General features: G+C 48.3%; 2 protein-coding genes across 16 annotated transcripts; one reads left to right on the forward strand and one right to left on the reverse strand.

Annotated features, from left to right (window-relative positions):
• The first annotated feature begins 9974 nt into the window (after nt 1–9974).
• IRF4 (interferon regulatory factor 4) lies at nt 9975–26930 on the forward strand. Of its 5 annotated transcripts, XM_025264706.3 has the most exons (10): nt 9975–10375; nt 10465–11673; nt 13655–13930; nt 14913–15099; nt 15844–15932; nt 16582–16726; nt 18690–18797; nt 20823–21176; nt 23587–23699; nt 25590–26930. In XM_025264706.3, the coding sequence occupies exons 3-10, from the start codon at nt 13715–13717 to the stop codon at nt 25731–25733; spliced, it is 1356 nt and encodes a 451-aa protein (XP_025120491.1). In that variant the 5' UTR covers nt 9975–10375; nt 10465–11673; nt 13655–13714; the 3' UTR covers nt 25734–26930. The 5 variants fall into 5 exon arrangements, with proteins under 5 accessions (XP_025120491.1, XP_045018233.1, XP_006077149.1 ...); XM_045162298.1 differs by having other exon boundaries at nt 9975–11673; XM_006077087.4 differs by lacking the exons at nt 9975–10375; nt 10465–11673 and adding an exon at nt 12375–12479.
• A 32141-nt stretch (nt 26931–59071) lies between these two features.
• Nucleotides 59072–186408, reverse strand: EXOC2 (exocyst complex component 2). 11 transcript variants are annotated; one of them, XM_025264719.3, is made up of 30 exons: nt 186028–186405; nt 161964–162121; nt 159587–159715; nt 156903–157079; nt 154358–154484; nt 147086–147199; nt 145604–145728; nt 144112–144192; nt 137311–137456; nt 137099–137180; nt 136259–136361; nt 132933–133051; nt 119648–119773; nt 116860–116984; nt 111832–111897; nt 111500–111657; nt 111016–111137; nt 109544–109605; nt 104324–104404; nt 104027–104086; nt 103240–103301; nt 101689–101755; nt 98163–98279; nt 91956–92097; nt 69611–69666; nt 67614–67736; nt 64295–64356; nt 62934–62993; nt 61255–61381; nt 59072–59732 (listed from the first exon to the last, which is right to left on the reverse strand). In XM_025264719.3, the coding sequence occupies exons 2-29, from the start codon at nt 162079–162081 to the stop codon at nt 61288–61290; spliced, it is 2904 nt and encodes a 967-aa protein (XP_025120504.1). In that variant the 5' UTR covers nt 162082–162121; nt 186028–186405; the 3' UTR covers nt 59072–59732; nt 61255–61287. The 11 variants fall into 11 exon arrangements, 10 of the variants coding, with proteins under 10 accessions (XP_025120504.1, XP_025120508.1, XP_006077142.1 ...); XM_006077080.4 differs by lacking the exon at nt 59072–59732 and adding an exon at nt 59914–60576 and having other exon boundaries at nt 186028–186404; XM_006077081.4 differs by lacking the exons at nt 59072–59732; nt 186028–186405 and adding exons at nt 59914–60576; nt 185375–185500.
• Between the last annotated feature and the right edge of the window lie 101950 nt (nt 186409–288358).

Genomic DNA, 288358 nt, shown 5'->3' on the forward strand with positions numbered 1-288358 from the left:
CTCAGGGGGAATAAGGCATCACAAGATGAAGACACAAATCGAAGATTAAAATATGCCTATAATCATTAACCACACACTTCCCTCGACTACAGCACTTACTAACTCTAGTCATCAGCCTCCAACTTGCGCGTGGTTGGGGCTTAAATCACTGTCTGCATGTCTTTGGCAGCACTCGGCCTCTGCTGCTGGGTGCAGCCTGTCTCCAGGCGCGGGGAGCAGCGTTCTCATGTGGTGGCCTTCCTCATTGTGCAGCGGGTGCTCTGGGGCGTGTGGACTGCAGTATGTGCAGAGCGCAGGCTCAGAAGTTCTGGAGCACTGGGGGCTCAATTGCCCCAGGACATCTGGGATCCTCCCAGATCAGGGGTCGAACCTGTGTCTCCTGCATTGGCAGGTGGATTCTTAACCACTGGGCCATCAGGGACGCCCTAACGTGCGATTGTTTGAAGATGGGTGTCAATCTGTCAGTGCCTGGTCTCACAGCCTAGGGAGTGCCTTGCATGTTGTTAAAGGTACTCAGAAATATTTGATCCGTGAATAAAATGTCTTACAATTTCTGAAAATGCTTATGATGAGTGGATAAAGAAATGTGTTATATACATACATGGGAATTGTTTGACATCATGGGCGGACCTTGCTGATGGCTGTTGTACTCGGTGAGGTGGGCAGAGGCTGAACCCGGGGAGGAGGGCAGACCTCGTACCTGGGGAGGCGGGTGGATGCAGGACAGATCCTGTGTGGCCTCACTTGTGTGCAGAATCTCAAGTTGTCACACTCACAGCAGAGGGGAGAAGAGTGCCCGTGGAGGCCGGAGGAGGAGAGCAGGTGATGCTCAGACAGCGCCGGCAGCCGCAGGCACCAGCTGCACGCACAGGTCCTGTAGTTGGTGTTGAGCCTGGGGCCTGCGGCTGCCGGCGCTGGGACGCAGTTACACTTGGCTGAGGTGATTGGCCTGTATTAGGTGTTCTTGCTGCAGAGTAACAACAACAACAGTAGCGGCAATAGTAAGAATAACAGGGGTGGCAGGAAACTCGGGAGGTGATGAATGTGTTTGTGGCCTGGATCACGTCCCAGACGACACTTATTCCCAAACTCAAGTTACATACATTAAGTAGGTACAGCTTTTCACAAGTCGTTCAGACCTCAATACAGCAGCTCACAATTTAAATACATAATTAACTGACTTTTAGAAGCCATGCACATAGACATGAGATGAACTCTGAGGTGGAACTCTGCTAAGCAAAGGGACAGCCTGTTAAAAGTAAGCAGCACAGACAGGGCCAGTCCAGGAAGACGAAGTCGAGAGCTGTGGGTGAATGCTCGAATTTGGGCTGCAAGGAGAGTGTTCTGGGATGGAGCGAGACCTGCCTTTTTCCACAGAAGACACAGCACTCGGGCACGAGGAGATGGAGGTGGTGGAGTTGACACGCATCAGTGAAGTTCGAGCTTCTGGTTAAAGAGAATAGAATAGGCCGTTGGGTCCAAGGTCACGAGGGTGATTGTATCAGGAAGATGGATGTCTCCAAAGTTTTTGGTCAGATGATCAGGGCTGATTCGAGAGTACTATGAGGCCAGGAGATGCTGAGAAGCAGGAAAGGAATTTAGCTGGATGCCAGCGGAAGATGAAAGCAATGAAGACAGAGCAGGAGGTCTGAGCCCATTGTGGAGGAGGGGCTGGTCGGCCTCCGCAGAGGAGCCGAGAGGCCCTGAGACTCAGAAAAAGGAGGGGGTGTTGGATTTCTGCCAGGAGAATGTCCTTGGTGGTTTATTAATAAAAGTAGCTTCTTCATGGTGAAGACCAGAGAACCGCCAGTCACCTGAGAGTGTGCCGGGGGCAGCAGGCTCGCTGTGTTTATTACATCTCTGTGCACGCATGCTCAGTTGCTCTGTGTCCGACTCTTTACGACCCATGGACTGCAGCGCTCCAGGCTCCTCTGTCCATGGGATTCTCCAGGCAAGAATACTGGAGTGGGTAGCCTTTCCCTCCTCCAGGGGACCTTCCTGATCCAGGGATCGAACCCAAATCTCTACTGTTTCCTGTCTGGCAAGTAGGCTCTTTACCACTAGAGCCGCCTGGGAAGCCCAGTAAATCTCTGTATTTCCGCCCAAACACCCAACGCATCCAGAAGACCATCCTGGAATTCTGACAGTGGAATTCTGTGTTTCCCTGCCAAGAGCTTCAGTCCAGGCCAGACTTCAGACAATCCAGGAAAGCACACCAGCGTGAAGATGCATAACTTGCATCAAAGACATTGGAGGAGAATGTTACAGCAAGAAGGGGAACGTGGGGCTGGCATAGACTGAGGGACTAGAAGAACATGTGGGGCAGGAGGTGGCATCAAGCTGTGAGCATCTGGTGTGTGCAGACACCGCCCTGCCCTCACGGGCCGCCCTCCAGAGAGTGAGCGCAGGTAACCGGCCAGGACAGTGATGGGAGCAGAGGCCAATGTCTCCAACCCGAAGGACCGTCTGACCCAGGGCTATTCCTGTGCCGTGGTTTTCATGCTGGTCGCACTGGGCTCCACTCACAGGAGGCAGGTGGCTGAGGGGCTCTGTGTCCTGCCCGTCTGTTGACATGGGTGCCCCTAGCACCCCCTGATCTCATCCCTAAGGAGAACCCTAGTGCCCGCCCCGTCCTGCCTGGTCTCTGTGGGCAGCCCTGTGTGGCAGCCCAGGCCAGAGGCGAGGTTGGCCCCCTGAGCCAAAGGTTCACCTTGTGGGGACCTCTGACCTCCCTACACGGGCAGGCCACGTGGGGACAGTCGTGGGAGCAGGTCCCTGACCACACGCAGCCAGCTCCCCACTTCCGGGGCGGGGCAGCGTCACAGTCCAGGCTCGGATTGGGAGAAGAGCCTCCACAGAGCTGCTGCCTCCTGGGGGCGCCCCTGCCCTTCCCCCCCTGACCCTCTCCTCCCTCCTGCCCCAGCGCGTGTCCTTCCGGGACCTGGAGCCTTGAAGGAAGTCGCCTTGGGTGGCTTGCATCAGGGCCACCCCAAAGCTGTGCCAGGAAACCTCCCGGAAAGGAAGTGACAGGACCACATTGGGGAGCATGTCCCTCCTGACCTCCACTCCCCAGCCTGAGCGCTCTGGGGTCCCACCATGCCGGAGAGGCTGGAGTACCCCCACCGCATTGCCCGCCAGGGCCTGTCTGCCCACCCCCAGGCTTCTGAGGAGGACTCCGCTGCTCTTCAGAGGACAGTCCACCCCAATGGCCCTGACCCTGCATCCGGCTCCTGTCCTCCACCCTGAACGCGGTCACCCTCCGAGCCTGCGTCTCGGCACCCCCAGGCCAAGCAGCACCCCGTTTCTCGCCCGCTGAGCCAGCTCCTCCGACCCCTAGTGCCCCTGCTGTGAAGTGGCCTCCTGACCCCCGGCCCCCTTCTCCCAGCTGTGTCCAGAGTGAGTGGTCCCGGGACCCCAGAGACAAGTGGACAGAAGTGCAGTTTTCTGGGCCCAGTGTCCAAGTCTGCACCCTGGACTCCAGTCACACTGGACAGCCAGGGTCATGCCCACACAGCGCGGGTCCCACGGCTTCCCTCCCTGAGGCTCTCGTGGGCCTCCTGGCCCTTTCTCCCTGAGTCCCCCTTTGTCCGGACCATGCTCTCCCACAGGGCCCCAGCTCGAACATCCTTCCCGTCCTCTGTGACACTGACGCCGTCAAGCTCTAGGTCAAACACCATCTTTGTGACGCTGAGTTCCCTCAGGGCCGCCCCCTTCCTGTGGCCTGACCAGATTTCCTCCGGGGGCAGGCGGGCCCTCCTCCTGGGTTCCTAGGAACCTGGCTCCAGGACCCCGAGAATCTCAGAAGAAGATCTCTGCAGAGATCCAAGGTATGACTGCAGCCTGAAAGGGAGAGTAGGGTCCTTACTTCCGATTTCAGGACCCTGCTTCTACAAGCCCTGCCTCCCACAAGAGAAGGGCCACAGCAGAATCTTACTGAGAGAGGGGACACTGAAGTTGCAGGACTGTACACTGCTGCGAGGGGAGGACCGTCCCTGACCCATGGAGGAGGGTGGGACCTGGACAGGTGCTCAGGCCTAGATCTCTGGGGCACCTGCTTCTGCTTCTCCGAGACCTGGTCCCACAGTGGGGGTTGCAGCCTGTGGCCAAGCCTGGGCCTGAGGTTCTGTTGCTGCAGGTCGAGACACCTGGACAACAGAACAGAAACCTCGGGATGAACAGACGGAGGGACATGGGTGGGTTCATGGGGCCTCCTCACAAAGGACTGAAGCACCCACCCACTGAGAACTGTGCATGATTTTCAGGGTTTCAAGAATAAGCTTTTTTTTCTTCTGAGCATTATCCCGTTAGCTAAGAGAAAAAAACAGCACACTCATCATACTCACTCATACACACTCATCAACTGGATGCTTTGAGATGCAAAGGAAACAAATAAGGACTTTGCTGATGGACCCTGAACTTGATTTTCAAAAGGAAGAAATTTTGAAGGAATTGGGCAATTTCATTGAGCTTTTTTTTTAGTAAATTTTTAAAAAGGATTTTATAAAGATGGAGGCACAGAAGAATGGGTTAGAAGACTTTCATTATCGATGCTACAAAGTCAAGGAACAACAAAAATGTATCCCCCAGAGGGATGATGTATTAATTTATAAAATAAAAATTGGTATAAATCACAAACTGGCAAAATGTTAAGCCTCCCGAAGATTCTATGTGGGTCACCCAGAACAAACACCTCGGAGAACAACCTGTAAGAATCCATTCACCACTCGTGACCATCAGGGAGGCTGGCGACACTTTGTTCAAGATACAAGCAAAGTGCATGAGCCAAAGAAGTGTGACTAGGGTGTGCACAGCACTGCTCCTGTGAGGCCTTACTTCTGTATAAGCTGGTTCCTTATACAGCTGGTTCCAGACAATATCGACCAAAAACAGAACAGAATTCAGTGAGCAAAAAGGAACACTCAAGTTCATGGGTTTATTCAAAGTGCACTGCCTACTGGCTTTGAATGATAATTTTGCAAAGAGTTGAAGAAGCACAACATTTAGAAGAGAAAGGGATTTTCTGAAGGGAGTTTCAAAACAAATTTCAGTTTAAACAGGATGAAGGACACAGGCTACTTCAGTAACCCATGAGAGCCTCCTGGACACGGGGTACCTAGGAGGAGCTGCTGGGGTCAGACTTCCCAGGGTGCTGGGGGACCACACACAGCAAAGAGGACAGAAGGCGAGGACAGCCGGACAGTGGCAGGGCCAGCAGGGGGAGGGCGGGCACCCGCGGGGACCTCGGTCATTCGTGCAGAGCTGCCCTGGCTTCTGGCGTCAGGGCCGCGGCAGGGTAAGCCTTATGAAGACCACCCACCGCAAGCTCTCAAGAAGCTGGACAGCTGCCAGTGTCCGGCCCACCCCTGTCACTCCCGAGGGGCCATGAGCACCCTGCTTGCCTTGTCTCCCTGGCCACACGGACCGCTCAGACCTTTGAAGGCTGGAAGTCCAGCACCCAGATGGGACTCCACGGGGGGCACCTCCAGCCACCCCTCTGCTCCCGCCATGGTCGCTGGACAAAGGTGAGCTGGGCAGCAAGCGCTCTGATGCGGGAGGCACAGGAGGGCAGGAGGGTGGCTAGGGCGGTGGGCAACTGTTCCTCAGGACCAGCAGAGCCGGGGATTTGGCTCGTGAGGCCCAGGTCCCGGAGGCCTCGCAGAAAGGCCGGTGACAGATCCGAGGCCGGGGGCTGCAGCAAGCTGCGTGGCCTCAAGGACCAGCAGGTCCTGCTGACATCAGTGCCCCGACCCCACTCACGAGTGTCTACCTCTCAGATGGAGCCCTAACACCTGTCTCATTTCCCCACTGACACGTGGACGGGGAATGTCGCCACCCTGCCACCCATCAAGCTCGGGAGGGGCAGAAGAGTGTGGTCTGTGGCGTCCTGCGTGCATCTTCTGAGGGAAGACCCAGGCCTGGCTCCCCTCAGAGCCGAGAATCCACACCGCACTTCCCAGGGCATCTGCTCCCACAGCCCTGGGGGCGTGGCGGGCTCAGTGGACGACCTGTGTCCTCAGACGCACAGACTTGGCCCCCTCACACAGGGTGAAACATCCTCGTTCATAAATGAAGACCTTAGAACATTAAAGAGAAAATATGTTCAGATTTTTTAAGCTGTGCAGAGTAGTGAAAAGAAAGTTTTTTAGTATCCAAATTAAGGTTAGCAACTCAAGCTAAAATCAGTTAATGCGTACAAAGCCTCTAAACAGCTGAGTGTCAAGGACGTCTAACACAGAAAGCACAGAGCAAGCAAGGAACCGACAACTTCCAGGCAACAGGGACGAGGCTGCTTCCCGGCCGTGGAAGCCCCCTCCAGACCCCGGCCCCACTGCCAGGCTCCCCGAGTTCCTGTACCGTCGCCCTTGGTTCCCCTGCTAGAACCTCCAGAGAGGTGCCGGCCCTCCAGACCCAGGGGAGCTGGCCAGGCGCAGCCCGTGGTGGGCACAGGTGAGGATGAGGGGGCGTGTGGGGTCCCTGAGCGGAGCCCAACCGCAGCCTGTCCTGGAAGCTCTGAGCAGGCAGGAGCGCCCCTTCCTACCGAGGCTGCTGCTTCCCTATCCGGAATCGATGCAGACAACATGCACCCCTCAGACTCAGCCCCGTTGCTCCTCCAGGCTGGCCACTGGGGTCAGGGTCCTAGACAGCCTGGCCGGGGGTGAGGAGGACCCCAGCCCTGCCCGGGGGAGGCACTGGCAGGATGCAGGCCAGTGCTCTTGGATGGGCTCTGAGGGCACCAGGTGTCCAGTCCGGGGACCTTCAACTAAGACAGAAGGGACTGAACCCCCAGCGAGGCCCCAGGAGATGCCGGCCACACGCAGGAAGGAGGCAAGAGCAACAGCCCCACCCAGGGGGCAGCGGTGGGAGCAGGGCGGGACCTGCAGGTCACAGTCTTCACCGCTGGCTGCCCAGGCGGCTCAGGGGGCCAGCGTGGGAGCAGTTAGGGGAGCGGGGCCATCACTCCCAGGGACCGTGTCGGGGCGGTGTGCCCCCAGCGTCCTCTTCACCCCCAAAACCTGCTGCCCCCACCCCCAGTCTCTGTGCCTGGAAACGCCTTATTTCAGCTCCAGCTTTCTGCACCCAGGCCCCCTTCTGCCCTCCTCTGACCGCCCTCCACGCACCCTGGACTGAGAGGCCCTGCTCTCCCTGGGCCCCTGGGTTCCTGCCTCACCCAGGCCCTCCTGCTTTCCATGGAGAGTCCTCACCTCCCACCACGGGTGCAGGGGTCATGGTGAGACGATGCTCAGAGAACCAGCACCATCTCTACATTGTGTGACCAGGAACGTTCTGGGTGCATGCAGCTTGCTTGGCCTGAATTCTCAGAGTGGTGATGACCACGTGTGAACAAGAGGCAGCCTGCGTGGTTCCAAGCCCCTGAGACTGGAGGGACTGGGTGCCGGGCAGAGCCGGTTATCACAGCCTGCCCCCGACAGGACCCGCAAGGCTCAGGGCAACACTTCTTGTGTGTCCAGTGGTGTGCCCCACAGTGTCCAGCTGGAAGAAGGGGGAGCTTGAGAATAACCCAGCTGCAAACGGGAGGAACTGGCTTTTCACCTATTGCTTCAACTTTCAGAAAATTGCCCAAAGTCTTTGCAAACCATTTGCCCTTTTGTTGGCTTGGTGAAGGGAGCTGGCAGAATCACACGGTCCCTTGTTCAAGCCACGTCACTGCTGATGTAGAGTCAGGAAGACACGTCACAGAGGCTTCTCAGAACACTGGCAAGAAGAGGAGACAAGAAGGAACAGCTGTTTACACGGTATCTTTGAGTCTGTGACTTTCTGTCATGTAATTGATTAAAGTCACAGACCCATCTGTGACCTGCGTGCCTGGCAGGGGGTTGTTCTCCGTGCCTGCGGGCAACAGGGTCCCCAGCCAGGCCTGGGCTCTGAGAAAGCTCCAGGCTGCTCTGTTTCATGGAAGAAGCTCAGGTCACTGAATTAAGTGGAAAAGTGTACACAGTCCTGCATAAAAACGATCAGCTTTAGGGGTACTGTTGCTGTTGCCCAGGGATTCGTCATGGTGGACAGTCCAGCTCAGTGCCTTAGACTGGGTGTGTGGTGGCGACAGCGTTTAAGGCTCTTGTCTTTTCCATCCAGAGCATCCACTGCAACTCCTGCCTGTGGAAGTGGCTGATAAGGCTAGACTTCCCAGAGGATGAAATATTCATGAGCAGGATGCTCTGAGTGTGGAACGGAGCTGTATGGAGAAGAATGAAGTGGAGACCAAGGTTAGGTCCGCAGCTTGAAGAAAAGGCCGTTTTTCTTACTCTGAAGTCATTGTAACCTGAAAGGCCGCTGGTTCTGAGAGCAGACGAGGAAACAGTTGTTTAGGGTTGGGAGAAGTCTCCCTGGTCCCTGCAGCCAGCCTCTGCAGCGGAAGGCCGCCTCTCCTCTTTCACTGGAGCAGGGGCCAGGCTGCCCTGGGAGCGCTGCCCCCCGCAGATAGACCCGCCTGGGCGCCGTCTCGACAGCAGCCAAGGCCCTGCAGGTGGCGGGGAGGACGGAACGTGGCCGAGGGGAGCTGCAGGGGTCTCGGAGGGCGGCCACCTCTCTCTCCTTAGCTGGGCACAGCCTGGGTGCTGCCCGCCCTGCCCCCGGGGCAGCTTCAGCTGGAGATCAAGTGAGGAAAAGTCTCTGAGGTTTCTCTGGATGTTGACGCATAAGTGACAAGAGTCTTGACGGGTTGTACACAGGGTGTGTCAGGTCTGGGTTCCTGCAGGACGCTGGGAGACAGGAAAGCCACGAGTGCCACTGAAGTCGGAAGGGAAAACCTCAGTCAGTTCAGACCTCGGGAGTCTGAGCCAGGGCTACTGCCTCCGCGCCCGAGCATCGAGCTGTTAATGACACCACACAGTAACGTTACTGTCTACAGAATCCAGCCCCATGCCATCCAGAGCACCGTGACGCCTTAGTGGCACAGACGGTTTACTGCTCGAGCACCGTGACACCGCGCACAGCCTTACTAGAGGGCCGGGCGTGCTGTACACACACACGGGCGGCGTCATCGCACCGCGCCAGTGGAGTGCACTGTGCGTTACCGTGCTACCACGTAGCGTGTATAACCAATCAGTTCAGTTCAGTCGCTCAGTCGTGTCCACCTCTTTGTGACCCCATGGATTGCATCATGCCAGGCTTCCCTGTCCATCACCAACTCAGGGGCTTCCTTGATAGCTCAGTTGGTAAAGAATCGGCCGGGTAAAGGAGACCCTGGTTCAATTCCTGGGTTGGGAAGATCCCCTGGAGAAGGGAAAGACTACCCACTCCAGTATTCTGGCCGAGAGAATTCCATGGCCTCCTATATATTACTAATAATACAATAATAACATAAAAATACTGTCATATAGGGGGCCACGGTCAAAGGTAATAATTAGCACTGCATATACAAACAGCAATGGCACCCCACTCCAGTACTCTTAGCCTGGAAAATCCCATGGGCGGAGGAGCCTGGTGGGCTGCAGTCCATGGGGTCACTAAGAGTCAGACATGACTGAATGACTTCCCTCCTTTTACTTTTCACTTTCATGCATTGGAGAAGGACATGGCAACCCACTCCAGTGTTCTTGCCTGGAGAATCCCAGGGACGGGGGAGCCTGGTGGGCTGCCATCTATGGGGTCGCACAGAGTCGGACATGACTGAAGCGACTTAGCAGTAGCAGCATACAAACAGCCAAAGAGTGTTAGAGGAGATACTTATCTTAAATGAACTACATCATAACAACCAAACATTTTTAGTATTTTCCTGGATTTTTATAAGCACCTAAAACCACTGCCCTATAAACGTTTTCAATGATATACGAAGTTGCACTGTTTTTAATACATTGTCGTTCCCTCCTTGGGCTTCCCTGGTGGTAGAGAATTCACCTGCAATGCAGATGTGGGTTCGATCCCTGGGTCAGGAAGATCCCCTGGAGAAGGAAATGGCAACTCACTGCAGTATTCTTGCCTGGAGAATTCCATGGACAGAGGAGCCTGGTGGGCTATAGTGCACGGGATCACAAAGGGTCGGACACGGCTGAGCAACTGAACAACAGTTCCTCCCTTCTTGAAAAATAAATTAGTGAGAACATAGTTTTATCCAAAACAAGTTTTTTTTGTATCTAGTATGGGTTTTTCTAAAATACTTTTCTTGCATGTGAATGTATAATTTTAAAGATTGATTTCTACATTACTGAATTTAGGTAAATTCAACTTTTTTATGGTTTCTTTATGATCAATGTGAAGTGAAAATTGAGCTCCTGCGGCTCTGTCTACAACAGCACTTGGACACGCAGACGAGCGGCTGAAGTAACCCCCCCAGAGCACGCGACGGGCTCTGTGGATGCACGTTCAACTGATTTCCTACTTGCTTTCACCTTTTTGCAGGTTGCGCCATTTGAAGGTAAAGTCTAGTCTTCTCTGAGGGGCACTCAGATCTCCTCAAGAGTGTGGGGGAGGGTCAGTCTAAACCTTCTGTCCCTTCTGTTTCAGCCATGACTAAGACAGAAAAGTCTGCAGTGAGCAGCTAACTGGTGAGGCCAAACCCTTCCTCCCCACCTCCTGTGGCAGTGAGGACTTCGAGAGTTCAGTGATTAGAACACACGATTCTCTGTATCCACCTCAACATAACAGAGAAAATACCACTTCTGGTAGCTCCCTATGCCAAATGAGTAAGCCAGAAGATGGCGTTGAAGGTTTGCAATCACATTTTAAAACAAGGCCGATGTGGTTTTCAGTGTCTGAAAGTGCATGAGGGGAACGGTGAGACAACCGAGTCCTGGCAGAGGACACGTGTGCGAAGCGCAGAAAGCTCTAGCTGGCCGTGTTTGTTCTGAGCAATCTCCCTTCTGTTGCTGGTGAGCACGCTGGGGAAAGCAATCCACTGGTTAAAGCGCGAGGCAGCGGGGAGGCAGCCACGTCCACTTTGTTGGCTGAGGTATCCAAGTGCTGAGCTCAGTTCCTGACAGGTAGAGGGGCCCCAAAAATATCTGTTGAATGAATGAATCCATGAAAGAAGAAAGGAAGGAAAACCGCCGTGACCAAAATTTTCTTTGAAAAATACCCTGTTGTTTACTACATAGACTCTGATAGTGGAAAACTTACTTGAGTGAATAAAAACATAGCATCCTGTTAATTTCTGAGAAAGTCGTTAGTTTGAGGAAAAGCTTACCCACTCTGTACCTCATGGCTGTTTTGCTCTAGGCTGAGCTTGGTTGTTTCTTTGGATGGGAGACAGTGGCCTGATATTTAAAAGAAAAACTGAGAAATAAGTGAAATCAAAAGCTTTTCAAAAGTTGCGAGTTGACCTAGGGTGGTGGTGGTCTAAAATCATATAGAAACCAGTGATCTGACGGTTTACCTGAAATTGGTAACTACACAAACATGCTGAAGCATTCAAGATGCTGTGGGGGGTGGGGGGGGAGGTGGTTAGATCTTGGAATATTAAGTAAAATCCCTCTGTTTAAATATTGTTCTTATTCTGGCCATTTAAACTCCCACTTGTAAATTGTTTCTCCCACGTTGAGGTTAAAACTATGCCACTGAGAGGTGGACCAGGACACTTCTTCCAGTTCTTTCCTGCTGCCACAACTAAACCTCTGGGGTGCTTGTCTCAGTTACTGAAGTCCTCCAGTTGAGCCGACCAGCAGGATGCGAGCATTTCAAGCGCAGACAGCGTGTGAGCGCAGTTTATAGCTCAAGGTATCTGGGCCATTTCCTTTTTTCTTTTCAATGAGTGTGATGTTCTCTAAACACGGCGGAGGGGCGGGGCTCTCGGTGACAGCCAAGGGTGCCCCCCACCCACCCACGGTCGGTCGACACGGACAGTCCTCTGTCTTTGGTTACGAGCTCTGCAAGCCCAGTCCCCTTCGCACCAGATTCCCGCTCCTGCACGCCCCCACTTCCCGCCCTGACAGCGCCGCCGTAGCTGAGCTGCTGCTCAGCGGTCCCGGCGCGGAGGTGAGGTCCCCTCGCGCCTTGCCCTCGGCAGGAAACCGCCCGAGTGAGGTTCCCCTGGCCCGTGCGCCCGACTAGAGGTGCGTCCCCAGCGCCGCCCGGCCCCGCGCCCCTGGCTCTCCGTCCGCAGCCCACTACCCCATCCCGCGCACCCGGCTCCCTGCCCAGAGCCCCCAGACCAGCCCCGCGCACCCAGCTGGGAGCCGGCGCTCCGCCAGCCCGGGTTCGGACCCGGCCCCGCGCCCCCCGCTCTGCGTCCGCAGCCCCTAGCCCAGCTCCGGCCCCGCGCCCCCGGCTCTCTGTCCGCAGACCCCGCCGCACCCCGCGCGCCCGGCGCTCTGCCCGGAACCCCCACACCAGCCCCGCGCGCCCAGCTCTGCGCCCGCAGCCCCCACCCCGCCAGGAGGCGCCCCGGTTGGCCCCGCCCCGCGTAGGCCCCGCCCCAAGCGCGGCTTTTAAGCTTTATAAAGTTCCTCTTTCCTACCTCGGAGGCTTAGTTTCACTGCTTGGACTTGGGACTCACCGCTGCCCTCAGCTCGAGTCAGGGCGAGGTAAGACTTGGGTCGGGAAGGACCAGGGCTGCGAGCCGGGGAACGCAGGAACCCGGCGCGAGGCCAGCCGTGCGGGGTCCACCTCGGGGCAGCGCAGGGCACCCCAGCGTCGGCGCCAGGAGAGAGCACGCCCCTCGAGGGAGCCCCGACGCCCACCCCATCTGCTCTTGGCCGGCGAGTCCCGCGGCCCCAGCGTCCGTGGGTCGGCCGAGCCCGGGCTCCGGGAGGCCACGCGTGGGACCGGGTGTGATAACGAGGTCGCCGGGCCATCAGCGGCCGAGGGGGTCGTCGAAGGGACCCACACCGGGCGGCAGGCTTAACCGCGGGGGACGGACCCTTCTTCCTCCCTAGGCTGTTTCTGTTGCTCCTCGCTCTTGGGCTCAAACTCACCTCGGCCCCGAGCTCGTGGCTTCCCGACCGGTGGTGGAAGAGGAGGCGCTCCAATTCAGGCCACTAGGGGCCCCGCGCTCCGCGACCCCCGCCTTCCCGGCACCTTCCCGCCCCCGCTCCGCCCGCGGGCCTCCCTGCCCGGCTGATGCTCGGCGCGGGGATCCCCCACGACTAGGCTGCGCTCGCCGCCTGAGGCCAGGTCCCTCTGTCGCATGTGGCTCCCGGGCCACCTGGTCGTTGCTACCTGCCTGGGGCTCCGAGGCATTCTTGGGGCAAAGAGTGCGCGGGTTTCAGAGACAGCCGCGAGGGAGCTGCCGCCGCCCTGCACCTGGAAAGCCAGGCCACAGGGGAGCCCGCGTGCGGAACACGCGGGGCCACCCGGGAGTGGGGGCTCGGGAGAGGGCGCGGGCGAAAACTGACCGTGGCAGGGGAAATGGACTGTCCACGGCTTGGGCCTGGGCAGGGGAGCGGGAGTACGAGTGAGCAAACGGAGGGCCACGCGTGGTGGTGGCTGGATTTCGGGGGTGCGCGAAGATCAGAGCCCTGAGTCTGGGCAGCGCGCGGGCCGCGGGGGAAAACGCGAGTGGAGCGTCCAGAAGGTGAGGTCGCGGACGGGCTCCGGGTGGCGGCAGGACGGCGCGCCAAGGGCATGCACGAGCCGAGGCGGCTGAGAAGGGCCTTCTCTCGGGTCTTCGGCGTCACAGACTCAGCGGCGCGCGCCTCGCCGCCTCCGAGACTCTGCGGCCTCGTGGTCATTGCCGGAGGGCCCCCTCCTCTCCCCGCAGCGCAGAGCGAGTGCCGGAGCGGAGCCTGGGTTGCGAAGGGACAGCGTCGGCGCGCGGGGCATGAACCTGGAGGGCGGCAGCCGAGGCGGCGAGTTCGGCATGAGCTCCGTGAGCTGCGGCAACGGGAAGCTCCGCCAGTGGCTCATCGACCAGATCGACAGCGGCAAGTACCCGGGGCTGGTGTGGGAGAACGAGGAGAAGAGCATCTTCCGCATCCCCTGGAAGCACGCGGGCAAGCAGGACTACAACCGCGAGGAGGACGCCGCGCTCTTCAAGGTGCCCGGGGCGGGGCTGGGAGGGGCCAGGGCCGGCGCGCCGCCCGACCCGGGCTCCGGGGGCCGGTCCGCGCCGCGCGCGCCGGGCCTCGTGCGGGAGCGCGGGTGTCCCGCGGCTCCTCTGGTAACTTCGCAGAGGGCGGACCCGGTGCCACGCCTGAGCGCGTGGGGCGCACGGTCCCCCGGAGTCAGATGCCCGTCCGCGCTCCCGCCGGGTAGAGGGGTGGGCCAAGGCTGCGCCTCTCTTTCCCTGGGGCCCTCTTTCTGGAACTTTGGGTACCTCCTCGCCTCCGCGGATCGACTGTGTCTCTTCCTTGCTCGCGGGCAGGCGTGTGCGCTGCGCCCCTCTCCACGTTGTCCCGCCCTCACGCCCCCTCTCTGGCCAGCGCTCTCCTTCAGGCTCTCTCTAGTCCTTCGGCCGCGTCTCTCCCACTGCCTCGGTCTCTGTGTGACTCCCTCTTCCCGAGTCTCTCCCTGGGAAGTTTTCTCCGTCTCTCTCCCTTCCTCTTTCTCCTCTCTCCCCCTCTCAGGGTCTCCTTTGGGCCTCTCTCTGGGGGTTTCTCTTTGCCCTGCGTGTGTGTCCCTGTCCTGACCGTTTTCCCCTTGGGCAGTTTACCCAGCGGCCAGTGCTTTAAGGCCCAGCCCCACCACCTGTGGGCAGAGCGTGGAAGGGGACTTCCTCAGGGAACTTGCCCGAAGAGTAAGGCTTGCCTCAGGCTCCCTGACGTCCAGAGGTGCCCTGTGGTGGTCCCTCAGCCCACAGCTCTGTCCTTGCTTCCAGCCTAACTGCTTCAGTGGGTGGGTGGGCCTTTGTGGGGTCCTCAATCTTACCTGTCTTTCATAAACACATTCTGTGTGTGTCTCTATCCCACATTCCTGTGGATCTGAAACCCCTGCCGCCATTCTTTCCTTTAGAAATACAATTTCCAGATTCTTTTTTGAAAGACCTGCATTTTAACTTTTCCCCGCTTCTTTCCCACCAGGCTTGGGCACTGTTTAAAGGGAAGTTTCGAGAAGGCATCGACAAGCCAGACCCTCCCACCTGGAAGACACGCCTGCGCTGTGCTCTGAACAAGAGCAACGACTTCGAGGAGCTGGTGGACCGGAGCCAGCTGGACATCTCGGACCCCTACAAAGTGTACCGGATCGTCCCCGAGGGAGCCAAGAAAGGTGGGCTTCCGGGGCTGGGGCCGCCTGCACTTGCGCCTCCCTACGGTTCCCGTCAGAGTCCCGTTTTCCGTTTGCCGCTTTTGTAGCCTCCCATTCAAGCCTGGCAGGCGGTTTTCCCAGCTTCTCTGGGTCACAAGTTGAAGTTCCCGTGGTGTCAGTGCAGGATAATTTCTCAGGCTCCTGGTCTCCTGCTGTGCATGTGCATATGTGTGTGTTTTCTAGTTTGTTCTCCCAAGATATGGACCAGATTTCCAAGCCAAAAATGGAAAAGCTGTTTGAAGCTTTACTTATTCATCTGTCTCTCTTGATTAGCCATTTTGAGGAAGGGAAGGTTCATGATCTACACATCGTTACCATTTGTAGTAAGAAAAGTGTCAACATTTAGACTTTGCCATGGTCAACTGGGCTGCTTGTTAAAACTAAGGTTCCCACTTTCCAAGATTCTGACCCAGAGCAGGGCCCAGTTTAACAAACCACAGGTGATCTCACTAGATGGACATCTGCTGGGGGAGCTCATGCCACGAGGGCTTCTCTACTTGTGCTCGCTTTGTGGCACCTTGTAGGAACTAGTTTAATGGCCCAGACAAACAATTGCCCAAGGGAATTGCAGAAAAATGCCTTATTTGTCAACACTGTGCTATGCATTCTAGGAATTAGACTCGCAGGTATTTTTCTAAGATTTGGCATTTCATCCTGTCAGTTCCCTTTTCACACTGTGCATTTCCCTTTTCCCCAAACCCTCAGGAGCAAAGCAGCTGACCCTGGAGGACCCGCAGATGCCCATGAGCCACCCGTACAGCATGCCGACTCCTTACCCCTCACTGCCTGCTCAGGTATGGGAGGGGCAGGGCTTCGAGCAGGGGAGACTAGGCCTGGGAGAGGCACTTGGGCCAGATCCTACGTGGTGGGAGAGACCTGCGAACAGAAGCAAGCAGAACTCCGCTTTTGCTGTTTGTCAAACTGCCAAGCCACATCCCAGGTCACTGGATGAATGTTTCAGTCGCTACCTGGTGCTGCTGGCTTGAGGAGAGGGAGATGAGGGCGGGTGTATCTGCTTGCTGGTTAGATTTCCCCGCTGACTCTGAAATCTTCTGGGAAACAGACCTTTTGTGGAAGCCAAAGATTTTGGAAGCAGGGCTTTATCATGTGAAACCACAGGGCAGCTGACCCTGTCGGACTTTTCCGATGTGAATTCCAGCTCTGTTTTATTCACTTTGCTGGAAGGGAGGCAGAACCCCCAGCAGGGCTCTTGGTTTAGCCATATGATGAAGCGTCACATAAAACCTCACATAAAGCGTCGCTTTACAGCACTGTCTTGTTTGTGCTTTCGATTCTTCGTGGCGAGTTTCCACCACAGCTTTTCTGATAATAAGAGGATTTGGCTGCCCGCCACACAGTCGGTCCCCGAGGAGTCTGGGGGGCTCCCCCAGGCTGACCCCAAGCTGGCCGCTCTCCACCCCAGCCCCACTCTGATTCCTCCAGCAGGTTCACAACTACATGATCCCGCCCCACGACCGGGGCTGGAGGGAGTTCGTCCCAGACCAGCCGCACGCAGAGATCCCGTATCAGTGTCCTGTGACCTTCGGACCCCGCGGCCACCACTGGCAAGGCCCAGCCTGTGAAAATGGTAAGGGCAGGGCCTGTGGCCAGAGGGCCTGGCCCCTCCTGGCCTGACCTCAGGGCAGTCCCGTGGCTCTCTCCCTGCTCAGAGCTGCCGGGGAGGGCCCTGCATGCGGTAAAGGAGGGCACGTGTCCCAGAGGACTCTGGGTCCACGGTGCCCAGCCCACCGTGTGCCTGGACAGACTCGGGGCTGCGTCATGGAACCAGGGGTCACGCAGGCCCCAGGAAGCTGCCCTGCTTTTCACAGAATGTAAGCAGTGTGCCCACAGCTGCCCAGTGAGACTGAGGGCTGGGGACCACTTCCAGGTCCCCTGACCCCAGAGCCCAGCCACACAGGACAGGGAACATCAGAATTCAGACTGGCCGACTTTATGTTTAGTAAGCTAACATGTTTCTCCCTCCTTGAATAATCTTAAATTTTATTTTTAATCTTGGGCAAGAAGTAGTTGATTTTGTTAGTGTTCCCAGAGAAGGCTGGACCATCCTTTAATCCTGACTGTCTCTGTCTACACATCTGTAAAGCTGGCATCCCACAGCTGTGGCCCAGCCCCCCTGCACCCACCTCAGCCCGCAGGGACCCAGAGGATTTCTCTTAAGCAGCGGTGTGTCCAGGCAGTCGTTCCTGGGATTAGAGGTGATAGTAAGAAAGGGACATGTAAATCCTGTGAAGGAAACACAGAAGGTCTCCGCAGAAGAGGGCCTGGTAGGTGCTGCTCTTGGACTGGACGCTGTGGTCCTTGGAGGCCTTCCCCCACCCTCAGAACGAGGCCCGTCTCAGAAGCACTAGTTTGCTAAGTGCAGAGAAAATTCCACACAGTGTGTCCAGGGCATCAGAGCAGAAGCTGTCAGGACCTGCGAGTTAGTTGTTTACATAGAAATCTAAGGCCCGTCAACACCTGGATCTTTTGAATGTTCTAGTAGTATCGGCCCCTTTTTCCAGTCATGTCCAGCTCACTCTTGGCTTATGGAATTGAAGAAGTAGCCTATGATTTAAGATTGGTTTTGAGTGACATATTTTTTTTTTAATCACAAAATTTGGTTTTATTAGCTTTTTAAAAGTGATTTGAAGTAAAAGTTGGTTTTCCATATTGTGGTGGGAGAGTCAGCTGATGCTGGACAGGTTTATGCAGTTCAGACCTGGGTCTGGTGCATCAGCTCCGCTGAACTGGTGACCCTGGTGCAGAGGGTAGGCTGGTGGACAGATCTTGACACATAAGTGACATTACGTGATGCACCAGCCTACTGAGGTTCTGGCACACACTCTCTGTTAACCTCTCATGCAATACAGCTGCTCTGCCGGCTGGAGACATGGTTCCCTTTCCTCCTGAACCCAGGAGCAGCAACTAATGAACCAGGCCTAGCAACGTGTAGGGTTTTGGAGGTTGGAACTCATGTAGAGACCTGGGCTCAGCTCTGCGGTGAGCTCGCTGTGCGCATGGGGTGAATCGCACAGCCTCTGGACTCAGTCACCCTGCCCATTAGCTGTGCAGGGACAGGGCACAGCCTTCTAGCCATGAGACGAATGACACCTGGGGGTTGAGCCTGGCATGCACGGTGAACGCTGCACTGTGGCCTGGAAAGTGACCAGGACAGTAGGTCTCAAACATTCTCAGCAGACACACACACACACAGGTGACTCTGAGGCGCTGGAGGGCTTAATGACAAAAAAGCAGGGAAGGAAGGAAGGGAGAGAGGGAGGAAGAAGATTGCAGAGGCAACGCCAAGGTTCCTTCCAGCTATGAAAAGGCTCCGTCCTTCTTCAGCCTTGGTTTTTCAGTAGGACCTCAGCCTCCTTGCCTCTCGGGAGGGGGTGTGTGTGGGTGGGCAGTGTCGCGCTAGAGGGCCCAGGCCCTTCCCTCCCAGCCTGGTGCACCCCCGGGGCTGATGGGCCACCCTCAGGCAGAAGCAACTTCCCTCTGTGTCCGAGGGACTCTGTTAGACGGCATCTGATTTTTATTTGCAAATGCAGGTTGCCAGGTCACAGGAACCTTTTATGCTTGTGCCCCGCCTGAGTCCCAGGCCCCCGGGATCCCCATAGAGCCAAGCATAAGGTCTGCCGAAGCCTTGGCCCTCTCAGGTGAGTGGGGCCCCCTGGAGGCGGCGTCTGCGAGGGTCCTCTCACTTTGGGTGGATTTGAGGGGTCCGTGAGCGCAGCTGGGGTCTGGCGTGGGTAGAAGAGTTAGCATCTGGGGCCAGCTTCCCGGGCTGGCCCACTTCTCCAGGTGGGTCTGAGCCGTGTCAGCTCTCTAGGAATGTGCAGTTGCCCCAGTTCCATTTGCCAAGGGCCCCCCACCCTTCAGCAGCTTCTCACACCACACAGCAGGGGCTGCTCATCGTCCTTGCAGGCTTGGCTGCAGACAGGTGGCCCGTGGCTTCCCGGGACGCAGCTCTGGGCTCTTTCTCCCCGTCACGTACAGTGCCTTCGCAACCAGCATCTTGCTCCTCCTCTGAGTGTGGTGTGTCTCACAAACAAATCCAGATCAGATCTGGTCTTTAGAGTTTCATCTCTAAAAGAGGCCTGGATCTCAGCCATCTCACCTGTTTTATGGAAAACACCTTGCGCTGTACTAAGCAGGTGTGATAAATGTATATTTATCTTTTAGATAATGTTTTGATTATTTTAAAATGAGACTTGCATATGTTAAAAATGAATAGCTTATGCTTTGGAATTCTCACCCTGCTCCCCGCCCTTTTTGAAAATCAGCGACAGGAAACATAAGCTGGATTCTCCAGCTTTCAAGAGAGCACAGCTGGGGCCCTCCCTTGCTCCCGGGAGAGCTGGGCTGGCCGATGGGCTCTTTCTGGTTCTGAGGTTCTGAGGAAGGCTTGCTGCCTTTCTCAGATGCTCCTGGATGGTGGAGGGAGCAGAGGTGTCTGAGCAGAAAGGCCTGTGTTGTTTTTAGAAACTTTCAAACCCTTTCCTTAAGCACCTAAGACTTGAGTGTGTGCCTAGAAAGTAGGAAATAAACAGCTATTTATATCCCTGTGACCTCGTGATTTCGGATGACGTTCAACGAAATGAAACCCTGGGTAGCCAACACCCACTCCTCGGGGTTCACAGCGGCAGGAGTGGCAGAGGCGGCTGGAGGCAGTAATGTGGATTGTCTGAGTCTCAGAACTTACCCTTGAGGAATGAGAGGCTTTCGTGGGTTTCTTTGGGTGCGCTCAGTACAGATTACCATCCTAGCCGTTTATCCAAGGTCGGCCACCCACTCAGGCTTGAGCCCCACGCAGTTGCCCCTCGTACTTCAGGTCCCGGGCCCTCGGCAAACCAGGTTGGTCCTTTCAGCCCATTGGTCAGATTTTAGAGAGGACTCTAAAATCAGCAAAATTTCAGAAATGAGCTCATATTGTTTAGTTTTGGAGAAAGCGCGACTCTAGAGCCATCCTCAGACTCAAACACAAAGCAAGGTGTGTCTCAGCTGCCTTTACGCTTGGGCTGTTTCCTCCACGAGGTAATTTTATAATACGAGTAGAACATGCACAGTGGGAAAATAAGGTAAAAATCAGCAAAGCAAAAATGTGAAATAAAAACAGTCCCGCCACTCAGAGCTCACCAGTCATCAAGGCTTGTCCATCCCCAAACTTCAGTGTGTTTCTATGTGTGTGATTTTCTTTTCCTAAATGACATCATACTGATGTTTTTAGTGTAGTTTTGGATGTGTGGACATATTTGCCTTTTTTCTGAAAGACCATTGTACTTTTTTGCTAATAAGAATTATTTAAAGTAGGGTTTACTTCTTCCAAAGTCAAAACTGACGGCCAGGCTTAAAACGAGCTTCTGTTTGGTGGCCTGTGACGTGGTGCATTAGACACCCATGCTGTCATCGCCACTACTGAGCTCTCCCCCGGATTCTGTGTCCCGTACATTTGGAAAAATGCTGGGTTAGGGAGCGTCACAGACTGACGCAGAAGTCCTCCACCATCGGGCGGGCTCAGGCTCAGAGAGGGTCATAGGCCTTGCAGTGTCTCCCCCCAGGCTCCTTGGTACAGGCGTCCCACCAAGGATGCTCTTTTCGGGCAGTCGCCTGGCCCCCTGCTGAGTACCAGCCCCGGGCTCCTGGCACGGAGCCCACACTGACCGCCAGCGCTGTGCTTGCAGACTGCCGGCTCCACATCTGCCTCTACTACCGGGAAGTCCTGGTCAAGGAGCTGACCACGTCCAGCCCGGAGGGCTGCCGGATCTCCCACGGCCACACCTACGACGCCAGCAGCCTGGACCAGGTCCTGTTTCCCTACCCCGAGGACAACAGCCAGAGGAAGAACATCGAGAAGCTGCTGAGCCACCTGGAGAGGGGCGTGGTCCTCTGGATGGCCCCCGATGGGCTTTATGCCAAGAGACTGTGCCAGAGCAGAATCTACTGGGATGGGCCCCTGGCGCTGTGCAGCGACCGGCCCAACAAGCTGGAGAGAGACCAGACCTGCAAGCTGTTTGACACGCAGCAGTTCCTGTCAGGTGAGGTGGAGAGGCTTGGCCGGAATGGGGTGCCTGTGCGAGCTGGGCCTGGGAGTGTGGAGCTGCTGATGGTTGGTGTGCCCCCGCGAGGGTCATGGCAGCAGGTCGCTCAGCAGGGCTTCCTTCTCTGCGGCCCTGCACCCACCAGGCCCGACCCCGGAGTAGGTCTCCTGTTGGTTCACCTGTCACCCCATCTGCGGGGGCCTGGGAAGAGCGGGAGGTTGTCCCGGGGCTGTGGTTCAGGCTGAGGTCTTAAAATTTTAGGATGTACCTACTCCTCACTGGCCAATAAGGCTCCTGTTTTACTGGCACCAGTGGTCTCAGCAAGCATATGCGCTGGTGTTTCAGCTTTTACGGTTCCTAGAAAAGTTTGAGGGTAGAGACGCGGTGCCAGCACCCACGGCTGTGAGCTGTGCCGCCCTGAGCAGATGTCTCCCAGCAGGTGGGCCCCGCCGAGTGTGCTGAACTGATTTTGCAGAGGGGAAATTATGAGTTGTTTCTAGATTTCAAATCACATTTTCCAGAGTCACCAAGTTTTGTTTTCCTAGTATTGATTTCGTGGCAGCTAAGTCGGGTCTGGGCTTTTGTGAGTCCTGGGCCACCTTGTGGGGGAGTCCGTCCTGTGCCCGTTCGGCTGTCCCCATCATCAGGCCTCTTCTGGGCAGAGAGCTGGTTCTCCCTCATCATTAGCTCTTTTTGTATAAGCGCCTCCTTCAGAAACAGCCTGTGTCTGGGCTTTCCTGGGCCTCCCCTTCCCCAAAGCTGCTTCTTGATTCAGCTCACCTGGAGCACAGCCCCTGCAGTCTGCCAGCAGAGACCATGCTCAGCTCCAGGGTCCATGGCTCACATTTGCTGAAGCTGCTCTAGATTCTCTTTCGTTGCCCAAGCAAACATGTCCCTGGTGACTCACCCTCCCCCAGAGGCAAACCCGGAGGAGGAGGGAGAGCTAGCCTCTGGTCCCTGGCAGCAACCCCCAGGCCTCGCAACACATGGGGCTGTCCACCCTGGGCCCAGCGTGTGGAGCGCCTGCCGCGGGGCTCGAGGAGGAGCCGGGAGTCTGAGGTCCGTGGCCAAGTCTGAAAGAGCCTGGCTCTGGGTCTCTTCGAGGTAACAGGTCTTGGATTCAGAAGGTTCACTGTGGGTGGGAGGGGCTTCATCCTGAGAAGGGGTCCTCGCTTCTTGGGGTGTCTCTGGCCCTGCAGCTGTAGGAAGGGAGCTCTGTTGGACATGGCTGTCAGCCTCTGGGACTGTGGGCCCCATCATGTGGGGCTGTGTGCTTCTTCATGGGGGGCTATACGCCCCCTCATGAGGGGCTGTGTGTCCTTCATGTCCTCATGTGGGGCTGTGCGTCCCTCATGTTGTCTCCAACCAGGAGCTGCTTCGGTTTTGCTCTTTCCCTGGGACCCAGGGCTGTGCTCTGTGCTGGTGCCACCTCTGTCTGAAGTGTTTTCTGAGGTTCGAGGAGGAAACTGTGAACTAAAAGCTGCAGCTGTGCAGACAGGCCCCTCCAGTCAGGGATTCCCGCGAACCTTCTCGAGCCGCCAGGCCTCTCAGCCAACTGTTTCAGAGAACTGAGCCAACGCAGAGGCGTGGGTGTCACCCCCGCCCCCTCGCAGTGTGGAAGCCTGGCACATGTTCTGCTGAAGTCAGTTAGGTTTGATTTGAATTCTGGAAGAAAAAAAAAGCAGGAAGTCAATGGTCCAGTGAGTTAGCTAGAAACTTCTTCGGTTGAAGAGAACAGTGGAAATCTTTGATATCTACCCATTCAGGATCTGCAACCTCCTGGGGACAGCCCCGCAGCCCGCGCGCACATCTGATAAGGCCGCTGCGGCTGTGCACACGCGGCCGCGCCCATGTGAGCCTCTCCTCTGCGGACTGACATGTGCTCTGGGGGCGGGGCCAGGGTGCTGGTGAACGTGGGCCGGTGTGGGCTGGGGCCAGGGCTGGGGCCTCATCCCACCCTCCCTTCTGAGGGAAGCAGCTCAGAGTCACTGGGTCTCCAAGATAACGTCCTGCACTCTGCGGTGTCGGAGGTCGTGGGCAACACAGACCGTGGCTTGGAGGTTCTGGGTCAAATCAGAAACTTCTGATTTTTTGGAAAAAGCAGATTCTCCTCTGTGTAAACGATTCTTTTGGCTCAACATAGCTCCATTTCCTTTTCGGCCTCCCCTACTCCTTTCTAAGACCTTTGCCTCCTTGTGGGTCCAAAGCTGCAAAACGAGCACCCCTCTTCGGGTGCAGCCCCCTAGAGGTGAAGGCGATGCCCCGGGGGAGACCCGTGGGAACACTCATGTGCACCCCCGCCTCTGGTCCCGCCCTCACTGCTCTCTGGCCTCCACATCGGCGTGGGCTCCCATCCCCGCCCCGCGTCCAGCGTGCGGGTCTCTGAACTGCTTCCGTTGGTCTGCAGAGCTGCAGGCGTTCGCGCACCACGGCCGGCCACTGCCAAGGTTCCAGGTGACTCTGTGCTTCGGGGAGGAGTTCCCAGACCCTCAGAGGCAGCGCAAGCTCATCACTGCCCACGTGAGTGTCTGGTTACCTTGGGGTGAATCAGGGCAGGGCCCCACTTAGAGGAGTTCAGACGGGGAAATGGGTGCTCTGGGCCCTGGGTGGGTCGGGAGGGAGGGTGTCTGGTGAGCAGGGCCTCCCCGCCCTGGACACCTGCCCACCACCTGGGGTGACCTCTGGCCTGCCCTGTACCCGTCCCATCTGTTTTGTTTTCCAAGGAAATAGTCATATTCCCATTTCATAGGGATTTAAAAGGATGGGGCTAAAAGTTGCCCTTTAAAATTCTTGACATTTAATGTTACTTTAAAAATGCCTTCTAGCTGATCTTCCCTTAAGGGGAAGCTTTCCCCCTGACTTGAATATTGTGTAAGCCCCCTCCAAAAGGCCCCCATCCTCTTTTATTTCTGGTTATTAGAATTTATTTAATTGTCGGGAGCTGAGGGCTGTGTGTGTTTGGTGGAGCAGAATCTCTTACGGCCTTTGGGCAGCTCAGGCCAGGTCACGCTTTCCAGCAGAGTCTAGCATGGGCTCACCTGCACCGAGTAAACACCTTTCACAGAAAAGGAAAGGAGGAAGGTTTAGAGAAATAACATGTAGCATTAATTTGCCACAGAAAGCAGAGTTTTGAATACTTGGGATTTTCAAATTTGAAATTGAAGCATCTGTGTGGCTGTGACCTGTGAAAGCTATTAACAGGCCCAGGTGACAAATAGCAGCAGGGAAAGTCACACCAAACAATAATAGAATTCAGGTCACATCTTTTAAGAAAGATTTTAATTAAAATTAAAAAAAACTTTTAATTCTATTTTAGAGTATAGCCAACTAACAATGTTGGGATAGGCTCAGGCGGCCAGCAAAGGGGCTTGGCCAGACGCATACGTGTATCCACACAGCCCCTGCTTCTTGGTTATAAAATCAAAAAACAGCTGACCACCCAACAGAAATATAGTCCCCATAGATCTTTAGAGTTTTCTCGTGAATTCTTTCACTGGCCAACAGTTACTGATATAATAACGGCTTCTTGTTAACAACTGTCCAAGGACTGGATGACCTCGGCGCAGGCACACAACACCTCGGAAGATGGTGGTGAGCCCTGCGTCCGAGTCTCGGGGCTGGCACGCGCTGGCCCGGGTCGGCCGGCACCCCGGGTGCACCCAGGAGTCTTGCTCCTCTTATCACGGGTTGGGTTTGCCTCAGTGGCTTCCGATGAGTTATGCGTAAGCCACTATACGTGGGCTCGCACACCTGCCGGGACGAATGTGCTCCATTTCTTACTGTGATTCAGAAGAAGCTGAGCACTGAATACTTTTTGGTGCATGTGCTCCACCCTCGTACTGAGACTAGAGGCATCTGGAGTCAGTTAACTTCTCTTTTTCCACCATCCCTGTTAAACGGCAGATATGGAAAAGTAAGTCCATTGGTCTAACTTACCGGATTACCTTAAACTTTAATGAGACTCAGGTTTGATCCCTGGGTCAGGGAGATCCGCTGGAGGAGGGCTTGGCAACCCACTCTGGTGTTCTTGCCTGGAGAACCCCATGGACAGAGGAGCCTGGCTAGCTACAGAACATAGGGTTGCAAAGAGTTGGACGCAACGGCTGTGACTGAGCACGCACGCACCGTGAATCTACCCTTGATTTGGTCATTTTACCAATGTGCTTCATTTAGTTCTAGTTTAGTGTAAATTTCAAGCGGCAGTTGGTTTACAAGCAGCGTTATTACCTTTCCATCCAACTGAAGCGTAGAATTCAGTAGATCCTGTTTGTAGGTCGGCGTGTCCTCCAGAAGGCTCCTCATGTGACACGTCTTCACGGTCGCAGCACCTGACTGTACGTGCGACCGTGTCCTTAGATGTGGAGGGTTATTGCCAGATGGCCATGATGTCTTGTTCAATCTTCACTGCAGGTTGAGCCTCTGCTGGCCAGACAGCTGTATTATTTTGCTCAGCAAAACAGCGGACACTTCCTCAGGGGCTATGACCTGCCCGAGCACGTCGGCGGCCCGGAGGACTTCCACAGGCCCCCCCGCCACTCCTCCATCCAGGAATGAGAGCCCCGGGGCCAGAGACGGCGCACGCGTGAATACGCGCGAGGAGAGCGGCTGGCTGGGCCTCTGCTCTTTCTCTGTGAAATGCAGGAACGGGGACTTCCTCCTGAGGAGAACATTGGTAGAAAATCAACCTGACACATGAGCTTTTTTCAGAAGAAAGAATGCTTTTCAGGGTCTTCTGTGGACCCTGATGACAATGTGAAAACTCATCATCACGTGGTTTACATTTACTGACTTGCTGTCTCCAGTCTGATGTGAACTCTTTCTTTCATGAAGACCGAGAAACCTGTGCTTCATCGCTGACCACTAGGATGGCACGGAGGTGCCCAAGTGCCAGTCTGTTTCTCAGGGAAGTAGAATCTACGTGTGAGGCCGTCCCGCCCAGAGGAGGAGTGCACCGGCCACTGTGGCTGACGCGCCTCGGGACGCTGACGGCAGGACAGACTTGGCTCTGGGGGTCCCCACCTCGGTGGCCCACGGCCTCCTGTCTGCAGTCCCGGCACCCCCAGGCCCAGAACACAGCTGGTGTGACCCTGTGGTGTTTCTCAAGCCAAAAGCATTAGGGCCACCCTGAGCACCGTGTTTTGTCACTTCGTACTGACTGGTTAAGATATTTTTTGTTTGTCTTTTTATTTCTAATGCTATAGAAATTATTGCTATAGCAAAAAGAGAAAGATTGACAGATCAACAACCAAGATGTGTTTCTGCAGCCTATGAGCATTCCCCTCTTGTCCTGTTTGTTAGGAGACCGGCTACCGTGGCAACACTACGAGGAGGAGCCCTCGCCTGTCCTGGGGGAGGCCCCGCGCGAGGGCAGGATGGGGCTCTGCAGATTGAGCAACTGCAGGCCCAGGGAGCTGTTTTTGCTTATTTTGTATATTATACGCTTCCTCATGCCAGTGACAGTTTGACAGGGCCTTAAAATTATTGGGCTTTTTCCAAACACAGCTTTTTATAGAATTACTAAGATATCTACTTGCTTAAGTGAACCTGACCACTTATTTGTTGTTCCTTTTGGAAAAGTACAGATATTCTGGACCATGGTGTAGCAGCTTATTTTTGTCCTGCTAGGAAGTAAATGGAGAAGGCAATGGCACCCCACTCCAGTACTTTTGCCTAGAAAATCCCATGGAGGGAGGAGCCTGGTGGGCTGCAGTCCATGGGGTCGCTCGAGTCGGGCACGACTGAGCGACCTCACTTTCACTTTTCACTTTCATGCATTGGAGAAGGAAATGGCAACCCACTCCAGTGTTCTTGCCTGGAGAATCCCAGGGATGGGAAGCCTGGTGGGCTGCCGTCTATGGGGTCGCACAGAGTCGGACACGACTGAAGCGATGCAGCAGCAGCAGGAAGTCATTGCCATGACTTCTAGGCTCGGTGTTCGAACCGACATTCTCTTATCCTAGTCTGTGTCTTTAAGTCATTCAGCAAACTTGCATTAGACAGATTGTTGCTTTTATCCAGCTTAGTAAGCAGTGAGGCCTGGAAATGTCATTTCTTCTTCTTCCTTTTTTTTTTTTTTTTTTTGGCAGGTGTTTTTAGGGATAAAATAATACATATTAACTATGGAAATGTTAGACAGTATAAAAAGGCAAAACCCAAAGCGAATCTTCCTTTTTTTCCAATCCAAATTCTCCTCCTTAGAGGTACCCACAAGAAGAATTTGATTCTTGCAACAGATTTTACTTTTCTACAGAAACACACAAACTTAAAAAATCTCAGGGGTCCTTCGTGCCCCTACACGTGCAGATTCATCTGCTCCTGGGGCACTTCTGCCAAGCCCGCCTTGAGGCCCTCAGCGCAGTTTAAGCAGTTCATTAGCCACGCGGAGTGAACCCCTTCCGACAGTAGATTGCACTCCGTGGGCTACAGTGACTTATGCATCTTATAGATGTGAGCATCTGGGGTACATTACCCCCAGGGGGCAGGAGACCGCGGGCCCACTGCATGGCTCTGCGCGTGGCCGGCACCCCGCCCTCTGAGCAGAAGTGCCGCTCCCTCGTCTCCTTTTCCAACATGAAGCTGCTCTGACTCGAGCTCCATGTCTGGCAGATGCTGTTGGCTGGGGCCACAGCCTGTCCACATTCATAGCACATGTGCGTGGTGGCTTTCTGTGGTCTGGGGGACCCACAGGGTGGGGCAGCAGATGAACCATGAAGCAGTCTGGGTGAGGGATTCCGATGTGGGCTCAGCAGTTCAGTCTAGTCTGTTGTTAGTGGAGGATGCTGTCAAGTTTAGGCCCTTGTTATTTGGAAGAGTTTTAGGTCTGCGGGGAAGGTCTCGGGGGCACCCCTGGCTTGTTTCTTGTTCCTGAGGTTTGGGCACACCACGGGCAGAGACCAGCGTCTTTGGAGCACCACGGAGAGTTCCTTCACACCACGGCTTCGGAAGCTCCTCAGTCACCATGTGGACATCCAGCCAGGTGGTTTGTTTTGCAATGGAGAAACTGTTCCACGTGGCCCAACAAGCCCACGACCGTGGGGACCACCTGAGTCCAGCTGTGCCCAGCGTGAGCAGAGAGGCATCTATGGGTTCAGCTGTGAACAAGGCTCTCTTCCCAGGCCCCTGCGAGCAAGCACGGGTGCAGGTCTGACATGGGCTGTGTCCTCAGGCTGGTGACCGAGCTGCATCCCCAGGGAAGGCTGCACCAGTGACGGTCTCTTATTTCTGTGAATCATTTTATTCACGAAAATCCAGACAACAGCATAAGCCCTTTCATTCTCCTGCGGTCACATCACCCCCCTTTCTCCACAGGCGAATCTCCTCTGAAGGGCTGAGATTCCACAAGCTCAGCGTCTTTGTTACCCGTCTCCCTAGAAGCTGGAGCTCACTGGTGTAGCTCCCATGGTCTGTCCTGCCACGTGCATCAGCTTGCAACTCGCCTTTCGGGCCCCAACTCGGACCTGGACACGTGTCAGTGTGTGGGGGGTGGTCTCGTCTAGCCCTGTTTCCCGATGGGGAAGACTGTGAGGGCCGATTCCCGGTTTCTCTTTTCACGGCTTTTAAGAAGGCAAGTGTGTGGAGCACAGCTGAAGTACAGGAGAGACAGGCCAGCCTCCTCCAGGGCAGACTCACCGTTGGCCTCTTGGGGAGGGGGCTTTATGGGTGCAGAGGGTCTCCCACAGCCCAGCCTCCCTCCCGGGACTGCTCCGGGCTGAACAGTCCTTGGACAGTCGTACATAATCTTGTCATGAATTTTGCTGTAAATTGCTTTTCAAAGCAGATTTATATTTGTGATATTTTAGAATCTTAATAAAGATTTTTTAAAAAGCAGTCTTTTATGGGCTGTGTGTGTTATTAAACCCTCATCTTGATAGCTTTTTAAATACTTCCTCCTTCTGTTGCATTTGGCAGCCTGTTTCCTTCCTGGTTGCTGTGAGCCTCCCAAAAATCAGATCTCACATGTTCAGCTTGTTTAAAAAAAAAAACACACACCCTGCCGCGCGTCCCAGTGTCGAGCAGCGCCCCGCCTCGCTCCCTACCACCGTGAGGGTCTCAGAGCTGAGGGCCCGTGTCGCGCTCCCTTCTGCTCCGTCGCTGTTGCTGACGGGAAGGGGGTGTAAGTTCACCAGCATCCAGACCGTGGACAGTGACAAGCGTGCGCGGGGGGCACAGGTGAGACAGAACCCACCCCAGGGCCTGCGCCCCTCCCCCAGGTCTTCAGCCCCCGGCTCCTGCCCCCGCCTGTGCTGTTAAAACCCTTGCAGCTGGAGACTGTGTGATGCTCTCAGAAGCCTACGTGTCCTTCGCATGTAGGAATCCTAGAATGCTAGATCTGAATAATTTCAGATTTGCTAAGTGGTAACCAAATCAAAATAATGGGGAAATAAACTATTACACGGCTCTGGGGGCTCTGTCTGCTCAGAAAGTGTGGGTGGACTTAGTCTCACAGCAAGTTTTATTCAAACAACCTGTCTGCGCGTTACATCTGAAAGAAGCTTTCAAGGGATTCTGTGCCCTTGAGCTTGTCTCAGGTGATTCTCCGCATCTGTCAGGTACCACAGGGGTAAGCCTTTCTCCACCCACAGGGCAGGTCTGGCTGTCCGGGTTCAGTCTCCTCGACAAGCATTTCCTTTTACATGAAGCATGCCTCTGCTGGGAGAATCATCATCTTCCATGTCATCTCTCTGCAAAGAAGCTCCAGGGGTCGAGTGAGGTCATCTTTTTCCAGGAGATGCTGTCCGGGCAACCGGGTCAGTGTTTTCTGAATTAGTTATGAGTCCTGGGCTGTTCCGGGCACCTGGTGAGCCAGGAACCCTTCGGTGCCCCCGTCTGCCAGGGGACAGCGTGTGGCCCACAGCTGTCTGGGCAGACTTTCTGGAGGGTGGGGACCCTGGCGCTGTCAGCTGGCGTCTGGTCCAAAATATTATAAAGTCCATTTTATCCCAGTCCTTGAGCTAATGGTCAGAAGTTTGGAATCTGTGGACATCTTATGATCTTTGAAAGCTGTTGCTTCACTCCTTTAGAAATTACCGTTCTCCTTCCCACCTACCACCACCTGCCCCTTCCTTCCCATCAGGTGGGCATGACGGTGGCTTCGCAGAGAATCGTCCCAGCAGATAAGGGGTCTTTGCCTCCTCTAGTCTCTCCTCCGGGTCAGGATCCCACAGCGGCCTGGTGCCTCCTCTCCCGGAAAGCCTCTCCTAGCCGCCTGGCTGCCGCCCCCCCCACCCAGGGCCCAGCTCCGACCATGGCCCTTCTGGAGGCGTTTCTTGCCCCACTGTGTACACCCCCCACACCCTGCCTGGCTCACTCCCAGGCAGAAAGACATGACTGGTCCTTGGTGGGAAAAGGGAGGGCTCAAGGAGGCTGGGAGTTTAAGAAAGATCAACCACTCCTTCAGCCCTCTGACGCTCACCCGGGCCAGAGAAAGATGCTCAGAGCCGAGGAAAGGGGCCACGTGAGAAGGTACGCGTGTCCAGGCATCAGCTTCTCCTGGGTGAAGGCCAGCTGTGCTCCTGGAAAGAGGCACCGCGGAGTAAACCTGAGAAGAGCATGCTGGAGGAGCAGTCCATGCTCCACGCTGGGCTGGGCTGAGCCGCGGGTGTTGGGGGTGTCTGAGTGGAGGCCACACTGAGGGCCAACACCAAATTTAGTGCCAGCTCGAGTGAAGGGGTGCGATCCGAAGGGAACAGAGGTCGAGCTCCCTTGGTGGAGTAAGAGTTAAAATGAAAATGGCACTGCTAAATGAAACACGACGTCTTTCTTAAAAACATCAGCCACGGCTTAGATTTGCACCTGCTGTGTGCGGCGCAACCCTGGTCATGCTGCATTCTGTGCGGTAGTCTCTGTTTATTAATTTTCTTTCATAAAATAAAGTCCTTGAAGACAGGTGCTGGGCCTCGCGTCCTGGTGCGTGCGGGGCCTGCCCTCGAGACTCAGAAGGCAGTGTCGGGCGCGTGGGTTATGCACAGGCCACTGCAGCATGCGTGGTGGAGAAATGCTCGTCAGGGTTGCATGGTGGCCCGTCTCCCAGGGCACAGAGCGCGAGCACGGGGCCCTTCTGGTGGGAAGCAGGGGCCTGTGCGCTCAGCCCTGTCCTGCTGGCCCGCCCCACCTTGGGCCTTTGTCTTTCTGCTGTTTCCCCTGGGACACTCTCCTCTCAAAATTATCTCTTCACCAGGGAAGCTCTATACTGTGCTGAGCTCCACTCTGGCCCCTCTGTGTCTGAGGTGAGCCCTCTCTGCATGACCCCACCCTCCCTGGGGACCTCCCCCTCCCCCATCACCCCCACCCTCCCTGGGGACCTCCCCCTCCCCCATCACCCCCACCCTCCCTGGGGACCTCCCCCTCCCCCATCACCCCCACCCTCCCTGGGGACCTCCCCCTCCCCCATCACCCCCACCCTCCCTGGGGACCTCCCCCTCCCCCATCACCCCCACCCTCCCTGGGGACCTCCCCCTCCCCCATCACCCCCACCCTCCCTGGGGACCTCCCCCTCCCCCATCCTCTTTGCTCCTGCGGGTTCACCCTGCCTTTGGTTCTACTATTTACCTCATGTGAATGGTAAAAGGGAAGGTTGCTTGAAAACAGGAAGGAAAAGAACATTGATGTAGATTTTTAATTGCGGTACAGCACAGAAGTAAAATGTATGATTTTTAAGTGCTCAGCTCAGTGGCACCAAGTCGTCACCTAACGCTGTGCAGACATCACCACCGTCGTCCCCGAGCTCTTCATCTCTCAGACTGAAATGGTCCCAAGAATACTCACTCACCTACCCCTCCCTCGGGCACTGGAAACCACCATCCACTTTCAGTCTATGAATCAGAGGCTTCTAGGGACCTCATGTAAGTCAAATTATTCAGGACTTGTCCTTTGTGACTGGTTGACTTCATGAACATAATGTCGTCAAGGTCCAATCGTGTTGTGGCCTGTGTCGGGACTTCCTTTTTAAGGCTGTGTGATGTTCCTTTGGAGGAAGGACCACATGCTCACCCATCATCCTTGCACAGATGGGCATTTGGGTTGCCTTCACCTTTGGGCTGCAGTGAATAATGCTGCTGTCAATATGGGAATACAATACCTGTTTGAGAGCCTTCTTCTAAATCTCTGGGGCATATGCGGAATTATCAGGCCATCTGGTAATTCACTTTTAACTTTCGAGGGCCCTCCACATCGCTTTCCACAGAGCTGCATGGGCTCACACGCCCACCACCCGTGCACAGGTGCTCCAGTTTCTCCACGCCCTCGCCAACGCTGGTTGGAACATTAAAACAAAATGCTATTCACTATGAAGCACTTCCTGAAGACCCACTGTGTTCCCGGCCTCTGCCTCATCCAGGGATGGTAGAGCAGGGCGTGGGCAGGCTCTCCCTGGCTGGTGGCAGGATGGTCTTCAATAAAGGAGGTGAAGAAACTGAGGCTCAGGAACCCTAAAGTTACTGTTGGGTTGGCCAAAAAGTTCCCTGGGGTCTATGACAAATATCCTTATTCAATTCACTATTATCATTTAAAATGTGACTTTTTAAAATACATGTTAAAGTACTTAAAAAAAAACCCTTTAGGTTGACTCACTTTTCTAGTTTAAATGTCTGCTTTAGCGTCACTGTAAGCCACGGCAATTTTTAAACACAAAGTGGGTGTGATTGTTTCATTCCCATTTCCCAGCGTCCACTGAAGCAACAAGGACTGTAGAGACACCCTCCCCTGAAGCATCTGAAACGTGCCTCCAGGGAAGACACCAGCCTTCTGGTCTTCAGCTTCCCAGGAACACGGTGTGGTCTTTGTGTCAGTGTTTGTCAAATCAATGGATTATTTAACCAGTTAAATTAAGTAAATAAGTTAATTAAAAAGAATTAATTTCTTAATTGACTACTGACTTCATGGGAAATATCAATATGTTCCATCTCTAACCCAGTGCCTTTCATTGGCAATGACATCTCCTATTAGTGAAAATGCTATAATACATCTCAGGTTCTTTTTCTGAAAAAGCTTCAAGGGTTCAGTTTGTAGAAATGGGTCAAGGCAGCTCCTAACGCACCCTGCGCCCACGGGCGGCTCCGGGCCCCGGAGGGTCCCCAGCGCTCAGGTGGGACAGGCCTGGAGGCTGGGGCCTCCCTGACTCTTGCCTCCCGCCTGCCTGTGTCCTGGGGGTTCTCCACGAGGCTCCTCTCTGTAGACGGGGACTTGCCAGCGACTTCTCCCTGCCAGAGGACCAAGAAGGGCATCCACAGGGCTCCCAGGCCCAGCAGCCCCGGCTCATTTTGGGACCCTGGTCTCCCTGGGACCCTGCTGCCTGGGCCCTAGCTGCCTGGGACCCCGCTGTGAGGGCTGCTTTCCCCTTGGGAAACAAGCTGCAGCAGCAAAGTCGAGGTCCACGGACACTCAGGCCCTGGTCACCTTGTGCGGCGCTACACTTTGGGGAAAACAGCTCAGGTGTAGATGAAAGTGTCTTTTCTCCTTCTGAAGCAGGTGTTGGGGTGTGGGCAAAGGGCCTGACGCAGGCCCTTCTCGTCACCCCTCCTCCTCCCTGTCTGTGACCGCGGCGGCCCTCGGGGCTCCGCACTCCTTCCAGCTGGACCCAGGACTCCAATACCCTGGGGAACAAAGATTCTGCCAAGGGCGCTTCCCCACTTGAGAGTCTAGGATGGGTCAGGGGAGGGCAGGGTTCTGCACCCTTCCACTAACACCGATGTCTTCTTGGGAAAGGGCCCTCAGGAGCCCCCCTGGAAAGGCAGCAAGACATCCAACCATTTCACACGGCCGTTTAGAGACTAACAAGACCTGTGGGGCAGACAACGCAGTGGGTGCAGGGTGGGCCCCATGCGCCCCGGTCCAGGCGCCTGCGGCCGCGGCGCACCGGGGAGGGGGTGGGCGGGGGCAACAAACGCGGTCTCCCAGGGCGGCGAGGCCAGTGCGTCTTTGAGGGACCCCCGGCGTCTTCCCCTGGCCGGGCGTCGGAGGGCACTGGACCTGCGGCAGCCCTTCTCCCGGACCCCGCTCCCAGACCCCACCCCCGGACCTCCACCCCCGGACCCCCGGGCGCCCCCAGCCCCGCCGCCGAGCAAGAAGCGCCCGCCTGTTCCTGGAAACCCAGCAAAAGCCCCCGCAGCCGATGAATAACTGCTCCGCGCTTAGAAAGCACCGCCAGGCAGCAGGCAAACCTCAGGAGGGGAAACACAGAACTTCTTCCTCTGACACCCGGGCCAGGGGCCCCGCCCCCACCCCCACCCCGCCCCCACACCCCACCCCACCCCACCGCCACCCCATCCCCCTACCCCCCACCCCCATCCCCCTGATCCCCAGCCCCCCAGCCCCCTGAACCCCACCCTTGTGGCTCTAGGTCCCTGGGGGCCATGAGAGGGAAGAGCTGTGGCCTCCATCTGAGGGTTCCGCACCCCCTCCCCCTGGGGGTCTCTCCGGGTGTCCACCTTCCCCTTCCCCTGGGATCAGGGACCCAGGCTTTAGGCCACCAGGCCTCCCGGGGCTGGGGCTGCAGCTCCCACCCTCCTGCTGAAGGGTGGGGGGCCTGTGGGGCTGTTAGGCCCATGGGGAGGGCCCGAGGGACCGGGGTGCTGGCCAGAGAGGGGGCTTTGAGGCAGGAAAGAAGGGCAGCTGGACAGGCCCCCAGGGCACCGCTGGGCCAGTGGCTGGGCAGCACTGGACACAGGGAGCCAGGCCCAGGGAGGCGCCCGTTGAACGGGAACTGGACTCCAGGCTGCTCTCCCGGGTGTGTCTCCTCGCGTCTCCCAGGGTCCGCTGCCTCCTTGCGAGATTTCCTGTGAGTCAGAAGCCGGCGTGCCCTCTGCCCAGACAGCCCAGCTCTGCTGGCGCTGCTGTGAGGGCCCAGGAGGAGGGCGGGCAGTGGACACGTGTGGCTGAGCGTGAGCTGGCATCACTGGTCCAGCCTCCACCTCCTCCCATCCTGAGGCCGGGGCTCGGTCTGCTGGCTCCAGGGTCATTAAACAGAGCCATTATTGAAAATTAAATATCATAAATTATAATAAGAGAAAAATAGCAAATTCTCATTATTTTCAAATTACCTGGCCACAGTTTACTGCCATTTCTGCTCTGGAGTTTACAGGTAGCGTGTCTGTGCTGTGGAACACAGCCCCGAGGGGGCACCCCTTCAAGCCCGGCTCAGAGAGAGGAAGGTGGAAGACAGGAACAGCCGTGGTGTCCCCTGGGGGCCCGGGGAGGGGGCCGGGTCGAGCGGGGGTGCTCCAGGCCACAGACTGGCCTCGGCACGCCCGACAGTGGCTGCCCAGCCCTGGGCATCGCCAGCCTCTCTCCGGGGCCTTCTGGCCACCACGAGTCTCTCCCAGGGCAGGCTCTCCAGCCCCCCAAGTGTTTCCTGGAGCCCCTCCCCAGACACAGAAGACACATCCTGCAGCCTGTCCCCCCAAGTCTAGGAAGCAGGAGAGGGTGTGCCCCGGGCAGGGTGACTGCAGGGCCAACGGGGGGCTCTGCCCAGAGTGCGTGCCACCTTCTCTCCTTGACGGCGTCTGCTTGGCCCTGTCCCCAGGCCGCCTCACCACCTGGCACCCACAGAGAGGGGGCGAGCTCCGGAGAGAAGGGGGGCGGGTGTGGGTGGACACTGAGCCTCAGCCTCCATCAGGGGCGCGGCACTCCGGGGGGCTCCCCTGGCGGCTGGGTGGAAGGCTCACCCGGAGGGCGTGTGTGGACCAGGGCACCGGCCGCCTGGGCTCTGCCCTCGTGGGGTGGACCGCGCCTGGGTGACCTGTCTGGTCTCCCCCCACTTTCTGCTCCTGAGACGCCGACGGTCAAGGCCAGTTCTCCAGGTGCAGACTGAGCCCCTCGGAACAAGGAGGGACTACCGCAGTCCTGTTTCTAGAGGCCACGGTCTTACCAAGTGTCTGAACTGATGTGCAGAGCCCTGTGTAGAGAGGGGCCGGTTCAGAGGCCGTGCGTCTGGGGTCACAGGGGTGTAATCTGTTTCCTGCATCTTTATTCCAGTCATCCTATTCTAATGTGGACACCTTGAGTTCAGCTGCCCACCCACACCACCGGTATGTCATTATTAGTAATCCCAATTTCTTGCTTAATTTCCATGCGAGATAGGGCTTGCCTGTAAAATGCATTGACAGAGGCATCTTCTATATTTAGTGAAAGAGATGTTATCTCCAGATTACAGGGAAATGATTACATCAAGGTCCTCTGTTGATGAAATAAATAAACCACAAGAAAGAAATAAACTGTATGAGTCGCTGAGAACCAAAGTGAGTTGGCTTTCTTGCATCTACAGGTCCCTTTGCCCACAAGTGTCGTCCAAGTAAACGGGCCACGTGCCCTTCGTGGCTCAGGGAACAGCGGCTGGCAATCCTCTAGGTCCTGGGGAAGCCTCACCCATGGCCGCTGGGGCTGCAGGCCGCGTTTAGGGGTGAAGAGAAGCAAGCGTCCTTTGCCTTTAACACCGTAAGACCCGAGGTGGACATCCTTCCGCTTTTCTGGACGTGGAGATGGCGGTGCAGGGCGGGGAGGCCGTGGAGACTCGCGAGCTTGGGTTCCATTTCCAAGGGGTCACCTAGACAGCCTCGTGACCTCCTCAGGCTCAATGCTCCCTGGGTGCAGAGCGAGGCGTAGGGGCCCTTAGGGGGTGACCTCCCCAGGGTTCTGAGAAGGGTGCCACTTCCTCAGACGATCAGTCACTTCAAGTTGTTAAAAACACGTTATCAGAAACCTCCCATATGCCTTTTCTCTGATAATTAGTGATGCCGGGCATCTTTGTATGTGGCTTTGGCCACCTGTATGTCTTCTTGGGAGAAATGTCTATTTAGATCTGTTCATTTTTTGATTGGGCTGTTTGCGTTTTTGACACAGAACCGTGTGAGCTGTTTGCATATTTTGGAGATGAATCCATTGTCCTCTTTGTTTGCAGATACTTTCCCCCTTTCTGAGGGTTGTCTTTGCCTTCTGTTTGCTTTGGCACATCCAGACGAGCTTTGATGCGACAGAGGACAAGGAGACGACACACCTGGGAGGACGAGCAGACGTCAGAGGCAGGAAGTGGGAGCAGGTGGATGGAGTGACCCGCCCACGGTCTGTGGCCGCTGTTCAGGCGAGCTGAGGCTCAGCTGACGGGCTCTGGCCTGCGTCCAGGGTGGAGGCCCAACCCACAGGGGCATGTGAGCACGAGACCTCACGCCGCCCCGGGCGACTCTAGGAGCCGCCTCCTCTCCATGCTGAGCGACGCCCCTGCCCTCAAGCAGCCTTGAACCATGCTCTGCCCTCGGGGCTTTCGTGCAGCTGCCTCCTGGCGGCTGGGCGTCCTCCCGCCCGCCCTCTGCTCAGATGCGCGTGGACACATACTGGGCCCCAGAGAGCTGATGGGCGGCGGGAGCTGAGGACAGAGAGGAGGGGGTGCGGCAGGGCCGGGGCTTGCTGGTCACCAAGCTCTCACGGCCCTTTCCCGGCCCTTGGCGTTTCTCTCTGGCTGTACCAAGTGCAGAAGGCCAGAACCCAGGAAATAAGCAGCAGCTCCAGTCAGGGTCTGTGGTCCCTCCTCTCCTGGCCAGCACACTGCACGCTCCCTGAGCCCCTGGCGGGCCGTGCTGTGCGGATGCGGGTCCCTGGGCGCAGGCATCCTCTGTCCACTGCATCCTGGGGCTGCTCGCGCTGCTGGCTGCATCTGACTGGACCCACGTCCTCAGGGACTGACGCCTGGTTCCACGCAACGGCCTGGCCTCCTGTCCCGGCTCTGCCTCTCCCAGGAAGGGGGAAACAGAGGGGAAAGGTGAGCAACCTCAAATGAGTTCTTTGCACAGCACCTCTGACCACACACACTCAGAATGGATATTTCATAACTGACATGAGAATTACCTTAATCACGGAATCGGCCAAGTGACACTAAAGGGGTTGTGTTCCGTCCCCCCTGGGCCCAGCAGGAGCGCCCAGGGACCCTCTGTGTGCTGGGTGTCTGTTCTCTATGCCAGGGCGGGGGCTTGCCTGCGAGACCCCTGGCCTGCAGGGCAGCGAGGACGCAGCTCGGAGGAGCCACAGCCAGAACGAGTGGTCAGAGCAGTGACTCATCTCGCTCTGCAGCAGCAATCAACGTTCGCTTTCAGGGGAAAACGCCCAGGTCAAACGCAGTTCTTCAGTTATTGGAAACGCTGTGTGGTTCCCCGTCCTTGGCCTGAGTCACTGGCACGAGCCAAGTGTGCGAAGAGAGCCGCCCGCTCAGTGGCCTCACTTGTTTTTGATTAAGATGAACTTTGTGTTAGAGACGGGACATAGCAGCTCTTTCTGAAGTTCGAGGGCCGCATCTGGCTCAGGACCTGCAGAGCCAGGAGTTCTGACCCAGAGGCTCCTGCGCGGAGGTCTGCCGGCCGCAGAGGAGCGGCCGCGATCGGAGGGACAGACACCGACCTGCCCTGCCTCCCGGCCTTGGGGCCTGCGGGCTGGCCTGCGCGCCCAGGCTCGAGACGCTCAGATGGTCCCACGTGTGAGCCCTGGAGCCAAACGCTGCGCCGCCTGGACCCTGAGTAACACTTGGCTGCCTCCCCAGATCAATCTCACTGACGACTGTTGTGAATTCTCTGAAGAACCTGCAACACTGTGCCCTGGAAAGACTTGCAGAGGGGAGACGCCGGCTCTGACTCCAGCTGTATGCACAGGGCGTCACACCGAGTGTCCCGACTGCTCTGACGTGACGCCCAGCGACCGAACGCACAGCCACCCTGCAGCGTGGCCATCAGCCCACGGCGCTGTCCTCCGAAACTCAGAGCGACCGCCCGCCCGCCTGCAGCCCCGGGCCCCAGCCCCGCCCTCCGTCTGCCTGGGCCTGACTCCTCCAGGGGCCTCCTGTGAGCAGAGCCACACGGCATTTGTCTCACCGCGACTGGGTCGCTTCACTGGGCGTCACGTTCTCAGAGTCCGTCCACGGTGTAGCCTGGGTCCGGATTTCCCTCCTTTTGAAGGCTGATAGAGCACTGTGCGGATGGACCACGTTGTCTGTCCTTCTGCGGACGGACACAGGGCTTGCTCCCACCTCCTAGCTGCTGGGAACATGCGAGTGTGAATAGCTCCTGAGGCCCCGCTCTCCTGTCCTGCGGTGCACGCCCGGCGTGGAACCACTGCACCACGTGGTCCTCCCTTGTTCGGGGCCGTGAGGAGCCATCGTGCTGCTGCCGGTGGCGGCTGCGCCGTGTCGGCCCCGCTCCTCCTGGTCCCGGGGCTGCTGCAGTGCTGCCGTCTATTTGGAAACAAGGCACGTCTGCTCCGCATGGTTCGGGGGCTGAAGGCCAGGACAGTGGTGTGGGCAGGCGCGGTGTCTGGGAGGACCTTTCCAGCACACAGGTCTCTGCTCGTGTCCTCACGTGGTGGATGCTGGGGGCGTGGGAGCTTTCAGGGTCCCTCTGACTGGGCCACCAGCCCCGAGCAATGAGCCTTGAGACCCAGCCCTCTCCCAGAGGCCCCTCATGCTGAGACCATTCCCTTCAGTCAGTTCAGTCACTCAGTCGTGTCTGACTCTCTGCGACCCCACGGACTGCAGCACGCCAGGCCTCCCTGTCCATCACCGACCCCCAGAGTCCACCCAAACCCATGTCCATTGAGTCAGGTGATGCCATCCAACCATCTCATCCTCTGTCGTCCCCTTCTCCTCCCGCCCTCAATCTTCCCAGCATCAGGGTCTTTATTGGAAAACACCCTGAGGGGTAGGATTTCAGCAGATGAACTCAGGGACACAGGCATCCAGACCACAGCTCCCTGGGCCCGAATCTTCTCTAAATTAGAGACAGGCAGGTGCAGTGGAGCTGCAAATGGAGCTGGAAGGTAACTGTGTGGGAGCAGGAGCCCCAGGAGAGCCCACCACGTGGCCAGTGTTTCTGGGGCCTCTTCAGGGGATATGTCCTTGTGAAGGAGTGCACTCTGGCAGGAGGCAGGGAGGGTCACCCGCGTGCTGGGTGGCGTCCTCGATGGGGATGGGGGGAAGCCGGGAGGTGAAGTGCAGCCGCTTGAACCTGGCGAGACTGGGCAGGGGGACCACGTGCCTGGGGAACACATGGGGGTTTCAGATTTTGGGGGCCTCTTTGGCCCGGAGGTAGATCTAGGGGAGTCAACTCAAGGGACCTGCTGATACGAGTTCAGACACTTCAAGGGTAATAATCACAGTAAACATGCAAAGAGCTGTGATTTACAGGTGACAGCGCACTGAGTCCCTTCACAGCTCCACGAGGGAAGAACTACAAGCCCCCACTTCACACAAGTGAAGAGCCACCCGAGGTCCCGCCGTGGACGGGGAGGGGCCTGGCTCAGGCTAGGTCGTATGGCTCTGCACTGGGCTCTGTCTTCTCTGCTCGACACCCAGGCGCCCGCTCCCAAGGGAAGCAGACACACAGCCAAGGGCGGGGCGGGAGGGACAGCCTGGAATGTTCTGTCCATCTCTGCAGCCGCTCCTCGAGGGCCCGCTGTGGGGGGACCTCGTCAGACAACACTTCCGGGTCCCTGTGACCGCGGCTCCAGTCGGGCTCCGTTTGTGGAAACTGACATTTCAAGTCTGACGAGCTGGGCCCCCGGGATGGGCTGGGGGTCTTGTGCCTTTGTCTTAGATGTGTCTCTACCAGATACTGTAGCAGGGTCTGCACAGCACGGTCCACGGGGCCAAGCCATTTGACTGAGTTTGAAGTTTTCACCAGCCTTTAAAAAAAATGTGAAACACTTCTCAGACATCACTGAATGGTATTTGACCTCATCGAACAATTCCCATTATCGACAGCAGCACCAGGAATTGCTCTGATGCCTTAAATGACCTTGTTTGCCCAAAGTGTAAATTTTGGCCATTCCCAGCCCAGGGCCCCGTGCCCAAAGCTTCTCCAATGGTTCCCTGTGTTTGGGTTTGTGGGGGCGGGGGTCTTGCTCCATCTATGACCCCAACACTACTCTCACTCCCAGGATTAGTGTGAAACGAGTCCCAGGCATCACACCAAGAAATAAATGAGTTTTAAAAGCACATATGCCTTAGAAAACTTTTTATTTAACATATCAAGCAAATCAATTAAGGATTATATTAAAGGTCCACGATTTTGTATTGTTCAGATTCATCTGGGTTTACCTCAACATTTCCTGACATAAATGTGCCAAAGACCTATCTCTGATCTAGTTGACCTGAAATCAGATTCCAGTGCACATTCATTCGCCAAAAAAAGAATGGTCAAAGAGAACATCACGCAATATTAGAAACACACGAAAGTTTAATTTCCCTGGAGAGCCCTACGGACGAACGGCCGGAGGAAGCCCCAGCACGGACGGCTCACAGGCGACGCAGCTCAGACCAGAGTCGTCCCTGATCATCAGCGCTTTGTGCCCGGAGCCCAGGGCGTAAGGCCCGTGTGATACCCAGAACAGGCTGGCAGGCGCCCCCTGGCCCTGGGAGTCCGCCGCCACCCGCCGGGTTTCTGGGAGACTGGAAGATGGCACCTACATCATGTGACCAGAGAGCCTGGTGCATCAGCCCTGTTTGGGGGCTTCCTTGTGGGTGAAGGAAGGTCGCTCAGCCCTGCTTTGAGGAGGGAACATTTCAAAGCCCCCAGTTCCACCCTCATGCCGGCTGGGGTCTCCCACCCTGCATCTGCGCTGTGTCCACACCAGACACAGCACAGATATGGAGGGTGGCCAGCCCCCCTCCACCCCCTGAGGGTCCCGGGATGCAAGCTGGCCCCCACATCCAGGCTCAGGGACAGCAGCCTCCTCACTGCTAGCATGCTGTCTCCAAAGCAGGACCAGGCCACCTGTCAATCCCGTCTGGATGTTTGGGGCTCAGGTGAGTTCAGAGCACCCAGAGGAGCGAGGGGTGGGGGAGCTCCCTTGCTGCCTCACTGGGGGCAGTGCCAGCCTCAAAGGGGCAAGAGGGGGCGTCAAGCCTGGGGGGCCTGGGGGGCACGGAGCAGGTACGAGGGGAGTCCATGTGACAATGTGGTGCTGAGTGTTGAATGAACTTGAAATCAAAGACAAAACCACAGCCCATGAGAGGAAGCGGAGAGGCTGTAGAGAGTGAGGCTGCAGGGATGGAAAAGCGGCCGTGAGGGCGGGGCCGCAGACACCCAGAGACACGGGGCTCTGCTTTTTCCTTCCCTGATGACAGCGGTGATTGTTTTGTTGTTTTTCTGGTTTTTCAGACTTTGAAGTGATCCGTTAGGGGATTCATAAGAATCAGGGTAAACAAGCAGCCCAGCACATCTTCACGACATGCCACTGGCCTCTGTGGTTTCAGAGCGGGCGTTACGACAGAGTCTGGAATAAACACGAGTGAGGCGTGGAGCTTCGCCCGGAGCCCAGGTCTGGCCTTTCCGGAAGCTGTCGTGGGAACCGATCAAAGAAACTGCAGGAAAACGGCAGCAAGTGGATCAGCCACGATGACCACACCAGCCCTTGACAGAGCACAGCCGGAACGAGCAACAATCAGGCGGGTGAGGGGCACGGCGGGCCCCTTGGAGACCCTGGGGTGGAGACCCCCGAGTCTGCAAGTGCACAGCCCTCGTGGGCCCCGGAATCAGGAGGCCCGGGCGCTGGACTCCAGCAGGTCCAGCCCTCGAGGAGGCGATGGCAGGAGTCGCGATCACAGCACGCAGGGGCATCGGACCTCTGCAGGCTCAGCGCCAAGTCCCGGTTTTAAGGGACGTATTTGCGGCCTGTCCCTGAACACCTGCCCAGTTCCGATCCTGTGTCCCCTTCAGGCTGGGGCTCCCCATCCCTCCCCGGCTGATTCCCAGGATGTGGAGCCCGCCAGTCCCCTCCCCCGGCCTGCCGGGAGGATGCAGGGCGGGACACCGCCCGTTGGGCAGGGGGCAGGTGGGGGAGGGAAAGTTCTAGAGCAGCGTGACCAGAGGGCTGCAGACTGACTGACAGGAGGGGCCCTGCTGTCGTGCGGGACGCAGCCGCCTGCCGGGGGTCCTGGGCATCCCAGGCTCCTGCTGCCGCTGAGCAGGCATCACCCCCGGCCTGTCCGGAGCCGGGGTTGGGGGGCGTCTACTGTGTTGGGAAGGTGGACGGTGGGTGAAGAGGGGCGCTTACCCCTCAGAACCCACCGGGTGACTTTAACACAAGACAAATACAAACAAGCCCCCGCTCCTGAAGGTCCCGGGAGAGCGGGTGCCTCGGTGGAAACAGTGATGGAGCCGCGAGGGGCCTGGGCAGCGGAGCCGCGGCCCCGGCCTGACTCAGGGAGGAAGTCGTGTTTCCACTCAGCTCAAAACAAGTGGTTTCAGGACGGCGCGTGTGTCACCGGCATTTCCCTGTTGTGTTTATGAGACGAGGTGGGAATAGGCCCCGTGGTTACTCTAATCTTGCCTTTTACAAGAAACAAGAAGCCCCCAGTGGAACACTGGGAGGGGGCTGAGAGGCAGGAGGCGCCGGGGAAACCCGAGGACGCCCGCGGGGAGGGGGCCCGCTCCAGGCTGGGCCCCGGGCCGAGCCCCCTGTCCAGCGGCGCCATCTCAAGATGGGCCGTGCCAACAGCCGACATCCGGGGGGCGGGAGACACAGGTCCACCCCAGGGTCAGGCTGGGCCGGGAGCCCTGGAGGATGGTCAGCATGCAGCAGCTGTGTGGGGTGCCAGGCCCCTTGAAAGGCTGGGGCCCAGGTGTCCTAGGGACCCTGAGGTCAGCAGTTTCCCCAGAAACCAGTTCAGAGGTCACAGCTCCTACCCTGTGGGGACAGGGCTGCACTGTTAAGGGCTGAAGCGAGAAAGTGGCTGTTCTGGTGACATGTGAATGGTGTCCGCCACCCCGGGGAGGCGGCCAGACTCCTAGAACACAGCGTCTGTGGAGGCCCAGCCCCAGGCCCCAGCTGTGGAATGTGAGCCAGGGGCCGGGGGCCGGGGTCCAGGGACCAGGGGGCCTGGGGCCATGGGCCAGGGGTCGGGGCCCGGGGACCAGGGGGCCGGGGGCCATGGGCCGGGGGTCAGGGTCCGGGGACCAGGGGGCCGGGGGCCTGGGGCCAGGGGCCATGGGCCGGGGGTCGGGGCCCGGGGACCAGGGGGCCGGGGGCCATGGGCCGGGGGTCAGGGGCCAGGGACCAGGGGGCCGGGGGCCATGGGCCGGGGGTCAGGGTCTGGGGACCAGGGGGCCGGGGGCCATGGGCCGGGGGTCAGGGTCCGGGGACCAGGGGGCTGGGGGCCTGGGGCCGGGGCCCTGGCCTCCTGCCCTCGGAAGTAAGGTTCACAGGAGGCTCCAGGATGAGCAGCCCGGGTGAGCTGCCTTTGAAGTGCCACGCCGGGTTTGTGTCTATATTTAAACCAGAGTGAAAGACAATAAACCAGATGAAAGAGTTCGCTGAAAACAGCCTCCTCGGCAGTGGTGACGCCGGGCAGCCGGCCGTCTGGGCGAAGCGTGTTCCACTCACCTGTTTGGGTGGTGATCAGGCAGCAAAACAACGGGAGAAAAAAATCCCCACTTTTTCACAAGGAGGCTTTACTGGAAAATCTTCTAATAAACAGAGTCGGAAGCACAGCAATCTCGAAACCGCCTTCTCTTCACTCAGTGTTGTTTTCACGATCGGCTCTCTCCGTGGCCAGCGCCCTGAGGCCTGGGCACCAGGTCCCCTCTGGTGGCCGGTGGTCACACGCTGCACCCCAGGCTGCACCCCTGTCATCCGTCAGGGACTGAACTGGTCCCCTCAAGATTCATGAGCTGCAGCCCAAGCCCGTACCTCGGGTCTGGAGACGGGCCTGTAAAGAGGTGAGGTGGGGTCCCTCGGGTGGGTCCTGACCCCACAGGACTGGTGTCTCAGGTCAAGAGGAGGTGAGGACACAGGCAACACGGCACGCACAGGGCAACGACCGCCTGGGGGCAGGGGCGCGGGTGGCACACGCAGGCCCGGGGCAGCGGCCTCGGGAGGACACCCTGGGCCCGGCCGGCCAGCCTCCAGGGCTGAGTGTGGACAGCCTTCCTGGCCCGGCCGGCCAGCCTCCAGGGCTGAGTGTGGACAGCCTTCCTGGCCCGGCCGGCCAGCCTCCAGGGCTGAGTGTGGACAGCCTTCCTGGCCCGGCCGGCCAGCCTCCAGGCTGAGTGTGGACAGCCTTCCTGGCCCGGCCGGCCAGCCTCCAGGGCTGAGTGTGGACAGCCTTCCTGGCCCGGCCGGCCAGCCTCCAGGGCTGAGTGTGGACAGCCTTCCTGGCCCGGCCGGCCAGCCTCCAGGGCTGAGTGTGGACAGCCTTCCTGGCCCGGCCGGCCAGCCTCCAGGGCTGAGTGTGGACAGCCTTCCTGGCCCGGCCGCCCTGTCTGTGGTGCTGCTGTCTGTGGCGGCCTGGGCAGACCCACACCATCTTTCTAGACACTTCTTTTTTTAAGAAAAAGGAAGCTTGGAAATCAGCGAGTCCCCCTCACTTTACAGACAAGAAAAATGAGCCCCCAAATCTGTGATGCATCTGAGCTCAACCCACAACCACTGAGCAAGTTGATGGGCTCCCCCTACCAGGAGGCTGGCCAGGGCAGCGTGAGAACTGAGGCTGCTGGGGGCAAGTTCCGGACATACTTTAAAGGCAGACAACAGGATCTGCCAATCAATCCAATGTGGGCCAAGTCCCGAGACCTGGCTGCAGAGACCCAAGGTCCTGAGCTCAGACAAGGTACCCAAGGTCTCGGCGGGGCCCGGGGGTCCAGGCAAAGCCAAGAGGGCGCGTGGGGCTGGTGAGAGGGTCATGGTTGGCGCGAGGATGCTGGGAGGGGCGGGGACTCGCGCTCGCACACGCAGACAGCGCGCCCAGCCCTCAGTGCGGAAGAGCTACAGGCCACTCCTCCGCCCCTGGGCTCCGTCATGAATCCTACGTCGGCAGGTTACAGACCCCATGACACGTTTTCCTACTTTTGGTTTAGACAGGCTTTTAAAGCAATTAAGAAAAAGTGTCATTGATGTATATTCTTTCTCATTTTTAAAACATTCAGTGTTCTTCAGTGTGTGTGTAGGTAATAATTTCCACCTAGCATCTTCCCCTTTGATTGAAAATCTTCCTTGAACATTTCTTATAAAATAGGTCTTTGTTTGCTGGAAATGAATTGCCTCAGCTTTACTTTGTCTGAAAACACCTATACTCTACCCCCTCATTTTGGAGAGCTATGCTGACTTGGTAAAGAATTTCAGATGTGCAATTTGTTTCAGTACTAAAGATGTTTATCCACTGTCTTTGGCAAGGTTAGTCCTCCTATAATTTCCACTCATTAAATCCACCTGTTTAGGCTACAAATACGTTCAATACATCTTCTATGAGACAGCCATTCAAATACTTGAAGACAGGTATTATTGAGCAGTATATTAATTTAAAGACTCAGTGCCAAGGTGCCAGGTACTGTCACAGAAATCGGCATAATTGTAGCTTTCCAAGACGGTGTGGCAGGTGAACCTCCAGGGAGCCAGTGAGGCCTGGCTGGTGAGGCTGAGTCAGGGGCTGCGGCCACCCTATCCGTGGGGAACCACCACCCCAGCCTCACTCGGCATCGTGTGTCCTGCTGAGAAGCGGCCTCAGTGGCCGGCCAGGCCTTGCCCAACTGGCTTGAGGCTGGAGAGGCTTACAATTTATACTGGAAGCCTGAAAGTGAAAGTGAAGTTGCTCAGTCTTGTCCGACTCTTTGTGACCTTATATGGACTGTAGCCTACTGCGGGCAGGAATCCCTCAGAAGAAATGGAGTGGCCATCATGGTCAACAAGAGAGTCTGAAATGCAGTACTTGGATGCAATCTCAAAAACAACAGAATGATCTCTGTTCATTTCCAAGGCAAACCATTCAATATCACAGTAACCCAAGTCTATGCCCCAACCAGTAACACTGAAGAAGCTGAAGTTGAACGGTTCTATGAAGACCTACAAGACCTTTCAGAACTAACACCCAAAAAAGATGTCCTTTTCATTATAGGGGACTGGAATGCAAAAGTAGGAAGTCAAGAAACACCTGGGGTAACAGGCAAATTTGGCCTTGGAATACGAAATGAAGCAGGGCAAAGACTAATAGAGTTTTGCCAAGAAAATGCACTGGTCATAACAAACACCCTCTTCCAACAACACAAGAGAAGACTCTATACATGGACATCACCAGATGGTCAACACCGAAATCAGATTGATTATATATTTTGCAGCCAAAGATGGAGAAGCTGTATACAGTCAGCAAAAACAAGACCAGGAGCTGACTGTGGCTCAGACCATGAACTCCTTATTGCTAAATTCAGACTGAAATTGAAGAAAGTAGGGAAAACCACTAGACCATTCAGGTATGACCTAAATCAAATCCTTATGATTATACAGTAGAAGTGAAAACAGATTTAAGGGCCTAGATCTGATAGATAGAGTGCCTGATGAACTATGGAATGAGGTTCGTGACATTGTATAGGAGACAGGGATCAAGACCATTCCCATAGAAAAGAAAGGCAAAAAAGCAAAATGGCTGTCTGAGGAGGCCTTACAAATAGCTGTGAAAAGAAGAGAAGTGAAAAGCAAAGGAGAAAAGGAAAGATATAAGCATCTGAATGCAGAGTTCCAAAGAATAGCAAGGAGAGATAAGAAAGCCTTCCTCAGTGATCCATACAAAGAAATAAAGGAAAACAACAGAATGAGAAAGACTAGAGATCTCTTCAAGAAAATCAGAGATACCAAGGGAACATTTCATGCCAAGATGGGCTCGATCAAGGACAGAAATGGTATGGACCTAACAGAAGCAGAAGATATTAAGAAGAGGTGGCAAGAATACACAGAAGAACTGTACAAAAAAGATCTTCATGACCCAGACAATCACGATGGTGTGATCACTTACCTAGAGCCAGACACCCTAGAACGTGAAGTCAAGTGGCCCTTAGAAAGCATCACTACAAACAAAGCTAGTGGAGGTGATGGAATTCCAGTTGAGCTATTTCAAATCCTGAAAGATGATGCTGTGAAAGTGCTGCACTCAATATGCCAGCAAATTTGGAAAACTCAGCCGTGGCCACAGGACTGGAAAAGGTCAGTTTTCATTCCAATCCCAAAGAAAGGCAATGCCAAAGAATGCTCAAACTACCGCACAATTGCACTCATCTTACACGCTAGCAAAGTAATGCTCAAAATTCTCCAAGCCAGGCTTCAGCAATACTTGAACTGTGAACTTCCAGATGTTCAAGCTGGTTTTAGAAAAGGCAGAGGAACCAGAGATCAAATTGCCAACATCTACTGGATCATCAAAAAAGCAAGAGAGTTCCAGAAAAACATCTATTTCTGCTTTATTGACTATGCCAAAGCCTTTGACTGTGTGGATCACAATAAACTGTGGAAAATTCTTCAAGAGATGGGAATAACAGACCACCTGACCTGCCTCTTGAGAAACCTGTATGCAGGTCAGGAAGCAACAGTTAGAACTGAACACGGAACAACAGACTGGTTCCAAATAGGGAAAGGAGTAAGTCATTTTGTACATTTGTCACCCTGCTTATTTAACTTATATGCAGAGTACATCATGAGAAACGCTGGGCTGGAAGAAGCACAAGCTGGAATCAAGATTGCCAGGAGAAATATCAATCACCTCAGATATGCAGATGACACCACCCTTATGGCAGAAAGTGAAGAGGAACTCAAGAACCTCTTGATGAACGTGAAAGAGGAGAGTGAAAAAGTTGGCTTAAAGCTCAACATCCAGAAAACGAAGATCATGGCATCCGGTCCCATCACTTCATGGGAAATAGATGGGGAAACAGTGTCAGACTTTATTTTTCTGGGCTCCAAAATCACTGCAGATGGTGACTGCAGCCATGAAATTAAAAGACGCTTACTTCTTGGAAGGAAAGTTATGACCAACCTAGATAGCATATTCAAAAGCAGAGACATTACTTTACCAACAAAGGTTCATCTCGTCAAGGCTATGGTTTTTCCAGTGGTCATGTACGGATATGAGAGTTGGACTGTGAAGAAAGCTGAGTGCCGAAGAATTGATGCTTTTGAACTGTGGTGTTGGAGAAGACTCTTGAGCGTCCCTTGGACTGCAAGGAGATCCAACCAGTCCATCCTAAAGGAGATCAGCCCTGGGATTTCTTTGGAAGGAAAGATGCTGAAGCTGAAACTCCAGTACTTTGGCCACCTCATGGGAAGAGCTGACTCATTGGAAAAGACTCTGACGCTGGGAGGGATTGGGGGCAGGAGGAGAAGGGGACGACAGAGGATGAGATGGCTGGATGGCATCACCGACACGATGGACGTGAGTTTGAGTGAACTCTGGGAGTTGGTGATGGAAAGGGAGGCCTGGCATGCTGCGATTCATGGGGTCACAAAGAGTCAGACACGACTGAGAGACTGAATTGGACTGAACTGGAACTGGACTGTAGCCTACCAGGCTCCTCTGTCCATGGAATTTTCCAGGTAAGAGTACTGGCGGGTTGCCATTTCCTTTTCCAGGGGAACTTCCCAACCCAGGGATTGAACCCAGGTCTCCCGTATTGCAGGCAGACCCTTTACCATCTGAGCCACCTTGGAAGACCCACCTTGGAAGAGCCACCGGAAGCCCGGCTAGAGCCTTTTGGGTTCACAGCCCTGGATTTAATGGAGCAAGATCCGGCAGGGAGAGGCGCGAGGTAGGGGGAGGACTGGGCACCGGTGTTTGTAAACGGCACAAGTGGTCAGAGCAGGGACCCCCGACTTTCCTGGACGTGGGTCAGCTAAGGCACCAGGTCTGAACACTTCTTCTAAAAAGCGGACTTCAGTGTGACCTCTTCCAGAGCCTCTGTGTCCGCTGGGACCCCTGGTGCCGCCTGCACGTGTCCTGACCCCTGACCCAGGAGTTCTGCCCTGGACCCGCCCGTCTTCCTGGCCAGTGGGATCCGTCCCTCCGTGCCTTCTCATTCTCACAGCCCTGGGGGTCCTGAGTAGGTACATCCAGCTTCTTCAAACCCAAACAGAAACGTTGGGCTGCTGGGCGCGATGAGGATGAAAGCTGGTAAGTCAGACGGGCCTGACGGGGGAAAGGCCCCCTGATCACGGGGCCTGGCCGGGGTGCAGGGTCTGGGGGGCGGCGCGCAGGCCTTGCGGCCTGGGGTTTCCGCGCCTGGGCCCCGTCCGTGCCTCCGTGCCGGTGTCAGGAGCTGGGCGAGCAGCTGGGCCCCGGTGGGGCTGGAGAAGGGGCCGGTGCGGGACGCACACCTCTCTCTCGTCACCAGCAGGCGAAGACGGCTCCGTCCTTCGACTCAAGGCAGTTTTCCCAGGCTCCGAGAGGAGCCCGCAGGCCGGTCTTGCGGGTGGCACCTCGGGCCCCGGCTCCTGCGAGGGCTCCGCGCTCTGAGCTGAGCAGCCCGGGGCCCGCCCCGGGGCCGCCCCCGCCGTCGCCCCACCGCCCTCTCCTCTGACGGCGGAGAGTCCGTGCGGGCCTGCGCTCCCCGCTGACCGTCGGCTCTGGGGCCAGGGGTCCTGTTTGGGCACAGAGCCACCTTGTTTTTGAGAAGCAGCTTGCGTTTCCCATTTCGCCTCCATCTGGCTCCATCTCCACCGCTCCTCACGCGGCCCACCTTCGGGCCGGCCTCTGTCCAGCCTTTGCAGCCGACCGCCCCTGTCGAACCCGTTTCTTTTGGGATCGCTTTTCCTTCTTACCTTTGAGTTCGACGCTTAGCTCATTTTCAACATCTCTTCCTCTTGGAGTTTTTCTTTAGCTGCATCTCACATTTTGGTGTGAAATTATTATTATTCAGCTATTTTTTCTAATTTTTGCGATGGTTTCTTCTTTGACCAATGTGTTCTTCAGAAATCGGGTCTAAAATTCACACATGTACTTTTTTTTTTAAAGTTCCCTTCTCATCATTAATTTCTAATAGTTTTCTTGTGGTTAGGGAACGTGATGCTGATTGTTATTTCTTGACACTTGCTTTATGGCTGCTATATGGTTAATTGATAATGATAGTAGGCTTCTATAAACTTCTGCCAGATTGCTTTCTAATTGTGCTTTTCAAGTTTTCTTTAAATTTTATAATTATTTTGCCTTCTTAATCCATGAATACTAAGAAGAATGTGTTTAAAAAAAAAAACCTACCAATCTGACTGTGGATTTCAGCAGTTTTTAAATTATATTTCTTGAGATCATATCATTAAGTGTACCCTAAGTTTAGAACTATTTTATCTTCCTGGAGAATTATTACTTTTACCATTACATAGTAACAATTTTTATTCCTGAGCACATTTTGCTTTAAAGTCTCCTCTATTTGATATCAAATTAGCACTACCGCCTTCATCAATATTTTCCTGGCATACTGTTTTATTTTTTCCCTGGCCTGGCATTCTTTTGCTTTCACTCTTTATGAATCTTTATCTTTTAGGACCTGTGTGTGTCTAGGCATTCAGTCATATCTGACTCTTTGCGACCCTGTGGACTGTAGCCCGCCAGGCTCCTCTGGGATTCTCCAGGCAAGAATACTGGAGTGGGCTGCCATGCCCTCCTCCAGGGGATCTTCCTGACCCTGGAATTGAACCTGCATTTCCTGTCTCCTGCACTGCAGGCAGATTCTTTACCTGGTGGGCTGTCAGGGAAGCCTGCTTAGGATCCAGAAATAACATATTTAAAAATACCATGTACACGGAATTTGTTATTGTTCTGAGGTTCTAGTTTATCTGAAAACATTGTGATATTGTTTTAATTAAAAATATTTTTACTTTCGTGTTCACATTTTCTATTTACTTTTTTATACTTCAGTTTCCCTCAAATTAATTCCACTGTTTAATTCCTCACCAACATAGATTTGAAAGTTTTCTATATTTTTCTTTTAAAAGAGGGCCATTTTTCATTTTAAAATTTAAGACATAAAAAGTTTCAAAAAATAGTATGAAGGATTCACATATTCCTTCTCTTCACCCAACTTCTCCATATATTAGTCACTGAACAATGACCCAAACCAGGAAATCCACATTGGAAAGATTTATTATTAATGCATCTGCCGATCTTGTTCCAGCATCACCAAGTGTCCGTGGAGGTCCTTTTCCCGTCTCAGGGGACTGCCGTGCCTCCAGCCTGGGACAGCGCCTGGTCGTGTTCCGTGGCTCTGCGTCCCGAGGCGGTTAGTGTGGCACTTTGTGGACTGTCCCTTAGACGTGCTTGTTTCGTGCTTCTTTTTGATTAAATTTATGAGTGTTGCTTCTCTGACATTTTTGCCAAAAAGTATGTTAATGCTGCCAGTTGGCAAACTGGAGGGGTTTCGTTCCAAATACTGTGCTTATCAGATACCGTTCTGGCCGTACCTCCCAATTCAGTGGGACGAGGTCAGCCCCAGGGAGCCCGCTGCCTCCCACAGCCCAGAGAAGCTGCTGGGGCAGCTGTTGGAGCGGCCTCTTGGGAGCTGGTCTGGTACTACTCAGAAGGGCGGTTTATTCAACTGTAAGATCCAGTGAGGTGTGCTTCCTTCTGAACATTAAACCATATTCTAAACTGCTATTGCAGGAATCCAGTAACTCTGAGAAAGAACCTCCTTTAATGAGAGCTGGGGGAAAATCAGAGATGCTCCTTGTACCTGTCTTACCAGAATTTATTTTGAGGCAGAAAATTTTGACTTTGCTCAGTATCTGATTAAATCTTAAAAATCATGCAGGCAACTTATAAGGGGAAATAGACCCAAAGAACAAAGACAGTGATTTTCCAAGGGCCTCAGGAGCAAGTCAAATAGAAATCTGCTTGGACCTCCTGCCTCTGGTTTGCACTGACTGTGAGAACAAGGTCACTGGCAGGGAAGTCAACCGTCTGGTGCTTGAGGCAGAACTATTTGTGCCACGTCTGTGCCCCTGAGAAACATGTGAGTACTGGGAGAACATGCCAGCCGATCCTGTAGCCTGGAGACGCAGGTGTATTTTGAGGCTTCGTGTATTTGGCATCTTTACTGAGCAACTACCAGCACTTGCCTACGGTTACAATCCCACTTCTGTTGCTTTTCTGCCTCGGAAGTACCTAGCAACCTAGAGCACTGTGTGTGTCGTGTGAGCCCGACCCCTTGCTACAGATGAGTCAAAAGATGCATCGAGAGTTGAAGCGCATCCCGGCTGCTGCAGAGCTGAAGCGGAGGCTGGACAGAGGGGCCGCCCAGAGCCTCCCGTGCCGTCCTTCGCCCACTCATGTGGGCTTCCTCTGCTCTTCCCAACCATGGGCATGGAGAGCGTCTATCCACCACCACCTCCCACCTAAAACGAGCCTTTAAAGCCCGCAACCCTCCTCTAAGCACTCCCTTAGCTGCATCCCCCCAATTTTCTGTTTTCATTCAGTTCTTTTCCATTTCAAAGTATTTTCTAAATTCTCTGGTGATTTCCTCCTTGGGTTAGGTTCCAAATATTTGGAAGTGTGTTAACTTTGGAATATTTAGCTTTATTTTATTGACTTCTAATAAAAGTTAACACAGTTTATTGACTTGAATTCTCCATACGATGCACATATGTCATGTGTTAGATCTGTCTGCAGCCCCGTGTAAGCTCAGTCTGTCCTGGTGAATGTTCTATGGACCTTAACAGCGTGTATCCTACAGGTGCTGAATGTAGAGTTTCATGAATGCACTCAGATTAAGATAGGTGGTGGTATTACTCAGAACCTACATCTTTCCTTTTTTTTTTGGTCCAGTTGTATCAATTGCTAAGGAGTTTAAAACTCCAAATATGGTAATATCAGAATTGCCCATTCCTCCCTTTCTCATTTTTTCTTCATGTATTTCAATGCTCTATTTGTTCTGTTATTAGGTCAGACACATGCAGAATCATCTTTTTGAATTATAATTATGAAAAGTCCTTCTTTGTCGCTTGTGACATTTTCGTCTTGAAATCCACTTTATCTCGTATTAGTAGAGCCACTTCAGCCTTCTTTATGCTTAACTGTTTGCATGGTGTACTTTTTCCATCCAGTTACTTTCAATCTAGGCTTCCCTGGTGCCTCAGCTGGTAAAGAATCCACCTACAATGCAGGAGACCTGGGTTTGATCCCTGGGTTGGGAAGATCCCCTGGAGAAGGGAAAGGCTATCCACTTCAGTATTCTGGCCTAGAGAATTCCATGGGGCCATGGGATCGCAAAGAGTCGGACACGACTGAGCAACTTTCACTTCACTTTCAACCTATCTGTGGTTTTAATTATAAAGTACGTCTTTTTTCTGTGTCTTTAAATATAAAGTGAATCTTCTGTATTTAGCGTAATTTGGGTTTATGTTGCTTAATATCCATTTGACATCCTTTTTGCGCTTTTAATTGACATGTTTAGCCTTTTAACGTTTAATGAAACCACTGCTGTGGTTTTGTTTGGGTAAACCACTCTATTGTTTGCTTTCTATTCTTTCAGACATTTTAAATACTAGAGTACAACGTATTATTTCAACTGTAACTGAGTTTCTCCATTTTGTACTGCTCTTCCGCTGTACTCCCCTGTATACCTGCTGTACTGCTGGCTGTGGGACTGCAGGGCACCCCCTTCGCATCCATCTGCAGCCAATATATCCTTCACCAACTCCTGGAGAAATCGCTAATAATCTGATCAGCAACCAACTGCAGCTGGTTGGTTAGACTTACATGCAAAGAGTCTGTGCGAGTTTCTTGCCTGTAGCTTTAATCTCAGGCTACATCTTGGTCTTTAGCTCAACTGCTCTACTTCTCAGGTGTTCAGGGGTGTTGGCCAGAAAGTTAGGCAGAATTTGGGGGTCTTGTCTCTGGCGCCTTCTTTCCTAAAATCCATCCTCTCGCTCCAGTAGGGGTGCTTTTCCGGACACAATCTTCTAAAAGCAGAAACACATCAGTTCCCCCCTGGAGCCCCTTGCCACCCTCCTCACTGTGCCAACTGCATCTGGTTCCTAGCCACAGGCCACAGAAGCAGGAACCGCTCCAGGCACTGTGATCGTTGAGTGGACGCCGCCTGCTCCGTCCACTCTTCAGGGCCTTCAGGTGGTTGCCTTATGGACGATGGCCAGAGTTCTTGGTTGTCAACCCCAAGAGTTATCCGAGAGGATTTTACCCAGCAAGGAGAATTAGAACCCTACCTTTTGAAAGATGAAGCTTTACTCTGACGGTAATAGCGTCTGTCTACAATGTGAGAGACCTGGGTTCAATCCCTGGGTTGGGAAGATTCCCTGGAGAAGGAAATGGCAACCCACTCCAGTACTCTTGCCTTGAAAATCCCATGGATGGAGGAGCTTGGTGCAGGCTACTATCCATGGGGTTGCAAACAGTCGGGCACGACTGAGCGACTTCAAAACACTAATACTCCTAGGATGCATAAGGGAAATACCTGTATTTTTCTATGTAAACTTGTCTCCTTTCACAGAGGCCGTCTTTTTCTGAGAGTTACTTTCAGAACGCACCCACAGCGCTTTGGCGCGAGGGGCTGCTCCACCTGCTGGAGTCTGCGGCTGGCGCCACGGCAGCAGCCGTCAGCGCCCTCCTTAGCTGAGGCGAGGCCGCAGCTCCGGCCCCTCAGGACGTGACCCGGGACAACGCGCCCTAACCAAGAGCCTCAGCCACACCTTGTTTGGCCGTGCGTGCAGGCACTTGTGGGGCTCAGTGCCTCTCGGCCCCTCGCTGGGCCTGACGCCGCCTCACCCTCCAGACATCTCTTTTCAATCACAAAAGGGTTCCCGGCAGTCACTTCTACTAGCTCTACTGATTGTTGCTGTTCAGTCGCTCAGTCGTGTCCTACTCTTTGCAACTCCATGGACCGCAGCACACCAGGCCTCCCTGTCCATCACCAACTCCCGGAGTTTGCTCAAACTCATGTCCATCGAGTCGGTGATGCCATCCAACCATCTCATCCTCTGTCACCCTCTTCTCTTCCTGCCCCCAATGTTTCTCAGCATCAGGGTCTTTCCCAACGGATTACACTTTACTATAACTGAGCTGGGCTACTCAGTGGCTATTTTTGCATGTCTTTCCTGTTTAAAATTTTACTATGGAAAATTTCAACTGTATCAAAAGTGAAGAGGATGATATATGTATGTCTCTCACTTTAAGCTCAGTGAGGAAGGCACGCTGAAAGGCGAGATGGGCCCCTTGTGCCAGCTAGCCAAGCTGTGATGGCGAATGAAAAGTTCTTAAAGGAAATGAAGAGTGCTGCTCTCCTGAACACACAGGTGATAAGAAAGTGAAACAGCCTCACTGCTGATAAGGAGAAAGTGGAGAGAAGAACGACCAGCTGCGTCATCCCCTTCAGCTGACATGTAATCCAGAGCAAGGCCCAGCTCCCTTCACTGTGAGGCCAAGGCGGGTGAGGAGGCTGCCGGAGAGCAGCGTGAGACCAGAGGCTGGCTTGCAGGGCCGCTGGGAAGCCGCCGCCTCTGGGACAGGAGTGCTCCGTGAGGCGCTGGTGCCAAAGCGCAGGCAGGTGCCGAGAGGACGGAGTCACGGCAGCCACGGGGTGCCACCAGCCACCGTCCAGCGGAAGGAGTGCTTATCCAGGACTCTGGTGCTCGGAGAGGCCCATGCCGGCGTCCAAGCTTCCAAGGGAGACTGACGCTGTTGGTAGCAGCTCTGGCAGCTGGTGACCAAGTGAGGCCAGTGCTCATCTACCATCTGAAAATCCTGGGGCCCTTAAGAATCATGTTAAATCTACTTTGCCTGTGCTCTGTAAATGAACAACAAAGTTGGGATGACAGCAATTTACTGCATCATTTACTATTTTAAAAAATTTCCTGGTGACTCAGATGGTAGAGAATCTTGCAGGAGACCCAGGTTTGATCCTTGGGTCATGAAGATCTTTTGGAGAAGGAAATAGCAACCCACTCCAGTAATCTTGCCTAGAGAATTCCATGGACAGAGGAGCCTGGTGGGCTACAGTCCATGGGGTCACAAAGAGTCAGACATGACTGAGCAACTAACTCTTTTTTTTTTTTTTTTTTTTTACTATTTTAAGCTCACTGTTGAGACCTACTGCTCAGAAAACAAGATTCTTTCCCAATTACTGCTCGCTGACAGGCACCTGCTCACCCAAGAGCTCTGACGGATGATGAGGCTCGCACTGTTTCACACCTGCTAACACAGCCAACTTGCAGCCCACGGAGCCCTGACTTTCAAGTCTTGCCATTTAAGAAACCCATCTCACAAGGCTATAGCTGCCATAGACCAGCAGTTCTTCGATGGATCTGGGCAACCTCCTGGAGAAGAGTCGGCATTCCAGATGCTGCCAAGGACGTTTGTGATCTGTGCAAAGAGGTCAGAATGTCCACAGTAACAGGAGCTGCAGGAAGTGGATCCCAGCCCTCAGGGATGGCTTCTCAGGGCTCAAGATTCTTGTTCATGTATGACAAAAACCCACAAAATTCTGTAAAGAAATACTCGTCAATTTAAAAAAAAAAATAAGGAAAAAAAAAAGGAATAAGAGACTTCAGTGGAGGAAGCAGCAGCGAGTGTGGTGGAACAGCAGGAGGACTGCAGTCACGCACGGAGCCTGAAGACGGGACTGAAGCGCATGGACCTCAGGATGAAGTCTGAACAGAGGAGGAGCTGCTTCCCATGGATAAGCAAAGGAAGCGGTTGCTTGAGACAGAATTTACTCCTGGTGAAGATGCTGTGAAGACTGTGGAAATTATAACAAAGGTTTAGGATATTCTACAAAGCTTAAAAGCTAAAACAGTGGCAGAGTTTGAAAGGCTGGACTCCAATTTTCAAAGAAGTTCTACTACGGGTAAAATTCCACCAAACAGCACTGCTACTGCAGAGAAGCCACTGGTGAAAGGCAGTCAATCCATGAGGCAAAGTTCACTGACTCATCTTAAGGAACGGCCACAGCCACTACGACTTTCGGCGACCACCACGCTGAGAACCGGCAGCCGTCAACACAGAGACGAGACCCTCCACCAGCAGAAAGACTGTGAGTCACTGAGGCTTAGATGGTGTTCGGTCGGCACTGTTTAGCAATAAAGCATGTTTTAACGGAAGTATGTACACTTTTTAGGTATGCTATTGCAACTTAGCGCGCACTGCAAACGCACCCTGAGAATCCACCAATCTTCATGCTCGCCCCTTCTACTGCGGGGGCCTGGGCTGAGCCCACGGTCGAGGCCGACCGCAGCAATTCTGCTCATCGTCCACGGCATGCTCTTCACTCCCCTGTATTTCCTGTAGATTATGAGGCAGACAGACCCAGACTTCAAGTCTCACTTTTTAGCAAGAATTCGTCGTTGTATTGTGAGACGTATTTCTGATTATCGGATAAAAGGTATGCTCTGCACACTCAGTCTGACTTGGTACCATCAGCTCCTGGCATGCGGAGTGGGGTCGTCAAAACAGGAGGTTCATGGCTCCTTTCTCAATTTTTAAAAGTTGCCATAAATACTCACGTCTGTGAGTGACAAATACGAAGCACGCACATGTAAGCAGTTTGGTGTTATGATCAAACAAAACAAAAAAACAAAAAGTCAACCTGAACTTTCAGTTACAGACGGCAGATTGAAACCACACATTAACCTTACCTCTAACCAAACCCTACGAAAATGACAGAGCAGTGTGTGCACACACCATTCACGCCCAGTGCACGCACAGTCCACCTTCTGCACACAACACAGATGTAATTACATAGACAGAGTTAAAACCACAGTTAAATAAACACACAGGAGTTTAAAAGCTGCCAAGAGTATGGGTGAGTGGAAACTGATGGGTCAAACTTCGATCCTTAGTTGGTGGCATGAGAACAAAGATGCAGCCTAGTTCACTGCAGAACTGAGCCCGCGAGTCAAGAGCTTGTGCTACGGGAACTCCCCAGATGGGGATAAAGCCCAGCGGTCCACAAAGGCTGTTAAGAAAGAGGCAGCTTCCCCCCACCACCAACCCACCACAGTGGAGCCGGGGCTTCCTTCTCCTCAACAGTGAACGCAGGAGCCTGTGTGGGACCAGGGCCACAGCGGCGGGGACACTTGCATGAAAAGCTCTGCCCCAGCCCTGCCAGAGGACTGACTAGGGGCAGCTACTTCACACGAGTATTAATACATGAGAGACACTCAACTCTATGTATTTTAGGAAACTTGTCTTCATTAAAAGCTAGCGGAGACACGTTTTGACCTTCATACAACCACCGGCCGAGCCCGTAAGCACCTGAGCAAGACAGAGGCAGCACTCTCTGAAACCACGTCAGAGTAAAAGGCAATCTCTTCAGTTCACCTTCAAGAAAACCGGCTGCAGGACGGGGCGGGACTGACTCGGGTACCACCCCCACGGCAGTGAAGCTTGTCTTCGACGACGGGGGTCGTTTCTGGAATGCACTTTCACGGACGCCACCGTTTTGCAAACCCAGACTGTTTCTGGGACTCTCCTAGCGCAGAAGGCCAGGCCGACGTGCAGCTGTGGCCATGCCAAACGCAAGGGCCTCTGCGCACCTCACTGCTCAGCACCTTCTTCCCTCTTTGTAAGGTTGCTCCACGTCCTGCTCTACTTCTTGGCTTCCTCCCAACACCGCTGCATCCAGCGATCTCCTCAACTACTAAATTCTCTTCCACAGCCCAAGCAGGTCTTCTCCAGGAGCTGCCTCCTCCGTGAGCCCAGCTTTGAGTCTGGAGTTCGTGTGTGCCCACGCTCCACTGAGAGCTGGAGATGCTGAGTCTCTGCATCACCGCCACTGTCCTTGGCTGCTGTGCGGCTCCGAGCCCGACACTCTTCGTCTGGCTCCCAGGGGCCTGGCAGGGGGGAGCCGCCGACAAGAGGACAGTTAGCAGGACGCCTAGTAATGGTATCCAACAACGATCAGAAGACACAGGTAAACCGGGATTTAAGTGTTTACTCTGGGTGTTAAAATTAGACATACAAAAAAATTACATAGCAAATGAAAGTGTTGAAATAAAAAAAATACCAATTATGTCTTGTATTAAAGACACATTCTTTATTGACTCAAGAAGGGTCTTCATCATACACTTAAAATAAGGCAAATGCTCAGGACTGTGGCTCTGTACTCTGAGTTACAGCCACAGTGGGTACAGGGGTGAACATGCCTAGGAGAGCTCCACCTTCAGTGTATTTCTTCATAAGTTTTGTTCAAGACAAAACCTTCCTTGACCCCAAACGAACAAACACAAGACTGACTGACTTCAAGTGATGGACACAGCACATGGCCACGGAGGACCTCAGAGCTCCCTGTACAGATACACGAACGCCAGCGTCAGAAACGGGCCTGTGGCCTTGGGGAACAAGCCAAAACCTGACTCAGTTTTCTGAAGCAAATGGTGTGACGAAGGCAGGTCAGGGAAGCCGAGTCTGCGGGAGGACACGGCGGCCTGACCTGTTCTGGTGACAGTGTCACTGGTGGCTCCCGTGCCTGGTGCCACAGACACCACCAGAGCAGAGACCCCGAGCCCCCAGGCAGGACACTGGAGAGGCCAGAGAAGTGGTGCGGGTGGGCAGCAGGGCGCCCGGTTCTGGAGGAGACGCCGACTGCAGCCCCTCACGTGTGCAGGGGTCGAGGGGGCAGGAGACCCACGTGGGGTTCAGGGTGAGTCACACAGAAAAGGCCTGACGACGTGAGCACTGTGAACACAGAAGCCAGGCGGCAGAGTTAACTCTGGAACTGAGGCCCACAGGTGACCTCCCCAGCATAACACCTTGGTAGGCAGACCGCACGCTTTTCTGAAAGTCCACTTGGGTTAGGAGTGCTAGAGCCATCGGCGTGAAATGAAGGCTTTCACACGGCTGCAGAGTTTAGGGCAGCTCCAGGTGTTCATGTGTGACTTTCTGCTAACCCACGCATCCCCTCCCAAGGTGCCTGGGAAGCTGCAGGAAACCCAGGAAGATTCTCTGGGTCTGAGCCGTCCTGCTTTCTGTAGCCTTCACCACGCAGCATGTAGCTTTGACATGCTCCCTAATTTTTAGAAAGGTATTTTAAAGTCACACTGTGAAAGTCGCTCAGTCATGTCCGACTCTTTGCTACCCCACGCACTGTCCAGTCCATGGAATTCTCCAGGCCAGAATAGGAGTGGGTAGCCTTTCCTTTCTCCAGGGGATCTTCCCAACCCAGGGATCAAACCCAGGTCTCCTGCATTGCAGGTGGCATACAGGGCCTAGGGTAGTAAGAATGGCAAAGCAAATACTTTCTGGGCATTTTAAATCAGGTCAGTTTGGTTGAAATAAAACATACACCAACATCTTTCTAAGCTCCCCAATCAGGGGAAAAAGAGAGAGGGGCAGCCTAAGCTTCCATGCAGATACCTGTGGGCACTCAGCGAGCATCGCCTGGAGGCTCTACGTCTTCACGGCGGGTGGGGGGGCAGCCTGGAAGCAGGCCAGCTGCAGGTGCATGCCACTCTTGACCCGGCTCAGCAGCTCCTCCAGCAGCCTGTGGGAGAGACACAGACAGCCACATGGCTCCTGCCCCGTGGTGCTTCTCCAGCCAGAAAAGTCACTTTTCTATGCGCTCTGAATTCCATGACAAAAGAAAGTCAACTAAAGAAGGTCCTCTAAGGGAACATCTATCTGTAGACATACTTACATTTATACACAAAACCGTCCTTCTGCCCCTTCCCCTGGATTAACTGGACCCCTCCCTAAACAGACTGATGTTTGGGGTCTGGGCACTCCAGAGCTCTGACAGGCACTCTCTCTGACTCTGATAACACAGCGCAGTATCTCATGACCCCCACCTCAGGACAAGCCCTCTCGTGCTGCCCATCTGCAGTCACCTTTGCCCTCACCCCACTCCTTGGCAATGACTGGTCTATTTTCCATTCTTCTTATTTTGCATTTCTGCCTTTAACAAGTATTGGAGAGGTGAACTGAAGGGGTGAAGCAGGCACCCACAGAGTCAGGGTAGTCCAAGCTGCAGCAGTAACTCCATCTGGCTCCTGTGCTGGCCAGATACAACTGGATAATTTCACGGCCATGAGGGGTCTGACAGCTCAATGGGCTCAGATGAAGCAACCAAGAAACAAGCTTGCTGGTGCTTGGGTCAAGGGATCACTTCCTGGTTTAACGATGCTCCCAGCAGACCCCGTCTGGCCTTCCTCAGGGTGTCTGCTTCTCTCAACCGCCGCAAACCACTAGTCTTCTGAGCAGACGAGTGAGCCCCACTTGCACGGGCTGACAGCTAAGTGAGGCTTTAAATCTTTCACTTTTAAAGGACTGCACAGGCTTTGAACATGTGGTCAGTGAGGAGGTGGGACGGGAAGGCAGGGCTGCCCAGCTCCTCTCAGACAGACCAGGTCACCCTGCCCTCCCAGCCCTGTCCACGCCTCCAGGGCCCCCCTGCCCGCGTGGGTCCACCACGCTCCCCCGCGCCGTCACAGCTGACCCCGAGGGCTGCACACGTCGGGGCTCCATGCCCATGACCCGTCCAGCAGCTGCAGGGTGGGGGACCTTGGCTGGGCTGGGGAAGAGCCCAGGCACGCTGACATCTGCCTGGCCTAGATTGTGTCTCAGGTCAGAATTTCCTGTTACATGAGTAGCAAAGTTGAAGGTCAGGCCGAGACTGTTAATACAGTACTAGTGGAACATGTGTAACTTCGTCACGTGTGCACATTTACTTTCAATGCTTCATGTCACACGGAGCACGAATGCACACTGCGGACCTACTTGAAAGACAATGTCTCTGAGTCCTGCCTTTACCATGCTGTCTTCTCTTTCACATTTCTCTAAATACTATCTTCTTATAAATTTCAGAGTCAAAATAAACTTTCTTATAAAAGTTTAAGTGACTGTTATAGTTACTTAAAACAAGGAAAGAACTAATTTCTGAAACGTCATAAACCAGGTTCCACCTCCTCCTGCCATGTGGGAGACGGGCTAACACAAGGCGCGTCCGAGGGCCACTGAGTCCCACCTCCCTCCGGGCTCCGCCTGAAGAGGAGGTGTCCAGGTGACAACACGCCACCCGAGAGCAGCTCAAGACTTACTTTCTGTCTGCTCCGCTCGAGAGCTGAGGCAGGGCTTCCAGGGCCTGCTTGAAACTGGATCTGTAAGAGACAGCATCCCAGGCGGGGACCCGCCGGCCCCACCGGGAACAGGGACGTTGGAGAAAAGCATGCCTTATGTTCAGAGGAACTCACAGGCCGGTGAGGCAAGCAGAGCAGGGGGGAAAGTGAAAATGAAAGCGAGGGTTTGCAGAAGCAGGGCCAGAAGAACCAGACCAGGAGATAAAACATGACTTTAAATGCAAAGGAGAAACTGAATTTTACACAAGGTGCTTCTAATAGTAGATGAGAGCTTGGTGTGTTGTTGTTAAATTTAAAAAGGTCTTTACTTTCAAAACAAAACTGAACTATACAAATAAAGCAGCTGCTAAGAAAGGAAGGGAGCTAGGTAGGAACAGGGGTGATCTTGTGCAAAATGATACAAAGGGGGCACTTCTGGAATTGACACGTGCCGGGCCTGATGTACAGCCAACTTCTTACAATAACTGAACATGTCTTAAGAGCACTTAGCTATTGTATCTAAAATTTGTACAATAACGGAGAGGTATGTGTATATATATGCATAACTCGACATCATTTCATTTCGTGAAATATGGAAAAGGGAGAGAATTTTAAAAATGATTTGGTATGTCTAAGTTTCTAAAGTAGAAAGTACCAGCAGAGTAACTAAATCAAGTAGTAACGCAGAGCAGACGGCAGCGGGAGCCATCAGACAGGCTCCTGGTGAACAACCTCTCGTGTCAGGAAGAAAAGGAGAAGTCTTCCCGACTGCATGGTGACAGTCAGGATGAAGGCCTGAGCACGCCATCCAAAGCTGGAAACAATGGCAAGTGCATCATGGGACACGTTTAAACAGCTTCCCTGTGGACCCGGCACTTCCCAGGCAGCACTGCCAATGGGGTAAACAGTCTTGTGTAGGCAGAGCTGTTTCAGTTCGCCTAATGATGTCTCAATGATAGGAAATCCTGACTTTCATTCAAAACAGCTAAAAATTATCATCAAATTTCCACTACAAAATTTTGCAGAGAAACCACAAGGCTTCCTCTTATGCTGATATTCACTAAGAGTCTGTGATGAGTAAACTGACTCAATTCTTATTTTCTTCTTTTCAAAAGAAGTACATGATGCTCTGTGGTAACACTTACAAGCCCAAGGCTCATCCCCACCTTGAGGAAGAGCCTATGTGTCCTTGGCTCAGTGTCGCTTCGTGCGTTTAACAAGACAACCAGTCAGATAAAAACACGAGATCGCTGAGTCACGAGTGCGCGTGCGGGACCACCACCCGAACCAAGAGCCTCGTGGGGGCTCCCGGGGCGCGCAGGACGCAGCACGGAGCACCTCACCTGCTTTCCAGTGTCAGGTGGGCCGCCACAGTGTCCCGCAGGGTGCAGATTTCAAGCCTGGCCTGGGGTGAGAAACGGACAGGTGACCACAGGGAACCATGTCAACTGTCCAGCAGAGAGAAGCGAGGGTGAGCCCTAGCCTACTCCCTGCAGAGCAGACCGCCACGGCCACAGCAGCAGCTGCTTACAGCAGACCTTCTAAATCAGCCCCAAGAGACTGGCTGTGACAACATTCTCTGTTACTGAACAAGGGCACGAGCTGTCAAGTCTGACTCCATGAAGGCAGGGGTCTTGCTCTGAAAGGTACAGACTGTGCCAGGGCTGTCCAGCCACTGGGCCTCACCACTCAACAGCACCTCCCCTGGTCTCCTCGGGGTGGAAGTGAGGTCTCACTGCTGAGGCTGATGGGGATGCAAGGACACAGGCTGCCTCACTGCCCCCATGCTGCCTTCCAGCACCGTGAGTCCCCTTGGCGCTAAGTGCTGCAGACTCAGTGCAGTGCTGTTAAAGCTACAGCTGACTTTTCTCTTTTGTTTTTTCTTCTCTTTTTAAAAACAAAACATGACAAGTTGATCCCAGACAAACAACATGGAAAAGGAATAGCACAGTTAGAGAAACTCAGACCTCCAGACTTCAAAATGTACTGCAAAGCTACAATAATTCAAACAGTGTGGCCCTGGCACATGGCCTGACATGTAGATCAACAGGACAGGACTGAGTCCCAGAAACAAACCTTTACATTTACAATCAAATGACTTTCCACAAGGTGCCAGGGCCACTCGGCGGGGGAGGTGGTCTCTCTAATGCATGGTGCCGGAACAGCAGGACACGGAGGTCACACTCCCAGGGCTGAAGCTGAGTCACTGCCTTAAAACAGACACCAGCTCAAAGCAGAGCACAGACCATGCACACGATGAAACTACAGAACACCTGGAAGGAAGCCAGAGTGGATCTTTGTGATGTTAGGCTAGGCCTGCCTTCTTAGGAATGACAACAAGTACAAGTGACAAAAGAAAAAAGAGAAAACTTGGAATTTCTCAGGATTAAAACATCCTCTGCTACAAAGGACATCGTCACAGGCATGATGATCACACAGAAGGAGACACCCTTGGCAGACACGGGAGGGCCACGACTAGCCAGTCACACACTGCCGATGCGGATGTGGGGAATCTGGGATCTTCACACACCGCTGGTAGGAAAGCAGCTACGGCTACTCTGAAAGCAGCCAAATAACCCAGCGATTCCAGTCCCTGGTATATGCCCAAGAGAAATGAGAACATGTGGCCACAGAGAATCTGCACACAAGTGTTCACAGAACCATTTTTCCTATCAGCCAAAAAGTGCAAACCCTAATGTCCATCAAATGATGAGCAGACAGACACGGGACGGCATACCTACACAATGGAGCGTCAGCCACAAAAAGGCACGGCGCAGGCTACCACACGGATGGACCTGGAGCCGCCCACCACACGCAGGCTACCACACGGATGGACCTGGAGCCGCCCACCACACGCAGGCTACCACACGGATGGACCTGGAGCCGCCCACCACACGCAGGCTACCACACGGATGGACCTGGAGCCGCCCAGGAGGCTGTTTAAGATGCATGGCCCCCAGCAGCATGGGCGCACACACACAAACAAGGACGAATGCCAGGGCTGGGCTTAAATCCACCAACAGAGAGGAAGGCTGACTTACATAAGGTAAATGTGCAGTCTAGAAAGCAGATATTTGGTCCCATTTCTCAGTGGGTTAGAAGCCTGAAACAGCTCATAATGAGAAAGTGTTCATGGGACTATCTGTCTTTACTGTTTATGTTCTAGTATATATAAAAACGGACCTACACGGAGAATATCAAAGAGAAAAAATAAGATAGAACTTTCAGCTCAGTATTTTAGGAGATGGATTAAATCACTATAAAACTAATCTTTGCTAGAAACTTTATTCAGACAAAGTGATAAGATGCTTTAATTAACCTATAAATTATACCTATTGTAAGAGCTGTGATGATTCACACAAAACACGCGGCTGCTGGCCAGCAAACACTCCCCCTGGCTGGCTCTCGGGAAGGTCTGAGACTGGTGGCCGCTCAGCCCTTCATGTCAGGCCCTCTCGGTCACCTGTTGAGGAGAAGGTCACACACAGGCGGCCCCAAGGGCAGTGGGCAGAGGTTTTCAGAACAGAACTGACAGTGTCTCTATGGGGCACAGGGCATGGGAGGCCAGGCGGGCATGGAGGCTAGGCCTCCAGCTGATTCTGACGTCTCTTTCGGCTCCTTCCTGTCAGCGGTGAGAGAAACTCGGCCATCAGCTAGATGGGCTGCAGAGAAGGTGTGGGGAGCGGGGATTTCTGTTGTAATTCCAAGACCCCTTGGGCTTCCCTGGTGGCTCAGCTGCTAAAGAATCCGCCTGCAAGGTGGGAGACCTGTGTTCGATCCCTGGGTTGGGAAGATCCCCTGGAGAAGGGAAAGGCTACCCACTCCAGTATTCTGGCCTGGAGAATCCCACGGACTGTACAGTCCATGGGGTCACAAAGAGTCAGAGACAACGGAGCGATTTTCACTTTCACTTTCAAGACCCTTAGGCCCTAAGCAGATACTGCAACTTCCCTTTAATTCATCTTCACACACACAAGGTTCCTGTTATGAGTCTTCAGGTTTTTCTTTTTACTGATACATTTCCTTATTTTTACTATTACTCAGGTTTAAGTTGTTACCTGAAGGGGGTGGCCTGAGAGGAGGGCCTCAGCCAGTACTAGACGCAACACTTCAGGGACTTTTTAGAAACCCTCACAAGGCCCATGAGGCCCATGGGTGGGCTCAGGCCCCCCCAAGTCTGCAGGCCTGGCTGCTACAATCTGGCCACATGCAAACCCAGACCCATTTGTTACATTTGTTACTGTGATTATGTGATTCCATGAAATGCAACATACACCAGTGGAGTATGAGCAGAAAGAAACAGTTGTCATTTCTACGCACACTGCACTGATGGCTCCGCAGAGACTGTTTCCAGGTCGGTTGCTAAACATTTCCTGTTAAAGTAAATGTAGTGAAGACATGTGTAAAACAAACAAAAATATCACCACGCTGCAGAAGGGCTCTGCATGCATGCAGGCACACAAGCGCTGTCACACTCTGAAGGGAGAGCAGTTCTGGGACCACTGACGTCCCGGATGTGGTCCCAGGGGATGATGCACCCCGCAGCTGGCAGAGCCACCGAGAAAATAACACAAAGCCTGTGCGGACCTCTTGGGACTACAGCTGACACACATCTCCATGGTTCAAACAACGGAGTCCACGTGCACGGCAGCGGCACAGTACCTGCAAAGCCCCGTTTCTGCTGAAGGATGAGACACACTGCATGAGCCGGCTCAGCTCCTCAGAGACCGCCTCCACCACCCTGGACAGCACCCGGGGCACCAGGTCCTTGGAGACAGTGAACACCTGACAGAAGGTCGAAAACACAAAGAAAGGGTGTGTTATGGGGGCTTCCTCGACCCGAATGTGTTGGAAACAAAGGGATGCACACAGGAAAACCACCCCCAGGTCTCCTCAGCCACAAACAGAATGGAGACACGGCTGACACTCAAGCTGTATTCACCATGCTCGATAAAAGGTAACCTCCGAAAATAGATCGGCAGACAGAATTCTGAAAGGTGCTGTTGATGGTGACAAGGTCAAACAGTTTTAAGGATTTTTTCCTCCTCTTACCCTTTTCACAAGAAGAAACGTGATTTCTAAACAGGAAATTGTAGAAATAAAAACATACTGGGTCAGGCTCTCCTTGGATCAAAACAACGGCTACTTCATACTGGGAACATAACTCTGTATTGCACAAGAGTTCCCAATTTTACTATCTGCTGAATTAAAAATATGTTTCCTTTCATTTGACAAAACCACCATTTTCAAGTTTTGAATTTGATAGTTTCAAACTAAGAATTACTATATTTGGTGAAACATTACTATCCTGACTTCTATGTTAAACTAAATCATATTGTTTTTTTAGCTTTTCCATTTTTCAGATTCAATCACTAGTATTAAACCTTCGGGTCAATCCAAACATAACCTGAGCACTGAAGAAAATTCTGGGCAAGGTAAGATTGTTTGGGAACAGTAAACAGTAAATGTTATGTACAGAATTCTACTTTCAGCCACTGGGATGTGTGGAAAAGGGACCGGAAAAGCCTTTTTTTGGTTTGTTTGTAAACGGTGACAGTGGGCGCCTCAGCAGGAGTCACCATCATCAGCAAAGGCCCAGGCACCACCTGTGATGGGCCGGCTCCACCGCCTGAGGATCTAACGCCGCACCGACTTTCCCAGAAGCTAACCTAACAGAAGAGTGTTTTTATAAAGGTCTCTGATGTATAAAAAGTATCAAAGTTGAAAGTAAGTCACTCATCATAAAAAGGTGTACGTGTTAAATTCCCACCTGAGCTAAACCATGTAAAACTTTATTTCACGGAGAACGAGTGTACTGTGCCTCACGAGGACCTGCGAGGGATGGACGCAGCGGCCCGCTCTCTGAGGAGGCTGCTGGGTTTCGCTGCCTCGGCAAGCAGGCAGCACTGTGTCCTTCACTCACACTCAGGTTCAGCCTCCATGACCACGTATCTCCAGGTCACCGAGGTGACCCAGACAGCACGTGTGGGTACAGAGGGTGATGCAGACCTCACCCGCTGACGCAGCTGCACAGAGGCAGACGCTCGGAAGGAGGTTTTCTGCCGGTGGTCACCGCAACAGCAGTCTTCTACCGAGAACCCCTCTGCTGGACGACGGCCCACGGGCTGCAGCCGAGCCTGAACGATGGTGGATGGGACACTAGCGGAAAGCTCCCCGGGAGCGGGCCAGGCGTGACTGGCAACACCAGCGTCCGGGAACCGTCAGCCACGTAAGGGAGGCCACCGCCTGTGCCCTGCCGCAGGCCAAGCCTGTCCTCCAGCATGCACCACGGCTGCCAGAATAAGACGCCAATGCTCACTGGTACACTGGTGAAGACCAGGGCAGTGAATGCCCAAGGTGGAGAAAACACCCTTTCACTCTCTTATCGCTTTACCTGCCAAATATCCATTAGTCTTAATTATGAGGAAAAAACATACCACATTTCGAAAAAAGACTCTCACAGTTAAAACATGCACGTATGTGTGTTGAAACCAGATACTGTGTTTTACTCAGTAACTCAGTGAAACACTCAAATCTGTGTTTTACTCAGACTAAAAATACATTCTGAAGGGAGAAGACCCCCGTAAGAACCATTGAATTTACCCCTGCTCCCTTGCCCAGTTACCCACACCCCTTAGGGATAGCTAGTGACAGCTTACCTCTGCGTGCACGGCGATTATATTCACCAATGCTTCTTTCAAGTAGTTTCTGACACCTGCAATCAGACGGGGGAGGGAAAGGCATTCAGTGGAGACGCGAGTGCCTCGCACCTTCCAGGAGGCAGAGGGACAGCACAGGCCCAGGGCTCCCGAGGGCAAATGGCCAGAGGGCTATGCTCATACAAGTTTTTAAAAGGTGGAATTAACTGTGAGTTTTCTTTCATAGTTTTTCCATTTCTGTCATTGCTCTGTCCTCTGTAATCAGTCTGCTTCAAAGGTGAAATTTAAAACTGCCCGTCAATGTCTTCATACATATGCGCGCACGCACACACACACACACACACACCGAAGACCAGAGGAGGACATTCCCCAGTCTATGAAACGCCCGCTGCACATCTACTGCAGCATCTGCTTCCAAATTTAACGTCAAATTATGCAGAATAACTGTTTTGATCTTAAAAATATAAACTCTGGGAGAAACTTCTGAAAAAGACACTTTCCACGTAATTCTGTAAGCAAGTCAGAGACCAGACAAATCCTTGGCCCGAGGATGGCAGGGCTGCCCTCCAGCGCGGGCACACGCTAGGGAGGGGCAGTCAGCAGGCGAGAGTGTGGGTCCAGCCCCATCTCCTCCTCACGAGCCAGGACCTGCGGCAGGAGGACTGGGAGGGCACCCCATCTCCCATCCACAAGCGCGAGGTTCGCACCCTTGTGGGGTTGCCGTGAGGAGGCCCTGGTGCTCACAGGGTTCCTAAGAGCCCCAGTGCTATTTTGCAAGAAAAAGTATAAAAACAAAATACTGCTCTAGCAACTCTAAAACAATTACTTTCACTTGGAGGAGAATAGTATTTCAGGATGCCTTCGAGAGTTAACAGCACAAACTGAGAATTTCTTCTGAAACAGAAAATCCTACTGTGTTGCGAAGTTGCGTTCCCCGCAATCCGCCCAAGCTGCTGATTAGTTGGAGGGCTGGACCACCCCCTGTGAGGACCCAGCACACGCGGGTTCTGAACACACAGCGGTGTCAGTCTGTTGTGTTCTGGGCCATGTACGGATGCTCACAATTTTTGAGGAGCCAATCTCATAAATATTTCTTTGGTTCTATTTTGCTGATGGAATAACTGAGAAAACAGATTGAAACATAATTAAATACAATCCAGAAATAAGCTGATTCTTCCTGAGAACAAGGACAGCTGCAGGGTAGTGAGTCCTCTCTGGGAGGAAACAGCCATCCTCGTGAAGGTGAAAGGTGAAACATGTGACTAGTGCGATGACCAGCAAAGCTGTCTCCCCGAGAGGAGCCCCCCCAGGCCAGGCAGGGGCTTGTGGGGCTCAGCGCTGCGCTCTGGTCAACGCGACCACTTGGCTCAAGACTTGAGTCTTTAAACTGAACTGTGTGGAGGGCCGGCTTCTGCACATCCAGAGATAGACGCAATTCCTGGGCCCACCACAGTGAACACACACACACACACACGTGCAAACACACACGGAGTCCTCGGGAGGCTGTGAGCCCACTGGAACTCTCTGGTCACTCTTTGCATGGGTTTGGGAAGGATGGTGCATGTCGCTCGCCCCAGGGAAGGGGCACCTGGCTCCCAGGTGACATCAGGACACTGGGCTGAGTGAACGAGAACCAGAAGTCCAACCCGCGGGCCGCAGCCAGCCCTGACCTCAGGCCTCCCTGGTGGCCATGCTCAGCCTCCCTGGAGCTCCTGGACGGCCCTGACTGGTGGGCTGCCTGGGGCTGCAGCAGAGATGCTGCCCGCTCCACACAGGGGCATCTCTCAGAGGACAGCAGGGTGGGGAGCCCTCCCCAGTGCGGCCGTGCCAGCATGCAGGACCCCCAGGCTCCCCCCCCCCGGCCAAGGCCTGGCTAATGCTGTCTCCCTGCAAGACTGTCAGCTCCGTGGGCATGGGGCTTGTCCCCTTCACCGCACCTCTGGAACCACACAGCATAAGAAACAAAAAGGGCAAAGGCAGCATGTGCTTACTCACAACGACGCTCCTAGGACTGAGCCCTCTTAAGCTGAAAAGTGAACGCGTGAGTGAACAAACAGGTGAGAGAAAAAGTACAGGCAGGATTCTGTAGTGTCCACAAAGAGGGTCAACACGGGGGGTCTGCTAAGCCAAGTCTCTCCCCTTTCAAGGGATTTAAGAAAACAAAGACAGCCTTCTGAAATAAGTTTTCAGGATCCATTTGAAAAATACAACTTGAATAAAGAAAGTATAGCAGAATACAATACTGCTGAGGCTAAATACATCTGTTTTCAGTCTGATTTTTCCAGCTGTATCCCTGAGCAAACGGCCTGCTCCAAAGAACAGAATATCAACATGGCCTCAACGCTCACTATGCCAAGGTACTTAGAAGACGCCCGCTTCCTACAACCGTGAACACTTGGGACGGGTGCTGGCTCTCGGGTCGGCCCAGCAGCAGCGGGTCACGAACGCCAGCCTCACGGGCCTCGAGCCGGTGGGCACACACAGGAAGGGCAGAGCAAGCACCGCTGCTGTGATGCGGCGGTCGGTGTTGTTTGTAAGAAGGTTCCTCTTAGATGAACGCCCACAAGTTTCCATGTTCTTCAGACACAGAATGACAACAGCTTCTAAGTATTTACAATCTTGCCTCTTCAACTCTGAATGTGGAATCAGAGTGTGTCACGGTATTTGACGAGAGAAGTGTCCCCACCCACACAGCACCAGCCCAGACTGTCACCGAGCAGCACGCCCAGCGGCCCAGCGGGAATTCCCCACCGGGAAGGCAGAGCCCAGCTCTTCTGGGCAAGAGTCCCTGGGGCCCCGGCAGGGTGGGCTTCTCATACAGGGGCCTGTATCTCAGGACATGTTTGCCAAAAACGAAGGTCTTGTTTTTCATACATCAAAGTGGAAAAGAAGTCTCTCTTCTAGCTGTATTTATTGGTTTCCTGTTTTAATCAAATAGGGAGGATACCATTTTGGAATAACTACCAGAATTTTTAGTGAATGCCTATTACTATTACCTGCCAAACTCTGTTCCATGTGCTGGGGACACAGGAGCGGCCTCAAGAACAAACTCACAAAAAACAAAGCCCCCTCATGCCCCTGGGGACACGGCCACTGTGCACAGGAGAGTGCCTTAGTGGTCTCGGAAGCAGCCCTCAGGAAAGCAGGCACCAGGAACAGGACCGCTTGCATCAGTAAAACAGAGCGCCTCTGCTTGACAAGACCCCTCAGCACTGTCTGTGGAGAGACGGGCCCTGCCAGGCGGAGAGGAAGCAGAGCCCCTCTGCACCTCCCTTAGGAACAACACTCAGCGATAGCCTGAAACGCGGGTGCACAGGGGCACGCAGTGACTGAAGCTTCAGGTTTTCCTTGAAATACGGGGGACTGTTTTTTTTCCATTAAAAAGTGTTATACAGGCAGACTTGAATCTTCCTATAATTTGGACAAATGGCTAGGCAGACCTCTCTAGAGAATATCCACATTAAAGACCAGAATAGTGAAAACTTCGGACTGATCAAGCCTATATTCTTGTTTTGAAAATATTAGATAAATGCACACTGAAAAGAAGACACAGAATTGCAAGTTTTCCTAATAACAAATAAAAGTCCAGTCAGCTTCCCCTTTATCTTTCTCCCTAGCATGGTGCACCTTCTAGATCTTTTCCTATGAATGTGATTTTTTTTCCCTAAAAAGCGAGTCCTGCATGCTTCTTCCCCTGATGTCCACGCACTCTTCCGTGCTGGTGTGCACACACTGACCACACCTTCACTGGCTGCTGAGGGCTCTTTAGCCTGGATGTGCCGTAACTTACTTATCCTATTTATTCTAAGTTGTTACATTATTTCTACTTACTCATAACTACTCGGCAGTCACGCTACCTTTCAGTATGCACCACCATAAACACCACCACGAGGCTACCGGTCCTTACATTCTCATAGAATAATTTACTCAGATACCTTCCAGAAGTGAAATTGCTGAGTCAAAGGTTTTGATCCATTCTGCCAACTTGAAATTGAAAAGGCTACTCAAAATTAAACCCCCACTTCCTCATGCTCTTTTACTTTCTAAACTTGGATTCTCTACTTACTATAATTGATAAAAACCATAATATGTGCTTCTCAACTATGATGATGACAAAACTTTCCATCAAAACTGTAAGAAAAATTCAAGCACAATGCGAAGGTCAAAGGAAATTTACTTTGTTGTATACAAGACTCAGACCGACAGAACGGAGTGTCTGAGAAAGAGGTGGACAGAGAGACACTGCATGCACTGAACGGGTGCCCCCTGCGCACACATACCCAGCTCTCCTCCAGGCATTTCCTGGTAAACACACAGACTGGTCTCAGGCACCCTGCCTCTTGTTGTTCTGAAACACTGCACTCAGTAATAAAAGTCTGACTCTGGAAACTCTGGAGAGGTTGCCTACTTTATAAACCACATTTCCTGTTTTCAGCCCTTGTGCCCTAAATCAGTTACCAGTCCTAGTCTACAGATAAAAATAGATTGAAAAATACTATAAATATCCCACAATGTACTTTTTTTTTTGGTCAAACTGAAACATTACATGAAAGAACTCTGGGGTATTTCTTTTCAAGTAAACCATCTATTCAATTACAGTGTGAAGACACATTATTGAAATTACTGCCTATTAAAAGCAACTGGAAACGGCATCAACACTGCCAGCAGGAAAGGCTCGGACTCCTGCAGCGAAACCGCTGTGCTGGAGCAGAGGGCGGCTTCAGGTCCAGGTCTCTATGTTTAACTCACTCTTTCTTGACATATCCGGGATTTCTAAATAAAGGCTTGGGGGTCAAAAGAATACATTACGAATGTAGTATATGAATGCATAAATAGGTCTCTACAATTTTCTATTTTCTTTCTCAGAATACTTTTTTTGGGGGGGGTCTTTAATTAATATATCTCAGATCATGAACTCCTTATTGCCAAATTCAGACTTCAGTTGAAGAAAGTAGGGAAAACCACTAGACCATTCAGGTATGACCTAAATCAAATCCTTATGATTATACAGTAGAAGTGAGAAACAGATTTAAGGGCCTAGATCTGATAGATAGAGTGCCTGATGAACTATGGAATGAGGTTCGTGACATTGTACAGGAGACAGGGATCAAGACCATTCCCATAGAAAAGAAAGGCAAAAAAGCAAAATGGCTGTCTGGGCAGGTCTTACAAATAGCTGTGAAAAGAAGAGAAAAGCAAAGGAGAAAAGGAAAGATATAAGCATCTGAATGCAGAGTTCCAAAGAATAGCAAGGAGAGATAAGAAAGCCTTCCTCAGTGATCCATGCAAAGAAATAAAGGAAAACAACAGAATGAGAAAGACTAGAGATCTCTTCAAGAAAATCAGAGATACCAAGGGAACATTTCATGCCAAGATGGGCTCGATAAAGGACAGAAATGGTATGGACCTAACAGAAGCAGAAGATATTAAGAAGAGGTGGCAAGAATACACAGAAGAACTGTACAAAAAAGATCTTCATGACCCAGACAATCACGATGGTGTGATCACTTACCTAGAGCCAGACACCCTAGAACGTGAAGTCAAGTGGCCCTTAGAAAGCATCACTACAAACAAAGCTAGTGGAGGTGATGGAATTCCAGTTGAGCTATTTCAAATCCTGAAAGATGATGCTGTGAAAGTGCTGCACTCAATATGCCAGCAAATTTGGAAAACTCAGCCGTGGCCACAGGACTGGAAAAGGTCAGTTTTCATTCCAATCCCAAAGAAAGGCAATGCCAAAGAATGCTCAAACTGCCGCACAACTGCACTCATCTCACACGCTAGCAAAGTAATGCTCAAAATTCTCCTAGCCAGGCTTCAACAATAAGTGAATTGTGAACTTCCAGATGTTCAAGCTGGTTTTAGAAAAGGCAGAGGAACCAGAGATCAAATTGCCAACATCTACTGGATCATCAAAAAAGCAAGAGAGTTCCAGAAAAACATCTATTTCTGATTCATCGACTATGCCAAAGCCTTTGACTGTGTGGATCACAATAAACCGTGGAAAATTCTTCAAGAGATGGGAATACCAGACCACGTGACCTGCCTCTTCAGAAATCTGTACGCAGGTCAGGAAGCAAAAGTTAGAACTGGTTCCAAACAGAAAATGGAGTATGTCAAGACTGTACACTGTCACCCTGTTTATTTAACTTATATGCAGAGTACATCATGAGAAACGTTGGGCTGGATGAAGCACAAGCCGGAATCAAGACTGCTGGGAGAAATATCAATAACCTCAGATATGCAGATGATACTACCCTTATGGCAGAAAGTGAAGAAGAACTAAAGAGCCTCTTGATGAACGTGAAAGAGGAGAGTGAAAAAGCTGGCTTAAAGCTCAACATTCAGAAAACAAAGATGATGGGATCCGGTCCCATCACTTCACGGCAAATAGATGGGGTAACAGTGGAAACAGTGGCAGACTTTATTTTTTTGGGCTCCAAAATCACTGCAGATGGTGATTGCAGCCATGAAATTAAAAGACGCTTGCTCCTTGGAAGCAAAGTTATGACCAACCTAGATAGCATATTAAAAACAGAGACATTACTTTGCCAGCAAAGGTCTGTCTAGTCAAGGCTATGGTTTTTCCAGTAGTCATGTGTGGATGTGAGAGTTGGACTATAAAGAAAGCTGAGCACTGAAGAACTGATGCCTTTGAATTGTGGTGTTGGAGAAGACTCTTGAGAGTTCCTTGGACAGCAAGGAGATCCAACCAGTCCATCCTAAAGGAAATCAGTCCTGAATGTTCATTGGAAGGACTGATGTTGAAGCTGAAACTCCAATACTTTGGCCACCTGATGCGAAGAGCTGACTCATTGGAAAAGACCCTGATGCTGGGAAAGATTGAAGGCAGGAGAAGAACAGGACGACAGAAGATGAGATGGTTGGATGGCATCACCGATTCAATGGACATCCGTTTGAGTAAACTCCGGGAGTTGGTGATGGACAGGGAGCAGGCCATGGGGTTGCAAAGAATTGGACACGACTGAGCAACTGGACTGAACATATCTCCTAGTTTTTAAATATGAATAGGAAAACTCTGTCCTATGAAAACAGAACATAAAATATCACCATCCATAAAAAAACAGTAAATTTATTTCATGGCTTATTTTTTCCATTTCTAAGAAGATTTATATTCACAAGAGTTTAGCTTTCATAAACTTCAGAGGCAAACTTTACCTCTGAAGATTCCAATACAGGCAAGGGAGTCACAATCTCTCCGATTTCAAAGTCAGAATCTGATGTGTAAAATAGTCTGTGAACTTATTCTAACCTAAAATAGTATAGAACACGATACATTTAGGATGAAATATCCGTTTCAACATTCAAAACTGGTACTGAATTTTAGACTTAAAGGTATAAAAATTTAATATAACATTAACATAAATCTATTTTATTTGTTTCAATTTCTTCTTTTGGAAGGAAAAAATGTTTCCATTAGAAGGCAACTTCAATTAGAAAAGTAAAAATGAATGAATCAGTTGAACTGAGGTGGACGAACCTAGAGCCTGTCATACAGAGTGAAGTAAAATAAAAACAGATATTGTATATTAACGCATAAATACGGAATCTAAAAAAATGGTACTGATGAGTCTGTTTGCAGGGTAGGAATAGAGACGCAGACATGGAGAACAGACTGTGGACACAGCGGGGGGAGGGCAGGGTGGGACGGATCGAGGGAATAGCGCTGACACACACGCAGCCACGCATGAAACAGCCAGTGGGGAGCTGCTGTCTCACCCACGGAGCTCAGCTCAGTGCTCCATGACAATCAAGGGGTCAAGTGGGATTGGGTGGGAGGGAGGCCAAGTGGGAAGGGACACATGTTTTATTTATGGCTGATTCACGTTGCTGCATGGCAGAAACCAACACAACATTATAAAGCAATTATCCTTTAATTAAAAATTAAAAATATAAAGGTGACAGGAAAATAGAACTCATTCGGTGTACACAAATGTGTTTTGTTTCACACTGTGAGGTGTTACAGTTATATATATACTTCATAAAAGTCTGTAGAATCTTCAGATTTCACAATCTCTAGGAGCCCCGCCCCAGCCCTCAACAAGAATGACCTCAGAGGAAATCAAACTAATAAATGCTTGTGAGGGAAGCCAGACTGCAGATGTGGCTCTGGAGCCTGACAGCCTGGTTCGGGACGGCAGCCCCACCGTCTAAGCCACCGCCGCGGCTGAGGACGCATGTGTGGCCACTGCAGGTGGCCTGGCCCTGAGCAGCTCTGCTTCCAATGCTGGAGCTGGCATGGTGAGCAGAGCACACAGTGCCCACTCTCAGGACCAGGTTCCACCCACAGTGTAAGAAGCAAGGTCCAACTAGGCTAAGTTTCTGCTATTAAACCAAAGAAAAGGCCTTGGAACCAAAGACAGAGGGGCTGTAATAAAATCAAAGGCAGAAAAAACATGAAAGCCAAGAATTGTCCTGGAGCTTCGTCTTCATTTATATCAGAAGGGATCTCTGGAGTCAGCATATGGAGAAGAGTAATTGTGAGGAAGGGCTGCAGGCCTGGCCGGTTGCAGTGGAGACCTTGACCTTGCGGCTATCAGAGCTGAGAGAATGCAAAGCACCACGGCAAGATGTGAGCTTGGAAACAGCGCCAATGGCCATTTGCTAATTGTGATGTTCTGCTGGCAAGGTTTCTAAGTCTGCAAGTAGGAGTTGTCCCCTTTTCCAATTAAGCAGAACTCGCACCTAGGAAAGCACGTAAATCCTGTTTCCCACACACACATGTACCAGCATCCTGATAGAGACACGGCAGCCTGCTCCCCGCAGACACTCCCGGACCTCGTCCCTGTGGGCCCAGGACTGGGAGGTGGCCCTGCTGCCCGCGCTCCCCATTAGGGGAGGGAACGCACAGCAGTGCGCCACCCTCCAGGCTCTCTTCAACGTCACGGCCTGGCCTCGGGTAGGACGGGTCTCCCTGCCTGGATGAGCACATCACGCTCATGTGCCCACTCCATGCTGTGGGCACTGACTGGTCTCCGGCTTCCAGCTCCTTCAGACAGAGCTGCAGTGGAGAGGCTGCCTGCTGGTGCAGAGACACTCCCCTCGGGGACGTCCTGGGAGGGAGTCAGCCTCTGCCAAGCACACCGCTGCCTCTGCTGGCTCTGCCAGCCTTCTCCCGGGGAGAGCAGAGAGACCCTGCATCCCAAACACGCACGTCAGCAGCAGTCTACATGCCATTTAGGTGGATATAGACCCATGAATGTGTCCAAAAGGAGCACTTGCTCTAGTTTAAAAAAAAAAAAAAAGGATTTCTGCACCTATTTTCCTTAGTATAAGATGAAAAAGCCACGGCACAAAGGAAAAAAGAGGAAAAAGTCTAAGAATATACACCAATTTTTCTTTTCACTAATACAACCCAACCGTGCAATATAAGAAGGCGTGTACCTTTCATTTCCATCACATCTGAAGTCTCTGAAAGTGTCTTTGTGGTTTCATAAAGCCTACCATCATCTCTCCTTCAATACACAAACCTGCTCAGAGTGACATGCACTCCACGTACATCTCAGGTCCTTATTACTGTGATCACAGGCTGTCACACCATTTGCAATCAGTAATGAAAGCAACTGCAAAGCTGAAAACTGCATTTTCAAATATATCATGCTTGTGAATATACTTTGGTTGTCACTCAAACACTTTTGATTATTAGGATGAGATATTAACAGAAAATTGAAGTAAAACGATCCAAAAGAAAACTCTTACTCAAGTACCTTCCTGCACAACATGAAGGTTTTATTCACAGTCTCTTCCACTGGCTCCTGTGGAGGACACCTGCCCTGCATTTGTGGTGCCCTGTCACCAACACCTGATCCCCAACTGACCGCGGGGCAAGCTGTCCCGCTGCCCCACGTGAGTGGTGGAGACGGGGGCTGCCGGAGCACTGGCTCACTGAGCTGAGACACAGAGCAGCCCTGCTCCTGTCAGCCATGCAGCCTCGGCTTCAGGGAGGGAGGCTGGCCTGGAAGTCTCCTTTCTATCGTGGGCTCCCAGGAAATTCTCAAGACGTTGCTTTAAAACACACACAAGTTTTCCACCAGAATGTGCAGAATAAAGTGCCATCAAAATGGCTAACTGTTAAGCTATACTCAAAACAGTCAGGGGTTGGCTTTCTTGGCTCATTATTAAGAGAAGACGGTCACGAAAGTTCACCTGGAGTTGGGAGAGACACAGAGAGCTGGCATTTCTGGTCCAGCTGTGACAGGTCAGAGGGGGTGAAACATCCAAAGACCGCCCCGTGGTTTGGTGTTCTCCTGGAACCAGTGAACTTGGCAGTTCCCGAGTGTGCAGTACACTCAGGTAACAACACTCCCCAGGCACGCAGGACTCTGGGCCAGGCTGCAAAGGCCAGTCTCGCGGAGGAGGAAGGGCTGGAAATGCCAAGCGAGGGTGAAGAGGCGTCCCTGAGCACGCCCTGCGAGAGACCTCAGCGTGGGAAGCCTTGAAGCCGAGCTAGCAGAGAATCGGGGCTATTCTCCCCCAGCCCGCAGTGGGGAAGGCTCATGGATGCACAACTTAAATGACACGACACACTTTGGGGTTCACAGCAAACCCTCCAGAAACAGTCATCGCTGTTCCTGCACAGAGGAGAGCAGCTCTGCCTAGAAGACAGCAACTGGGGGCCCTGACTGACCCACTCCACTCCAGAAACCAAAGGAAAATGCGAAGTTCAAAACAGAAACTTCAGGTAGGTAGGTGAGAGAACACAGGCAGTGGAAGTGAATACTGAAGTATGAAAAAAGTTCTGTCCTTAACGTCTTTCTACCCTTTCCACACTGAGTCTTCAGATCTGTCTACCCATGGCTGTTCTGTAATTTCTCTTGCTCCCTTTGAAACCAAAACGTCTGCACCGCACCACGGTTGGAGGTAAGGCTGTCTTGGGAGGTGGAAGTGGTGTGCTGACAAGGTTCACTAGTTCTGTGGGAGAGGTAACAACTACATCATGTCATCAACGATTGTCAGTAAAGAGAGGAGACCATGTACACGCACGCGCACGCACGCGCGCACGCGCACACACACCCACACACCCGTGCACCGGAAGCTTCCTGGGTTTCCTTTAGTCAGTCTGTCCTCAGTTTCACTACTGTGACTTCAGTCCTTCAGAGTCTGTTAACCACTAATCTATTAAAACACTTTTGATGGTGACCTAATTTGTTAGTCAAAATACAACAACTGAAATCATCTGAACCTTACCTTTCTATTGTGGGGCATGTTTTAAACAACTGGGAAAGTGAGCGTTTGCCCCCATTTTCAGGTTAAAGCAACAATTTAGAGTTGTCTTCTTACTATGCTACTCATACACCCTGGGCCCCCAAATACAGGGGCACTACAGCACTCCAAGGAAACCCACACCCGACGCCGAGTCGGAGACCAGCGCCGAGCAGCACTAGGAGGACAGGCACACGCCTTTGGCTCTGAGGAGGAATCTGAGTGGAGACAGCGTGGCTGCAACAGCCAGGCCAGGCTTGCTCAATGACGGGCCAGTGCTCCTGGGCCGGGCCGCGGTGTCCGCTCCATGGACGCGTGGGGGTGCCCGCCTGTTCGCGGGCTGGGTTTGTGGACAAACGGAGGGGCCAGTGCCGCTGTTGGCTCAGCACGCTGGGCCACGGCCTCTGCCAGCCTCCAGGTCGTGCGCTGAGCTGGAGGGCAGAGCCGGGGCAGACCCTTTGGTGCCCTTTCAAACTCCTCACCCAGAACCGTCTGCAGACAACACCTGTAAGTTCAGAGTATGCACCGAGCTCACAGCAGCCAAGGTCACAGGAGGTGACGAGCAGCTGGGAAGCCGCAAGGAGTGCCCAAAGGGCAGGATGTGCACGAGGGCCCCGCTATCGCCCACGGCGTACACACGCTTTAGAAAATGACTCTTGGTCATTAGACAATATCAGGTGAAGTGAGTGAAAAAACCTCCGACACTGTTCACAGGACCTAGAAACAGAAGTTCTGCAGGCTCACAATTATGAGATGTCCACGCCGTTTCCCGAACACCAGAGGGGACACAGCCTGGCAGGACCTGACAGGCAGGAACCTGTGGTCAAGGAACGGGCCGCTGATGTGACTGAACAGAAGCGATGGCACTGCGGGGACATAAGAAGCCAAAGGCAGCGCAGCGCTCGCGCACTCGCACAGGGCTTCCGGGTGCGGCTTAACGAGAGAGAAAGGGATTACAAGAGGCAAGGGGGGTTCTAGGCAGGACAGACACAAACGTAGAAAGAGTAAGACAAATTTGACAGAGGGAAGTTTTTCCCCATTTCCTATCATTTCATTCCCGACTGACGGCTGGCTGCACATCCGGGAAGAGAGGGCACTCAGTGGGTGTGGCCTGGACACAGAAAGCAGGCAGGGCCCGGAGCCCCTGTGCAAAGACTCCCAGCCAGAGAGGGGACAGTTTGATTACTAAAACAGCAGCACTATGATAATGAATTGAAACTCAATTAAATATGCTCAAGCTGAGTTAGAAAAATATGCTCAAGCCATGATAATTAGAAAACATCTTCATTACCTTTTTAAAAAAAATGGTGAGGGAACCAACTCATTCTGAAAAGGAATTAGAAAGTAAAATCAAGTTTTACCCTGCCTTTCCTGTATGAACTGGACTTCAGAGTAACCGAATCGTTGATGAAATTTTTTATTTTTTAATTTCATGCTCCAGCTACCAATCATTAGTTTGCAATCTCCAAGGAAATAAGGCCAATACTTTGGCTACCTGACGAGAAGAGATGACTCACTGGAAAAGACCTTGATGCTGGGAAAGACTGAAGGCAGGAGAAGGGGATGACAGAGGATGAGATGGTTGGATAGCATCACCGACTCAATGGACATGAGCTTGAGCAAACTCCAGGAGATGGTGAAGGACAGGGAGGCCTGGCGTGCCACAGTCCATGGGGTCGCAGAGAGTCGGACACAACTTAGCGACTGAACAACTAGGAAATAAAAGATCATGGCAACAATTACCAATGGTGCTAAAACTATTAGATGAAAAGTTTGACCGTTTTAAAGGGTAGAGCGAGCTGATAACATTTGAATGCAGTTTTTAACCCTAACATCACTAACAGGGAGACAATCAAACATTACGGACATCCTGGTGACAAAATCCAAATTAAAATCACGCCTGAAACTGATAAAACTTCATTAATCATAAGTTTGGAAACACAAGGAGCAGAGAAACATGCTGCTGACACAAGGAGGAAACCATATGGAAACTCCAGAAAATGAGAGCGTCCGCAGAACCATGATTTATTTAACAAAGAAGCTGATGAAAGGGCCGTCAGTCACTTCACTCACTCAGTCATGTCCGACTCTTCGCGACCCCACGAACTGCAGCACACCGGGCTTCCCTGTCCATCACTAACTCACGGAGCTTGCTCAAACTCACATCCATCAAGTTGGTGATGCCGTCCAACCATCTCAACCTCTGTCACCCCCTTTTCTTTCTGCCTTCAATCTTTCCCAGCATCAGGGTTTTCCAGTGGGTCAGTTCTTTGAATCAGGTGGCCAAAGTACTAAGAACTTCAGCTTCAGCATCAGTCCTTCCAATGAATATTCAGGACTGATTTCCTTTAGGATTGAAAAGGCCCTAGAGATGGGAAAAAATACTTCAGAGACATGCGAGTAAAAGCAACACACAGACCCTGACAGGAGCCCTGATCTGACTGAACTGTCTAAACAACTTTTATGAGAATGGACACTGACTGTGTTCCGGAGTCTAAGCTCAGACTGCTTGCTGCAAAACAGGCCAGTAATCAAGAGGTGAGCTGTCAGGACAAGGAACGTGGCTTTATTCAGAAAGCTGGCAAACTGAGAGGATGGTGGGCTCATGCCCCAAAGAACCTTCTTGCCTGACTCAGGCTCCTTCTACACTGAAAGGGGAGGGAGTAAAGCCAAACACGTCCCTGTTCCTGCCAGCCTCCAGAGGGCATGTGTGAGTTTTTCCCTCCCTGCAGCCATTCACAGGGGGTCTGGTCCAGAGGGTTCCTGTGAGCTAAACCAAAGCATTTTATTAGCCCGATGCTCATGACCTGGGAGGCAAAATTCCCAGAGATGAGCCATGTACAATCTAAGCTTACAGGCACCATCCCTTTAGTGATTAACCTGTAATAGAATACAAAAGGTTCTTTCCTATTGCAACTGGATATTTGATAAAATTAATGGATTGTTACATTTTTTTCCAGATCTGGTAATAGCATTGAGACTATATTTTCAAAGACATCATCCTTATCTGATCCATGTGTGGATGACATGACCCTTCATCCAGAGAGGGCGGGGGACTGGCTGTGAGCTCAGGGCTGCTGAAGCCGCCACGAAGTCAGCTCTGTGCTTCCCTGTTCTGCTGTGATCAACCTCTAGGAATGTCCAAAGTAAGTTCAAACAATGGCCTTTTGCACAACAGCACATTAATTTACCCTGGTGCCAAACCGCTATCAGTTTAAGACACAATAAAATAAATACTTCAGCAGATAATACATGCAATGACCAAAGTATGTAGGCCATAGGTCATCTCAAGGTTAATGCAATTCACATTGATACCATCAGAGCCAACATTCAGCTTTACTGAAAATGCTTGGCAGACGCTGCAACCAAATGTCCAAAGCACTGCACGGTTTTACAGCACTGACAGGGATGCGCTCAACGGCTTATAAAAAAGGAAAAGTGGTGGAAAAAGGAAAGGTAAATAATGAAAGTGCGATTTGAAAAAAGAGGACTGACTAGGGTCATCCTCCTTTGAAAAATATAGAACTGCTTTTCTCCTATAAATAGATGAAATACAAATTTATTAAAATCTTCCTGACAGTATTTTTAAATGGAATTAAGAAAAACAGCTCAAGGAATTGATAAAAGTACTCTGAGTTCAGCACCAGGAAAGACCAGAGTTGGATGTCTCTTCAAAGGTGGAATTCACTCGACTGGGCTCTCTTTCGGTTAAAAGCAGAATAGGGCGCGGGAAACCTGTGGAGGGCGGTCAAGAGCGTGGCAGGCCAGCGGGCACTGCCACTCGGGCTCCACGCTAGAGACGAGAGCAGACGTGCACAGGGTCTAACACACAGCGCCAGGAATGTGATGCTCACAAAGGCGCCCTCAGAATTCTGCAAGGCTCAGTCTTCAGAGTAAAGCTGGAAAGGTGAAATGACACTCAAGAGACCTTTGGGTTACACCTATTTTGTAATAATCTAATTACTTCTAAATGAATAGCTCCCATCGTGTTTTTGCTGTTTTCTTAATCAACCAAAATTCTCTTCTTCAACATTAAACTGAATTAAAAAATAATTCAATCTGATATTCTGTTGAAAATACCTATTAGGGTAAAAGCCAAACTGTAAACTAGTATTTTACTTGACGTGTGTTTTCCCTGTCACCTCTGGCTTGGGTAATTTATGCCAAGGTGTTTCTCACTAAGCAACCAACAGATGGAGGAAATGTACTAGGGAAGGTTTTCTCTACACTGGCACCTAGGAAGGCTACAGCACAGAGATGGGGATGGCGTGGAGGGAGGCCTGGAGACGGTGGGGAGGAGACAGAGGGAGGGAGAAGTTATGGGTATGCAGGGGAAGACACTGCTGAGTCCCTGTCTAGTTCTACACACGCTGTGAACTGACCCTTGAATGGCTGGCTGGGCTATTTTATTAGAAATAGGAACTAATATTTGGATGCTGAAATAACTCTTCTTTGTTTACTAATGGGACAAAACAAACTTTTTCTTTGCTGAACTCAGCTCTTATCTTTTGCCCACACGCCTGGAGCCAGCCCTGGCTGGACACTGGGTTTAAGGAGAACGGTGTCTCCTGGCACTGCTGGGTTCCGAGAGGGGCTTCCCTGCGGGAGGGAGGAGAGCCTTCGTCTACCTCTGGGGGGACGGCAGCGCACGGGCTCTGTCCCCTTCTTCTCCGCTCCCTGCCCTGCCTGTGGGAGGCGGCGAGAGGGCAGAGCAGGTACTTGCAGGAGGAGCTGGCGAGGGCTGGGCTCGCTCAGACCCCTCGGCCCCCGCATCCCCACCTGCTGGTGCCTCTGTCTTATCCTTTGATCAGTGTGAGGTCAGGAGAGACGACTGTCCTTCACTGGTTCTGGGGCCCAGAGATTCTAATGGTGTTTCCTGCCTTTCCTTCACGCAGGGTGAAGCAGCGATGGGTGCGAGTCCCTCCTCTCCGCCCCTCTGACGCAGGACACGACTACTCCTCTCTTAGGAGGATCCAAGGAGCTGTCCCAGCACTTAGTAAACCTCCCCACACACTCCAGGAAAAGATTCTCCCTAGGGGTGTGCACAGTTTAACAAGGAGTGAGATGGGTGTTTCCATGGAGGTGCTGATTTCATGAGACAAATGACAGGCAGCCTGCCCACCACCCCAGTGTTCTTCACTTGAGGTAAGTGCAATTAGCTCACTGGAATACAAGGATCTGGTTAAATCACAAAAGAGTATTAGAAGAAAAGTGTTGGGGAAAAAAGAGACATACAACAGGCAATCAAGATACTCTTCACACGGCAGTGGAAATGCATCTACAGGCAGGAAGAGGTTATCACCTAGGATGAAGAGTGCCGACTGCAGGCTGGTCTCTGCCTCCTGCCTCCGCACGCGGGATCCACGGTGAACGAGGGAAGCGCCCCGCGTCCCACACCAGCCGGCTGCCCTCCCCGCCCACCTGGCCCCCCACACTCACAGCATCCACCACACAGATGTCTTCCCTCCCCCGATACTTCCAATGACTACAGTTAACAGGAAAGCATTTTGAGGTAAAAATCGGCCAAGTACTTATTAAAAAATGGTTGATTTTAAATTAATCTATTACCTTTACGAATATATGTAAACATACATGTTCTAGATAGAAAACAAATATTTAAGTGAAAATTTAAAGAAAGATTACTTCTCTTATTTAATATGCTCTTAAGATTTGAACTTTCAAGTGTACTTGTAAATGAGATTATTTTTAACTGAGCTAAAACTTATCAAACGCAAATACTCAGAGCTCTTAACAACTGAGGATAACAGAAAAATGACAGTCAGTTAAGTGACTCAGAACTAACCAGAATGATCTTTCCTGATATATATTAAGTTAAAGAGGTGATCAACTGGATTTTTTTAAAAAATGACTACAGTGTCAGAAACTACAGCAATACACAGGTACCTATATGATTTGCAAAATTCAGCTCTGAAATGAAAAATGAAATTGGAGATGAAAATTCTAAAGATAATACTAAGGTAACTGAAATTTTTCTGGAGGACTAGGTCAAACTATTGTGGCTGCTCAGCTTGGTCTCAAAACTTCAGTCAACTTTAAAGAAACGAAAAGTCGCTCTATGACTATGAGAGATTGAGGTTCAGCTGGGGATCCAGTCAAAACTACACTGAGAACAGAACTGGATACAGCTTAGAAAAGTCTGTAAAAGTCGGTGTTGGTTTCTAAGAGGTTTTGGCACCAGAGGAATGGCACGTGAAGGGCGGATGGTACAGTGCTGTGTGCGTGTGCCAAGGAGAGGATGCTTGCCTGAAAGAAAGCACCAGAGCCTCCATGCCACACGGCCAGCAGCACCTCAGTTTGTACAAAAACCTCCCTGGTAACTATGACATCACTTTGCATCCATCATCACTCACAGTGTGGGGCAGAGAAGGACCCCAGACCTGGACACTGAGTCAGTCCACACCTGGCAGCAGGGAAGACCCGAAGAGCCTGGTGATGCATCCCCCCACCCCGCCCTCGCCCTCTTGAGTCCTCACAAGGACTGAGCAAGATGCACCTCAACTGTCCCTGAACAGCACGTTATATTGTGCACAGAGACGCCACACAGAAATGCTCTCACGTCAGGTATCCCTGACACTCATGTTTAAATCAAATGCAATTACTTATGACTGAGGGATTGCACATAGCTTCCACAGGGCACAAGTGCTAAAATGCTCACCTCAATTAAACAAATACCAACATCCACTGTGTACTATTTACTAAAAAGTGAACAAGAAGATTAATGGAAATGAGAACATCACACAATTTACTTTCCTATCGAAAAGCAACTGAGAAAAATCACTGCCGAACCACAGAACAAATATGGGAAAGATAAACTGAGGCATGGCCCACGTTTGCTCAGACTGTGAACTATGAATTCCCACTGCACAACTGGAGCTTGGTGGGGAGGTGGACCCTGGGCACCAGGAGAGGCCCTGGCTGCCTGGAGGTGGCGTGGGAGGAGCCAGGAGCAGGATGAGCAGGACCAGTGCCCATAAGCGAAGGTCTCAGCCTGGGGAGAGGGGAGGCCTGAAGGGTTGAAGCAGGGGGTGACAGATGGGCTTTGCCAACAAGGGGCTGGGGACAGGAAGACGGTGTGGCCCTGCGGTGACACGGGGCGTCCTGCAGGAACCGGGCACGGTGGGGGCAGAAGTAGGGCCTGAGGAGGAGCAGCACCCTGGCAGCCGACCCAAGGGGTGAGGAGGGTGCAGGAAAGTCTGGGGGAGACATCTGTCCATGGAGGAGGGAGGCCTGAAGCTCAGAGCAGAGGTCAGGCTACAGAGTGGATGCTGGAGGCACCAGTCAGCTTGCTTGAGTGGATGAAATCTCGGAGTCTGAACAAAGACTGGCAACCCCAGGGGAAGCCAGTGTCCAGGGCCACTTCCAGCGCAGGGGCCGCAGGGGAAGGAGGCTGGGGCCCGCTCACCACAGGGGAAGGGCAGCAGGGCATGGGGGGCGTCTCTCCCAGGAGCGGGACCAGCCTGGAAGCGCTCCGCAGAGCACCAAGGCCAGCACAGCCGTGGATCCCAGGATGGCTGGAGATGTGAGAGACACGAGAGGACGCGGGCCTCAGGTGGAATCTCCGAGGCACCACCCAGACAGCTAGTTCACGCTGGGCTGTAAAGTAGAATGTGTGGGGCTGTGAGCAGTCAGAGCGACAGAAGCTCAGGGGGTTAAGAGCCTGAGGTCCTGGCCAACCCTCCCCCATCCTCCAGAGGGAACCAGGATTTGTCTTAAGACAGCTGAAATTTAGAAAACTGTAATAAATTGGTTTAAAGCTCAACATTCAGAAAACTAAGATCATGGCATCCAGTCCCGTCACTTCATGGCAAATAGATGGGGAAACAGTGGCTGACTTTATTTTTTTGGGTTCCAAAATCACTGCAGATGGTGACTGCAGCCATGAAATTAAAAGATGCTTACTCCTCGGAAGGAAAGTTATGACCAACCTAGACAGCATATTAAAAAGCAAAGACATTACTTTGCCAACGAAGGTCCATCTAGTCAAGGCTATGGTTTTTTCCAGTAGTCATGTATGGATGTGAGAGTTGGACTATAAAGAAAGCTGAGCGCAGAATTGATGCTTTTGAATTGTGGTGTTGGAGAAGACTCTTGAGAGTCCCTTGGACTGCAAGGAGATCCAACCAGTCCATCCTAGAGGAGATGAGTCCTGGGTATTCATTGGAAGAACTGATGCTAAAGCTGAAACTCCAATACTTTGGCCACCTGATGCAAAGGGCTGACTCATTTGAAAAGACCCTGATGCTGGGAGAGATTGAGGGCACGAGGAGAAGGGGACGACAGAGGATGAGATGGTTGGATGGTTATCACCGACTCGATGGACATGAGTTCGGGTGAACTCCAGGAGTTGGTGATGGACAGGGAGGCCTGGCGTGCTGCAGTTCATGGGGTTGCAAAGAGTCAGACACGAGTGAGCAACTGAACTGAACTGAGTAAGTATTAAGAGGTAAGTGTACACGAGGCACATGCATTACAGGCACACAAATGACTGAAACTGTGAGGAGTAAAACACCTAGCATGTGCATGAGTGTGCACGTGTGCAGGGCCTGCTGGACAACAACTCCTTTATTTGTGAACCAGGGATTGGTTAACTGTTGTTACAAGCGTTTGGTACAGCAGGGTCCAAATTTTGTTTGTGAATTTGTAAAGTCCCAATAAACCTGCATGGTGGCACATGTCACCTGAACTGACAAGGATCTTGATTATCACTCCTAATCTAATTTCACCCATTTCCCTGCCGGAATCGCTACTGGGATGTAACATGAAATGTCGCATATGCACTATATTACCTTCCTAAAGCTCCCAAATGTTGAAATTTCCAAAGTCACCTAGCCCAAGGGTTTTGAAAAAGACTGCAGATCGAAAGCTCCAGAGGCTGTTGACAGACAACCTTGAGACCAGTGATCCACCCAGGGAGTTAAGTTAGGTTTGCTCATGCGAAGTCAGGAACTCAGCTTACACTGAAGGTGCATGTCATCAACTGCCCTGGGTAACTGACCACTACCCCTGAGCTCACAGACTGGGCTGTAAGAAGCTCCACCAACGTAAAGGGCAGTGCTGGAACCAGTGGACAGGATACTCCCTCGTAGATAATTACCTTGCACATAAAACACGCGTAATTCCCATAGGTTCCATCTAAAGCACCACGCCCACCCTCCAGGGGCCATATCACACATGCAGAGTGGACGGCTGGAGTCTTGACGCTTAAGCAGACGCCTGAGGACAAAGGACTCCTGACCATATGGGCAACGGGAAGACCCTGCAGGGAGGATGTGGGAAGTCTTCCCTATGTGCTGTGGGCAGCTGGCGAGGCCATGGGGTAGAGTGTAGGGTCAGTACTAACCACGTTGCAGATTTTACTGTAAGACACTACAAAAATTTTAAGCAAGTTTCTGACAGGATCTGACATACTGTAAAAGGATGTATTTGGGATGTGAGCTGTCAGACAGTCGGGACACAGAAAAGAATGTATGTATGAACAAACCTAATTCCCAGGGTGGATCACTGGTCTCAAGGTCATCTGTGAATAGCCTCTGGAACTTTCGATCTGCAATCTTTTTCAAAACTCTTGGGCTAGGTGACTTTGGGAATTTCAATATTTGGGACCTTTAGGAAGGTATCATAGGAAGGAGCATTTAGGAAGGTAATGAATGCCCTTAGGGGAGAAAGATCAACTATGATCTGCTTTAGGCAGAAGGCTCAAACGTCTATAATGATGGATGGTGACTTCAGGAATTAAATAGCTACAATCACATAAACATTACTAATTTAATGATTCTGATTCTTAGCTTATACTTCCGGCATCATTGCATCATTACCCCTAATATGAACAACTTGATGATTTCAAATTGTGGTGCTGGAGAAGACTCTTCAGAGTCCCTCGGATGGCAGGGAGATCAAACAAGTACAATCCTAAAGGAAATCAACCCTGAATGTTCATTGGAAGGACTGACACTGAAGCTGAAGCTCCAATACTCTGGCCACCTGATGCGAAGGGCTGACTCACTGGAAAAGACCCTGATGTTGGGAAAGATTGAGGGCAGGAGGAGAAGGGGGCGACAGAGGATGAGATGGTTGGAGGGCATCACCGACTCGATGGACGTGAGTCTGAGCGAACTCTAGAAGATAGTGAGGGACGGGGAAGCCTGGCGTGCTGCAGTCCATGGGGTTGCAAAGAGTGACACGACTGAGCAACTGAACAACAATATGAACGGTAACAATAAAAACAAAACATATTTGAAGAATAAATGATGCTATCACCATCTAATAAAAGCATCACACAACAATAACGACAGGATATCACAACAAGCTGTTGAACGAATAAAGGTAACACAACTTTCCAGCAGGTCACGGGTACAGCCACACACGCCCCAAAGATGTGATGTCTAATAAGAACAGAACCATTTTCACACCAGGCGACACCAACACGTTAGTAGGTGGCCTGGCTTTATGTATTCCATGGTACTTCAAACAAAGAAACAAGTGTCTGATCAATCAAAAATGTATCTCTTTCAATGAGCAAGTTATTCCTAAAACACACATTACCAAGTGATCTAAGTGACATTTATTTGACGTCACAATGATAATACTGGAACTGTCTGCCATCTTTCCGCAGTTGAATTTTCTCTGCTAAATTATGATGCTCTTACTCCCATACCTTCTCCTTGAATCTTTCATATCTTCGGCAACTGTAACTCGGTCTTCCGTAGAAGCGATCAAATGTCTTAAGTAAATTTTCTGCAGTTTTCTGACTGCAGAAAACTGCACTCAGTCTACTGCTTCTATGTAGGCAAGAAGCACCCCAGGAAGCAAGTGTGTGTTACTGAGATGATCACATACTCTGAGGTGTAATTAATTATCCTCTGGAATTTAAGATTAGCTCTAAGCCATTTTAAGCACTAATAATTTAAAGTCTCCTAAACTCCAAACTATCAAAAAGTGGGTTTAAGTTAATAAAGATTTAAAAATCAAGTCAATCCCTTAGTAAATATGGAAAAAATGGGAACAAAAAGAAAAGCATCTTAAGCATGTATCAAGAAAAGCAAATCTATATTCACATGTCAGGATGCATGGACCTGGAGACCAGTAAACTGAAACCACCCACCTGTTGGGGGCAGGCAGTCCCTCCAGTCGAAGTAGCCAGCGTAAATGCCAGGTTCCAAGGAGCCCACGATGGGGTCTGCCTTCAGCTCAATGTAGCTTTCAAACAGCCTCTGGTCCAGATCTTTGAGTGAGGCCATGCTCACCTGTGAGCACAGTGAGAGCACCCCAGTGAGGCCACGCCCGCTCACACGCACAAGTGGAGCACGCACGGCGTCTACTCGTGGGTGAAGAAAACAGTGAAACAATATAAGTAAACGCTGAGCAGGTTTGAACAGTACTTACCGGCTTTCCCACAAAAAGGCATGACTTTTGCTTCGCCGCTGGTAATAAAGAGCACTCTAGCATGGCAGGCGCCCTGCTTCCCCACTATCTACACTGCACTCTGAAGCTCACTCAAAACAGTTACAGAAACATAAAATCATGGTTTTATTTTAATGTTTCCAACTTAAATTTTCTAGTTTACTAGTTAAAAACCTTTTTTGGTAAGAATAATTAGTAAAAATTAAACTTTTGAGGAAGAAAAAAATAACATAAAGAAAGCCCTGTTATTTTCATTTCAAAGACGACAGAAAGAGCACTTTTAATTGAGCCAGCGCTATAGAAATAAACTCACTGAACTATAATCAGAACCACTATGGGGAGCGGTGGGCGGGGGTGCAGATTGCTGGGTAAGACAGGCTCAAGAGGCTCGAGGATGGACTGTGCAAGACTCTAAGACGAGGCGCAGGGCCACTGTTTCGTAGTAACTGTAAATGGAGGGTAACCTTTGACAGTTGTATTAAAAAAAAAACAACAAAATGTTAACTAGAATAAATACAGCAAAAAAAAATTATATACAATTATGCTAAAAATAATCAAATATGTAAAATATATTGCCTACGGTTCAAGTGACTCAAAAATCTTTAAAACTGTTTGCTGTAAGGGAGCTTCCCTGGACTTAAAAAAAAAACACCTGTCCTTTCTCTATCTCCACGCTGAAATATTGGAAAGAGATTTACAGGCGTCATAGAAAACCTCACTCAAGAATTGAATGACAAACTAAAAGACTCCACATGCTGCAACTAAGATGTGGCCCAGCCAAATAAGCAATAAATACATAAAAATGAGTATACATGTCTAGAAAATACATGTCTAGAAAAATATATATGTCTAGAAAATACATAAAAATGAGTATACATGTCTAGACATTCACAGGCCTCCTTGGCCTGTGAACGTCTCAGGAGATAGAAGAGTTTGGGGGTGGGGGCCCCATCCTATCCATTTCTCTCTAGGCATTCGACTTAAAAAAAAATAATTTAACGCCAGACTTTAATGGCTATTATAACATTCTTGGGTAGATCAAAAATCTGCAACTATCCAAACTGCAAATTAGATCATTCTTTTAAAAAGACTGGCACAGAGTAAACCAGCTTTTTATATATGTAAAGGTCATTCCTTGGGTTTATGTAATTACAGCTACTAATAAAATTATAAGCCAAAGTTTATTAACCATACAGCTCTGGTTTTCCCTTCTCAAAGGGCTCAGAGACTGGCCTGCAGCCTCTGAGCCCCTTTAAAAAGACCATTCTAGCCAATGAGCATATGAGAAAGTGTTAACCTGCTAAGCAGGGAAAGACATGCAAAAGAAAACACCGCAAGAGGATGTTTCCTATCAAATGAGAACTAATTGGCAGTGATGGCCAAACGCAAGGGCGCAGCTTCTGAACAGCAGCCCGGCAGGCAGAGTCTGCCGGGAGGGAGCCTCTGCAGCGGCAGTTCACTTCCAGGAATTTACTGTGAGGAAGGGAGGAGGGTGACGCGGCCAGCGTCCCCTCTCAGTGACAGCCACAAAAATCACCTGAAGGTTCCCAGCAGGAAAAAGTGAAAACAAGAATTATACAATGGCACATCCAACAGTAACAAATACTATAAAGCCATGAAACTCACATTTATAAAAATGGAGAAGTGCTCCCAACAGAACAGCTAAGGGAAAGAGATATATTCATTATAAACTAAATTCAGAAAATTGTTTCATATTTTAATGACATACATAGACACAGGTCTATGTAAGATACTAATCACTATATATTCTAAAATAAGACAGTGTTTATCTTTGGTGGATTACAGGTGATTAAAAAAAACTTTTTTACATTTTTCAGTATTTCTCCTTTTGAAAAATGATTAAGTCTTATTTAAAAAAAAAAAAAAAAAGAACGTTTGCTTTGGCTGTGCTGGCTTTCTGCTGTTGGGGGGCCGTCTCTGGTTGTGCTGCGAGGGCTTCTCACTGCGGCTCCTCGTGTTGCACAGCGTGGGCTCCAGAGTCTCAGCAGCCCTGGGGCATGAGCTTAGCTGCCCTGCAGCATGTGGAATGTTCCAGACCAGGGACTGAACCTGGGTCCCTGCATTGGCAGGTGGGTTCTTAACCACTGGACCACCAGGGAAGTCCAGAGGTCTTATTTTTATAATAAGAAAAAGAAAATGCAAGATAAAAAAACGTTTCCAACACTTGAGACTGGGAGGCGCTGGCATTGCAAGTGGAAATGCACAGGCGCACAGGGCTCCACAGCACAGCCCAACAAAGGCCTCCAACGGGGCTCATTCAGATGAAGTGTCTCGCAGAGTAAGAGGATGTGGAAATGCTGACAACTTTCATGTTTATTATTTAATGCTGCTTTATAAAGTTCAAAATGATATACACTTAACCAACCAGCGTCAGATCCTATTCCTCTGGTGTCTTCTCATATAAACAATTTTGTCATAAAAAAAAAAACACAAAAAACAATTTTGTCCTTTACTTTAGGACATGTATGATGCCAGACCAGTAGGCACTCTGGACTTAGCCTGAGAAAACGTGAACTGGAGGCCTGCTGTGCTAACCTCCCTCTCTCTGAGCATCTTTCTGCATGAAAAACAGTTAATAATACTTTCCTTAATTACTTCAGAGAGCTATTTTCATCAAACAAACTGTGTAAAAAAATCATTCTAGTTTTAAAGGATGAAAAGTGAAAAAGTGAGTTAGTCACTCAGTCGTGTCCGACTCTGCAAGCCCATGGACTGTGGCTCACCAGGCTCTTCTGTCCATGGGATTCTTCGGGCAAGAATACTGGAGAGGGTTGCCATTCCCTTCTTCAGAGGATTTTCCCAATCCAGGTATCCAGCCTGTATCCCCTGCATTTCAGGCAGATTCTTTACTGTCTGAGCCACCAGGGAAGCAAGCCCCAAAGGATGAATGATAATTAAATTTTAATAAACTCCTAACAAGCATGATTATTTATGTAAAAATTAATTCTACTCTTGCAGATGAAGAGCAAGATAAAGGGGACTAAAAAGGCCAGTGAAGCTCTTCATGAAACAGAATACAGAAGGAACTATGCCTGGAGAAACTTTGGCCAAGTCCCCGAGCATGGCTCGGGGAAGACCTGTGAGAGGTGGGGTCCGAGGGCTGAAGACGCCCAGCAGCAGCTCTGAGGCAGCCTTCCCTCTGACAGCAGAGTAGAGCATGGGTGACCAGTGTTCAGGGGATCTGAATGCCCCAGACTGCTTTGGGATCTGGGCCTCCAGAGTTATGTTACCTGAGAAGGGCACCATGAAAAACAGGGGCAGCTGGCAGTTTTACCTTAATGCAAGAAATATATTTTACTTCATTGTCATCATGAAATTAAGGAATTCACTCATAAAAAACAGAAACAGCACAGAGACTATAAATCTAGTTTGCTGTCTATTCCTTTAATGCTCAGTTGAAAGCTTTAAAAATATTCAATCCCAAATTCTGAGTGCCACAAATAGCACCCCCTAGATCCTCAAATCACCTTGGTTTCAGAACACAAGAGCCTGGACAAAGATGTGGAAGGACACGAGAGCCCACCTGCACGTCAGTCTCATTCTGCTTCTTACTGACACAGGCTGACTCCAACAGAAAATCCCTAAGTATAAAAAAGACTCAAAATTCTCCAAGCCAGGCTTCAGCAATACGTGAACCGTGAACTTCCAGATGTTCAAGCTGGTTTTAGAAAAGGCAGAGGAAACAGAGATCAAATTGCCAACATCCGCTGGATCATGGTAAAAGCAAGAGAGTTCCAGAAGAACGTTTATTTCTGCTTTACTGACTATGCCAAAGCCTTTGACTGTGTGGATCACAATAAACTGTGGAAAATTCTTCAAGAGATGGGAATACTAGACCAACTGACCTGCCTCTGAGAAACCTGTATGCAGGTCAGGAAGCCACAGTTAGAACTGAGTACGTCAAGGCTGTATATTGTCACCCTGCTTATTTAACTTATATGCAGAGTACATCATGAGAAACGCTGGGCTAGAGGAAGCACAAGCTGGAATCAAGATTGCCGGGAGAAATATCAATAACCTCAGATATGCAGATGACACCACCCTTATGGCAGAAAGTGAAGAAGAACTAAAGAGCCTCTTGATGAAGGTCAAAGAGGAAAGCTGGCTTAAAGCTCAACATTCAGAAAACTAAGATCATAGCATCTGGTCCCATCACTTCATGGGAAATAGATGGGGAAACAGTGGCTGATTTTATTTTTGGGGGCTCCAAAATCACTGCAGATGGTGATTGCAGCCATGAAATTAAAAGACGCTTACTCCTTGGAAGGAAAGTTATGACCAACCTAGACAGCATATTAAAAACCAGAGACATTACTTTGGCAACAAAAGTCCGTCTAGTCAAGGCTATGGTTTTTCCAGTAGTCATGTATGGATGTGAGAGTTGGACTATAAAGAAAGCTGAGCACCGAAGAATTGATGCTTTTGAACTGTGGTGTTGGAAAAGACTCTTAAAAGTCCCTTGGACTGCAAGGAGATCCAACCAGTCCATCCTAAAGGAGATCAGTTCTGGGTGTTCATTGGAAGGACTGATGTTGAAGCTGAAACTCCAATACTCTGGCCACCTGATGCATTTGAAAAGACCCTGATGCTGGGAAATATTGAAGGTGTGAGGAGAAGGGGACGACAGGATGAGATGGTTGGATGGCATCACCAACTCAATGGACATGAGTTTGAGTAAACTCCAAGAGTTGGTGATGGACAGGGAGGCCTGGTGGCTGCAGTCCATGGGGTTGCAAAGAGTCAAACACGACTGAGTGACTGATCTGAAATCTTTCCCTGCTTTTATATGCAATTCCTAATCATTTCATATATTTTTAAAATAATAAAAGACTTCTCCAATAATAATGTTAGTGTCATTATTATTACTGCATAAAAACAAAATGCCCACTTTCTACAAATACTAACTTTTTACTGCAAGAGAACACCTTGCAATTCTCAACCAAAAATTTCTGGAAATAAACTCGACATTTGGCCCTTAAGTCACATTTCTCATCAGGATGATTAATCTTTACGAAAAGGCAGGAAAACAAGACATAGCCACCCACTCTGACATTTTCAATCTTTAAAAAAAAATCCCAATCAAGTTCATGAACTGGAACCATCATTTGTAAAAAGTATGCAATCCATCCAGAGCACTTTTTGATTGTAAGATTAACAAGATCACTATCTTATTCTTTGCACTAAGAGAACTGCACTGACATTAAAAAAAAGTGGTTCTAGCTTGCTTTACTTAGAAATCTGATAAACCTTTGCCCAGGAACCAAGCAACCTTTAATAATAAACAGATTACTTCATCTTTTTCTTTTCTGATTACTTGAAAAATATAAACACCAAAGTGCAACATCATTAAAAAAAAAAAAACCACTCCAATGATTTATTTATGCAGGACTCATTTTTGTCCAATTCTCCACATGCAGGACTGGAGAGGGGAAGGGGTGTGTTTTTTAGGAAAGACAAAGCAACCTAGAGCTGTGCCTGCGTGCATGTGTGTGCACACGTGTGTGTGTCTGCACCGCACCCGTGCAAATACTTCGGCAGGCACGCAGAAGCTCTGCTGTGGTCCCCGGAGCAGGAGAGAGGAAGGAGAGCTGACTGTGCAGGCTTGGGGTTTGCTGTTGGCTAGTGAGAGCTCTAACCTGAAAGGAGCCGCATCTGAAGCGCCTCTGGACGCCTTTCTCTCCTTTCCTTCCCTCAGTTTTGGGAAGCCTGGGTGGGTAATATGCCAGCTCTACCCCTGCAAGGACTTTGCTCCAGAGAAAGAGAAGAGCATTAACTCCCGGTGAGCTGTGAGAAGATGGGACCGGGAAGTGAGGGTGGAGGAGCAGGGGGCGGGGCGAGCGGGGCGGGAGGAGCAGGGGGCGGCACCGGGAAAACAGCTGAAACTAACCTGTGTTATTTTTTCTATTCCCTGGAAGTTGTGTTTTTCAAAATGTTCTGCTATGTTTAGGAAGGTGTGACGTTCTAGGTAGCAGCAATTACTTAGGACTATCAAAAGTCGCTGTTCCTAAAACCAAAACAAAATTTTAAAAATTACATTTCCAGTTAACAAATTGAAAGTCTAACAGATAACATTTCCCACTTGCTAATTACAATCTCTTAGTGTTTCATATCAATATTCAGCACTTTATCTTGGTTCCTTCTTTCCAGTAACAGAGAAACATAATACAAATCTGTAATTCTACTAATCACCTAATACACTGAAGAGTCAAACCATGTTTAACTCAAATTCCTTTGCAACTCTAACAGCTGTATGGAAAGCAGACGGACGGAGCACAGGTAACCAGTGAGGTGGGGTCAGATGCTGCTCTTAGGTGGAGGAGGAAACGGCAGCCCACTCCAGTGCTCTTGCCTGGAGAATCCCAGGGGCGGGGGAGCCTGGTGGGCTGCCATCTCTGGGGTCACACAGAGTCGGACACGACTGAAGCGACTTAGCAGCAGCAGCAGTTCTTAGGAAAGGGGTTCTACTTTGCTGTTTATTCTACTTTACATGTTTTGCACCCAAAATAGCTATAAAAATGAGTATTAAAAATAAGTACCAAAAAACGGTGAAACTCTTGGAAAATAACTTGTAAATTTTTCATAACTTGGAAGAAAGCTGTAATGGCTCCCTCGGCCACGAGGCTGTTGCGGCCCTCCTCATGGAGAGTCTCCCTCTTGGGGGGAGCGAGGGGACAGAGCCAGGCGCCCACCCCGTCAGGCACGGAGAGGGCCATGCTACACCCCCAGGCTTCTGGCTGCTCATGGTGATTTCACATCAAAGTGACCAGACCCCCAGGCTGACGAATCAATCCTCTTCGTAGAGTTCAGAAGAACTGGCTTGTAAGGAAAGTTCTAGGAACAGCTCTGTCCCATCTCCTCAGGGGAGGGTTTCTCCAGAACAAGTGTGACTAATCTGAGGCCTCGGTTTAGATCCTGACTGAACTCGAGGGCAGAGATCCTCCCCAGGAGACACTCCCGCCCGTCTTGGGCTCGCTGTGGTGCACTTATCAGTGACTGAGGTCAGTGACAGAAAGGCAGGTGTGCAGACCACAGGGCCACCCTGGCTGGGCCCACATCACCCAAGAATCCCATTCAGTGTCTTCACAGTGTGTGCATTGCTAGCTCTTTATTTAAAATTTTATTATTTAGTTCTGGCACAGTGTGATATACTTGTCTTTTGTGGTCATCAAAAAATATAATTAAAAGGCCCAGAATTATTACGGTGCTTTTAAAGCAATGAAACAGCCTGGTTGACTCTATGGATGAGAAGTGGAGGCTAAAATAAGGAAAATGGGCTGTAATCTACCCTACTCCATGCTCCACGTTCAAACCTCGTGAGATGGGCACCGTGAGACTGGGGGTGACAGGCGAGGCTGGGGGAGGCTGGACCCCTGCCTGCGCCCCATGCTGCTATCATATGGCCCTTGTAAGGCACTTGGGACGCAGTCACGTGACTCCTCGGCAGCCAATCTGATCTCAGCTGGTCTCCCAGGCCCACAGTCCATCCTTACTCGCCTTCCCTGGGGAGCCGGCCGCCAAGCACCCTCCCCCTGCCCCGCCTGCCAGTGGCCTGCTCCAGCCTGCCGCGTCTCCTCTGCCCTGTTCTGTGGCCCATCCACAGCAGGATCTGCAGACCGAGGACTCCACGGCCTCAGGCACCGTCCTGGCCCTCCACAGCATCTCTGTGATGCAGGCATCAGGCCACTCTCCGTGGTGCCCGAAGCCCTTCAGTCAGTGAACAGCAGCCAGAAGAGGACCAGGGATGAGCCCCCTTTCTTCCCACGCTGCCCTCGCTGAGAACCAGAACAAGACCCTACAAAGACCTGAATCCCTGGGGCCAAATCTAAACGCAGTATCATCTAGTGGAGAAAAGCACAGGGACTGAGCTTGGCACCAAATCTGGGACAATCTCAGGAGAGGGGGACAGGAGACAGCGTGACTCACTCAGGCTTCTGGCTGAGAGCAGGCAGACAGAGGCTAACGCGTGGTTCGAGGTGGGGTCCAGGCTCTGAGGAGAACCAGGCCCAGCGGGCGGTGTCAGCCCGAGAAGGAAGATGCCGAGCACGCGGCAGCCGCCTCCGTGCTAGGAAGACTGTCGTGTGCCAACAGGGCCTGTCCCACCGACCGGGAAAGGGGCAGCCCTCCCCTCCACAGATAAGGACGCTGTCTCGGCATGTGCTTCTCCAGCCTTCTCTTCATGTTCCCAGTGGAAGCATCGTCTGAACGCCGCAGACGGCCTCCACTCACCCCGACCCAGTGCAGCCAGTGCCCCACAGCTGCCCACGCGCCCCCACGAGCCCTGGCTTCCGTCTGACACACGGGCACTCCAGCAGTCTGCTTTTCCATCTGGATTTCTTCCTCTCTGATGTTTCCTTCTCTGGAGCTCCCAGGCTCTCTCTTCAGGCCTCCCCTTGAATCCTGAACCCCAGTAGGATTTCTATATATGTGGTCTCCTCTCTAGCCACTAGGATTGTCCCTCGTACCCTCATCCCATCCCATCCCAGGCCTCACACTGCTGATCTACAAATCTGTACCTGGACTTCTCTCCCGGGGGCCAACTGCCTACTAGACATCCCATCTGAACACCTCTCATTCAACACATCTGGTCCCAAACTGACGTTTTAATCTTTCTGTAGACCTATTTTCTTCCTGAATTCTCTCTGTGAACAGTACTATTATCTGCCTCATCACACAAGTAATTAAACTTACAACAGTGTTTTTAAAAAAATTATTTTGATTATACTTTTTCTAATAAAACAAATCCTTATTTAGGAACTGATACTTATAATAACTGTAGAAATGATATATGGCAGGAATTTAGGTCGCGTTTCCTTTCTTGAGAGAAACATACACAACCATCCTTCAAGCTAATGACAAGTGGAGAAGGTTACTACTAATTTTTAAGGTAACTGGAGTTTGAATTTTAACAGCTAGATTAACATACAGAACAAAGCATGTGTGTGAATCATTCCTAAACACATGTATGTGTTTAAAATACACATGAGTTTATAGGAAAGGTGATTTGGTTTTGCCATGGAATTTTGAGTTTAAATAAAATGCTAAAAGGGAACTTACCAAAAAAAAAAAAAAAAAAACCAGAGAAGAGCAGAGCTTCTCTGATTAACGAGGAAAACAGGGAAATGGTGCCTGTCCTTTGCCTCCTTTCCGCCTTTCAAGAACTAAAGCATGACATGATGCAGAGAGCAGATGGAAATATTTATGCTGTAATTTTCTGCTAATAAGTATGGGATACATACAGAATTATATTTTTACTAAAACTTCCCAAAAATAAAATGAAGCACCAAAGGAAGACGGTATGCCACAGCAATGATGCGGCAACAAAGGCCTTTCAGGCTGAGCTACGCGCAGCCATTGTGTAGTGTCCAACGACATGCTTCACTTTCTATTTATCATCTCTTTACAATCTCACTTACAGAAGTCAGACTGAAGTCTTCATGGATACTTCCAAACAAATCAGGAGAAGAAACATCAACGGAGAGACTGAATAGAGAAGTAAGGAAGAGAACAGTTCTAGTTAAAGCACTAAAATTAAAAACATTAATATAATATGTCAATTATACCTCAGTAAAAAATTCCATAAAACCTATGTAAATTTGACTTTAAAATCTTTTGGTCAAAAATCATATAACTTTCTGCTTTTTAATATTTAACACCTAACAGCTCGAAGTAGAAACTGTGAACTATCTGTTAACACGGGCCATATAAAATGTGTTTGTGGGGTCCTTCCCAATAATTTAATTTCTAGGTATAGACTCTCATAATTAATGTTTTGCCCATCACAATCTAAAGGGAATTCGTTCAAGCTCATGTTCACAGTACATGACTAACAGGAGAGCTGAGTTAGGAAATTAGTTACTAACCCACAAGTGACCAGATACACAGAACTGCAGGGGAAGAGACACCAAAGAGCTACCAGTAAATTTACAAGACACAGCAGGTGACAAGTAACACCTCAGCAGGATCTCTTTCTTTAAATCTGACCAACTGATTTTAGAATTCATATGGAAGATGAAAAAGATATCAAATAATATTTTAAAATAGAAAAAGCAATAAAAGGATAGCAATCTGAAAAAAGTTACAATTATGATAATTAAAACAATATAAACTGATAGGAAACATCTGAGTAAATAGAGCAGAAAAAGTTCAGAAATACCTTCACTACTAGAATTCAGTAACGTGTGGAACAGAAATCATAACAAAACAAGACTTATTTAATCAAAAATATCAGGAAACTGCTAACAATATAAATTCCTGGTAAATGAATGTGCTAAACATAAAAAATCAAAGACAAACCAGAACTGGATATTTATTAGGCTTCAGAGGAATAAATGTCTTATATAGTGAGAGGCAAAAACCAGACAAATATGAGAAAATCTCCAGCTGTCAGTTAGATTACAGCTTTAATTAAGAGGCATTTATTTCAGTATTATTTGTGTGCAAGCAGAAACCTCAGGTACAGTAAGTGCCATGTGCCAAATATTCAGAAAGACGAAGTTTCAACAACCCCAGAGAGCAGTACGATGACAGAACGATCTCTCGGATCTGGAAATGTCAGGACTCAGGTGTGCGCTCTGGGCTCAGGTAACTAAGCCGGCCGGGACATCACCCCACCCACACTGTGGGCCTCTAACAGCAGCTGGGACAACGCCCAACACAGAACCACATGGCTGCCAACGACGAGGACTTGTGCATTTTCCCTCTAGTATTACAAACCCTGCTCCTCTGGATAGTTAGGGAGCTAACCACGCCCTCAGTTTGCTCAAAGTGCCTCTAGCAAAGCTGAGACAAGCTCAGAAGATGAAGGAACCGTGGAAAGAATACAGGCCAAATATAGAAACATGTAATTCACATGAACACTCGCTCTCTTATTGTAAGTCTCAGGATACAAGACCAAACACAGAACAGGAGGCTGTGTTTTCAGTCTGCATAGACGCTCCAGCGAGGCTGATCTCAGCTCTACTTACTGTGCAGTGTCTACATCGGCATCAGGCTTGGTGCTCAACTGTTCCAGACAGTATATAAAAACCTAAGTCAAAAATGGGACATTTCAGTGACAGGAACCCTCAGATGCTCATCTGTTTGGACAGCAAAGATAATTTTCCATAAATAACCAGAAATACAGTGTATACCTTGCAAGTGGTATATATGTATATATACCTTGTTAGGGATAAACTGCATCCCATATACAGGGCATATCTACACATGCACATATAAGAACATAAGCACTGGGAGTATATGTCCCCGTATATAATGCTAAGTGATTAAAAAAAAAACTTATAGCACATATGTTTTGATCCCACTGTTAAGTTCTTGAATATATTTTATTTCCTTCCTCTCACTCATGTGTTCAACTGTGTATATGTGCCCACAAGGCACTGGCCCCAAAGAACTTGGGGCTCTAGATAAAATGTAAATCACTGTCATGTCATTTAATCTGTGCTCCAGCAGAAACAAATATATATATATATATATATGTATATACATATACACATACATATACACATATACATGTACAAAGTCCCACGAGAACACAGAACAGGCAGCATAACAACAATGAGTTACTGGGGGAGGTACTGCTAAGCAAGCTGCAACTATTCTTGCCTTGAACTTACCTACCATAAACTATTATGGACTCACACAAAATGCAAAAGGACACATTTAATTGTCAGCATCTGCTCTACATTGATTATAAACAAGAGGGACACCAACGGTCTGCAACTGTCTCAAGTCTCCACTGCTTCTACAAAGTACCTGCATGATATTGATGCTCAGTTGGCAAACCTCCTCTTGGGTTTTAGGGTGCTGGAAGACCTGTAAGGAGGAATGAGAATTTTTGTACTTAGCTAAAAAAACCTTTTGTTCATGGAGCTTGATGTAAACAGTGAACATGTGGACAAGGGCAACCAGGGTGGGTAACCCGATTCTGAAAGGGGACGCAGACAGAGAGCCAGCCTCGAGCCGAGTGACAGGGCGGCAGTTCTGGTGCTGCAATGACCCAAACCCGTGTCCTGGGCGCCCCCTGCCCAGGAGCTGCCCCCCGACACTCACGCTGGCCTCTCCGGGCTTGCATTCCAGGACACCACGCAACGACTGCAGGGACAGCACCACGCAGCGCTCAAACCGGCAGGGCTGCAGAGACAGAGCAGACAGGCCTGGGCACGCGGCCCCGACACCCAGCTTCCCAGGTGCGCAGAGAGGACAGGGCCGCATGCGGTGTCCCGGCCACCTGGGCCAGCGCAGTCTGCACCCGGTGTTGACAGACAGTGACTCCCAGCAGTGGAGAGGACGTCTAACTCAACTAGAACACAAGTCAGGTAAAGCAAGAACTCTTCTCCAACCTTCTCTTCTGGAAGAGGGCAGGGGCCAGGATGAAGCACAGCCGTGACACATTCTGGGAGAAGCGTGAGCCCCAGGCCTTGCTCGTTTCTGGACCCATCAACAGGAGGTGCCGGCAACCATGACCGGAGGAGGGCTGGCACCTGCCATTCAGTACCCTCCCTACAGTCACCTTCTGTGTCCATCAAGTCAGAAAATGAAACTTGAAAATATCTCCTTTGAGATGAGTCCGAACAAGCCCCAGCTGCTCCTACGGGTTCCCTCTGTGCGAGTCCACTTCAGGGGACAGCAGCACGCATTCTTGTTACTTGTACATTCTGGAGTGGAATCAAAACTGTCACTTTTTACAAAAAAAGGCACAGAAATAAAACAGTAGATTGCAAAGTAGAGTAGATGCAATGGAGAGAAGGACTGGGCCCTCAGAGGAAGATAAATGGAGGGATCTGTCGCGGCAGGAGAAGGCCCTGGGACAGCGAGACCTGAAGGACAGGGGCATGGACAGACCCCGTGGACAGAGTCGGAGGGGGGCCGTGGGAGGCAGCAGAGCCTGTGCGGACAGCCCCATGCAGAACCTGCAGGCAGAACTCTCCTCCATACATGCTTGGGTTATTAACAACGTGGGGGGAAACTGAACAGAAAAAGGAGACATCGTATACAAACCAAAGAAACACAAGTTCATACTCTCTCACAAGAAGGAATCCAGGCCTAAGAAAAGCTAACAGTACCTCAACTTGATGTCATTTTAATACTGCACTTTGGAGCCGCCAGAGGGCACCAGAGAGAACATGCCAAAGTCCAAGTGAAAACAGAAGGTTGGGGGTGGATACAGAATGGAATGCCACCCACACCAAGTATTTAAAGAGTGAAAAGCCTCTTAGATCAGCCTTGATGAACCCGCCTACCTGCCCCAGAAGGCAGGAAGATCTAAGATGTTACCACAATAACACTGGGAGCTCAACCCCAAATTTCAACGGCGGGCAGTTCAATGCTGCTTTCCTGCACTAGGGTCAGGGTTAGGGTCAGAAAGTGAGCAGAGAGCCTCAGGGCCAGAAGGCACGGGAACAGGTGAGTCTACACGGCTGCTACTTCTTTTTTTCTGAAAAGAAAGAAAAGGCACCACCTCTGCATTGTGTCAGGGAATCACCCGAGTTAGCGCATTGTAAGTTGTCATGGTATCATTCCAGTTATTCTGAAAGAAGAAAATTCTCAGAATTATCCAAACTGAAAGAAGGCAGAAAACATTTTCAGCACTTGTAGAAAACAGGATGCTCTCCAGCAAGTGTTTCAGGCACAGGCATGGGGCAAAGCTTGTGTGCATTTCCTTAACTCGATAAGGACTCACAGGGAAAGCAAAACAGCCTCATGTCAAAAAATGGGATCAGTACTACAAAATGCTAAGACAACAAAGTCCTGTGTGTAACAGCCTTTGAAACAACTGACTCTCTGTTCAAACCTGAGAACTCCAGATGTACTACAGGTCAACACTCAGGACTGGACCCTGTATGTGGCTCCAAGCCTGGTTTCATCTTTTGTCCCGGGAAGTCTGTGCCCTGGGCTCAGCCCCGGCAGGCTGATGGGGTGAGCACGCTTCTTCAGCAACGGTCATGAGACACACAGGCTGGCACCAGATCACCATAAGTGGTTTAGGCCTCTGGCTTGTGTGTCATGAGACATGAAATCAGCCATTCTACGGTTACAGTTTCTTACCACATTCTAGTTTAACTTGACTAGAAACAAGTCTCTACAGTAACCATCTCAGAGGACCTTCCAGGGGATTCACTGTCTACAAACAACCTCAGACGTGGCCATCTCTGCACACACTGTGGACCCAGATGTGCACCCACCACACACACTACACGTGTGTGCGAGGGACACTGACCGGCAGAAGGACCTGAGGCCAATACCTATTTTATGACTAACTTGTTCATTTCTGTCAGACTTTTCTTTTTTTAAATGAACATAAATCCCTGAAAGCAGATGCTGTGTTTTCTCAAAATGAACATACATCTTTTTCTTTGTGCAGGATGATCTGAAACCGGAACCAGGACCCAGGGTCAGGCCGGCACTATCTGCTCTGCCCTGGCTTGTGTCATTCCAGGCAGGTATTCAGGGGGGCTGGTCCGGTGATGTGTCTGTGGCCTGCCAACCAGGCTCGCTGTGATAACTAGGAAGGACAGGAGTATAGGAAGAGCTTTGATAATAGTAAGGCTTCATGTAAATGTAGGGTACTTTTATTACAGTGGTAATAAATTAAAATCCTCTGTATATGTGTAAAGCTTTGTGGGTTACAGCTTTTTTCTATAGCATCTTGTTTAATTCTAACCAACAATACAGTGAACAAACGTTCTGCTGCTTCTTTAACTAGAGGCAGAGAGGTTAAGTAGCTTCGGAAGATGCACCGTACTGAGACAGCAAGGAGAGCCAGGTCAGACGCTGAAGCCATGCAGCGCCGCCTCCTCACCATGCCCGATACAAGCACAGCGCCAGCCAGACGCACGCTGTGGGTGAAATATTTTAGTTTCCAGGAACCACAATATGGAAAGTGAAAGAAATTTTAATTTATAACATGCAATATATCAAAGTATTATTTCAACATGTAGGCAACATAAAAAGTTGAGATATTTTTCTTTTGAGTTGCGGAGTCTGAAGCTAAGTGCCAAGTGGCTGCATGCAGTTTGAACGGTACAGGGTGGTTCCATACCTCCTCCTTCTAAATATTTAGTTATAGGAGAGTTTGTATTTAAACACAAATATGTGAAAAATAAACCAAATAAAACAAACATTTTTAAAAATCCTTTAAAATATAATTGTAACAGAGTTATTAAAAATAAATTTCCTAATTTTAGCCTGATATAATTTACAAAAATTCAGAAGCGTGTGGTACTCCACACACACACTTGCATATCTTTGTATTAACTTAAAAGAGAATTTTGAAAAGAAGGAAAGAATTTCAACTTGTCAAAAATTCCTCAACTGTCAGAGAAAGACTGTGGACAAGCACACACAAAAATTCAAGGGCGTGAAGAAGCATTACAGGGGACGGCTGCCCCTCAACAAGTGCAGCCCACCACCCTGTGAGTGCGGGCGGGGCAGACCACTTTATTCTAGTGCCCCTGTCCCCTGAGGCAAGACAAGCAACTGGACAAGCAGTGTGCTCGGCTGAAAAACTGGATTTTTTCCCCAACATCTGTTGCAGATAGTGGTGGCGTGTGGATACATTCTGGCCAATTAGATGTAAGCAGAGCTGTCAGCTGTGGCTCCTGGGAAAATGCTGGACCTCCCTGTGGACAGGAATAAGGCCTAATGTGATGGCTGGAATTGCGGTTGCCATCCTGTGACCATGAGGTATCCTGAGAAAGAAGCCACACTAAGGATCACAAAGCAGAGGTCAGAGGAGCCCCGGGCCCTGCCTGCTCTGCATGTTGCAGCTGCCACACCAGTCCCAACCTCTTCAGTGCGAGAGAAAAAGGGCGTGCCCCCTTGTTTAAGCCACTGCATGTTTAACCTTGCCTAAAACCCACCTGAGAAACGCTGGGCTGGAAGAAGCACAAGCTGGAATCAAGATTGCCGGGAAAAATATCAACAACCTCAGATATGCAGATAACACCATCCTTGTGGCAGAAAGTGAAGAGGAGCTAAAGAGCCTCTTGATCAAAGTGAAAGAGGAGAGTGAAAAAGTTGGCTTAAAGCTCAACATTCAGAAAACTAAGATCATGGCATCTGGTCCCATCACTTCATGGGAAGTAGATGGGGAAACAATGGAAGCAGTGTCAGACTTTATTTTTTTGGGCTCCAAAATTCACTGCAGATGGTGATCACAGCCATGAAATTAAAAGACACTTACTCCTTGGAAGGAAAGTTATGACCAACCTAGATAGCATATTCAAAAGCAGAGACATTACTTTGCCAACAAAGGTCCGTCTAGTCTAGGCTATGGCTTTTCCAGTGGTCATGTATGGGTGTGAGAGTTGGACTGTGAAGAAAGCTGAGTGCCGAAGAATTGATGCTTTTGAACTGTGGTGTTGGACAAGACTCTTGAGAGTCCCTTGGACTGCAAGGAGATCCAACCAGTCCATCCTAAAGCAGATCAGTCCTTGGTGTTCATTGGAAGGACTGATGCTAAAGCTGAAACTTCAATACTCGGGCCACTTCATGCGAAGAGTTGACTCATTGGAAAAGACCCTGATGCTGGGAGGGACTGGGGGCAGGAGGAGAAGGGGATGACAGAGGATGAGATGGCTGGATGGCATCACCGACATGATGGACATGAGTTTGAGTGAACTCCGGGAGTTGATGATGGACAGGGAGGCCTGGCGTGCTGCAATTCATGGGGTCACAAAGAGTCGGACACAACTGAGCGATTGAACTGAACTGAACTGAAAACCCACCTATAGGGCTGTTGTGGGATCCATGAGACAGACTTGAAAACACACAACTCACGAACCCTGACCTTAATTTCAAGGGGACTCTGAAAAACCTCAAAGTCCCATCTGAAAAGATGATAGTGCTAGAGTGAAAGACTATGGTTTTAACTGCCCACCTAACTTCTGTGTGTATCTGGAGAAATTCTTATTGTCCTCTGTTTTGCCGTAGGGTATAGCAACAACATTTTGTTTTTTTCTATCCTGCTGTTCTGAAAAATTCAAGTTGTTGGGAAGCTTAGAATTACATTAAAAAATGTTAACACAAACAAACAGGAGTTACAGGATGAAGAATGATCACTCTAAAGGTGGTCCACTGTTTTACTAATTTTTAAGCATATGTGGTTAGTGTTAACCAAAAATGACTATGAGAAGGAAAACATTAAGAAGTTTGCTTTTCCATTTCCAGAAAATTTTTAGGGTTGCAGCAGTGCACTCACTCACTATCATCATAATAAATCAATTATTCTGAATGTAACAGACACTACTGTCTAGAGGAATTTAAACTTACTAGAGATGTCAGGCCTTCGCTGTCGACAACCCAATCTTCCTTTTCAGCCAATCTCTTTATGTCTGCAGGGAACACAAGTACACAAGCACATCTTACTATGATTATTTCACTCAACTTCAGAGACATAAAAATCCATAAAGGTTATGGTTTTTAATTTTTTTATATAAGTTCGCAAAAAATTAGTGAAAACAGGGATAGGCTTCCTTGGCTCAGACAGTAAAGACTTCCCCTGCCAATGCAGGAGAACTGGGTTCAATCCCTGAGTTGGGAAGGATCCCCTGGAGAAGGAAATGGCTACCTACTCTAGCGTTCATGCCTGGAAAATTCCATAGTCAGAGGAGCCTGGTGGGCTACAGCCCATGGGGTCAAGAAGAATCGGACATGACTGAATGACTAACACACACCTAATTCTGGACGACTCAAGGATTTAAATGTGTGTTACTCACTGGATTTTTCTAATAAAACATTAATGTAAATAAAACTGTCTACTATGCAGCCCAATATGAAGAATGCCAGGCCAGGTTCACTGACAACTTCACACTTACTCAGCACTCCTGATAATATTCAACAGGTACAGTATAAGACACAAGGCATTTCCCCCGAGATTTCTAATAACCAGTGTGGACTCTCTCTGTCCTGCACGTTCCCAACAACAAAAGCGCAATGCCCACGGAGGGAGGAACAGACCTGGGCTTGGCCTGTCAGCTGGGCCAGGGGCAGACCAGCCGGCCTATGACACAATTTTCTAATAACCAGTGTGGACTCCCCGTCCTGCACACTCCCTACAACAACAGCGCGATGCCCATGGCAGGAGAAACAGATCTGGGCACACTTATGGGCGCAGCTCCTCACCAGGGGCAGGGGCCAGTTTTACGAAGACATGGCCGGCCTACGACAAAGTCCCGAGGAAGACATTAGCGGCCTGCACCGTTCCTAACAACATTCTCGACTGTTTCTGAAACACGTCACACCCAAAAGGCTGCTCTGTAAAGATAATCTTTCTTGTTTATGACTATATGCAAAAACCCTGAAAACTCTAAAAGTATTAAGAAAATGAGCATCACCTGTAACTTCTGCTTGCAAAGAGAAACTTAAGTCTTTCTTCTGACTTAATGCTGATGTTTCTAAATCAAAAATTTTAAATATACATGTGTATTTTCCAAATTAAGTTCATAGTTTACACACATTTTATAGTCTACTTTTTCCATTTGACATTTTCCATAAGGATGGTCTTACATCCTTAAGTGTTTTTCAAGAGTATCCATTTAATTTCTGCATGGCCCGGCATCTCAAAGTAAACAGGATTTGAAAGGAAAAAAAAACAAAAACTACATTGAACAGCGACAGATAATCTGAAATATTCACATTTCTATAAGAGCATCTTTCTTGTTTTTGAGGATCTGGAAACTGGACAGAGGGGGCGTGTGTGGATGATTGTTGTTGACCCAACGTCATCCATTTTCTCAACAGACCTTCAGCTGTGCGCTGCAGCGTGACCACCACACAGCGCACTCGGAGATCCAAGATGAGGTCCTGGATGGTCTGCAGCAAGTCGTTAGGGATCTCAAGGGCGGCCAGCGATTCATACGTCAGCCTGTGGAACAAACACAGTGAGACAAAGGTGAGCACAGGGGCCTGGAGTGGACCCTAGCATCGTTCTGGCGTCCCACCACGCTCCACGGAGGCACTGACAGGCTACCGCTGTATGCTGAAAACAAGACTGTACAATCCATGACAGGGACTGTAACGCCACAGTGACACTGGTTAAACAGTGACAGAGGTGACACGCTCATCAGACCCAAGCACCAGGAAGGCTTAGGAGCTGAGTTATTAGATGACACAGAGCAAACAGCGGGCACAAAAGGACAGAGCAAAATTCTTTGCTGAGTGTGTCTTTTTTTCCCCTAAAAAGACAAAAATGTTTGCCCCTTCTCTGGAGAATGCACCCAAGTTTACCTGAGGGTCTGGATGACGTGAGCCAGCCACTGTCCAGAGAGCTCAGCCTTCCCCTCCCAGCCTCCGAGCTGCCGCCCGCCGCCCTCTGCCGCGCCGAGTGGGAGTAGGGCCCCACGGACCAGCTTCACCAGACACTGCATGACTTCCTGGATCATTTTCTACACGTTAACGAACAAGCAGAACTGCATTAAAAGGCATCAAACTTGACTGAATCAACTGGGGGAGTCAGCCTGCACAAGACAAATGTCTTGAATGTAGATCAGACCTTCCAGTCACTTTGTTTGAGAACACCCTACCCCAAGAAAGAGTCTACATACTTATCCTTAACTTACCTTAAAATCATTTTGTCTTTGCCTTACATTCTTTGATCTCTCAATGTGGCCTGACTTCTCAGCGGTCTGAAAAATGAAAATAAAAAAACCAAAAAACCTATTAGTTGTCTCTAGAAATAATTCATAAAAATAAGACATGCTTAGCTGTTGCATGTAAAGAGAGCATGAAATATGGTTTTAACTTGATTAAAAGGAATGTGTAAGAAGTAGTCTAAGTCTCTGATTAAGGGATGACTAATTAGAAAACCCTCATTATTCCAACAAGAAGCTATTTATCTTCCTAAAAGCTTTAAGTACAATTCCCATAAATAAACCTAAGTATGAAGCTGAAGCTATCCTTTCTGTAGGTGAATGTCACGTGCTGTTCTCATCTACAACTTTCTACGGTTAAACCTACAGGCATGCAGCCCACAGTGCTTCCAGCACCGCTTCCCGGGAGGGGTGTAGAGACGAGAGCAGGAGCAGCTCTGGGGGGGTCCAGCCATCTGCGGGCCCCCGGTCCACCGCCCACCTCCCTCAGCGTGTGTGTGTGCTCAGTCGTGTCCGACTCTTTGTGACCCCATGGACTGTAGCCCACCGGGCTCCTCTGTCCATGGGATCCTCCAGGCAAGAATACTGGAGTGGGTTGCCATGCCCTCCTCCAGGGGATCTTCCTGACCCAGGGGTTGAACTTGCGTCTCTGGTATCTCCTGCATTGGCAGGAGGGTTCTTTACGAATGCACCACTTGGGAAACCCTGTCCCCACACTCCCCCCACAGTATTCGAGACTATAAGCGTGAATGGTGGTGTTTTATTTTTTAAAAAATTACACATCAGCACTCTTCTTCCAGGGATTTTAGTCCAGTTTGGAGGGAAGGTATTATAGAACTGACTGTAGAGTCATGTTTTCCTCTGATTTCCCTTTCTCCTTAGAGCAATGTGTAGAAGACCACTTTACACTGATTAAGAGAGAAATCTGTTCAACTGGATTTCAGTTAACTTTTTATTATCAAATTTTCTTACAACCAATTATTATTCTATAGAATGTCCTAGCAGGACAAACTTAGGACACTTTCCAAAGGAACAAGTCATCATGAAATGACATAAAAAAACTCACCACCATAACCTTAAAAGGTAAAACACTCGTGTATTTAGTGGAGAACTTTAAGTTAGGAATAACTGCATTATAAATGCCTATGATACTGCCACCAAGGTGATTTTAAAATGCTTCAGGTAACGTCATTTTTTAGGTATCAGCTAGAGAAACTGTGGAGAGTCATCTACATGATCAACACTTTTGACCTGAAGGAGGAAGACAAGGATAAGGGTGCTGGTGTTTTCACCAAGAGTCAGACACCCTGACAGACAAGGCGGGCACACACACACACACACCCCCCTCTCTGGCAGTAACTCACACTTCTTGTGCAACTTTTGATATTTTTTTCTTTGTAGTGATGCTTTTTTGAAAGAATGAAAAATCACGATAATAATTCAACAAGCGAATTCCTAAGTCTCTTGGCCAACAACACTCAAAATTCTTTATACACCAGGATTTACAGAAATTGATGCTTTTCTCCCTTAATTTTAAGACACTTGAGAAGCAACTGAAGTGATGCAGAGCTGTGGTGAGATGTGACCAGAGGAGCTCATGGTGGAGTGACCAGCTGGAAGGACAAGAGGCACAGGGCGAGGTGTCCCCGTCCCCGGGGCTCCGACTGAGGCTTCATCGTGCAGACACACCTGAAGAGATCCCTGGCGACTGAACGCAGCCTCCAGCCCTTCTCTCTGGGGTGGCACTGAAAGTTCCTACCCTCTAAACCCACGGCTGGTCCTCTGGACAGCGAGCCTGGCCTCAGCGGGGAGATGAGACACTCACTAACATGCCTACACACTTAGGAAGTAACAATATCAGAAGTGAAGATCAAGTACATACTTCTCATTATAAGTCACAAGATCACAGCTCCAAATTCACATTTCCAGCCCAAATCTTTCCTCGCAGAAAGATCTCCTTTCCAAATCTGAATTTCAGGTTGCCTTCTTGGTGTCTGCAGAAGGCCTGAGCAGAACAGAGTGAAAGGGTGGCTTTCTGGATCTGGAGTCTGCTGGCCTGCAGCTGGGAACCACAGGGTCTCCAGCATGCTAACTGTGGACCTTGGGGCTATTAACTCCACAGTCCCGAGAGACAGTTCCTTGGAACAAATCCATTCTCTCTCTATATATGCTGCTGAAAACAGAGCCGACGTCCTAGCAGCTGTTTTTCTGAGCCCTGACCATGCTGTGGCGGTGGGGAGGGACTCTGAAAGAAGGCGTAATTTGTCTCCGTGAAGGGTTGTGCCCATATAAAACTAAGTATCCTGACTGCCAGATGGCCTTTTTCTTGTATCTGCCACAGCACTAAATGCTTGTCCAATGGGAAGATTACTTCAAAGTCCTTTGTCCTGTGAAATGGCTCTGAATCAACGGAAAGAGTAAAAATCAACTGTTAAAAACATCATACTAAAATTAAGGCTCAACTTTTCCACAACAGTTTTGCCCACCAAACAGGTGCTAGTGCACGCATGAAGACGCCGACTGGACAGAAGAACTACTTAGACTCCGAGGGCGTCTCCACGTAAAGAAGTGAGCAGGTGGAGTGAGTGGGTGGGGGAACCAGTTATAAGGCCTATCTCTTCCAATTGTTAAAAAAATTTGTTACTTATTGTTTTTATTTGATAAAGAGTTGAATATCTCCATGCTGAATTATGTGCAGTTTGCCCTGCTTTTAAATAGAAAATTTTGAAACAGGAAGAACATCTTAATTTACATACTTACTATGAGTTTACTATAATTTTTTAAAATGCTAATTCCTAATATTTAAAAATCTGGATACTTTAAAAGTTTTCACCTGAAAATACACTATATTTAAAATATATCTAAAGGTGAGATCTTACCCTACTATTAACCATTTCACTAGCTAAAACCCTTAACTCTTTCCTGCACACACAGACCAAAACTACTTTGTGGTGAGACCAACGGTTAGACTGCACTGTTTTGATTCACGTATGTTACTTCACATGGCCGTGACTAGTCTGAAGAACTATTTGTTAAACTGTTGGAAACTCCATCTAAATCTTTTAACGGATGAACTCTAAATAAAACAAAAACAGTTTTACAACAAGAAAAGAAATTCAAGTAAGTTGTGACTAAATATTTCAGAGCTTTCTTGTATGACATTAAACACCAAAAACCCTGGAACTCTTCCCAACGTTAATTTAAGTCTCTGGTTTCCACTCATGACGTGACAGTTCCCTCTCCTAACTCCTCCATTCTTCCCACTGTCCTCTGGGGTCTTACTAGCTTTCCAGTAGAGGGTAACTTAATTTAAAAACACACTCAAATCTGTGGAGTAAATTACACTTAACTAATAATATTACTATAAATTTTAAGAGAAGTTTATGACTATAAATAGGTAGAAACTCCACAGGCAAATCCAACTCATACAACTAATTACAAGTGATTTTTTTTTCAGGGCTAATATTATTCCTGAGCTCATTTATTTTTCATCTGCAATTAAATACTTCATCTAGACATTTACCACAACTAGGCATAACTTGTAAGGCAGGAAAATATAGTCCCTTTTCACTACATTATTCCAGATCAAAAACTCTAAAAGACTCAAGATGAGATAACTACTGTCCATGTGGAGGGGGAGAGCACCTCCAGAAACTGATACAACTGGAAGGAAAAACACTGCTGGAAAAAAAAAACAAACGAGTTTCAGGCAGTTTCCAGGGCACCGCTCCCTTAGGTATGTGAGCCCCTGCCTCAACGTCGCCCTGCACATCTCTGGTCAACACCACTGCCTCACTTCTTACAGCTATGAGACACCTATTGTGTGCCAGGCCAATGACACTTCAAATACTGGAAAGAATACTTTCTCCAAATAGTAAGAGCAACATCTTATTTATCTGCCAGATACTGTCATAAGCATTTCACATACCATTAGCCGCCACATCACAGCTAGTCAGCGACACACACTGGGTGTTCAAACGCTGACACTCTGCAAAAGAAGCTATGAACACACCTGTCCAGGCACTGGTGTGGAGGCACCTCCTCTTTCCAGTCTCAAGAGGGACCTGCTCTGGGGGGGCAGGTAAGAGGGTGAGGGTACGACATGGCAGTGGGGGCGCTGCCTCCCACAGAGGCTGCCACCCTCACAGCCGTGATGAATGAAGATGCGGGCTGGTGGGGCCTGTGTGCAGTGGAGCGCTGACAAAACCTGCTTCAGGACATCTGAAACCATGCTCCTCCTTGGGTAGCAACAAGCAGGTCTGCATTTGTGAAGGCCAAACTCTGTACATGCTGTATGGGAGACTGACCTCTGCACAATTAACTTTCAACAGAGCTTTTTTATAACCACGAATAAAAGGCTCAGTCTACACCCTGGGACCTGGGGGTCGGTCACAGGTGAACAGGAAGGGAGACAGCAGAGCCGCTTCTTTACGTCCCTAACTTTTGTGCTACCAACTATCTATGATCAGGACACTGAGCACATGTGCAGCTTCTAAGAATGTAAAGGCTTAAGCAACTTCTCAGGTGGATCACACAGGGGCCAGAAAACAGGATCTTTATGTTCTGTCCAACTGGGAAATTCCTTCTCACTTCAGACCCAGGTGCAAGATGCAAGCATTTTCTCCTTGTTTTGTCATTTGCTTCCTGTCAACTGCACAACAGTCTCACCCACATCACGGCCAGACTGGCACTGTCCTCACCCCAGAGTCTTGTTCTCTGGGTGGCCGCCTCCCCAGACCCTCACCCACCTCCTGGGAGACACTCACTACTCTCTCTCTACAGTCGAGGGCCCGAGGCCAGAACAGGGAGGGCACTTGATCAAGGCCACACAGCTATTAGTGTTAGGGCTGAATAGAATTTTCAACTCATCTTAAAATATCTGACAATAGAGGCTCTGGGCTTCTGAGGTTTTAAAAAAGTCACTTCAAAATCTAAAATGATTAAGACTAGAAACTCACAATGACTGAGCTACATCTAGAGTCAAATCTGTACACATACCTCGCTGAAAAGGCTTCCATTAACATATGAAATCCAGAGTTTCCAGAAGTTGGGCAGCTGACTTAAAACAAGCTTGGTCAATTTTTCAACAAATGCCACCCGATGGGGAGTTTTGCATCTCCACGCTAAAGGGGAAAAGAAGGTAACAGTATTAATATACTTTTGAATCAAGAGTGAAAATCTCTTTGAACAACTGCTGCACCCACAGCTAACTTCACAGCAGGGCAGTGGTGCAGTCAGGAGCCCAGGGAGCCTCACAGCCGGGCAGGGGGGAGGGCAGGGGTCCAGCAGCCCCACAGGCAGGAAGGGAGCAGTCCTCCTGACCAGCCCAGTCCTTTCAGCAGGGGCTCCAGAAGGAAGGCTACTGCTCTGGCAAATTAACCACAGGCCTTGCAAGAAACACACTTATTTGCAAGTAACTGATAAAGTCTCACACTCTTTAAAGGGAGACAACAAAACCCAGACACTCAACACTGAACATTCCCAGTGTCTGAGAAACAATAAAACATGACTAGCCAGGATGAAGGCAGGGGAAAGAGAATCAGAACGAGAAAACTGGGAGAAAACTAGTTAAGAGTAACTAGTTAAGAGTAAATGACAGAGATGGAATTAACCCACAAGGACAATGTTCAAGTAAAGGAAAACACGAAAATGACGAGGAAAGAAAGGGAAGAAATTCAAAAGAACTAAATGGAACTTGTAGAGATGAAAAAACAATGTGAAATGTTTAGGTTAGCCACTGAAGATAAAACATCAGAGAAGCTGAAGGCAGAGTAATCAACTCTATAATGAAGCAGAGTGGAAAGATGGGTGAGGATCAGACCTCTGCAGTCTATGGATAACCCACTGGCTCAACAGACATGCCACTGGGGTCCAGAAAAGGAAGCAGAAAGTTTGACAAAGTGATTGCCCAGAATCTCCCAAATTTGATGAAAACTTTCAGAATGTGATAAAGTAGATGCAAGAAGCCTGACAAAACCCAGGCAGGATAAATCTGAACTACTCGACATGGATCATGGCAAACTAAGATCATGGCATCTGGTCCCATCACTTCATGGCAAATAGATGGGGAAACAATGGAAACAGTGAGAGACTTTATTTTGGGGGGATCCAAAATAAATGGTGATTGCAGCCATGAAATGAAAAGGAAGCTTGGTCCTTGGAAGAAAAGCTATGACCAACCTAGACAGCATATTAAAAAGCAGAGACATTACTTCACTGAAAAAGGTCCATCTAGTCATGTACAGATGTGAGATTTGGACTATAAAGAAAGCTGAGCACCGAAGAATTGATGCTTTTGAACTGTGATGTTGAAGATGTGATGTTGAAGACTCTTGAGAGTCCCCTGGACTGCAAGGAGATCCAACCAGTCCGTCCTAAAGGAAATCAGTCCTGAATATTCATTGGAAGGACTGATGCTGAAGCTGAAACTCCAATACTTTGGCCACCTGATGTGAAGAACTGACTCATTGGAAAAGACCCTGCCTGATGCTGGGAAAGATTGAAGGCGGGAGGAGAACGGGACGAGAGAGAATGAGATGATTGGATGGCATCACAGACTCGATGGACATGAGTTTGAGCAAGCTCCAGGAGTTGGTGATGGAAGGGGAAGCCTGGTGCGCTGCAGTCCATGGGGTCACAAAGAGTTGGACACGACTGAGTGACTGAACTGAACTGAATTGACTGGAGATGGAGATGATATAATTCAGTCAGCCTCAAGTGTCACTTCTGAGTTAAGCCTGTTAGAGGGTCGGCTGGCGGCAGGGGAGCATAGAGCAGCAGGGAGAGGTGCACACAGGGTTCACAGACACCACATCGCCCTCGTCAGGGAAGGAGGTGTGCTCTGACGCTCAGCAGTCTGACTGTGGATCAGACCCTGGTGGCCTCTGCTCACAGGGCTACATGCTCCACACTGGACAGAAGCAAGCAGCCCTGTTCTTCCCGGTATTTACTCCAGTGTCTGGTGCGAGCAGGGTAGGAAGCGGGAACACTGACAGTTACAGAGAGAACCTTTCATTTAGCACAAGAGTCATCTGATTTTAAGTTGTGCTTACGATGGACATTCATTCATATTATTAATAAGTCTCTACTCCAATACTTGAAAGAATAATATGAAATACTTTGAAATAACCTTCAGAGGTATTTGAAATTAATAAGACGTGTTTCTATTACCTCATTTGCATTCCTTGTATTGATTATTGAGGTTATAAGTCACCAGTGACTGAGAGCATCAACCATTACATGAGTGCACTGTGACCATGTGTTTTATATCTCACATATGAAAACAAACAACAGATAAATGTCAACCTCAGGAACAAATGTAACAATTACAATCTGAGATGCCTTACTTACCCCAGGAAAGACGATTACCAATTTATGATTAATATTAAATGAGCAACTCTTTTTCAAACCAAATTTTAAAATTCGGTAAAAAATTGTCTACTATTTTTCTGTACTGCCTACAGAAATTAACTTTTGTGCAACATTCATCCTGAAGAAGTTCTCAGAGAATTTCTTCTGTGGCATATTTTGAAAAATTCAACCACAGAAACGTGAGAAACACTGACCTATGCCCAACGGTTTCTTAAAAAATCAAATGGCATTTCTTTTATGTGCAATGTAAAATACACTGTGATTTGCTAAGTTTAATTTCTGGGCTGTTATTTAACAAGTAGAAAGCATGATGGCTGGTAACAGCAGCAGGAACACAAGTAATTATGGAATTTTCCAGGAGAAAAACGGCAGCTACACAAACACAAATATGAAAGAAGCGGAGGGAGACACGCACCGTCATCTCGACCAGGCTGGAAGCTGCTGCCCCTCTTCAGCGACGCCGTCTGCCCGAGGTGACCGGGCGTGGAGGCGCGCACCTCTGCATCGAGGTCCAGCGAGGTGCTGTGAAGGCCTGGGGGCCCTGAAAAGAGAGGCGGTGTTTCCTTGGACTCCTGGAAATTACTAGTTAATTAAATGGACTGAAATTTAGACCTTGCTCTAAATTTCCATCTTTTAAATAAGACATCAACTGAAGTAGAACTAGAAATATTTTGTCTAAATAACTTTTAAAAGTCACTCCCACCATACAGATTTGGAGGATTAATCTGTTACTCTGGCTTAGTACAGACACAAAACTTAGGTATCATTTCAGAATCAATGTCTGGCAAAACAGAGGCGGGGGATCATAAACATAAAAACAAGGATGAAAATTCATTTTTTGAAAAGCAGCTTGGCTGGGAAAGGAAGGCACAGGGTCTAGTGAGCAGACTTGCAGCAGAAAGCTCTGCTCACTCCCGTTAAGCCTCTGAATCCACGATTTCTGTTTCTGGGCTGTGGGACCTGGCTTCCCATTTCTCTTCGCGCTGCCAGCTGCCCAGCCTGGGTCCTTCCCAGCCCACACTATGAACATCCCCGAAGCTGACGTGTCACTGACAGGGCCGCGAGTGAACGCTACACTGTTTCGACAGTAAGTCAGATGTTCAAGGGCCAGTGTGCTTATCACTAGTCTCCATTTTAATTTGGAAGCTAATTTTGTCTTTTCAAATTAAATTAAGAAACAAATGTACAATCGTGTAAAACCCTGCTGAGCTGCATCTAGTACGAAAAGGGCTTAAATAAACTTGCACTGCTGACCCGCAACAGCAGCAATTTCTAACGGGACGCACCGTGCTGGGATTCACAGCACCCTGAACGTCATCTCCATACCTCCTCCTGAAGAAGGACAAAAGCGAAAGGACGACCAGACCCCCACTGCAGTCACACCTGGCACTGCTCTCTGATCCCTCTCTCCTGGATTGACTTTCTTCTGTATATCCTCTATGGCTTACAAATCTCAAAGCAAGCAAATAAAATCCTACTACAAGAGTCTGGAAGCACTGCCTCTTCTAAAGCCACTGAAGCAAGGGCGAGCAGGGAGGGCACAGCCACGCAGGACTCGGGTTGGGGGAAACACGACCAGCACTGCCCACCGGGACTTGCCTTTTCTCTTTAAATCAACACCGTGATCAACAATGTGAAAAACATTCAGGAGAGAAACTATTTTTTTAAATCTCCAAAAAATAAACTTTAGAAACTTCCTAATATATATCCTCGTTATAACAACTTTAAAATAAAACTTACGGCCTAGAGGAGCTATCCCACGTTGAAGGCCAGGAAGGGCCGCGGAGAGGAGATACCCCTCGTCCAAGGTAAGGAGCAGCGGCTGCGCTTTGCTGGAGCAGCCGTGAAGAGATACCCCATGCCCAAGGTAAGAGAAACCCAAGTAAGATGGTAGGTGTTGCAAGAGGGCATCACAGGGCAGACACATTGAAACCATACTCACAGAAAACTAGTCAATCTAATCACACTAGGACCACAGCCTGGTCTAACTCAATGAAACTAAGCCATGCCCATGGGGCAACCCAAGACGGGTGGGTCATGCTGGAGAGATCTGACAGAATGTGGTCTACTGGAGAAGGGAATGGCAAACCACTTCAGTATTCCTGCCTTGAGAACCCCATGAACCCCATGTATGAAAAGGCAAAATGACAGGATACTGAAAGAGGAACTCCCCAGGTCAGTAGGGGTCCAATATGATACTGGAGATCAGTGGAGAAATAACTCCAGAAAGAATGAAGGGATGGAGCCAAAGCAAAAACAATACCCAGCTGTGGATGTGACTGGTGATAGAAGCAAGGTCCAATGCTGTAAAGAGCAATATTGCATAGGAACCTGGAATGTCAGGTCCATGAATCAAGGCAAATTGGAAGTGGTCAAACAAGAGATGGCAAGAGTGAATGTCGACATTCTAGGAATCAGTGAACTAAAATGGACTTGAATGGGTGAATTTAACTCAGATGACCGTTATATCTACTACTGCAGGCAGGAATCCCTCAGAAGAAATGGAGAAGCCATCATGGTCAACAAAAGAGTCTGAAATGCAGTACTTGGATGCAATCTCAAAAACGACAGAATGATCTCTGTTCGTTTCCAAGGCAAACCATTCAATATCACAGTAATCCAAGTCTATGCCCCAACCAGTAACGCTGAAGAAGCTGAAGTTGAACGGTTCTATGAAGACCTACAAGACCTTTCAGAACTAACACCCAAAAAAGATGTCCTTTTCATTATAGGGGACTGGAATGCAAAAGTAGGAAGTCAAGAAACACCTGGGGTAACAGGCAAATTTGGCCTTGGAATACGGAGTGAAGCAGGGCAAAGACTAATACAGAGTTTTGCGAAGAAAATGCGCTGGTCATAGCAAACACCCTCTTCCAACAACACAAGAGAAGACTCTATACATGGACACCACCAGATGGTCAACAACGAAATGAGACTGATTATATTCTTTGCAGCCAAAGATGGAGAAGCTCTATACCGTCAGCAAAAACAAGACCAGGAGCTGACTGTGGCTCAGACCATGAACTCCTTATTACCAAATTCAGACTGAAATTGAAGAAAGTAGGGAAAACCACTAGACCATTCAGGTATGACCTAAATCAAATCCCTTATGATTATACAGCAGAAGTGAGAAATAGATTTAAGGGCCTAGATCTGATAGATAGAGTGCCTGATGAACTATGGAATGAGGTTCGTGACATTGTACAGGAGACAGGGATCAAGACCATCCCCATGGAAAAGAAATGCAAAAAAAAGCAAAATGGCTGTCTGGGGAGGTCTTACAAATAGCTGTGAAAAGAAGAGAAGCCAAAAGCAAAGGAGAAAAGGAAAGATATAAACATCTGAATGCAGAGTTCAAAAGAATAGCAAGAAAAGATAAGAAAGCCTTCCTCAGTGATCCATGCAAAGAAATAGAGGAAAACAACAGAATGGGAAAGACTAGAGATCTCTTCAAGAAAATCAGAGATACCAAGGGAACATTTCATGCAAAGATGGGCTCGATAAAGGACAGAAATGGTATGGACCTAACAGAAGCAGGAGATGTTAACCAGAGGTGGCAAGAATACACAGAAGAACTGTACAAAAAGAGCTTCATGACCCAGATAATCACGATGGTGTGATCACTGACCTAGAGCCAGACATCCTGGAATGTGAAGTCAAGCGGGCCTTAGAAAGCATCACTATGAACAAAGCTAGTGGAGGTGATGGAATTCCAGTTGAGCTATTCCAAATCCTGAAAGATGATGCTGTGAAAGTGCTGCACTCAATATGCCAGCAAACTTGGAAAACTCAGCAGTGACCACAGGATTGGAAAAGGTCAGTTTTCATTCCAATCCCAAAGAATGCTCAAACTACTGCACAATTGCACTCATCTCACATGGCAACCCACTCCAGTGTTCTTGCCTGGAGAATCCCAGGGACGGGGGAGCCTGGTGGGCTGCCGTCTCTGGGCTCACACAGAGTCTGACACAACTGAAGCGACTTAGCAGCAGCAGCACATGCCAGTAAACTAATGCTCAAAATTCTCCAAGCCAGGCTTCAGCAATACTTGAACTGTGAACTTCCTGATGTTCAAGCTGGTTTTAGAAAAGGCAGAGGAACCAGAGATCAAATTGCCAACATCCGCTGGATCATGGAAAAAGCAAGAGAGTTCCAGAAAAACATCTATTTCTGCTTTATTGACTATGCCAAAGCCTTTGACTGTGTGGATCACAATAAATTGTGGAAAATTCTGAAAGAGATGGGAATACCAGACCACCTGATCTGCCTCTTGAGAAATTTGTGTGCAGATCAGGAAGCAACAGTTAGAACTGGACATGGAACAACAGACTGGTCCCAAATAGGAAAAGGAGTTCATCAAGGCTGTATATTATCACCCTGTTTATTTAACTTATATGCAGAGTACATCACGAGAAATGCTGGACTGGAAGAAACACAAGCTGGAATCAAGATTGCCGGGAGAAATATCAATAACCTCAGATATGCAGATGACACCACCCTTATGGCAGAAAGTGAAGAGGAACTCAAAAGCCTCTTGATGAAAGTGAAAGTGGAGAGTGAAAAAGTTGGCTTAAAGCTCAACATTCAGAAAACAAAGATCATGGCATCCGGTCCCATCACTTCATGGGAAAGAGATGGGGAAATAGTGGAAACAGTGTCAGACTTTATTTTTCTGGGCTCCAAAATCACTGCAGATGGAGACTGCAGCCATGAAATTAAAAGACGCTTACTCCTTGGAAGGAAAGTTATGACCAACCTAGACAGCATATTCAAAAGCAGAGACATTACTTTGCCAACAAAGGTCCATCTAGTCAAGGCTATGGTTTTTCCTGTGATCATGTATGGATGTGAGAGTTGGAGTGTGAAGGAGGCTGAGCGCCGAAAGAATTGATGCTTTTGAACTGTGGTGTTGAAGAAGACTCTTGAGAGTCCCTTGGACTGCAAGGAGATCCAACCAGTCCATTCTGAAGGAGATGAGCCCTGGGATTTCTTTGGAGGGAATGATGCTGAAGCTGAAACTCCAGTACTTTGGCCACCTCATGCAAAGAGTTGACTCAGTGGAAAAGACTCTGATGCTGGGAGGGATTGGGGGCAGGAGGAGAAGGGGACGACAGAGGATGAGATGGCTGGATGGCATCACTGACTCGATGGACATGAGTCTGAGTGAACTCCGGGAGTTGGTGATGGACAGGGAGGCCTGGCGTGCTGTGCGATTCATGGGGTCACAAAGAGTCGGACATGACTGAGCGACTAAACTAAACTGAGAATAAAACTTATTTTATTAACGTATCTAATATACGTATAACAAGACGTTTACTGTCTTTTTAAGCACAGAGCTGTTTTTGTAGTTTTGCAGAAGACTTGAGGAATCTGTACCAAGTCTCCTAGTGCAGGCTATACCTAACCAGCTGCCCAGGAGCCACCTGAGCCTACGTTATGGAAACACTGGAATTAAATTTAGTAACCCCACTGATTGTCTAGATAAAGGTCCCAGCTGTATTTTTTAAATATCAAGAAAAAATACAGTTTAGTTATACTGCATAAATTCACAAAACTGCACATAAATTTGAAATAAAATTTATGCATGTATTTTGATGAGCTTGAGTTGAAAAATACAGCCTTTTTATATTTTAAGACAATTGGATCAAACATTTTTATTTCAGCAAGTAATTAGCTTAATAATCTGGTCAATGTCTGAAATATTTAAAAGAGGAGATAATTAGCACAGCCTCTATGCTTAATCTCCTGAGAAGGAAATGGCAACCCACTCCAGTACTCTTGACTGGGAAAATCCCATGGACAGAGAACCCTGGTAGACTACAGTCCATGGGATCGCAAAGAGTCAGACACAACTGAGCAATTGCTTGCTTGCCTGCCTATGCTTCATATTTTCCCTTTATAACAGATCCATACTGTGATGGTTCAGATCAAACCTTTCCGGTATCAGTCTACATTTCCAAAGAGAACCTGAGCCACCCAGAAGAGTCCTTCTTCCTGCCGTGTGACTGTGCACAAGAAGCCCCTGCTTCTACTACTCTAGAAGAGCTGGTCCACCTCTGCCCCACCACGTCGCTGGGAAGTCCTAATGACGCAGCAGACTGATGCTCCCTGGAGTTGCTAGATAGAGTCAGCATGTATTTTAAGACTTAAACTTGTTTTCAGAACAATGGAAAAAATGCCTTTGAAGGCTACCTTTAAAAATCCTGTTTGAGAATGTCGGTAGGGGGTTAAACCAAAGGCTTTTCCTGACAGGAAACCTGGAGATTTAGTCTCATTTTGGCCCTATTTCATAGGAATTTTAAGGGACAAACGACACTTCTTATAAGGCAGTAAAAGTTTCAGAAGAGAAGCCAAACAGTTAACTAGCCCAGGCTGGAAGAAAACAGATTCGTCCACAGGCATTTACGCTTTAAAGATGAATTCTTTAATGCCGATCTTTATTCTTGCTCTTTCCCCATCTTTGTCTCCCCTTAGAAAAGCCAAAAGATATCATGTGGGCTACAGAGGCAGGCCACGAGGAGCAGCGACGTGCTCCCGGGTGCCCAGCTGGCCGTGCTGAGGGGCCGCCCGCGGTCACCGCCTGTCTGAGTCCTGGTGTGCACCATCAGGCACCACTCAGGCTGGTCTGTGCTATGACCATAAGACTGGCATCCAGAGAAGGTGCTGCTGGAGTGTCCACAAGAATAGCACCCTGGGACCTACCTCTGCGGACAAAGCTTCATATGCAAACAACCTGTCCTAGGAAAACAACGGCTTTTACGGAGGACTTGGCTCAGCCCGGTCATGTCTGACTCTGCAACCCGACGGACTGCAGCACGCCAGGTCTCCCTGGCTCGGAAAATCTGCCACCATCTCTGCTCATGAGCTTTTCTTGAAGACCACAAGACAAATACAATTGGCATTTTTAACACAAACCACAATGTAAAACTTTTAAAAAATTATATCAGTTTCCTTAAATTAATGCATAAAAACCAGCTTTACTTACAAAGACATCTTCTCCTGTCTGAAGTATTTACACTCTACCTTTTAAAACTGTAGTTTCACATCACAAACACTGTCTCAGGCCGTAACCCTTCTGCCTGGGGTGGGTGAATCAATTTCTCTTCTTTGGTGTTCAAGTCCAAGTGCAGATGTCACAACAGAACTCACAATCCATTCTTTAGATTCAGAACCCAACAAGCCTTCGTTTTGAAAACAGGTTCCTGAGAGGACCTGAATGAAAGTGAAGAAGCTTCACAAGAAGTGAGAAATGCTGGAAGAGACGCGGACACTGCCACCACCATGCCATTAGCTCATTGTGTCCAGAAACCCATCTGATGGAACATTAGCTTCAGCAACAGAACAGAGAGGTCCGTGGAACTGTGTGCCCGACTCAGAGAAGCTGAGCAGTCATGCAGCTCCTCAGAGGCAGTTCCCTCATATGCAAAATGTGGACCCAAGTCATGTCTGAACCAGACAGTTTCCCAGGTTTCTACCAGACCCACAAAGTTGTAATTATGAGAGGATGCCAACAGAAAGTCCAAATGATACTTAGGAATCCTGCCCCGTACTGACCTCATTTCTGTTACACATAACTAGGATATCTGTAAACCGGGATTCCATCAGAACAACTGGTTGTGAATTAACAACAACAACAACAACAACAACAAAAACTATAGTTATTCCCAGCAAACTTATAACTAAAGCCAATATTTTATATAAACATCCATCTACAAACACAATAACCTCAGATATGGAGATGACACCACCCTTATGGCAGAAAGTGAAGAAGAACTAAAGAGCCTCTTGATGAAAGTGAAAGAGGACACTGAAGAAGGTGGCTTAAAGGTCAACATTCAGAAAACTAAGATCATGGCATCTGGTCCAATCACTTCATGGGAAATAGATGGGGAAACAGTGGCAACAGTGGCTGACTTTATTTTTCTGGGCTCCAAAATCACTGTGGATGGTGACTGCAGCCATGAAATTAAAAGACGCTTGCTCCTTGGAAGAAAAGTTATGACCAACCTAGACAGCATATTACAGATCAGAGACACTACTATGCCAACAAAGGTCCGTCTAGTCAAGGCAATGGTTTTTCCAGCAGTCATGTATGGATGTGAGAGTTGGACTATAAAGAAAGCTGAGCGCTGAAGAACTGATGCTTTTGAACTGTGGTGTTGGAGAAGACTCTTGAGAGTCCCTTGGACTGCAAGGAGGTCCAACCAGTCCATCCTAAAGGAGATTAGTCCTGGGTGTTCATTGGAGGGACTGATGTTGAAGCTGAAACTCCAATACTTTGGCCACCTGATGCGGAGAGCTGACTCATTTGAAAAGACCCTGATGCTGGGAAAGATTGAAGGCAGGAGGAGAAGGGGACGACAGAGGGTGAGATGGCTGGATGGCATCACAGACACAATGGACATGGGTCTGGGTGGACTCCTGGAGCTGGTGATGGACAGAGAGGCCTGGAGTGCTGCGGTTCGTGGGGTTGCAAAGAGTTGGCCACGACTGAGCGACTGAACTGAACTGAACCATACACACATGCCTTCACTACATCATTACATACCTGCACACAGCAGACAGGAGCACAGTACAGAGCTAACGTGTCCAGGGACAGACACACTGATGACGACAACCAGGAAAGCATCTAGGGGCCAGCTGGCCACAGTGGACGCTATGTCACCAATGGCTAATTCTTGTAAGAGATACAAGTTCTGTCTCCATCTGCGTGACGCCTCTGCACTGCCATCATCTGCCTTTGCACTGACCATCGATTAAAAAGTTACAGTATCTATGTACTTCAAGAGCTCAGATCAGATCAGATCAGATCAGTCGCTCAGTCGTGTCCGACTCTTTGCGACCCCATGAATCGCAGCACGCCAGGCCTCCCTGTCCATCACCAACTCCCGGAGTTCACTGAGACTCACGTCCATCGAGTCAGTGATGCCATCCAGCCATCTCATCCTCTGTCGTCCCCTTCTCCTCCTGCCCCCAATCCCTCCCAGCATCAGGGTATTTTCCAATGAATCAACTCTTCACATGAGGTGGCCAAAGTACTGGAGTTTCAGCTTCAGCATCATTCCCTCCAAAGAAATCCCAGGGCTCATCTCCTTCAGAATGGACTGGTTGGATCTCCTTGCAGTCCAAGGGACTCTCAAGAGTCTTCTTCAACACCACAGTTCAAAAGCATCAATTCTTCAGTGCTCAGCCTTCTTCACAGTCCAACTCTCACATCCATACATGACCACAGGAAAAACCATAGCCTTGACTAGACGGACCTTTGTTGGCAAAGTAATGTCTCTGCTTTTGAATATGCTGTCTAGGTTGGTCATAACTTTCCTTCCAAGGAGTAAGCGTCTTTTAATTTCATGGCTGCAGTCACCATCTGCAGTGATTTTGGAGCCCAGAAAAATAAAGTCTGACACTGTTTCCCCATCTATTTCCCATGAAGTGGTGGGACCAGATGCCATGATCTTTGTTTTCTGAATGTTGAGCTTTAAGCCAACTTTTTCAGTCTCCACTTTCACTTTCATCAAGAGGCTTTTGAGTTCCTCTTTACTTTCTGCCAAAAGGGTGGTGTCATCTGCGTATCTGAGGTTATTGATATTTCTCCCGGCAATCTTGATTCCAGCTTGTGTTTCTTCCAGTCCAGCATTTCTCATGATGTACTCTGCATATAAGTTAAATAAACAGGGTGACAATATCAGCCTTGATGAACTCCTTTTCCTATTTGGGACCAGTCTGTTGTTCCATGTCCAGTTCTAACTGTTGCTTCCTGATCTGCACACAAATTTCTCAAGAGGCAGATCAGGTGGTCTGGTATTCCCATCTCTTTCAGAATTTTCCACAGTTTATTGTGATCCACACAGTCAAAGGCTTTGGCATAGTCAATAAAGCAGAAATAGATGGTTTTCTGGAACTCTCTTGCTTTTTCCATGATCCAAGCAGATGTTGGCAATTTGATCTCTGGTTCCTCTGCCTTTTCTAAAACCAGCTTGAACATCAGGAAGTTCACAGTTCAAGTATTGCTGAAGCCTGGCTTGGAGAATTTTGAGCATTACTTTACTAGCGTGTGAGATGAGTGCAATTGTGCGGTAGTTTGAGCATTCTTTGGCATTGCCTTTCTTTGGGATTGGAATGAAAACTGACCTTTTCCAGTCCTGTGGCCACTGCTGAGTTTTCCAAATTTGCTGGCATATTGAGTGCAGCACTTTCACAGCATCATCTTTCAGGATTTGGAATAGCTCAACTGGAATTCCATCACCTCCACTAGCTTTGTTCGTAGTGATGCTTTCTAAGGTCCGCTTGACTTCACATTCCAGGATGTCTGGCTCTAGGTCAGTGATCACACCATCGTGATTATCTGAGTCGTGAAGATCTTTTTTGTACAGTTCTTCTGTGTATTCTTGCCATCTCTTCTTAATATTTTCTGCTTCTGTTAGGTCCATACCATTTCTGTCCTTTATTGAGCTCAACTTTGCATGAAATGTTCCTTTGGTATCTCTGATTTTCTTGAAGAGATCTCTAGTCTTTCCCATTCTGTTGTTTTCCTCTATTTCTTTGCATTGATTGCTGAAGAAGGCTTTCTTATCTCTTCTTGCCATTCTTTGGAACTCTGCATTCAGATGTTTATATCTTTCCTTTTCTCCTTTGCTTTTGGCTTCTCTTCTTTTCACAGCTATTTGTAAGACCTCCCCAGACAGCCATTTTGCTTTTTTGCCTTTCTTTTCTATGGGAATGGTCTTGATCCCTGTCTCCTGTACAATGTCACGAACCTCATTCCATAGTTCATCAGGCACTCTATCTATCAGATCTAGGCCCTTAAATCTATTTCTCACTTCCGCTGTATAATCATAAGGGATTTGATTTAGGTCATACCTGAATGGTCTAGTGGTTTTCCCTACTTTCTTCAATTTCAGTCTGAATTTGGTAATAAGGAGTTCATGGTCTGAGCCACAGTCAGCTCCTGGTCTTGTTTTTGCTGACAGTATAGAGCTTCTCCATCTTTGGCTGCAAAGAATATAATCAATCTGATTTCGTTGTTGACCATCTGGTGATGTCCATGTATAGAGTCTTCTCTTCTGTTGTTGGAAGAGGGTGTTTGTTATGACCAGTGCATTTTCTTGGCAAAACTCTATTAGTCTTTGCCCTGCTTCACTCCGTATTCCAAGGCCAAATTTGCCTGTTACCCCAGGTGTTTCTTGACTTCCTACTTTTGCATTCCAGTCCCCTATAATGAAAAGGACATCTTTTTTGGGTGTTAGTTCTAAAAGGTCTTGTAGGTCTTCATAGAACCGTTCAACTTCAGCTTCTTCAGCGTTACTGGTTGGGGCATAGACTTGGATTACTGTGATATTGAATGGTTTGCCTTGGAAACGAACAGAGATCATTCTGTCGTTTTTGAGATTGCATCCAAGTACTGCATTTTGGACTCTTGTTGACCATGATGGCCACTCCATTTCTTCTGAGGGATTCCTGCCGGAAACTGCTTTTGAAATTGACAGTTAACTGAATGCTTGATATCAAGTAAGTACTGATAACACTTCAGGTAATGATAATAGCTTTCAAGAAGTTCAAGTGATATAGTTTTCACAAAGCATGTTTATCTTTGAAAATTACATATTGAAATAACTATAAATGAAATGAAGTGACCTGCTTCAAAAATAATTCAGGGTGAGGGAGGAGCTGTAGGTAAAATGAGACTGGCTGTGAGCAGGTAACTGTCTAAACTGGGCAGACACAGAAGAGGTCATGGGATCACCCTTGGTGCTCCTAAATAGGTTTGGAATTCTCCAAAATAATATACTCCTTCTGATGTGAGCTCAAAGAATATACCAGCTTTGCAATTAAAAAGCATGGACTTGTTAGGTCTATATTGTTTGTGTTAGCTGTGTTGCTGACAACAGGTGGGTATATGCGGCTCAGGATGTTCTTCTGAATGTCAAAGGATGGTTAAGATCATAATCTATAAACATCTGGCTAATGGATTTAAGAAACTTACACTGTATTGCCATGAAATTTATGGAGTAAGTTCAAAGAGCTATAAACTGTTATGTTGCACTTTTCAATCAAAAAGACCAACTTATGGAAATAAGTTTACGTAAACCTCATCACTAACAAGAGGTTCTAGTCAATGCACACTCCTTCAACCATGCCGCCAGCAAGGAACAACCTCTACAACAGGCTTGGTCAGAGTAAATAAAAAGGCAGGTCTCCAGTCACACAGAAGCGAATGTCCTTTTTCCCAGAGATGCTGCCTCTCGGCAGTGGTGGGTGAGTAAGTTTAGCAGTACGAAGCATCCAGATGACAAGGAAGGACTCCACCAGGTAAGGGTGCATCTCCATTTACCTCCAAGAAGGACCCAGACTTTAGTGATGGGATATTGAGTATCAGAGCTTTCAGGTATGGATGTAATAAGCATGAAATTTCCTGTGTGGTCTTTATAAATTAGACACGTTTTCCAGAAATTTGAATATTTTCAAAACTAAACGTGCAGTCGGATTGTTTCTTACAAGCCTGAGCAGGGAAACCTTCTGACAGACCACAGCCCTGTCTGTACTCCGGGCCATCTGACCACCTTTCAGCGGCCTTTCCCTGGAAAACCACACTCCTCCTTGAGGCTCAGTGGCAACAGCACCTCCTCCAGGAACATTCCGGGGCCTCCGGTTAACCAGGCTGAGGCAGAGTTCTGTACCCACTTCGGAATACCTCTCACAATTATACTTACGTGACAAATAAACACCTATGTGATTTTTTAAACCACTTCTCTCTCACCAAGGACAAGCTCCAAGAGGCTGGAGACCACCTGGGTCCGCTCAGCACAGTACTTCAGTCCTGAGCACGCACCCACCACACTGCCTGCCAACCCTGCTGCACCACCACCTGGAAGCTTTAAAGCCACTGGTGTGTGAACGCCACCAGGAGAGAGTCTAACACAATGGGAGGGGAGGGGAGGAGGCTGGGGAGTGACAGTCTTCAGAAACACCAGGGGACTGTGTCAGGCAGCCCCGGGCGAGAGCCTGCCCAACTGAGCAGACTCCGAGCACAAGAAACTGAGGCCTCCAGAAATCCACATCGACCTCAGACTGTGTGTGTTGTTTATGTTTTCACTTGTTAAAACTTGTTAAAATAATTAATGACACAACAGGAATTTGGATATGGCATCAGGAAAGAGATATTTGGGTTTTCCTAAACATTAAGAATAGAAAAAAACTGATTCGCAGCTAGAGAACAGTCAAATCCAAGCCAGCTCACCCACGACAGGCTGTCACAAACGCCCGCGGCCTCCCTTCTGCGCCAGCCTCGCTCCCACACTGCCTCACTCTCCTCCCAAACCCAGCGTCACCGAGAGGGGAGGGCAGGGCCCATGTCTGCGCCCCTGGACTTGGCTCAGGGCCTCGTGTGCAGAAGAGCTCAACAGGCAGCTGATGGAGTGACGAGTGCACGTTTCTGCTGACGGACACAGGTACCATCCCTACACGCCGTGTCACTTCCGCTGGAGTTACTGTCCACTGCCCAAAGCTCTGTCCATGCGGCCAGTCCGCACGAGACAGGCATGCTGAGGCTTACCCCACGCCTCTCAGTCCCTGGCTCAGGGAGGGTGCTCACGGTGGGGGTTGGGGTGGGCAGGGTGGCACAGGCACAGGCATGGGGAGCATGAGCCCCTCCTCAGCCAAGTGCCCCCAGAGCATGTTGAGTGACCAGGGTAGGGCCTTGCCTTTGAGGTCCCGCACGCAGCCCTCCCGGCAGCCGTGCATGAGCTGGAGGATCCACCGGTGCTGGGCCCCGATGCACTGCCACGCAGGGTCGCCAGGCGCGTGGAGGTCGGACAGGTACCTGAAACAGCAAGGCAACGGCTGACCGAGTCAGCTTCTGCTGCACAGCCATAAGGTCAAAACGAAAGCTAGCGTATCTTAAGGTCACAGCTTTTAAGGATACTTAAAACTCTGTCAACTAGTAAAGCGTTCATCAATACTTACTCTTTAATATTCAGTTCTAAATTTAACATATTTAAACTTCTTTGCATGAAATTAACAATAAAAGTGCATTTTAAAACGCTAGGACTTTATAAAAAGACAACCAAGATGACAGAGACAGCGTGCAGTGTCCTGATCAGAATGTGCCTGCTTAGCTCTCGGCCACACAGGAAACGCCAGCAGAGTCTCCGCCAGACGACCGTCTTCTCTGGTCTGAAACTCACGGCCACCAGATGGCAGTGCGACCCTGCTTTCTCTATGCTCCGAACAGGGCAGCTGAGACTTGGGACCACATCACAGAGGTCTGGTGACAGCAAACACTGATCTGTAAGCCTAAATTCTGTTTCGTGAGAAGATATTCCTCAAAATATACAGTAGAGGTGGGCATTTTTCTTGGTTTTAAAATAGGTTGAAAAATATTTAAAGTCTTATTTGTCTGTGAAAATTTCCAACCCAGATAGACAACTGAAGTAGATTTCTGCTGAAACATTGACAAATATTATTCAAAACTTAGCCCTCATGAAATACGTAAATATAACAACTTAAAGAAATTAAATCAACTCCAAAAGCTGGACTTGCTGTCTTAAAATGACTACAAGCCGTAAGCTGGCTACTGCCTTGGGGCTGCAGCTTCGCCTAGCAACCACCGTCACCAGCGGTGACACGCGTGGCCTCCCGCGGGGACACCACTGGGCGTCTCTCCCGGGCCCTCCAGCACCAGCACTTCCTTACTCGGGCTTCTCAGCCAGCAGCTAACCAGAGGAGAAGCAAGTCAGTGATAAACAAGACCTGCGTTCGAGAACAACCCCCGCCCCGCTCCAGGACGAACCGGGCGGTGGTTTTCCAGGAGGGGGCGCGATCCTGGCCCCACTCCCAGGGGCCTGGAGCCCACTGTGCTGAGCCTGTGGACTGTCTGCCGGAGCTTCGCCTCAGGCAGGAGAAGCTGTGTGCGCCCCCAGGGCTCCTGCAGCACCTCCTCCTGACGCCTGGGCTCACGCAGCACCCTTGGAGCCACACCAGCAGTAAACGCAGCAGCCCCCGCCCCGCGCCCGCCTTCCCCTCTGACGCACGCACGGAGCAGCACGGCTAGGCAATCAAGACGTCCCTCTGCTCAGCAGCCCCTCAAACTGTAAGGCTCTTCAGTCCTTCCAAAATTTAAGAATAATCCTCTTTCTACCATCTTGTTAATGGGTATTACACAAAAAAGTTTTATAAAGAAAGATACATTTGTTGTCTCAGAAACTCTACAGTGTTTCAGTTCAAAAGTACAACTTGTGTTAAGGCTTTCCCCTGGTTAAATGACTTAATCCAGTAACTTTCTTTTCTTTTAGGATGTAGATTAAAGACTGTAAACTACATTTCAAAAATCTTGGCTTAGAATACAGTATAGATTATTGCTACTTCCTTTTAAACTTCATTACCAAAGAATACTTTTTAAAAAGGCTTTTTAGTGGGGAAAAGGTAAGGAATGTTAATTATGGTGAGCATAGACTCAAATTCTAAAATTTATGAGTTAGAGCTGTTAGGCGTACTTAGACATGATTTTTAACAATGACCAAGGAGAGAATCACACTGATATGCAAAGAAGTATTGCTACAGGGTACTCTGCTTCTTGATCAAGCTGCTAGCAGCAGCAGAGTAGGGAGAGAGGAAATTGTGAGAATGCCTCGAACCAGAGTCAGCACTGAACAACCGCACGGCAACAGGGGAGAGCCCCATGCTCACGCCGTGCACAGCTCCCAGTGTGTGGGGCTCAGACGCGCAGCCCTGCTGGCGATAAAGTTGAGGGGGGGGCAGCCTGTGAGCACCCTGGTGCTCACAGGGTGGCTCATCATAGATTCCAAACTCCAACAGATGTTTGGCCTGGTTGTGATGTTTTTCCTATTCTTTAATAACTAAATCCTTAATTTAAAAAGGATGATAAATTGCTCCATGTAGTCTCAAAGTGTCAAAAATAAAGATTAAAAAGTAAATAAATTACTTGACATTTTCAGTGACATTCTTGTTCTTTTCCCTTTGAAAGGACAGGGAATAAAGCAATAGGCCATTTAAAAGAACCTTTTTTAATATTACTATCTTTTAAATGGTATCCAGTAGGTTAACCGGTCATGGGAACTGTGCATGAGTTATCCACACAACAGCAATTCACTACATAAAGAAATCCTGCACTTGATAAGGTTTAACATCATTTTCCTACCAGGAGATGTAACAGAATAACTGTAATTATTAGTGAAGCAGCATGGCAGAACACAGACAAGACGCTAAACAGCTTTGTATCCTAGATGACAGATTAACCTTCCTGGAACTCTGTTACTTTACAGGTTAAAAAAAAAAAAAAGCAGTTGGATAACAACACACAGTTAATTAGCAGCATTAAATTTCTATGATTCTACAAGCCAGAAAAATTTCTGTGTGTGCTTTCTTCTGGGGACACTTAGAGAAAAGCACAGACAGGCTGTGAAGGCAGACAGCCAGAGGCCCCCACCTGTGTAGCAAGTGTGACCAGGTGCCACGCGGCGACCGCGTGGCTTGTTGGGGGGCAGCCGGCACCCCAGCTCCCCACGCCTGCCCACGTTAAAACTCCCTCCCTCTTGAGCAACATGGTTCCCACCACACTATGGGGTCCACGTTTCTGCTGCTACTGCCGTCCTTTCCAAGTCAGCATCCCCACCTCCTTTTCAAGCCTGGAAGCTTTCAGAACCCTCAGCTGTTGAGCCCTGCCCCACCTGCAGCACTGGAGCCCCGTGGGACAGCGCCACCCTCGAAGCCGGTCAGGGAGCAGTCCCCCAGCCAGGCTAGATCCTGTGGACAGGAGAAGGGCAACAAGGCTGCTTTCCCTTCACCCAAACTGGCAGGATTCTCTTGCCTTTAAAGGGTGACTACTCCCCAGTCTCTGAGTACACACAAGACCTGGTGTCCTACAGGGGTCCCCACACTTCTGCTGTCTGTCTTCCCTTCTGCCGTCTCATCGCTCTCCCAGTCTCCCCGAGTCTCTGTAAGAGCAACAGGACGTGTCCAGCATCACCCAGATACACGTGATTCGTTAAAACTCTCGCAGAAGGTTTACCTTATATAACGTTTCTGGTCATGTAAAGTTGATGGTGTCTCAAGCAACTTCTCCAGAAGTAATTCTCTTAAAGCTTCAATCCGTGTTTCTACTTCAGCATAATCTAAAAAGGAAATAATTACATGATTTACAGAATGAAAGTTTAAAATCAAAGTATGGAAAGCAGACTGGCTGTGCGGGATGGAGGGGCTGTCTGAGAAGAGGCAGGAGGGGAACTTCCCCAGAGATGAAAACATTCTCTCCAGGGTTCGGGTTACAGGGTGTGTGTACCTGTCAAACTCACTGGTGTGCAGTGTGAGAGCCTATGCATGCACGCACGCGCACACACACACACACACACACACAGTAAATTTATCACAATAAAAATAAATTTTTCTGGGTCCTTTTGGATTTCTTTACAAATTTAATCAAGTCCTATGATAGTTTTCCCAGTTAATAAGGCATTTTAGGCTTTATTTTCTGTAACTCTACCATAGAGATAATTTCAAAATTTGCTTAAAGTAGGGTCAGAATTCATAAATATATTATTAGTCTTTCTAAAGAGGGAAGAATAAAATGTAGATTTCCAATTCTGTAAAATACCTGTAACAATTCTTTCCAGTAAAAAAGACCTAAGTAGCATCACAATTATCAAGCATCAAAGGATGTCCACCCACCCTGTAGTTCTCTCTCCAGGTCACTAAGAAACTCCATTAAGCTACTTCTGAAGTACCCATCTTACACTTGAAAAAAGGCACCATATAAACAAAAGCTAAAATGCATGTTAACATTCTTTGCAAAATACATTTCACAATTTTCCTATAAAAGCAAAGTAGAAAATCTTAAAGTAATAAATCTTACATTTCTTGAAAACTTGCACCTCTGTTTTCCCAAAAAGTGACTTGGCCTTTTCATAATCATTAATAACCACATCATAATCACCCTTTAAAATAAAGAAACATTTTGGAGATTGTCAGTAAAGTTTAATTAATATGGTTAAGATAAAAAACATCTTAACAACTCTTTAAAATGTAGGACGTCTGCGCCCACAGGCACATAAACAGGCACCGTACCTTTTGGATGTTCCTTTCAATATTTAGAGGGAGGTTGAAAAGAAACTTGAATCGCTGGAGCACATTGAGTGCATTTCTAGTGGAATCTGCCTTGTCCTTTCGACCTAAGACTTCTTGAAATAATGTATCTGCAGTGTTACTTGCTCCTGTTTTAAAAGGAGAAACAGAAATTTAGATAAAAACTAATTTTAGTCATAAAACGTGCAACTGGACAAAAGAAAATGTTAGACTGCTATTATACTTGATATTATAACTCAGCAGACTTTTCTAAAAGTCAATTATATTGGAGTTTTTTTTTTTAATTTTTTTTACAGTTTGCTAAAGCACAATTTCCATCTTGCTTGCTAAGTCTTTTCATATGTGTATACCAATTAATGGTATCCAATTAAGAATAACCATACTTACCAGGCCCAAATAAATTCTCTGATGTGAATCTACATTTATTTTAGCTTCTTTTAAGTTTTACAGCATTATGGACCCTTAGGTTATTTCATTAATTCAGATAATAGGTTAAAATACACACACATACATGATGTGTGCACACACAAGTACACTAGTTAAATTCTCTGGATTCAGTATCTATATATTCATAGTAATTAAAAAAAAAAAGGAAGAAAAATTTTTCAGAAAAGTTATTCAAAAGAAGTATTTTAGACCTAACCCTATTTCTATGTAAGATTATCTATGCAGCAGGCAGAAAAACTACATAAGCAATTTAAAATATCAAATGTTAACACACTATCATTAATGAACATTTCTTAAATCAGCTTAGCATTTCTTAAAATGATACACAAACTGGACATTTTATATTTACATATATACATATGTATTTTTTTACCTTAAAGGCCTCAAATTATATGAATCACTAACTAAAGTTTATCTAAAACAAAATTTACTGTATATAAAAATACTTAAGCTTTTTCAACTTGTGAATTATTTTTAATTTGTCACAAGGAAAGGGGAGAAAAAGGATAAACTCTTTTTGGCTGTTTGATCACTGTTCATATAAAGTTTCTACATTATCTGGTCTAGTGACTATACTTTAAGCAAAGATGAAAAAAATGACCTCAGTCTCGCTGGGTGGCTGGCATGCCGCTTTCTCCAGTCCACACTGTGGGTGGCCTGAGCGTGTTAAAAGTCATCTTTGTAACATAATTGTTTTATCTAAATAATGTTTAAATTCTGCTGAAATTTTAAAGGCCTGAGATAAAAACTCTGTTTTGTCAGTATAGCTCTTTTCACCACATTATTTAACGTACAATGCTAAATGTCTACTCTGAGAAAAATATACATATTCTCTTATTGCCACCAAATCACATAATGAAGAGTAAATGAATATTGGAAATCTGATTAAGGTTAAAAGTATTTTTCTTGGAATGCTTATTATCAAGCATTTATCATTTAGAAACACATGTCATGAATTGAGGCTTCATAAATGAACAGATTCCTGAATGAGGATTGAATATTTTTAAAGGCTGATTACTTAGGTGTGTGCTGTCAATGTTAAATCCTCAAGCACTTTCTCTACAATGAAGGAGTACAAAACATCAAAATTAGATTTTTTTCATCTTGAAGACAATAAAACAATACTAACATAATTTTAAACACTCCTAAAAAGCATGAAAACAAGTACAGGTAGAAAATCCACTTCAAATTAAATAATATAAATATTTAATACAGAAATCGCAGAGGCAGAAATTATAAGCTATCAAATTATAATTATACAGAAATATATACAAAATTTTAATTTACACACAAACTTTAAGTTATGAAATTATAATTTTAATTTATAAAACACTTTGCCCATAAATTATTATTCTGTTGTGAACTTTACTGCATTCACAATAAAACTTTGGGAGCTCGTAACTGATAACTGGACGATTATATACAGTAAGAAAATAATGAAGGCAGTGAAGCCAAGATTGGGGCAGCAGATAAAAATCAGCAGCAGCTCACCAGCCACACTTGAGGTCTTCATTCTGTCAGGCAACTGAGAAGAAAAGGACAGGCCGGCTCCCGGAGCTGAGGCAGGACGCCCTGGAGCAGCCCCATCGTGCACAGCAGCCCCAGGCCCGTCTGGACTGAAGGCCGTCCCTCCCCCTCGCAGGGACAGTGTGTCCTGCTCTCGGGGACGGACACCCCCAGCACGGACAGCAAGCACAGAGGCCTCAGCTGGGCTGGCAGGGCAGTGACATGTCCCTCGGCCTAAGACAGGGTGACAGGCACAGGCCTGGAGGGCTCCACATGCAGGCAGCCAGAGGCGGACACTGCATGGCTCCGGCTCCTGGATGCAGGCGGCCTGGGGCCGGGGGGGTGGATGGGCAGCCTCAGGACAGAGCTAACGCCACTGCACGGCAGCCGGGTAGGGAAAACAACACTGCCACTGGAGAAAATCTCACGCCCTCTCACCACAGACCACGTGCGGCACTGCACATGGCGGCAGTAGCGGGGGGTGACACGTGGCATCACACACGGTCATCCTGCCATCACGTTGCGCGCTGTGAACTTACACAATATCCGTGTCAACTGCTTCTCAACAGAGCAGGAGGAAAAGATGGGGAGACAGGTCACTGCAGCACTGCCCCCGGATCTTAGGCCCTCAGTGATGGGAAAGACTGAGCCTGCACCAGGAACTGTCACCCACAGAAAACGCCATGTGACTCTGAGGTGCCTGGCCACCTCAAGACTATCAAAGCAGACTTGAGCTCTCTGTGGCCCTGCTCAGGGCACTGGCACCGGGCACAGAGCGCAGCCCAGGCGATGGCGACTCGCGTCTCTGCCTGGGGAGCTAGGGCTCCCCCGACCCATCACGCTATTCACCCCCAGAACAGGAAAGCTAACCAAAGTTATGGTAAACTTTTCGACATACAGTTAAACTCATAGCAAAACTCCGACACAAAGAGACTGAGAAACCTGCCATGTGTCTTGTTTCTCCTAACAAACTCCAGAAATGGACAGACAGGCAGACTTCACAGGGTGACACCAGCTGACAAGGTGGCTCTCCGAGTCACCCAGCGCTTGTCTCCAGCCCGCCTGAGGCTGAGCCCCCACCAGCCTCAAGCCCCCACTCACGCATCTCCCTCGCTCCTCTTCTGTCTCTACCCAGCTTCCTTCCAGTCCATTCTCAACAAATGGCAGAATGTTTAAGTTCACCGTGTGACTGCTTTATTTAAAATCCTTCCGGGGCTCACCAGTAGCCTCAGAATAGACATACTCCACGACATTGCATGGAAAGCTCCTCACAAGCAGACCCCTCGACCTGCAACCTTATCCCTCATTTCCTGCTTACTGAACCGCAGTGGCTCCCCTGACCAGGGATGCACGTGGGCCCACAGAGGGCAGGGCAGCGCAGGGCCGCGAGCAGGACTGCATCAGGGATCGGGCAGCTGAGCCAAGCAAACAATCCTAACAACCAATTGGAAGATGACGCTTATTCTGTGACTTCTAAAAATTTTTGTTGATATGTTAAAAACTTGCTGTTGGTTAGAAACGAAAAAAAAAAAGAAAAAACAGTAAAACTAATTTTTATTTCGTACACTATTAATATGAAATATTAGAAACACTGAAAATTCAAGTGCTTAATTTCTTTGTAAACAACATTATCAAGACAGCCTGCCTTCTCTTCTTGTCATAAAATCGGCAGCATGTTATCAGGCATCCTTTCTGCGCTCCGACAATCACCTTGTGTCCACACCTGTCCACCGTGTCCCAAGCATCCCAGGTGAGTCCCTCATCATACCTTCCTGGTTTCCGTGGGGATGTGCACCCTCACCGAGCTCCTTGGGGCTCCCACATGGTGACAGGGCCCCACTGGTGCCTGTCTACACCCCAGCTGATGGGCTCTGAACCCCGCTTCCCCTGTGCTGGTTCACAGTCATCTCTGCGGACCACGTCCTCCTGCGAGTGTCTCTCTGGGAGACGCAGAGGCCACACACAGGCACGCTCTGCGTCTGAGCATGACTCTACCACGAGGGCGGCTGGGCGCCCGTGACTGGTGAGCGATGGGTGGGTGGACAGCCAGAAACCAAGTGAGCACTGACGCAATGTGGTGAGAACGCTGGGCACTGGCAGCCATGCGCTCCAACCCAGCAGAGCCTGTCTGCAGTTTATAGCACAGACTTGGAGCCAGATCTCCAGGCCCAAATGCCACTCACTACGGAAGTGACTCAGGGAACGCATGTCGTCTTTCTGAGCCTCAGCTTTTTCATCAATAAATTGGAGATAACAGAACAAGCGTCTCAGAGTAACCGCAGGGCTGAGCACCTGTAGGGTGCGGAAGCAGCGCCTGGCCGGGCTGGTCACAGCAGCGCCTGGCCGGGCTGGTCACGGCTGCGACCACGACGCCTGGGCCACACCATCCCTCCCTGCAACCGGCGCTATTCTAACCCGCAGCATCGGGCACATGGGGCTACTTCAGATGAAATTAAAATTAAAACTACATTCCTCAGTGACACTAGCCATGATTTAAGTGCTCGACAGCTACACCCCCACTGCCACAGAAGCTGACGGCTTACACTCCTGGAACAGACAACAGACACAGAGCGGGGTGCGGATTCCACAGAAATCAACAGGCATCACTGCATCACTGCTTTGAAATTAAGAAGGAATTATTAAATACCAAAGCAAATATGAGAAATGTATCAGTGAGAACCTGTTTTCAAGCATTTCAATGAAAGATTTCAAAACTGGTAAATTCTGAACAAAATGGACTAAATTTCTTATGGCCAATGTCACCCTTCAGAAACTTAAAGTGAAAAGGATTTCCCAAATCTTAAGAAGTTTCATTTAAAATAACTCAGGAAAAGCACATGTAAGTTAGCATGTGATCACGCCCCAGACTGTGCCCACACTCCTGTATAATCTCTGCACAGCTCCTCAAGAGCAGTGATCAGGTCCCACTTTGTGGGCAGGGACCTGCTTGAGGGCGGCAGTCACATGCCCCCAGCTCTGCACTGGACGCTGGACCCAGCATGACACTGGACACCATCAACCGTACCAAAGTTGGCCAAGCTCACCTGAACTACAAACTTATCCTACGATAGCAAACATCAACATAAAGCTGACAGAAAAATATTTCTAGGAAAAAGGGACTGTTACAAAGGAATATATTCTGCAAAAAATGTTTATCCCAGAAAGTCCTGAATCTCAAAGGACTTCTCAAAGAAGTGACATTCATGTTAAGCCAGTTTACTCAAAAAAGAGCAAGCTTTCAGCAGAAATTTAAAAGGACACATTTCTACAAAAAGTTTGTGCTTATAAAGGAATAAAAGTAAAACAATTTCCCTTACAAATTTTACTACCACAAGTCTCAAGGGAGAATTATCTAAACCACTGAAAAGAAAAAAGTTACACACTACACTGGGCCTCACCATGAAACGGATCTTCATTTTTTCCAATGTTAACAAATATCCATTTTCTTCTACTGATACATTGAGATACTTACCAAGCCAGCTTGTTCTCACAAATCACCTTTTCAAAGTTACTATCATTTTTTTTTAAACAGATATCATGGTTGATGGCAATTTCCCCAGGGAAAATAGCATCCCCAAGTAGAAAACAGCCTTCCAACCCTTTAAAATGTCTGACTTTATTAATACAGAAACAGCTTTAGTAAATGCTTATTTGGGCTGAATTCAGACTATATTCATTTGAACAAAGCTGGTGACTGGATACTCAGACAAGCAAAAGAAATGAGGTAAAATCTCACGGCAAAATGATAGTAATACAAAAAAACAGAGAGAAAAATATTTAAAGTGTTGTAAAACTCATAAATTTTGAGATGAAATCGAAGTACTCAAATTCTACTACCAAGGAAAGCCTATATCAAATTAAAACTTCTTTCTAGAAAAGACTTATTATCAGAGATCCCAAGGTTTATGAACAGATTATTACAAAAAAGCCCAGAAACTTCTGCTGATGGGACTAAATTAAGATAGAAGTGCAAAACTGACTTGTTATCACAGTCCTACATTATAGAATCACTGAAGGGCCGACGCTGGGGGTCTTCAATATTTTAGTTATTCTCGACTCTACTTCCTGGTGAAGTTGTATGCTCTACATGCTTACACTGGACGACTAGGAAAGTCCCCTGGACATCACTGCTCCTTGTCAAGTGTTTCACTATATTCGTGAAGACGACAGTTTACTTTCAAGCCACTAATATTGTAACAGGGACTGATTTATCTGCTGAGTTTCTTCTAAATCTATAGGGTAAGTAGCTGGAAGTTCATATGTCAGCAAAAAGAAGGGGAGGTGGGAAGAGCCTTGAATTCCATGCATCCATTTCTCTTGGCCTACAATTCTTACAATATGTCTCAGAGTTAGAAACACTCCAGAATGCAGCTGTCTTAAATTTGTTTTGGAAAAAGGCATGGCATAAACAAATAGACAGCTCAGTATCTGACTTCCAGCATATGATGTTATCACTGTGTTACCACTGGCAGATGCTTAAAGACGCTCTTCTATGTTCTTGGTCAATGATGATCCTGGCTACAGCCACAGCAATTTTTTACCTTTGATGATGTCATTTACGCACTGGCCTCCTTTATGGTAGCAAATTTTACTTTTTAAGAAGCATACTGGCTTGCTCTCAAATGATGATTTCTCATAAATAAAATGCAAACAGAAAGAGAACATTCATTTTCAATATTTTTATTCTCTATGCTCATTAAATCACTGCTATTTAGAAATAAATACCAAAATACAACTTAACTGCCTTGTTCTGTGAAACCAGGTCCAAGAACTCTATCAAAGCTTGTTATAAAGTCCATAAATAAGCTTGGGTAGTAGGACAAAACTTACTGTTCAGAACATTCTCCAGTTTCTGCGTCATGGATCCTTCTACTTTTTCCGTTCCGTCCGCTTCTAGTTTTTGATGGATAGCTAGAAAAAAAACACCAAATTAAAATGTAGGCTATTTTAATGGGTGGGAAAATATTACATCAAAAAAGACATTTTTAAACAGCTCTGGTTCTATTTTCACTGCTAGAAAGAAGCACAAACACACAAAAACTCTGCAAAGTAACCAGCAGACACCAGTCTAAGTCACGGTGAAAGTGAAAGTGAAGTCGCTCAGTCGTGTCCGACTCTTTGCGACCCCGTGGACTGTCGCCCACCAGGCTCCTCCATCCATGGGATTCTCTAGGCAAGAATACTGGAGTGGGTTGCCATTTCCTTCTCCAGGGGATATTCCCGACCAAGGGATCGAACCCAGGTCTCCCGCATTGCAGGCAGCCGCTTTAACCTCTGAGCCACCAGGGAAGTCACGGTACTTTAATGCTATTAAAATAGTACATAATACATGTACTTAGTCATCTGATCATGAAGGCTAAGTAGTAAAGATGACTGAATTAAAAAAAGAAAAATAAGGCTTAAATTACTAATACGTTTGGTATTTGGCCACAGGAAAGTCATTCTTATTTCTCAGTTTCACCATCTACAAAACAGAAATGCTACTATTTGATATATATCAACCTCAAAATATTTCATTTCAGCCGTGGGACATAACATGGCAAAATACATATTATTCATGTTCTACTCGTCTATATTTCCCTGGAGGTTCTCAAGAAATATCTAGCAACATCTACCAACACGTCAATTTGTGGATGGGCAAATTACATTAGAGTTTTTTTTGCTAGTATTTATATATGTCTGAATGATTCTGATAAAGTATCAGGAAATCATTAATTTATATGTAAAAACTTTTACCTACTGATGAGAGGAAGTTTTAAAAGCAAATCAGGTTTCCTCAAGTGAATCATTAAGAAAATTTTCAAAGTAAATCTCCAAAATACAATTTGAAATTCAAAACTGTGACACAGTTAAAGTAATAAAAAATAGCAAGATAAACATTACTGAGACATGACCTTAAGCAGAGCACCATAATAAGTTTCTAACACATGATGTGCATCCAATAAGAAGCCAGTGATGAGGTTCTAACATTATTTCTATTTCACAGATGGGGAAACCATGGTTCAGTGAAATTAAATAAGTTGACCAGGTCATATAGCCAAACCCAAAATTTGAGCCAAGGCAGTGCGATCCCAGGACAAAAGCTTCACCCCATCCAACCCACACCGCATGGGCAGGTGACCCAAACCCCTCAGCCTGCTTTCACGTCCATAAATTGGGAACACAGAACTACATGCATGGGAAAAGTGTTCAGTCACAAAGAGGAGATTCTCTCCACCTAACAGCTGTGCACATAGCCCCAGGATCACAGCCTGCTAGCCCTCTGCAAGCTCAGGACTGGAGTCAACAGGGAAGCCCCAGCAGACACCCGAGGGTTACCTACCTGAAAGGGCGTCCTGTGCCTCAAAGAAAGTACTGAGCCCCCCTTTCACGTACGCCAGGCTGCCCTCGCTCTTCTTGTTAGCCTGTCTCTTCAGGTGGGTGATCGCCATTTTGAGCTGTTCAAAACTGAAGTGAAACGAAGAAGCCACGAGAAGACAATGTGTTAGTTGTAAAATACTGAAGCTACACTGGAAAGACAGACTAATACAGTATGTAATCAGATGAGACCACGCTTTCAAATTCTTACCCAGATCTAACCCTTTACACATTACAAACACCAAAGTCACAGCAGCCGTACAACAGCTTTGTATAGCCCTCATGCGTCGGACCCCTGAGAAGCAACTATACACGTAGATAGGCTTACACTTGACCCAAATCAACACAGTATTTGCCAGGTAAGGAGTTCTGAAGAGCATCTCCCAGATGCAGAGGCCTGGACCACACAGGGGTGGGTGGCAGGACCCCCCCGGAAGTCCACTCTGTGCACGTCACAGCCAGGCCCCACCATTAACGGTGATTTCACAGGAATTATGGGGGTCAGCTCAAAATTCACATAAGTGAACAGACCATACTACTTCATTTTTAACTCAAGCAGAGAAAAATTGGCTGGTCTCTGTATTTCACAAGTTTTATTTCCACTAAAGCTAAGAAAATCTGGCTATAAATTGTTGACTATATTCTTGAGTGCCAAGATGGTACTACACAGAGACTAGAGATCAATCCTGACTTAGGGTAACAGAAAAACACATCTATAACGTGAAATCAGAACCATCTTCCCCAAAGAAAGACTTTAGACATTTGCTCTAAAAATTTACCAGGCCAAATTTACTCTAAATATATACCAACTTTTCTTGTTTTCTATGATGGTTTTGATGCCAATACATGAAGGAAGAATTTCTTCTAAGGTGTATTTTAACAAGTTGGGGTGTTTCAAGGATACAAATTTTAAGCAATAAGCCATTTAGTCAAACATTTCTACTATAGCAGAGTGTTCTGGCTAGCCCTGCATGCGAGCCACAGGCCTACTGTCGCCCAGGGGGCAGGCAGACTCTCAAGCAGCAGGAACAGAGGGGCACTGTAACTGGGTGTGTGGCCCGTGTGTACTTGTTGCTGATTTTAAGTCAAGTCTTTGAAAAATGTTAAACAACTCATCTTCCTTTGCTCTCTGGTCAGGAAGGAGGTGTCTTCCTTGTTTTAGATCAGTACTTGAGAACTCTGTTACCTGAGCAGGGAGGGGGTCACACACAGACACAGGACAAGCTAAGACTCAAGTTTTACCAGGTGGCACAAACAACGAAACATACAGAAACATCAGGGTAGAAGGAAATAGGGCTCCTGGAATTAATGATCCCATTTTATAAATAAGGACCAGATACTCTGATGTGTTCACAAGCACCCAGGGTCAAGAGGGCTGCTAACCCCACGCCTCCACGCCTGATGCGCTGCACCCCGAGAAGCCACACGGCACTGCCCGCGCCCTCACCTCGTGTTGGAGTGGTTCTCAATTAGGTACCAGGCAGCGGAAAAGTTCTCACTTGTAAAGTCAGCACTCATTCCAGGGAACAGCATTTCTAAGTCCTTCTGGGGAAATTTACCTCTGAGGGAGGAAAAAGGCTTAAGATGTGTTTAGAGTGCTATTTACAAAGATGTAACCAACAGTGATAAACATGGACACAAATCATTACAATGATACATGAGACATTACAGAGTCTAAGTCTGTACATATGAAAAAGATACTTCCTCCTACACCATATAAACTTTAACTGTATATATAAACTTTGTATATATAAGATAGAAAATTAGTTATAATGCAGAAATTATATCAATGCCGCCAAGTCGCTTCAGTCGTGTCCGACTCTGTGCGACCCCATGGACTGCAGCCTACCAGGCTTCTCTGTCCATGGGATTCTCCAGGCAAGAACACTGGAGTGGGTTGCCATTAAGAATATAAAACTTAGAGAGGCTGAGTTGATACTTCATGAAATCTGTCCAAATATGAAATCATTTTCTATCCAACAGACAAAATCTAGGTACACTGACACTAAAAACAGTAAAATCAACCCGTTAAAATACTGTTAAAGACCTGTGTGGGAGCTAGCTTAAGACCCACTGCTGCTGACCACAGTCGCTGATCCAGGCAGATCTATACAGCACTCACGCTTCTATGCACACGTCTGGATCAAGTTCAAGGAAAGCTGATGCTGATGGACAGTCCCTTATCTGCAGCCCCTCTGCAGCTAGGAGGAAATGCGTGCCACCACGGGCAGAGGATGGCAGAGCCAGGCTCCTCGCGGCTCAGTGACACTTCTGGGTGCTGACTCAACCAATCGTGGAACCCACCATCTCCGGACTTCGTATATTATGAGAAATAAATACCTTCCTTGCTTACACCACAATGAATTTTTGTTTTCTATTACTTACAGCTGAAGGCACCCTGAATCTACCCCAAAATAAGATCTGTTACACAAACACCTAGAAAGCTGACAATGAGTGACACCACTGGAAGCAGTGATGCCCTGTGGGGAGCACACCCACAGAGGCAGAGGCAGCTCAGGGCAGTATGTACAGGTTTACAGAGTTTCTAAATAACCTTGAGGAAATTATTTTACCTCCCTAAGGCTCCATTTTTGGAGAAGAAAATGGCAACCCCCTCCGGTGTTCTTGCCTGGAGAATCCCAGGGACGGGGGAGCCTGGTGGGCTGCCGTCTATGGGGTCGCACAGAGTCGGACACGACTGAAGTGACTTAGCAGCAGCAGCAGTAGCAAGGCTCCATTTATTCATGAGGATAATGAGAGCATAATATCTTCCTCTTAAGAAAATGCTGAGGATTAAAGTAGATAATGCATGTGGAAGGCTTAACAGTTTTTGACACTTAATAAATGCTCAAAAATGTTACTTTGTTACCTTTATTCTTTATACTTGGTTCTCTATATTTAATAGATTCTTTCATTAAGAACCATTTTATCTGATTCTCCTAACAACATGATGAGTTATATAATCCCATTTTACAGTCAAAGAAACAGCCCCAGTACTTCTATTGTCAAATAAAGAACCGGAGAATCTTATGAAAAATGTCTATATACACAGCTGTAAGTCTAGAAAAACAGAAAGTGAGGGAGAGATTCAGAATGCGGAGAACTGCTAATGGTCTTGGTCACAGCATGAGGAAGAGCAGAAGCACTGTGTCAAAGGAGCATCAAGTCTGGAGACTTAACCCTCTGTCCAGAGTAACTGGGTCTTAAGGTCTGACCATCTAAGTGAAGTCATAGATTAACAGCAAGGCATATTCTAAGTGACTAAATCCACACTTCGAACTCACTAACCAGACAGTGCGAGCAACACAGAGTCTAATGTGTAACACATGAAGTGATTTCACTAAGGAACCAACAGTTTCAGTAGCTGACAACCTCCGTGCCCCCACGGTGCACGCTCCCCATTAGATGGCAGCGTGAACTCATATTACACCTTCCGAAGGGTTTAGCCATGAGGACCCAGATACAGTGGTCAGGTGCAGAACTATAGGAATGTCCTCAACTCAGCAGCATTCGCTTTCAAAGAGGAAACTGACCTGATGACCTCCAGTCAGCAGAACAACAAAAGTCCTCCTGAGACAAGTTCCCTGCCCCTGCAGAGTGCTGCACGGTTGAGCCCAGCCCATGGGCTCCAGCTCCCGACCACAGGCAGAAAGGCAGGAGGGAGTGGGGGAGCGCACGGTCCGCACAGCTCCCACTCCGCGCTCTGTGCACAGCCGCTCTGTGTGTTAAGCGTCATCAGCCTGTTCGGGGCTGTGTGCTTTTCCCTTTTTTGGTCTCACACAGTTTCTGGACGCAGGCACTGTACCACAGTCCACAAGTTTGTTCTTAAAAAACTTCTAAAAGGTAATCTTTTCCAAGGCGCTTTCCTTCCACACTCATACTAAGAACTACTTTGTCACCTTTCCTTGTTTTCTAACTGGAACAGGAAAACTGGCCACCTTTTCTCGCTACTGGAAGGCAGCCTGATGAGGAACACACCAGACTGCGCGGCTTATAAAAAAGCCTCTGTGGACACAACCCAGAAGCCAGTGGGGCATCAACGCACTGCTCGAGACACCTCTTCCCAGGTAGTAACTCCTAACAAACGGTGGATCATACAATAACGGGGTGTGGTGTCGGGGGGAGAAGCTCCATTATAATGCCCTTACTCCCATATATGTCAGTCTGTCTAGTCACTCAGTCATGTCCAACTCTTCATGACCCCATGGACTGCAGCACACCAGGCCTCCCTGTCCATACCAACTCTCAGAGTTTACCCAGACTCATTTCCATCGAGTTGGTGATGCCATCCAACCATCTCATCCTCTGTTGTCCCCTTCTCTTCCTGCCCTCAATCTTTCCCAGCATCAGGGTCTTTTCCAATGAATCAGCTCTCCACATCAGGTGGCCAAAGTACTGGAGTTTCAGCTTCAGCATCAGTCCTTCCAATGAATATTCAGGACTCATTTCCTTTAGGATGGACTGGCCGGATCTTCTTGCAGTCCAAGGGACTCTCGAGAGTCATCACAGTTCAAAAGCATCAATTCTTCAGTGCTCAGCTTTCTTTATAGTCCAATTCTCACACCATATATGACCACTGGAAAAACCATAGCTTTCACTAGACGGACCTTTGTTGGCAAAATAATGTCTTTGCTTTTAAATATGCTGTCTAGGTTGGTTATAGCTTTTCTTCCAAGGAGTAAGCATCTTTTAATTTCATGGCTACAGTCACCATCTTCAGTGATTTTGGAACCCAGAAAAATAAAGTCAGCCACTGTTTCCATTGTTTCCCCATCTATTTGCCTGAAGTGATGGGACTGGATGCCATGATCTTCGTTTTCTGAATGTTGAGCTTTAAGCCAACTTTTTCACTCTCCTCTTTGACTTCCATCAAGAGGCTCTTTACTTCTTCTTCGCTTTCTGCCATAAGGGTGCTGTCATCTGCATATCTGAGGTTATTGGTATTTCTCCCAGCAATCTTGATTCCAGCTTGTGCTTCATCCATATATGTACCATCTCCAAAAGTTTCACTTACAAATACTCTCCTACTAGGTAGAGAGGACTTTTAAAAAATAAAACCTAGGGAAGGCTTTTACTTATTAATATGAACCTGTTTTTATCTTCTTTTTCAGTTTAAATAGTTTGTCTCCATCATAATTTAAGCAGTGCAAAAAATGCCCATTTGTGACAATCAGTATAATAAATTAGAAATACAGACTTTTTATGAGCAAATCTTAGTCTCAGTTCAAAGTGAAGTTATTTTTTTCCAAGTAATTAGTAACCTTTTTATAAGTTTCAAGGCACTGCATGTGCAAAACATCAGTTAAAAGCCTAGGACCATGAAGGCCTTTAGCAGCCGAAGGAGGCCCATAAACGCCAACTGCTAGGCCTGTGGGCAGCAAGACAGCCGCACCCTGACGCGCACACCGGGAGAAGCGCCCCCTGCTGCCTCTCACTGGCGGCTCACACTCAGAGGCACTGCCGGGCACGCCGGGCTCCGTCCTGCGCATGTGACTGTGGGACAAGAAACTCCATAAACATTCACACTGTCACAGACAGGAGCCGACTCCTCTCCCGCAGGCAACCTCAGCACTGCAGTTTGGGAATAAATCAGGACCACAGCACTTTACAACAAGCAGTTGTAATTCTTCAAACCTTCTCAATTAATAAATTTCAACAAGTAAATAAGTAAATCCTGTTATTCCTTCTCTGATGACATTTAAAAAAAATTAAAAATAGGTTGTCTCTCATCTTCTAATTATAAAAGAAGCCCCAAATGGCATTAATAAACAGAAATAAAAGAGACAGTAAGAGGAAATGCTCCCAGGGCTTCTAACCTGAGTGTAACACCATTCTCTACAGGGACCAAAGCTTTTATCTAAAAAATATGAAGTGAGTCAGGGAAATAAAATCCATACCCATATTTTAACATCTGCTCTTCCTTTCCCATCCTCTTTTTCTAAAATAAGGCTTCTCTATTTGAGGTCAGACTTCAATAAAACAAATGCAGCTTTCCTGACAGTATCTTTAAAAGCTAAGAAGGAACCTGAAAAGCATTTTTCTGGCCAAAACTACTCTCTTCTCTTGGTTTCGATACATTTTCTGACTTTCACCGTCCATTTTCTTGCTTTCTGGAATCTCTATTCATTCTTCCTTTTGATGAGAACACTTGTGAGCGACTTCACACGGGCCGTCCTCCCGCCCTGTGGAGGCCTGCCAGGGCCCCCACGCCGTCCAGGCATGCTTGCTCTCTGTGTCACAGAAGCGGAAGTGGGGGCTGAGAGCGACCGGGGGGCCAACACAGAGCGGCCTGTCGGGTGAGGGTGCACCTGGGAGACCGCCGGGCAGGGATGGGGCTGGCATGGCGCCGCCCGGCACTGCGCACTGCCCACTCTGCGTGTGCCCTGGAACTCCCTCCCAGCTGGCTTAACACTCCACTGGGCTCCCCATTAATTAATGAATTAAATAAAAGCTTGGACATGTCTGCATTTTGTATTTGTATGACAATCAAGCTTCTACCTTTTCCAAAACTATCCTTTAGTTATTGCATGGCTGAGCAAGTTATTATTGAAACTTTCCAGGAACAGCTTGAAAGAAATATCATAGTAAATTTTATCACCATTTGAGCACTTCTTGAATGTACATATTACTATTTTAAGATCTGAATACAATTTATCACCCTGAAATCCTAAGTCATGAAAAGATTCTTCTGGGCAGCAGAGCACTGACTAAGATGCTGTGAGCACACAGCGGCCCCCCGCCCGCCCGCTCACACGCCCCTGCCTGCAGCCTCCAAGTCACCCTGCAGGCAGAGGGAGGGCCCGGAGCCAACTGAGAGAAGGGCTTGGACCCAACTAACTCCTTCAGAAGAGAAAGGAAAACCATTTCCAAAGAGTCACACTTTGAGTGCCCTCTGGCTGGCCACCATCACTTAAGGGTTACCCTGAAACCTATTCAGAAAGAGGGCGCTACTGGATGAGAGGGGAGTTGGGGGAGAACAGATACATGTACATGTACGGCTGAGTCCCTTCACTGTTCACTTGAAATTACCACACCATTGTTAATTAGCTATACCTTAATACAAAATAAAGTTTAAGGTTTGAAAAATAAAGGAAGAGGACAGTAAGAGAGCTCAAGCCCCCTTCTTGGTTAGTGGCAGCAGCAGTGACAAGACAATCAGAAGGTGAGAGGACGTGAAAAGGTAAAGGGATTAAACTGCAGGTGGATTACAAGATAAACGAAAACTCAAGGAAATCATTTTATGATAGTGAAAGTCGCCTGGTCATGTCCGACTCTTCATGACCCCATGGACTATACAGTCTATGGAATTCTCCAGGCCAGAATACTGGAGTGGGTAGCCTTTCCCTTCTCCAGGGGATCTTCGCAACCCAGGGATCAAACCTATGTCTCCCACATTGCAGGTGGATTCTTAACCAGCTGAGCCACAAGGAAAGTTCATTTTATGACAGGAAATAACCAATTTAATCCTAACTTTGATAGTTCCGTCTAAGGCTCAAACAAAAGTCAGAATGTATTCCTATACTCCTGTGCGAATCTTTTTCAGAAGAACAACCCCGAGGGCCCTTCTGCTCCACACTGCACGTGGAGGACCTTAGAAAGAAGCAGAATCCAGGGCGCTGAAGCAGGCACTGGAGGATGTACTCTCAACCACAAGGTCCCCTTGAGCAGGAAACCCTGTTCAAATAAAGACCCAGCAATTACCTTTCTTTCCTGGATGTTCTTAAGCCTTAAACTCTTAATTTATCAGGCACTGAAACCCTTAAAACAGCTCCAGAATGACCCATGGTGGCCAAAGAGCTTCACGGCTGTGGCCCAGAACAGTCCACGCTCACTGAAACCTGCCTTTTAAAACCCTCAGGCCTTTTTCAAAACAGGACAACCTCCCAAGACACACATGTGCCCCCTCCCTCTCAGCTAGCACAGACCCTAGCAGGGGAAAAGCAGCCTGCTGGTGGCCGACTGGTGGTCTTCAAGGGGCTTGAAGGCTAAATACATCGAGGTTAGTGGCAACCTTCCCCATTCCTAGAGAAACCTAGAGAAGCTATGGCTAACGGGTTAGCAGATTACTCTGTCACCTACAGAAGTGTTTATGAAGCAACACTCAGCAGCACTATCACCAGCAGAGTTGCTAAGGCCGAGAGACAAATCAGACAGGACTGATGTGCAGGGGAGCTCCAGTAGGAAGACGCAAGGACAAAGGCGCTGACGTGAGAGCACTGGGAACTCTGCATCTGGCCCAAGACATTTTGAAAGATACCATTTCCTTGCCGTAATTCTGGTAAAGTCAGTCTGAATTAAGTATGAATTACAGGTAGAGAATGTAAACAAAATGACAAGACTGCACTGGGTCTAATTACTATCAAATATTTCCTGAAAAATCAAGTACATGGAAAATTCTATTTTAATCTCAAATACCATCTAAATATTTAAACTTACCAGCTCCAGACAACACACTAACTCTCGTATCATTAGAAGTATTAGTTATTAAAAACTTCAAAATACTTTTTTCCTTCACAAAATGAAAACTCAAAAGCTAAAGAGGTAGGTAGGTTTTGCCAACATTTTAATTGGAACGTTCTCTCTAGCAGCTCCAGAAATGACACTGACTCCAACAACAGAGGCATCTTCCGTTGTGCTTCCTTGCATGTTTCTGGAGCCGGAATACGTGAAACTCTTCAGCACATGGAAAGCAAGGCAGCTGAGGCGAGGCAGTACTCACTTTTCAATCTCGATGCCGAGTGGGTTGGCAGGACGCAGGGACAAGGGAGGAATCCCTTTATTCTTGTCAGTGCGCATGTCATAGTAATTCATCTCATCAACCCACACAGCGGACTGATCCAAAATGCCTACCAAAACAAGGAGCACAGACTTAACAGGATACACGCTCCCCAGGTGCTGTCTAAATCTTACTTTACTGCTTTACTGTTTTAAGATCTAACACAAAATGCACACTAAAGTAATCTTTTAAAGATCTGAGGGCACAAAAGCTTTAATTTCTTTCTTAGTTAAAAGCACTAAAAATCCATAGAAAGGCAAAAATAACACCTCTTCATTGTACTGTACATTATTCAATACAGAAGATAAATTAACATCTGAGAAAAAGTTCTGCTAAAACAATTGTATTTTACAAATAATAAGCAGTACAGTTAATTTGGTATATCAACAAAGTATCCAGCAATTCCTTACATAAAAAAATCAGTCAAACACCTTCCAAGGAATGCACAGCTTGGGTGATGGAAATGACTGAGACATTCAGGAAAAACAAAACGTCATCTCTGAAAGCAGCACCCTCTTCTCACGTGACTGAGCCCTTCTTCACTCTCCCTGGCACGATGCTTCCCAGGGTCCCCTCTCAGACCCAGGGGCTGGGCAGGGAGATGGGTGAAGCAGAGTGCAGGGCAGGGCCTGAGCCCCCTGAAAGAAGGGCTCTGGGCCCAGGCAGCCTCCAGTGGCAGGACTCCTTGTGAACCCTCTGTTTCAATCAGCACCACACTTGTGCCAGGACGCGAGGAGGCTGTCAGAGGGAAGTGCAGGTCCAGACACTCCCAAGTGCGGTTCCGTAAGCCTTTCCTGAGCCTGTACGTGCTAAGTCCTGGGCAAAGCGTTTCAGAATAAAGTCAATACTTGATAATAAGTTTTCTTTATCTGCTGTATAAACATGATACAAGATGGTATTAGATTCTGTCAAAATATTTTGACAAAATCAAAAAGGTTCCTCTAGAAAACTGAAGACCAGCTCCTACTTTGTAATTTCACAGTTCAGTTTTCAAAGACATTAAACAAAATTAAGCAAAAATAAGAATACTGTGCATATAAAAATGTGTACATATATTTGCATACACATTTGTATATCTATGTACAGGGCTTCCCTGGTGGCTCAGACAGTAAAGAATCTGCCTGCAATGTGGAGACCTGGGTTCAATCCCTGGGTTGGGAAGATCCCCTGGAGAAGGGCATGGCAACTCCAGTATTCCTGTCTGGAAAATTCCATGGACAGAGGACCCTGGTGGGCTACATCCATTGGGTCACAAAGACTTGAACACGACTGAGCAACTAAGCACAGTACAGCAAGTACCTATATGTAAATCACATTTTGAATTTTCCCTTAAATCCCTCAAATTTTTATTAAAAAAAAAATTAAAAATCATTTATGTATTAAAAACGTTAATGATATAATGGTAAAGAAAGGTTTTATGCTCTAAGACAGAAAACAATATTCACAAAATTCTTTGCTTTCCTATATGAGAGAAGTGTAGCCTGGGTTTATTACGCCTGCGATAGCTCCGCATTATGTACCTGCTGACCACGCGCCAGACGCTGCAAAACCAACAAGGCAAAGCAGGGGAGATGCTGTGCACATGGAGAGCTAGAAGAAGAATTAAAATGATCGTTTATAGAGCACTTGCTCCTACTTCATGTAAGGGGTTTCGCTAAGCACGTCCCTGAACGTCCTAGCTCATCAGTTCTCTGGCGTAGGCGACCCTGGGACTCCACTCCCACCCACAGCTGGGGGCTATGTGTATGATCAGTCGTGTCTGACTCTTTGCGACCGCATGGACTGTAGCCCGCCAGGCTCCTCTGTCCACTCCAGGCAAGTACACTGGAGTAGGTTGCCATTTCCTCCTTCAGGGATCATCCTGACCCAGGGACTGAACCTGCATCTCCTGCGTCTTCTACATTGGCAGGCAGGTTAGGTACCACTGTGCCACAGCTGGGGGCTGCCCCTAGACTATCCAGAGTCCTGTCTCACACCAAGCTCTGCTCTAGACCAGGAAGTGCAGCCAAGTGCACAGAGGGAACACAGAGCTGCCTGGGGCACAAGCAGCAGGCTTTTCTAATCTGGAGACGAGAGGCACACCTCTGCCATCAAAGTCTTGTCCAGGCCAGGAACACAGGAAGGAAAGAAAAATGAAACATGACTCAGATGGTATCACTGGCTAATCTGTGTCACAGAAAGAAATGCCGTTACTGTATTCACGATCAAGAAACTAAAACTGGCATTTTGACATGTTAAATGAGCAGACTTTATACAGAACTTAAAACAACATTTCTTCTAAGAATTATCATCCTTAGGGTTTACTGTTAGCTCAGTAAACTGCTTTTTCAAAAGTAATACAAATTTTAACCAATATCCTATCCCTAAAGAAAGAAACAAACTGAATCTGAGAGTAAGTAAATTTTATACTAATTTACCAATTGTCAATTTTTAAAGACAAAACCCAATTTCAGTTTATTCTTGAGAGAAAAGTCACAGGAGACGATACCTATTTTCTCAGGTTTGAGCAGCTTGAAAGACACTGTGGAGGTTCCTCTGCCACCCGACTTGGTCGTGACGATAATGTCTCCTCTGTCATTCTTGGCCTGTCCCACTCGACACACGATTTTACTTGCAGACATCCACTCTGCTGTCAGGAGGCAATTATGCCCACAAATTGTCAGACCTGAAAGTAAAAGCACGCACTGTAACAAAGTCCAAAACGACGACTATTTCCATGAAAAGACAACTCTGCTGGTGTCACTAGGCCTTTTTCATGAACTGAAAAGCAAATACAGAAATAACATATCCTGGTTCATTAGTTATTCCCATTTTTTAATATACCCAATATTATTTGCAAATAAACTACAGTCTCTACCGAATTCTGGCTAATCTGTTTTTTCCTCTAATATTTAAGACTTCCTTTAGATTACATTTAATTTTCTTCAAACATCAATAGAATAAGGAACTAATAACCATAACAATGGCTAGGCATTCCAGATTACTTAACTATAAGAATATTAAATTGCCTTCATAGGAATTAGAAAGGAAATTGTTGCTATTTTTAGAAGCCTAAGTTATTGCTATAAAGTTCTAAAGTGTATTATTAATAAATGCGTACATCATTCTCTAAAAAAAATTTACCGTTTTCCTAACAACAGTCTGCACATATTTTCCTGGTGTTTGCTGCTGCTGCTGCTGCCGCTAAGTCGCTTCAGTCGTGTCCGACTCTGTGCAACCCCAGAGATGGAAGCCCACCAGGCTCCTCCGTCCATGGGATTTTCCAGGCAAGAGTGCTGGAGTGGGGTGCCACTGCCTTCTTCCTGGTGTTTAGTTACACCTAATATTATAGAATGAACTAAAGCACACTTCACGTTAAGCACAGCCTGGAGTCTGCTGAGCCAGTAAGCGCTCGCAGGCATTACGGTATCACCAGTGCATTTTTCATGCCTGCGTCACTCCTGCAACGGTGCCGGTCCTGCCGCCTCAGTGTCTTCGTAGGGTCCTGTTGCTGCACTACACTCTGCTCCAAAAGCTCAGCCCGCGCCTGGCATCTCTGCCCACCCCACGTGAACTGCGGGGCAGTGAATACACAGGGAAGACGTGGTCCCAGCAGGGCACCAACACCCCCCCACGCACTTTTCTGCAGCACACACACCAAACTGGTAAACATTCAGGGAGAAAAGAGACCAAAGTGTATGTGTGGCAAACACATGCGCCTTTTCTTCTCATCATTTAACTTCTGATACCGCTTAGCAGTCAAGTTTGGCAAATGTAATATTTTTTTTAAAAACCAGATACCAGGAACACCTCAATTTATGCCAAATTCAATTTAAAAAAATGTAGCAAGGTATTCAAGCCATCTTTTGTTACAACTTCAAGCACTATTTAGTAAGAATGCTATATTAACAATAAACGAATAAAAACAACTCCACTTTATATATTGAAACAATTACTGAAAATAATTATAAGTTATAATAATTTATTGAAATAATATTCAACCCTTAATATTCATTCACTGGAAGTACTGATGCTGAAGCTCCAATACTTTGGCCATCTGATGCAAACAGTCGACTCACAGAAAAGACTCTGATGCTGGGAAAGATCGAGGGCAGGAGGAGAAGAGGGTGATAGAGGATGAGACAGATGGATGGCATCACCAACTCGATGGACAGGAACTTGAGCGAACTCTGGGAGATAGTGAAGGACAGGGGAGCCTGGTGTGCTGCAGTCCATGGGGTTGCAGAGTCAGATAAGACTAAGTGAATAATAATTGAAATAATTAATTTCAGAGATTTTCCTACAAGATCTATTATTATTTATTCATGTAAGAAATTTAGTTTTTCTATTGCTAGCACTTAAAAGGAGAAGGCAATGGCACCCTACTCCAGTATTCTTGCCTGGAAAATCCCATGGTTGGAGGAGCCTGGTAGGCTGCAGTCCATGGGATCGCCAAGAGTCGGACACGACTGAGCGACTTCACTTTCACTTTTCACTTTCATGCATTGGAGAAGGAAATGGCAACCCACTCCAGGGTTCTTGCCTGGAGAATCCCAGGGACGGGGGAGCCTGGTGGGCTGCCGTCTATGGGGTCTCGCAGAGTTGGACACGACTGAAGTGACTTAGCAGCAGCAGCAGCACTTAAAAGTTCCTTAGAATTAAGTTTTCTATTGTTTTTAATGTAATGACATTTACATATTTTAAAATGCAATCATAACTCAAAATTATTTTTCAAAACGGGAGTGTTTATTGGTTTTCCTGATACTTAATTTTTATTATGAAAAATTTAAGCAATTTAAGAAGTTGTAAGCACCTGTGGAACACCTTTCCATCTCCAAGATAAGCCTGAAAAACACTTCAATACATATTTCCTCAAATACCTTTTATGCACACATTCATCAGACTATGTATTTAAATAAATGGAAATAAATGTTTTAATTTATGAACTGTTTAATTACAGATGCTGGATATTTTGATATTACTGTAGGTCAATACATAAGCTGATATTTTTAAATTTTATAATATCAAGATTTTGTGATTTAAATAACTTCAGAAAGGAAATAACCCAATGATAAATATCAGGACTCAATGCATTAAAGTTCCTAATATAAGTTCACTGTTGGGGAGCTAGCTTACAATTAAAACTGAGAAATGGGAGATTTCAGATATACAGACAAAGTTGTAAAAACACACCCAGATGAGCAAACACATATAACAGCCACGATGGCCCACGTTTGCAGGAAAGGAACCAGAGGAACAGTTTGCTCATCCCGTTGCAGCAGTTACCAAGGTTCCTCAGATTCAATAGGCCCTGTATTTGTACTAAAAAAAAAAAAAAGAATAATCATCATATTATTTAAAACAGATTTAAACAGGTCATTTTAAACGTTATGGAAATTAAATAAAACCATAAGATCTATTTCTTAAACATGTTCTGCTAAGAAATCTGCTTCATGAAATATAACATTTTTTTAAAATACCTTGTAGAATTCCAAATAAAGTGTTTTTAAAGTGTTTTACTTGGCTAGTATAGATGTCATCAGAGTTAAGAATGTTTAAATTGTTTAGTAGGTTAACTCTGCTTTTTAAAAAAATGGTTTCTTGGCGATACCTGGACAAGCTGGTCCAAAACACGTGGTCCAGCAGTAATCACACAGCCTGAAGCTAGCGAAGTCAGCCTCCACACAGGTCTGTGCAGTCCCATGTGGGGGCTCAGGGACCACCAGTTAAACTGCGGGGCAGACCTTCCAGCTAGACGGTCATTTCCAAGAATTCTAGGGATGTTCCCCCTTTTTATAAAGAACAATCTGGAATGAGCTTTGTCCAGAACCAAGACATAAAATAAGACTACTTTCATAAGGTAATAAACTTAAGTTTTATTTACTTAACAATCACAAACTATAGCTGAAGAAAACAACATAAAATGAGACATATGTAAGTAACCCTAGTGAAAAGAACAAGCTCGGAAGGGCAAGACTCAGTAACTAAATATGGTACCCAACTCCAGTCAACTTTCTCCTCTGCAAGGGATTTCTGGGCGGCCAAAAAACAATGTCAGCCAGCAGCGATACTGCAAGAGAAACAAGCGCAATCCCTAGAGTTTACCCATGCTGTTGTTCAACTGCTTAGTCACGTCTGACTCTTTGCAACCCCACGGACTGCAGCACGCCAGGCTCCCGTCTTTCACCATCTCCTGGACTTTGCCCAAACTTGTGTCCATGGAGTCGGTGATGCTGTCCAACCATCCCATCCTCTGTCATCCCCTTCTTCTCCTGCCCTCAGTCTTTCCCAGCATCAGGGTCTTCTTCCATTGAGTCAGCTCTTTGCATCAGATGACCAATGTACTGGAGCTTCAGCTTCAGCATCAGTCCTTCCAATGAATATCCAGGGTTGGTTTCCTTTAGGACTGACTGGTTTGATCTCCTTGCTGTCCAATGGACTCTCAAGTCTTCTCTAGCAACACAATTTGAAAGCATCTATTCTTTGGTGCTCAGCCTTCTTTACAGTCCAACTCTCACATCCATGCAGGACTACTGGAAAAGCCATAGTTCTGAGTAACAGACCTTTGTCGGCAAAGTGATGTCCCCCATTTTTCGATATGCTGTCTAGGTTTGTAATAGCTCTCCTTCCAAGGAGCAAGCGTCTTTTAATTTCATAGGTGCAGTCACTGTCTACAGTGATTTTGGAGCCCAAGAAAATAAAATCTGTCACTGCTTCCACTTTTCCCCTTCTGTTTGAGATGAAGTGATGGGATTGAATGTCATGATCTTAGTGTTTTGAATCTTGAGTTTCAAGCCAGATTTTCCACTCTCTTTCACCCTCATCAAGAGGCTCTGGTTCCTTCATAAATTAAGAAATGAGTCAACAGAATGTCTGAATCCAAATAAATTAAAGTGGGAAATCAGAATACATACTCAGAAGCACATCCTGAGATGCCTCCCTTCCTCGTCCTGAATGTATCTGCACACCCTCAGTTAGTTCCCAGCTGACCACACAGCGACACCGATGGTTTGCGCTCTAGCCACGGGCCAGCTGACAGACAGCCCGCGGCTGTGCGTCTGCAGCCTTGGTGCTCCCCACCCTGAAGGCCATCTTCGTGCAGGCAGGTGGCCCGCAGGTCCCAGGTGTGGCCAGGAAGAGAGCACAGGCTCCTCCAGGTGGAGGGAATTTAGATTTGGTTCCAAGAGCAGTAGGACCAGAAGAGGCTAAGCTGACCTGAACCTGAAGAGGAACAGAGACGGCCACGCAAGGAGAGGAAAGCAGAGCTGGGCAGCTGCACTGGCAATCCCCGCAGGGAGCCAACACTGAGCAAGTAAGGCAGCGCCCCACTGCAGGGCTTGCGTCAGGACCAGGAGAAAGACAACACAGACAAGAGTTGATAAAATAATGCTTTTAACAAAAAATCAGAAAACCAAATAATTCTTTCATTTCCATCCAGATAACCCTGCACAGACCTCAGGGGTGTTTTCCTACCACCTTCACTATTTCCAAACAGTGAACTGGCACCTTGCCTCGCTGCCAACATAAAGATGCCTTTACTATGAACACACAGCATCGGCCCTGCCCTTACCTATGAGGTCAGCTGGCCCAGTCCCCAGGTTTTCTCCTCTAATCGTGACCTTCGTCCACGGGATGCCTTCATTTGGAGAGATGCCTGTCACAAGAGGGGGCTGTCGGGATCGAGACATTGTGCTTGTTGAAGAAACAAGATCCAGCTACAGAAGTGACCTATTAAAAGAAAAAGACGAGTTAGTGCCAACTGAGACCAGCATCCACTAGAAATGAGAGAGGTACGCACGCAGTACCAGCCGTCGTCTTCACACACCGGTGCTGGGTTTCAGCTGCCGGTTAGCCCACTGGCCACATCTCCTGAACATGAGTGACCCAGGACACGAGCTTGTGCGGGGAGGAAAAGCAGGCATGTGGACTTCACGTCAGGAAAGACAGACTGAGGCCTCCTGAGCTCCACACACCACCTCTGTGCCCCAGGCACATGCTGGAAGCGCCTCAAAGGGGAGGTTCTGACCTAAACAGATTCATAAAAGTTAAAGAACGTCTCCGTTCCCATAGGTGTATGGAATTTCATTTTGTTTTCATATTAGACTTAGTATAGCAACTTTTAAATGTGTTCAGATCAATACACTGACATTTTCAACATGCAGGCAGGAGCAGTGACTTGCCGACTGTCCCAGTGTGGGGCAGCAGACGTGAAGCTCCTAAGGTCAGACGCTCTGCTCTCTAGTCCTGGCACTCCGACAGGCAAAGCACAGCACCAAGTGCACAGGGCGCGTGTTCGTGCTCGGGCGCTGACCCGTGTCCGACTCTCGTGACCCCGTGGACTGTAGCCCGCCAGGCTCCTCTGCCCATGGGATCGTCTAGGCAAGAGTACTGGAGTGGTTGCCAGAGCCTCCTCCAGGGGATCTTCCTGACCCAGGGATCGAACCTGGTCTGTCTCCTGCATTGGCAGGTGGGCTCTTTACCACTAGCGCCACCTTGGAAGCCCAGTAAATGAAGAGAACTCTTCAAGTGGTGAAGACTTGAGATGCCCCAGAAGACAAGGGGAGGGTGGGCTCAGGGGAAGAGCACTGAGAACTTGCTGGCTGCCCGTCTTTTTGTGGGCAGTCTAATAAGTTAGACTGTGGCTCCTGCGTTTGCCCTGCCATCAGCCAGGTGAGAAGTTCAGTCTCTGATGTGACCCAACAGACAGGACCAGGACTCGGGGACATCAGGCACGGGGGGAGGAGGGTGCCCACCCTGTAGCCTAACTCCACCCTGTCCAGGCAACAACAGCCACTCTGGAGAAGCTAAGAGACCCTGAGAAAAGGAAACCAAAGACTCCAACAGGGAAGGTCTTCCCGGGAAGAAGGCCTCGTACAGCCACATCACCCAGAGAAAAGCCAAACAGAGACCAATTCTGCCCACGCACAGACAAGACGAACAGCTGCCACAGCCTTGTCCTAAAATACTCAAGGACAGACAGAAACTGTAAAGTGGTCAGGGAAGACGCGAGAGGTGAAAGATCTAAAAAGAGACCCAGAGGAAACAGAGATAAGGCTGGTGGTGTGGGCTAAAGTGTTTCCCCAAAACTTGTGCTGAAGTCTGTCCCTCTGTATCTCACTGTGCACTGTTCGTTGAACCCATCGTAGGCAAGACGCGAGCTAAGAAGCTGGAAGACGATGCAAGGAGCCGTAGAACTGCAGACGAGTTTCTTCTCTCCTGGCTGATGCAGCAGCCGTTAGCAGCAGCCATAAAATAACTCCAAGTGCTTTCCAGGTGGCGCTTATATATGCTTACAGAACGAAAGCAGCCTGTGGCCAAGCGAGTACCTCGTGACGTGCACGTGCAGTGTGCAGTGCTGTACGTGACCTCAGCTGTTCACATCATTATTTACAAAATGTGGGGCAAGCGGGAGAGGCCACGGGGCCAGAGAGCCTGACCGTGCCATCTTGGCTAACCTGCTCTCTCTCTACCAAGTCCCGACGCAGGACCTCAGAGAGTGACTGTGTTTAAGAGTTGGGACTCTAAAGACCATCCTCTCTAAAGTGAGGTGGACGCTGTCACTAGGCGGGCTCTGGTCCCACAGGACCAGCATCCTCATGAGAAGAGGCGCGAGGACACAGACACGCAGAGCAGGGCCACACGACAACATGGGGAAGGTGGCGCCCCCGGGCCCAGGGAAGGGCTCCGGAGAAGCCAGGCCTGTGACACCCTGATCTTGGACTTCCAGCCTCCAGATCATAAGAAAATAATGTCTGTTGTTTCAGCCTACTGTACTTTGTTATGGCAGCCCCAGCAAATTAACACAGTGGATAACAGAAAAAACAAAAAAAACCACCCTTCAAAAGTACAGTAAACTTGACCCCAAATAAGTATCTGCAGAAGAAGGAAACTCTTATGCTTAAAAGAACAAGATGCCATGAAAAGGAATCAATCCAAGAATGAAAGCTCTTGAAACATTCAAAAAAGGCAAAAGAAACAAGATTTATATTGTCCTGTTACTGTAGGAACTGTTGGTTTAACCAAAGTGGTAATAACGCTGCAAATAGGCAGGTGTGTTTCTGGGAAAAGGAGGGAGTTTTAAATTTCATCCAGAAGTGACCATCAGGATACTGGCAGATTAGCCACGGAGTCCAGAAACATGGAGGTGGTGCTGGCAGAGAGCTCAGCGAGTCTGGTATGGGGGGGATATTAAGGAGGTGACGGGCCTTTGCCCCTGGGTTCTGGTGAGAGATGCAAAGTCCAGGGAGTGTCTTCACTTTCCACAGCCCTAGTACCATTCGTACGTGCTCCTCAGGACAGCCCAGTATCAGGGCTGCCAAACCAGAAAGAGCAACCCTGTGAGTAGAGGGCTGGGGTTCGGAGCCAGGTGCCATCAGCTTGTCTCCTCTGGAAAAATCGAGGAAGCTGGAGACTGGGTTCAGTCACGCCTGTGTGACTCATCTAACATGATTCAAACAGCAAAACAGCAGCAGCAAGAGGGGTAGGGCCAGAGCACGTTACTGTTCATCCAATAAACCAAATATGGAACCCAAGGCTATCTCGAACTCCCCTCCCTCCCCAGCGCACCCCGTGAATCAAACCGTCAGAATCCCCCTGCAGAGTGCTGGTCGACTGCTTCTCTCCCTGGATGCCAAAGCCAGCCCCTACCTGGTCACTCTGTCCCTACTGGCCCTCCCCTGCATCTACCCTCAGCAAACACCAGAATCAATTCTCCAATTGGTTAGACCTCCAATTACAGGTCTAATCATCACTCCTGAGTCAAAAACAGCCTCCATGACACCCACTGCTCAGTGGTCTCCAGTGCCCACAACACCCTCAGCACTTATTAAAACCTGACGCAATCAGACTTGTCTACCCTACCTGGCATCCTCATCCTCTCCGTCATCCATCTGACACTAACTACACGAGCCCACTCACTTCTTATGAACTACTGAGTTCTTTTATGTCTTCCTGATTTCATTTACCTTATTTCAACTAAATGGAATGTCTTTCCAAGTTTGTTAAATCCTTACTGATATTTCAAAGTCAAGCTTAAATGTTACTGTCCCGCTGTAACATCTACCGACTACGCCAATTATCTCGCTGTTCTCACTGTTCACTGAACCCAGGGTAGGCAAGGTGCGTGGGGAAGCTGGAAGAAAACTCGAGAGGCTGTAGGTACTGCAGACACATTTATCCTCTCCTGACTGGTGCAGCAGCCATAACGTAGCCACAAGGGATTTTCAGGTGGAGCTTACATGCTTACAGAACAAAAGTAGCCCGTGGTCCAGCGTACATGCACAGTGCTATGAGTGATCTCTGCTGCTGCGTAACCATGCATTTACGAAACGAGGGGTGAAAGCAAGGGCTGTGGGGTGACAGAGCCTGACCACCGCCCTCTTGGCTGCCTGGCTCTCTCCCTCAGGTCACTTTCTCTAAGAAGTCTCCTGAATCTCTCCTTCCACAACACTTCATCCTGCTGTGAAACAGAACTGAAATTAAAATACCTCTAGACTCAAAAAAAAAAAAAAAGGCAAGCATGTGTGTGCATACACACACACACACAACAAAAACAACTAGGACAGACAATTTAGTTTACTCCCAAATTTCTAAATCCATTTTGAAGGCATTTACAGAGGATCATAATCTTACTTTTGACATCCTCAAAGTTTGTCCAAGAAAAACAAAGTGGTGTCTGGTAATAACAGGTAATTATCTGGGCCACAATGGACAGTCATGAATCACAAGCACAAAATCTATTTTCTTATTTATGACTGAAAAAGTACAGCTCTACTCCAGACACACACATCAAAGGCAGCTGAAAATCCAGTGTTCATTACATTGGTTCATATTCAAAAACTAAATGGCATTCCCTTACCATGAAGCATCATCTACATATCTTCAAGCATGGACAACATTACCTCAGGAGGATCAGTAAGCCATTTAAACTACAAATATAAGAGTATCGGCTTTCCACATTCCAACATCCACAATCCACATGACAGTACCCACCCACAAGGTATGCACTCCGTAATTATCTACGGAATGAATCCTGGAAGATGTCTCTTTTCAACCCACCTCCAGTTAGAAGCATCTTGCATTACAGATAATGTTTTAATATTTAAAGTCAGAAATACATGAAATATATTACTATCATTCTCAAGAAAGACTCTGAGCCTCAAGCACACAGAATTTGGTTTGCGCGCATTTCCGTTCATAACTCCGCTAATCAACACGGACACTTTGAAGGGAGACCCTCACCTACAGTTGTCATTACGTGCCGACGGATCCTCCTCACAAGACTTTACAAACGCGATAAAGCAACAGTCTGAAATTCTGTCTTAAGATCTTTCTTATATAAATACACTGAACAGAGGTTAACAAAAGTCTGACTTTGCTGTCATAGGCCTCCTTTTTTAATTAAAACAATATCCAGCCTTTACAATATACAGGCATATAAGAGTGAAAGAGGTAAGGAATAAAAAGTGAACCTATCTAAAATTACACACCACAAGCTAATTTTATCTTTTGAAAGCAGAATGACAGAGGCAGGAGGTAAAGGAGCTATTATTACTCAAGTAAGGAAAATTAATACAGATACAGAATAAGCCATTTTTAAGGCAATATCCTTACCCAAGCACACTAATAACAGAGGGTTCAGTGATACAAATAGACAGATGATAAAGGCCGACAGCACTGGAGCAGAACTTCACACACACACACGGGCATGGGCAGAGGAGCCGCAGCTCATTACACACTGGCTCTTAGCCTTAGCTCCACACTTAAAGCCTGTTAGGTACCGATCAGGGCTATAGGTTTGCTAAAAAGGAATCAAACAAAAATCTGCTGTGTTGCTAAACAGCATGTAGTTTCTAAACATCCTTAGTTTCACAATTCATGCCAAATTAACAAGGGTATTTTTGAAGGAAAGCTTTCATCTACAGTGGTCATTAAGTGCCTAGAAAGAAAATAACCCCATTTAAAATCACACCAAAAGAATAAAATACTTAGGATAAAACTTAACCGAGGAGGTGAAAAGCCAATACTCTGAAAACCATAAAGCATCCATGAAGGAAATTGAAGATGATACAAAGAAATGGAAAGATATCCCATGTTCACGGACTGAATGAAATAATTTTATCAAAATGTCTGCACTACCCACAGCAATACACAGATTTAAAGCCATTCATATCAAATTCCTATCCATGACATTTTTCACAGAACTAGAACAAACAATCCTAAAATGTGTATGGAACCACAGAAGACTCCATAGAGCCAAAGCACTCTTGAGAAAGCAGAGATGGAGGAATCGCGATCCAACTTGAGACGTACTACAAAGTGATAATACTGGCATAAAAACAGATACACAATCAACAGAACAGAATGCCCGGAAATATACAGTTATTCGTGACACAGGAGGCAAGACTACACAATGAGGGAAACTGCCACTTCAGTAAATGGTATTGAGAAAACCGGACAGCCACATGCAAACAAACAAATCACATTTTCTCACACCACGAACAGAAATTCAAAAGGGATTAAAGACCTATATGTAAGAAAACACAAGAACTGCACTCTTTCACATTGATTTTAGCAGTGTTTTTTGTCTCTGTCTTCTCAGCAAGGGAAACGAAAGCAAAAATAAATACACAGAGCTACATCAAACCAAAAACCTCTGGCACAGCAAAGGAAACATCATCAAAAGTGTAACCAACTGAACATAAGATGTTTGCAAATAATACGGCTAATATGGGTTAATATACAAAATACATTCATACAACTCAATAGCAAACAAACAACCTGAATAAAAACTGGGGAGAGGACTCAAACAGGCATTTTCCCAAAGAAGACACCCAGAGGTGAAGAGGCACGTGGAAAGACGCTCAGCGTCACCAATCGAAGTGCAAATCAAAGCCACAACAAGCTGTCACCTCACATCTGTCAAAATGGCTACCCTCAAACAGAGGAGAAGTAAGCGTTGGCCAGGGTGTGAGGAACCCTCTCGTGCTGGGTTGGTGGGAGTGTAAGTTGGGGCTGCCACTACGGAAAACAGTACAGAGGTTCCTCAAAAAAAAAAACTAAAAATAACTACCATATGATTCAGAAAGTCCACTCTGGGTATATATCTGAAGTAAACAAAAACAGTAATTCAAAAAGATACACGCACCTTGCCAAAGTTTATGGCAGCTTTATTTACAATAGCCAAGATATGGAAACAATCCAAGTGTCCATCAACAGAAGAACAGATATACATGATGCGGGGTGTGTGGGTGTGTGTAGATATACACACACGTACACACACAGATACACACACATTCACACACAATGGAACACTACTCAGCTATTACGCAGAATAAAGTCTGCCATTTGCAACAATATGGATGGACCCACAGGGTATCATGCTTAGTGAAAAAAGTCAGACAAACAAAGACAAATACTGTATCTTTTCACTTATTTGTGCGTGCTAAGGTACTTTAGTAGTGTCCGACTCTTTACGACCCCACGGACTATAGTCCACCAGGCTCCTCTGTCCATGGGATTCTCCAGGCAAGAATACTGGAGTGGGCTGCCATGCCCTTTTCCAGGTATCTTCCCAACCCAGGAATCAAACCCACATCTCTTATGTCTTCTGTACTGGCACACGAGTTCTTTACCAGTCTTGCCACCTGGGAAACCCTGACTTATAAATAGGATTTAACAAAGAAAGCAAATAAATGAAAACAACAAAACAGAAACACACTCACAGATACAGACATCAAGCCAGTGGTTACCAGCGGTGAGGGCGGGATGGGATGAGTATTATCAGGGATGGGGAGGAGGAGGTACAACTACTACATATAAATCACAAGGACGCAACGTACAGAACAGGAAATACAGAACTACTTTATAATAATGTTACATGCAGTACAATCTATAAATATTGAATCACCATGTTGCACACCCGAAACTAATACAATCAGTTCGGTTCAGCTCAGTCGTGTCCAACTCTTTGCGACCCCATGGCCTGCAGCACGCCAGGCCTCCCTGTCCTTCATCAACTCCGGAGTTTACTCAAACTCATGTCCATTGAGTCGGTGATGCCATCCAGCCATCTCATCCTCTGTCGTTCCCTCTCCTCCCACCTTCAATCTTTCCCAGCATCAGGGTCTTTTCAAATGAATCAGTTCTTCACATCAGGGGGCAAAGTATTAGTTTCAGCTTCAGCATCAATCCTTTCAATGAATATTCAGGACTGATTTCCTTGAGAATGGACTGATTCAATCTCCTTGCATTCCAAGGGACTCTCAAGAGTCTTCTCCAACACCACAGTTCAAAAGCATCAGTTCTTCAGTGCTCAGCTTTCTTCACAATCCAACTCACGTCCATACATGACTACTGGAAAAACCATAGCTTTGACCAGACGGACCTTTGCTGGCAGAGTAACGTCTCTGCCTTTTAATAAGCTGTCTAGGTTGGTCATAACTTTTCTTCCAAGAAGCAAGCATCTTTTAATTTAATGGCTACAGTCACCATCTGCAATGATTTTGGAGCCCCCCAAAATAAAGTCTCTCACTGTTTCCATATCGATTTGCCGTGAAGTGATGGGACTGGATGCCATGATCTTTGTTTTCTGAATGGGGAACTTTAAGTCACCTTTTTCACACTCCTCTTTCACTTTCATCAAGAGGCTCTTTAGTCCTTCTTGGCTTTCTGCCATAGGGGTGGTGTCATCTGCATATCTGAGGTTATTGATATTTCTCCTGGCAATCTTGATTCCAGCTTGTGCTTCACCTAGCCCAGAGTTTTTCATGATGTACTCTGCATGTATGTTAAATAAGCAGGGTGATCATGTACAGCCTAAACATACTCCTTTCCCTATTTGGAACCGGTCTGTTGTTCCATGTCCAGTTCTAACTGTTGCTTCCTGACCTGCATACAGGTTTCTCAAGAGGCAGCTAATACAAGAGTATAAGTCAGTTATTTGTTGCTGTTTAGTTGCCGAGTCATGTCTGACTCTTTTGTGACCCCATGGACTGTAGCCTGCCAGGCTCCTCTATTCTTGCCTGGGATTTCCCAGGAAAGAATATTGGAGTGGTCTGCCATTTCCTTCTCCAGGGGATCTTCCCAACCTGTGTCTCCTGCGTCAGTAGGCAGGTTCTTTACCACTGAGCCACCAGGGAAGCCCAAGTCAATTATATTTAACTTAAAAAATTTGAAAAATTTAAAAAGCAATAATTCTGACATGTCTCCAGACTCATGTTAATTTACCAAGAAGTTTTCAACTACCTGAACCTGAATGGGAATAAACAGGACTAAGAGGACCCTTATGGGAATTAGACAGACAATTCTCTCATTTCTTTTTATGTTGGTATGTCGTTAATGTGTTTACACTGAAAAAAACATACACTTAAAGAGGGATTTTTTTTTTCAGTAATGGAATTAAAAAGTCACTATATCTTATGAATTGCTGGTCTAGTTTTTAGTGAATTATATTTAGTGGAACAATAAAAACTACATTGAAACATTTCTGGATATAAGGAAGCACTATAATACTACATTCTGTCAATGATTTATTCTGTAGATACAATGAAAGTTAGAACCTAAGTGTTTTCTTGCTTCTCAGCACTGTTTCTCTAAAATAAAGAACTGGAAGAAGCTGAAATAAATTCTAAACTTGATGCCTTTTTTTTTTTTTAATGTGAGGTACTGGTTTACCACAGAGTTATCATTTTGTGGCAAATAAATTCCTTCCTACCTATAAGAACAAAGGACATCACACAAGGACAATAAGGGTATCTTCAAAAAGGTTTCAGATAGTCATTTAAATTTTATCTTTTTAGTTAATAGATCACATGGTAATCTAGATATATTTTAATAAACCAAAAATACTCCAAGCTATAGGTCTCTGAATGAAGCTTTGATAGAACAACCTCAAAAACTGAATATCTATTAATAGTGTGGAGATCTGGGCTCTAAGCTGGGCTCTGGCACCGACAACTGAAAGCCCTTGGTTACCTCCATGTGCCATCAAACAGTTTTCTCATCTGTATATAAGGTGGTTGAATGAGATAACTCTTAAGGTCACTTTTTAGCTCTTGATTCTATGAAAGTCTTACTAATTAGGACAAAGGTTTTAAATTCAATTACTAATGTAAGACTATAGAAACTGGCCTTCCTAGCTTTTAACAATTAAACTATAATAAAAGCATGTTGTTATTCATTTAAAACTTCTTATACTTATTATAAAACATTTCTATATATCAGAAGATTCTGAATTTTTAAGATCTTATATTTCAATGTTAGGGTATTTGATAGCCTAATTATCCCTTTCATTTCTGAAAGTTATATTACAAAGAATCCAAAGTTATCTTTGCAATATAACTTTACTGTCTAGGCTGCAGAGCTTTTACAGATACTTCTAGAAATAAATTATTAAACGTAAACACTATAACGGGCTCCCTGGGGGCCCAGGCAGTAGAGAACCCACCTGCTGCTGCAGGACTCATAAGAGACGCGAGACGCAGGTACAATCCCTGGGTTGGGGAGATTCCCTGGAGAAAGAAGCAACAATTCACTCCAGTATTCTTGCCTGGAGAATTCCAGGAACAGAGGAGCCTAGCAGGCTACAGTCCACGGGGTCGCAAAAGAGTAGGACACAACTCAGCAACTGAACAACAGCAACAAACCGTAATAACAGCTACCACAGACTAAAATATGCAATTATTCATTTTTAAAGACAAACCACAGGTTTTTTTCATTTCCCCAGTTTCATTAAAGAAGAAACAGAGAAAGAGATGAACAGAGAGAGGGAAGGAAGAAGGGGAGATGTATCATTTAGGTAAAAAGAGAGAATTTAACTATAGCGTAGAAATTCTCATTTAATTAATAAACCAAAGGAAAATGTGGAAAAGATACTAGAAACAAGCATGATATGTCATTTCTGTGTGATGGCACAATAAAAAAAAAAATACAGATCTTATAATTTTCTGTGTTAAAGATCTGTTTTGCATTTTTTACCTTTCATTTAAGGTCTATAAAAATGCCCACAAGGTCAAGGAATTTTAAAGCATTAAAAGTAGTTTTTAAAACAATCTTCACAAACAGCTTTGAAAATATTCACCAAGCACTTGAGTATAACTCAGGAATCAGAAAGTAAACAGCTTCACAAAGCTTACACTTTAACTCTGAAATGATTGTGCATTATTAATTTTAAGACACTACTTTTGAAAACAACAGTTTAATTGTCCTATATTACAATCTGCAGAGAATTAGAATCTATTCAAAACCAAAACAGACTGCAGGAGCCAGACTTCATGGGACTTGCCTAGGTCTTGTGTTTCTGTGTTCTTTTCAAAACACCAGGAAAGGAATTCAGAAATCAGCAAGTAAAATAAATTAACAAAGTATTTTATCACCAAATCTAGTAGGAAATTATTCATTACTGATGGAAATAGAGTTGTGGGAATTTACTGAGTATGCAAAAATAAAGGCTGCCAAGTTAGTGTTTATTGCCTAAGTTATTAACAAATAAACATTCAAAGTCAAAGAATATGAACCTCCCCTCTTCACAAGATTTTAACTCACTGTACTAGCCTTTTATGATCTCTTCTTCCTCTTCTTAAACTAATAAAGCAATAAGAATTATTTTCTAAATAGAATACTGGAATACCATGGGGAAAACAAGGGAATTTGGTTTACATAAATTACCCATAAAAACATCTTGGTCCACATCAACTTGACTGTTTCTTTGAATCCCTGTGTGAATAAGCAGCGCTGGGCCCCAGCTCTGCCCACCGTGAGCCAACACCAGCTTTGGGGTGCCCTGGAGCCTGCACCCAGCCCTGTCAGCCACAGGCCCCACCCACCGGTGGGCTGGCATCAGCTCAAGGACCCCCAGGACCCTGCAGAAGATACTCAGGAACCTGCTCTACCCACCAGGGAACCCACCGGGCCCAGTCTCCGCCCAGGTCTGTAAATACAAATCTACACTAGTTTCAGGCTCCTCAGTATTCCACTGTATGGATACATCATCAAAATGGCATTCAGATGGCTTCTGATTTTTTGTTATTAAACCATAACAATGAACACTTGACCACAAAAGATTTTTGCACATTTACCCAGCTATTAATATTTCCTTTTAAAACATTCAAAGAGGGATTGCTGCCAAAGGGTGTGACATGAATACCAAACTGGCCTGCACACTATCAGTACACCCTCTCACCAGCAATGGTGGGCGTCAGCAACCCGTCTAACCTGCAGCTATCTGACAGGCAAAACACAAGCGGCAGTTTCGACTTACACTGTGTGTGATCCCATTTCCATCACCTTTGCACCTTTTTATTAGGCTTAATTCCCTTAATTATAAAACCTCTAATGAGAATGTTCACTCTCTGTCTACATTGTCCAAATCTTACCAGTTATTACTGTTTTTTCACATTGCTTATGGTGCCCTTGAGGGCTTCCCAGGTGGTGCAGCAATAAAGAATCCACCTGCCAAGCAGGAGACGCAGGTTCGATCAATCCCTAGGTCAAGAAGATCCCCTGGAGAAGGGAATGGCAACCCACTCCAGTATTCTTGCCTGGGAAATCCCATGGACAGAGGAGCTACAGACAGTCCATGAGGCTGAAACAGAGTCAGGTATGACTTGGCAACTAAACAATAACAACAGTGCTCTCGGCCCTCCAGAAACTTTTAGTCTTTTAACAGCAAGCCTACTGACCTTTTCTTTGCTACTCTACAGTCACGCATTCAAAGTCAAGTCCTCGTATTTTAACGCTGTTTTACCTTTAGATTATTTAACTCATTTGGAATCCATTTTAGAGTACTGAGAATAGCTGGCTGACCACAATACCATCTCACCAAATAACCCAGTTTCCTCCATTGACCTGAAATGCCACTTTTATCACTGACAGAAGTTCTCATTTTGAGTCTGTTTCTGGACCGTCTTTCATCCTACTGATCTAATTTGCACCGATGACATAATTTTACATTATAATCAATTGTCTGACAGTATGATTAATCTTTAACAAGTTATCTTAGTCAGAGCACACAGATACTGGTCCAGATGAACTCTAAAATATTTTATTTCATTGTAAAACTAATCCTACTAGGATTCGGATGGAAAGTATCACCACCCTGAAACACTTTATTATTTTTTTCGTCTGTGTCTACTGACTCAAGTTCCAGTAGAGAAGGGGTTTTGTCTGCCCCATATACTGCTGTACACCCAGAATGCAGAACAGAGTGTCATACAATGAATGCTTAACACATACTTGTTAAATGAACAAATGTATCAATTACACAGAATTTCTGGGTAATTTCAGAACAGTTAAAATATCTACAACATTGAATCTTCCCACATACTCATTTCTTTTAATGACTCAGTTCAGTTCAGTTCAGTTGCTCAGTCATGTCCAACTCTTCTTGACCCCATGAATCGCAGCACGCCAGGCCTCCCTGTCCATCACCAACTCCTGGAGTTCACTCAGACTCACGTCCATCGAGTCAGTGATGCCATCCAGCCATCTCATCCTCTGTCGTCCCCTTCTCCTCCTGCCCCCAAGTCCCTCCCAGCTTCAGAGTCTTTTCCAACGAGTCAACTCTTCGCATGAGGTGGCCAAAGTACTGGAGTTTCAGCTTCAGCATCATTCCTTCCAAAGAAATCCCAGGGCTGATCTTCAGAATGGACTGGTTGGATCTCCTTGCAGTCCAAGGGACTCTCAAGAGTCTTGTCCAACACCACAGTTCAAAAGCATCAATTCTTCGGCGCTCAGCCTTCTTCACAGTTCAACTCTCACATCCATACACGACCACAGGAAAAACCACTGGCCTATAAAACCATCTCATTCTAGTACCATGTTGGGTATAATTATTGGGTGTGATTTGGGTATTATTTGGGTATGATTATTTCCTTCATGATCATGAAAGTGAAAGTCGCTCATTTGTGTCCAACTGTTTGTAATCCCATGGACTACACAGTCCATGGAATTCTCCAAGCCAGAATACTGGAGTGGGTAGCCTTTCCCTTCTGCAGGGGATCTTCCCAACCCAGGGATCGAACCCAGGTCTCCCATATTGAAGGCAGAGGCAGATTCTTTACCAGTTGAGCCAAAAGGGAAGCCCTAACCCTAACCATGATTCTGGGTCTGTGGTTTATAAACCTGAATGATTCTGGGTCTACAGTTTATAAATCTTAAGACAATTTTAGTGTATTTTTCAGAAAGTCAGTTATTTTGTTCTGATTTGCAAGTTGACTATCACACTACTTTCTCCCAGAGCCATGGTTCTACTGTGTTCTTCATTGCCTTGAGCATCTGCAAACGTCTCGTCATGGCTCGACTCATCAAGACTTTGTTTTAATGACCTTTTATAACAGTCCTGATGTAAGCTATACATTCCATCTTCTTTTTCAGGAGCAACGTTACTAATTCATTTCTGACAACTTCAACCTGTGTTAATTCCTCTTCCTTGTATTTTATTTTGCTTTTCTATCTGTCTGGACTGAACACTTAGTTAATTTGTTCTAATCCAATATAATTCTCATTCTTGATGCCCCGCAGGTAAGGATGTTTTTCCTCTGGCTTACTTCAAGATGTTCTCTTTGTGATTCTCTGCGGTTTGAATGTAACATGGTCAAATGCAGATTTTCTAGCACTGATCCTGCCTGGTCTTCTCCAAGCTTCCTGGATCTGCAGATTGTTTAATATTGGAAGAGTCTCAGTCACTATTGTTTCATGTCGTTCCACAGAGAGGCCCTCATGCAAAGGAGACTCACCCATCTGCTACCTAGACCCCGCCCTCCATGTTCATCCCTCTACCCCTCCACCCCGTCCCCTAAACTGTATGCTGAATAAGAAAACAACAACAACAAAAATCCTTTAAAGTGGTTTCTAACAGTAGTTTCTTATGAGGTCACAGCGAGAAACGGGCCAACAGTAGCTGGATATAATCCACAGTGGTTTTCTGTTTTGGTCACAAGATCCCTTAAACTCTTTTTTAAAAAAGAGAGGGGTTACCCCCCAAAGGGTCTTTGGTTTATGTAAGTGATAGCAATTAATATTTACTTTATTAGAAATCAAAACCTGTAGGATGCTTCAGGGCTTCCCAGGTGTTGCCAGTGGTAAAGAATCTGCCTGCCAGTGCAGAAAACTAAGAGATGTGGGTTCAGTCCCTAGGTTGGGAAGATCCCCTGGAGAAGGAAATGGCAAGCCGTTCCAGTGTTCCTGCCTGGAGAATCCCATGGACAGAGGAGCCTGGCGGGCTACAGTCCATGGGTTGCACAGCGTTGGACATGACAGAGCACACACACAACACAGGATGCTTCAGAGGCTTTTCTACTTCTAGTGTGGAAAGCTGAAAAAGCTCATAATGTCTACACTCTAACTCCCTTTCTTTAAGCTAAGTGATTGGTCCAACTTTGCCAACAAAGGTCCGTCTAATCAGAGCTATGGTTTTACCAGTAGTCATGTACAGATGTGACAGTTGGACTATACAGAAAGCTGAGCACTGAAGAATTGATGCTTTTGAACTGTGGGGTTGGAGAAGACTCTTGAGAGTCTCTTCGACTGCAAGGAGATCCAACCGGTCTATCCTGAAGGAAATCAGTCCTGAATATCCATTGGAAGGACTGATGCTGAAGGTGAAACTCCAATACTTTGGCCACCTGATGTGAAGAACTGACTCACTGGAAAAGACCCTGATGCTGGGAAAGATTGAAGGCAGGAGGAGAAGGGGATGACAGAGGATGAGATGGCTGGATGGCATCACCGACTCAATGGACATGAGTTTGAGTAAACTCCGGAGTTAGTGATGGACAGGGAGGTCTGGCGTGCTGCAGGCCATGGGGTCGCAGAGTAAGACAAGACTGAGCAACTGAACTGAACTGAACTGATTGGCCTCAAAGTGATGCCACGAATTAGCTGATAGGGTGATACTCTGTTCTGAAAAGAATGCAAGACCAAGAGAACATTTAAACAAAGTGGTTAAAAAAAAAAAAAGACATAGGTAGGCATATGCGTGCACGAGCGCACACACACACACACACACACACACACACATATATTTAGCTAAATATTTGTCATTTCAGAATACTTACCGCCAGAAACCTTTTCTATAAATTTTAAATTATATATATTTTTATATACACATATTACATGTACTTATATATTGTAACTTTTATAATACATGTATTTAGCAACTAAATACATAAACTTAGCAACTAAACAACCAAAAATACCTATACACACATATATATGGATGTAGGTGTATATACACACACATATAACACAATACACAAAGCTTCCATGGGATAGCTTGCTGACCAGATGTTTAGAGAAGCTGCAGCCTGCATAGCAAGCGACCTTCCTGGACAAGACCCTGTTGTGAAGAAAGAGCAAAACCTGCCCAGCTGGCAGCAGCTCAGCACAGAGAGCCTTGAGTTACTAGGGAAGCCCCAGAAAGCCTCCAGGAACAGGTAAGCCTGGTCCTGACCTTGGAGGCCTGGGACCCCCCAAGAGTGACACCCGGCAAGCACCACTGTCCCTCCTGGCCCCTGGGGCCACAGCCAACCTGCAGGTCCAGATGCAGGAAACAGGCTGGCCACCTCAGCCAGCTGTGTTTGAAGAGTGTCAGCTTCCTCAAAGTGGGCCTAGAAAGTCCTAGAAAAGTGCCCCAAAGCTGGCAAGAAGTGACTGACTCTTGTTTCCTGCAATCAATTGAATGGAAATTCAACCTCTAAGCTAGTAATTTATATGAGCACTTTCAACTTTTGCAAATAAAAAAATATAATTCCTTTTTAATAAAATTAATAATTAGATAATCTATACACTGGTAAATATGTTACTATATAGTTTATATATATATATTGATTTTTAGAATGTACAGAAAAGGTTTAGCGTTCTAAAATGCTGAACAGTTTGATTAGTAATGGTAAGACATTCAAGATTAGCTTGTCCACAGTCACAGGTAGAGAGCAGCAGAGTTGAGATTCAAAACCAGGCCTCAGGGCCACGATATTTGATTCTTTGTGTGATTTTTTTTAATTTTTATCATGGAAATTTTAAACGTACGTAAAAGAACAGAGCCCAGCATAAGGAACCTCCCCGTTTCCATTTTGTCCATTTTCAACCACATCTCCTCCTCAACATGCGTTTACGCTGTTTTCAGTGAGCACTTTAAAGCAAATCCCAGGTACCCCGTCTTACCCATAAACACTTCAGTGTGTGACTCTGTAAAGGGATACGCTAACTGTGCTTAAGAATTTCTGGGAGCATCAGGTTATCACTATCACCACAAACACAGAACCCCTCAAAAAAGGACACAAAGAGGAAATACAGGATTGCAGCACTTAAAAAAAAAAAAGCTTCTGACATAGCTAACTTCTAAAATCTTCTGATTGTGGCGCAGATGGTAAAGAATCTGCCTGCAATACGGAGACTTGGGTTAGATCCCGGGGTTGGAAAGATCCCCTAGAGAAGGCAATGACTACCTGCTCCAGTATTCTGGCCAAGAGAATCCCACGGATTGTGTAGTCCATGGGATCACAAACAGTAGGACACGACTGAGAGCCTTTCATTTTGAAGGCCAGGATGGAAAGCAGCAAGCAAGGGATAGGAGGGAGGCTTTTCCTCTCAGATCATTTACCGAAGCTCAGGGTTAACATCAGCAGGAAAAGCAGAACAACCAGCCACCTATATGAGCTCCTCTGGCAAGTGTCAGTGGCCTAGCCTTTTCTTCCTAACAGGCATTGGCAGCACTAACTCCATCCCAGCAAGACTGCTGGGAAGAGGAAGAAGTCAAAAGTGGAAAACACAATACCACCAACAGTCTACCTGTGCTCACTTAAATCACAAGACACTTAACCTTCTCTGCGAGAATGTTCAGGAATGATTGGGAAATGCAATCGAGAAACTATTGCTCAATTATTTACAATGAAAAAATTAGGGGAAAAAGATATTGTCCTAAATGTATATTACTGCATAAAAACAAAGTTTCATTTGTCCCATGGTGACATGGGCTCAGCACAAGTACTTCCATATGGGGCCTGTTGTCCCTTTTTTTTTTTTGATAGTCTTGACTTGTCAGATCTTTACTACGTAGTCTTGACTTGTGGAATCTTTACTATGAATAGGTCAATATGACTGTTAACATATAACTACAGTAAATGGGTATGCCAAAATCACTGTAGATTTTCAAAAAAGGTCAAGGAATCAACTGTCAGTTTAAATTGGTCACTTTTATTGAAATTGTTAAACATGTCAGAATGTCACTTAACTCCCAGATTCCTTTACATGAGCAGAGCTGGATTAATTTGACCCAAATTTTACATAATACCTTTCCTAATTTCTAAAAATGCATCAACTTCGTCACTTATCTTAAAACTTCTGCTTTAACTGCCTAGCTCTACCTCAAAAGAAACTTCCCCAAGGCCACAAATCTTGACACAGTGAAAGCAAAATCCCGCCGCACTCGGCAGCGCCATCATTTCTGAGCCTGGGGATCAAACGGGGAGACGCCTCCGGAGGAGGCTGCAGCCCAGCAGCGAAGGATGAAGCTGAGGCAGCGGAGCCGGCTTAGGAGGAGCTCTGGGCTCAGTCCCGGCATCTGAAGCAACGTAAACAGTCGTGCTCCCTCCCATCCAGCCTGTTAGCAGCCTCTCGGCTGAGGGAGACCACACACTCGGACCACACAGCGCCAGCTCAACTCGCACGCAACGTCCACCAGCTGTCACTGGGGGGGACGGGCGGAGGGGAGGGGCCGTCCACCCGCGTCACTCCGGAGGGAGGGAGGGGAGAGGGGAGACGGCCGGGGGCGGGGCGCAGCCGCCCAAGTGCGGTTTCCTGAGAAAACAAGCCGCCGGGCCCGGGGTGGCCTTGACCTGCACTCCCCCAACCAATTTAGTAGCTGATGAAGGATTAACAAAGCATCCATTTAACATCAATTAACCTCCTGTCCATCACAGGTCAAAAGAGAAAATTACCATTATAAAAGCCTTTCATTAAGATAAAGACAGATACGTTTTCTTATAATCTATAATAAATACTTAAATAGGGGCACATTCTTTTAGATTTATATTACCGTTGATTTTAACCTGCCTTCCTCTTTTCCTTTAATGAAGCACACAACACGAATGTGAAGTGTTTCTGCAACAGAGGTCAGAAAACTTTAATTCTGAATTTTTTCCGTATTTCACTGTGGCACAATCTTTAATTTTCCAAAAGACTTACTGGTACAATAAAAGACAGTAAATGGTTTTTTACATAACTTCAGACTAAATATACATAGAAAAAAATAACACGTAGTGGCAGTAGGGGAGAAAAAGCAGAAAATCTAAGCCCAAAAATAGGATTAAAAGGATTTAAATCAATTTTAAAGGATTAAAGCACTTTCTTTTAACTATTTAGTATGGAAGAATTTTTATCTAAGTGCAGGAAAGAAATGTGAACGAAACAAGGGATCAGGTGACCTTTCCCAGTCAGGTGCTGAAACAGAGAAGAGGGCAGGCACAAACTGTAGAAGAAAGGCCACTGCTGAGGACACGACATAAACATCTGTCCCATCACTTCATGGCAAAGACATGGGGAAACAAATGGAAATAGTGACAGATTTCATTTTCATGGACTCCAAAATCACTGCAGACAGTGACTGCACCCATGAAATTAAAAGATGCCTGATTCTTGTCAGAAAAACTATGAAAAACCTAGACAGTGCTTTAAAAAGCAGAGACATCACTTTGCAGACAAAAGTCCACATACTCAAAGCTATGGTTTTTCCAGAAGTCCTATATGGATGTGAGAATTGGACCATGAAGAAGGCTGAGTGCTGAAGAACTGACGCTTTTGAACTGTGAAGTTGGAGAAGACTCTTTAGAGGACAGCAAGGAGATCAAACCAGTTAATCATAAAGGAAATAAACCCTGAATATTCATTGGAAGGACTGATGTTGAAGCTCCAATAATTTGGCCACCTAATGCAAAGAGCTAACTCACTGGAAAAGACCCTGATGCTGGAAAAGATTGAGGGCAGGAGGAGAAGGGGATGACAGAGGATGAGATAGTTGGATGGTATCACCGACTCAATGGACATGAGTTTGAGTACACTCTGAGAGATGGTGAAGGACAGGGAGGGCTGGCATGTTGGAGTCCATCGGGTTGCAAAGAGTCGGACACAACTGAGTGACTGAACAACAATAATGCAACAAAAGTTAACATCATACACCCCCTGCCTAATCACAGCCCTTTACAAGCGGATAATGTCCTAAACAACTCACAGAAGCGAAACTAAAGGCCAACCTTGCCAAAAACGGGCCATTGGCAAGAGGCACAGGGCCAGCTCTTCAGGGATGCAGGACTCCTGAGAGCTACCCTGCGGCAGGCACACTCTAGGTTGGGCCAAGGACCTACACTGTGCAGTTTACATTCTAACAAAGATCCAGGCTTCCTGAGTCCCGCGGTCCACCGTCCTTTCCATACTGGCACCAAGCTGTAAGTGGGAAAGAGCAAGCAGAAGGAACCACTAACACCAAAACCAAAACTTAATGCAAAATGTATAGTCCACACCAGTCTTAAATGCCACAAACAGTATTAAAGGAACTCAGCAGTGGCCACAGGACTGGAAAAGGTCAGTGTTTTCATTCTGATCCCAAAGAAAGGCAATGCCAAAGAATGCTCAAACTACCGCACAATTGCACTCATCTCACATGCTAGTAAAGTAATGCTCAAAATTCTCCAAGCCAGGCTTCAGCAATATGTGAACCGTGAACTTCCAGATGTTCAAGCTGGTTTTACAAAAGGCAGAGGAACCAGAGATCAAATTGCCAACATCCGCTGGATCATGGAAAAAGCAAGACAGTTCCAGAAAAACATCTATTTCTGCTTTATTGACTATGCCAAAGCCTTTGACTGTGTGGATCACAATAAACTGTGGAAAATTCTGAAAGAGATGGGAATACCAGACCACCTGACCTGCCTCTTGAGAAACCTGTATGCAGGTCAGGAAGCAACAGTTAGAACTGGACATGGAACAACAGACTGGTTCCAAATAGGAAAAGGAGTACGTCAAGGCTGTATATTGTCACCCTGTTTATTTAACTTATATGCAGAGTACATCATGAGAAACGCTGGACTGGAAGAAACACAAGCTGGAATCAAGATTGCCGGGAGAAATATCAATAACCTCAGATATGCAGATGACACCACCCTTATAGCAGAAAGTGAAGAGGAACTAAAGAGCCTCTTGATCAAAGTGAAAGTGGAGAGTGAAAAAGTTGGCTTAAAGCTCAACATTCAGAAAATGAAGATCATGGCATCCAGTCCCATCACTTCAAGGGAAATAGATGGGGATACAGTGGAAACAGTGTCAGACTTTATTTTGGGGGGCTCCAAAATCACTGCAGATGGTGACTGCAGCCATGAAATTAAAAGATGCTTACTCCTTGGAAGAAAAGTTATGTCCAACCTAGATAGTATATTCAAAATCAGAGACATTACTTTGCCCACAAAGGTCTGTCTAGTCAAGGCTATGGTTTTTCCTGTGGTCATGTATGGATGTGAGAGTTGGACTGTGAAGAAGGCTGAGCGCCGAAGAATTGATGCTTTTGAACTGTGGTGTTGGACAAGACTCTTGAGAGTCCCTTGGACTGCAAGGAGATCCAACCAGTCCATTCTGAAGGAGATCAGCCCTGGGATTTCTTTGGAAGGAATGATGCTGAAGCTGAAACTCCAGTACTTTGGCCACCTCATGCGAAGAGTTGACTCATTGGAAAAGACTCTGATGCTGGGAGGGATTAGGGGCAAGAGGAGAAGGGGACGACAGAGGATGAGATGGCTGGATGGCATCACTGACTCGATGGACGTGAGTCTCAGTGAACTCCGGGAGTTGGTGATGGACAGGGAGGCCTGGCGTGCTGCGATTCATGGGGTTGCAAAGAGTCGGACACGACTGAACCACTGAACTGAATGAAGCTTTTGAACAAACGCAGTACAATTTTCCAGGGAAAAAAACAACAATACACAAACAGCCTTATTAAGTCAGTTCCAAACTCCTCTGCCTGAACTCCAGGCATTCCATAATCTAAAATGCACTCACATCTGAGCCCTGGGCCTCTGTTCCTAGTAAGCCAGCCAGACATTCATGTGCCTTCTCTCCAGAGGGCCACATTCTCCCCCTTTAGGGTCCGATTTCCATGCTGCTGCTGCTGCTAAGTTGCTTCAGTCGTGTCCGACTCTGTGTGACTCCATAGACGGCAGCCCACCAGACTCCCCCGTCCCTGGGATTCTCCAGGCAAGAACACTGGAGTGGGTTACCATTTCCTTCTCCATCGCATGAAAGTGAAAAGTGAAAGTGAAGTCGCTCAGTCGAGTCCGACTCTTAGCGACCTCATGGACTGCAGCCTACCAGGCTCCTCCATCCATGGGATTTTCCAGGCAAGAGTACTGGAGTGGGGTGCCACTGCCTTCTCCACTGATTTCCATGAAGCCTTCCCAATTCCTCCAACCCCAAAACATCCTCTCCCCTCTCCGAATTCCTACTGTATTTACACTGAATATTGCAGCTTAGTTCTTGGCTATTTAATGGAGAAGACAAAAATATCCCCTTCTGAATCCAGACCACTTTTATTTCTAACATGTGTCAGACATATGTTAAAATTGGGAGACACAAAAATGACTGAGACTAATCCCTGTCTGGCAAGAGCTTCTTCTTTTGACAAACATGTAAATAGCTACAACCCCTAAGATAACACAGGACAAGTGCTAAGTGGTTACAGGATCCACTGATTTGGAAACTTTCAAAGCAGGAAACTCTGAGATAATCTAGTTTTCTATATTCTCAGGAACAAGGAAACTGAGGCCCCAAAAGACTGCTAAACAGCTCAGCCCACACTACAAAGCAGGGAGTGGCAGCACATGGGCCTGGAGGTGGAGCTTCAACTGGGAACTTCCCAGACTGCAGTCTAAGGGTGCCTGCAGGTGTGTCCACAGCTCCAAGGTGTGCAATTTCTCCACAGTCACTGTAAGTTTGTGTGTTTGTATCAATATTTCTTTTAAGCTAACATAACAGTGTGGAAAATCACGTGACTGTAACGCAATACTTCCACCACGCGGTCTTACCAGGGGACCATGCACTCCAGGGGACCCAGGAACACCTTTCTGGGAATCTGAGAACAAGCAAGGCCCTAGCACACTGCTCACCAGAGTTACCAGCGTTACTTCCCATTCCAGTCCATCTAAATCCTGAATTTAGGCCAATCTAAAATTGGCCTAAAACTCACCTACTCAGCAAACATGTAAGCTCCACTCTGTGGAGGTGCTGATCTAGGAATCCTGGCTAGATGAGATGAGTAGACTAGAGAAAGGGTGAAAAGTAATGGAGACACTACCTGTACAAGCAGCACTGCCCACATGGCCTAAGGATGCCAGGCCTGACACTAGAAATTGTTCTATATGTATTCAAGGACTGCCTGTGCAAAAATGTTAAGTACTAATTTCATTTCCCACTAGGTTTATCCATAACAGGCTCTCAAATTTTCATGGAATGAATGTAAATTTAACTTGTCAGGTTAATATCTTTTAGAGAGGTAATTTTCAAAATGATATTCGGTTTAGGAAATTAAATACCTGAAAAGATCCTTTTCTGAAACTTCCAAGGATTGTTCCATGTTATACTGGGGGATTCTCTGTTTAAAACCACAAAATTTTTACTTAACCAGACAGAAAAGAAGATTTCAGTACTAAGCACACATCACCCTCTTTCTATTGTCTCCCTTTGGGTCAGCAACTTTTAACACAGAGGTCCCCCTTAGGAAGCTTTCTGCTTCCAATCCCAGTGCCCTAACACCAAGCCTGCCTAGAAAATAATCAAAATATTACTATGCATTGGAAAAGGAATCCACACAACCTCGGCTAGAATTAGCTTTTCAAAACAGTACACCCAAATGAACTCGCTAAGATTTTTTAGTATTTTTTAAAAATTTTTCCTTATAAGTTTACTCAGACTGGAAAAAAAAAAATAAAGACGTTTTCTCACACATATTAGTAGGAGCAGTCTTCAGCGATGTAAGAAAAGCTTACTTCCATTCCAAGACAGCTGTTTCTTAGGAGAGTACACAAGAGTTCGGGCCCCAGGGCCTCACTGCAGGCTGTCACTGGCCGACAAGCGCGATTTCAGGCTACTCACACAAGCATTCTGAGCTTCCGTCTCCCAGTCTGTAAAGCCCGGACGACACCGTCAACCCAGAGAAACACCGACGGGCACCGAGTCAGTCTCGGTATAGCTCTCCAGTGACGCAGCCGAAGGAAACAAGCAAAACCTGCCTCTGGGATTCGCTCTTCACCAATAAATACTCCAGCTTTACAGAGTGACAAGTAAGCAGGTGCGCCAAGGGGCAGGAGAGGCCAACTGCAACCCATTCCCTAGCGTCAGCCCGCTCCAGGGGTGCTAGCAGAGAGGAGGGGCCGGACTCCGGGACGCCCGCAGCTGCCCAGGAAGCTGGGCCGGGGCTCCAGGACCCTCTCGGTTCCCTGGTAGGCAGGGCTGGGGCTCCGGGACGCCCGCAGCTGCACTCCAACAGTCCGGGCTGCAGAGCGACTCGGGCCTGACGGCGGCTGCCGGCGCCCCCGCCCGCCGCCCGCCGCCCGCGCCCCCGGCAGCCTCTCCAAGGCCTTGGCCCCCACACCTACCTGCAGGCCCGCACGGACAGGGCCCGGCGCCGAGGCGGCCAGCGGCCCGCACCCTCGCTTCCGCCGTCGCAGCGCCGAGGGCGTCGATCGGCCGCGCGACCGAGCGTCGAGAGCCCGATGACCGGGCCTCAGGGGCGGGGCGGGGGCAGGAGTTGGGAGACGGCTGGGAGCCGAGGGCCCGGCCGCGACCCCGGTCCCTCAGAAGCCACGACTGACCCGCGTCTGGGCAGCAGCGACACGCAGCCCGCGAGGGCGCGGTGCTAGCGGCCAGCAGCCCTGAGCGAGGACACTCGGACTCGGCCGCCGGCCGGGACACGGAATGACGGCCCTTGCGGGCCCGGCCAGAGGAAACCGGCTGCCTGACAGGGAGCAGCGGCCGCGGGTCGGCCGGAAATGACGCGCCGCCCCGGAGGCGGCGGGACCGGAAGGGACCGTGCTCTTCCGGCCGCCAGGCTCGGCGCGCGTCCAGGGCTGAGGTTTGGCGGGGCAGGCCGGGGCTTCCGCCGCTGCCTGCCCGGCCCTTCTCTCCACGCGGTTGTGCGGTCACTCCAGCGGGTGCCCCAGCAGATGGGCCCGGGTGTTGGCCCGGGCGCTGGGGGTGTCGCGGTGCTGACCGCGGTAGAACGGTGCGCTGCGTCCGCCCCGCGGTGCAGCCGGGGGAGCGGGCCTCCCTTCCCGGAGGTCAGGCAGCAGCTGGTGGCTGGCGGTTTCCTCAGAGCCGGATACGGGCTCGGGTTCGGGTTAGTCTCCCGTGACGGCAGGGCTCGAGCAGGCGCTGAGCGTCGCTCATGGTGTCTGCTGTATTATCCCATCTGCTGGTGGCACCTGGGACAGGCCTTTCAGAGGGAAAGCGCTGTGACAGAGGGGCCGGCGTCGCAGGACGCACTGCCCTGCCCCGCATCGCGCACCAAGAAGCCGCCATCCCCCTGGGATGGTAGAACGGACTCAAGGGCACGGCTGTGGCTCCGGCCGGGAACAGCGTCTTGCAGCGCTGGGTGCAGTGCTGTGGGCCGCAAGGACTCCTGTGACCCTCATACCACACTGGTGCTGTGTCTCCAGTAGAGGCCTGGCTTCCGCGGCAGGGAAGGATGCTCTGCCAGGGCGTATGAAGGTCCCCTCAATCCTAAGACCTCTCCTCTGGGCTCCTCATACAGGCGACAGAGAAATGACCCTTCTAATTAGGGGGAAATCGGGGCAGGGAGGGATACTTCTGGACTCAGGGTGCTCCCTGGGCATCTTTTCTGTGCCTGGTGATTCCAGCAAGTGGGTAAAGCAGTACCCCTGGCCTGGCAGACATGGCAACAGGAGCTCAGACCCCACAAGGACAAAGGTCTGGTCTCATCGTCAAGCAAGCAGCCTAGGCTGGCTGGTGGAGAGTGAGGGAAATCCAGAATGAGTGGTAAAGGAGGAAGATAAATCTGGCCGCAGGACCAACTTCGGCAGGAGCCCATAGCTCCACCTGTCAACACGTCTGGTGGGGTGTGACATCAGTGTGAGGAACCAAAAGACCACCTGAGCACAACAGGGTGCAGCCACGCTCACCAGAGCCGACCCCTCTGCTGCCCTCTGCTCTCACAGCTGTCCCTGTGCCTCGGGACTTATTCCCTGGACGCATGGCGGCTGAAAGCAGGCTGCAGCAAAAGACCGGCTGCCTGGCTCCCCGGGCAGCTGGGAAGCGGATCAGCATGTCCAGAGCTCCCCTCCTGGCTGGGGCCTGGTACCCAGGGGACCCCCTTCACCCATACCTCTTCTTGCTTCCTCCCCTTTCCCACTGACTTCCCCATCCCCTCCTGGTGTTTCCTGGTCTCACTTCCCAAGTTAAATACTAGCGTGGAAACCATATCTCAGGGTCAGCTTCTGGGGAATCCAGCCAAGATAGTCATTATCACAGAAAAAAAAAGGAACCTATACTTACTACAATTTGAATATGTGTTGAACACCTGTTAGAGAAATACATCCTGAGAAAAAGGTAATAATTTTGAACAAACACTCTGAGTTGTGGGACTTGGTGTGACTCAGTTTTTCTCCCCCTCACCTCAGAGGGAGTACTCCCTCCCGTGCGCAGTAACTCAGCTGCCCCAGGATCAGTCCCCTTAAACACAGGCAGCTGGCGGTACCGCCTCATGGTGAAGCTGAACCTGTTTCTTGTTGCTCTTTCTGTCTCTATGATGCGTCATTCCCAAATCAGGCGATCCTGCCATTAAGCTGGTTTGAATGACTCTTGAGGACTCACAGGTCTCTCCTGGATCAAAAAGAGACAAGTAATACTGTATCCCTGAGACAACAATCAGAAGAAGGAGGGAGAGTCTTTTACTAATGTAAAAATTACTGGTAGTGTTTCCCTTCTTTTTTCTTAAACTTCTGGTCCACATCCTGGAGCCAGCTGGCAAATGTTAGTGCCATACATGCAGAAGCTGGCCGGAAATGAAAGCATTAAACCCCAAATTGCTGTAGTAGCTGTTGAAGCAATTAAATACCATTGTATAGCTTGTGTTTTCAATTCTGCATCAGATTTCGTTTGACCTAGAGAGGAAAAAATAATTCTGAAGCATGGAATTCCTTTGGTTTCAGTCAGGAAACACTGATGTCACAGTTCACTATTCTATAGGTTTGTTTTTTTTTTTTTTTTTTTTTATTAAACATAAAGAGCATCTGAAGTGTTTCCTGCTACATGCATGTCAGTTCGTAATGGACCATAGTCAGTACAGATTCTAATCCTCAGACCAGTTGTAATCTGTCATATCTAGTGATCCTTTTTACCAAAGACTGACCGTTGTTTTGGAGAAGGCAATGGCAACCCACTGCAGTACTCTTGCCTGGAAAATCCCACGGACAGAGGAGCCTGGTAGGCTGCAGTCCATGGGGTCGCTAAGAGTCGGACGCGACTGAGCGACTTCACTTTCACTTTTCACTTTCATGCATTGGAGAAGGAAATGGCAACCCACTCCAGTGTTCTTGCCTGGAGAATCCCAGGGACGGGGGAGCCTGGTGGGCTGCCGTCTGTGGGGTCGCACAGAGTCAGACACGACTGAAGTGACTTAGTAGTAGTACTAGTAGACCGCTGTTTGTTCTGTTAATGCATGGCTTAACAAAGCCCCTTGCCGACAAATTCCTGTCTGTATTGTAGATACCACAGAGCCTTACACAGCAGTTGTTCAACGCATCAGGCCAGCTGCCTTGTAATAGCACTAACCACAACCTAAATAAGTGTTGAATCGAAAACTGAAACTATCATGACGATGCGTTGTGATAGCGGCAGAGGTGAGAGGAGGTCTGTGTCAACATACGCCAGGGCTCACTTAGAAGCAACAGGGTGAGCCAAGCGTGCTCTAAATCTTGACGATATGTGAATCGTGGAGATGTTTTATTGAGTACCACCCAACTTTGTCATTCTTTGCTGGAATCCTTTATGGTTTAAGACCACAAAGACGATTTGAAATCCTCCAAGGTTGTAACGGTCATGAGGCTGTTTTAGCAATTCTTGGATTGGGCCTACTGAGTTAAAGAGTCTTGCTACCCTGTACTCCTAGAAAATGCCTTTGTGGGCGCTTGATCTATCTGTCTCCAGCTTCAAAGCTCTGTAGCACAAAGGCCTCAAAGTAAATGTCTCTAGTTTTACTGCAAAGCAGAGCCCTTATAGTTTTCTGCTTACCTTCTATTTGCATATTTTGTTAAGAAAACTGTAAATAAAGCTTGGTCTACACAAGGATATGGCGTAACTCCACGGCTGCCACCCGGCACAAAGACGCAGCTGTGTTTATTTCGGGCTCTCTCCTGGGTGTCTGTAGGTGGTCTGGAGGAGAACAGAGGAACTGTGGGAAGTCACTGACTGCTGGGGGATGAGAGGTGTGCAGCCCTGCTAGGTCCTGCTGCTGCTGGGGATCTCCGACTAGGAATTTAGACCTCTTTATGCTCTAACTGAAGGCCTTCACTGAATATAAGGTTGTATTTTAATTCATTTTAAATCGCTAGGTAGTTGGAGGTGATTGGGGGCTTTTTTTGTTTTGTTGTAGGTTTTTGCGTGTGTGTGTTTTGTCTTCAGACTTTCCACTTGAAGGTCCTGCGTGCTTTGCCTCTGTCAGTGGCCATGGAAGATGGTGCCATGTTTCCAGTTGATTCCACTGATGTGACGCTGCCCTGAGGACCTGGGGCTCAGAGCCGCTGGCTGGCCGGATGGCCCTTCTCCTCTGCTGTGTAGGAATGTCACCATTTCGGTTCCACCCAGGCAGGGAGAGGTGTTGCCAGCCTCTCGGCTTTCATGTAGGATCCCAGTCCTCTGGACACTTCTTCGTGAAGGCTTCCCACTTCTCAGGAGTTTCAGGAATGCCTCGCATGCACACATAGTCAGCCTGGCCTCAGATCTTATTCCTTTGATTTTTATCTGAGTCTTCATTGCTCAGCTAACACCTTGTTTGCCGCAAAGTCGATTAGAGATTTTAAACTCCCTGAAGGTGGTTTTCTCATCCTGTCTTCGGTAGGTTTCACCTACATTGTGAACTAAGCTGTCCTCTCTTGGGTAGTGAACATGAGCCGGGGGGCTCGTCCCGGCCCCCAGCCCCCTCCGGCTGGGAGCTCTGCCCTCTGCAAGCAGCAGCTGCTGCCTTCAGGGCCCAGTGTCAGCCGGCCCCCAGCAGGGATGAGCTCCCTCTGCACTTTGCGTGGCACAGAGGGGCAAGTACACAAAAAATTAAAAGCCAAGGTAATGTCCAATTCACTCTTCAGACAACAGCCTGTACCTTTGTTCTTTCTGACTGGACCCTTATAACAAAAGTGATAACATAAAGTGTAGGCAGTAGATTTGAGTAAGAACTTATTTTTGTGCGCTTCCCTGGTAGCTCAGCTGGTAAAGAATCTGCCTGCAATGTAGGAGACCCCAGTTCGATTACTGGATGGGGAAGATCCGCTGGAGAAAGGGAAGGCTACCCACTCCGGTATTCTGGCCTGAAGAATCCCATGGACTGTGTACTAGATGGGGTCACAGAGAGTCAGGCACGACTGAGCAACTTTCACTTTCACTTTATTTTTGTGCTCCTGGTGGAGTTTGAGCAGTGAAATACTAAAAATAAAGAAACAAATATCCACGGTCCCTGAAAAAGCAGGAATTGACTATATTGCTATTGGTTTAAATATAGATAGTGGGCTTCCCTGGTGGCTCACATGGTAAAGAATCCACCTGCAATGCAGGAGACCTGGGTTCAATCCCTAGGGAACACCTTCTGGAGAAGGGAATGGCAACCCACTCCAGTATTCTTGCCTGGAGAATCCCATGGACAGAGGAGCCTGGTGGGCTACAGTCCACAGAGTTGCAAAGAGTCAGACATGACTGAGAGACTAATACTTTCACTTTCATGGACAGGAAGATAGGGATATAGATTAATTACACTGAGAGTCCAAAAACCCACATTCTGAGCCTGGCCTTATGTGAACCCTGATCAGAGACATTCTCTGATCCCTTGAGAGTTCTGGTCATCTCATTTTTAAAATAAGGTGGTGGGTTGGAGACACTGAAAAGTCCTTTAAGCTCTCAAATCTCATGACCCCTCTTCCCAACAAGCAGCTATTCCACAGTGAATTTTGGCTGAACTGCAGGCCTTCCTCTGGCAACTCCATCTGACCACACGTATAGGACAGGATATGGGAGGAGCTAGTGGCGTTTTTCCGAATAACTCTATGTGCCAATGGCAGTGGGTCACATTAATTGTTCTTGGTGTTCAATTAAAGGAATTTTTGTTCCTTAAGTTTGCCACCTATGAGGCAGTCCATTTTAAAACAGAACTCCTAGGTTACTTTCTCTGAACTTGAAGCCAATCGTTGATCCTGTGCTGTTTGCATGACTTTTGCCCCTCCGTCCTGAATCACATCCACCCCTCCGAGCTCCCCGCAACCCTGTGAACTGATTGCATTGCTTCTGTTCCCCTGGCCCGGTGTTGAGTGGAACACCAACAATAGGTTAGCTGTAAAGGGAAATAATAAGAGAAGAACAGTGTAATGTAGACATGTGGGGTGATGGTCAGCCTTGTGTTTTTATTGAATTCCTACCTTTCCATAAAGTAATTCCTTCTAAGCTTGGCCTCGTGTTTTTGGATCCCAGATGTGCAGGGCAGTGTTGGTTCGCACTGTTGCACTTTACATACACGCGTCATGCTGTGCGCCCACCCCACCATCCGCGGCACTCAGACGCGCAGACACACGGACAGATTTCCTCCTGTGCATATGCTGTCTTTCTAATATTCAACAGCTTTTCAAACTGTAGACTTGTGAGTCTCCCTAACAAAATTTTGTTTGAGAATTTGTGAAGACTATGTCTCTAATGCTGTAATTATATTTTATCCTAGAAATGTATATGCTCTATTTGCTGATTTCAGGTTGTGGAAGGAAACTTCAGTGGCTGCTGGTAGTCCTTTCACATTATTTGAGCTTTGCATATGTTTAAATGTTATTCTCACTGCTGTTAAGTGGCCTTATGTTTGTAAGCATGTATTTGTCAGAACACATTTAGAAGGAGGTTTTTGTTCTTTGGGAGAATAATTTTTGAAACAGAATTTATAAAACATATTTTCCTTGGTTACAATGCTGGCTTGGTCTGAAGTGCTAATTCTCTTTCGCTGTCTAACAGAAGAGCGACCAGCCATGGTGTGACAAGACACAATATGGATTAATAGCTAGAAAAAAATCAAACACCATCCAATTAATAGTACTTTGCATAAACATGCTGGTAACTGTCGTTGCTCTAGCTTAGCCACTAAGTCATGTCTGGCTCTTTGTGACCCCATGGACTGCAGCCCAACAGGTTCCTCTGTCCGTAGGATTTCCCAGACAGGAATACTGGAATGGATTGCCATTTCCTTCTCTAGGAGATCTTCCCTGCCTAGGGATCGAACTACATCTCCTGGATTGGCAGGCAGATTGTTTACCGATGAGCCACCTAGGAAGCCCAGCTAGTGACTGACTTTAAATTTGGCAGCAGTTTTTCTAGTCGTGTAATTCCAGAGCAGAGACTACAGTGTGCAGCGGAGCGCCAGCCACATAAAGGGCGCACCGCACTGCTGTGCCGCCCTGTCTGCGCCTCCCCCCCCCACCTCCGGGTGCTGGCATGCTTTAAGAGAAATGGAGACACATTAGTTCTTAAAGAATTGAGGATGTCTTCCTGGATGAGACCAGGCAGTGTCCTACATCAAACAGAGGCAAGCTTTTTGAATTTTTGGTTTATCTCCTTTACTTACAGAATTTTCACATGGCTTTCCTTTCTTGGTTTACACACCATCACACTCTTTCCTTTAAAGATGTCTAATTTCCAGACTCACCAAATTGTATACATTAAATATGTGTGATTTTTGTGTTCAATTCTACTTCAATAGAGCTGGTAGTAATTTTTTTAAACGTCTAAGATATCTATGTTTAACTGATGCTAGAGGCAGTTGAATTCTAGAAAGCACTTTCAAGAAGTTTATTTTCTGCATGAAACTGATCGTCCAACCAGTGACGCAGACACTCTGTACGAGCACTTGGCAGCCATCCGAGCTCACTTTTCAGATCAACAAGCATTGACGCAGCGTCTCACAGTCTGGGTGCTGCTCTCCTCTCCTGCACGTCCTTTCTTGGTTGCTGTGAATTAAGCTTATCTGTCATTAAAGACATTATAATTATGATTTTTTGCAATATTTATTTTTCAAAAGTAAAATAAGAAAAATATATTTTGGATTGGTGGGAGTTGAGGATGATAAATGAAAAATCCTGTTTTTCGTCTTTGTATTTTTTGTGTGCAGGTCCTGTTTCATAAATATTTACAATTCAGGCCAAAACAAATTGATTGCCTGAGAGAATCTTTTGGGGGAAGACGTTTAACAAATAAAAAAATAGCAGCTAAACACTGAAGAATCTGACTCTCCTGCTTGTTTTTCAAGCATACGCTAACATACTTAAATAAGTCAATTTTGAATGGAAACAAGTAAAGGACTGGGGTATTGGTAAGGTTAGAGTTGATAGTTATGTAAGCCATGTTAGGGGTGGAAATAACCCTGATAAACTTGCTGCTTTCAAAGCGAGTGACCTATACACTATTAACCTTTAAATTTTTTAATGTAACCTTATTCATGTAGGAAGCAATATATATATCCACATTATATGCACACACATTCACATTGTTGTGGTCTCTATGGAGACATAGAAATATAGGCCTTTGGTAAGTTCATATGAGAATACATTTGCAATTAAATATACATTATTACCACTATTTTGGAAAAGGACAATAACAAATCATTCAACATGCTTTGAAACTATATGCCCATCCTGACTAGGAATCTAATAACTGCATGTTAAACAGTTTTAAATTACTATAAATGTTACATATTTCATGACATTTTGTGAACCTAAATTATTTAGAACACTGGCCTTGCTTATAAGATATAGGTTCCAGGTAACTGTTTTGTGGAATCAAAGCCATCTCCTTTACCCAGTGAGATTTCATATTGTCTTAGCATTTAAACAGCAACAGCAAATTAACTTTTATAACCTTTAGGAACTTTACATTTTTTTAAAGTGGAAATTAAAATAGTTCTCTTTGTAGAACCATTTTAATGAACTGCACTTCTAAGAAGACTAAACAAGCAGCTGATTTAAAGATGAAAAAATTAAAAATAAAACATTTTAGTAACTCTGGCATATGAATTTAGGCTGACTTAGCTTTTTAACATACCTGTAATATTTATACTAAAATTAATATTGTTAATAATATTAACAATTATAGTCACCAACTGCTGAGAAACAGACCAAACCTTCCTTCACGTACAGCCTCTGTGGGAGTCTGGGGTGTAAACCTCTTCGTCTGGTGTTGAGTTCTCTTCAGGCCACTGTAAACCTAATAGCAGGGAGTTCCTCAAGGCCAGTTTGGGGGTGCCGGCCGGGAGGGCAGGGGGTGGTGACCTTGAACCTACCAGTGACAGGAGCAGCAGGTGTCAGCTTCTTACCCCTTTTGCATAAACAATTCATGATGGATTCACAGGGGTTGATTATATCCTGTGGCTTTTGATTTTCTGAAAATTGCACTTTCATAGTGTAGAGAAAAATTGTTAGGAAACCAGAAAAGGCAGGAGCAGCAGGCAGGCAGACGAGGACCCTCAGCTGACGAGTGAGGATGGGGGATCAGATGGAGTGGGAATAGGGGGGGTCCATATATGGGGCCCTCCCCTCCTGCACACTCCCCCTTCCATTTCCATTTCTCAACACAGCAAACACTTCTGAGAAAATTAAAAGAGTCTTAAGTGACTTCAGGGGCTTTGGCTTTCACCTTCTTTAGGCCACCTTGTTTATGCACACACACACACACATGCACATGTACATACCCCCACACATGTGCACACGCACACCCACATGTGTGCACACACCTACACATACATGTATGCACATGCATAAGCACACCCACACATATACATATGCACACATGCATATGTACACAGCCACACGTATGTATGTACACATGCACACACACCCATGTCCAGACACACACCCACAGAATGAAAAGCCGAGTTTGGAGGTATCAGCAGCTGATAAGACTGCAGGACAGTGAGTGGCTGCCCTAGGAGGCCCAATCCCACGGATGCCGGCGTGAGGACTGGGGCGCCGTGGGAGCTGCAGGCATTGGATGTTCAGATTCCACTGTCTTAGCCCGGTTTAACCTACCTGCCTCATCCTGTCTCATCAATCACAGTTCAAATATTAATTTTCCTTGCATCTCTTTAATCTTTCTGTGAATTGAGGCCTTGGGCAGAGTTCCGTGTGTGTGCAAAGAACGCTGAGAGCAGTGGTCTCGTTTGTGAAGCCTTCTCCGATTGGCTCCCTCCTCTCCTGTGGCCGACCTCCTCCTCACAGGAAGGCTGGAAACCGTGCTTTGCTTTCAACAGCTCTTGAGAGCGTCGAGGCCGTGTAACTGGAGAACCATGTTTGGGAGGCTCTGGGCTTCGTCTCTTCGTCCTGAAGTGAGTGGACAGTCCGCACTGGCAGAGCCTTGGCCAGGAAGTCTGTTAGGTGTCTGGTTCTCTTAGATATGTACTGCATTTTGCCTCTCTTACAGAAAAGTGTTCAGAAGAACCAGCTTATTTTCTCAAGAAGAAGAAATCAGGACCAACCTGGTTTATCCTGCCTTGCACTTTGGATAAACTAATCAGGATCAGGTGAACTGTCAGCTGTGTACAGTTGGACGTCAGACGCGGAAAACGGCACACAGACCCAGCAGTCCCGGTCTCCAACAGTGTGCGTGCGCCTCATTGCTGTCCGAGTTGTTACATTCCAAGAGGAAGCACAGACGAGATGTTCATACTCAGGCTTTCAGTTTTCTGTTCTGCGCGACCCTCTTGGCCGCCTGTGCCCCCAGAGCCCACACTGCAGGTAATAGCCACCCCGTCATAGAAATCCTCGGCCCAGGCTGGGAGTTTTATCAGGAGTAGTTTAGACATTTTCAGAATTAATGTCTGCCGGGCAGTTCCTGAATTCGGCTGTGAACTATGTCAACGCACAAGTTGTAAAGCACGCTCAGCGTCGCACAGCCCGACCTCAGGGAGCGGTAGCAGCTCTCTGCCAGACACAGGGCAGGGCTGGTCACAGCAGGGCTTTGGTTCTCGTTTCCCCTGTGAAGTACATTTCGTTTTAAAAATATTTTGCCATTTCACATCGCATCAGCCATGCTAAAATTTATTGTTAACTCCAGCAAAGTGGAAACAATAGTGGGAAATATTAAAAGTATATAAGTTAGTTTTGAGACTTTGTACAAGTAGTGAAGCGTTACCTTCCCCCGTGTCTGTTCTGACTTAACGGCAGAAGGCGAGTCTCCTAATGGACTGCATCCGATGGCATTTATTTTCTTTAGAGGTCTAATTTACCCAACAAGACAGACATGAGAAGAGACCACTACTGGAAGAAATGATATGAATGTGGATAATGTGATTTCTTTTTAACATTTTATTAAAACAAGTGAAATGAAAAGAAAAAAATCCTAAAAATGTATCTGAATTTACCAAATTAGTGAAGTTCTGCCAGCCTGTTTTCTAAGCTGTTCAGGTCAAAAGAGCTACACTGGATTAAACATTTGGCACTGCTGTCCAGGGTCAAGTGTCTTCTTTATTTAAACTGTAATATTTTCCTATTTTCATGCTTGGTTCCATTACTGTGTCTGTATTTTTAATAAACACAGACTTACTTTCCTTTAATACCTTTTCTTAAAGCACATACTTTAATGTGCTTTTTAAACAAGCAAGCCTCAGAGAATTATTGTGAACCTCAATTACATATGTTGAAAAATACTTTTGTAGTTTATGAAGAGCTGTGTAAACATGAAGTGTTACCGTTATTACAGGAACAGCATTTCTTATAGAGTGACTTTCAAATACATAATCAGTAGCACATGAAAAACCATAATTATGTTATTCAGCTCACATCTGTATATTCAAAATCAGTACTTCAGCAATATTTGCATAGTCCAAGCAGACATTTTTCCTCTTTTAGCACCTTTAATTTTAAGACAAAATATATATGGAAAAGGAGTTCTATTTAAGAATTATAGTGAAGTTTTAATAAGTTTGATCACCAGAGCAGCCAGACACCTTCGTGTATTTATTTTCATGTGAAGATATGTGCCATTGTCATTGATTTTTTTCACAGTTTAGCACTATTTTTCATTTTTTTAAAAAGTAACTCAGAATAGCAATTTAATGTTATTGATTGTTTGATTAAAATGAACAGATGAAAACTTTTATTTCCCGTATCAGTTGCCCAAACTAATTAGCACAGATATGTTTGAAGATTTCACTTTCAGATCGCAGCCTTGGAAGTTTTGCTCCATGGAAAGGTCTTATAATGTCCCATTTGAGGTGAACTGACATGTGACTAGTGTGCCCATCAGTTACACCAGGGGCAGAAACGTGTACAGACCATGGGAAGGCAGCTCTCCCGACTGAGAAAGTGGCCTAGACCAGCCCTGCATAAGACGCAAAACTGAAAATTTTTTCACCCTCAACTGGCATTCTTTCAGGGAGTCAAATTAAAGTACTTGTCTTTGTTAACTAATTTACTTAACATGTGCATTTGTTTTTAACTATTCTAAATTATGATTTGAAAATATTTCATGCAAAATGTATCAGATGTTAAAAATTCACTCTCTCTGTATACACTCATTTCAGAAATGAAAGACGCACACATTCAGGATGAAATGGAAAGTCAGTTTTAAGGTGTAAATTCTCTAAGCCATGTGTATAATTCAATTTTTGCCAACATTGTGTTTTTATACAACTTCATTGAAGTAGATTCCCCTTTGAATATTAGGCAATACAAAATTTACAGCAGTGGTAGATTATTAGAACAACATGGGATAACATCTTGATAAAATTAAACATTCCACCGTTAGCCTTCATGTTCCTAAAGAGGAATGCCCGTGCCAGCCAGGCTGTGATCCTAAGAAACTCCAGTGCTGCCAGGAAGCCTTCTTACACGCATGAGTCCCACAGAGGATTTGAGCCAAAGCATCTTATGAAGATTCAGACACGGACAGTCAATTGTTGAATTTTACCAAAGAGTTCTGAATTTTACCTCCTATTTATTGTTCATCTTCTCTGGTAACTGAATCCATCACTGGGTTTTCTTTCTTTCTTTCTTTTTTTAAAGGAGAAAGCCAACTTGTCTTTTTAGTTTCCTGAAAAAAACAGGCATTTCTGATGGTTTACATTTAGTTGCAATTTATAAACGCTGTCCTGCAAAGCCAAATGAGGCACAGTCATCTTTTGCTGACGGGGACTGGCTTTTCTTCTCATTGTCCTAGTTTGAAATGGAAACACTGAACTGCTGAGAAAATGCCATGAAAATATAACCTACTGCATTCCAGGAAAATAAATAAGCAAGGCCACCCAAATTTTCAATTAGAGCTTGTGCAGAATGCAGGAAGTGGCAGGAGATCCGTCCCGGCGCCCCAGGCAAGGTCGCGGACACGGCGCAGTGCAGGAGGCTGGAAGGAGCTGAAGGGCCGTGTGGAGATGGCCCGCCTCCAAGGAAAACTGCAGTCCACTGTGGGCGCTGAGGCTGGGGCTGCCGGCGGCCTCCCACCCTGCCCGGGAGCTGCCAGGCTGCACAGCTCGTGGGTGTAGTGGTGGAGGAACACTTGAAAGTTCTGCTGCATTATGTGTTAAATACCAAGCTTCCTGGACATTCTCACTGTCCCTCACATATGGAGTAGTAGCCGCTGGAAACAGACACGCTCCAGACACTTGGTAAAAGTTGGAACACGCTCGTGAGTCACAGTGTCGGGCAGGAGGGCGGCCTCCCCGTGGTGGCACAGCCTGCAGTCCGTGGGTGTATCATGAGCCGGGGATCTGGGGCCCTTCCTGCCCCAAAGCGAGGGCGGGCTTCTTCTGAGGACAGGTGTCTGAGGGGTAGACAGTGACGCTGCAGACCTTCCTTTCCTTAACTGTGTTACTGATATGCTTAGTCACTGGTTTAAAGGTAGGAGAGCTGGAAGACAGTTGACTCTTCAGGGCTGTGTATCTGTACCTGACTCTTCCCTCACTGGCTTTCTCTTTCACTTCTCAGGTTTCACTACGGCATTTGGAGTTTTTCAGCTCATCATGTTGAAGTTAGTTAAAGAAAAAGGGTTGTTTTCCAGCCACACAATGTTGGTTGAGCTCACAAAGCAGCCCCTGTTATTTCGATGGGTTTTATCTGTGCCGTGCGTCTACTTGTATTTAATTTCAATCCACACGAAAGCCTTGGGTCAGCTTCACACTACCTTGATGGAAAGTGAATCTATACATTGGATTTACTCTTACAACAAGGGGTGAAATAACTGAGGCATTACTGTGGACTACAATTGTTAAAACAGGGAGGGAACTCACAGGTGGATCAGGGCTGGTGGAAGACTATGCCCGTCTCTGCAGCTGAGGATAAAGCATGAAAATCCAAAGGACGCTTTGTCATTGTTGAAGCAAGGATACCGTGCATTTATCGTAAATGCAGGAGAGCTTTTAAACACCGATTATTCATCACCTTACAAACAGAGTCAAGGGGACCTGAGCACTGACTATTTTTATTCCTGGAGAGGTCCTTCTTGTTGGAAACATTTTCTTGGCAAATCAGCTATTTTGTTAGGTTTGAAAGGCTATTGTTTCCTTTCCACAGTAAAGTCACCAATGCCCATTTCACACAATGCTGCAGCATTTCCTACACAATAATTGAAAGCTTATGGTGTGGGGGTGTGCTCTGTACCCAGTTTTCCTACACAAAATAAGAAACAGGGGAAAAAAAGAAACCTCTTTCCATTTGCAATAGTTTCTCTCTCTATGTATATATATATGCCTTCACATTTAGTAAGTGAAGCAGTTTCCAGCCCTGGGGAGATCTGGGGTCCAGCCCTGTGGGGAGGGAGCTGCCCTCGGGGGTCCCCACGAGCCAGGCCCCCCAGGCCCCCAACTGCCGCCTCCTTGTCTCTTCTCCCTCTTCTCTCCCGTCTTTGCCGTGACCAAAGCCATCAAACCTGCTCCCAGGAAGTCATCTGAGGAATTCGCACTGAAGTGTGTTATTCGTTAGGTTGAACTTATTTATTCAGCAAATGTTCTCATGCGCCACACTTGGTGAGAAATACAGAAATGACATTGGTGTTTGCCCTTTGGATAAGACACTGAGACAGATAACCAAGTGGCAAGTCTTCAGGCTCGACTCAAGACCACGTGGACTAAACCTCTGATTTTATGGATGAAGAAGTTGAGGCCTAGAACCTGACAGCTGATATAGTGACTGTTTTCAGTAAAACTCTGCAGGAGCCTGCTGGGCTAGTTTCCTTCTGAGTTGCTTTGGTGGCTTGTCTTTCTCACAGGCCGTGGTGGGTGACCGTCTTCCCTTCCCTGCGATGGGCTCCCCGTGCCCCGGGCTTGGTCTTTCCCAGGCTTGTTTTCCCAGGGGAGCTGCGGCAGCAGTGGAGGAATGGCCATCACCGGCTCTGTCCCCTTCTTCCCCTCTTGGAGGACGTCTGCCTTGTTCTGGATGAAGACGGCTTCTTCAGTCCGGGTCCTGGGAGAAGGACTGGGTGGAGCAGAGCCTCAGCCAGGATGGGGGCCCCAAGAGCCAGAGAGACGCGCTGCTGGCATCAGTTCCGAGGGTCCGGGATTGTTATGGCAGCAAAGCACCGCTCAGGTGACGTGGTGTTGCTGCGAAGGCAGACGAGGTCCCGTCCTTCTGCACTGCTTCGCCATGATCGGGGTTCTCTACATCACTGTCCCAGTTTTTTGCACTAAGTTCAAACAGTGGGCTTGTGGAGGGCAGAGGCCCACGCACCCGGCTTCAGGGACCTCATCTGACCAAATGTCAGAAGCATCAGCTAGGCGCCACGAGAGGAGAGGAGGATCTTTAGAAGGAAGGAGGCAGGAGAACGCTCTGCCTTTGGTGCCTTCAGGTCGCCTCCACCAGGGCCATGTGTCCCGCAGGCAAACGCCAGAGAAGGCTGCCATGTCGGGCAGAGGATGGTCTGTCTCTAAGATAGCCGGAGAGCCTGCACAGAGCGCCCTCGGGGATCCAGAAGGCCCTCTTGGAGGAGGTGGCCTTTCTGCTGGGCTCTGAGGAGTGAACAGGAGCTCAGCAGTCCAAGCTCATGGGTTCACCGTGCTGAGATGCTGCAGGGGGAAGGCCTGGAATTCTTCCAGAGTGAACCTTAAACTCAAAGAATCCGTATTTACTACATCAGGGCGAGTGTTCGTTTGTTTAGATGTGAGACAAGGTACTGAAATGCAATCTGTCTCTCCCAGCAATTGCTGACAGTTTGACTCAAGTCCTGCATTCGCGTGGTTCCTCTGCCCTCACTCCTGTGTCCCCACCCAGCACCGGGCGCTCAGCGCAGGGCAGTGTCTGGCTAAGCCGCGATCCTGAACCCGGGAGCTCAGTGAGGAGCAACCAGTCCAACTTGCCGGCCTTCCTCATGTCAACATAACGTAGGAAATAGTCACACTTTAAGAAGCAAAGGAAATCCAGGCCTGTACTTAACATGTAGAAAAAAATCAGAGATGTCAAGATTTGCCCAACATTTACAACGAATTTTCCTGAGCAGCAAGTCACATGTCTTCTTTCCATGAAGATCATAATTCACAGCTAAACCTTATATATTCCTATTTTATGTGGAACTGTATGTGCCCTTACAATTTCATCAATGACTAAAATTAAAAAAAAAAAAAACCTGGGAAAAAGCAATGTCTGATTGTCCTTAGAAATTGACTGACACACCGTGGCTATATTTCAGCTCAGTGTTTTAAAATGATGTTCCCCCAAATCTGAATTTCTTGTCCTGTCTCAGCTTCCGGAGGCACTGAGTATGTCCCTGAGTCCAGAGATAGAGGCTTGGCATGCAGGGCAGGAGGTCCTTGGAGGAACATGCTTGTCCGAGTGCATCTGTCTGCTGGTCAGTGGGCAGATGGTGGGAACTGCCAGGTTGGGTCAACATGGAAAGAACCACAAAGACTGTCTAGTCCAATATAGATTTCCAAGAGGTAACAAATTTCTTAGCAGAAAAATGACCAGACCAGAATGATTTATATAAATAAAATAGTCACCGTATAAGTCAGAGTGTATTGCTGCCCTCCTCATTGGAGGCGGTGTGGATAAACATGCAGAGGTGGAAATGGGCTTTGGGACCTGAGACACGTGTGAAGCCCTGGTTCCACCTGGTGGTGCTCTGGGCACAGGAACCCCTCTGATCGTCACCGTGGAGACCATGTCTGCTGTTCCCAGCATCGTGGTGTCTGGCACAAGGCAGTTGCTCCTTCTTTTCCATCTAAGTCATTCACTCGCCATGCACATGGTGAATATGAAACACTCATCAAGTTCCTTCTTGGTCGAGAGGGGGCTCAGGGCGCTGCCCAGGACTTCCCTTTTCCTGCCCTTCAACCCCCCTCCCCAGCCTCCCGCTGAAAGACAAACCCAAAACAGAGCCTGCTTAGAGGTCATGGCAGAGGGCCACCTCCAGGGGAGCAGGCCACTCTGGATTTGAATTTGTCACCATTTTCCTTAGAGGGAGTGAGAGGAAAAATGAATTTAATTTAGTATAAAAAATAAACATTTCTGGTACTGGAAACGTTTGTGGGGTTTAAGCGCTGTTATCATTAATCAGTCAAGCGTGTTCACCCGGGGTCCTGACGGCTGTGAAACCGAGCGCTCGCCTGAGCCCGTCAACGAGACGCCCCCACAGCTGGGGTGGAGGGAAACGTGTCCACAGCCACCACCCTGTGCCCACCAACTTGGGATGGCGCCGGCCGCAGAGTGCCTTCCAGGGCTGGAAGTGGGGTGGAGGCGGGCTGGGAGAGTGGACCAGAGCATCGCAGACCCCCTGCATCTGCGACCAAAGCCTGTTCTTAAGGTTGTGTCTGAACAGTTTCCCCGCTGCAGTTTTGAGAGGCAGCATCTCCTGTGGGCTGTCTTTCCTGGGTGTGAAGTTGTGGGAATTATCTCCATCAGCTGATCCTCTCCTGGAGAAGGAAGCACCGCTGTCATGGGGGTGGGACAAAGTTGCTCAGGTGCAGACTCACAGCATCCATGGTCCGACAGGTGGGAGGTCTGCGATGGGAGCATAGCTGGGACCTTGTCCTGTGACCGTGCTCCTTCCGTCTACAGAAAGAACTTTCCTAAGAAACTAAGGCACAAAGGAAGCCCAGAGCAGAACATGTGAAACCTTAAGAACGAGCAGGTTTCCTGTTGAGAACAGGATTTGCCTCTAATAGGCATATATGTATTAGTGGGTATTATTATCATCATTAACAGTGAGTTCAGTGCCAAGGGTGGTGATGGAGACGCTTGGAGGGGACCATCAGGAATCCTGCTTGAAGGTGTTGCGTGGATGAAGGCTAAGCCCGAGTGGCCAGGCAAGGGCAGAGCTAGAGACACAGATGTGATCTTGAGAGCAAGGGTCCTGAGGACAATCATGAGCATGGAGCAGCTGGGGAAATGAAAGGGCCAGGAGAGGTGCAGGAGGGCCCGCTGGGCTGGAGGGCGATGGAGCTTCAAGCAGAGGCGAGCTTGGCTGTGTTGATTCTGCCCCAGCAGTCAGTGCAGTGGAGTGTGGTACATGGAGGTCTTGGAGACTGGGGCAGGAGGGGCTTCCATGAGGTCAGAAGTGGCCTGTGTATGCTTCGCGGGAGGAGTACAGGAGGTGCAGGGGCCCCTGGGGACAGCACCCTGGTTCCATCACTCATGTCGTCCCACCTGGGGTGTGCAAGCTCTGATCTTCAAATCCTCAGCCTTCAGCTGGCACTTCTGTAGGGACCGTGGTGTCCTCAGCACTTCCCAATCTTTCCAAGAAGAATTGAGAAGCGATGATAGTTCAGGCGCTTAAGCAGTGAACTCACTAGACACATTTATCCAAATGACACAGAAACTGGCTTGAAGAGGTTTGCAGGTGTAGTTTGGAAGCTGAGGGATCCTATGTTCTAAAGCTAATTTATAGATTGTGCTCTTCAAGTAACAGAAGGTTTTCCTGCCCTTTAAAATGACCATATTTCCTTAATTTTTCCAGTAGTCATGTATGAATGTGAGAGTTGGACTACAAAGAAAGCTGAGAGCCAAAGAACTGATGCTTTTGAACTGTGGTGTTGGAGAAGACTCTTGAGCGTCCCTTGGACTGCAAGGAGATCCAACCAGTCCATCCTAAAGGAAATGAGTCCTGAATATTCATTGGAAGACTGATGCTGAAGCTGAAACTTCAATACTTTGGCCACCTGATGCGGAGAGCCGACTCATTGGAGAAGACCTTGATGCTGGGAAAGATTGAAGGCAGGAGGAGAAGGGGACGACAGAGGATGAGATGGTTGGATGGCATCACTGACTCAATGGACATGAGTTTGAGTAAACTGGGAGTTGGCGATGGACAGGGAGGCCTGGCGTGCTGCAGTCCATGGGGTTGCAAAGAGTCAGACACGACTGAGCTGAACTGAACTGAATGTCCTTAATATATAAAATAAATAACACATCTGTAATAGCAAAGGCTGTATATTGTCACCCTGCTTATTTAACTTCTATGCAGAGTACATCATGAGAAATGCTGGGCTGGAAAAAGAACAAGCTGGAATCAAGATTGCCAGGAGAAATATCAATAACCTCAGGTATGCAGATGACACCACCCTTATGGCAGAAAGTGAAGAGGAACTAAAAAGCCTCTTGATGAAGGTGAAAGAGGAGAGTGAAAAGTTGGCTTAAAACTCAACATTCAGAAAATGAAGATCATGGCATCTGGTCCCATCACTTCATGGGAAATAGATGGGGAAACAGTTCAGACTTTATTTTTTTGGGCTCCAAAATCACTGCAGATGGTGACTGCAGCCATGAAATTAAAAGATGCTTACTCCTTGGAAGAAAAGTTATGACCAACCTAGATAGCATATTCAAAATCAGAGACATTACTTTGCCAACAGAGGTCCATCTAGTCAAGGCTATGGTTTTTCCAGTGGTCATGTATGGATGTGAGAGTTGGACTGTGAAGAAAGCTGGGCACTGAAGAATTGATGCTTTTGAACTGTGGTGTTGGAGAAGACTCTTGAGAGTCCCTTGGACTGCAAGGAGATCCAACCAGTCCATTCTGAAGGAGATCAGCCCTGGGATTTCTTTGGAGGGAAAGATGCTGAAGCTGAAACTCCAATACTTTGGCCACCTCATGTGAAGAGTTGACTCATTGGAAAAGACTATGCTGGAAGGGATTGGGGGCAGGAGGAGAAGGGGACGACAGAGGATGAGATGGCTGGATGGCATTGCTGACTCGATGGACGTGAGTCTGAGTGAACTCCGGGAGCTGGTGATGGACAGGGAGGCCTGGCGTGCTGCGATCCATGGGGTCGCAAAGAGTCGGACATGACTGAGTGACTGAACTGAACTGAACAGACTGAATAGCAATGAAGAATAATCAGGCAGCTCATATCATTTTGGAAATCATTATAAATGCTTCTTAATCTAAACGAGCCTTCTTCCTGTTATGGACTGAATCATGTTCCCCACAAATTCATGTTGAAGCCTCATCCCAGTGTGGTGGTATTTGGAGAGAGACCTTTCAGGAGGTATTTAAGATTAGAGGAGGTCACTGGTGGGGCCCTAATCCCCGAGGACTGCTGTCCATATACAGACACACACTGTGAGATGTGGCCACCAGCAAGTCCAGGAGAAAGGGCGCCTCAGAAGAAAGCAGGACGCCTGGTCTCGGGTTCTAGCCTCAGAACTGGGGGCGTGAGCGTGGGTCGTTGAAGCAGCTCCGTCCGTGGCGTTCGTTGCAGCCCCGCTGTCGGGGACTCTCCCAGCTTCTCACCGGGATGCCAGTTCTACTGCTGCAATATCTCTAGTGTATTCGCTCTCCTCTAGTCCTCCTGGGGCCATGTCTCAGGCACTTAGCTCTTTCCTAGACTGTTGAAATTGCCTCCATGTTTGTCTCCACTCATCCTTCGTTAGCCTCTGAGACCAGAGCCAGGAGAGCAGGAGTGGGAGACCTGCCTGGTGCCAGGGATGTGGAGCTGAGGTGGGGATGGTCACAGGCCCAGGGCGTGGACACAGGGGTCCAGCAGAGTGACCAGCACAGTCCCGGACAGCTCACTGCACCATTGACTCCTTCGTTGTTTGGTTCACTAAACAGGCCATGTCGCGAGTGCTTGTATCCAAACCTGGTGGTGGCTGAACAAGAAGAGACCCTTGACCAGGATGAGTGTACGTTCTGTTGGTGGAGCACCCCACACAGCAACTGGTGAGATGATGCAAGATGGGGAAGGTGCCTGGAGGTTGAGAAGGTGATGCAGCAGGGGGTCATGTGTGGGGGTCAGGTGTGAGGGGTCAGGTGTGAGGGGTGGGGGTAAGGGGCGGGTGTGAGGCAGTGGGTGTGAGGGGAAAGTGTGAGGGGGCGGATGTGGGGGTGGGTGTGAGGGGAAAGTGTGAGGGGTGGGTGTGAGGGGTTGGGTGTGAGGGGCGGGTGTTTGGAGTCAGGTGTGAGGGGGCGGGTGTGAGGGGGCGGGTGTGGGGGTGGGTGTGAGGGGAAAGTGTGATGGGGTGGGTGTGAGGGGGTGGGTGTGAGGGGGCAGGTGTTAGGGGTCGGGTGTGAGGGGCGGGTGTTTGGAGTCAGGTGTGAGGGGTCGGGTGTGAGGAGTTAGGTGTGAGGGGCGGGTGGGGGCAGGAGCAGAGGTCTGGCCGGCACTGGATGACCCAGCGTCTCGCTGGCCTTGGGGTTGTGTTTCCTTCTGTTTTCAGTGGGCAGCAGGTGGAGGTTCATGACCTGGGGGGTTGGAGGGGCCCACCCCCTTAGGGAGTAGGAAGGGCATCGAAGGAGCAGTGGGTGTGGCCAGAGGAAGGTAGGGGTGCGATGGAACAGGGCCAGTCCAGCCGATCACGGGAGGGAAAGTGGCACAAGCTAGCGTGCGTTGAAGAGAGAAGGGGCAGGGGTGAGGAAGAGGCCAGGGCAGCTGGAGGGGACAGCTGTGCTCAGAGGGCCAGGCTGTGGGAAGGGGCTTCGTCCCAGGGTGGTCTCGACGGAGGGACTTGGCGCTTAAACAACGGTGCCAAAGAAACTGAAGTCAGGCAGGTTGATTCCTCCAGGTCCATTCTTCTTTCCCAGGATTGCTTTGGCTATTCGAGGTTTTTTGTATTTCCATACAAATTGTGAAATTATTTGTTCTAATTCTCTGAAAAATACCGTTGGTAGCTTGATAGGGATTGCATTGAATCTACAGATTGCTTTGTGTAGTATACTCATTTTCACTATATTGATCTTGATTTGAGAGAATAACATTGAAACATGTATATTATCATATGTGAAATAGATTGCCAGTCCAGGTTCGATGCATGAGACAGGGCGCTCAGGGCTGGTGCACTGGGATGACCCTGAGGGATGGGATGGAGAGGGAGGTGGGAGGGAGCTTCAGGATGGGGAACACATGTACACTCACGGCTGATTCATGTCAATGTATGGCAAAAACCACCACAATATTGTAAAGTAATTAGCCTCCAATTAAAATAAATAAATTAAAAAAATAAAATGAATTAAATATAAAACAATTAAAATAAGGGGGAAAAAAGAAACTGAAGTCAGAGAATTGAAGTTTCTCCTAATTTTAAACATTCTAAACCTTTGCAAAGATATACACTTTCTGTCTTCCTAATTTTTGTAGAGCAGACAATTCATAATTAAAGAATTAACTTTTGTCTTTCTGCACTTTGACTATTAAACACTGCCTCTGATAGGATGTATAAGTATTAACATTAAAATTATAATATTAAGGACTGGTTTAAAGAATGATTAAGCAAATGCTGCACTAGAGTTTGCCACAAAGTAAAACCCTGCCCCTATATTTCCAGTGCAGTGAGGAAAAGGCACTTTTGTCTCAGAGGGGTCAGGCATTAGCCATGGAGCTGTTCGGGGACTTGAAAGTCCACCTTAAGTGCTGTTTGCGGAGTTCTGACACGCCCTGTTCCCTGGCTCTGAAGGAGCTGCCAGCAGAGGGAGTCTAAGGGTTCTGGGAGGACACGCCACACACAGCCCTGAGCAGACCTTCCTCCCGGCAGCCACCTCTCGCTCTGGCCACTGTCTGCTAGGTGGTAGACTTGGTGGTAAAGCCAAACGCTGAAGCTGGAGAAGTAAAATTTCTCTTTATTTGAATATTTCTCCTGTAAAAGCACATCTGTTAACAAAGTTTCAGTATTTTTCAAATTATGCAAAGACACATCCCTTTCTAATGTCTGTAGAGATGTAAAAATGGGATCCAAATCCAAAGTGAAACAATGACATATTCTGACATAACCCCTCTGCTGTATTATGTTCTTAACTGGCCTTAATGGGAAATAAAAATGTAGGCTTCAACTGCTATTTCTTTGTGGAATTGAAACCTAGGAGACTCCCTTTCCCTTCTGAGCAGTCCGCTCCCTGATTTTAAACACTCAGTAAGTTCCCAGCCCTGAATATTCACTAGAAAGATTGATGCTAAAGCTGAAGCTCTAATACTTTGGGCACCTGATGCAAAGAACTGATTCATTGGAAAAGACCCCGATGCTGGGAAAGATTGAAGGTGGGAGGAGAAGGGGATGACAGAGGATGAGAAGGTTGGATGGCATCACCAACTCAAAGGACATGGGTTTGAACAAGCTCTGGGAGATGGTGAAGGACAGGGAGGCCTGGCGTGCTGCAGTCCACGGGGTCGTAAAGAGTTGGACACGTCCGAGCAGCTGAAGTTCCCAGGCAGGAGTGAATTTCCCCGCGTGTTTTTCTGTGGCGCCTTGTGGTGGTGGCAGAGCGCTCTGCGGCTCTGTTCACCTCTGCCTGCCGCTCCCAGACCTTCGTGGTTTCCTCTACAGCTGTGGGTCTTTCTTGTGTGAAACCACAGGTCAGTCCAGAACCACAGGACTGATCCTCACACTTGGAATTCTAGCCACTGTCCTGCAGGGTTTTCGGAGTCACAGCTGGTTCCGTACCTACATCCAGATCATAGATGATGACCATCTGATGCTCAGATAATCACTGTTTGTCCAGTGGCCCGGCCGGCCTTTCTCAGCTGTGCTGCCTATTGGCGGGCGTCCCCTCAGAGGGAGCCCTCTCTGACTGGAGACGCTGTAGGAATGAGGGTGCCACAGCCCCATTGCTAACCCGCATCCTTGTCTCTGCAACAGGAAAGTGCCCTTCACAGGGTCTCAGACTGAGGTCATCACCAGAAACCCCCGAGGGCTGTGCCACACCCTCAGAGTTTCAGATTCGGTGTGTCTGTGAATCTGTGAAGGGTCATTAAGGAAAATGATTATTCTGATGCTTGTTAAATATAGTAAGGTTTCATTCAAGAGGGCACTTCTGCTGAGCTGGTACCCAGTTGGATCTCAGCAGAACTCAGCTCCATCCGCACAGCCAGCTCAGCACCCTCTGCCCGCCTCCCCCGCCTCCCCTTTCTCTCTCTCAGCCCTCACTGCACCCAAGTCTTTTCTCAGGCTCCGCCCTGGGGAAAAGTCAACACTAGGACACAGACTACTCAATATCGCTCAGATGCAAAGTAAGTAGAGTGCAAAAGTGACACAAAGATCTGAGAAACACACAGTACTTAAAGAACTGAGGGCGGAGCTGCAACGATGGAGCAGGCAGTCACTCTTCCCTCCAAGGGAGAGAAATGGAGAATGATTGCTCTACATTCTGCAGAAGACTCTCTGTTGCCGATGTTCCCATGGCAAGTTCACACCCCAAATCCTGCTACTTGGGCTCAGACTCACCTCACAGCCTAACTCCCAAGCAGCGACTTCTGATGAGCCGAACCCTCGACCCTGTACCGCCTTCAACAGCAATGCTGCGGCCTCCTTCTGGAAACTTGCCCTGCTCCAGACACAGGCTCCGAGGTCTCTGCGCCTCGTTCTTCCTCACGCTGCTCACTTCCTGAAGTGCGGCTCTTCTGTCACTTTGTTTGATAAGTAAAAGTTGCTCCCTCCACCCCACGTTCCACTTATTTGGGCTACTTATTCTAGAATGTAAGCTAAAAAGCAACCATTTGAAAATACATTTCCTTGATTCATACTATTTTCATTGATGTGGGGATAGAAATATGGTTGGAACACCTAGAAAATTTATACTTGACTCCAGACCTGCAGAACTTGTAACATCGCAGGTACAGGGTGATTAACATGCCAGCTGGTGCCGTTTGTCATCTTTGAACCATGTAAATAGTGATCTATTTGACACCTAGTAAACTTCAAAGAAGATGGTCTATCATGCAATCCTGTGTAAGAGAATATGGTGATGAGTATGTAATCATGAGAATGATGGGAAAAATTGAAACTCCAGAATAAGATTTAGATGCCTGAATAAACATAATATGGTTCTTCTGAGATGTATTTTATATGATAAGTGAATGCATCTTCAATAGTTATTTTTATATGAGAAGATTGGAAAACATATTTTAGCAAAATACTGCCAAGCAGGGTGTCATTTTGGGGCCAGAGGTGCCTAGAGTTGATGAGGCATCAAAATACGGGTGTTTTAAAGATTGGAGGGAACAGTCTCAACCTGGAGCTGAAAGAAGAACTTGCCCCTGTGACATTATGAGTGTCGACTGAACCCATAAAGTGTAGACTGAGAGGTTCTTTCTTTATTGGAACACATTTGATTCCAAGGATCTGCTCTAATATTAAATGCTTGTTCACGGGAAGCAGAAGCGACCTGTCTTCCCTAGCAATAGCTGATCTGCGTGGGAAGAGGGCTGCTCTCCCCACAGGAACACTGTTGCCCATCAGTTGCTGGGTTGTGCCTGCCTCCTCTCCCCCGACCCACTTCTCTTCACACTCAGATGTTTGCACCATGAACTGTGCACGTCACTCTTCGTAAACATGGTGATTTTCTCTTTAGCTCATGACTGAGCTCCTCGGCCAAGCACTTTATGGTCGTGCAGGAATGGGAGTGTCACATAAAATGGAATGGGTTGTGAAAACAGGCAGTTCCCATCTCTCCCAAGACTCGGAGATCTCTGGACAACCTCCCAGGAGGGGATCGCCAGGGCATATTCCAATTTTACAGCATGAGGCTCAGGATATTGAGTGAAACACGGTTATGCCATGATTGGAAATGAAATGCTTTTCTGAAAGCCTTTAAACGTCCAGCAGCGCTAAGATAAGTTTTACTGCGTTCACGATGATTCTCTTTGCTCCTTTTCCTCCCATGTGGGCCGGCAGCAGGGTGGAACAAAGGGCTGCGTTCATACACTCAAAGCTATTGTCATTTTTCTTGTCAAAGATGGCATTGTCGGAGGCAGAGTGTATAAAATTTCCTTCCTGCTGAGTAGACCACGTGGAAAAACGCTTATTTTATTTTTTCTTATAGGAATAAAATTGCAGTCTTTCAACAGAACATGTTGATTATGCCATCTGGCACATAATTTCCATGTTTAAATTAAGCTAAGAAATCAATTCAGTGTTGAAAGATATTATCCGTTTAACATTTTTTCACCTCCAAGCAATTTGAGAAAGTAGGGCAAAAATAAGTTGTTTTCATTGCTAAGTATGTGAATGATATAGGTCTTGAATATTTTCTTCTACACAGAGGGAAATTATAATTTATAAGTGGATCACAGTGACCCTTGGGATTTCTTGTCCCGCAGTTGAGCCAAAGCTCTACTGTGTTACTGGAGCCCAGCAGGGGGTTCTGGTGACTGGGGGCGGGGGGAGTGGTAGTTTCAAGGATCGGATGTGTAATTATCCAGTTAGTGCACAGACCTGTCCTGGGACTTGTTCATTTTGTTCAGACTTTTCTTAGTTAAGCAGTTTGTGAGTCCAGGTTGTTGTCAGTAGTAAAGCTCAATAAACAGAGTATAACATGCAAATTAGGGCTGTTAGTGAAGCTGAGTAACTAACAGGTGGTGGAAACTCAAAACAAACAGGGTGAAGCAGTCACTTTCTGCTGGGGATCCAGGTTCCGGCATCAGGATCTCCCGATGTCATTGCCCAGCACCAGAGAGCTTCCCGCCAAACTCTGAAGCCCCAGGACCTTTGCCCACACTCTGAGTGGTGGGTCGGGCAGCCCAGACATTGGCCACAAACTGCCAGCAGAAAGCAGGTTTGAAAATGAAGGCCTAGATTCATGTGGTAGATGGGAAGAGGTAACAACTGGTTAGATTTCTGCTTTCATTTCTTTGATTTTAAAAAGTCAATTTTAAAATAATAGTTATCATTTTGCTCTTTAGATAAAGAGCAATTTTTTTTAATTAAGAAAGAAAGAATGGGAAGTTCACATTTATGGAGGAGGAAGAGTTACACAGTTTTAATGTTCTGGGGTCACCCTGTCCCTAAGGCTCTGGTGCCCACCTGTCTGTCACGGTCAGAGCTCACCTGTCCACTGCTGGAGGCGCCAGAAGATGTGAGTGTTTTCACACCAAACAGAGCTTGTGGAGCTGCTGCAGGCAGATGCAGTTTTCCAGATGGTTGGATTCTAGTTCTAGTTCAGCAATTCAGTTCACCCCATGAACCGCAGCACGCCAGGCCTCCCTGTCCATCACCAACTCCTGGAGTTCACTCAGACTCAGTCCATTGAGTCAGTGATGCCATCCAACCATCTCATCCTCTGTCATCCCCTTCTCCTCCTGCCCTCAATCTTTCCCAGCATCAGGGTCTTTTCAAATGAGTCAGCTCTTCACATCAGGTGGCCAAAGTACCAGAGTTTCAGCTTCAGCATCAGTCCTTCCAAAGAATATTCAGGACTGATCTCCTTTAGGATGGACTGGTTTGATCTGCTTGCTGTCCAAGGGACTCTCAAGAGTCTTCTCCAACGCCACAGTTCAAAAGCATCAATTCTTAAGTGCTCAGCTTTCTTATAGTCCAACTCTCACATCCATACATGACTACTGGAAAAACCATAGCCTTGACTAGACGGACCTTTGTTAACCAAGTAATGCTTCTGCTTTTTAATATGCTGTCTAGGTTGGTCATAACTTTCCTTCCAAGAAATAAGCTTTTTTTAATTTCATGGCCACAATCACCATCTGCGGTGATTTTGGAGCCCAGAAAAATAAAGTCTGTCACTGTTTCTATTGTTTCCCAATCTACTTGCCATGAAGTGATGGAACCAGATGCCATGATCTTCGTTTTCTGAATGTTGAGCTTTAAGCCAACTTTTTCACTCTCCTCTTTCACTTTCATCAGATAGAGGCTTTTTAGTTCCTCTTCACTTTCTGCCATAAGGGTGGTGTCATCTGCATACCTGAGGTTATTGATATTTCTCCTGGCAATCTTGATTCCAGCTTGTGCTTCCTCCAGCCCAGCGTTTCTCATGATGTACTCTGCATAGAAGTTAAATAAGCAGGGTGACAATATACAGCATTGACGTACTCCTTTCCCTATTTGGAACCAGTCTGTTGTTCCATGTCCAGTTCTAACTGTTGCTTTCTGACCTGCATACAGGTTTCTCAAGAGGCGGGTCAGGTGGTCTGGTATTGCCATCTCTTTCAGAATTTTCCAGAGTTTATTGTGATCTACACAGTGAAAGGCTTTGGCATAGTCAATAAAGCAGAAATAGATGTTTTTTTCTGGAACCCTCTTGCTTTTTTGATGATCCAGCAGATGTTGGCAATTTGATCTCTGGTTCCTCTGCCTTTTCTAAAACCAGCTTAAACATCTGGAAGTTCACGGTTCACGTATTACTGAAGCCTGGCAATAGATTCAGTCAATTTAGAAAGTAGATACTGAAAATTTTGCCACAGGAGCTGTGCACAATAATAGTAACAGTAAAGATCACAGTGGCACTGCTTCCTGTGCCCATGATGCCCTGTGGCCGAGGCTGTGACTGCAGCTGGGCAGGCAGACCCGGGCACGCCAGGGAGACCTGCGGGGCCACGGGCGCCTGCCCTCGGAAAGCTCTCTCATTTGTTTCTAGATTGAAAATCGTAGGGAATTTCCTGCATTTATAAAAACAAGGGCAGCATGTCTGGGAGTCTGGCCGGGGGCATTCCCGAGTGAGTGTCCACGCACGGCTGAGCCTGAGACACGAAGACCGAGGAGCCCCTTCCCGACTGTGGCTGCCAGTGAGGACTCGGGCTGCTTCCCTTTCTTCCAGACCCAGGCTGTACTTTTCTCCTAGACACTGTCGTGGGGACTGGGCACCATCCTCCTGAGATGGAGAGACGGAGACAGGGATGACAGACAGACTAGGAGAGACATGAAGATGGAGAGACATAAAGACTGAGAGTCACAGAGCTGGAGAGAGAAACCGAGAGACACAGAGAGGGACGGAGAGACTGAGAGAGACACAGAGATGGAGATACGGAGAGAGAGGAGAGAGAGGGGCCCAGACAAGAAGCTAGAGGGGACAGGCACATCGGCAGGGACAGCCGTGGCCCAGCTCTCTGGCTAGAAGACTCCAGCTGAGTCCATGGCCAAAGGGATGCGCACAGTGGCGGCCTGGGAAAGAGCTGCTCTGATTGACGGACACCTTAGCTTCCGGATGCTTGTCGCAGTGGATCGAGTCCCACTGTGGAAGGAGAGAAGCTGGGATGGACCACAGAAAGCACAGAGCCCCCGCTGCCTGGGGGCCGTGGGGCTAGACTGCCTTCCTTTCCTCGTCCGGCCCCTTGACTCCAGGAGCCACCAGGCGGCTTCTCCAATTTTTCTGTTTGTTCAAGAAATTAATTTAAAAGTAGATTAAGTTGACTATTAAGTTCAGATTCGTCTGGTTCACCTCTGGGCTGTGCTTCACGCCCAGCAACGTCTCCCAGCTTGCTGACTGTTTTGGCAACTCCTGCCAAACCCTTCCAGTTACAAAAAGTGATCGAAATGATTGACCTCATTTTCAAGGCTGGGAAAAGGCATAAGTAAGAAACTCTAATAAAATTCAGACTCTCATACAGCTTGAACTTCCTACCTCTGCAACATGAAATGTACATTTTATACACAATTTCCATGGCCATTTACAGGTGTTAGATCAGAAGCAGGAGTCAGGGCAGACGGGACAATCGAATAAAACAGCCACGCGGTTCAAGCAAAGTGTGTTTCCTTTTTATATTATTGGGCATCTGCAAAGTTTCATGCAAATCAATCTTAATTTACCACGTGTTTTGGCTCTTTCATAAAATATTCTGACTGTGGTATTTCTACATTTTAGCTGTAAAATTCTCCATAACTGGGGGCACTTATTACATTTTTAATATGTGAAACGATTCAGTTAGTATAAGAATTCAGGAGAAGTACTTATGCCAGGTAGAGAAATCAGCGTCTCACCGGTTCCCAGGAGACTGATAACACCTCTGTGTTGTTCGGGGTGGGGGCGGGGGGCAGTGTTGGAAGGCAATACCCCTCGTAACTACCTGTTTTTTTCCTACCACGATCGAGGGTACCTGTGGCCCAGCCCTGCAGATAGACAGGCTGTCACACTGAGTGAGGACTTCACAAATGCTCTCAGGTAAGTTTGGGCTGAACCAAAGAGTTGTGTGGGTCACTGAGCCGGGGCTTGGCTGTCCTGAAATCCACCAGTTCACGATCATTTTGGAGGATGGTGAGGAGAGGCCACCACAGTTTAGGGTTTGAAGAGAATCAGGTATGAAGCGGGGAGGTTATTCTCAGACAGGGGTGGATTAGGCCAGTCCAATAAGCGTCAAGTTAGGCGAACACAGCAAAGCCTGGCACCTGGGGTCACTTAGGGAGAGTCTGAGGGCTTCCCAGGTGGCACCAGTGGCAGAGAACCTGCCTCCCAAAGGCAGGAGACGTAACAGATGCGGGTTTGACCCCTGGGTCAGGAAGATGCCCTGGAGGAGGGCATGGCAGCCCACTCCAGTACTCTTGCCTGGAGAATCCCACAGACAGAGGAGCCTGGCGGGCTACCGTTCTGGGGTCGTAAAGAGTCAGACACAGCTGAGTGACTGGGGACGCATACGCACAGGGAGAGTCTGAACAGTCAGAGGCTCTTCAGCTGTAGCCAGACGAACTGGGGGCCAGGGATCCCCCGAAGGCCCCCTCAGGGAGCTCTCTTGAGCATGTGTGTGTGTGCCCTTGTTTTCACAGGAGGACCCGAGCTGCAGACCACCCGCCTGTCTCACGCAGGGTCCCGCTCCCGGAGGGAGGTGAGCATCCTGGGCTTTCTGCTCTTGTGCTGACCTGTGACGAGGGCTGGTCAGGGCTGGGCGATCTGGATTTAGCATGCTCAAACTCATTTCTTTTCCACATTCCAAGAGGATTTCTTCCCTGAAAAAGAGGGGACACAGGAAAGCAAGTTTCAGTGTTTTTATTCAAACATAATCCTTAATATCCTTTCTGGGCGCTCCCCAAAAGGACCGTTGTTTTTAAAAGGAAAATATCAGTTAAGACGAACCATGTCACTCTGGGACCTTTAAAAAGCCAGTGGGCCTCTCTGCTGGACCACACTCGGTGCAGAGATCACAATCTATCCCTTTCTTGAAAATCTCCAAAGTGTTTTTGAAATGGTTAGTAATAATAAACGAGACAAGGGAAGCCAGGTGGCCGGCCGGGAGGTGCCCGCAGCGGCTCCTCCATGAGGCAGGTGTCTGAGCCGTGTGTTCTGAGCCGCGGCATCTTGTCCCTTTGGGAACTCGTGTTTCTGTTTTCTCTCTGGTGGCCGGGACACCTGGGTTAGCTTCATGCCGCCACGTGGGCTCTCGGAGGAGGTGGCGCTGGCCGGCCAGCTGCTGTCTCACCTGCGGGAGCAAGGAGCAAATGCCTCCAGGGACTTGGAAGCACGGAATTGTTTGGAACGCACCCCACATTTGTGGTGAATCAGCGTTACTTCTGTTTATAAACTACCCGATTTTAAAAAAAGTGAACAATAAAACCTCGGCTCTTCTTGAGGGTAGAAACAGTGACAAGTGGAAAGGCTCCCTCAGCGCCATCCTGACCCTGACCCTGACCCTGGCCACCACTCCTGTGCTGTTGGCTGTGGCCACCTTGAGAAGAGGCAGGGCTGGGCCCCGTGTTGTTCGTGGACACTGGGAGCTCCTGGCTCGCTGTCCAGCAGGACTGCCCTGGGCAGGGCAGTACCCATCCCGCAGATGCCTCTGGGGACCCCAGGAGGAAGCTCTTGGCAACCTTGATCTCCAGATGAAGAGGGGGAGCCTGCTCAAGGGGTGCCAGGCAGGACCTCGGGCGGCAGCTGGACCTCGGGCGGCGGAGGAAGCCACGCAAATCCCCGTCTACTCTGCATGCCGGGACAGCACTGTGGTTTCACGGATGAGCCTGCGGAGCATGGGCTGACCCTGTGTTGCCAGCGGGAGCTGTCTGGGCCAGGGCTCCCGTCCGGGGGATCTGTCGTGTCGCTCAGGGCTCCTGGTCACCATGCAGGCCTCAGCACGCCCGTCCTGATCCTAACTGCTTTCATCGTTCCTTAGTGAACATGCACCACTGAAAATGCCAGGAGTTAGATCTCTCACCAGGAAAAGCAGCAGAAGTGAGGAGAAAAAAATAAGGTGTGGAAAGCACCCGAGAGAGGCGGCCGCTGACTGCCGCTGGGCCTGCTCCCAGCCCTGGGCTCCAGCCCTGGGGGCCCGGCCCTGGAGTTACGGGGGGGGCGGATTGGCAACATCTGCTGATGTCAGGGAGCTTTCTCTAATGTTTACCTAATTCAAAAGGTGGGCAAAGCGGGGTGTGAGCGCTAACGAGTGTCCCCTGCTCTATGATCCTGGTGTGGCTGCGAGGCTCAGAGGCCACCCGATGGCTTCGGTGTCAGACACCCCGGCCTCCCCGAAGGCCCTTGGCACTCCTACCTGAAGCGGGTGAGCTTGGGCAGCCCCCTTCTATCTGCTCACTTGAGAACACTCCCTGCTGTCTGCCGAGTTCTGGGCTCTCTTCCGGTGCTGGAGACGCAGCAGGAACAAAACGGAACTCCCTGCGGGCACAGGGCTTACACTCCAGCAGGGAACACGGACAACAAAACACGTGAGGAGTGTGGAGACGTCAGACGCGATAGGGACCGTGAGGAAGCAAGTGCTGAGGACCTCAAGTCAAACACGGTGAGCAGAGACAAAAACGTTGCTATGTGACAAAGGGTCAGTCCAACAAGAGGATGTGATGTCTGTAAAGGTTTGTGCACCCAACGCAGGACTCCCAGACAGGCAAAGCAGGTGTTGACAGACGGGAGGAGAGGCGCGGCGGGGTGCGGACCAGGGTGCAGGCGTCCAGCTGCAAGACGGGTGAGGTCTGGGGGCCTTGTGTGCAGACGGTGACTGCCCTGTGATGCATACGTGACATCTGCTGAGAGAGCAGGACCTGAATCTTCTCACCAAAGAAGAAGACAAGGAGGAGGGCTGGGGCCGGGGGGCTGGGGAGGGGCTCACATAAAGTGAGGACGTTGAGGGAAGACGCAGAGACCTGGACGTGGGCGCCGGGCTGGAGCCATCTGTGTGAAAGGACCAGCAGGGGCACAGGTGCTCAGGCAGGAGTGCCTGAGTGGGTTTGGGGTGAGCAGGAGGCAGAGTTGCCAGTCTAGAGTCCTGCCCCTGAGAGCTGTGTGCAGGGCCATTTGCTCTTGGCTTGCAGCTGTCCTCAGGATGCTAGGTCTGAAGGCTATGGGTATGCTTCAACTGAATCTAATAAAAATTGCAAATCACAACATCTATTTTAATTTCTTCAAGTACTTAAGAGAGAAAATATTAACTTTACTATTTCAACAGCTGGCATCTTCCATAAGTGGTTTGTGGGCTGTCAGAAACAACTCTCCATTAATAAAACATTATTTGGTTATAATATAAATTAAGGAAATCGCTTTAAAAATGTAACACAAAGTTTTTGAGTTTGGAGTGAACGTTGGCCTCCTCAGTGTTGTTGTTTGGGAAGCTGGACACGTATTCTGCTGAGCGGCCATTCATGAGTACTTTACATCTCTTTTTTGGGGCTGTTTTCAAGTATTGGAAAATTAAAATAAACCCCATCTGTGGCCATTACTTGGGGATGTGGATTTGGTTTTTAGAAACTTGCACGTCATTCTCAGTGATCCCAGTGATTCCGAAGGGTCACCTGTGAGGGTATGACAGCAAAGTGAGGAGATGGGCAGCTTCAGCATCAGACAAGGCCCAGCTCAGTGCGTCTCTGATTCCTCAAGAGCCGGGTGCTGGTGGTGAAGCAGAGAGGCGAGTCATTGTGAAAGTGCTCTGAAAGCAAGTCCTCTGGAGTGACTGTGGATACACAGAGGTTAATATATTAACCGTGCTTTTTGTGGGCAACAAAGGTCATTTTCTAAACTGAAATTGCCCTTGATATTTTGACATGGGTTTGACTTCAGTAAAGGTATTTCATATCAAGCTAAAACAACCTGATGGAAAGAATGCGTGGATAATTTGGGGAATAAAAAGAAAGTGAGTCCTGGGTGCCAGCACTAAGGTGAGAGTGGAGTAGAGTGCAGCGGGCCTCCTCTTTTCCTGTGTCCCCCTCCCTCCTGGCTGGAAGCAATGCCCCTCCTCCAGCTGTTTCCTAGTCTCTCAGTGAACCTTCTAGCACCACAGGTCCTGGCTTTGTCCCTCTATTCCTGGGGGCAGCATGGAGACCTAAACTTGAGGTACCCGGGACGAGCACAGACCCGAAGGCCCTCCCGCAGGCTCCAGAGCCTGCCTCCGCCTGGGGACCAGGGCCCGGCCCTCGGCCAGGCGGGCAGGCATCCTCCGGTACCCGGCACTTGCGCCACACCGCCTGCTCCCTCAAGGACTGGTTTCTGTGGATATCCAGTCCTCCAGGCTTTATATTAGACTGCCGCTGTAAGAACAACTAGTTCTAAAAGATGGTCTTGTAACACTTTTGGCTTCCTTTATTCAATGAACACTTTTTGGATGATATGATGCCAATAATTTCATGACAAAGGGGAAAAACCGGCTTCCAGGTGCTGCCATCAGCTGAGTGTTCTGTAACAAGGGAAAGCAGTTATTTTTAAAGAAAAATGCTAGAATATGGCAAGGGAAATAAGCGCAAGGAGAAGTTAAGAGCCACTAAGGTCTAATAATTTCAAAAGTAATATGTTCCTTCCTAGGACCTATTTCCTTGCTTTTCCTGATGCACCAAGTTAGAAAGCGTCTAGGAGAGTGTTTAGTGGCAAAGTATTGTACTCGTAAGTCAATTTTTCACCTCACATCAGAACTCTAGCAGTGTTTAAATGTGTCACCGGCTTACGAAGCTTCGCTGATGGAGAACATGCTTCTATGTGGGAGGAGATTTAACCCTGGGAAGTGGGTCAATTCCCATAATTCTACCCTTACGTTTGAAGTTCTGGCCGATGGGCATTAAATACTGCCATCAATTAGAATTCATTTGACAAGATGTTGGACAGTCAAGCTAAGTTCTTGATTTAAAATTGTGATTTGCGAAGAGCGACCTAGTGAAGCATTTGCCTCCATGTCAGCACCCAGTACCCACATGAGGGGAGGAGGGTGGTACAGCCTCAGGCTTGCCCAACAGGAAGTGCTTGGCAGCTTTAACATGGGTCGCTGGCCTTTTGCTTTCATTAATTAATTCCTTATCTAAATAGTAGTTGGACTGTTCTTATGACTCCCTCATTTAATTTTTAGTGAACTCCTTTATATCTTGAACACTTGTTTCAACATTTTTCCTCCTTCTTCATCTGAAGCCTGGCTCTTCCTCTGTGCCTCCCCTGCAGACCCTTCCATGAAGGGGCTGGCCCTTCTCTGCAGGCGCTTTCTTTCTCTAGATCCCGCCTGCTTGCATTTCAGAGAACTGTCCTGGAATCTCTCCTTCCATATGTACCTCACTCACCCTGTCTCCAGCATCCACACTGTCAGAACCAACACCTTGGACACCCTCTTGACAGCTAGACCACTTGTCTTCCTCCCTGACCTCTTGTTTCTGAACTCAACTGGGTCCCCTGCCTGGCAAAGCTGATCTACTGACTTGGGGCTGTGCTGAAGGAAAGCCCAGTTTACTGAAGGCTCCCAGCAAGGAGAACAGGCAGCTCAGGCTCCGAAGACCAGAACGTGGTGGTGGTTGTCAGGGAAGGCATTCTACAAGAGGAGGAGGGACAGGGTTTCGGGAAGCATGATCAGCTTGTGGACACCCTCCTGCTTGGTGGGTGGTGGGGTGACCGGGTGGTGTTTTGGGAGGCCACATCCTCAACCTTCTGGTCCTAACCTGTCGGGGGTCTGTGTGCTTGTTTCCATCAGGGTGAGTCTGGTTTCCTTAAAACCACTTAGGAATGCATGTCAGACATTGTCTCCTGCACCCTTCAGGGGGAGCCGAGGTCCCGCACTCTGCTCTGTTGTTTAACCTGTCCTCTGTTCCCTCACACACCAGGCATTCACGTTTACTTCGTTATTAACTCCTAAGTCGGGCATCTGGGGCTCCAGGGAGGCCTGGAGCAAGGCCCTTGAGTTCAAGAGACAGGGGCTCTTGGGTGGGGGCTGTTAAACCCAAGAGGGTCCACAAGGGTCCTGTTCCATGTCTGCTGCCAAGACTCAGCCCCACCTGGGCGTCTTCCTGCTTCTCAGCCTGCTAAGCCCCAGCTTGCATCTGAACACCACTCCATGGAGCAGACTCACAGTGTCTTACCCATGTCCCCCGGGGCCCCCCAAGTGTGGCTTCTCCCCAGCACCTCCCACCAGCCCTCATGAACAGGGAAGGAAGCCATTTGAGTGCAAGAGTCCTCCGTCTAGACCTTGGAGGTGATGTGTGAGAAGGCATCTAGCTGTCCACTCCAGACTGTGCACTTCGTGGAATGCACCCCTGGACAAATCGGGCTGTTTGCAAAAAGCTGGAGCGTGTAGGTTCCACATGGGTGAGACTCGCCTATGGACATGGTGGGGGCTGCTTGTACTCTCGCCTCAGCCAGGACCCACCTCGTCGTGCACGTTAGCTGTAGACGACCAAAAACAGAGCCAAATTCTTCTTGAATTTGGGAGCCTGGATTTGCTCATGTGGAGAGGGACTACTACCTGAGAACTTAGAATTCCATCCATAGAAAATAGAAGGGTGTTTACAGGAGTTGTGTCAACTGTAGATGAGCTATGAGGTTTTGGTACCGTGTCCAAAGGGCCTGCTTGGCCGGGTGAGTGGCAGGGACATTCCCATGCACCCAAAGCCTCAGTTTGGTTGATGTGAATGTTATTTAGATTCTGTGCAGTTAATACAGATCTCTTCCTTCTCATGGCGACTCAGTTTCTAAAGATTGTTCTCAGCTCATGAAAGTCAAACTACATCCTGTATACAATTAAGTTTTGCTTTTCAATGCATTTTATCATATGATGAATTTTTGAAAATGTATGCTTCACATGTGAACAAGAGGGCAATGATCATTCAGGACATTTAATGCTGAATCCATACATCCAGCCCCACTGCAGAGCTTACATTCCACACTTTGCTGATTGTCCTAAACTTTATCAAATAAGCCTGTATTACTTTTAGAGATGCAGAATAATTCTGTATAAAATACATATTTATATAGTTTGGAGTGGGTAGCTGTTCCCTCCTCCAGGGGATCTTCCCCACCCAGAGATGGAACCTAGGTCTCCAGTATTGCAGGCGGATTCTTTACCAGCTGAGCCTCAAGAGCAGCCCAAGAATACTGGAGTGGGTAGCCTATCCCTTCTCCAGGGGATCTTCCTGACCCCGAAATTAAACCGGGGTCACCTGCATTGCAGGCAGATTCTTTACCAGTTGAGCTACCAGGGAAGCCCCTATTTTATACATATTATACATATATATATATATACACATATACATAATACATATATTTGCTCTGGTGATCCTTCCTGAATTCTATACCCATCTGCTGGAAATTCAGCTACGATGTTTTTGGTTGTTGTTGGTTTTTTAGGCATCAGCGAGGAGCTTGCAGGATCTCAGCTCCCACCAGGGGTTGAACCTGTACCCTTGGCAGTGAGCATGCAGCATCCTAGCCACTGGACCGCCAGGAAAGCCCCTCAGACACCGTGTTTCACAAGCGCCTAAGACCATCCGGTCTCAGATCAAACTCCTTCTTCCTCGCATCTGGGATGAGCCCCTCCATGGAGGCAGCAATCGGAACCACCTTCATCACCATCCTCATCCACCTAACAAGGAGGCTTGGCCTGAAATTTTCAGAACTTCTCCTCCCACTTGGTCTCTCTTTACTGTCCCTCCAACCCACCTCCATAACGTCATAGGGTAATCATTCTCAAACACAGACTAGCCAAAGACACCTCTGCCACTTGGACAAAAGTCATACTCCTCAGCATGTCCAGGGACTCCATTGCCTGACTCAGGCCAACCTAAGGTCATCCCCCGTCTACTCCCAGAGGTCCTGCTCCAGCCTGCCAGACCGCGGCAGTCGCCCTCACCTGCCTGGCTAACTCAACCATGCTGCATGTCCACCCACCACCAGCCACCCACATGTCTTTCCAGACTGAACGTAATCTCCTACTCTGAGTCATTCAATCTACCCATTTTCCACCGCAAATGCCTGTGATGAACTTGGAGCCTTTGTCAATTCCCTCTGTGTTTCCAGGCCTGTTTGCATAGCTAGCAGAGATCATTCGGATCAGGGGCCTGTTTTGGACTGCAGAGCTGGGGTCTTCCTGTTTATTTCACGACATCCCAGCAACTGTGCTGAGGAGGAGACTGTCAGGGACTAGATCTCTCAGCCTCGTGGTTAAGCCTTGACTGTACAGGAATAGGCTTTAAGTAAGCAAAGCAAACAGCTCACTAAGAAACGGGCCACCTGGGGGCTTTCCCGAGAGCCATTCTGGGTGCTCAAGAAGAACAAACGCCTCCAGACTCGGGCTTGGATTAAAGGAGTTGGTTTGTCAACTGGTGCTTTGCTGTGTAGACGCAGCTGGTGTTAGGCCTTTGCATGAGATTGTATTTGACTTATTCTGACATCTAAATCTGCTTTTTGACAGGGAAACCTAAAAGAAAAAAATCTGCCTTGAATTTTGGAATGAAAACCACTGCACAGATTCCTTGTGAGACAGGGCTGCATTCAACTCGTGTCTTCCACAGGAATCAGAACTGTGTCTTTAAAGGAAGAAGGAGTTCTGGGGGACAGTGGAGCCAAGTTTCTGTCACGCTCCGTTATGCAGTGGGATTGGGGACAGAGAAGAAAGGAGTGTGTCAGAGCGCAGGGGCGACCCGCCACGACCCTCTTCCTGTGGCCTAATTATAGCTGCTTTGTGGAGGGCCAGTCACATAACAGATAAGTTGAGAGATTCCTAAACTAGAACGCTCTGCGTGGAGAACGAGGCCTGCAGCAAACAGGCAGTCCCACCCGGAGACTAGCTTCGCTCTGCTGCGGAGCCCTAGTCCTAAGAAGCCGATTGTACGAAGCGTTACAGTCTGGCAACGTTGTAAAGAATGGAGGTTGTATTTTCTATTTTAGAATCATCTTTCCCTTTTTTGCCATCACCAAGCAGCTGCCCCAGCGTTTGCAAAGCAGCTGTTTCATGGCTAAATGGACCCCAGCTCCAGCAGCCACCAGCTCACTAGTGATACACCCCGAACATCTCCATGATAAGTGATAAAGTCCTCATGTTTAGGTATGTTCTGACGTGAATCACACCCAGAGAATCTGGGGAAGAGAAATGGGAAAAAGAATACAAATATCCAAGCTTTTTGTTTGTTTCAATGTCACATGTAAGGTTACTGCCAGAAGGAAGGAAGGAGTTCTGAGCAAAAGCCTTCATTCAAAAATGTCAATATCATTTAACAGCAAAAGCAGTATAATTACTCTATTCAATAAACAGCTAACAATACACAGACATGTTCAGCTAAAAGAGGACTTGCCAGAGTGTACCTTTTAGCAATTTAGTAGTTAATTAGTAAAAAAAAAATTTTAACATCTGGTGAACAGTCTCTAATTTCTGAAGTTTTGGAATGAAAATCCACTGCACAAATTCATTGCTATGAACGGTCTGCCAGTTGTTTACCTTTATGCCAATCTCATTCCCTACCAGGAAAATATATTTCAAATGTGTTTCTGTATTAAAAACCGAAGCATAACAAAAAGAAATTTCAGATTTCTGGGCATGACATTAATGCCATGCAGTTCACCAGCTGCCACACATGAGTTAAGACGCCGTTATGGCCTTGGCCACAAAGTTGGCTGTGTTGGACAGAAAAAGGATGAACAGCCATCCCTCCACTTCCATTCGCCGCCTTCTGTACACCAGCCGAGCCCAGGAGCCGGAGGCGGGAGGTGGGGCTGGGCACCCACCTCACGGTCCTCTCCGTGTCCTCTCCTCCGTGAGAGCGGGGTCGGCCTCAATGACCTTAGGGACAAGTGTGGGCACATCTACACCCGTGGAGGCGCCGGCCTTGCCAGGCTGCAGGTGTTGCCGCCGTAACCTCCAGGCCAGCAGCGGGCAGCGCCGACAGCCTGAAGTACTTACGCTGTTCTGCAGTTTAATGACTTGCCAAGGCCCGTCTCTTTTAAAATTTTTAAGAAGGTTTTACGGCTGAGTTAATTTACATGCCTGGTTTACTCAGACAATATCGGGCTACATTTTGCTTTGAAATGCATGACATTAGTCACTGACATGTATCAGGGTCAGAACTCGATCTTGTTAGGGTGACACCTTGAATTGATTAGAGCTCTTGCTTCTAAGAAACACACCGTGTGTATACATTCACAGCCTGCATCCTCAGAGAAGCCACTTGAATTTTCCAGGATAAAGTATAGCTTCAGTGTATCGGTGAGAAAATAAAGATGAAGGAGCCAATTTAATCAGAACGGCGGTGCTCACTCGGAGGTGCTCTTTCATGGTGAGAAGGTCGGGCTCTAAGTCTAAGGACCGGCTGAGGACAGGCTGACCGCGCATCGGCTTTGAGGACTGAACGGGACACCCGTTCTTCCAGGGACCTGGCTTTCCCATCTCAAGTGGAGCTAAAGTTCGGTTCATTTTTGTAGCTTCTGTGGAACTGTAGACTCAGAGTTGCAATGGGTACTAGGTATAGGATTTCTATAAAAACCTTTTGGAAAAAGCCCAGTTTAGACCCTGTCCAGGGAAAGGTCTCCTAAGAAAGACCTGGGCATGTACGTCTGGGGGTGCAATCTGCCTGCCCTGGGAGATGAGACCCACCCCGGGGAAGGAGGGTGTCACTGCGAGGCTCTGAGTGGGTTCTGCAAAGTGGATTTGGGGAGGAATTGTCACAGGCCTTGTAGGGAAAGAGGAGGTGGGACCTGAGGTCATTCTCAGGGAAGGAAACCCAGGAAAAGGACAAAGCTGCCCAATAGGAACCTCATTACCCTCCCTTCTGGCTGTGTGCGACCGGGATCCTCATCCACGCATCTGAGGTTCTGTGTGGACAGCCCAGTGTCACCTGCATGGGTCTGGCTGGACTGCAGCGCAGCTGGGGAGAGGGGCTGGCCCGTGGGTTTCAGGAAGGTTGCGCCAGGGGCTTCCTTCCATCCAGGTGACGAGTCGGGGAGGACCATCTGACCAGAACCCGGCAGGTTAGCTGCACGGTGCGTCCCGTCGCTGCGGGTGTGCCTCATTGTACTAATTAGATCTCTGTGATCACTTCATCTGTCCTGGGTTGAGACATGTGAAATAAAGGTTTCTGAGAATAATGGACTTCTGTATATCTCTTCTTACAGTAATTATTAATTTGACTTATGAATGTAGGTACTATATTATTTGGTTTATAGAATTTAATGCATTTACCTTCTTTGCTTGACTTAATACTTTTGCTCTAAAATCAGCCTTAAATAATATTAAAAACAAAGTTTGGGTTTGTATCTGCTTAATGTCTTCCACCATCATGTGCTTTAATGGTTTTATTGCCTGCTTGCTCAGTTTGTCATCTCCAACTCTTTTGCGACCCATGGACTGTAGCCGCCAGGCTCCTCTGTCCATGGGGATTCTCCAGGCAGGAATACTAGAATGGGTCACCATGCCCTCCTCCCGGGGGTCTTTTTGACCCAGGGATTGAACCTGTGTCTCCTGCTTGGCAGGTGGATTCTTTACTGCTGCGCTATGTGGGAAACTCTATGGTTAGATTACATATAACATAATGTTGGGTTTTGCTTTGTGGTACAACTTCTAAGTCTGCTTCTATTATTAAGTATGTTTTGCCTATTTGTACTTGTTAATCTGATTCTTATACCAGTTGCTACGTGCCATGATTATTAACATTATACCTTTTCAGTTCAGTTCAGTTCAGTTCAGTTGCTTAGTCGTGTCCAACTCTTCGCGACTCCATGAATCACAGCACGCCAGGGCCTGCCTGTCCATCACCAGCTCCTGGAGTTCACGCAAACTCATGTCCATCGAGTCGGTGATGCCATCCAGCCATCTCATCCTCTGTCGTCCCCTTCTCTTCCTGCCCCCAATCCCTCCCAGCATCAGGGTCTTTTCCAATGAGTCGACTCTTCGCATGAGGTGGCCAAAGTATTGCGGTTTCAGCTTCAGCATCAGCATCCTTCCAAATGAACACCCAGGACTGATCTCCTTTAGGATGGACTGGTTGGATCTCCTTGCAGCCCAAGGGGCTCTCAAGAGTCTTCTCCAACACCACAGTTCAAAAGCATCAATGCTTCGGCACTCAGCTTTCTTCACAGTCCAACTCTCACATCCATACATGACCACAGGAAAAACCATAGCCTTGACTAGACAGACCTTTGTTGGCAAAGTAATGTCTCTGCTTTTCAATATACTATCTAGGTTGGTCATAACTTTCCTTCCAAGGAGTAAGCATCTTTTAATTTCATGGCTGCAGTCACCATCTGCAGTGATTTGGGAGCCCCCCAAAATAAAATTTGACACTGTTTCCACTGTTTCCCCATCTATTTCCCATGAAGTGATGGGACCAGATGCCATGATCTTCGTTTTCTGAATGTTGAGCTTTAAGCCAACTTTTTCACTCTCTACTTTCACTTTGATCAAGAGGCTTTTTAGTTCCTCTTCACTTTCTGCCATAAGGGTGGTGTCATCTGCATATCTGAGGTTATTGATATTTCTCCGGGCAATATTGATTCTAGCTTGTGCTTCTTCCAGTCCAGCGTTTCTCATGATGTACTCTGCATGTAAGTTAAATAAGCAGGGTGACAATATACCTTTTATCTTCATTTAAATGTTTCATAATATGGTTTTATTTTATTTCCTTTTTCACTATTTCTTCTGATAACTTGGATGGGTTAAATTTATGTTCTAATGATCAACTTTATAAGTTTTCATTTCTTTAGATAATATCCTTTGACTTCCTTCTATTAACATTATTATGATTAATATATTTTCCCTTCTCACCTTTTTATTCCCCCATCACGCAATTTTATTTTATTCTTATGTTATCTTATATCTTTAATTATACCTTTATTACCTGATTCATCAGCTCCAAGTGGCATCACAGTCTGTCCAGAGTAAAAGATGAGGATGAAACTAGCAAATTTATGCTTTATTTGTACTTTCTTCCTTTTTTCTTCTCACACCGTTTGTGGCATTATCTCCACAGACAAGATTCCTGAATTTACCGTTTTCGACCCATATGTAAGCTCCCGCTCCTGCAGCTCGATGGGCTCGGCGCTCACTGCTAGCTTTCGGCCAAAGTCCACCCTTGAGTGATTTCCTTAGTTCAGGGTCACGGGAACTGAGTCCCTTCATGCCCTGTGCTTTTGCTGTTGACTCGCGCGAGAGTCCAGCTGCCGTGCCGTTCTCGGGCCTTCTCCTGCGTCACTGAGCCGCCCCAGGCACTGACACCTGTCTGCTGAGTCACTTTTGACTTTGGGAGAAGTTGAGGCCGGCCTGGCAGTTTCTTCACAGAGAGATTCATCTAACGTGTGCTTCTTGTCCATTTACTTTGGATACTCAAAGAGTTCTTTCCCAAATTCCAGCTACCTTACTACGGTTGTTTCTTAATGTTGAGCATTCTCCGTGAGCTTTTTTGGGGGACTTCTCAGTTGTTAAACTCAAAGCTAATTGTATTACTTCTAAGCGCTCCTGAAATATATATATTTTAAAATTATAAAATAAACACAAAAGTATAGAGAAAAATAGGAAAAAATTCTCTGTAACTATCCCACACTACCAAATCTTAAGCTTTACACCTTTTTTAAACCAAGATTTGTAGGAAAAGTGTGAAAAGATTCCTCTATCATGGATCTGTTGCTACAGTTAAGTTGTTTTGTTAAAGTGAGTCTGAACTTGTTAGCCTTGAAATCCACTGGCTTCATTTTTTGAGATTGTATAAAAGGGTAGCATTCCTCAGAATCTTTGATAGGTGTTGATAACTTAAGATATTTGTGACTTTATATCCTTAATGATGGCTTTGTGATGATCATATGGTCATCATGTGAAGGGACTCTCTGGTTGCAAGACAATTACAGAAAGGGCAGACTTTGCAATCATCAGAGAAGCCTTCATGCCAATATCTAGATGTCACCTCAGATACAGGATGTGTTTAAAGCATGGTCCTTGCCTTCAAGAAGCAAGTAAGTGGAGCATACATCCATGAGCAAGCAATGGTGCAGACCAGCCTGCAATGAGGCCGTGATGGGAGCAAAGGGCAGATGCTCATGACAGAGACATGGTGCCTCCATGTGTGGGAGCAATGAAACATTCCCCTCCTCCCCGACGCAAGCTGCCCCACTGCGATCCCTGGAAACTGGGCACAGCCTACCTCCCACAGCACAGGGAAGCTCAGGTTGCCAGTGGAATTAAGGCTGCTAACTGGCTGACCTTGAGGTAGGGAGACGATCTTGGCTTATCTAGGGGGACCCAGGGTCACCAGAAGTGTCCTTAGAAGTGGGCTCAGTGGCAGCAAAAGTGAGTCGGGGGAGATGTGACCACAGAAGGTCAGAGAGATGGGACATGGCTAGGTCTGAAGATGAGGAAGCATCCTGAGCCCCGGATTCAGGGCCTCCGAGAGCTTGAAAGAAGAGAAGACGGAGTCTCTCACAGAAGCCCAGCAGGGCCTCAGCCCCGTCAAACGTGTGGTGTTAGCCCAAGGAGCCTGAGTCGACTCCGTCCCTACCGATGGTGAGAGAACTGCACTGATACGAGCCCCAGCAGTGGTCCTCAGTTACCAAAGCAGCAAGGAGACTGGAGCATCACGTCTGGGAGGGAGAGAGGAGAACGTCTCAGGAGAGGGTCTGGGGTGGGGGCTTCCTGCTGGTAACACAGGCGGCCGTGGGCTGGAGCTGGATCTGGAAGGACCTCAAGTACTGGGCCTGGTCAAGAGTCTGTGACGCGTTTGTGCAGCCGTGAAACTCTTGGTTTTGTCTTTTACAAGGAGAAGTGGTGCTTCCAAGTAGAGCAGAGCCTGGGGTCCTTGGGAAGGGCAGAGGCGTGTTTCGGTTTTGATGGCCTCTGCAGAGGCTCTCTGCTCTGTTGGAATTCCCAGGATGGAGACTCTGCACGCCAGCTTGTAGGGCGGGGGTGTGGGGCAGGGGGCTGCCCACGCTGCTTGCCTGGGAGGCCCCCGATCACCAGCTGGCTGGTCCTTTCTGGCTCCTTTATCACGTGTCCACGTGAGGGCGGCTCACTCCAGAGCTGACCCCTTGTTGTTCTGCTGACAGTCGCTGCCTTGGGTTGCCTCTGTCTCTAGGTCCTGTCGTTGGTCTAAGAAACCAACTGCACAATTAGCCAAGCTGATGGAAGAGGAATTGGACATGAAGACAGCAGGATATGAAGGAAAGGCTGGATCAACTCTCCGCCCTCTTCTCCGCCCACTGTGCCCAGCCCGTGGGCCCCAACTTCTGCCACCCAACGTAAGTTGGGAAACCTCTGGGTAAGTACAGTGATTTAACTGTGAAGACCTGTGTGGAAAACCCGCCACACAGCCTAGCACGTCCCTGGCTTATTTGTGAAGTCCTTTTGCTGGAGTTCCTCCCAGCTGATTGCATTTTTCCTGAGGTCTCCGTGGCACCAGAGCATGGAGAACAGGGCATTATTATACTGCTGATTATGTTACTATATTATACCAGGCCTTGAAACTTGGCATAATTTACCTGCTCTGTTTTGTACTTGCCTGAGACAGGCGGCCCCTTTGGCCCCTCGCCTTGACTAGAAAGCCAGTCTGCCCACCTCCGAATTTTCCAGGGTCTCATCCATATCTGGCTGATATGATGAGATTTATTTGCAGTTTTGCACTTGGAGTTGCCGCTGAGATAAGACCTTGGGGAAGCTGGGGCGGGTGCGTGTAAGTTGCGCTTGGGACCAGTGCACACTTGGGGGCCAGTAGGGGGTGTGCTCTAGGGTGGGAGAGCATCCTTCCAACAGTCACATCCACCTGGGATCTCAGAACGGATGCTGTTTGGAAACAGGGTCTTTGCAGGTGTTAGTAGTTAGGATGTGGTCATACCTGAGCAGGGAGGAGGCCAGGTGGCCAGCTCCAGAATCGCAGGAGGAGATACACACTGCTGCCGTCTGAGGTCGTCCGCTGAGTGCTTGTTCTTGCGGCCGTTGGTTTCCTCAAGCCCGCATCTGCGTGAAGAGGCAGGAAGCAGCGAGAGAAAAGGGGAGCTCACCATGCTTTTTCCGGCCTGGGTGGCGTGTGCCCCCTAAGAGCCTGTGACAGGCGACATGAAGTGTGAGGGGTGAGACAGTCCAGATGGTCACTGGGGCCGCATACCGTCCGGCTGGCTGCAGTCCAGGCAGCCGGGCAAGGAGCCACAGGCCAGCCTTCCGGCCTGCCCGCCCCGGGAGCTCCCGAGATGCTGAGAAACGGGCGTCTTCTCTGGTCATCGAAGCAAAACAAGTTCCTTGTGGCAGTTAAGCCTCTAATTTTCCTTTCATTGCTTTCTGATGCTGACCGCCTTGATCAAGGTTCCCCTGGGGATTCACACACCTGAGCTTGCACTCAGGTCAGAGTGTTTACTCTGGGCAAAATGCAGCTTCCTGTTTCAGAGAAGAAGGGTTTAAAAAGGATTTTAAATGGGCTCCCAAGACTCCTCGAATAGCAAACAGCTTTTAAAAGACAACGCTTTAATGGGGGTATGGGTAACCAGTTCAAAAACAAAAGGATTGAATATCCCTTTAAAAGTATATGGGCTTAAAATGCAAGAAGGGAACAGATTTGGCAACGTTTCTTCTGGATTTTTACCGCATTCAAAATGCTTGAAAAATTTCTCCACGTGTGACCAAACACAACTGCAAAAAATTTATAAACGATCCAGAGAGACAGCAAAAGTGATCGTGGAAATCCAAGCAGCTCGTGGGCAGCTTTGCCTGAGAGGAAGGGTCCTGTCTCCTGGGGCCCCCTCCGAGGGGGAGGGCGCCCAGTGGGCGCCATGTGGGGCTCTCATTCGGACAGTGGATGGCAGGTCTTCATGTAAACAGTGGATTCTGTGAATCAGAATCAGCGCGTTCACTCGACAGAAGGTGAGCAGCACCTGGTGCCGGGCCCATCCACCGGAGAACCTTGACCTGCTTAGGGGAGTGGTGCCGAGGAAGCCCAGACACTAACTGTGCTTTGTAAGCCCAGGAACCTCCTTCTGGGTGGAATCCGCGTGGCCGGCAGCAGGCCGGTCCTGCCTGGTCCATAGGCCTCTGGGGGTGCAGCCGCCTCTCCTGGGCAACCTGGGTCTTGACCTCATGAGTTACCACGCTGGTTTCAGGGCAGAGAAGGAGGATGCAGACCCAGTCAGTTCTGCAAAGCCCCAGCCTCTGCTGGGCACAGAAGGGTGGCAGGAGAACCTCCCAGGACCCAGGGAAGGGGGATGGTGGGGCCTGCTGGTCTCCGTTTGGGCCCCAGAAGCAGATGCTGGCATGAGGGTTGAGGACCACCTGGGTGTGTTTAGGGGTGACCCCAGAGCCAGGGCAGAACCACAGAAGAGGGGAGACCAGCCTAGTGGGCGCCAGCTAGTCCCACTACGATTCCCCGGTTGCGGCACAGACGGCCTGAAGCTGGTCCACTCCCATGCGGAGACGGCAGCCACTCCCGGCCTCCCCCTTGCAGGTTAGGCGGGACCAGTGGAAAGCAGCAGGTTCTGGCAGCAGCTTCTTGTCAAGCGCCGAGGACCAGTAGGGAGCTCTGTGACGTCTGCTGTCGTGATCACTGGGTGAAGGGGTGCGTAGCAAGTGCCGGAGTTCAGAGGAGGGGAGAACTTCATGGGACGCGGTGAGGGGCAACCTTTATAGACAGTCGGGAAGCTTGAGGGGGGAGGTCTTGGGGCTCCTCCTGAGAGCCTGAGCTGGTGAAGGAAGTTTGATGAGCAGCATGGCACGGGGCCCGGTCCCTTGTGGACTGTGTTGATAGGGGGAACTTTGAGCAGAGACGCACGAGGAAGGACTAGATGTGAAGACCCTCCTGTGTGTCCCCCAGCACCATCCTCGCGTCTCCCAGAACAGAGGGATTTTCATATGCATGTGCCCGAATGTGAACGTTGGCTCCCATGACTGTGACGGGTGTACCTAGCTGAGAAAACGGATGGTTGGTGCTTCTTGGTAGGAGTTGCAGGAGCAATTATGTTAAACCACTTAAGTTGACATTGAAAGTGAAAGTGTTAGTCACTCAGTCGTGTCTGACTCTTTCCTGCCAACTGATCTATAAGGGAAGCCCCAGCTGGCATTAGGCAATTAATAAATTGTAATGTTGCCCATTTACAATCTAACCAGGTAATGTAGCTCAGATTTGTGTAACATAGCCCATCAGAGATGAAAGGCAAATGTGCTTTTACTCTCAGTGGCTTTGTGATGCTTATTCTAAACTGAGATTAGAATTAAAGAAAGTGAAAAGTGTGAAAGTGAAAGTGTTAGTCGCTCAGTCGTGTCGCACTCTTAGTGACCCCACGGACTATAGCCCACTAGGCTCCTCTGTCCATGGGATTCTCTAGGCAAGAATACTGGAGGGGGTTGCCATTCCCTTCTCCAGGACATCTTCCCAACTGAGGGATTGAACCCGGGTCTCCCTCACTGCAGGCAGATTCTTTACCATTTGAGCTACCAGGGAAGCAAGGTACCAACTGTGTGTTCCTGGTGGCTCAGCTGGTAAAGAATCTGCCTGCAGTGAGGGATACCCCGGTTTGATTCCTGTGCTGGGAAGATCCCCTGGAGAAGGAATAGGCTACCCACTCCAGTATTCTTGGGCTTCTCTGATGGCTCGGTTGGTAAAGAATCTGCCTGCAATTGGGAGACCTGGTTTCAACCCTTGGGTTAGGAAGGTCCCCTGGAGGAGGGCATGGCAACCCATTCCAGTATTCTGGTCTGGAGAATCCCCAAGGGCAGAGGAGCCTGGTGGGCTACAGTCCATGGGGTTGCAAAGAGTTGGATACAACTGAGCGACTGAGCACCGTGTGTAGGGCTTGTCTCTTCATCAGAAGCAACAAATTAGCATTATCTGCCAGCATCCCAGGGATGGTTTGGGGCAGTGAGCAGTGGGGTGCCCAGGAGCCACCTTCCAAAGACTTGGGGACCACGTCTCCTCTGTTGGGTGCCCAGTGCGACCGGCACCCTGGGCCCACATCTGGAGCGTCTGGAGCAGGGGCCTCAGTGCTGTGAGCCTTGTGCCTTTCAGGAACTTGGTGCCTAAATGCCCAAAAGAGCTTCCCCGGGATGGTGACGCTGCTGCAGGGTAGAGACTCAGGATGTGTGTGGAATAAGTGAGGTGATGGAGAGCAGGGCTGAGAGGTGCCGGGCCTGCCTGATGGATCGCTGGACGACCCAGGCCTTCAGGAACCTCTCGCCTTCCAGAACCTCGGTCCTCGGGGGTGGTGTCCATCCCAGCTTTTGTTCAAGTTTCTTTTCTCTGACGAGGGTTCAGAGAGACTCTGGCCCTGCCCTTGCCTAACCAACCTCTTTCTGTAGATCGATATGTAAGCTCATGTCTTTAGTTTTTATTGGGCAGTAATTCTGCGACCCATATGTAATTCATTAGCATGTAAAATGCTCTGCTATTTGAGCCAAAATAATATCCAGGCTGTCTGAAAAGTCTGGCAACAGAGGATAAACTTATTTCAAATAGTTTATTAGTTACATTTTCAAATAATATACTTAGTATGTTTCCCCTCAACCTCCAGACACCTTTTAGGTAAAGTAACTAAATTTAAAATAAGAGGTTTGATCTTTAGCCTGAAAAAATACAATAAATATACTATTTCCCCCATGTTTCCAGAATATTTGGAGTATACTTATTGCAATTTTGTTTCAGATTAACAATAGGATCATTGCTTTAAATTTAGAGGTACTTCATCTGAAAAGCTGTCTGGAGGTTGAAGAAAAACATGTTGAAGATATCTTTTTTATAATGTAAATAACATGTTTAAAAGTAAGATTTTCATGTGTTTGCGGAATTTTTGTACATCATGTAATCGATAAGCGTCTTGGGAAGTTTATTTTAAGTTCTTTGTTATGGATTAGTTAAAAAAGACCAAGTGCTTCGACATTTATTTTCAAGTGTCTACTCTTAATACGTTCAGAAATAAAACATAAAGATTGAGGTTTTGGCTTGATCCAAATTTTACACTCTGCAAAAAATATTTTAAAAGGAGAAAATAATAAATTCAAAGTAGGAAATAGGGCAAAGTGCCCAGCATTCTCCATCAACAACGTGTGTGTGTTAGAGCTCCACAGGCTCTATAAACCCTTACGGGGTCTTCATGGGTCGGCTCTGCAGGGGCAGAATGAGAGTTCTTTCAACTGATACTCACAGGCCGAGCCTTCACTTCTGAGCAAAGCCATCTTAGTGGAAGATGGGGGCAGACTGTTTCACCGTCAACCTGGGTCAAGTGGCCTTGGGACCCCTGGGTCGCTTGGAATGGTAAACAAATCTGTTTTGTTCCCAGAGGTGTTCACATCCAAGTTCAAGGTTGACAGGAGCAGCTCAGACTCACTCTGCATCGTGACATGAGTCAGGCGAGACCTGCTCCCAGGAGCCCCTTCGGATGAGTTTGTATATAAGCCCTTCCCAGGGACCCAGGACCAGGGAGGGCTGTGCTCACAGGGTTCATGGTCATCAGCCATACACCCAAAACTGCCATGGTTGGCAAACTTGAAATCCCAGCAAAAAGTAGGAATGAGAGAGATTCAGTAGAAGTGGTAAGAGCCCATTAAGACATTCTAGAAGAAATCTGCTTCCAAAACAAACTGGGTTTATTAATGTAAACCCTGATCACGGACCTAACCCTCCCCAGCACCCTCCGAGGCCCGGAGCAGAGCTGGGCAGACTGGCTCCCAGGCTCACGGTGTAGCCACACCTCTTTACAGCTTTTGAACTAGTGCTTACTGGCTTGAAATGTAATATATTTTATGCTCCAATTTTCTTCTAGTTCTGTCTACATATGCCTCAGGGGGAAAATGCTCACATATCCCCCTGACCTTTTAATAAATTACTGCTGTTTTTCCCTGCACCTAGCATTGCTGCCTGTGGATTGAGGTTCTCTTTGGGGGCGTATTGGAGACCCGCCTTGCTCGGGGGTGGAGGGGTCATGACAACCGTGGAGCTTATCGTTTAAAGGGCCCGTCCGTGTAGACCCAGAACCAGCGGTCAACAAACACAGGGCCTGACTCTCTCGAGGCGTGTGGAGACTGACTCTCATGCTGATGCAGAGCTCTACAGCCTCGTGATGACAACCGGCATCATGTACTGTGTGACCTGTGACTGAGTGGGGCCCCGCCTCCTGGGGTTACGGAGGTGGGAGCCCACTGTGGCCACTGGACCCCCCTCCTTCCCTATCACACAGATAGGCCTATGTGACCAGCGCAGACTCTGAAAGTACAGTTTGCATACTCAGCCACCGGCAGAACGGTTCAGGACCCGTAACAGGCAACCATTGATCTTGGATGAGACTGTTTCTGGTGAGGCCGCTGGGCGTCACCGGGACCCCAAGCCGTGGCGTCCGTGGGCGGCGGGAACGGACCATCTACTGGTGAGAAAAGGAGAACCAGGCAGGGAAGGTGGGGTTTGAACTTGGCCTTGAAATGGACAGGGTTGTCGTGTTTCCAAAGCTGAAGAGTGGGAGAGACCTTGTTACAGGTAAGCGCGGCCCATGGGTGTGGCCGGTGTCTGGGATGGGGTGGGGAGGAGGGGGCCGCAGGAGGAGTGGGGTGTGGAGCCGGGACGGTGGTCTGGCCTTGGGCCGAGCACTCGGGGCTGGGGCCCCGCAGACCCCGTGATGGGACCCTGAGCACCCAGCCACAGCACCTCTGTCCGTCTCTGCGGCTCCTCACCCCAGGCCTTCCTCCAGAGCACGACGCTGTCTGTGCTGGAACCGTGTAATTATTTCTGTGAAACTGCAGTCAGAACTCTGTGTTTCTTAAACTTGCATTTCTAATAAATTTTGGCGGTTTGTTCTTGCCTCCTCTCTCTGGGCCCGGCGGTCGCTTGGCGTGGGCCGTGTCTCCTGCGCCAGCCATCCCTGCCGGCCTGGTGTCTGCTGCGGCGGCATCACCGAAGCCACCCCACCCAGGCCACTGGGAGTCCCTGGCCGACAGACACGCCCGACAGTTTCCTTCAGTTCTCTCTTCTCCATGATTCCCCAGAGACGACTAGATGTGGTCCACTTACGCTTCCCAGAAGGGGCTGTGCCCAAGTGCCAGTAAAAGGTGCCGGGAAGGCGCTTCCTGGACATAAGCAGGTGGCGGCCACACGGCCCTCAGGTGGCACCCGCATCTCACCTGCAGGAAGCCCGGGCGACGACCCAGGTCCTCCTGCACCACCCGCCACCCCAGCCTGTTCCCAGGAGACGTGGGAGCGGCGACTGGCAGAGTCACAGCCTCGCAGGAATGTCACAGGAAATCCAGCAAGTGTTCCCAGGAAGGCCTGAGAGAAGCACGTCTGGAATCGATTAGTAGCTTTCCCTGACTCCACTCTGCCTGACTTCTCTGACAGGCACTTTAACGGAAGATCTGCCCTGGTGGGGCGGGCGGCCCTGCTCCCCGGGGGCTGTGGGCCCACAGAGAAATCTGGGTGTCTCTGGGCTCCAGGCCCACCCAGGCTGAAATGAAGACCACCGTCCGCGTCTGCGATAAGACTTCACCTCTCCGCAGCTGCGCTTGGCGATCACGCAGGGCTGAGCCTGTTCTCTCTCTGAGAGACGCGGGCCTGCTATCCCACCCCTGACGCCCAAGGGATTTATGAAGACACCTGCGAGGCAAGGCCGCTCCACCCATATAGCGAGACCGTTTCTCCTTTTCCTTTTGTTCAGGCTAAATGCCCATCCTCTTCTGTCCAGCTGTTGGCGTGCACTTGAACTGGCTTTTCTCGTGTGTCTTCTTTCGTTTAACACCGGAAATTGAAGTGCTTCAGGCTTTTCGTTCTCACATAAAAGCTTGGCTGCTTTTTCTCTCAATATTGGAAAAGTCAAGGTGCCATGTGGGTTGCCCACACATGGGATGGGGCTGGAAGGGGTCCGGGGCCCTGTCAGTCGCCTCCCCTCCCTCCCCTGCCTCCCCTCCCCTCCCCTCATTCCCCTCCCCTCCCCTCCCTCCTGCCTGGGACTTGTTTGTCCACCTTCAAGGTCTTTAAAGTGAAAGTTGGTCAGTTGTGTCTGACTCTTTGCAAACCCCATGAAGTATACGGTCCATGGAATTCTCCAGAATACTGGAGTGGATAGCCGTTCCCTTCTCCAGGGGATCTTCCCAACCCAGAAACTGAACCCAGGTCTCGCATATTGCAGGCAGATTCTTTGCCAGCTGAGCCACCAGGGAAGCCCAAGAATACTGGAGTGGGTAACCTATCCCTTCTCCAGGGGGTCTTCCCGACCCAAGAACTGAACCGGGATCTCCTACATTGTAGGCAGATTCTTTACCAGCGGAAGCTACTAGGGAAGCCCCAAGGTCCATAAAGTCACATGTAAACTCCCATCTGTTACCCACTCTCCCTGGAGGCATCTAATTCCAGAATTACTCACTAATGGGGACTGGGTTAGCAGTCTGCTGTGTGGACCGACTGGCACGGAAGCTCTTGGAACCACGGCTGCCTCGGGGGTTGGGGGTGCTGCACACAGACCTCAGCGGGCTGCTGTGTGGTGAGGATTGAGACCCAGTTTCCTTCTGATTTAACGGGAACAGGTCAAAGGGCCCCTGAACAGTATACAACACCCAGTTCAAAGTCGATCTTAGAAGACTCTGAAAGGAAGACCAAGACGTGGGATGCTGTGGGACAGGGTCTTTCATCCTGACCCTGTCTAGATTTTGATTAGCTGTGGATGTGAGACCAAAGAGAGGCTTCCCCCATGAGCGGAAGTTCCGAGGAATGACAGATATCCTCTGTCTCAGCACGATCAGCTCCCCAAGCCCTAGAACCAGGCTCACCATTTCTTATCCTTCTGCCCTAACTGCTGTATTACTATAAATTGTGGTCTTGTGGAAAGGAGGGCACAGTACTTTTATACTAGGCAAGTCCACTAACAAGATAAAGCTGTCAAGCCATCGATCAGCTGACCAGTACTGAGTTCCCCGAAGTCTGTGTAGAGAGGTCTGATAACTTACCTGAAACCAGGGTGAAACAGGAAGAAACTGCAGAAGTAACAGAAGCTCATGGAAGGCAAGAAGAATTCTAAAATGACAATTGCGAGGAAACTTAGAAACGGTTCTCTCCAAACTCCTGTCCTGTGAACAAACCCTCTCTAAGTCTTGCCTTACCAGCGATCCTACAGTCTTTGCTGAAAGATTTTCAGTGTTCAAACCTGCGACCTAGCAGTGCGGCCGTTCTGCCTGCCCTGCAAAGAAGGGTCAGCAACCTTCTTTATCCTCGGCCAGAGTACATCATGAGAAACGCTGGGCTGGGTGAAGCACAAGCTGGAATCAAGATTGCCAGGAGAAATATCAATAACCTCAGATATGCAGATACCACCCTTATGGCAGAAAATGAAGAAGAACTAAAGAGCCTCCTGATAAAAGTAAAACAAGAGAGTGAAAAAGTTGGCTTAAAACTCAACATTCAGAAAACTAAGATCATGGCATCTGGTCCCATCACTTCATGGCAAATAGATGGGGAAATAGTGGAAACAGTGACAGACTTTATTTTGGGGGGGCTCCAAAATCACTGCAGATGGTGACTGCAGCCGTGAAATTAAAAGACACTTGCTCCTTGGAAGAAAAGTTATGACCAACCTAGACAGCATATTGAAAAGCAGACATTATTTTGCCAACAAAGGTCTGTCTAGTCAAGGCTATGGTGTTTCCAGTAGTCATGTATGGATGTGAGAGTTGGACTATAAAGAAAGCTGAGCACTGAAGAATTGATGCTTTTGAACTGTGGTGTTGGAGAAGACTCTTGAGAGTCCCTTGGACTGCAAGGAGATCCAACCAGTCTATCTGAAAGGAAATCAGTCCTGAATATTTGCTGGAAGGACTGAAGCTGAAGCTGAAACTCTAATACTTTGGCCACCTGATGCGGAGAGCTGACTCATTGGAAAAGACCCTGATGCTGAGAAAGATTGAAGGCTGGAGGAGAAGAGGACGACAGAGGATGAGATGGTTGGGTGACATCACCGACTCGATGGACGTGAGTTTGAGTGAACTCCGGGAGTTGGTGATGGACAGGGAGGCCATGGGGTCGCAGAGTTGGACATGACTGAGTGACTGAACTGAACTAACAGAGGGGGGTTTGCTCATCAGATGGGGGGAGGGGGGGTTGGAAAGCAGGCCTGGGTTATGCCTGGGTTCCATCTCCCCTGACAGGTGAGGGTGCTGGGAACTCAAGTCACTGAGAACGGAGACAGAGCGGGCCCACTCCACCCGCCCCTTCGTCTCCCGTGAAGTCAGCTCTGCTCCTGTGTCTGAACCAGAGCCAGCAGCCCAATACTCAGGAGTTTAGGTCCTATTTCTTACACAGGACTTAGAGTAGAGGGGAAATTGAGAAGTGCTCTATTCTGCCTACTGTCTAATGGGACTTGAGCTCTAAAAGGAGAAGTTGCACAAAACAGCAGAAAGGACTTCTTTTCCAAGGGAAGCAGCATGGCTAAGTGGCTAACAGACTCAAACCTCCTTCAGAATGCTCTTGGCAATGAAATAGCCTTGGATGCATATCCAGTGCTAGAAAAACAGTTAGTGCTGGTTGCTAATTGTAGGAGGGGTCTTTTAGGTAGATCTGCTAAGAGAAGTCTGTGCCAATCTTCATATATTTTTCATCAGCTTTGATTATCATCATGCTCAGTTGCTCAGTCATGTCTAATTCTTTGTGACCCCATGGACTGTAGCCCTCCAGGCTCCTCTGTCCATGGGATTTCCCAGGCAAGAATATTGGAGTGGGTTGCCATTTCCTTCTCCAGGGGATCTTCCCTCCCCAGGGATGGAACCTGTGTCTCCAGTGCCTCCTGCATTGCAGGAAGATTCTTTCCTGCTGAGCCACCAGGGTCATCAATATAGCTTTAAATCCTGGTCTTCGTGGGAGGAGAAGTGTGCTCACCTGCCCGGTCAGTCGTACAGAAGCCTGTGAGTGTGTGCTCTCCCGTAGACTGTCAGCCTGCTACAGACAACACCCTCCTCCTTCTCACCCACAATGAGGGGTGGTGGAGCCATGCGCACCCTATCCCTCCAGGATTGGGTTTCTGTGCTATAGATCTGAAAATAGTTTATGCCCGTGATCTGGGGACACCTCCAATTTCACCACCTAGTGATGTGATGCATTTATGGTAGAGAGGCTTAGAACGGGGCAGAACTGGCAGTTACAAACAGGGGGAGCGGGAGTTTGCTTTGAGCCTTCTCTTCTGAGCAGTGGGCACAGGGTGTCTTGGTTATTCAGTATGTTCACCAGAATTTTCTTTAAAGTATCTAGGGCCCTAGACCCCAGTTATATTCTGCTTAGGAAAGGTGATTTTTCTTTTTAAAATGGCAGTTAGAAATCATTTTGCTGCTTTTAGCAAAATTTAAAGGAATTAATTATATCAGTTTTTCATATGCATTACAAGGCTCTTTTATTCATGGAATTCTCCAGGCAAGAAAACTGGAGTGGGTTGCTATCGTCTTCTCCAGGAGTTCTTCCTGACCCGGAGAGCAAACCGGCGTCTCCTGCACTGTAGGCAAATTCTTTACTCTCTGAGCCGCCAGGGAAACCCAAATACATATATACCTGTGATTCTTTATTGTGTTCATAGGAAGCACTTAAGTGTTCAAAATCAGCGTGAATTTGTAACGTGCACACTGGTCTGGGATGTGTCATGAGAAGTGATGATAAGTTCTGAGTTTAATCTAGTAAGTGGACTCGCCCACAAACCAGCAGTGACTTGGGTCAGATGCTTCCTTAACACTGGACGTTCCTGAGTGACTTTTGTGACGGTGGCTTCACCCCGTTCCTCGACTTGGCTGCTCCGCTGGGGAGGGTCCGTGTGGGGTGGGGTGTGGGGTGGGAGCCCAGGATGACCGTGACGTCCACCCTGAGGAGGCAGTGAGGGATCTGCTGGAGGAGGGTGGGGTTTCCAGGCTGACGGGCCCCTCTCCAGCCCTTTCTGCCTCCTTCTGGTCTACTTACCTGTCTGTTGGGGAGCAGGGGTGTCCTGTCCTCTGTCTGGGGAGCCACAGATGCTGTCAGGCCCCAGTCCTCTGGTGCAGAGAGCAAAAACGAGAGAGGAAGATTTGGAGGTTACACCTTTACGTTTTTTTTGGAAATTAAAAAATGGTTTCTTCACAGGTATGGTGGCACAGAGGGCTTTGTACCCACGTTCGTGTGAGATACATTCAAAATATTCCTGGGAGGTCTTTAGGAAACATTACATTCACACGGCACTGGGTCAGAAGATGCCGGTGTGCGCTGTGCGGACGGAGCTGTGGCCCCGGGCACGCAAACCTCCCCGTCGCCCCCGGCGCTGCCTGCAGATGGGACACGCCCGTCACTGCCGCCTGTCTCTGGGTCCCCACATGGACTTAGGTCTGAGACGCAGAAGCAGGTATGAGAAGAAGCTGGCGAGAGACGAGCTACAACCAGACACCCCGAAGCAAAAGCAGGAGCTCCTAGCTGCGTGGAGGTACTCAGGACCTCTCGGGGTAGTCGGTGAATTCTGTCAGGGGCTTTACCGGGCTCAGCAGAGGCCAGAACAGCACGGCTGTCTCTGGGAGACGCTCCCCCTTCACACACCCTCTGGCCGGGCTTCTGGTTTGCAGCATCGCCCGCCTTGGAGCTCGCTGTCAACGTGGCTGCTTCTGTCATGATGCCTTTGTCTTTGTTCCCAATCTCTGCATCCTCAGCAGAACGTGTGTTTCGCTGCATTGAAACTCCAGCTGCTTCCTCAGTACACACCAGGATGTCCAAGGGCCACAGAGGACTCACCGATCTCATCACAGCCCGTGGAGCCTGAAGGGTGACCGGCTGTTTTCTGAGGAAAGAGCTCCTACGGCACAGCTGCTCCCCTCCCACAGCTCTTGGAACTAGACGCTGCCATCTAGCACCCCCGGCCCAGAGAGGACGGCGTCCTCTGATTGTCACGACTTTTCTCTAGGCGGGAGAGATGCTTAAGCTAGTTTCTTATCAAATGCAAAATAAATTAACTGATAAAAATACTTAAGAAGAGTTTCTCTTTGACTTTTTGACAAAAGTGAAAGCAAAGACACAAAAACACAGAAATATTTGTTTAAAAGAGAACCCACAGGAAATGAGAGAAGCTAATATTCTTTGTAGGCTTGAAACATATGAGAAACGAGGCTGTTTTATTTAAGAGGGGACAGGCTGGATCAGTCTTGTGGGCAGTGCTACATAATAAAGAAGGCCAGGGGACCCACCCAGCATTATTTTCTATATTAAAGTATGTGCATTTTTCCACAAGCAAAGAGAACTGATGGTAGTGAGTAGGGAGTGCCACATGCTTTAAATGTGGCAGCACACACCCCCACACACACACGCACACACCCACACACACACATACATACATATACATGCTCACACATATGCACACACACGCACACACATACACATGCACACACATATACATACATACACTCACACACATACACACACATACACACACACATATACATACAGACACACACACACACAGGTCCCCCTGGCAGCCCTGAAATGCCCTGATCTCCTTTGGGATGACGCTGGAGGCACCACTTGGCCCCTTCCTCCCCAGTGACAGGTGCTGACTGAGGTCCCTGGTGCAGAGCACAGGAACGGGCTCCTGAGCCTGGTCTGCTTTGTCAACCTTCAGAAAAGAAAGCTTTATGTCCAAAAATCTGCATGTGTGCAGATTCAAGGCAAAATTCCCTCTTCCTGTACGTTGCACATATACAAAACTTTGTATTTTTCAAAGGACATAATTTATTATTCATATCTTATTTATACATTAAAATATTTTATTAAAAACTTAAAGTATGGTAAACCCAATGCACATCCTATAACTCAAAAGTTTATTTATTTACACATAAACTGATTAAAAGTTTCTTTGCCTTAGGCAGTACCTGGCTATGTTTTAAAATTTCCATAAAACAGAATCAAGTACTTGCTGTGAACTCACCCAGGACACACAAATAACAGTGAAACAACTGAAATCCTCCTAAACATAGCATCTGCTCCAAAAGGAATTCTTGATGTATTTCTTCTTTGTTTTAAAATCAGGAGAGAAATTCAGAGTAATGTGTATTAAATAGAGCATTCACTTCTGAGAGTTTCTTAAACTTTCTGCAAGGTTGGAGCTGACGGTTTTGAAAAATGGTTAAAGGCCTACTGATGCTGCTAACCGTAGAATCTGAAGCACTAGTCCTAGGGTTACGCCGTTTTATTAGCAAACCAGAAATAACTGTAATGTTTACAAAGCTGGAGTGCTGAACATTACATGATGAAGCCCACAGAAAGTGGTTTGTAAATTTTATTTTCTTTCAATGTTTATTCAAATTTCAAAAAACTTCAACCCTTAAGGTTAAAAAAATTCAGTAAATATTAAAGTTTCAATTTTAAAACCACTTAAAAATTTAGAAATTCTGAAAGACCAATAGATACTGCTAACTAACTAAAAATAGCTTTCACACGGGAGTTCTAAGCCTTCAGTCCAGTTCGGTCGCTCAGTCGCGTCCACTTTTTCGACCATGACTTATCCAACGTAAGGTACTATTATTTACGCATGTTTTATTTATTTATTTATTTATTTATTTTTTTAAATTAAAATATATTCAAAAAAATTCTAGCCATTCTCCCAAATCTTCCCACCCTCTCCCTCTCCCACAGAGTCCATAAGACGGTTCTATACATCAGTGTCTCTTTTGCGGTCTCGTACACAGGGTTATTGTTACCATCTTTCTAAATTCCATATATATGCGTTAGTATACTGTATTGGTGTTTTTCTTTCTGGCTTACTTCACTCTGTATAATAGGCTCCAGTTTCATCCACCTCCTTAGAACTGATTCAAATGTATTCTTTTTAATGGCTGAGTAATACTCCATTGTGTATATGTACCACAGCTTTCTCATCCATTCATCTGCTGATGGACATCTAGGTTGCTTCCATGTCCTGGCTATTATAAACAGTGCTGCGATGGACATTGGGGTACTCGTGTCTCTTTCCCTTCTGGTTTCCTCAGTGTGTATGCCCAGTGTGTATGTTTTAAATTTTTATATTTCTTCCTTTTTAATCAGTAGTCTTCACACATGGTTTTAGTAAAATCTTCATCTCTAGAGGGTCTTATTCTTTTAAACAGTGAAGAAGGAGCTTTCCCAGTTTATGTTCTTGTTAGGATTGAAATGAAATTCTTTAAGATTCAGCACTGTCCTTGTGAAAGATAAAAAGTAAAGGCGGCATTTTGGGGCGAGGTTTTGATAAGAGCTTTAGGACTAACTCAAAGCTTCATAGTTTCTAGGGCAAGGATAGGAAACCTCTATCTTATACCAGTTAATGGTGCTGGGGCAGCGTCTCGGGAAGGCGGCCGTGCGGGCAGGGGGCAGCGGCGGGCAGAGCCCGGGGCCCCCAGAGCCTGGGCCCCCGGGAGCCAGGCCCCCCCCGGGAGACCCCGTGTGCCCGTCCTGCGGAGCCCCGATCACTGACAGAGAGCGTGTAGAGGTCTGAAGACGTTTCTGACTGTGAATTGTTTTAGGTCTTTTAAAAATGGCTTTAGTTTAAAGGACTTTGTCTTGTTTGGTTCCTTTTACATGAAGTGTCCTCACCGGGAGAAAGGGCTGGGGTGGGGTGGGGTGGGGTGGGAGTCCGGAGGGGGTTTAGAGGGTGTGGGGTTAGGGTTAGGGTAGGGTGGGGATGGGCTGGGCCGGGGTCCACTGGGGTGGGAGGGTGAGGGGCTGACGGTGGGGGGTGGGCTGAGGGTGGGAGTCGGGGTGTGTGTGTGGTGTGTGTGTGTGGTGTGTGTGGTGTGTGTGGTTTGTGTGTGTGTGTGTGTGTGTGTGGTGTGTGTGGGGTGTGTGTGGTGTGTGTGGTGTGTGTGCTGTGTGTGTGTGGTGTGTGTGGGGTGTGTGTGGTGTGTGTGTGTGGTGTGTGGTGTGTGTGTGGTGTGTGTGCTGTGTGTGTGTGGTGTGTGTGTGGTGTGTGTGGTGTGTGTGTGGTGTGTGTGGTGTGTATGTGGTGTGTGGTGTGTGGTGTGTGGTGTGTGGTGTGTGTGTGGTGTGTGTGGTTTGTGTGTGTGTGGTGTGTGTGGTGTGTGTGTGGTGTGTGGTGTGTGTGGTTTGTGTGTGTGTGGTGTGTGGGGTGTGTGGGGTGTGTGTGGTGTGTGTGGTGTGTGTGTGGGGTGTGTGTGGGGTGTGTGTGGGGTGTGTGTGGGGTGTGTGTGGTGTGTGTGGGGTGTGTGTGTGGTGTGTGGTGTGTGGTTTGTGGTGTGTGGTGTGTGTGGTGTGTGGTGTGTGTGGTGTGTATGTGGTGTGTGGTGTGTGGTGTGTGTGGTGTGTGTGGTGTGTGGTGTGTGGTGTGTGGTGTGTGTGGTGTGTGTGGTGTGTGTGGTGTGTGTGGTGTGTGGTGTGTGTGTGGTGTGTGGTGTGTGTGTGGTGTGTGTGGTGTGTGTGTGTGGTGTGTGTGGTGTGTGTGGTGTGTGTGGTGTGTGGTGTGTGTGTGGTGTGTGGTGTGTGTGTGTGTGTGGTGTGGTGTGTGTGTGGTGTGGTGTGTGGTGTGTGTGTGGTGTGTGTGGTGTGTGTGGTGTGTGGTGTGTGTGTGGTGTGTCTGGTGTGTGTGGGGTGTGTGTGGTGTGTGTGGTGTGTGTGGTGTGTCTGGTGTGTGTGTGGTGTGTGTGGTGTGTGTGGGGTGTGTGTATCGGGGGTTTGAGGGGGCCAGGTTTCCCCGGGGAGGAGGTGCCGGTTGGCTGGAGGCGGAGGGGAGCAGTTTTGTGGGGGAGGAAACATCGTCTAATTGTGGAGATGGATTTACAAGTCTGAAATACGACAAGTCATTTAATTCTACCCTTTAAGTGAATGGATTACGTGGTGTTAGAATTGTGTCTTCACAAAACTGTTGCTCGAAACTTATGGCATTTAAAAATCTTAGCGTGGCATGCGTCTCTGGCGAGTATTTATCAGGCATACGCACCTTGGCAACTGGACTCTCTGGTCGGGGCCCGCCGTCCTCGCCTCATCCACGCGCGCACTCCGCTCGCCCAGACTGATGGACTGACGGACTGACCGACTGGAAGCCTGGAAGCTGAGGGGACGTTGCTCCTCCGAGACGTCTGTGCAGCGCTCACACATCCGAGGGAGGGTGCAGGAATGGTTTTATTGTCTAGCGTTTGCTGAGCCCGCTTTGGAAGCAGATGTTTGAACCTTTTGTTCAATTACTAGGGTTTGGACATCTGAATAAAACATTACTTATATTTTAAAGTTTTAATAAAATTAGTTTTTTATTAAAATATTTAATTAAAATCATAAGAATTTCCAAAATTGGAATTTTATGCGTAATAAATGATATAGCAGGCACTCAGATTCATATATATTTCATGAATATATGTCTAACTACACTGCCTGACTTTTTAACTCAGCGTTTTTTTAAACTCAGAAAACTGGTGATATGTATTTTTCAGACATAGGAAAATTTTTGGAGAAATGTGTTTTGAATCACAGAAAGAAAAATTCCAAATTGATTAACTTTATATTCTTTCTTTATGAAGAAAAATCTTTCACTTCACTGGATCCTTACACGGTCAGTGACTGGGAACATACTAGCTCATTTGTTTTCTCTTCCTCTTCAGGACAAACACTTTAAAGACATCAAAACACAATGTCACCCGTCTGGTTCTCCTGAACGGGGTTCCGTCTGCAGGGATGTCCAGCCCTCGGCGTCCTGGAGATGAGAGTGAAGCTGACGGTTTTCACTCTGCAGTTTTCCCGCTGCCCCATCCTTTCCTTTCAGGTCTCACGGCCACCGCCAGCAGCAAATATGCATAAAGGGATTGGAGCCCCCCAGCCGCAGTAGAAGGGCTGGACCTGCAGGAGCGGCCTCCCTCCTGCTGTGATGCCTGAGTCTCTGCCGTCCATGGCTCTGGCTGCAGTGGCCGCGTCATCCCCGTCTCTCCTGAGGCTTATTTCTTTGTGTTGACCGTGTCAGCTCTCGAATATGCAGAGCATCGCCCATGTACAAGGAGAATCTTGGCGTCTTAGAACTGGCAGAGGGCTCAGAGGTCATCTAGCCCACCCTCAACCCTGTAATACAGGTGCTCTCATCAAACTCACCCCGAGTGGAGGATACAGTCTTATTTTTTCCAGGAACAAGCAGCCACTACCTGCTTTTGACTGCTGTACAGCTCACATGCTACAGCTTGCCCTGCCTCACACAGGGGCCTCCCTACCTGTCCAAGGCTGCCTGTCACCCCCAGGTCACCCGACCCCCCACTGAAGCCAGGGCAGCTCACTGCCTCAGACCCCGGCTGTGTCACTCAGACCTGAGGGAAGGCCACCAGGGAAGACCCTTGCTCCCCGTCCAGATACAAACCTGGGCTGCCCTGAGTGGTGGTCTCCACTTACTCATATAATTTGTGTTATAGTATAACATACGATCGGAGAAGGCAATGGCACCCCACTCCAGTACTTTTTGCCTAGAAAATCCCATGGACGGAGGAGCCTGGTGGGCTGCAGTCCATGGGGTCGCTAGAGTCGGACACGACTGAGCGACTTCACTTTCACTTTTCACTTTCCACTTTGATGCATTGGAGAAGGAAATGGCAACCCACTCCAGTGTTCTTGCCTGGAGAATCCCAGGGACGGGAAGCCTGGTGGGCTGCCGTCTATGGGGTCGCACAGAGTTGGACACGACTGAAGCGACTTAGCAGCAGCAGCAGCAGCATAACATACGATACTAACCCTCCTGCTCACTTCAGAATTATGAGCACAAATGCACCCGTGTACTTTTATCAGGAACAATTGCCTTAAAAGGTTTCTTTTTCACAGTCAAAAGGCACCTCCTGAGCAGTTACAGGCTTCGTGCCTGCTCTGTGGTTACACAGAGAACATTGCTTGGCTTGTGTCTGTCCTCTGGGCTAGTGTTACTTACCCAGTAAGGAGACTTGGAGTCATACTGTGATGATGCAGCGATAGCGAAATAGAATGTTAAAGCTGTGCACAATTTAGACACTTACGTGAAGCCCATCTCAGCACTGTTCGGCCTCACGTGGGTGCACACGCGTGCGCGCTTCCTGGATGCTGAGGCAGGTGAAGCCAGCAGGGCACTTGAGGTTGGCAGTGTCGGAGGACAAGCCGAGGACGGGGGTGTTGGTCTGAGCAGTGACTCCGGGCTGGCCTGCCGAGGTTCCCCGAGCCCCTGCAGGCCCGGCTGCCACGCTTCTGGTGTCAGGGAACCTGCGCTCAGCACGCGAAGGACAGGCACCCTGACGTGTGAAGGTGGGGCGAGGAGCGTGCTGGAGAAGTGGAGGTGGTCTGATTATGCAAACAATTTTTTGTAAATATTTGTAGTCGCTTTTGAAGTTAACACCAAAATAAATCCATGAACTACAGAAGTAAGTTTTCTCACAGGATATTTACACAGTGTGTTTATGCTGCAAATCGTAAACAGTGATAGCGTTTAGCCATATCTAATCAAGCATAGTGTCACTTGCAGAGCTGAGCTCAGATGGTGGGGTGTCCGTCTGTGGTATTTATCTACCAATTCTACACTCCACAATTTGCTGTAATTTAACCTAATTTCAGAAATTATATGATATGCATAATTTTCTCTGAGGAAAGACAACTGAATTTGCTTTTAGAGTTGCCAGATGTCCAGCTTTGAACCAGGCCGGCTGCTGTCTGAGCTTCAACCCTGTGACCCAACTGGGCCCCGTCAGCTCGCAGCTCCCTGAGAGGTTCTGGGTGAGGCGCCTGCTGGGTCCAGGCCCAGGGGATCTCAGGCCCCGGGGACGTGGGGACGCCACCCCGCCACATCCCCGCCGGGAAACAGGCAGCCTCGGAGGAGAAACATGTTTTCAGTCTCAGGCTGTGATTCAGTGGAGAAAGTTTTCTCTTTTCTGGTCTATAGTAATGCTGTTTTTAGGGTAAAGAATGGCTGATAGCTTTATTTAAAAAAAAAAAAAAAAAAGGCTGGTGGCCAAACAACAAATCTTTCTATTTTTTTTTTTTTTGCCAGCGTTTAAAGTGTTTTTCTTTAATTTAAAAAATATTAATGTTCTTTTCAGTATTTTCTTGTAAAAATAAAATGTCTGGCAGTGCTTAGTTAAACATACACACACTCATTTACACAGCAGTTCTGCTCCTGGGCTTATACACTGAAGAAATCACACCTCGCTTTGCAGGGCAGGAGTCCAGGAGGCCTGGGTGTGCATCGAGAGGCCTGCAGGGTGGACTGTGCGAGAGACACAGTGCTGGTTACACACGAGGAAGGGCGTGAGTCCCAGCACCTTGACGTGCTTGCGCATGCTCAGTCGCTCAGTCGCGTCCAACTCTGTGCGACCCCATGGCCTGTAGCCCCCCAGGCTCTTCTGTCCATGCGATTCTCCAGGCAAGAATACTGGGGTGGGTTGTCATGCCCTGCTCCAGGGGATCTTCCTGAACCAGGGATCGAACCCACACCTCTTATGTCTTCTGAATTGGCAGGCGGGCTCTTCACCCCTAGCGCCATCTGGGAATGCTGGTTCATGTAGTAGTTCTCTTAATTATTGAATAACTTCCATACTGTTTTCATAGCAACTGCACCATTTCGCATTCCTATCAGCAGTGCACAAGGATTTAAATTTCTCCACGTCCTCACCAATGCTTGTTGGCTTTTATTTTTTGATAATGGCCACCTTGACGGATATGAGATGGTATCTCCTTGAGGTTTGATTCAAATTTCCTTGATGTTTGGTTACATGGAACAGTTTTGTACACCTGTTGGAGATTTTTATGCTTTCTTTGAAGAAATGTCTATTCAGGTTGTTAGCCCATTTTAAATCAGTCATTCGTTTTTTTTGCTATTGAGTTTTCCTTCTGTATTTTGAGAGGTCAGCTCCTTGTGAGACATGTGGTTCCCCTCCCCCCCAGCCCCCGCACTCTGGAGTTTGCCTTTTCATTTTGTTGTTTTCTTTGTGCAGAAGCTTTTAGTTTGACATAGTCCCATTTGTGAATTTTTGCTTTTATTGCTTTTGCTTTTCTGTCAAATCATTGCCAAGGCCAATGTCATGACACTTTCCCTCTATGTTTTCTTCTGGAAGTTTCACAGTTTTAGGTCTTAAGTTTAAGTCTTTAATCTATTTTGAGTTGATTTGTGTGTGTGTGGTACAATAAGACTACAATTTGATTCTTTTGCATGTGGTTATCTGGTTTTCCTAGCACTAGGGACAATCTCTTTCCCCTTGAATATTGTTGAAGGTCAGTTGACCTTCTGTGTATGGACTTATTTCTGGCCTCTCTTTATCCTGTCCCATCGGTCTATGCATCTGCCTCCTGCCAATGCCAAACTGCTGTGATCCCTGTGCCTTCGTAATACATTTTGAAGTCAGGAAGTGTGATGCCCCCGGCATTGTTCTTTCTTAGGATGGGTTGGGCAATCCATGATCCTTTCTGATTCCACCTGAATCGTGCAGTTTAGTTCTATAGAAAAGGTCCGGGGGTTTTAACAGTGGTTGAATTGACCCTGTGGATCTCTGGGTGGTGTGGACATGTTTGATTGAATTGACCCTGTGGATCTCTGGGTGGTGTGGACATGTTGACAATATTAACTTTTCCAACCCAAGGACACAGGGTGTGTTTCCATTTGTTTGTGTCCTCTTTAATGTTTTCATCAATGTTTTATAGTTTTCAATATCCAAGTCTTTTACCTCCTTAGTTAACTATACTCCTGAGTATTTTATTCTTTTTCGTGCTATTATAAATGGGATCATTTTCCTAATTTGCTTTTCAGAAAGTTTGTGTTTGGTGTATAGAAATGGAACTGATTTTTGAGTGTTGATTTTGTATCCTGCAACCTTACCGAATTTGTGTATCATTTCTAACAGATATTTTTAGTGGAATCTTTAAGGTTTTCTGTGTATGGGGTAATGTTATTTACAAAGAGGGACAATTTTACTTCTTTCTTTCCAATTTGAATGCCTCACGTATCTTTTTCTTACCTCATGGCTCTGGCTAGAACCTCCAGTATTTTGTTGACTAGAAGTATTGAGATTGGGCGTCCTTGTCTCATTCCTGGCCTTAGAGGAAAAGCTTCGTTTCCTGAGTTTGATGTTAGCTGTGAGTATTCCTTTATGCTTTTCATTATGTTGTGGTGCTTTTCTTCTATTCCTACTTCTTGAGAGTTTTTATTCATGAAAGGGTGTTGAATTTCAACAGATCCTTTTTTTCTTTTATTAAGAAGATTATGTGATTTTTATCCTTTATTCTGCTGGTGTTATGTGCCACATTACTGGATTTTTGTATGTTGAGCCATCTTTGCATCCCAGGGGTAGCTTCCACTTGATCATGGTGCTGTATCCTTCGAATGTGCTGTTGAATCCTCATTTTGCTAGTATTCTGCTGAGTATTTTTGCATGTATTTATCAGGAGTATTGGCCTGTAATTTTCTATTCTTGTGATGTTTCTGTCTGACTTTAATATCAGGGCCCATAAAATGAGTTTGGAAGTATTCATTCCTTTTCAATTTGAGGGGGGAGTTTGAGAAGAATTGACATTAATTCTTTAAATGTTTGGTAGAATTCACCAGAAGCCATCTGGTCCTGGGTTTTTCATGGTTGGGAGGTTTTTGTTTATTGATTCAATCTCCTTACTAGTTAAAGACTTGTTTAGAGTTTGTATTTCTTCATGATTCAGTCTTGAAAGAGAGTATGTTTCTAGAAATTTAGCCATCTCTTCTAGTTTTTCGGTGCATAATTGCTTGTAAGAGTCTCTCACAGCCCTTTGTCGTTCTGTGGCATCAGCTGTAATGTCTCTTTCTACATATCTGGTTTTATTTATTTGAGTTTTCTCTCTTTTTTTTCTGGTTAGTCCAGCTAAGAGCTTGTCAACTTTGTCTTTTCAGAAAGTCTGCTCAGTTTCATTGATTTTTTCCTATTGTTTTCCTATTTTTCATCTGATTTATTTCTGCTGTAATCTTTGCTATCTTTTTCCTTCTACTCGCTTTGTTCGTCTTGCCTGGCTCCTTGAAGTGCAGAGTTCACACAGTTGTTCAGAAGGGGAGAGGGCGGGAGTAAGCGCCCCTGCAGTTAGCTTGTCCTCTGTTCTGAGGTGGTACTGAGCACTAAAAAACCTTGACTCACTCATTGGGCTTCTTTTGAGGAGAGACAAGAAGGGGGAGGTTGCTGAACTTGATGCTTTATTCCAGAACCGTTTGTTTCTTTTATTGGTTGCCAGATTTTAAAATTTATAGGATTAAATTATTCTGTAGATGGTTTTTTACGTTGTGGTAATAACATAGAACATGAGACCTACCCTCATAACAAAACTGTAAGCATGCAGTTATGCCAGCTCTAAGCTCACAAGTGGACAGCCAACCTCTAGAGATTGTTTGCCTGCGTGACTAAAACTTAGTACCTGTTGAATCACAGTTCACTGTCTCCCATCCTCCAGCCCCCGGAAACCACCACTTCATTCTCTGCTTCTGTCATCTTGATTAGCTTAGATTCCTCCTTTATGTGGAGTCATGCGTGTTAATTCTTCTGTAACTGGCTTATTTCACTGAGCATAAAATCCCTAGAATTTATCCATGTAGTTGCAAGTGGCAAGATTTCCTTCTTACTGGCTAAATAACACTCCAGTTTTATGCGTCTACCACATTTTCTTTATCCATTCGTTTGTTGATGGACATTTAGGTTGAAGGGAATTTTTGTGTAGGTGTAGCGCTGGGAGATCTTGCAACGTCGTTTCCATTCACTGACTTGAAACCAGACGCGAGCCGCCTGCCAGCGCCAAGGGCGGAGCGGGAGTAGCCGCTGCTGGTGGATGGAGAGGTTCAGAGCTGCGTCCACACGGGCAGCACCGTGGGATCCCAGCCTCCAGCGGAAAACAGGTCTGCTTCTTGTTTAGGCTTGGGACCTGCTACTTGACTCGACGCTTGAGCAAGTGTCAAGCCCCCGACTCTTGCAACCCCTCGTGCACTACAGTCGTGAATCCTGCTGACTGCCGTGGGCCCCTGCCTCCTCTGGGGCTTTATTTCAGGCTTTGCAGGTCGGCTCTAATACTTTATAGTCTGCCTGACATTTTCATCTGGTCAGAGAGGAGGAGGAGGACTTTAGTCTGTGCTGGATTTGCCATCTTGACCCCAAGAATCAGCCTCACAGACGTAAACTGCCTGGCATCATGAGACAGAACTGGGTCTGGGAAATAATAGATATTAACTGGTATATTATACTCGTCAAACATTCATGCACAAAATAAAGCTTAGAGAGTAAAGGAAACACGCAGATGAACATACACGACAGAAAAATGAAGCGCCGAACCTCAAGTCTGGCCATGAAGCCTGGAACAGAACCAGAATACTGAGGAGAAAAAACAAGTCAAAAGAAATTGTTTTTTAAGCAAAAGGAAAACATTCTCCACAGCCCAAGTGGAGTGGATTTGCACCATCTGAGTGCAGAGCATGCCAGGGAAAGGGAGGAGCCCTCATGAAACCACCTAAGGTTTTGCAAAAAGCCAGATGTTCTTTATGGAAATATTTACCTGCTGTAACTGGGCCTTTTGCATACACTTCTGCTCTTTGTTGGAAGAAATGGTACCTAAATGTGGTGAATAAATATTGCACCACACCCTTCCTAGGAAAAGCACTTCTGTGATTTATGGGTGAGGCTTTAAAAGGATGTTCATAAGCATCTCACAAATTTTAGAAGGACACATGCATCTTATTATGGTTTTAAGCTTTTCCGACTTTAACTTGACCATTGCTTGAGAGCTGGGAATGTTCATAAGAAAATTAGTGACTAAAAATCTGAGCGCTACGGAATAACGTTATGAAGGAGTCACAGCAGACAGTTAACATGTATTGAACACTGCATGTTAAAGTCGTGAGAGCAAGTTTGTTTACAAGTTTGTTTAACAGGATGTACACAGGCATGGGGCCTTCCCCAGTGGCTCAGCAGTAAAGAATCCGCCTGCAATGCAGGAAATGCAGGAAACACAGGTTCATTCCCTGGGTCGGGAAATCATCTGGAGGAGGAAATGGCAACCCACTCCAGTACTCTTGCCTGGAGAATCCCATGGACAGAGGAGCTTGGTGGGCTACAGGCCACGGGGTCGCAAAGAGTCAGACATGACTGAGAAACTAACACTCTCACTTAGTAACATCTATTGCACCTTTTAAGGTTGCCCAGTTTCTGCACATTATTACCCTAAACATCTGGGAGGAGAATTCGAATAAGGGGCAACATTTCTCTCCAGGCTTCCTTATGGTGAGAGGCAAAACAGGTTTGCGATGAATGGTATCCCAGTCCCATGTTATTCCCATTAGTAAGACAACAAAAGTTTCTCAGAAAAGTTGTCAGGAAAACACTACGATTTTGATCCAACAAATTTCCAAGCAAATACAAGAGACAAATAGTTGCTACTTGTTGCCCAAATTCCTGCAGAGTTTATTTGTGCCAAGCCCAAAGCCCAGCAATCTTCCAGGCCTCCTCCATCATCAGTGTCTTTCCCCACCACTGGCCGCTGTCAAGCTCTCTGGAAAAATGTGACTCTTGGTGGTGAGTTCTCAGGATGAGATGAGTCTGAACTGCTCAGTGCTGACTGGCTTCCCAACGTCTTGTTGGCACACTCTGGGGAACTTACACGCCGGCACTCATCTCCTGTGACCATTTTTTAAAGTCTGTAGTCATGAGGTCTACAAACAGGGTCCAGCATAAACTGGTAACGACCCGCTTCGGTAGCCAAGAAGCTCATGGATACCTCTGCAGTCTTAAATTTAGAGAAAGGACAAGCCTAATGTGTGGGACATTTTCTACACCATCTGAAGACATCAGGTTGCACCGCATCATTTCCCTTAAATAGCCTGCAAATCACACTATCAACTTCATGATGTTCTAAATTTGCCTAAATTCTTAAAACTAAGGATATGTCCCTTTGGGAAGCCCCATGAAGACTTTTGGAGAAGGCAATGGCACCCCACTCCAGTACTCTTGCCTGGAAAATCCCATGGATGGAGGAGCCTGGTAGGCTGCAGTCCATGGGGTCGCTAAGAGTTGGACACGACTGAACAACTTCACTTTTGCTTTTCACTTTCATGCACTGGAGAAGGAAATGGCAACCCACTCCAGTGTTCTTGCCTGGAGAATCCCAGGGACGGGGGAGCCTGGTGGGCTGCCATCTATGGGGTCACACAGAGTCGGACACGACTGACGCGACTTAGCAGCAGCAGCAGCATGAAGACTTTGGGCTACTCCACACAGGAATGCTTTTATTTGCACACATCTCATTGTTATTTTGAAAAACAGTCGTCATGTGATTTTGACCACCACATTGGCAGAATGTCTTGGGATTATTAATGAACATTAAATGTAAAACCATCTTGGCGGCTCCCATGGATTTGGAGTCAGAAGGGTGTGAAGGTCAACACAGCTCATGGTGCTGGACACGACCTGCCACCTGCCTTTTGTTCTACGATGATCTTGAATCAGGAGGGGAGGACCTTTGGGCTAGGTCAAGATTCAGGCTCCTTGGTAGAGAAGAGGTTGTGGTCTCAGAGGAGGAGATGCATTAAAAAATGCACAGAACGTTTGGTTAGGAGGAACTTCAAAATGCCCGTCTATGTGACTTGGAATAAATGAAATCAAACAATGGTTTGCATGGAAATCTTTCCCTCTTCCAAATCTGCAGCAGCTTGGACCAAACCTAACACTGAAACGGAGGGAGGATATTTTCAGTTAGTGCTTCTTCTGTTCTCCACGCTGCTCAGCAACTTCGTCAAAGTGGCTACTTCTTAGCCCATGAGCCAGGATAGTGAAATTGTTCTCAGGTAACCCATGCCAAGACTTTCAGGCAAAGCATATTAGTCATATTTTTAAAAGATTGTTGTGAAGTGCTTCCAAGTGGGGAAGATTTGAAGTCTTATAACCAAACCCAGGTGTGCTCTTATACAACCATTTTTTTATTACTGTGAAGGGAAATAAGAATCACTGAAATTCACAGTTGACCATAAACCTCTAATTTTAGTCTTTATGTAATTATCTTGCTTTCCAATATTTTGCAAGAAGTATTGAATATCAGTGAAGCAGACTTTGATGGAGCTGACCTTTTCCCTTTGACCCTACATACCTTCTGTCTATAACTGGTGATGAAATGACCAGATTTCAGGGTCTGTGGGAGATGGCTCTGCATGGCTGTGAGGAGGCTCTAGACACTAAACAGTCTTTCTGCTGGCTGGTCCATCCCACAGCTCATCTTGCACCTTCTATCTCTCTTTATTGAGGGAGGTCTGAGGCTCAGATGCCCCAAGATCCAGACAAAGTCTGTCTTCACCTCGGTCTGGGTCTCAGCCTTCAGAAGACCAAAAGGAAGATGTCTATCTAGAGTCATGTCTGAGCATCTGTGCGGACAGTGATACGGATGATCATCACACCCAGGAGGCTTGACGAGGTCTGTTTCACTTACAAGGCATTCATGTTTATTGTTGGGTCTCCCCAATGGCTCAGCAGTGAGGACTCTGCCTGCCATGCAGGTGATGCGTGTTCAATCTCTGGGTCAGGAAGATCCCCTGGAGGAGGGCATGGCAACCCACTGCAGCATTCTTGCCTGGGGAATCCCATGGGCAGAGGATCCTGGAGGCTGCCGTCCATGGGGCTGCAGGGTCGGACATGACTGAAGTGACTGAGGACACACTCACACGTGCTTATTGTCAATGTTTCAATGTTTACTTTCAGGTAAAATGCCCTTTAAAGATGTGACTTGGAGTATAATAATATTCTTATTCTTATGTGCTTTATAGGTTGATACTGTAGGACTCAGTGGGGCAAAAGTGCATGTTTATAACTGCAAACTGCTTTGATAATTAATGGTTTTGTGTACAGGCCAGCTTGGCCCCTCTCGGGTCCAGCTTCTATGAACATGAAGTATCATCTATGCCTGTGTCTCTCTCACTTGGTTCTGAACCCGGGGACGTGTTGACTTCTTGATGAAGACTTACAGAGCAAATGTGTCTCATGGCCCAACACCAACTCCATGGGCTGAGATCCTAGGGGTTTCCTGACCTGTGACTTCAGTTTTGTTCCCCTTATATTACAGGAGTCATGTCCACAAAACAAATTGCATTTGCCTGAGCTCACTTTTGGAGAAGGCAATGGCACCCCACTCCAGTACTCTTGCCTGGAAAATCCCATGGACAGAGGAGCCTGGTGGGCTACAGTCCATGGGGTCGCTAAGAGCCAGACACGACTGAGCGACTTCACTTTGACTTTTCACTTTCATGCATTGGAGAAGGAAATGGCAACCCACTCCAGTATTATTGCCTAGAGAATCCCAGGGACGGGGAGCCTGGTTGGCTGCCGTCTATGGGGTCGCACAGAGTCGGACACGACTGAAGCGACTTAGCAGCAGCAGCAGCAGCAGAGCTCACTTTAGGTGACATCTGTTCCTTGAACCCAAGCCGGAAACCAAGTGCCTTGTATTAATATTTCATGGAGCAACTTTAGGTTCTTCAGGAGCTGTATCTACTCAATGGTGATGTGAACGATGATTTCTGGTGAAGTGAACGATGATTTTTGGTGAAGCGAAAAGGACTAAAAACTGGAAAGGAAAGTAATGCTCCCAAGATCACAAAAGGCAGCCTGGAAAAAGGAGTTGGAAAGGGGGCCTGGAGAGAGGTGTCTGTGACCCCGGTCTCTGGCTGTGTGAGTCCACGGAGAGTTCAGGGCCCTGGACTGGAGGCACTGGAGGGGCTGGAGGTGCTCAGAGCCTGAGGATTAAAGGAACAGGCTTGGGGGTTATTTAGGCATAATAACTTAATCTCTTTCATTTCACTTTCAGTTCAGTTCAGTTGCTCAGTTGTGTCCGACTCTTTGCCATCCCATGGACTGCAGCACATCAGGCCTCCCTGTCCATCACCAACTCTCGGAGTTTACTCAAACTCATGTCCATCGAGTCAGTGATGCCATCCAACCATCTCATCCTCTGTCATCCCCTTTTCCTCCTGCCTTCAATCTTTGCCAGCATAAGGGTCTTTTCCAATGAGTCAGCTCTTCCCATCAGGTGGCCAAAGTATTGGAGTTTCCGCTTCAGCATCAGTCCTTCTAATTAATATTCAGGACTGATTTCCTTTAGGATTGACTGGTTTGATCTCCTTGGAGTCCAAGAGATTTCTTAACTTGGTTATAACTATTAAGGTTTTGGAGGAGACCAAAAAAATAGCACTCCCCGCCCCCGTCCCAGCTTCTGTGTTTGGAACAGAGTGCAAGATAAGGCCCAGGAGACACTGGGGTGGAAATCAAAGGTCTGGGTGTGCAGCTGATGGGGCGGCTGGGCCATAGGCGTCAGCTTGGCCGTCATGGCCCAGATGGGGAGCACCTTCTCTGCGTGGGCAGCTGGGCAGTGGCCTCAGGCCCAGGAGGCCCAGGGGAACCTGACGGCTGGGGGATGGCGGAGCTACTCTTTCTCTGCTGCTCAGCTGTCCCCCAGACTCCCTGATCTGAGCGCCCGCGTGCAGCAGTGAAGGAGGCAGGATGGGGCGGGGGCGGGGCGGGCACTTTGACACCCGCCCCGCACCGCCAGGGGCTTAGGAAACCCGCATTCCTGGCCCACCATCCACAAGTGACACTTCTGCAGGTGAGACCCAGGCACGAGAGCCCGGCGTCCAGCCAGGGCTGCCGTGCACTCTCGCAGCAGGCGTGGGGCTGAGGGGGCAGCCCCACCCAGCGCCTCCCAGAGAGACCAGTGGGTCGGGGGCTCCGTTTCTGTCGTGGGTGCCGCTGTCTTCCACTGTGCTCTTAAGGTCTTCTCCTTAACTGTATCAGTGTGGTTTTATTTTGAGATGGTTGTAGATTTACAGGCAGTTGTAAGAAATAATGCAGAAAGAGCCACTCACTCTCACTCCAGTTCCCCCTGGGGTGGAGGGGGGACATCTGCAAATGGGCTTGGGTGCCACCCCCAGACTCTCCCACTGGCGCTGCCCAGTTCTGGGTCGGCACCGAGACACAGCATGAGCACAAGGTCCTGAGACACAGCTGGGGCCCAGAGCCGGGGTAGGGGGATCGGCCCCGGGACCTCCGTGGGTCTCAGACATGCGGCAGCTGCCCAGCCACCTGACCTCACCTCCGTGGCTGCAGGCCTGCGCTCCATCTCTGTAACTACTGCTGAGGAGTGTTCCCTGCTGTGTATGTACCACCGTTTGGCTAATAATACACCCATTAAAGGACATCTGGCTGGTTTCCAATGAAAGAAACATCTATTAGATGTTTCAGACCAAGACCCCAGGTGGACCCCAAGACCCTGCATGACGGCCTCAACGTGCCCCCGTCGTAATCCTTTCTTCTTGCCCACGTCCACCACGTGACATTGCTCTGCTCCTGCCGGCATCGCTGGCCACTGTAAAGGAAGAATCTTTTTCTAAAATCAGAAGTGAAACTCTCCCCAACCTCAGGATAATCGCTCATTTTCTCTTTGCTCCGTTTTCCCTTCTATATATGGAGTGAGTGTTTCTGCTTCGTGTGCTGAAAAGGTTAATGGTATCACTTCTGTTTACAAGGCTGAGGAGACAAGTATGATAAAGATAACGCAGACACCCAGGTGTGGACTGGGGCTCCAGGGCTCAAGACCAGCTCCCCCCACCCGCGGCCCGCACCCTTCCTAGGATCGCTGAGCTCCCAGAACCCCGCCTTTCCAGGCCTCAGTGCTCAGGCTTCGCACAGTGCAGACCATTTAGTTCAAGTTGGCAGGTGCCCCAGATTGCTCATTATCAGCTACTTAAGGAGGAATGAGCTGAAACTGCAGAGGACTGGACTTGAAACTCAATTAAGATGTGAACTAGAGACATGACTTGATAAACCTCAGGCAGAACCACACGCACGTTCTCTCCAGGCTTAAAGTTTGCCTTTTCTGTAGACTCTGTGCTTCATTTGTCTTATTTGGATTCCTCCAAGTACCCGGAAGGAATGCTGGTGCATTTAGGACCATCATGCTAGAAGTCCTGGAAATTAAGACTCAGTGGAATTCCAACCAGGCCTCAGTCTGGATGGGGACAGACGCCTCAGGCTGCAGGACCACCGTCTGGGCATCTGGGTCCATGAGCCGCAGCTCAGAGGGGATGCAGAGCCCTTCTCCTTGTCCCCAGCCTGAAGCCAAGCACCTCTGACCTGGGCATGGGTTCTGAGGAGCCTGGTTTCTAGATCTCCCCAGCGACAGTTATCACCAGCTGGGCATGGGGAACCCATTCCAGAGGTGTGGAAAGAGAGCCCCGTCCACATCTGTGTCTCCTCTGGGAGCACGCAGCGTCAGGAAACAACACGGAGATGCAGAAGCGAGACCTGGAGGGGAGGGAGGCTGGACGTGCATGTCCCAGTGGAGGCTGTGTGGCCCCCGGTGGGTCCCTGAGGCCGAGCCTGTGTGAGTTCAGCCATAGTCAGTGGACACTCAGTGGACACACTCTCTCAGGTCACTTCTCAGGTCACCAAATCCCACAGTCTGATGGGGACCAAGCTTCCTTGCACAGATCAGTGAGGACAGTCCGACCCTGGGCCCCTGGGAAGCTGAGCAGAGGGAAGCGATGTGAATGTGTGACAGCTGGTTCCCACACGCGGGCACCGTCAGGCACGGCTGCATCACAGAGCAGGTGCCTGCAAAGTCTGGGCGCTGTGACCGCCCGGCCTGAGCGAGTTTCATCTTTAATTCTGTAGCCCAGACATCTTCTGAGGCTTGTAGGAGTCTGGAAACAATGACTTGTCCTGTGAATGAAGCTTGTTCCCAGGAAACCACTCACGCCAAGCATGGATGAGTGCCAGTTCTTACTTCATTCATAAAAATTGATCATCTATCACATCACAAAGGTAAGAGTCAGAAAAAAGTAATATTGCCAACGGCACTGCCTGGGCACAAGTGCAATAAAGCTAAAAACGGTGAACCAAGACTACAGCAAAATTGCCCTTTTAAAAAATTTGCTTTCAAATTTTAAAACATGAAAATTTTAAAACCTTCTATTAAACAATTCAGGTAGAAACGTCAATATAAACAGAAATTACCTAATTTTAAACAAATGAATGATAGTGAAGGTCCTGCCGATCAGTATCTGTGATCAGTATCTGTATCTACATTCACACCAGTAATGGGGAAGACCAGGCCCTTTTGTGTGTTAGCCATCCAGCTGCGTCAGACGCTTTGCGACCCCATGGACTTATAGCTCACCAGGTTCCTCTGTCCATGGAATTCTCCAGGCAAGAATACTGGAGTGGGTGGCCATTTCCTTCTCCAAGGTCCTTTTGAGCCACTTAAAAAAAAATTCTACACTGTTGGCCTGAACTGGTCACGTGAGCCTGCCTGGGGGTGGGGACCTGTCACCCAGAGATGCTGGACGTGGGGGGCCAAGCAGGCACCCCCGCCTGCTCACACATCCCGTTTTTGTGCAGCAGGTGATGAGATGCTGGACTTGGGGGGCCAAGCAGGCACCCCCGCCTGCTCACACATCCCGTTTTTGTGCAGCAGGTGATGAGATGCTGGACTTGCAGGGCCAAGAAGGCACCCCCGACTGTTCACAAATCCTGTTTTTGTGCAGCAGGTGACGTAACTTCTCACAAAGGTTGTGTGGTATTTAAGAATACGGGCTCCAGAACCATATCGTCTGAGCTACTCGAGCTTCGCTACTTTCTAGCTGTGTGCTTGGGTCAGTTACCGAGCATCTCTGAGTTGTAGTTATCTCATTTATATCAATAAAATAAGGATGCTAATAAAACTTACCAGGAACGCTTGTTGTGAGGATTGTCTTCATGAACATAGCCAGACTCTTGAGTTTTCAGCACCTGCAAGTGTTATTCCTTAAGGGGCTTTTCTGGATGGCCACCTACTGGCTGGTAGATGCAAGACCTGGAGTAGAGTTTGAAAATTTATTGTTGTTTGAAGGTGGGCTGTTCTTTTATCACATGTTGCTGGAAAACCTTCCCAATCCAGGTCCCTTGTCCCATCCTTCCTTTTCTCTTTGCCACACAGGCGCGTGAGGCCTTAGGCCAAGAGACAGCTGCAACACGCCTCAGAGGCAGTGACGCTGCACAGATTTGAAGGTCTTTAGTTTTCGTGGGATTTCAGAGAAACTGATCTCCATGGTTCCCATTATTTTAAAATGAATTAGCTCAAAGTTCACTGGTGCTCAAGATGATGTTTTAATCAGGATTTACATGGAATTCATTCTGCATATCCCCGGCTCCCATCCCTCCAGAGACTCTGTTACTGACAGACGTTTGTGCTCTGGGGTCTGAATAAGACCCTTATCAAAGGGGCTAAGCTCTGTTCTCACCACCATGTAAGGCAGGAATAATCTCCCTTTACTAACTGCCTTGAGATCTGCAGGTGTAGAGTTTCATTGAAGGATTTTGTGGGGGTATATACACATGATCAATGTTCCAGTGGATATTCTTGCTTAATCCTAGGGTTTTACGGTTGCTCTTGGTTATGCGTGTTATGAAACTTACAAAGTCTTTTATTCATTGCAAAGTCCCAGGATGATTCTCACATGGAGGAAACTTCTGACCAGTAAAGTTGAAGGAGCCCCTGCTAAGGCAAGAATTCAGGAGAAATAACTTCTTGTGGTTGGCTTTTTGTTTTCTTAGATCTAGATCCAACTGGGGACATCATCTCCCTGTGGCTTGTACGTTGGTCTCTGCACACACAGCCTAGGTGTTTGAGGGTCTGCACCAGGCCCAAAGCTGTGTTTATTTCAAGTTTAATCAACACTCCGTAAAATTGCAAGGAAACAGCAAATGTACATAAAGTAACACTGTAGGGACACATCAGATCAGACCAGATCAGATCAGTCGCTTAGTCGTGTCCGACTCTTTGCGACCCCATGAATCGCAGCACGCCAGGCCTCCCTGTCCATCACCAACTAACTCCCGGAGTTCATCCAGACTCACGTCCATTGAGTCAGTGATGCCATCCAGCCATCTCATCCTCTGTCGTCCCCTTCTCCTCTTGCCCCCAATCCCTCCCAGCATCAGAGTCTTCTCCAATGAGTCAACTCTTCACATGAGGTGGCCAAAGTACTGGAGTTTCAGCTTTAGCATCATTCCTTCCAAAGAAATCCCAGGGCTGATCTCCTTCAGAATGGACTGGTTGGATCTCCTTGCAGTCCAAGGGACTCTCAAGAGTCTTCTCCAACACCACAGTTCAAAAGCATCAATTCTTCAGTGCTCAGCTTTCTTCACAGTCCAACTCTCACATCCATACATGACCACAGGAAAAACCATAGCCTTGACTAGACGGACCTTTGTTGGCAAAGTAATGTCTCTGCTTTTGAATATGCTATCTAGGTTGGTCATAACATTCCTTCCAAGGAGTAAGCGTCTTTTAATTTCACGGCTGCAGTCACCATCTGCAGTGATTTTGGAGCCCAGAAAAATAAAGTCTGACACTGTTTCCACTGTTTCCCCATCTATTTCCCATGAAGTGATGGGACCGGATGCCATGATCTTCGTTTTCTGAATGTTGAGCTTTAAGCCAACTTTTTCACTCTCCACTTTCACTTTCATCAAGAGGCGTTTGAGTTCCTCTTCACTTTCTGCCATAAGGATGGTGTCATCTGCATATCTGAGGTTATTGATATTTCTCCCAGCAATCTTGATTCCAACTTGTGTTTCTCCCAGCCCAGCGTTTCTCATGATGTACTCTGCATAGAAGTTAAATAAACAGGGTGACAATATACAGCCTTGACGAACTCCTTTTCCTATTTGGAACCAGTCTGTTGTTCCATGTCCAGTTCTAACTGTTGCTTCCTGACCTGCACACAAATTTCTCAAGAGGCAGATCAGGTGGTCTGGTATTCCCATCTCTTTCAGAATTTTCCACAGTTTATTGTGATCCACACAGTCAAAGGCTTTGGCATAGTCAATAAAGCAGAAATAGATGTTTTTCTGGAACTCTCTTGCTTTTTCCATGATCCAGTGGATGTTGGCAATTTGATCTCTGGTTCCTCTGCCTTTTCTAAAACCAGCTTGAACATCTGGAAGTTCATGGTTCACATATTGCTGAAGCCTGGCCTGGAGAATTTTGAGCATTACTTTACTAGTGTGTGAGATGAGTGCAATTGTGCGGTAGTTTGAGCATTCTTTGGCATTGCCTTTTTTTGGGATTGGAATGAAAGCTGACCTTTTCCAGTCCTGTGGCCACGGCTGAGTTTTCCAAATTTGCTGGCATATTGAGTGCAGCACTTTCACAGCATCATCTTTCAGGATTTGAAATAGTTCAACTGGAATTCCATCACCTCCACTAGCTTTGTTCGTAGTGATGCTTTCTAAGGCCCACTTAACTTCACATTCCAGGATGTCTGGCTCTAGGCCAGTGATCACACCATCGTGATTATCTGGGTCGTGAAGATCTTTTTTGTACAGTTCTTCTGTGTATTCTTGCCATCTCTTCTTAATGTCTTCTGCTTCTGTTAGGTCCATACCATTTCTGTCCTTTATCGAGGTCATCTTTGCATGGAATGTTCCTTTGGTATCTCTGATTTTCTTGAAGAGATCCCTGGTCTTTCCCATTCTGTTGTTTTCCTCTATCTTTGCATTGATCGCTGAAGAAGGCTTTCTTATCTCTTCTTGCCATTCTTTGGAACTCTGCATTCAGATGTTTATATCTTTCCTTTTCTCCTTTGCTTTTTGCTTCTCTTCTTTTCACAGCTATTTGTAAGGCCTCCCTAGACAGCCATTTTGCTTTTTTGCCTTTCTTTTCTATGGGAATGGTCTTGAACCCTGTCTCCTGTACAATGTCACGAACCTCATTCCATAGTTCATCAGGCACTCTATCTATCAGATCTAGGGCCTTAAATCTATTTCTCACTTCCACTGTATAATCATAAGGGATTTGATTTAGGTCATACCTGAATGGTCTAGTGGTTTTCCCTACTTTCTTCAATTTCAGTCTGAATTTGGCACTAAGGAGTTCATGGTCTGAGCCACAGTCAGCTCCTGGTCTTGTTTTTGCTGACTGTATAGAGCTTGTCCATCTTTGGCTGCAAAGAATATAATCAATCTGATTTCAGTGTTGACCATCTGGTGATGTCCATACAATGCATCAAAAGGAGTGGGAAGTGTAGATAAAAGGGTAAGAGCACATAGATAACTGCCCAGTGTTTATGCCAAATAAGACACAGCAAGATTTAGACATTTTAATAGACAGACCAAAACAGCAATTTTAATTTCATGAGCAGTTTCAGGAGGTGGAACGGAAGTATTGTGGAGATGGGACAGGCACGTACAGGGGACACCCAGAGGCCCTGGGTGGACTCAGTGTTCACAGAGCCCAGGGCCGTCCTAGGGCTGCTGGTGGGCCTCAGAGCAGCTGGAGGCTCTAACTGCTGAGCGTCTGGTCCTGCAGTCAAGGGTCCGAGTGGTTTATAAATCTTAAAATAGCAGCACTTTTGTTTTCTTCTAAACACCAGGTTTGACTACTGCAGCTTCATTTCAAAGGGCCCTATGGGGGGGTGGAAATAACAAACAAAAAACATAGCTTTTTAGCTGATTTAATTAACACTTTCATACTCCCGAGACTTCAGTGTTGCCGTTTTTGTGGGCAGTGAAGGCAGTCGGGCTTCTGCCGTGTCCCCGGCACAGCTGCCTGAACCACCCCGTCAGTGGCGTCGCTTCTACTCAGGAATGCCGTCTGGCCGCGAGGTCTCGACCTGCTCCTCTGCGGCAGGTTCTAAAATCAACGGAGGCCTGGAGCTTCTGGCGGCTTCACCTCGGGGAGGTTTCCTGCTGTTCCTCCGCGCACGCAGAGACATAGACGGCAACCTCGTCAGGAAGGGGACGCATCTTCACTCCAGAAGCTCGGTTGGTTGGGGAAGGAGCAGGTTTTACGCGGAGACAAATCCCATTTCAACACGTTCACAGATCTTTGGTTCAGCAGACCATCCCAGGAGCCTCGAGATGTTGACGAGTCGCCACCACTCGTCAGGCCCCAGCCTCCTGCAGACCTGTGCCCGGTGCTCTGAGGGGACACGGCCGTCGCGGAAAGGCTCGTCCCCGCCCTCCGAGAGCAGCGGCCGGAGATAAGGGTCCAGCGACCACGTGGTCAGGCCACGAGCCGGGCCGGAGGGGCAACGGCCGCGTCGCACGGGAGGGCCAGGCCGCCTGTCGCAGTGGGTGACATTTGCGGTGCCTTTTGGAGGTCACCTGGGTCTCTGGAGAAGGAGCGAGAGGGCGTTCCTGGTCGAGAGAGGAGCCGCTGCAGGACGGGAGGCTCCGCGCGGCGAGCTGCTGCCCTCGCCGTCCTGGAAGCAGGGCCTCGGCCGCCGCCGCCCCGGGCTGGGGCCCCTTAGCTGGCGGGTGTCTCCAGGCGTCTGCTCCGCACGTTCGTCCTGCCCGCAGCCACAGCAGCCCCTCGGGCAGAAACAGCCATTTCCCGAGCGGCGCCGCTCCTCCGGGTGCTGGGCGTCGCAGCGCGATTCCAGCGGTTGCTCTGGGTGCCCCGGGTGAGTGAGCGTGGAAGCGGGCAGTCGCCGTTGTAGCCCTTGTGGTTTGACCCACGGGCTGGAATGACCTCCGTCTTTTCCCTCTGCGAGATTAGAATCTGGTCTGTGAGATTCTACACACTTCTCTGCACTTTTGGGATCAGTGTTCCTGCCTTGCTCAGCTCATGAGCATTATGTGAACATAAGCAAGTGACGTTTGGATCCTTGAGCCATTTCCCAGACTCCTGCCATAGGGACCACTTGGGGGGCTTGATACGCAGAAAGACTTAAGGTCTGGCCCCTGGAAGTCCTGATCTGGGGGGAGGGGAGGGCTGTGGGCTCTTTATTATGTTTTTAACAAATTTCTGAGCAATTTCTATGGTGAGGCTGGTGAGGGAAACACATGTACTATGCACATTACGAATGTTAGGCATCAAACAAATGCTTTCTCCTACAGCAAACCAGGCACATGGGATGCTGGTGGCGATGAAGATGTGTGTAGAAAAACTGGCATAAAAACTCACCATTAGTAAGGGAATGACCTGGTCTCGAATCAAAGCTTTGGGTTCCCTTACATTATAGACTGAACAATAGACTTAAACATGATAAGATCTAGTTGTGACATATCAGGGCTTCAGAAATTAACTTTGTTTTTGCTGGACTCCATTTTTCAAAGTTACACTACTTCACATAGCCATAGGTTTTATTCTGGTAGTGATTAAAAATAGTTGTTCAGAGCAAATCAAGCTAAGTTCACTTTGTTGGAACTGAGACTTTATGAGCCCAGAGATAGCTAAGTTAAAATAGCTTTTTTTTTTTTTTTTTGCAAAGAGGCTATATATTGTTTAAAAAGTTAGAAGATGTAAATTAAAAGTATGTGTTTGTGTCTTTTTAAAATTAAACCAAAAGTAAATAAGTAAAGCAAATCAACACACAAAAGTAGACTAGAGAATTATTTTAGGGCAATCCAATTACTTTCTCACTAGTTATTTCCTACAAACCAGCTGTATTTGCTAAACAATACTAGTTATTTTAGTTCACCTTAACTCGTAATTTTGTAAGAACCAGATTGAAATTTGACCCTGAATTACTCACTAGAAAGCTGTTTGCTCATCAGATTGGTATCATAAGGAGCTCCAGAAAAAATAAAATGCATTTTTCAAAATCTTCTATACAAACGCAGTTAATTACAAATCACTCAGCACAGACCATACAGAACCTGTGTAGTAACCAGTGCCTATTATACTTGAATATATTAAGACAATGTCTAGAATTTAAAAAGTAATTCTTTACCATTTTTACACTACATTCTATGATGTAAACAAGTGTTGGTCAGTTATGTCTGACTCTTCATGACCCCATGGACTATAGCCCTCTAGGCTCCTCTGTCCATGAAATTTTCCAGGCAAATACTGAAATGGGTTGCCATTTCCTTCTCCAGGGGATCTTCCTGACCCAGGGATCAAACCCAAGTCTCTGGCATTGCAGGCAGATTCTTTACTGTCTGAGTCACTAGTTCAATTCAGTTAAGTCGCTCTGTCATGTCCAACTTTTTGCGGCCACATGGACTGCAGCACACCAGGCCTCCCTGTCCATCACCAACTCCTGAAGCTTGCTCAAACTCATGTCCATCGAATCAGTGATGCCATCCAGCCATCTCATCATCTGTCGTCCCCTTCTCCTCCCACCTTCAATCTTTCCCAGCATCAGGGTCTTTTCCAATGAGTCAGTTCTTCGCATCAGGTGCCCAAAGTATTGGAGTTTCAGCTTCAGCATCAGTCCTTCCAATGAATAGTCAGGACTTATTTCCTTTAGGATGGACTGGTTTGATCTCCTTGCTGTCCAAGGGACTCTCAAGAGTCTTATCCAACACCACAGTTCAAAAGCATCAGTTCTTTGGCACTCAGGTTTCTTCATAGTCCAAATGTCACATCTGTACACGACTACTGGAAAAATCATAGCTTTGACTAGACAGACCTTTGTTGGCAAGGTAATGTCTCTGCTTTTTAATATGCTGTCTAGGTTGGTCATAGCTTTTCTTCCAAGGAGCAAGTGTCTTTTAATTTCATGGCTGCAGAAACCATCTGCAATGATTTTGGAGCCCCCCAAAATAAAATCTCTCTCTGTTTCCATTGCTTCCGCATCTATTTGCCATGAAGTGACAGGAACAGATGTCATGATCTTAGTTTTCTGAATGTTGAGTTTTAAGCCTACTTTTTCACTCTCCTCTTTCACTTTCATCAAGAGACTCTTTAGTTCTTCTTCGATTTCTGCCGTAAGGGTGGTGTCATCTGCATGTCTAAAGTTGTTGATATTTCTCCCAGCAATCTTGATTCCAGCTTGAGCTTCATCCAGCCTAGCGTTTCTCATGATGTACTCTGCAGAGAAGTTAAATAAGCAGGGTGACAGTATACAGATTTGACATACTTCCTTCCGGATTTTGAACCAGTCTGTTGTTCTGTGTCCAGTTCTAACTGTTGCTTTTTGACCTGCATACAGATTTCTCAGAAGGCAGGTCAGGTGGTCTGGTATTCCCATCTCTTTCAGTATTTTCCACAGTTTATTGTGGTCCACACAGTCAAAGGCTTTGGCATAGTCAATAAAGCAGAAGTAGATGTTTTTCTGGAACTCTCTTGCTTTTTCGATGATCCAGCTGATGTTGGCAATTTGATCTCTGGTTCCTCTGCCTTTTCTAAATCCAGCTTGAACATCTGGAGATTCACAGTTCATGTACTGTTGAAGCTTGGCTTGGAGAATTTTGAGTATTACTTTACTAGCGTGTGAGATGAGTGCAATTGTGTGATAGTTTGAGCATTCTTTGGCATTGCCTTTCTTTGGGATTGGAATGAAAACAGCTTTTCCAGTCCTGTGGCCACGGCTGAGTTTTCCAAATTTGCTGGCATATTGAGTGTAGCACTTTCACAGCATCATCTTTCAGGATTTGAAATAGCTCAATGGAATTCCATCACCTCCACTAGCTTTGTTGGTAGTGATGCTTCCTAAGGCCCATTTGACTTCACACTCCAGGATGTCTGGCTCTAGGTGAATGATCACACCATCATGGTTATCTGGGTCATGAAGATCTTTTTTGTATAGTACTTCTGTGTATTCTTGCCACCTCTTGTTAATATCTCCTGCATCTGTTATGTCCATACCATTTCTGTCCTTTATTGTGCCCATCTTTGCATGGAATATTGCCTTGGCATCCCTAATTTTCTTGAAGAGATCTCTAGTCTTTCCCATTCTATTGTTTTCCTCTATTTATTTGCATTGATCACTGAGGAAGACTTCCTTATCTCTCCTTGCTATTCTTTGGAACTCTGCATTCAGATGGCTATATCTTTCCTTTTCTTCTTTGAGAAAAGGAGTCACCAGAGAAGCCCTATTTTATGATGCATTCACTTTAACTCATTATATTTGTTTCTCTCTGAATAGTTCAACATAGAACAGTTGTACTAACCTCTAAAGTAAGAGTTGTTGCTTCCTATATGAACTATATTTCAGTCACATGTGATGGGGTGTTGGATTTTCTAGATTACTTGGGGTAGGCTGTGATTATAATCCTCATGGTGGGAGCTATATTTGTGTATATCAGTTCTGTGTATTTATGCATTTATTCATTCTGGAGCAATGATGTAATAGGTTCCTAGGTGGGTGGTTGGAATAGAGACCAGCAGGTCGCTGACCCTGCCTTCCAGGAGCTCCGCATCCAGCAGGGAGGCGGGTATGACACCCATGGTCATTCTCTGGTATCTCAGGAGGTTCGAGGAAGTCATTCCCTCCTCTGGGAATGCCAGGGCAGGGCACTTTTTGGACAAAGATGCTTTAGAGACGTGTCAGTTGATCAGGTGGAAAACTTGAACCTGGGGGTGGAGAAGAGGGCTGGAAGTCCAGGCCAGGGGCGCTGGCCAGCCCCCCACCATGGGACGTGTTTTCCCTTGCTTCTTTTGTGATTCATTATTATCGCCATTTAACCAAATTTTATTTTCCCTTGTGGAAGTCTCTTTATCTTATGTGGCATATGGGTTTCATAATACTTAAAAATCCCCAGGATTATTTAAACATCACTGTCCATGATTCTAGCATTAGTGAAGTACAACATTATAATTGAAATAATTTCTCTTGGGAGTTACTCCTACTAATTGGAGCTTTTCATTTATTCCAAATCTTTCAATCTGATTTCGAGTTCTAATAGTGTGAGTTAAAAGTTAAAAAGACAGGTTTTGGGCATATCATAGTGGATTCTAGGTGGATATGTTATTCTGGAATAAAGATTATTTTGGTTAAGGCATGTTACATTTTTGGTGAGATATCCAACTAAAAGGTATTTCCAAACAAAAGTTAGAATTTGAAAAAGTCTAGCAAATTAAAGGGCTTCACAGGTGGTGCTGGCGGCAAAGAACCCACCTGCCAGTGCAGGCAATGCGGGAGACCAAGAGGCTTAGATTCGATCCTGGGTGGGGAGGATCCCCTGAGGAGGAGATGGCAGCCCACTCCAGTGTTCTTTCCTGGAGAATCGCACGGACAGTGGAGCCTGGCGGGCCGCAGTCCTGGGGCCACAGAGAGCTGGACGAGACTAAGCACAAATATTTCCAAGTCAGAACTTCGATTCTCACTGTACCCCCACCCAGTGTTTGATGTGTTTTAAATATAGAAAGCCTCAGTAATTTTGGACTGTTATCTATGGCAGTTTATTTTAGCACTAGGAGAAATGAATTTTGGACCACTGATAATATTCACTGGCAGAATACTCAAAAGAAGTAAATTCTAGTTAAATAGTTTTGCTGCGAGTCAGTCCGTTTTGGAAAATGTGACCTGGTTTCATTGCTCTGCAGGAGATCAGCCTGCGGTGTCCCCCGCAGGGGCTGTTGCCGGGGGTCTGCCTCTGGCAGGTGGAGACCAGCCTGCGGTGTCCCCTGCGGGGGTGTCGCTGGGGGTCTGCCTCTGGCAGGGGGAGACCAGCCTGCGGTGTCCCCCGCGGGGGTGTCGCTGGGGGTCTGCCTCTGGGTGGTGTCCCCCACGGGGGCTGTCGCTGGGGGTCTGCCTCTGGCAGGGGGAGACCAGCCTGCGGTGTCCCCCGCGGGGGTGTCGCTGGGGGTCTGCCTCTGGGTGGTGTCCCCCACGGGGGCTGTCGCTGGGGGTCTGCCTCTGGCAGGTGGAGACCAGCCTGCGGTGTCCCCTGCGGGGGTGTCGCCGGGGGTCTGCCCCTGGCAGGTGGTGTTGGGTGGCAACCCCTCTCCTTGTCCTGTTCACCACGTTTAGCTGCAAATGTGGGGCTTTATGTTCAGAAACATATGTTGAGTCACAGATCAAGCCCCTCAACTGACATTTTTCCACCGCCACCGACCTCCCAGCCACGCAGGAAATCCCTGGGTAAGCAAGCTCCCGCCCGGCCCCGCTGTTTAGTCTGCGCCGCGCCGGGCAGGGCTCGCTAACTCCATTGATTGGCAAGCCCAGCACTAGGAAAACAAATGCACCAGGGTCCCACAGAAGCTCACTGCCCTCTGTCTTCCCGGCCTGCAGACGCCTGCAGATCTGTTTGGACTGAGGCTTGACAAGAGCGTCACAGGAAGCCCACCCTCCTCCCAGAGCACTGAGACAGGGGACAGGTTCTCACAGTTGCAGCTTCCAGGCTGCAGGGACCTGTGCTATCCACGGCTTGGGAACTTTGAGTCTCGTCAAAGAAGGAAATAGCTCAAGTGGTTTGTTTTCACTGAAGATGAAGTTAATTGTTTGACTGAATCAGCAGTTCTAATGACACCATGATTAAGATGGGCAGAAACAGTAGGCAAGTCATGACACATGTGAGGTTCAGGGAAAAAAAGAAGAAAAAGATGTGAGGATAAGGAAAATTAAGAAAAAAAATCAAATTTCACTTTTTAAAAAAACACAAGCAATAAAAGAAAAACATGGGTAGACTAGACTCGTTGAAACCATAACCTTTTGTGCTTGCCAAGGTCACTGTCACAAAGAGAAATGAACAAACCCACAAATGGGGGCAAAATGTTTGAAAATCATAATCTGACAAGAGACATGCATTTAGAATATGAGAATTTCTAATATTTAGAATTAGAACTAGAATTTAGAGATCTTACAGCTCAATGAAGAAAAAGTAATGCAATCAAAAGCGGGTGAAGAGTCAGGATGGCTCTTCAAGAGCGGTCCATACACGATCGCATGGTGAAAAGGTGATGGTGGTGAGCCATCGGGGCCCCAAATCAAAACCACAGTGAGACACCGCATCCCCCCACCAGGGTGGCCAGACAACCAAGACGGACCACAGCGGGTGCGGTGAGGACGTGAGGATGTGCACACTCGGACACAGGTGGGGAGGCAGAACGCTGGTGCCACTTTGAAAGGCAGTTTGACAGTTTCTCAAAAAGTTAAGCTCAAAATTACCAAATGACTCAGCAATTCCAGTCTTAGGTAGATACCTAAGAGACTGAAACCATATGCCCACACAAACACTTGCAAATTATTGCCATCTCATTAAAAAGTTTTCCCCTTTTTACTTTTTGTTTACTGTGTTCCAGCTTTGTCGAGACATAACTGACATGGAGCTTTGCATAAGGTTAAGGTGTAGGGCGTAATGATTGGATACTCGCACATGTTGTGAGATGATCACGGTGTCTAGCTAGCATCCGTTAGTGTACATAACTTCATTTTCCCTTGTGATGAGAACTTGTAAGACCTACTCCCTTAGCAATTTCAAATGTGCAGTAAGTACAGTGCTGTGAGCTGTAGCCATCCTGTGGCATCATGTCCCCAGGACTTGTTTGCCTGATGACTGGGGGTCTGCCCCTTCTGATGCCCTTGGTCCCTTTGCCCGCCCCCACCTCTGGGAACCACCAGTCTGTCTTCATTCCTGAGAGCTCAGCTTTTTTAGGTTGCACGTATAAGGAAGATCATGCAGTATTTGTCTTTCTCTGAGTTATGTTGCTTAGCATGATGCCCTCATGGCCCATCCACGTTGTCACGGATTTCCTCTTTTTATGGCCTAATAATATTTCATTATATATATATACACACACACAGATATCACTTGCTTTGTCCATTCATATCTGTTACTGCATTAGTGTGCTCCCATATCCTGGCTATATAATATTTCATTATATATATACACACACACACATATCATTTGCTTTGTCCATTCGTATCTGTTACTGCATTAGTGTGCCCCCATATCCTGGCTATATAATATTTCATTATATATACACACACACACACACATCATTTGCGTTGTACATTCGTATCTGTTACTGCGTTAGTGTGCCCCCATATCCTGGCTATATAATATTTCATTATATATACACACACACACACATATCATTTGCTTTGTCCATTCGTATCTGTTACTGCGTTAGTGTGCCCCCATATCCTGGCTATATAATATTTCATTATATACACACACACACACACATCATTTGCTTTGTCCATTCGTATCTGTTACCGCGTTAGTGTGCCCCCATATCCTGGCTATATAATATTTCATTATATATACACACACACACACACATCATTTGCTTTGTCCATTCGTATCTGTTACTGCGTTAGTGTGCCCGAATATCCTGGCTATATAATATTTCATTATATATACACACACACACACACATCATTTGCGTTGTCCATTCGTATCTGTTACCGCGTTAGTGTGCCCCCATACCCTGGCTATATAATATTTCATTATATATACACACACACACACACATCATTTGCGTTGTCCATTCGTATCTCTTACTGCGTTAGTGTGCCCCCATATCCTGGCTATATAATATTTCATTATATACACACACACACACACACATCATTTGCGTTGTCCATTCGTATCTGTTACTGCGTTGGTGTGCCCCCATATCCTGCCTATATAATATTTCATTATATATATACACACACACACACACATCATTTGCGTTGTCCATTCATATCTGTTACCGCGTTAGTGTGCCCCCATATCCTGGCTATATAATATTTCATTATATATACACACACACACACACATCATTTGCGTTGTCCATTCGTATCTGTTACTGCGTTGGTGTGCCCCCGTATCCTGGCTATATAATATTTCATTATATACACACACACACACATCATTGCGTTGTCCATTCGTATCTGTTACCGCATTAGTGTGCCCCCATACCCTGGCTATATAATATTTCATTATATATACACACACACACACACATCATTTGCGTTGTCCATTCGTATCTGTTACTGCGTTAGTGTGCCCCCATATCCTGGCTATATAATATTTCATTATATATACACACACACACACACATCATTTGCGTTGTCCATTCGTATCTGTTACTGCGTTAGTGTGCCCCCATACCCTGGCTATATAATATTTCATTATATATACACACACACACACATCATTTGCTTTGTCCATTCGTATCTGTTACTGCATTAGTGTGCTCCCATATCCTGGCTATATAATATTTCATTATATATACACACACACACACACATCATTTGCGTTGTCCATTCGTATCTGTTACTGCGTTAGTGTGCCCCCATATCCTGGCTATATAATATTTCATTATATATACACACACACACACATCATTTGCGTTGTCCATTCGTATCTGTTACCGCGTTAGTGTGCCCCCGTATCCTGGCTATATAATATTTCATTATATACACACACACACACACATCATTGCTTTGTCCATTCGTATCTGTTACTGCGTTGGTGTGCCCCCGTACGCTGGCTATATAATATTTCATTATACACACACACACACACACATCATTTGCGTTGTCCATTCGTATCTGTTACCGCGTTGGTGTGCCCCCGTATCCTGGCTATATAATATTTCATTATATATACACACACACACACACATCATTCGCGTTGTCCATTCGTATCTGTTACTGCGTTGGTGTGCCCCCTCATCCTGGCTATATAATATTTCATTATATATACACACACACACACATCATTTGCGTTGTCCATTCGTATCTGTCACCGCGCTGTGTGCCCCCGTATCCTGGCTATATAATATTTCATTATACACACACACACACACACACCATTTGCGTTGTCCATTCATCTCTGCTTCCGCGTTGGTGTGCCCCCGTATCCTGGCTATATAATATTTCATTATATATACACACACACACACACACATCATTTGCGTTGTCCATTCGTATCTGTTACTGCGTTGGTGTGCCCCCTCATCCTGGCTATATAATATTTCATTATATATACACACACACACACACCATTTGCGTTGTCCATTCGTATCTGTCACCGCGCTGTGTGCCCCCGTATCCTGGCTATATAATATTTCATTATATATACACACACACACACACATCATTTGCGTTGTCCATTCGTATCTGTCACCGCGCTGTGTGCCCCCGTATCCTGGCTATATAATATTTCATTATATACACACACACACACACACATCATTCGTATCTCTTGCCGCGCTGGTGTGCCCCCGTATCCTGGCTATATAATATTTCATTATATACACACACACACACACACACACCATTTGCGTTGTCCATTCGTATCTGTCACCGCGTTGGTGTGCCCCCGTATCCTGGCTATATAATATTTCATTATGTATACACACACACACACACATCATTCGTATCTCTTGCCGCGTTGGCGTGCCCCCGTATCCTGGCTATATATATATAATATTTCATTATATATACACACACACACACACACCATTTGTGTGTCCATTCGTATCTGTTGCCGCGTTCTGTGCCCCCATATCCTGGCTATATAATATTTCATTATATATACACACACACACACACCATTTGCGTTGTCCATTCGTATCTGTTACTGCGTTGTGTGCCCCCATATCCTGGCTATATAATATTTCATTATATACACACACACACACACACATCATTCGTATCTGTTGCCGCGTTGTGTGCCCCCGTATCCTGGCTATATAATATTTCATTATATTTATACACACACACACCATTTGCGTTGTCCATTCGTATCTGTCACCGCGTTGTGTTACCGCGCTGGTGTGCCCCCGTACCCTGGCTATATAATATTTCATTATATATACACACACACACACACACCATTTGCGTTGTCCATTCGTATCTGTCACCGCGCTGTGTGCCCCCGTATCTGTCACCGCGCTGTGTGCCCCCGTATCTGTCACCGCGCTGTGTGCCCCCGTATCTGTCACCGCGCTGTGTGCCCCCGTACCCTGGCTATATAATATTTCATTATATATACACACACACACACACACCATTTGCGTGTCCATTCGTATCTGTTGCCGCGTTCTGTGCCCCCGTACCCTGGCTACCGTGAACAGTGCTGTAGTGAACACAAGGCTACAGATATTTCTTCAAGATGGTGATTTCACTCCCTTTTGGGACATAGACCCAGAAGTATAATCACTGGATCATTTGATAGTTATTTTTAAATTTTTGACAAATCTCCACGTGTAATTGGCTGCACCAATTTACATCCCCTCCAAACGTGCACAAGGGTTCCCTTTTCTCCACCTCTTCACCAACACTTGTTATCACTTATCTTTTTGTAAAATAGTCATTCTGAGCTGTGTGAGGTGATACCTCACTGTGGTTTTGATTTTCACTTTTCCAGTGATGAGTGATACTGAGCATTTTTTCATACATCTATTGGCCACATTCTTCGGAAGAATGTCTGTTTGGGTCCTTTGCCTTTTTTGATTATTATTTATTTCTTTACTCTTGTGTGAGCTCCGCGTGTATTTTGGGTAGTAACAGTCACCAGCTGTGTGGTCTGCAGGCACTTTATCCTGTCAGTAGGTTGTCTTTCCCTTCTGCTGATACTCACAGCTTCTTAGCTAGACGGCGTCCCACTTGTTTGCTTTCTATTCTGTTGCTTCTGCTTTGGGGTCACATCCTAGAAATTGTTGCCAAGATCCATGTTAGGGAGCTTTACCTCTATGCTTTCTTCTGGGAGTTTTTTGGTTTCAGGTCTCATGTTTAAGCCTTTAACCATTTTGAGTGAATTTTTGTGAGTAGTGTAAGTTAGGAGTCTAGTTTCATTTTTTGCCTATGATTTTCCATTTCCCCAGCACTGTTTACTGAGGAGACTGTTTTTTCTGTGAAGTATCTTGGCTCCTTTGTCAAATACTGCTGCTGCTGCTGCTAAGTCACTTCAGTCGTGTCCGACTCTGTGTGACCCCATAGATGGCAGCCCACTAGGCTCCTCTGTCCCTGGGATTCTCCAGGAAAGAACATTGGAGTGGGTTGCCATTTCCTTCTCCATTGTCAAATACTAGCTGACTGAATTTGCACAGTTTCATTGCTGGGCTCTAGATTCTGTACCTTGGTTTTCGTGTTTGTTTCGTTGCCAGAACCACACTGTTTTGGTAATGGTAGCTTGCAATCAGAAAGTGTGATCCCTCCAACTTGGTCCTTCTTCCTCAGGACTGCTTTGACCGTTTGGGGTCTTTGGTGATTCCATGAAAATTTTAGGATCATGCGTCTACTTCTGTTAAAAATGTGGTTGCAATCTTGATGGCATTGGATAGTATGGACATTTTAACAATATTAATTCTTCCAATCTTGTGAGCATGGCTAGCTTTCCATTTGTGTGTATCTTCTTCAGTTTCTTTTATTATGTTTGCATGTTGACAATTACCCTTGATTATATATCCATTTTCTTATTGTAAGTTTATCCAAGGGCACTGAATGGAAAATATGAATTTATAGGTCACATCAAGTCTTGAGTATGTAGACATTCACTTTCGTGAAAACACAGGGATCCTCCTGGATGTGGAAGGTTAGATCCCATCCTCACAAACTGATGAGCCTGACACATCCCAGCAATGGATATGTGTCTGACACTGAGATCTTTTAGAAGGATGTGCCTTTTTCATAGTTAAAAGGTGGCCTTCTGTGATAGGGCTTCCCTGATAGCTCAGTTGGTAAAGAATCCACCTGCAATGCAGGAGACCCAAGTTCAATTCCTGGATCAGGAAGATCTGCTGGAGAAGGGATAGGCTACCCACCCCAGTATTCTTGGGCTTCCCTTGTGGCTCAGCTGGTAAAGAATCCGCCTGCAATGTGGGAAACCTGGCTTTGATCCCTGGGTTGAAAAGATCCCCTGGAGAAGGGAAAGGCTATCCACTCCAGTGTTCTGGCCTAGAGAATACCACGGTCTGTATAGTCCATGGGGTCACAAAGAGTTGGACACGACTGAGCGACTTTCACTTTCACTTTTAAAAGGTGGCCTTCTGTATAAAATTCTAAGTGAGGAAAACATCTTTAAAAAGTTAAGCATGGGCAGAATCCAGCCATTGAAAGTGTGCTCTGGATTTCTGAATTTTCTCAATACTTGAGCATAGCACGGGTCTGTGTTCTGTGGGTGAGCTCTGAGCTTTCTGATTACAGACAGACCCCTGCTCTCTTCCTCTTTCACTGAATCAGCCTCCTGTCCTGCTCTGAGAGACAAGATGTGGAGGAACACACATCTCGGCTTTTTGACATCTCCGGCCATTGGTTGTCAGAGGTTGAAACACAAATAGTTCTTCTAAGAGAAAAGAAGCACTGGTTTTACTCCAGCATTTTTTATTATGTGACGAGTGGACTGTCCTCTCGTCCGCACGAGTGAGGCCCCAGCTTCCCGGAGGCAGCAGCTCCCAGAGTGGCTCAGACCATGCTGGAGAGATGAGCGCAGAAATGGCGCTCTCCGGCTCTTCTGTGTTTGGCTCCGGCAACTTGGAGGCTTAGTTGTCAGAGCGGCAGATATTTTTCAAAGACTTAAAGGGGAAGAAGGTATCAGATTCCATGCCCACGCCCATCACGAATCGCCTGCCAAGAAGGGGCATCTGAACACAGTGCTGGGGCAGGGACGTACCGAGGCCTGCAGGGAGGCCCTCGGAGATGACTGTCTTCTGAACAAAATGAGTTCGTTCTCAGGGCTGGCTCACTCTGAGTTTAGCCCTCAGGTGTGCTTTTATCCTCAAAGAGGGAAGGAAGCCCAACCAATGGGGCCCTGAGCGTGGCTGGGAGGGTCTGTCTCCCAGGCCCCTGCTTCACCCTGACCTTAGCCTGGAGCATCGTGGATGCTCGCTGTGTATCTGGGCTCTGCAGTTTCCCAGAAGATCACCAGGCTGAAAGCCCCCCAGCGTACCCAGGGTCCTCGGATCCGAACTCCACTTTGATGAGTTACAGTTTTCCAAAGAGGCAGACCACATCACGATGATGTGAGAGATGGGCTTAAAGGACGCAAGCGGCAGCAGCTGCGGGGCGGGCCTCAGGAAGCTGGTGAGCAAGGCTGTGCCCCGCGGGGTGGACCGGCCGCACTGGACTTCGCCCGCCTCTTCTCCCGTCCCCGGCATCCTGCCTTTGGCTGTCTTGATTGTTGGTGGGGCTGTGGGCTGCACGGTGACCAGGTTCACAGGTCAACGTGCTAAGTGCCAGCACCTCAGAGATGGGAATTCGGGAGGTGACTGATTTAAAATGAGGCTGTTGGGGTGGTCACTGCAGCTCAGCCCAAGATGAAAACCACCAGATTTCAGGGACTGTGATGCAGGAAGACCAGCTGGTGCCTGATTTCATTCAGAAGAACAGGCAAAAGCCAGCTGAAACCGATCAGTTTATACCACTTGTGTTTTCATTAAAGGCGATTGTGTTTAAGTGCCCGCCAACCAGGTGGCTCAGATGGTAAAGAATCTGCCGGCAGTGCAGGAGACGCAGGCTGGATCCTGGGTCGGGAAGATCCCCTGGAGAAGAGAATGGCAACCCACTCCAGTCTTCTTGCCTGGAGAATCCCGTGGACAGAGGAGCCTGGCAGGCATATCCATGGAGTCGCAAGAGAGTTAGACACGACTGAGAGACTAACATAACAATCCTACACACCAGGCCAGGAAGACACAGGAGTTGAAAAGAGAACCAGTTCAGTTCAGTTCAGTCTATTTTATTTTGAATTATCTGCTCGTAATTTGACCAAAAGGCACAAAAGCGGTCTTGCGTCTGCTCCTGCCCCTGCTGGTCTGGCGCTCAGCTGGGAGCGTCTGGCTGAGGCTGGAGCTCCTGCAGGAGGACGGGAGCTTCTGCTCCGCCAGATGCTCCTGCCATTTGCCTGCGGCCTCCCCTCTCTGAGTCCGGTTGGCTCTCAATCCAGCGAGAATGGGAAGAAGACGGGCTACCTGAGCAACGGGGGTTCTCACGTCAGTTCTGACTCTGAGGTCAGTTTGTTGGCTGCCCAGGAGGGAGATTGGAGACCAGGGCCGTCGGGAGACCTGGAGTGTGCACCCACCAGGAGGGCGCGTCAGCCCGGTTCTGGTGGAGGGCGGGAGGTGTGGAGTGTGGATGCCCCCCGGGCCCCGCCTGGGGTGGCCCCCCCGACGCCGAGGCCTGCCTCCTCCCTGGGGTGTGCGCTCTCTGGAGGACAAGGCGCGTGGGCACCCTGTGTGGCGAGTGTGGTGATGGGCCCCGTGCCAGGCGCAGTCACGGCTTTACTGCTGCAAAGCCATCGTCTGCGCGGCATCTTTGCGTTTCCTGAGACGGGCAGGGAAGGAATCTGCCCAGACGTCCCGTCCCCCGTGGGAGGTCTGGTGGGGAGGGGCCGGGGACGGCAGGAGTTCTCCGAGTCTAAGCAGTTCCTAGTGATCTGTATTTTTTTTTAACTAAGAGTAAACTGTATGTACAAAAGAACACATTAGTGTACACACACACACATACTCACACACACACACACACCATCCAACCACTCCCCTCACCCCCGCCTGAACAGAAACATTTTCAGCGTTTGGGATCTGTTTTTGCTTTCCTGCGAGCAGCTGCTGTGCTGCTTGATGGGAGGGTTTGCTGTAAGATGAGCAGACACCCAGAGCGCTCTGGGCCATCGCGAGCCCCACGGCCGGGACACACCACAGGCTGACTCCAGCTCTCCTTCTAAGAGTGTAATCCCATAATGCAGAACAGAGAGGTTTTGCTCCTTTGAATTAAAGCCTTAATACTATGCTTGATTTTGTTGAGGGTTTTTTTTTTCCTTTTGAGTAAAGAAAATTTAATCCAAAATCGTCATGAGAACTCAAACATCCCTCCTCTATTTTAAGTGTGTTCCCTCTTGAAACCATCAAAGAGGAGAACAGGGAAGGTCTGGTCCTAAGCAGGTTAATGCCTTCCCGACCAGGACAGAGACATGTGAGTGCCAGACTGAAGCCCTCTGTCCAGCGGTGACGAGATTGGCAGGACATCTGAGTGTCCTCTGTGTCTCACTTCTACTAAAATGATCTCCCAGCAGGACAGGGAGGTATGTGTGTGGACCCACCAACACCACCACAGGTGTGGCCCCCTAATCTGAGAACAGCCCCTCTCTCCCAGAAGGCTGCATGCATTGTGCAGAGTTTACAGCTGCAGAGTCTGCAGACAAGACATGCAAACCACGTCTGTCAGTCAATTGACCCTCATTTCTGGATGAGGAAGCCAGGTGCAGGGGAGGCGAGTGATGGGAGAAAACCACCTAGTGGGCGACCCCGGGGTGGGTGAGTCTGGGCCTGAGGGATCCGGATCCTGTGCTCTTCACAGAGAGGAAAACCGACTCGGGGCCTTTCAGCTTCCGCATCCACAGCGTTTTGCAGGATGGAGTTCGAGTTAAGTCTACTTCCTGTAACAGAATCGGGAATCATTTTCTTTCCACTAGTGGTCTGACTCACCAGTCGAGCATCTCTCGAGCCCAGTCCCGAGACCACTGGAGTTTGCCCACTGGTGGTGGGGGCCAGCAGGAGAGTGCCCTTCCTCTCCACCACTTAGGACACCAGCTCGTGGGCACCTGGGCATCCGTGGACAACGTGTGGCAGCCTTGGTCGCCACCCCACTTGTCAAGTAGCAGTGTCTGATTTTCCAATCCCTTGGAAAACAGAAAGTGCTGTGGTATATTTAGCACTAAAGACTAGAATGCCAAGATGTCGGTGGTCCCTAGAGTCAGACGTTCCAAAATCCTTCAGCTGCAGAAAAGCAGGGACAAAAACAGGAAGCTTGCTCGTCGTCTGGGAAAACAAAGTCCGTTGTAGCTTTTCTTCTCACATTGAAAAAAAAAGATGGTGTATTTGCACGAGTGAGAACACTCACACGATCCTTACAGGAACGATGACGCCAGTGCAGCAGAGGGCACGCATTCTGCTGAGGGCGTCCCAGCTGCCCTCCATCGGCCATGTCAGAGCACAGCCAGATGTTCAAGCTTGTCGCACCACTTCCCAACTTCCCACAGGTTGGTTTCTTCAGATGAGAATGAGAAATTAAAATATTCTAACTTTCTAGCACAGCTTAAACCTCAGAATTCAATATGCAGGGAGATCTGATAATGTTGACTGTGAAACGTGCTGATGAGAAAGAACATCAGCTCAATGGGAAATCCACATCACTGCCATCCACCTATCCATCCATCCATCCATCCATCCACCCACCCACTCACCCATCCATCCACTCATCCACCTATCCATCCACCCACCCACTCACCCATCCATCCACTCATCCACCCATCTATACATCCACCTATCCATCCATCCATCCATCCACCCACCCATCCATCCATCCACTCATCCACCCATCTATCCATCACCCATCCATCCATCCACCCACCTATCCATCTATCCATCCATCCACCCACCCACTCACCCATCCATCCACTCATCCACCCATCTATCCATCATCCATCCATCTACTCATCCATCCATCCACCCATCCACCCATCTATCCATCCATCCACTCATCTACCCATCCAGGAGGAAACAGCAGAGGAACCACCTTTGTGCTGGCACCAGGGTTCCATGGGTGCTGAGCTGGAGGAGAGTTTGGAGGAAACCCTTTCTCTGGGCTTTGATAAGATTCAGTAGCGACGGGCCTTGAACTGTCAGGAGATGTGGTGTTTTCCAGACATTTAACCACAGGGTCTGGGATGTTGTGTGTGAATTGCAGACTCATATCTGTGGCCCGTGCTCTGAAACACAGTTGGGGGCTGTGGGGCAGCAGGGCCAGAGAGAAGGCCCCAGGGAGGACAGCTGTCCTGTCCCAGAGCTGAGCACATCCTGACGCAGCCTGTGGCACCGCCACGGGGCGGGGAGGACACAGCACAGGAAATGAGCCTCTGAGGCTCGGCACGTCCAGCAGAAGCCCTGAGACGCCCCCGTGATGGCTGCCTGCCCGGCACGTCAGTACTTTGCTCTAACTTTCAGGTTGATGACCACATTGGGGACAGTGAAGCGAGTGGCTTGCACCTATGGGCCAGGCCCTCACCCAGGGGTCCCATAACCCAGAGGCTGACGGTCACCTGAGGGGTCCTCATTTGGTAGGACAGGGGTCCGGCCCAGAGTCTTTCACATCCAGCAGGGCTCCCTGATGGAGGTGCCATGTCTAGCAAGGCCCAGAGTGGACGTCAGGTGGAGACTCCTAGATGGCAGTCCCTGGGCCCACTGGGGCTAAGTCTGGCACAGCACCCAGTGCCCAGGGCCTGGCCCCTGCACGATGACCCTTCGTCCGTGTAAAGTTGTCTGGAAAGGGTCCAAGCGCAGCCAGGAGGGAATGGCAGGTCATCCCACAGGGCCCGTCCTCCCCCTGCCCTGCCCTGGAGACAGCAGGCCTCACGGGCGGGTGGACGACTGTTTCAGACGATGTTTTTGTAGTTAATTCACAGTTTCCAAGGACTAATCTCTGTGAGGTTTCTCATGCTGACTGTGAGTGGAGTATACCCCTTCTGTGGCTCCTTTATCTTACCCAAATAAAGACAACAGATACTGACTGGCTCCCTCACAAATTCACACCTCTCCTGGAAGAAAAATGGCGATAATGTTGAATGGGCCCATTTATCAGCTCCTGTTTCAATACTGGCATTTGGAAGCATAAACAGTGATGTAAGCAGTTACCTGAGATAAGGGTTCACTGGTCAGAACAAGCCCAAGGCCAGGACGAGAGAGGAGACTGGGGAGAAGGAGCAGCCGAGGAAGCGGGACCAAGTGAAACCCAAGGGAAGAAACAGCCGTCAGCCTCCCGCCGCCTCTCCCCTCTGCGGCCAGAGGGGCCGGAGCGTCCTTGGCTTGTCCTGGCAACGCCCACCCTGGGGCCGGGTGCTCCCCCCGCTGCAGACCCCCGGCAGCTGGGGGGGCTGGGGCCTTTCGCCCACCCTGGGGCCGGGCGCTCCCCCCGCTGCAGACCCCCGGCAGCTGGGGGGGCTGGGGCCTTTCGCCCACCCTGGGGCCGGGCGCTCGCCCCGCTGCAGACCCCCGGCAGCTGGGGGGCCTTTCAGCTGCAGTCGTCAGTGTCAGGCCGGACTTCCTGAAATTACTGCAGTTTTTTCCCCCAAAGAACCATCTATGTTGAAAATATCAAATATGGCAGATCTCTTCCCTAAAAAGGAATAAAGGGCAGGCTTACTTGTGCATGTGTGATTTTTTTTTCCTCCTCTGGTGCCTCAAATAAAGGTAAGTTGCCTGAAGGAAGTGTGATGAGGGAGGGAGGGAAAAGGTGAAAGTCTAAACTCAGACTTGACATTACTTATCTCTAAAGACCACAGATAAATAGGCCAGTTTGTACCAGCAAATCAGTCAATGGACTATCACTGTGCACTTAAGTTTAAGAAAAACAGAAGAAGTGCTGATAACCTTTGAAGCCACCTCCTCATGGGGAGCAGGGTTAGAACCATAGATTCCAGAGTCCAGTGTGACCTTATAGATGCTCTGTGTTCGCTCCCCAGCACGCCAACACGACTCTCTCAGGAAGGTTTCTTGGTCATTATAATTCCAAAGTATGTGACACACACAGAAAACAGATAATTTGCAGATCAGACGTGTCAGGCGCATTTCCCTTTGCTGAGATTCAGAGCTTTCACAGGACCATCAGTCACAGCGAACGCCCCCTGTGTGAGCATCGTTTCGGCCGAGCTACAGCTCGCCTCTGACGTCGCAGCAACTCCTGGCTCCACTGGACCCACAGGTTCGGAAGTCGAGCCCAGGTGTGACGGGTCAATAGTTGGTTGCATCTTGTGGACCTTGAACTCTGACTATTAAAGGAAATGACATTTTGCAGAAGAGAACTGAGTTTTAGGGTTGCAGTCTGTCTTGATGATGGATGGGGTGGGTCTCTGGTTTCACATTTTCTCCCAAGTCAATGACATCAGCCAACCTTCACCTTAACCCTGAAACCATAGGCTCTTTGTGGCCAGCTGTGACTTCATGGGTGTTGGACCGAACTTCACCTCAACCAGGACTCTGCTGCACTCTTCCCGCCTCTCCAGCCCGCCTCCCCTGGACTCTCATTAAGGAAGGAGCACACCTTCCTGATTTGAACTAACCCCACTTCCCACTTCTCCCTCCTCCCGCTCTGCGAGGCTGGCATGTTTGGGGTCATCGCCAGTTGGCCTGGCATTTTCACGTTGTACCCTTGGCCACCTGAGGTATTCGGCTGTTCATGCCTCTGTTGTTCTCAGACTCTTCCCAGGGGCTGGGGAGACCCTGAAGGTGGAGGCCTCTGGAGAAGTCTGACCCAGGAAGAGCAAAGCAGGACCCCCCAACCCCAGGACTGAACTCTGCCGTCAGAACCCTCCCCCCGGGACTGAATTCTGCCATCTGGCCATGGACGAGGGTGTGAGGGCAGAGACTCCAGGGAGGCTGCCTGGCTGCCCTCCCTGCCCTGCACCCTCTCACCTGTGACCCCGGCTGCCTGGAGCCGGGGCGGAAGCTGTAGACCCCAGGCCCTCTGCTGGCCCTGAGGCCCCCACTTCAATAAATTCGACAATAGGATCCTCAGGACTTGAGCCAGGAGACGGTTCTCCTTGGCTTTCCAGGGACTTCTGCTCTCCTTCCAGGATACCCCCGACCCCTCTGCCTGCTTCCCGCACTGCACACACAGCAAGTATGGGCAGTTCTGGGCTCTGAGTTTCAGAAGCCTGGGCTTACAACGGGCCCCGGCCAACTCGCCGAGCTTGACCCATGACTCATGGCTGATGGGATGAGGGCAGGTGGCCCACACGGACGGACCCTCCCTAGGCCTCTGCTCTGCCCCTCACTCCCGGGCTGCTGGTGGTGTGGGTGGTTGCAGAGAAAGTCCTGGGAAAGAGCCTCAGTGCCCCCAGAGCTGGAGGAGGGGCAGGGAGAGCTCTCAGAAGTGTCTGGTCCGGAGCGAGGGGACGTGGGCCCCTGGAGGTGACGTGGCGTGCCCCAGAGGACAGATGTGAGGAGG

This window comes from Bubalus bubalis, chromosome 2, assembly GCF_019923935.1.
Source record: "Bubalus bubalis isolate 160015118507 breed Murrah chromosome 2, NDDB_SH_1, whole genome shotgun sequence".
NCBI lineage: Eukaryota > Metazoa > Chordata > Mammalia > Artiodactyla > Bovidae > Bubalus > Bubalus bubalis.

Bases quoted from the DNA above. Each gene is read 5' to 3' on its own strand.
- IRF4 (XM_045162298.1), top strand. From the start codon at position 13,715: ATGAACCTGGAGGGCGGCAGCCGAGGCGGCGAGTTCGGCATGAGCTCC. The intron at 13,931-14,912 runs GTGCCCGGGGCG...CTTTCCCACCAG, and splicing joins AGGACGCCGCGCTCTTCAAG to GCTTGGGCACTGTTTAAAGG. The intron at 21,177-23,586 runs GTGAGGTGGAGA...GTTGGTCTGCAG, and splicing joins CACGCAGCAGTTCCTGTCAG to AGCTGCAGGCGTTCGCGCAC.
- EXOC2 (XM_025264719.3), bottom strand. From the start codon at position 162,081: ATGTCTCGATCCCGACAGCCCCCTCTTGTGACAGGCATCTCTCCAAAT. The intron at 111,898-116,859 runs GTATGTGTACAG...TTCATTTTTCAG, and splicing joins ATGGAAGCCTTTTCAGCGAG to ACCGCTGAGAAGTCAGGCCA. The intron at 101,756-103,239 runs GTAAGTAGAGCT...TTCTCTATTCAG, and splicing joins GCCGATGTAGACACTGCACA to TCTCTCCGTTGATGTTTCTT.